Below are 284,815 nucleotides of genomic sequence, written 5' to 3'. Positions count from 1 at the left end.
AGGCACCGGTGTCCACGGGGAATCCTTAACCTCACCCCACTGACTTCCAGAAGAGCTCCCGGTCTCAATGTCCTTAATCTGGACTGTCCTTCAATCATTCCTCTTCAAAACAGTCACCAAACTCTGAGAACAACAGATAAGCAAACCGCAAACTGATGACACTGTTGTTGTCGTTGCTGGGAGACATGCATGCTTTCGCTTGGCTAAATTTGATATATTAAAGGTTAAAACAATAGCTAAGCCACTGACACAGGGCTGTGCTGTATAGGACGGTTCAATATTGTAGAAACTGGCCTGGGGTCTTCTGCAGCAGCTTTGTGCATCTAACAGGCTTGCGAAAGCTCCTAAAGATCTTTGTGAAAGTATGACAGTTTCCTCTTCTGTGAAGGATTACTATTAAAATAGCACCAATAAGACAGTTAAAACGATCAAGGTTTTTTTTTTTTTCTTTTCTTCCAGAGTGCATCGGCTAACACGTTTAAACTGTCTTATTAAGAAACTTAAAAACCGTCACACGGGTGAAAACGCATTTAAACACTCCAGCCGCAAAAGGAAACACTGAGAAAAGAGGTTTTGTAAAAGTTTACAACCTTCTAAAAAAAAAAACCAAAAAAAAAAAAAACGTGACGTTGTAAAAGTTTACAAAACGTTCCGAGAGGTTTCTCTGTTCTAAATGGTGATTGTAAAAGTTTTACGAAAAAAAAGATGACCTCCCTTGGTTGGCAGTGACCTCTTTACGATTACGGTTTCACGCTCTTAACAGGACGGGGTATTTCGTTTTTCAAGGCGGGTCGGTCCAAGATGAAATTCTTCTCCCACAGAAACAGTGAAATGAAGATAAAAATAAAATATTGACCACGGCTCGGACGAGGCTGTGCGGCTGCTCTCCCCTCTCACCTCACGCTCGAGTCAGATCCAGTCAGGTCTTGATTTTCGGAGTGGCAAAAACCAGTGCAGGAGATAATACCCTTGTGTGTGTGAGTGTGTGTGTGAGTGTGTGTGTGTGTGTGTGTGTGTGTGTGTGTGTGTGTGTGTGTGAGTGTGTGTGTGTGTGTGAGTGTGTGTGTGAGTGTGTGTGTGTGTGAGTGTGAGTGTGTGTGTGTGTGTGTGTGTGAGTGTGTGTGTGTGTGTGTGTGAGTGTGTGTGTGAGTGTGTGTGTGTGTGTGTGTGTGTGTGTGTGTGTGTGTGTGTGTGTGTGTGTGTGTGTGTGTGTGTGAGTGAGTGAGACAGAGAGAGAGAGAGTAATAGGGAGCTAGTGGTGTGGACACGCTGGATTCAGAGTCCTGTCTCTTGAATTCGTCCTATATGAAAGCCTCCTGTGTGTTGCTGCCATTGATTTTCACAAACAGCGATGCGTCTTCTTCCTTCTGCTTCTTCTGTCTCTGAAGCTGCTGGCGGAAGTAGATCAGATAGAGAGGGAGGCAGAACCCCAGCATGCTGAGACCCAGCAGCCCGACGTTCACCTGGGCAGAAAGAAACATTATTTATTGCATTTATGCAATATAACAAAATAAAACTTCACTGTATAGAGGTCTATAGGAAAGAGAACTCCACTCAACACTGCAGAGCTGTATAGAGGACTCTAGGAAAGAACTCCAATCAACACTGCAGAGCTGTATAGAGGACTCTAGGAAAGAACTCCAATCAACACTGTAGAGCTGTATAGAGGACTCTAGGAAAGAACTCCACTCAACACTGCAGAGCTGTATAGAGGACTCTAGGAAAGAACTCCACTCAACACTGCAGAGCTGTATAGAGGACTCTAGGAAATAGAACACTGTAGTAAGACAGTGTTGAAAAGATCAAAAAAAGAAGCCTGGAAGTATCTGGAGGCACACTCAGTCTCCACTGCGTCCTTACCCAGAGAGGGTCTCCCTCGAGCGGACCCATCATCGCCATGAAGAGGGGCTGCTGGAGCAGAGCGAAGAGAGCGCTGATCAGAGACTGCATCCCCGTGAGGCTGCCGAACTGCGTCGAGGGGTATCTGTGAGGGGGGGAGGGGGGGTCAGATACATTCTTACCAGGCTGTGCTTCTATCACAGCTGCTCTACACAGCAGCTTGAGACTGGCTATATATGCGTCATTACGTTATATCTTCCTTCATGTCAACTTTACAAAATGATCCCCAGACAACAGGATCCTGAGCCCAATATAGCAACAAGTGCTGGAGCAAAGGCATGAAGAAAACCTCACAGAGCATAAAACCATGAAGGGATCATTCAGAACAAGTATTTACCTGCTTTGGGACGCAACTCTGATCTAATTCCTAATTCCTTTAGTATTTGTCCATGCATGTGCTGCTAAATAGGGAGTTATATTGCTTATTTGTTTGGTTCTAGTATTTTAAAAACTGTAAAATACAGAGATGAGGAGAAATGTATACTTTTATATAAGTTCATATCTAACACGGCCTGAAATCCGTGCTATTCTATACAATATTGTGGGACACATTTTCCAAGCGTTTACGTCTTTAATTAACTTCTATTCGTTAACGTTAATTAATTCCTGTTTTACAAAACTAGAGCCAAACCACTACGTTATATATTTCAGCACTCTCAGTGTGTTTTGAATCTTACTTTGTAACATGAACCTGATTTTTGTCTCCTTTGAAAAAATAGTTGAGTGATTAAAGAATGGAGGAAACACTTTGAAAAGATGGTCCTGTATATCTGAAGGGAAGCTGGGTCAGACTTACACAGCAGCGTAAAGGCCTCCGACTCCAGAGTGGATGAATCCTCTGACGACCGTGTGCAAAATAAACGAGATAATCTGAAACAGAGAAGCCGGGGATGAGAAAGGACAGAACGGTTTGATCTGATACCACAACACCTACCAGGTGAGCCACACGTGGAGCCCTGTCTAATAAACAACAGCAGTGCTCCGCAGGTCTGCAATGTATGTCGGCATGCAGGGAGCAGGTGTGTCCACTAGGAGGCAGCACCACACTGCAGTACTGCAGAGAGCGGGACTCCCAGCTCCCACAAGCTTGTTTGTAGGGATCAGCAGAGCCTGATTACATCATTGAAACACTTTTCAAAGGCTTCATCTTAGCAGATCCAAGACTACTCGGTTCTCGAAGGCATGAGCAAATGTTTTATAGAAGAGAGGTTTATTAATATGGGAAAGCTGTCCACACGGTATGGATCTGTGCACCCCACGGACAGGGGACTCACCTGGAGAGGCAGGTTGGGGATGAGGCAGGTGACCCCGAACCCCACCAGCAGCAGGTTGGTGAAGACGAAGGCTCGCATGGCGTTGGTGATTTTCTGGATCTGCCGGTCCCGTTTCTTCGGCTGTTTCCCATCCCTGAGGAGAGAAACAGGTTCAAGCAACGGGCCTTGCATCATGGTGTACCTCAGTAAAAGCAGTTTGGCTAAACAGAACTGCGAGTACTGTGCGTTATTTAGCTGTGCGGTGCGGTGCAGTGGTCCTGACTCTAGTGCCGGAACGCCACTAACACGCCGGCTCTCTTGCTTGTTATTTGAAGGGTGGGGTGGTCACGTACTTGCTGGGCTCTTTCTCGTCGTCCTCCTTTGAGCCGTCGTCGCACTCCTTCAGCTTCCAGTCCATGATGTATCCGATGACGGGCGCTGTGAGCAGGCAGAGCAGCTGCAGGACTCCGAAGATGGAGGTGTAGAGACTCACTACGCGGAGAAAGAGAACAGCAGCGTCACACTGACCTGGCACAGCAGCAGCAGCTTCAGGGTTATCCACAGACCAGGAGACTGCAGCAAGCTGACTTCATAGCAGCCCTGGTTCAAACATGAACACATCCCCACCACCGCTGTATTAATATACACTAGCGATTATACATGATGCATGAACCATGGTTTTTACAAAGCTTTACCACCTGTGATTTACTTATGCTTTAGTGCATTTTGCTTACCATGGTACACCACACAGTAAACTTTATGAGGGACATCTATTTAGGTTAGGCTACTATTAGGAACTTATCCATATATACCCATGAATTACCTACACATTGCTATATACAGTTTACATACTAGATATCTATCTATATTAGCACCGGTGCCTGCTCTAAATCTACTTCTCTATGCCGATATGTTTCTGTGTATCTAAAGCTGAGGGAACACAAAGCCACGTTTTCAGGAACAGTGGCTTGAGACGTGGTTCCAGGAGACTGGCAGTCCTGGTTTGAGGTTGCTGTATCAAACCTCAAGCCACCCCAGGTGTGCCGTGCAGCGGCCTGAAACCTCCTCAAACCAAGTTCCAAGCCACAAAGGCTTTGTGTTCCCTTATATTAAAGACAGCAGTGTTAGTAGTTTGGAGTAATACTAAAATACACTTGTTTGAGAAACGTTTCGACCAGGTGTCTTTCTCGGTGTCTTCAAAGTCTCAAGATCTTGAAATGCTTCTGCAGTTTACAGACAGTTTGAAGTGGATTCCAAGGCTCCTCAGTGTGAAGTGATGGGCGGAGGGCTTTCCCGTGCTCTGCTGTCTTATATAAATATCCTCCCTTTTGTTATAGTAGGTTATTGTTGTTATTAGTAAAAAAAAAAAAAAAAAGCTATTGTGCCAATGTGCAGCACAAGGACTATTTCTAATAATTCTACAGCAGGCAATGCAGAGTTAACCCTTCATGAGCCTCCACAGTGTGACCTAGGTCTCAGAGAGAGAGGGGAGGGGTTTTTTGATGGGGTGGCAGTGGGAGACATGCCCAATAATATCTCTGTATTCACAGGATAAACAGCAGGGTTTGGTATATGCACACATCTTTAGAAGTGAAAAACACCCTAAATGAACTACAACCATTACAGTAGGTAATGGACACAAGTGTTGAGGGTGTTGATGCTACTATGAATAGTTTTTTTTAAAATTTTTGAATGGGTTTTATTTTTGTATACTGGAGATTAGCTCCCACTGCAGGTCATGTTAACTCTACTCCAGGCATGACAGCTTGAAATCTGAGGGTTGGAGGGGTTGCTCTGAGTGGTGACAGCTGTTTTAGACGGGCATCGTGGCTAAAATAACTTTCCCTTTAAGGTGTCTGGATTCGCATTTCATTGCATGGTTGACCGAATTCTTTTATGTTTGTACTGGTTAAAGTTTAATCACTGCTCTTAAAGGGAAATCTTTAAGGGGGGACGTTAAAGGGAAAGTTTCTGCACAACCCCAGTCGGAACTACATTTGTGAGTGCGATCTTACCAACATTCATCTTTCCAACTGTAACGAAGCAAGCAGCAGCAGCGTTGGGACAAAAAAACAGAGACAGAGAGAGAGAGCGAGAAACATTAGCCATAGAAACACCACCAACGGACCAGGGCGGTCAGATCACAGCATCCCAGAATGCACCAGCAAAGCCCAGATGAGAAAGATTGACAACGTTTAGAAATAAGACCTTGATGCCAGCATTGCTTTTTCATGCAAGACTAACACAGTATAGACAGCAGAAGGCCTTTTAATGCAGTGAAGCATCTCAAACTTGTTTACAATGCAAGTACATGGCAGATCAAGGTGAGGGAGAGCAACCTGCAGCTCAGCGAAAGCCTCCCTTTTTCTTGTGGCAGTTTTTATTTCAGTACCAGCTGAGATGTGCACTTTTGTGATGCGGCCCAATCCATTTTTACAACAGTGATCTCAGCTTGCTGCTGGTTTTTAGAGAGCAAATGAAAAATCTAGCTTTAACAGAAATTGTACCTGGGTTGCTTACACCTCAGTGCTTTCCATTCCTCAGCGAGGGAGTGAGGAATTACAGAGAGAGTAACAGCACTTAACTCCACTGCTAAGTCCTGTAAAGGTTAGGGGAGGGTCTGCACCACAGCCCAAGTTAACAGCTCTAGTTAATCCCTCTGGCTTTAGCCTCCCTAAACCATTCCTAATTACTATCAGGACAAACCCGCTTTATTGGAAAACCGCAGGGGTGCCAGGTGAGCTAAACAAAAAAGCACTGAGCGCTACAGAACTGAGAGCACGTACACAACAACAGGTTTAAAGACATTAAACTAAAAGACGGAAAAAAAAGATTTGAGTTTCATAATGGAAAAAAAGAAAAAAACAAAAAAACTAGACAAAGAAAGTGAGACTCATATTACAAAAATACATTCTCATGTTTGCTGTGGATCATTTCGTGTTACAGATTTTATTCATGCTTTGAAGTGAATGCCAATTTATTTAACGTATGAGGATCAGCGTGGTTCCTCGTCCAAGTCTATTTCCTGAGCCTTTCTGAGCCTTGGCTGTATGTGGGGCGCTAATACCTGCTGCACAGGAAGTGACCTTAAACAGGAAACGGTTTCTGCCCGAACTTATAGTGTTGTGTGTGTGAAAATAAAGTGTGGAAAAATAAACTGCTTTTACACGATAAACCACAGCAAACTTAAACACTGAATCAAAATTAAAGGGAGCGGAACAGAAAGCAGGCCACAGGAAGGGTTTGACTGCAGGCTCAGTGAGTTTGAGTTTCAGCAGCGATTGTGAAGGACTGCGGCTGATTCAGAGCGAATGAGCCGCACACACAGAGGAAGCCACAATGGGAAGAAGATAGAAGGGGAAGCAGTAGAGTCAGCAGGAGAATGATCTGAGATCAGAGCCTTTACATGGTCTTCCTGTGTGTGTGCGTGTGACCGACCATCGCTCCTGAGTCAACCGCAGCCTTTCTCAAAGCCAAGCACTCTGAAACACAGCTCACAGCAGACTCAACCAGCTCAGACTGGATCCCGTACTTATTTTTAAAATCCCATTTGAGCTAAAAAAAATATTGCTGCTGCTGCTGAATTTTTTTTTTTTTTTTTAGCTTGACTTCCAAAGATTACAAAGTGGAGTTTGTTAAATCTGCTTACGGGCATGGAAAAAACCCAGAAAGCCTGTTGTGTAACGCTGAGATTAAACCAGACTGAAATGAACCCTCTGTTTCCCGAAGGTACATTGCCGCGGTTCAGGGACAATACCTGGATCCCAAGGATTAACAATGGATCTATCTATGAATAATACAATGGGGCTGATTATTATCAGTGCCTTCCACTTCAGTTAATAAAATATTCTGTGTTGCTCAAGTTACACAACTTGAAATAAACACAGCAGGTAGTTTAAGTAAATCATTTTTTTTTTTTTTTTCTTATTTTGTAGCCTCTTTTTTTACATCCTAATTCTCTTGGTTTACGGCTTTACGTGGGGTTCTGAGTGCTAGATTTCATTCCAGTGCCATTTACTCCAGTCTTTAATGAGCTCCTATTTTATGAAAGAATTAAACACCTGATCATTTTACAAAACTAGAACCAAAACTAGTTACGTCAAGTTCACTTCAGCACTCTCAAGGTGTGTCTCATTTTGTAACCTCAGCAGGATTTTATCTTCTTTCAGTGTAATAGGAGTTCATTAAAGAACAGAGGCAATGCTTTCAAGATCAGCCAGTAGGTGGCACCACAGTGGCTATGCAAGGTACACTGGAATTGAAAGGCAGATAAACCAATAAGGCCATAACTCATCTTTTCGATATTTCTTCTTCATGACTGATTTATCATTGCTGTGTTTTCCAGTGCAAAAACACCCTCCCCCTTCCCTACTGCTTCACACACATGGCTAATCTGCAGCGATATATATATTAGCTTTCTTACACACAACACAAAGAAATGTGGATATGGAGGCTTGCAGTGAAATGTAATCCCCAGTTAATTAGCAGGTAGTGGGCCCACTCTCCTCCCTGCCTGCCTGCCTGCCTGCCTGCCAAGGTCTGTCCTTGCCAAGGCTAATTCTGGTGGCTTTCGGAGCGAGAGCCTCTAAACTAACCCGGCTAATTCTCTCCTGCCATGGAAGATGAGCTGGAAAAAGGACAGAATCTCATCACAAAATAATCTCTGTTCGCATTATTTATTTATTTTTTTTGGCTAATGGTGCAGGAGGTCACTGAACATCAGTCGGCCAATCAGAGAGTGGAGGAGGGGCCTGTTGCCGTGGTGAGCGCTCACCTGTGTCCAGGTTGCCGTCGACGAGTGCCTCCAGGATTCCGTTCATGGCTCCCATGTAGAAGATGAGGCGGAGCTGGGTGACACACATGGTGACGAGACTCAGCATGAAGATGGGGCTGAAGATACTGCGCATGAACGAGGGGGTCTCTGTGAGGGGCAGAGAGCACAGTGAGAAACGCTGCCCAGGGGACACACCTACAAATCAGTACTGCTTTCATAGCCCCCCTGATCATCTCGCTTTGAACTTTTCAACATTTTGCAGTTTTCCTATGCTTTCCCCACAATTATAACATATACATTACCATTGTTTGCCATGTTTTTTCATACACTTTACTGTACCTTTCACTATGACTTATCAGGACTATCAGGACAAAACAGCATAGGGGAAATGGTACTGAAATCAGCAGAATAATGTCAAATGTTTCAGAGTTTAGAAAACATTATTTGAAATGAAGGGATTTAAAAATGACAGCATTGAAGGAGAGATACTCAGCTGAAGCTCTGAGCAGGGAGGCTCTCAGTTCTAAACTCCTGCTCTCGCCTTGGTTACAGCTGAGATACTGCACCACCCTGCAGCTCAGCAGTGGTCTGTTTGACCCCCAGGGCGTACCTTCAGCCTGGGGCTGGCACTTGACCTCCAGGTCGACGGTGGACAGGCACAGCTTGTTGCCCTCCTGCGTGGCCAGGTCCTTGGGGTGCTGCTTCATGGAGTTGCCCACGCTGAGCCGCCTCCCCACTGTGGTCACCTGCTTGTAGAACTGCTTCCCTGTGATCTTGTGGTCGAAGCCCAGCCAGCTGAACTTGATCTTCACCCTGCGGTGGAGAGAACAGAGTGCTGTGAGCCCAACTTCAACCACGCAACTGCAAGACACACAGCAGGACTAAACAGGCGAAGCCCTCGTCGAGTGCGGTTATATGTTACTGTGCTCCTGAATAGATAAACCAGTTTGTGAGTACTCTGTGGAGTTTGAGAATTTGCCTTGCCAAAACATTGAAAAAAAAAAACACACATGCATTATAAAATAGACACACAGATAGGAAACTTAATGTGGTACAATCATACACACAGTGACAAGGGGATATATATATATTTCGATTGTGTCTTAAAGAAGGTAACCCTAAACTTTGTTGACCCATATGTCAGCACTAAGATACTTAGTGCTGAGAGAGCTCTTCTGAATTAGTTACAAAATACTAAACCAAAGGACAGCAGGAGAATGAGGTCAAGTTGGCAGAGGAGGGGGGGGAGGAGAGGGGGGAGGGGGAGCGGAGGGGAGGGGGAGGGAGGGAGGTAGGGGAGGGGGAGGAGGGGAGGGGAGGGGGAGAGAAGCGTTCCACTTGTGCGGCAGTGAGAAACCACGGTTGTTTTCCCATATCTAAAGTTTGTCCTTGCCTCGGGCTCCACTGTTTTCACATCAGACCCCTTTGATATTACTAGAACTACCATCACTGTTATTGTTACTAGTGCCCGATATTGTATCAACACTTAGCCCCGGAGCCTTCCAATTGCAAAGCTAAAGGCTTCCACATTTAGCATGAAATAGGTGTCGAGTGAGAGCTGGTACTGTGAAAACAAACAGCGATCAGAGGGATTTCTACTGCAAACACAGTCCCGGGCTGAGCAGTGAGATCACAGTGCTGTACTGCAAGACTGTGTCTTCAGTGTGGATTTCAAGCAAGCTCTCAGCACCCTGTCTACGGTGTACAAAGCCCCAATCCAGTAATCAGAGAAGAGCGGTGGTATTGGGCAATGTGTTTCTCGCAGGGTGTGTACTGTAATTGTACACTGCAGTCCAAGATAAAAGACAGGAATGTGAAAACATGACAGTGCTGTTCTGTACCAGCCCCTAGTTTGCAGAGGCATCTTTCACAGCATGTTCTGTGTAGAGGTATCTCAAGTTTAACCAGGGGCTCGTTTAGGCTCCCTAAGGTGGTGTTTTGCTCATGTTACCCCTGAGCCCAGAGGGAGGTACTGTAAGTACGAGCGTTTCGAATGAAGATGCTGAGAAAGAACTCCAGTGACAGCATCTCTTTTAGTAGCACTACATATTCTCCCATTGCTCACCATGCTTTTCCACAATGCATTCACAATGCAATTCTCATGCTTTGTGCTTTTCATGTGACTGGTGCCTGCTGAGTTGCTGCTGAGTTTTATGTTTTATGATTGATGATGTGTTTCTTTTTTTTTTACTTCTTATTTCTTGTGTTGGATGTTGTTTGCTGTGATGCTGGGAGCCTCTTGCCAGCTCGTCATTGCAAAGGAGGATTTGTTCTCAATTGACTCCTCTGGATAAATAAAGCGATTGATTGATTGATTGATATCCTACAAACTAACCTACCGGACATTTTCCCCATCATGTGATTGCATGCCCTGAGAGGTCGTTGGGGGTGAGGTGTGATGGAGGTGAGGTGTGATGGGGGTGAGGTGGACATGGGGGTGAGGTGGACATGGGGGGTCACTTACGTGTAGTCCATGTCCTCAGGTCCAGGGAAGGGCTCCAGCGGCCAGTTGAAGAAGCAGTTGATGAAGACGAGACCAGAACAGGCCGCCCACACCAACAAGATAGTGATGAAGGTTACGCCCAGGTCATAGATCACCTGCAGAGGAGAGGGGCAGTAAGGGTAGAGCTCTGTCACAATCAGACTGCCCACAAACAAAAAGACAGCCCTTTAGCACACTGCAATACATACTACAAAACAGAGGCGGTAACCTGGCAGTCAAAGTACCCCTGGGTGAGAGGAAAATGCACTTCCAATCGGCTTTTAAAACACTCAGTGCGGAAGTGAATTGTAAAGGTGAGGGAAAGAAAGCTTTGTCTGTTTTTAAATCAGCACATTAATGAATGGATTTATTTAATACCTGCCGATAAATACTTCTTAAAGGCAATTGTGAGTACAGGTATCAGCACGCCCTTATAAAATATTATTGGAACACTACCTTGTTTTGTAGATTACTAATGGATTTTTAATATGAGTTTCCAGCAGAAAGTACAACATAGAGCAACACTGATGGCTTTGATAATGCACTCTGATGGCTTTGATAATGCACTCTGATGACTTTGATATTGCACTCTGTTCTTTGATAATGCACTCTGTTCTTTGATAATGCACTCTGATGGACTTCACTGCCTTGCATGTTACCTTAACCCCAGGGAATGTGACAGCAGAGGAGGCGTAAGAGCCGATCATCAGAGCAATGAAGGTCGATCGCAGATCCCCAAACATGTTCGGCAACTGGAGAGAAAACACAGAAACCCATTAATAGACCTGATAACACAGTCAAGGAATACATGTGTCTGTCTGTTTGTGTATGCACCCCTCCCTTCTATCTTTCTCTGGGTATTGTATATCTATGTTTAATGACTTTACATTCCTTTGGCCAATAGTTGACTGAACGGATGCACAGTGTATGATTAATTAAGTTAGAAAGACCCTGGCACTTGGTTAATACAACAGCTTAATGCTGATGATCACTAAGTGGGTGTGATCAAATCGCCCAGGGTGTGGTTACATGACAGGGGGTGTGGTTACATGACAGGGGGTGGGGTTAAGGCGGGGTTAGCAGGCCTGTGCGTGGGTGAGAGTACAGCGTGTTCCCAGCACACTTTAAACAAGGTCAGGGCTGCCGATTGCTACAGAGATAAAGTGCAAGCAAGCGATGCACAGCTTACTGCAGTACTGAAGAAAAAACAGACTTAATTACAAGATAGAGGCAGATGCTGTTTAATGCAGTCTGCTTTTTATCTATTGCATGAGATAGAAAACTGGACAGACCAACAGCTAAGTGTGTGAGTCGGTTCTGGTTTGCATAACCTTTTTTCTAAAGCCTTTTTTTTTTACAGCTAAAGGATTGTTGAATTAATCCTATTTGTTTATTAATAAGAATAGTTAAGAAGGACGATGCTCTACTGCTTCATATAACAGAGCTTTACAAACAGCTCTGGCTGCTTCGGTCAAGGGAGAGACGAGACCCGTGGGCAGTATGGCTGAGTGGGACGATGATGTCAGCGGGCTCCAGCAATAGTTTCACAACCTGCTTGTTTTGTTCCTGCCCCTTTAAATCTTTCGCGAAGACACATGATAGAGCATGAATCACAGCTGCAAATGTGAGCCCAGGCTGCGAAACATCCCGGGACAGTCTGCTTTATTTAACTATAAACACAGAAACCACATTCAAAACAATGGGATTAATGGAACAAGGGATGGCTCAGGGGAAAAAAACAATATAACACAGCTCTGGCCAAAAGTTTCAAAACACTTAAAATTTCAGGATTGAGACAGAAAAAAACTTTATGAACTACAAAATGATATTGCAAAAGTCTACTGGAAGCCATAATATAGTACAGCATTTCCTGTTAGCTTTCAAAATGTCAATTTTTAGTTTTTCATGAAGTATATTGAAAACTACAAAGTGGTGTGTAATTCAACATGTTAACATATAATTATTCAGCAGGTTTCATTTGACGTTAGTAGTTAATTCTAAGTGACTACACGCTATTGTTTCTAATCAATCGCCAATCAGGTGTCAGCTACTTCACCCTCATCTGTTTCCCTCATTTTGAATGTTCAATTACATTCCCTGCAGCAGCTCAGGAGAACTGGTAAAGCTAATGAAAAAGCAATCCTGGATATTGCCTCCTCGTTGTGAAAGCTGAGAGTGAGAGCAGGTTCTACCTGGCAGGTCAGTGCCGGCAGCTCAGCTAGGCAACGAAGGTCACGACTCAAGCAGGAGACCAAGAGCCACCTGGGAAGGCTGTGAGAAAACACTCCCCGCCGCTCGCCTTCTTCGGCAGCTTCGTTTCTTAAGACAACCACCACCCAAAAACCCATTCCATTACTTAGCTGGGGTCTGTTTGCAGTGGGGGATCAAATTGTGACAAACTTGGTTCTCAAGCCTTTTATTAAGCCAACCAATCACGAAAACAGAACGCCATGACCAACGTTCTAAATTCTAGAACTTTTGATGTCTGAGGTTTCGTCACCATCGCATGAGAAGTAATGGCCCGCAGTGCAGGGGATAATAAAACCTGTGCAGCCGAGCTGCCTGCTGGACTATGACTGATCGGCACGTAACAGCAGGGTAATGAGCCTGAGCGCGGGGCTAATGATTCACCATCCACCCTGCAGGAAACCTCCGATACAGTACATTACACAAGCAAAGCCATCCAGGGGGGTTTATTAGTTTGCTTATAGGTTAGCTGGGAGGTGACTTAATCATTCCGCTGTTGCGTTGGACAAGGCAACGGGCAGCAACCACACAGGCTGTCAGTCCCCTTCAGGAGTTTGCCCTCCTGTTTGCACTTGAATAAACTGCGTGGCTCACGTAATCAAGCCAGCGCAGACCAGATGAGTCTTTTTAGAAAAACGAGACAGCAGCTCCTTTAATCGTCCTCTGCGGAGGCACGCATTTCCCGGAACACAGAGCAGTAGATTTAGAACAAACTGCGTTTCCAGTAAACAGGGAAGTATGTGGGGTAGTCTGGACCGGCCAGTGCCTGAGTTATATGAGTCACTGGTAAACAGCACTGGTTCATGCTGGCTCTGTGATTACTCAGCTTGCACATGACCTCTGACACACATCTTCATACCCGATCTTCTGCTCAGTAAAGGTCAACGGCTCACAAAGCTAATAAGAGTCGAGTCTTATGATAGAAATACATCTGATGTAGAAATGTGGTTGTATGGTTGGTCTAGTAGGTTTGCTGAGGTGCACTTACAATATAAAAAACCTGCTTTTTATTTATCAGTTTCCAAGAGAGGGGATGGGAGGTCTCGATATTAATATACTGTTAAAAATGAAAGGGCTTCGCCCTGATTGTAAGCTACGAATAAATACTGTTAAAAAGTCATTTTGGGTTCTGTTTTCGGAGGGATGGTTTTCATCTGAGATCTCGCCGCACACCCGAGTTAAACAGAAGCGGATTAAAAAAACAGATGGGATGCCAGCTCCAAATGTCTCTTACTTTAACGACTGAGCGTTACGCAGCTGTAAGATTAAAAAAAAAAAAAAAAAAAAAAAACAGGTCCCTTTAGCTCAGCAGTGAAGAGGTTAATTCTGATGACGCGGGTCGCTCAGCAAAACGGACAAGACAAAAATGCACAGCGCTGTCTAATATTACCCCAGGAGCCGGTGACCTGGTCTGTGCTGGGAAGAGGAAAGAAGGAGGGAGGCGTTGTGCAATGCTCTTTCCTCGGAGTCTTCTCACACTGTCCCAGTCTTGTTTACTGCAGTGGCAGAGTGCTGAGTGTGCAGTGTGCTCTGTACAGGGAGGGGCCAGCCAGCCAGCCAGGCTCACTTCCCTTTCCCTGAGTCTGAGTCAGCTGATGGGACAGAGAGTTGGGACTGCTGTGTGCATCACAGCCTGGCACTTCACCATTAGCAGCTCAACACTGGCAGGCATGACTGCGCTCAGTCTGCACCCTTTCAGCCAGGCTTCTTGTTCTGCGTGCGTATAAAGCGAACTGATTAAAATTCAAATTCATAATGAATTCCAGGACTCGGGAATAACACCTGAATCTCTTCTGCATTTCGTTCTGAAGTCATTCAATTTGAACTCAGCCCTGTTCCTTCACCTGTGATTGCAAAACCTTTAGGTTCTCCTTTCCCCTCCCTCCGTTCTAAGGAATTCACAGTAAACTCTTCACTAATTTATACGCCCACGAATGCACACCTTACACATGGGAATGAGCTGCTTCTCCTGTGTAATAATACCTGGGGAACCGTGCCCCATCACAACCACACTCGATTAGCTGCTCCTGTTTGCTGGTTAACCTGGATTAGGTTTCTTTGATCTGGTTTTTAGACACTCAGAGTGAAATCACAATGTTGGGCGGCATCTTCCACAGCAGCCCTTCCCATTGTAACTGACCTGACAGGTGAATCAGACTGTTCCCGGCACACTGCAGCAGCACAGATAATGTATAAAGGGGCCTCGGTGCTTTCTTTCACTGCCTCCCAACCTATCCTTGAGAACAGGACCCTGATAAAACAAGTGTTTTTAGCTAATTTCTGAAATCTGTCTGTCATGCGGCGAGCTTCAGTTAAGCATTCAGGGATCAATGATATGCCCCATTAGGAACCTCTTGTAGCTAGCTAGCTGCCCAGGTACACAGGCTCTCCTGGTGTGCTGAAAGACTAAAGCACTCCTGGTCACGATGGGAAATGGCAGAATCTAATTTAAAAAACTTCTCACTGTACATTGCAGTATATAACTACAGTCGCAGACAATGTGTTTATAATAATCAGCACGAGCGAGCGTGCTTTCAGTGGCAAAGAGTTACCAATCGGGTTTGCTTCATGCTGTTGAATAACTGCACTCATTATTATTCATTAGTACCTGCTATTCCGTTAGGAAGCTGGTAGCTGACTGCACTTAATGCAGTAATAGCCTCTCTCTGTCTCCGACAGTGGCTGTGAAGGTTTCTAAAGTCGCTGGTAAGTGTCTCACTTCTCCAGAGCTTAGAAGTCAAACACATCGAAAAAAAACTTTCAAAGAGAGCAAAGGCACTGCCTTACGCAGCAAAAACAAACACGGCTGCTCTGAGTGGTTAGTGCAACAGAAAAACCACAGCCACGCTAAGATAGCAACGACCCAGGTCATGTGATTCCCCTGCTGTAAACAGCTGCAGGGCCACTTGCCTGCCCAGGCTTGTTTAAACTGTACTGTTTAAAAGCTGCGTCCCACTGAGGCGAGCCCTGATGTGATAACCAGAGGCGCTGTGGAGAGCCAGCAGGAAGCTGAAACCAGGGAAGGCTGCAGATCTGTGTTTCCTGCTTGGGAGCCGTGCTGATGAGAGAGGATCAAGACTGAGGAACAGAAGGGATGGGTGCCGGCCCTGCAGGTGTATTTCTAGTAGGATTAATGAGATGCACAAATGTTCCCTTTACTGAAAAACCCTTATATAATCCCATCGAATTACCCTGAAGAAACTCAAGCAGAACCGCTAGCAAACAGCCATTAAAAAAAAAAGAACCATGTGAATTTAGATCTTTTATTTAACATCGTGTCGTCAAAGAAACTACAAATGATACCGCAAAACTCTACCGGAAGAGTACAGCATTTCGTGTTAGATTTTGAAATGTCACGTTTTTCAATTTGTGTCAGTTTTTTCGTTAAGTATATGGAAAAATACCAAGCGGTGTGTGATTCAATATGCTGACGTAACATTATTCAACAGGTTTCATTGGACTTCATGAAGCAAAATGAGTTCATTCTATAGGGGGATGCAAACCTTTGGCCCTAGCTGTGGACACTGACAGGCAAGCAGTTAACAAGAGCTTCTGATCTGCAGTAATAAATTACTAAATAAAAACTCGAACTCAGCAGATCTGGGTAGCGATGTGGAATCAAGCAGGGCTCTGTGTGTGCGTGTGTGCTGACGGACACGATGTCACACTTTGAGAAGCTCTCTGTTTGCTGATCAATCCACTGGAAGAACAAGGCAGCCGCACCAGCTGTCTCTAATGAGGCTCTCAGGCAAGTCTGCTGCAGCACTGCCAGCTGAATTTCACAAGTGCGATCCTTAACTCAGTCTGCTCCCAGACTCACATACCCATTCATTCTGTGGGCTTCAGCAGAGTACACTACTTAACCCTGCTCCAGCTACTCAATAAGACCCTGTGTTGCCCCTGTGTGTGACGTCTGTAGTTTACATCCACTCTGTGTAAGATCATGGAAATTCACCTGACTTCATTCGCTAACTCGTTTTGAAAACGCGATGATCACGTATCGCTTAGGGGAACGTCAACAGAGTATTAGTCTGTTCCAAAAACAGGACCAGGCTCCAGCCAAGTCTTAATTAATCGATCGAACACCTAGGTTCAATTCAAACAGGGGTGGACAAAGTCAGCCCTTCCACTCCTGGTCTTTGTTCCAGCCCTGTTCTAAACTGTTTAACTGAACCAATCAAACCTCCATCCAGACCCTGAAGTAGCTCATTATCTCATTGTACCTGTGAAACCTGGAGTGGAACGGCCCTCCAGGATCGGGATTGGACAGCCCCGAATTAAACAATGAAAGCCCTATCCTCATAACAAAGAGGCATTGTGGGAGTCAAAGGAGGTCAGTCAAGCTTGTTTCTGTGGATCCTCTCCCTCCTCTCCTGATAGGACCCACGGATCTAGCTAAGCATGCAAAACAAGACACACCACTGTGGATTTCAGTTCCCATTGTGGGGGAGTGTAAAGCCAGCAGCTCTATGGTCCTCTGATCTCCGTACAATGGCAAGGAGGAAGGGCAACAGCACATTATGTGTTTGAAGGGCAGACAGTAAACACGACCAGTTAAATGACAGTCAGGCGAACGTGGAGGGTCAATAACTGGTTTAGTCCTAGTTAATAATAACCCTTTAGCGAATTGAATAGAGCGCATTCTCCAGATTAATGAAAGGAGCATTGTTTTTAAACCCTGTATACCTGCAGAACAGGTTATAAGGCAGTACAGTCATGGCTCCCATTTGTCCCATAGAGCCGTTACACTAACACTAGTCTTCTGGTTATAAGGCGGAACACAAACAGCACGGTCTCTTAACTATGGCTCCGGACCACAGCGCTATAAAGGGGGAGCCCTGTATACAGTATAATTACACAACACAGCAAATTGAACGTGGCTTACTGTGAGGGAGGTGAAGGTCATGCACATCCCACCAAAGCCATTGAGAGACAGAGCGATGAAGATGAGCACCGACAGGGCTGCGGGGAAAAACACACAACAAACAAACACGGCTTAAAAACACAGGAGCCCACTGCAACTAATACAGCACAGACAGCACAGGCTTATACACACGGCTGCAGCCGCTGCCTTCGTGAAGTACTGAAAACAGTGACTTAGCCAAGGTCTTAATGTCTTAACATGCCCTAATCACATCCCGAAGAATGTTCTCTTTCATGAAGACGCTGAACGAATTCATTGAAACAATAGCATCTTATTAAAATGTAGCAATATATAATAATATATTAACACTAATCAAAAACGATCTGATGGCTGTCTTTATGAGTGTCTGTCCATCAACAGTAAATGATGCATCTCTAAAATGTTTGTGCTTTAACTTACAGTTTGGGTTACTTGCTCCATAGGCGATGAGTATGCAGGACACAGAAAAGCAGGCACTAAAACGAACAAATATCATTTCAGACTTTTCAGACTGAACAGTTCAGTAGCACACAGGGTCTTGTATATATACATATGGAGCTGATCCTGCTACAAGGTATCACCACAATTGAGTGTGGGAAAGTTTCGTCACAGTATGCTGGGACAGTTTTCCAATAGAAATACAGCAAGGTTGTCACGGTGTGCCCGCTGTACCCACCTTCCGAGCAGACGCAGTTTGCGGGGCCCGTATTTGTCCATGACGATGCCCAGGGGCAGGGTGATGGCGCTCAGCAGGAAGGAGCCCACGGTGAAGGCCAGGTTCAGCATCTCGTCCTGTTCCTTGCAGATCAGCCAGCCGTTCATGCGGATCACCACGTCCATGGTGTTCCCATCTACAGAGCTGTTAGTCCGGTTCTCTGTGTACGTGAGAGAGAGAGAGAGAGTGAGAGAGAGAGAGAGTGAGAGAGAGAGGGAAGTTAATAGATTTAATAAACAGCAAAAAAAAAACAACAAACGCGGTTCTGTTCTCAGATCTCAAGTCAGAGATGTAAGGGACTTTGGAAGATGAATAAGTGGCTAATTAACTAGGAATCATTAATTTGCAACAAAATAAGGTCAAGTCATTTTTTCATTCTTTTAAAGATGTCAGTACACTAGAGATTCACACACGCACTGCTAGAGGTTTTCATAACCTTGGTCCACAACAGCGACTCTATTTAGACTGTGTTAAAACGTACTAAATAGACCACCATGCAGCAGTGATTTGTGATTGCTGAAGGGTTCTGAATAAGGAACAATGTGTTTGCATGTCATTTGAATACATTCTGAAAGAGTCCCTATCTCTTCTATGGTGCAATACTAAGTTGCCCTCCCTCTTATCCTCCAGGCCTTCCTGACTACATGGGAAGCGTCTTCTGGCAGGGCAGGGTTTAACTGAGGACCCAGGGAACTGGGTGAAAGGTTAGGAACACTGCAAAAACAAGCAGATAAATAACCGAGCACAAAGACAGGAAGAAGACAGCTGTAAAAGCCCACAGTAAACAGCCCAGGGGGGGTGTTAAGAAGTCCTTGGTGTTGCTACGCAGATCTGCTTCCTCTGAAGAAGTGATGTGATCACGTGACAGCTGCTGCCTTTCACAATACCCAAGAACCCCAGGGCTAAGGAACATTTCAATTACCAGCACCTCTGTCAGAGAATATACTGTATGTTCCCCCCGAATATATGTTCCCCCAAGAATGAATATTCGTTCCCTCTAGGAACCAATATTCGGGAATATTGGTTCCCCTTCCAAATATTTGTACCCCCTTATTTTTTTGTAACAAAGTCATCTTTCTTTGCATATAAGTCTATATCAATGCACTTCAACTAAAACCTTAATTTTGAGACAACTTTCCCTAACCCTAACCCTAACCCTAACCCAAACCCAGTTCCCTCTGACAGGTCTCACCTACAATAATACATGATAACAGCATGGCAACAGTGCTCACATTTACTAGCATCATACACGCATCAATTACATAAAAATATGATAAAGAACAAACATGCATTTAGTGGGGAACAAATGTTTGCTGGTGGGAACAAATACTCGTTCCCCTGGGGGACAAATATTAGGGGGAATCTTGTCTTGTCTGGAAGGCAGCTGACATGTTCACCAGTAGAAAGTGATAAACATACAGGCACTGTTCTTTAAGTGCATGTAATTGCAGATGCGGTTACGCAGCAGCACAGCTACACGGCAGCACGTGTAATTTCTGTGTTATTACAGGGCAATTACAGACCGTGTAGATTCAGTTCCTGTAATTCTTTTAAATGTGAACGCGCTCCATATTTTTAAATTGCGCATGTGTAAAACATGTGGGCTGCACAGTCAGTGTCTAACTGTGTCTTTTTTGGGGGAATTGAAAGTGTTACAAGAACATTAGTGAACGCTTCCCGTTATTTGATTGCAAGAGGCTTCCCACATCGCTGTGCGAGTGAAAGAGGATGGAGTTGTGGGGTGGGGGTGGTGGTATGGAAACAGCAGCTGTTTTGTAGGAAAGCTTTGCTGAGTCAGGCTCTTTTGAGTCAATAATGTTGACAGCATCCTGCATTAAGAGTCTGTCATTTTACAACAACGGCCCCAGTTCTCAAATACCTTGTTTCCATGCACCACTCAACCCTGCTGCCCCTGACACTGCGTTTCCATGGAAATTTAGACGACCCGCATTGGCTTTCAATCAGAGCTGCCCCTCAGTATTTCTGGACCCTTTCTCAAAGCAGGTCAAAGCGGATTGGGTGGAAGTAAGTCACAACACTGACTAATCAAGTGACGAGTGGGCGTAAACGTTTTATCCCTATCAGGGGTGAGCTGGTGCCTCCGTGCTTTAATATTCTTGTCTCGTTTTTTGTTTTTTTTAGTAACAAAAAGCTCTAAAGCATTGTTCGGATTATCAGTAGCAAAGCAATCGCGTCCATCCTTTCGGTTTTGCAAACAAATGAATGCGACCTTAGCCGCAAGGCTTGCTGGGAAAGAACCGCCAACATCTGTCGCAAAAAGTCGCATTGCACGGAAACAGCGTCTTTTCACTGATCTCGGACAGGCTATCGATGGGAGATCAGGAGAAATGAACCCGGATCAGCTCGGACTGGCGCTCAGTCCCTGCTCATGGAAACAAGGTCAAAACGATTTACTCCAAATCATCACTGGCCCAATTTTTTTTTCAGCAAGGAGAAAGGCACCCAAAAAAAAATGTCACTGAACCTGAAATAAACCATTCAGATGTTTCACTCAGGGTCTTGTAGGCAGTCTTCACAAAAGTCTGAACTAAAACCCACAACAGCACATTCCTTTCAGTACAGGAGGCTTGTGCAAATAACAAAAAACCCAGCCCTGCTCTTTGTTTAAGCTGTTGAGTGGGTGGTTACCCCGACTCTCACATGTGACAGCCCCCAGGGTGGAGGGTGTTATGACTCTTACACAAACGGTTAGCTGTTCCTCGCTACAAAGAAGCCACAGTGCGCCAACCATACAGGTGTTTCCTGAAGTTTTCAGACAGACTGGCAGCACGAGCAACTGATGAGAGTTAAAAACATCTCTAACCTCTGTATAAGATACAGTAGACCCTGATATTGATGCGATACAGCCATCCGAAATGGCTGTATCACATCAGATAGTTTGTATCAGGTAGCAGTGACGTCACATTAAAATTAGCCACACTGTTTTTATATTTATAGTACGGGGCGCTGTGCAAGATTCAGTGGGTAGCTGCTCTGTGCAATGACTATCCACTTCTATGGCTAATCAAACTTAAATCAGGCTTGTCCTCAACTTGCTGTACACATCTTTTTCCCCATGCTGTCTCGCAACAGAACTGAGAAGTTCAGCGTACAGTGTCTGCCTATTTTTACACAGGATGCCTGCAGCTGCCAAGGGACCGGTCAATATTTACAATGAAGCCAGAGGGGATTAACAGCCTGTTGCTATTATTGGAATGGCAGGTTGGTGCCCATCCTTCCTGAGCTCCAGGACTCCCTTGTGTTTCCAGCGGTCCTGCCAGCATCACTGTCTGGAGTTTAATGAGGTGGAGGAACCCAATGCAGAACACACAGGCTGGGGCTGCACAGGAAACACCCTGTTTGTGGCTCTACGGTTAGGACTGTGAAAAGTCGATAACGTGCTAGCTCAGTCAAGGGGGAGAGGCAGAGGGGTGAACAATTCACCTACTTGAACTAAACTATTAACTAAACTACTAGTCCCTTGACCCCAAAATCGACACGCTCTCTTGTCCATCAGTGTCAGTCGAAACACCAGCTGTCTTGTGACCAGTCCTGGCTTTTGGGAGGGAATTCAAACGCTGAGATAGCAAGTGACAAACACACCCATCAAGGCAGTGCCAGTTGAGGGTTTTTACTCCCCTGTCTGTCTTGAAGCTGATAAAGGTCTGTACAGTGAATGTCTGTTGTGCTCTTTCGAGTAATGTGCAGCTTCTCGCGGTCAGCAATCCATACTCCTCTGTTACGTATTAACTGATGCTTCTAGGTTTTTAAATAAATGAGACTGAGTGTTTAACCTCTGACCTCCTGGCCTATACAGATTGGGCAAGAATGTGTTTGAAGACCGCGGGCTGATGACCGTGCGGCAAAATCAAGCCCAGGATACGCTGTGTAACAAGGTCCAGCACAAAGCTCCCCCTCACAGGAGTGGGCACTAAACCAGCCCACTGTTTATTTAATACACTCTAGTTAAGTGGCACAATAAAATTTTAACACAGGTGACGAGGCAGATGAGGAGGCAGGGGGGGTGGGGGGTGTTGTGTCTCCATGGAAACGCAGTCAAAGCCATTTGTGAAAACAGACCGTGCACTGTTGTAAAGCAGGAAGTTCACATCAATTAAAAAGTAGATCATATCTGTCAGTGAATTTCAAGTGATTTTTTTTTTCCCCAGAAACAAATGGTGCTAATGACTTTGGAGTAAAGGTCTTTGTGAAGTTCCCCTCAGTTTCCACTTTCATCCTGGCTGTCGTAATCTCGCCCAAACAGCGTGCCAGCTCCTAGCTTTCAAAGGTCATCAGTCTCAATGTGCAATAAAACGGATTTCAGAGGCAGCGTTGAGAAACTATCACCACTGACTGCCAACCAAAGGGCTGCTGTACCCCTCCAACACCCCCCACCTCCAGCAGGCAATCTCATTGTCCTCTCAGAGGGTCACAAAGATTAACGAGGCAGATAAGCCCTCAGGAAACCTGCAGAGCTCAGTGTTTGCAGGAACTCTTTACAACTGATAAGAGAACCGGTAAGCACAGGTGTAGAGGATAAAAAAAAAAACAGCTTCTAATTGATCAGCAGTACCTCTAATTACACCGAAAAGAAAGCGCTTAGGAGATTAACTTATCTGCTCTCACAGCTTTCCAGTAGCGGGTAGAAAACTAGCCAGAGCCTTGTAGCATGTGGGGTGGTTCATTCGATCACAAAACACAGTCAAACCTCCAGGCTTCGGAAGCCGTTCATTGAAGATCACTGCAGTAGAATAACTGGCAGGCTCTTGTGTAGACTTTAAATAAGCCCACTTGACAAACTCTCCTGTTAGTTTATTAGCACACACAAGAGTGGGCTCACCTTAGTCAGACCGGAACTCTCATAACAGGCAAGCTAAGTCACATGACTCTATATCTATCTATATTTTCGTGGCGTTCCAGTAACTTTAGATTGTTCGCCTGGGCAATTCCAGGAATCTACAGGTTCAGGGGTGACACCTGTAAGAGTTTTAGGAGCAACTCTTGCAAAATTCCTGACACTGTTACAAAGTCAAAACTAAAGGTCAGTCATGACAGTAATTATGATTGCCTCGCAATAACTGATTAAAAAAAAACAAGCAGATTCCAACTCGATGCAAAAACAGAATCCTAAACCACAGATAAGATAATTAACCGCTGGGGATAAAAGGTAATTAAAGCTCTCCGATACCGCGGACGCAGCAACTGGTTTCCAAAGACCTCATCTGTTCGTCTTTCTCAGAAACCTTCAGACTGTACAAAAGTACAAAGTGCCACCCACTTTGTGCTGAGTTTGATGCTTTTGTTGCAATCAGAGCTGAGTCGATTACTCAGTTTGTTTAACAGTGTGCCATAAAAAAAAGAAGGGTCCAAACCACGCCTGGTCTCTTATCGCTGGTGAGAAACGCACACATGCAGAAAACACCCAGCTTAGTAAATCAGCTGCACAGGCACGTTTTTTGAGCGGGTACCTCAACTCAGCCCGTCTCCTGGGAACAGTAGTACAATTTGTGGACTTTACACTACTCTGGACTCCAAAATATGTGGAATCGGATGCAGTCAGCATGTCCTAAAAAACATTCAGATCTTCAAAGGTGCATTTTAAAATCACGTACGAGGGACCAGCAGTTTTGTGTGCAGCTGTCATCCCCGCGCAGTTTTGCTTTGGGGTCCTTTTGCCAAATATGAGACTCCTCGGGTATTAGCTTACAGTACAAAGGTAAAACTATCAGTACAGGGTACTGTAGACTTATTGCCTTCATCTGTGTTTAAGATGATTTTGATAACAAGCTATTACTAGTTGCGGATATGGACAGATCTGTATAATAATTGTCAGTAGGTATATAGACATATACCTCAGTCTCAGTCCATGCATGTGTTTCAATGCAAGATCACTGAGTGCAGCAAACGCACACACCCCAGCTTTCACCACCCGTCTACCCAGTGCCTCTAAGCATAAGAATTGCAACACGTTGGTATGATCAACAACTGAGGGGCATTGGGGATACTGCCCCCTAGTGTATAACACAGTCAGGGCATTGGGGATACGGCCTCCTAGTGTATAACACACAGGGCATCGGGGATACTGCCCCCTAGCGTATAACACAGTCAGGGCATCGGGGATACTGCCCCCTAGTGTGTAACACAGTCAGGGCATCGGGGATACTGCCCCCTAGTGTGTAACACAGTCAGGGCATCGAGGATACTGCCCCCTAGTGTATAACACAGTCAGGGCATTGGGGATACTGCCCCATAGTGTATAACACAGTCAGGGTATTGAGGATACTGCCCCCTAGTGTATAACACAGTCAGGGTACTGGGGATACTGCCCCCTAGTGTATAACAAAACCAGGTCAGCACTGCTCAGGGGAAAGGAAGACTGATTCACTTCAGGTAGAGTGGATTGAAAAAAGACAGAAAACAATGAAGGTCTAGGAACCATCAGTCTCTGCTTTCACGTCTCACAGTGCTAAAGTGCTCACAGTAATTGCTGGCAGACACTGAGAGGACAAGGCGTCAGGTATCTCATATCATGCTGAAGATTAGATACCTTAACTGTTTTGTTTTTTTTGTTTTTCTTCCCCATTCCCTTTACAAAAGCTTGTCCTTCTCTTTTTCATAAATACAGCCGCTGCACTGTCCTGGAAGCCTTGTTTCAGTTCCCTCTGATAGTGTTACAGTTGAGCTCTGTGCAAAGTCAGCCCAGGCTATCTGATAACCAACAGCAACCCGCCTCTGTGAAAGGTAGTGTCTGTGTACAGTGAGGTCGCCATGGAGACATGACATCTGAGGTCACTTAAGGTCAGGGGCCATGCACACGCATACAGGCTCAGGGGACTTAGACTTACCTGGTTCGTGGCAGAGGTAGGCATAGAAGCCCTCGGACTTGAGCATGATGAGGAGCGATCCCCAGCCCAGGAGCACGGCGGAGAAGAGGAGGTTCTCAATCACCGCGGTGACCGCCATCCACCAGCGCCGGGCGTGAGCAGTGGCAAGCGTCGGAGCCATGGCAACGTCAGAGAGGCGTGGATGACCGGGAAACTAAGATTCCGACCTGCCGGGGAAGAACGGGGAGAAGCAGTGCATGAAGACAGCAAAAAAAATAAATAAAACTAGCGGCTTTGATTTCAAAGCGAGATAGAGTGCTGAAGAGACCTTGAAATGCATGGCTTGGTTGTTTGGGTCTAGTTTTGTAAAATGAACAGGCGTTTCCTTGAAATCTACTTGAATCTGAGGGGGGTATTTTCAAACTTTTACTCCAGTCTTTACAATGAACAATTGAAAGGATACATGGTTAATGTTACACAACGAGAACCAAAGACTAACGTGTCATTTGCTTTGTATTACACAATATGTTTTAATGATACATAACATACACATAGCCGGAGGAAAATGGTCTTTGCTTTTAAACTCTTGTAACACCAGCTTGTTCCTAACTCTTGTTTTCAATAATAACTCAAACCCACACTACTGCCAGAGTGCAGCTTGTTCCTTTCCAGCACTGAAGCACAAATGCCTGGCTCTACCTGCAGAGTTGGCGATGGTGTCACCCTCATTACCATACAGCAAACCATTTATCTCCTTCGCACGTCATTGTGCGTGACAGAGAATTTTTTTTGTTTTTCCCCGACTCATGTTACGCTGAGTAACGGTACCCCGCATGAATGCATTAGGCACCGCCTACAGCAGCAGCCCGCTTGCATGTTAATGTTTTGCAACTGCTTGCTTGTCTCCTCTCAACCACATCAATGCGAACAAAAAACGCCATTTTCAACGTGTGTAATTTGGTATTTGTGGCAAAAACAAGACCGCTCAGACTGGTTCTAACTTCTTTGTGTGGGTCACGACAACGAGTAAAATGGGTTGAATTTTGGCAGGGTGCTTCAATTCATTTGCTTTTGTAATTAATGAATTAATTAATCGAATTCATAACTCATTTTGTGTATTTCCTCTGCTTTGCGGTAAGCGCCTCAGTCTCACGTAAACAACGCTGTCCTCGCTCGCACTCTGCGAGCCAGGCGCGTGTCAGTGCCTTCCTCCTCCCACTTTGGCGCCGAAGCTCCTCCCGCCGGTAGCTGATTGGGCAATCGACTCTCCTTCTCCGTCTTCCATTGGCCCGCAGCTCCGCGAGCGCTGTAGGGGGGAGCCAAGTGCGCCAAGTTCTAGCCGGTTCGAACCAGCGCGGCGCGAGATTTTGCAATGTGCACGCGGAGAGTATTTATGTTCTGGTTTTCTGTGTTTGTTCTTCAGGGTGGGGGTGGAGGGGCTCAGAGGAGTCGAGTCCCGCTGTTTCGTCGCTAAGGCTGTGTGGTCCAGTGGTTAAAGAAAATGGCTTGTAACCAGGAGGTCCCTGGTTCAAATCCTATCTCAGCCACTGACTCATTGTTGGACCCTAAGCAAGTCACTTAACCTCCTTGTGCTCCGTCTTTCGGGTGAGACGTAGTTGTAAATGACTCTGCAGCTGATGCATAGTTCACACACCCTAGTCTCTGTAAGTTGCCTTGGATAAAGGCGTCTGCTAAATAAATAATAGTAATTGTATCTTCTCTAGTAATTACTCGACGAATATATAACACGATATAAAACGCTCTAACAACTATTCACCAAACTTGACAACCTGATTTTCGAGAAAGTAAACACTGTCTCACGATTACTAGAAACGGGATTTTTTTTTGGGGGGTGGGGTGGGGGGGTTGCTTAATTTAAATAAAACTCATGTTTTATTTTTTTCCCAACACTAAATCTTCATTAAACTGGTCCGCTAGCTGTGGTGGTGTTCACAGAATAACGGGGTGAAGCATTCAAGTGAAACAGGCTGTTTTTGCATGGAGGAAAGCGAGTCGCTGTAACTGGTCTGAACTGGACTGGCCCCGCTGTCACAAACACCTCGCGGTCTGCATAGATACTTACAGGCGGCTCACACGAAGCTCCGCGGGTGATTGTGTAGTTGTTAACGTAACCTCCACATACCTATATATAGAGATACGTCTTACTTTGCTATCATCTTGTTGTTTTGCACAGGAAGCATACGGACACTTTAATATTTCAATGAAGAAATATATGCATGCACCACAAGTAGCAGGATCCGCAATACTATGCGATACAGCCAGTGCACACCAGAGAAAACATTGTTCTGGGTCTCCTATGCTTAACCGACCATGAATGACAATGACAAATATCTGCTTCAAGTCAGCAGTAATAACTAACATACGAAAAAAAAGGAGTGTTTGATTTCATTTTGATTTGATGTATTTTTTGCTGTTTTTTTTCACTGCCCTGTATTTTATAGCCTCTTAATTATTTATATTTCAACTTCGCTGTTAATATTTTTTTCATCTAAACACATAGCCTTACCTTTATCTAGAAACATACCGCTGTTTTTTTTTTTTTTTAAGAGAACGCTTATTTAAATTCCTCGTGTAAAATGTCATACATGAAGCCCTCCGTTATATTACGCGTTGTTTTATTCATCAAACCCTTCAATTCACTATTTCTAGCCAATCTCCCCTATAGAGCGCATACTGAAAACGTAAAGAACCACCGCGTGTTTCAGTGGAAACGAAATCAGTTTGTATTTGTTTAAACACATTTATACAAGTACCAGTAACGCGATCATTACCCCCACACTGTTACTGCAGCCCCGCAGAGAGGGGTAATACAAACCATTCACCGGGTAGCTAACGCTGCGCTGTTTTCGCTCCATCATATCCAGTAAGAATTAGAAACATGCACATCTATATCAAACAATAATATATGATATATTTGCCTTTTTTCCCCAGGGTGATCTCAATTCTGTTTTTATGTCAGTAAGCAATCTTGACGCAGAATAAGCCAGCCTGTAAATACCCAGGTACATGATGCGGGGAACAATGTTTCATACAGCCGCTGTTATTTCAAATAGAATAATAATTCACCAGCAAAATGGCTTTCTGAAATCATCATCCATACTTCAATGCAACTGTCACCCTCAATGCATGCTTTTCTAATAAGATGTGACAGTATTGGATTTGCTCTTATCTAATTGCAGGGCTGCTGTTCTGCATGCCACGGTGTCCTGGTCATGCGTTGCTTGTTTTTCTCTTCGTACCTGTCACTGGTCCTGAGTGAAATCTGCAGCCCCGCTCGCTCGGGATTGATGTCGCGCTGGTGATGCTAGTAGGTGCAGCTTGCTCGCTGCAGTGTTTCCTTGACTCGAGTCTGTTCGTGCTCCCTGTTCAATTTCCTCTTTTTTATTTAGCTCAAGAATATTGCACAAACAGAGCTGCGACGCGATTGGCTAGAGGAGCGGCTAGATACAGACCTCAGCCAATCAGAAAAGCGGTTCGAGCTTTAGGGATTTCGAGCAAAAGAGAAAACAGCATAGGGTGCTTCAGTCTTGTTCTGCAGAACAGAGAGAAACGAGAAGGGGGTGGAAATAAAACTTCTACAAAGAACAAAAACACCGGGGTAGATGTACACATGTTTACCAGTCGAAACGTAAATCACGAGGAGGCAGGGTTTAGCTGTGTCAGAAAGACATGAGGGTCACAAAGGCGAATTAATCAAACAGGCAGGCTTGAAGAATGAAAGGGCGTCTTTATGGATTATTAAAAAGTGGGAGTTTAAAGTCATACTATTAGTATGACTTTAAACTCCCACTTTTTATATATGTATATATAGGAAGCAATCATGTGTGCCCCTTTACTATTACTTTACACACAAGAATATTAAAAAAAATAAACCAAACTCCTTTAAAGGAACAGTGAAAGGGTGCAAAGTTCAACAGTGTTGTTGAAGCTGACACACTGGGATCCTTCAAGAAGCTGCTTGATGAGATTCTGGGATCAATAAGCTACTAACAACCAAACGAGCAAGATGGGCTGAATGACCTCTCGTTTGTAAACTTGCTTATGTTCTTCTTATGTTCTTCAAAGGATTGAGGACGTTTCTTTCCTAAGAGTCCTTCATTGCGCGAATGCCATATGTTAGCTGATGAAGGACTCTTATGTTCCAAGCGTCCTGAATGCTTTATTTTGTATTTATTTTGTATTTTTTTGTATATTTTTTAAATTCTTGTGTGTACAGTAATAGTAAAGGGGCACACATGATTACTATATGTGTGTGTGTGTCAGTGTGTGTATGTATATGGTGTGTATGTGGTGTGTGTGTATATGTGTATGTGTGTATGTGGTGTGTGTGTGTATGTGGTGTGTGTGTGTGTGTGTTTATGTTTTCAATGCTTTAGGAGAATTTCCTGCAATTAGTTTAAGATGCATCATTAACAGTGGAAATGGCATTGGACTGTAGCTGTTGAGTGACGTCATTGCCATTCTTAACGTGCAAGTTCGTATGGAAAGTCATTGAGGAGCTTCTTCTGTATAGAGATCTTTACTCCCGACAAGCGCAGAAGATACTGGAAAGAAACTGGAGCAAGGACTCACCACTTTTAAACTTTAAAATATGCTCATGGAGATAGGAATGTCTACATAGCTTACAATGCACGTTTGGAGGATTGGTGGTTTTGATAAACATCTGTTCTTTCCCAGACTCAGTAGAAGCCGGCTTGTTGTTCCTAAGCTGCCGGTCGCAGCCCCCCTCTCAGCCTCCGAGATCACGTTACACTTGTTTTGGAGTCTCGCTCGTGTACATCAAGAAGAGTCACTCCTTCCAATGCTGCACTTAATCAGCCTTTAGAGGGGGCAAAGGTTAAAACAATGTCGTCATCATAGATCGTAGTTCCCCATGCCATAAAACTAAAACTAAAAAAAAAAACATTTTTATTTATTTATTAAATGTATTTGATTTCGCGTCCCAAGTCACATAACTTCTCAGGCTGCGATTAGAAAGTTGCCCAACATCTTTCCGCCGCCGTTATCGGTTGCCTTTACCCATAAGCAACAATGGATGCTGTCCGGTAATTAAGGGTATAACTCTTAAAAAACGAAGAGAACGTTGCGCCACTCTGACAAACAAAGAACAGCAGTTGCTTCCCAAAAAATGCCGTGCCCCCCCCCCCCCCAGAATTGTGTACTAGTGTACTTTCTATTGAGTTCATATTGTTTCTACAGTCACACATTCCAGGCGTTAAGCACATTTATCAGGTGAGCTACATTTATAACCTGGCAGTCCCATTTAATTAGGCACCTTATTTTAATTTTTATTACATGGATTTATATTTTTCCCTCGAATGACTTTTCTTTTTTTTCCAGATAAAAGGTGGTTTCACTTGAGCCTGTAGTGTTATATATAACACGTGTTTAAACTTTTGACAGGACAATCGAAGCCTATGTTTCATTTTCAGTAATTGTGTGCAGCAGGGCAGGCGTTCAGAGTTGGAGATCTAGAGACTCTATATACGGCTCTGGGAGAACTGATACATCAGCGCCCCCTTGTGGAATGAATTCGAAAGAACAGTAACAAGTACCCTGGATTTTAATCTACGAGTTCTATACTGGGGTGTTTATGAAGCGATGCATTATTGTGGTTCGACGTATAAACAGTTCTATCAGAGATTTCCTGCGTGTCGTGACAATTTCTTTAAATTTAAACATATCTAAAATGATATTAAAAACGCAAGATAAGGGGAGCTTTATTTTACATTGCCCTTCGCTCGGCTATTAAATAATAGATGACACCAGAGATAAACACGTTGGAACTTGCATAACAGCTCTCCTGCGCCCCCTATGGCAAAATGACAATAATACATTTAACACAATTGTTTCTAATGCATTTCAGTCGGCATTTTTTCTTTTTTGTCAACATTTTTTTTATGTAATTTGTTGGGAAACAAAATAAATAGATATATTGTTTTAAATAGGCCTATACAATAAATCATAGATGCATACAGTAAGTATGACACAATAAAGAACATAAGTACACAAACAGACATCAAAAATAGGGTTAACGATAGAGAATAATAAGAATAACAACAAAAGTATCCGTTAATTAAAAGTTATGGCTTTTTTTAAAGCATAAGGTCCTTGAATTGCTGTGAGTTGTTAGCATACAGTAATTTAGTGTTCGGCGATGCTTTTCCATTAGCGAGTCCCCGCTGCATTGATGGCTGGATAGTACCGACTTTAATACTGTTCCAGTCTTGGCAGTCACCATTGTACAGCAGAATTCAAAAAGAACTCCTAATGACAACGAACACGTCTGATGGTACAAGTGGGTTATCAGGGTGTGTTTCACTTTTAACTTAAAAACACGTCAGCCAGTAGTTGCTTTATCACTTTGCATGGTGGGTGTATTGAGACACGCCATTGTGTAGCTCGATTGAATAGACTCTATTATGCTTTAGGGTAAAGTGAAGTGCATATGTTATTCTTCAATGGTAGTAAATCGAAACTGCATGGATTACCATTGCAAATCGAAACTACATGGATTACCATTGCAAATCGAAACTGCATGGATTACCATTGCAAATCGAAACTGCATGGATTACCATTGCAAATCGAAACTGCATGGATTACCATTGCAAATCAAACTGCATGGGTTACCATTGCAAATCGAAACTGCATGGATTACCATTGCAAATCGAAACTGCATGGGTTACCATTGCAAATCGAAACTGCATGGATTACCATTGCAAATCGAAACTGCATGGGTTACCATTGCAAATCGAAACTGCATGGGTTACCATTGCAAATCGAAACTGCATGGGTTACCATTGCAAATCGAAACTGCATGGGTTACCATTGCAAATCGAAACTGCATGGGTTACCATTGCAAATCGAAACTGCATGGGTTACCATTGCAAATCGAAACTGCATGGATTACCATTGCAAATCGAAACTGCATGGGTTACCATTGCAAATCGAAACTGCATGGGTTACCATTGCAAATCGAAACTGCATGGGTTACCGTTGCAAATCGAAACTGCATGGGTTACCGTTGCAAATCGAAACTGCATGGGTTACCGTTGCAAATCGAAACTGCATGGATTACCGTTGCAAATCGAAACTGCATGGGTTACCGTTGCAAATCGAAACTGCATGGGTTACCGTTGCAAATCGAAACTGCATGGATTACCGTTGCAAATCGAAACTGCATGGGTTACCATTGCAAATCGAAACTGCATGGATTACCATTGCAAATCGAAACTGCATGGGTTACCATTGCAAATCGAAACTGCATGGGTTACCATTGCAAATCGAAACTGCATGGGTTACCATTGCAAATCGAAACTGCATGGGTTACCATTGCAAATCGAAACTGCATGGGTTACCATTGCAAATCGAAACTGCATGGGTTACCATTGCAAATCGAAACTGCATGGATTACCATTGCAAATCAAAACTGCATGGATTACCATTGCAAATCGAAACTGCATGGGTTACCGTTGCACTAGTGTGGCAGATTCGGTGTGGGGGATGAGGAGAAACTCAGCATATATTCTTTCTTTCTTTCTTTCTTTCCTTCTTTCTTTCTTTCTTTCTTTCTTTCCTTCTTTCTTTCTTTCATATTTGCACTTGAAACATAACCCATTCATATTTTTTTTCCTTTGGAATAAATGTGTGTAAAACATTTAAAAAGTTTCCTCTAGTCGCGTTTGTGTGACAGAGAGAGTGGGAGCGTGCGTGTGTTTTTTAAATAAGAAAATAACCATGGAAGCCTACGTCATATGAACACATAAACCATTACTTGTGTACTTCAATGTGTGATTTTCCCTTTTAATAAATATAATATATAAGTCATACAGTACATACTCTGTGAAATCAAAATATTACTTATAGAACATAGCTGGAATAGCTTCAAAGGCATCCCTCATGGAAAAAGACACGATTAATAAATATAATTCGGATTTTAATATATAAATACAAATACATGAACTGGACTAACAGTAATTTCCTTGTGTTACACATGCATACCTGTCAAGGTCCCAGGACACTGAAGTTTTGTGAGGGGTATTTTAAGCGAGCGAAGTGGCACTGGGTGGGGTGGGTTTAACCCCTCCTGCAGGTGGATCCATACTTTTTTAAAAAAATATAATGTCCCAGAAACTAAACTAGAATTCAGTATAAGAGGCCTATAGTGTAGCCCTAGAGATGACGGTGTTGAATCGTGGGTGTGTTTTGGGTTGCATGTTGTTATATGCCCAAGTGGCAGACTTGCAATCTCTTACGACTCTGTCATGTTGCAATCATAACAGCAGCTGTCGCTGTTCACTGCTCTGTCATACTCACATCCCACTCAATCCCACTCACACCATGTCGCGCTGGGTAGGGAATAGACTGGCCACCAGATGGCGTGCGAGGGAACCAATCGGAGCTATACAAATAAATACAGTACACACTGTAACGAACCTGTAGCGTCCAAGCCTTTTCTATGGGAGCGAGTAGGTTAACAGGTACTACAGCTATGCGCATGAATGCCGTTTGAAGTAATCTTGCTAGCAGATTTTCTCAGACTGTTTGTCGTGACACTGATAGAGGGCAATGCAAAGACAAAACAACACGAAAGCAGGTACACCACACAGAAGATGCCCAGCGCTGACACACTCTTCAGTGTCCGTTGGTAGCTGGGGTCAGTTGTGCAGCTGTCTCGATAACAGTGGCACCACTTTCTGCACAAACACAGCCTGATAGTCACTGAAGCCAGATTGCCACCTCATTCTATCCATTTCTTGTTTTGAACGGGCAGGCAAGGAGGAACATTGTGTGGGGAAACTCAAAGGAAGCCCGGGGAAGCTCTCGTCCCAGTCCTCTTGTTTCATTGAGAAGAGATCCTCACTGACAGAGAGAGGAACAGAGAGACAGAGCGAGGGGCGGTTGTGTGGCAGCCGATAAGAAGTGAAAGTGATTGGATTGAGTCACTGAGGGACTGGCACTGGATGCAATGCTGGAAAACCACATCTGTCTCGACAAGGGACCAGACAGCCCCTCCACAGGATTGATCTAAGACCTGCAGATCGTATTTCACTGCAGATTTTAAAATAAGTATTATTTATTAAAGCAGAGAAGAAAAAAAAAGGGTCGCCACATTCCAAAGCGATCATTTTTCTCGACAGTTATAACACAACAAATTTCACAGCAGTCATGAAATCCGTCATGAAAAAAAATACTGCCTCACCCCTTCCATAGTGACAGAAAACCCTGCTGAAAGGCCCTCGAAATTTCTACCAATTCCCTTCATCATTTTTAAAAACGTCATTTTGATCTCCCGTGAAGCTTTTTCTTATGCAATGACAATAGACAGCAAAATAACAGTTTTAGCGGTTTGTGATTTATTTCCCTGCAGTGTATTGAAAAACTTTACAAGACAGACTCGACTGACGGTGCCCCCCCCCCCCCCCCCACCCCACCCCACTGCTGTTTCCTGAATTCTTGAATGTGGAGTCCTGCCAGGGTCTTGGCACTGAACCTGTAAGAATCTGATGTTTGCTGATCATTGTTTTTAATGATTTTAGAAACAGGTTACTACATGTTAGTAAAGCGTTATGAAAACATTGTAAGCTTGTTGTTAACAGGTAATAAACTAAAAAAAGGTCAACCTTAAAAGTTTGTCTTACTGTTGTTTTTTATTCTTCAAACTAGATTTTCCCTTTGACTTTTCTGAAGCGTGTTAAACCTGCCACACTGTAAGTTCACATCCTGTGTTAGGGAAAATAGGGTCCCCCTGAAACAACGTGGGTTTCTGCAGGCTAGAGGTAACACAGGAAGTGAAAACAAAAAGCAAGAGATCATAGTTTTTCAAAAACCTTGGTTCTTACTTATTACCCCTTTGAGTTCCATTAACGTCATTAGACATGAATAAACTTGAGGTGTCGTGGGCTAGTCCACGAAACACCGAGGATGGAAGGTGCCCACTTGAGGACCCCAGAGATGTACCCTACTTAGCTCAATCCACTCGGTTGTCAAGCTGATGCGCTGGGGAGACCACACTGTGGTTGATCCCCGGAGCCAGCATCGCAGCCGTTGTGTGTGCTGATGCGCTAGGGAGGCAAAACCAGCTGATCCCTGGAGCCATCGACCCCAGGCAGAAGGATATCTACATCATCAGATGGAAGGAAATGCAAATGGATGGAGACGCAGATGGATCACATTAGTTTACTGTAATGCTACTTCTTAATTGGTGCTTATCTTGGCGAGAGCCGAGTTCAAATCAGCATGAAGTTTTAACATCTACTCTCATGTAATGGAAATCTTGATTTCATACAGAACTATTTAAAGTCACGTTGAATTCCTACAGCAATTGCAAAGTTAACTACCTGCTTTCATTCCATGTTGCTTTGTAACAAATTGATGATCAAATGTATAACAATTCATGCATGGATGAATACTTCTCCCAATCCACTGGTGGGCGAGTAAGAGGGTATGCATGCCTTAGACATGTGAGCTACATCCTTTGCTACAAAGGAACATGAATACAGGTAATTAAACCCACACGAATACCAAAATGAATGACTTCCGATCTCAGAGGAAGCACAGTGTTATTCCTGTGGTATTCAGACAGAATTTGCTTGCAGCCATTATTTTGAAATGTTACCAGTTGGTACTGTGCCTCGCTACTTCATTGGGTGAGTATATTCAACTTGAAAAAGTTGCAGTAAATAAAAAAAGATGTTGTTTGATGTTTGTTTCTGTTTTTAAAGAAGGAAATCACCTAAAACTCCTCCCCAGGTCTTCCCTACAGCACTAGCTGAAAGTGGAAGATGGATATGTGAGTTTTTTGTGTTTTTTTTTTGCTTATTTGTGTTTTTTCTTTTAGTAGTTAGGACGTGGAAATAATTGCTCAATCGGTGTGACGTCACGGAACAGCACCCCTGAGTTCCTGGCAGGTTTCTGTGGCCGGTGAGGAGAACTGAAAGGAGCGCCCAGGGTCCATCTATGACTGTATCATACTCTCACTGAGGGAGCCTCCAGAACAGCATGCATTGCTTTAAGCAAATTCACAGAAAGAGGATGTACGCTATCAAAATGATATCAGAAAGCTTTAACTCAAAACTCCCAAGTCTTCATCTGATTAAGGATGAAGAAAAAAACAACACCCGATTGAATTCCTGTTGAAATTCTGCATCACTTCTGCATGTTTCATTTAAATGTGTTAAAAAATAAAGACTGAGTAATTACTTATGTAGTTACAGTGTATTTACAGTGTAGTTACACATTAGTTACAATGCAGGTAATGTGTAATTATATATGCTGTTGTGTAATTATACATGAACAGGTGTAATAATTTAACGACATAAGCAGTTATACATTACCTACATTGTAACTAATGTGTAACTACACTGTAACTACATAAGTAATTACTCAGGACTTACACTCAAAATTGCCTGCTTAATGTGAAGTGTTACAGAGATCTGTAGAATGCTCCCAGAAGCAATATGAAATCCCTGCATCGTGAATATTAAAGGCAATAGATAAATCTACAGCTATGGCCAAAAGTTTAGCAACACATAGAATTTTAGGACATAATTAAAAAAAATAAATCATGAACAGAATTTAGATCTTTTATTTAAAATGTTTCCATTTGTGTCTTGGTTAAGTATATGGAAAACTACAAAGCGGTGTGTGATTCAATATGTTAACGTCACATTATTCAGCAAGTTTCGACTTTATAAAATAGAATGAGTTAATTCTATAGGGAGGTGCAAAGCCTTTGGGGTTTATTCACAAAACTGTAACATTTTAAAAGTTTTGATGCATCAAATAAAGTTTCCTGTGCACACAACTGGACTGCTGTTATTTTATAAGTAGAAGCAGTATTAAACCCTTTCAAGCTGATTAAAAATATCTTTAAATATCTCATCTGTAAGTGCTTTGTGAATAGGACTGTTTTAAAGAATGTTTTAATAAGTGCTTTTTATTTAAAAGCTTTGCATTCCACCCAGACCCCTTTCAATTGTTTTAGAGGCTGTTTAACACAAGAGAGTGTCTATAAACATTGTTAAACAGCCCTGTACAATCTTTAAAAACGCTGTTGTCTTTAAAAATCTTTAAAGGTTTTGTGAATAGGGCACAGTATTCTTTTGTTTCAGTCCTAGCTTTGTTCTAGAAAGGGATTTGACCTGTGAGATTTAAAAAACAAACCAGACTGGGGAGGGGGTTGCCTGTAGACTAGCTTGTTCGGAGGGTGGTCTCCAAGTTTTTATTGAGAAAGCCCCTAATGATGCTTTTGTATCGTGTTGTTTGAGCATCTTGCCTTCATTTTTACATTTACTCAATATGTGGGAGAATTCAAAACATATTGATAAAGTGAAAACCACTATATTTGATGCCACTGATTGTTGGAAATTCTTTGTTCCCCTTTTGTAAATTTCACAACTGGTCTTTACACAAATAAATAGCAGGCGAAGAACACGACAAAACAACACAACTCAACCGAGGCTGACAAAGCAAGAACTTCACAGAACTCCACAGGTACGTACAGCTACACTGCAACGCTGTTATTAAAAAACATGTGAATGTCTGCTATATTTGAACTATTCTTATAATGTGTTTATTATTATTATTATTATTATTATTATTATTATTATTATTATTATTAACCAAATGTTAAATTAAACATTATTCCTATGCAAGAGATTGCAAACACATCTCCATAGTCATAAACACTGAAATGGTATTTTTATTTTGGTTATAATTAAACACCGAGGCTGTGTTTAATAAGTAAACTCTTTGTTAACAGCGTGCTTTTTAAAAAGCTATCATACCATATATATATATATATATATATATATATATATATATATATATATATATATATATATATATATATATATATATATGTTTTTGTAAACGAATACTGCAGCATGATTATTTTAACCAAAGGCTTTGTTCCAGTGCAAACCTTGCAGCATTTATTTTATAGAATTAAAAGAAATTGAATCCAGTCTTTATGTGAAATCAGTCGCGCTTACTGCACAGAGGAGTGCTGTAGAATTCGGCGTGCTAGTCAGGCATTCTGACTGTTTTTATGAACATTTATTTGCATGCAGTCACTTCGACACTACTGAGACTATCTCAGCTTATACGTCATGCAGTAAACGTCTTAAAGGCAGAAATATTTCTCTAAAATGTTTTTTTTTAAGTTCAACTTCATTATGCTAGCGACAAACTGGGTCCCATCTTTAAAGATGTTCTTATTTAAGCACTGTTTTGTTTGTTTTTTGTAATGAACTATTTCATGAACCACAGGAAACAAATACTTCGGAGTGTTTTAAGACTTATTTGTATTACTATTTACACCATAACAAAAACAAAAGGTTTCTTGTATTTTTACATGCGAATAAATAAATAAATAAATTCTGAAAGATTTACTATGTGTTGGCCTCACATGACGTTACCTTTGAATCGTTAACTCTGAAGCAAATGAAAGCCTTTTTTAAGTCTTCATTGGAGGTCATTATGGACGAGAGGGTTAAACATCAATTTCCAGTGCTTTTAAAAATGCGAATAACGTTTTTTTTTGTTTGTTTGTTTGTTTTTTTGAAATGTTAATGGACTGCACACTTGATTTAATTTTAAAAAACAGTCTGTCTAATGAACTCGTCTTTTTTGTTTCAGTTTTTCCTCAGCTTTCACGATGATTCACCTGGCTGTGTTCTTGTGCGCATGCGCCTCTCTGCTGGCCCCGGTGGCCTCCCAGGATATTTTCAACAACAGGGAATCGTTCTCTCAGAGCCTGACTCTCGCACGCAAGATTCACACCGACGTCCACGCTCTGCTGAGCAAATACGTAAGCTTTGAAAAAGTTTTTTTTTTTTTTCAAATATATTTCAATGTATTTATTCTAAATGCATAAATGCATCAATGCATGCATAATACATACATACATAAATTCAAATATTGGCATGAGAATTCTTCCTGTAATCCATCGGATTTCATTATGCATCCAGTATTTTAAAGTGATCTGTAAACTGGACAGATCGCTACAGCTACTGGAAGTCACGTGAATATGCTGATTGTAATATCGTTGCTGTTGAAAGAGTTCATTAGAAGCCAGGCAGCTATAGCGGCTATACACTTGATTTCGATCAAGCAACTAAGGCTAGCTAGCATGGGCGTAGCGAGTGATGGATGCTGTGTATGTGTGTGCGTGTCTGCGTGCGTGCGTGCGTGCGTGCTTGCGTGTGTGTGCGAGTGTGTGTTGCACTGCGGTGTGGAATAAACAGAGTCCAGGTCATCTGCAGTTTGTGTTTTTTTAAATCAGCTGACTTTTTCCCCCACTGCGCTTCCTCTCACAGAAGGAAGTGCACATTGGAAGCAAGTCCTTCGAAGACTACAGCCTGCTGATGAGCAGCCTGCCGACCGTCAACTTGAAGTACACCAGCTGGCTGGAAATGGAGGTAAGCCCACACTGCACTGAACACACCTCAGTGTATGTGAAAGACAGATACAGAGCCCTTTTCTGAAGCCCAAACCATTGACTAACTTTATTAAACCGGCAAAAAAACGCGGAGACTTTTCTTGTTCCACTCCACTTAAAAACAGGATTCGTGGAGAAACTCGCCTCTTAGATCTTCTTATTAACATGATAGTAACCAGATGTGGTCCTGCCAGCCTGACCCCTCTCCCCAATATTCTGATCCCAGGACAGCGAGAGGCTCCTGGTCAACTTCAAGGATCTCCACATCTTCTGGATCCACGTGGACGCCAAGCGCATCTACGAGCTGGAAAGCGTGCCCCGGAGCCAGCTCGCCCAGAACATGCAGGAGGTTCTGCTGGACATCCGGGATCTGCAGTACCAGATGAAGCACCAGGTAGGGTCCAGATGCCCACAGCCCGGTCCTCAGGTTCTATTGCAGAGTGCCAGGGAGGGCTATGTCAAAATGACAGCCAGCATGTTGTCAGTCATTGAGATGTCTTAATAAAGAGGCTGGGCTCAGTTGTAATGGATCTTAGTGCTGCAGCCCTGGAACTGTGGATTTCATGCCACTGTGTTTCTGTTGCATGCATTCTCATTAAAAAGTGGGTCAGTAAATCACTGCAGGATTTATACAGACTTCTAGAGTATTTCCATTGGTTGTTGTTTAGGTATTTTAAATACAGCACTATGATATGCTTTTGGTCTGCGCAATCAGAACTAGGCATTAGATAGAATGCAGTTTCGCTTCTTTTTTTTCTTGCCGAATTCACGTTTTTTTTTATTTAAGTTGCATAAGCAAAGATCGATGACGTCACTGAAACGGTTATTTCCTGGGTGAGTCATGCCGGTTGTGGTTTGTCTTTGTCGCCCCCTAGCTGGAATCTCTGGAAACCCCGGCTCCTGAAACCCTGAGCCAGTCGGTACCTGACGCCCTGCTGAACCCCCAGAATGAGTGGCTGAGCAAGCTGCAGGGCTATATCATCCTGAGAGATCTGGAGAGGTACCTGGGCAAGGTGGTGCGCGACTTCACCCTGCTCAGGACCAAATACCAGCAGTGAGGACCATCTGAGGCACTGCAGACCCTTAGAACAGTTTCACCACAGTAAAAACACAGCAGGTGCAATAAAGCACATTGAAAGCATGGGAAAGCATAGCGAAGCATTGCAAAGCACAGAGAGGTCTGGTAAAAAATGATGTGCATTAAAATGCTGTGGTAAACTTTTATAAGGGGTCCAGTTAATATTTATTATAAATTGCAAACGCTTCTATTTATTTTATTTATTTATTTATTATTATTATTATTATTATTATTATTATTATTATTATTATTATTATTAATGTGACATTATTGTTTATTTATTATGACTCCCACAGAATCACAAACAGTAATACAAAAGGTAAAACAGTATATATGTTGAGCTTCACAGTGTCATGTGCTACTGTGGTGTTTAAGAGGGCTGGGAAGTAACAGCATTGATAGTTCTATTAAAGACAGTAAGTTGTTCATACAGCACACAGTTCAGAGGCAGCAAGTTCAGTTCTATATATATATATATATATATATATATATATATATATATGTTATTGCATTTGAGTATATTATTGTCAATTAAACACAAAATATACTGTATATTAATCACCTAAAACATAATATGAATCCAATGTTAATGAAATGAATCACTTATTAACATTAATTATTATGATTTATTAAAAATATTCATGACTGAGATTTTGTTTTCAATATATTTCTATTTATTTTTGTACTGCATTTATATCTCTTCAAACTGTTTTCTAAAGTGGGTTCAGCTAATATGAACATATTTATATTTATTTATTTAAACTATGACCGCAATTGTATTGTGAAATGCACAGTCGTGCATTTTTAAAAAAATATATTTTTGTATAATCTTTGCCAATAAAAAGCAGCATAAAATAATGTGTGTGTGGACGTGATTGTTGTGAATCTGAGGTGACACAGTGTGAAGACGTTTCTATAAATCCACCTTCTTATGTGTTCTATAAGACAGAAGCACATGTTACAGCAAACATATGTATACATAAAAAAAAAAACATGGCACCAAACTAAAGGATACATCAAATAAATCTCAGAGTGCATGTGATACTTCCTATCAGCGCTGTGCTGGTTTCTCATAAAACCTGTCATACCAAAAAACAACATTTAGAAAAAAAGAGGCAATCCCCTTTTTATTTTCTCTTTTGCTTCCTGAACTATGAAGCCCGAATCTCTGGTGAATATAAACTAACTGGCCTGCCAACAAGGACCAGGGTCGCAAAGAATTGCATTTCAACTGCGGGGCACTGCAGCAGTAAAAAAAAAACACTCAGATTGTCGTCAACGCTTAATGGTTTTTAAAGATCAATTGTCTTTCAAAAGGTTTCATGATGTCTGTCCGATTCACAAAACTTTAAGGAGCGTTTTAAGGTTTGTTATAAGCACTGTTTATTTATTCTTAAACAGTGCTTTGAAAATAAGAATAAAGTTCGACCCCACTCTAAAACTAAAGTAATATGCTGCCAACCTGTTTTGATTCACCGGAGGTGACTTTGAGAAAGCAGTAACAGCACTTTTTTTGTGTCATTAAAGTTGATTGTGCAGTAAGCCAGGGAAACAATTTCAGAGCTCTGACCACAGTCAGTAATTTACTCCCAAGTTTTTTTCTGTTTTTTTTTTTTCCACAGGAGAAACTAGATCCAAACAAGCAAGTAATAATAATTCAAATTGTTTGTTTCTCATTTCGGAAGATTTCTCCATTTAACTTTTTTTTTACTGCAATTCCAGACGCTTAAAATATAGTATTTTGCCTAACAAATTGCATGCAATTCCACCGGGTTTTGCTGCTGTGATGGCGCACTCTATAATGCAACCTGTCAGCCGTACCCCTCCTCTCCCCTGATAATCCATCCAGGGACCTGAAACACACATACTGAAGAAACCATCTGCAATCTATTTCAATGCAACTATGATTGCAGAAGCATGGAGAACATGTGCCTCTCTCACCTCTTAAGAGGTGGCCTCTGATTCGTGGCTCGTTTGCAAACACAGTGCAGTAGCAGTGCAAGGGAATCCTGTAGTCCGATCCTAACCAGAAAAGGGAAGTCGGAACCTGATTAAAAAGCTTCTCTTTTTTTGGCACTGCTTTCTCTTGTGTCAGTGAATCACAGCGGTGCCTTCACTGTAATTACATCAGTAGCGAGGAGGCACAGTGCAAATGCCTGGTCATTTTGATGTGTGGTGCAGGCAGCGAACACATGCTTTAACAAAACACACCCCTATCAGCATACTCGTCTGTGACACCTGTGTAAAACTTTGTACTAATGCCTTTGTATCTTTTTTAACTGGAGCAGGAAAATGCCAAGTCTCAAAAAAACATACACCACATACATATGAAATATGAGCTCCAGTGGCAGTCTAATGATAAATACACACATGCATGACATAGAGTGATTAGAAAGTAGGTTTGCCACATCAATGATATGGTGCGTTCTGACTGTTCTCTCAGGGATCAATCCCTGTAAGGCCCCTGGACCAGATGGTCTAAAGGGAAGGGTCTTGTGTTGCACAATTAGGACATGCACTTGCCCAACTTTTTCAGCTGTTTCTAAATACATGTTTTGTTCCTCGTACATGGAGATCGTCTATCATAATACCAGTGCCAAAGAAACCAAATGTTAAATGTTTGAATGATTTCAGACCTGTGGCCGGGAAGAAGTCGTGCTGCTGTAAATAGTGCGTGTGTGGGGGAATGTAAGGTAGGCAGGGATGGGGTTAAATCGGTCTCTGCCAGCAATCACAGATGTGGGCATTCTCTCATTAGCTAATTGGCGCTAACTTGGGAGTGGTCACATGTAGGAACCAGAAAGCCTTTGTTTGTTGGAGGTGCTGTGAGCTTGGTAATGAAGATTAACGCCCAGCCTTCAAGTGTGTTATTATTTTGTTAGAACATTTATTGTTTAGTTTGTTCCTGTGTTTTGTTTAATAAAGTGCGCTGCAGCGTTTTAAAACGGCGGTTTCTGTCTCTGGGTCTATTTCCTGCCACTAGCCAGCCTGGGCCTTGACGCTATCCTGTCACCGCATTGTAGTTACTGTTGTCCAGTCTGTTTTAATAAATAATCTCTGACCCATCGCGTGAGTTTTCTGATTGAACTAAATTTCAGCAAAAGACAAATTGCATAGCACTGCTTTACGACGTTAATAAAACAGTCAGTGAATCACTGTAGGGGAAGCATTAGCTAGATCCTGAAAACGGAGGTCTAATGACTGGAGAGATCACATCCAGCACGAAAACCCCCCGACTCAGGGATGCTTTCACTAAAGGTCAAAACTGGAGAAGCCCTTCCAAGAGTCACTATTGACAGCTCTCTGACCAGAAAAGGGAAGCTGAAACTTGTGTAATTATAGTGAAGAAGAATCCCAGAAAAGAAAAGCTGCTGTTTGGACACTTTGTCTCTCCTCTGCAGTAACCGCGCTTGAATCATCTTCTCGTTTTCAGAAACCATGTGAAATCCACAAGCGTTTCCCGGCATCTTAACCGTCTTAACACTGCAGTGAGTTATCCTACAGTATTCAGGCACGCCTCCTGCAGTGTGGCTCCTACAAACAACATTCATCGAATTACTGTGTGTTTGCATCGCAGTTACATAGTAAATACATGTGGACTTACACACAATTGCAATGTTACTATGCATAGTTACACTGTACTTCATGTGTAAATCTTTTTGCACGATATGTAGAGGATGCTGCAGTGAGGTGTGTGGACCTGGTACAATGGACTTGAGGGGCTGGGAAGATTGTTTCAAATTACTTTCAGCTTCTAAGCAGGTGCTGAGTTATTCTGTTTAATTCAACCTGTGCAAAGTGACAGGGACATCAGAAACTCAGAGGAACCAGCCCAGCAAGAACGCCACCTTACAACTGGCGCGGAGTCCAGTGAGAGGCTGCACGCAGCAGCAGCAGAGCAGCAAGCTTTTTAAAAGTGCTGTGCTCGGAGAAGGGCCTTCAGCTGTGTGGGGTAGCACATGTCTCCCTTTTCCACTAGAAACAAACGAAGCAGCAAGGAAACAGAAAGCCTCTTCACGTGCGTCCTCATTTCCTGTCAGGATTTCTCAATATGGTTTTAGGCTTTAGTCTGCCACGTGCGGTTTACAACTTTTTCTTTACAACTCATTATGAGTCACATCTGTGACTCACTGATTAAGAAAATGCTAACCTGGGCAGTTTCCAGGTCTTTCTGGTGGTTCCCTAAAGGGATTCTCTCTTTCAGTGATGTCACTGATGTCCTCTGCAATTTGCAGCACTTGCCTACGTACTGTAACAAAGGAACACGAACTACTTTGGTACAAACCTGACCCCTGCTGTCAAAAGGAGGTACTTCACTTGTTAACACAGACTCAGGCATGCCTGGAACTTCTCCGCAATAAGACAGGGGCATCCAGAGAATGGGGATAATTAAACCGAAGATCTTTCGGCAGCATCCAGTACATTTGCAACCATTATTTCAAGGGCAAGCTGCGTTTTTTTAAGAAGAGATATAGATGTGTTCAGTTTGTGGGTGTAAACCGCTGAAAGTTGTAGTCCATGTTTGTAATAGAAGTTGTAATGGTCTTTTCATTGCATCAAGAGGACTAGTGACTGAATCAGAGAGCTGTGCGGGAGATGAGAGTCATGTGATTTAGCTTGCCTTATAGGACGACTGTACGTTAAGGACTTTTTAAAGGAATGTTTCACTGTATAAAGACTGATTTAAAAATCATTCTCTTTGATTAAACAGCCCCTTGGAAAGTCCAAATAAACCAATAAAACTCTTTGAAAGAGGTGAAAACTGGATGCAATGAAATGCAAACTTGATTTCAATCATCAAACTGGACTTAAGGAAAACATTCCTGAAAACATTTCTGGAAACAGTCCTTAAAGTTTAGTGAATAATAAAAGCTGTGTTCAAATCTACATTGTGTTAACAAATATACAGTGAAATGCATTTTTTCCAGCTGGTCTTTAAGAGGGAACTGGCCAAAACAGTAACCAGATCTTCAGATTGATTTTTTATAAATACAGAAATGTAAAGATTTATAAAGAGAGATCTTCAGATTTATTTTTCTCTAAGTTTTTCCGGCGCTGGTTTTTCTAGAGTTGTTCCTGGTGAAACTCAACCATGTCAACCACAAACTCCTAAAATTAAAAAAAAAATAAAGAAACATGTGTAGCGGAGGTTTTTACAATCATTTCAAACAGGAAGCGAAAGTTTGTTGTCAATATTACGCATGTTGTCGGGAGTGATGCATTAAAAACTCCGAAGAGGAATGCAGCATTAAATAGAAACTAATGAAAACCCTATATAACCGTGTCAGTGCCGCTGGAGGTATAAACCAACAAACAGCATCCCAGTGTGCAAAACAACATCTCTCAAAGTACCACCGCTGTTAAAAATCAGAAGGTAAGTGCAGATCTGAGAGATACAGACCGCCTTTATACTGCAACATAACTTTATTTTCTTAACAGCAAGTAGTTTTTTAATCCAGGGTGCAATACTGCCCCAGTTTGTTTTGTGGTGGAAAAAAAATACTAGTCATGTTCTCTTATTATTATTTTTTAAAATGAGAAAATACAAAACAACCAGCCTGTGATTAAGATACCTTAAAACGTATATTTTCTACTTGTCTGGTTCTGGTTTTGTAAAATTGTAAAACAGGTGTTTTTTTAAAAATTATTTATTTATTTATTTATTTCTCTCCTTTCAAAAAATAGGAGTTAATTTTTTTTTTTTTTTTAAGACTGCAGTAAATGCTTTGAAAATGTTTTGCAAACTGTTCTAGACGGTTTTAGTTGGTTTGGTGAAAATCACATTGTATAATAATGTAGTGTGGAAGTGAACAATGTTAGCCATAGAATTGTGTCTGGGAAAAAAAATTGTATACATGATAGAAAGTTGGAGAATGAGTACAGTAGGTCTCATTTCTTCAGAATGTTCTAGCTGTCACTATCTGTAACTGCAAGTTGCTAAGAAACTAGATAAAAGTTTTGCTTGCATCTTCACCTTTCTTACACAGTGCAAAGTTCTAACCACTTTAGATTGAAATACAAGGTTACTATAAAAAGCTCATTAACTTATATTCGGTTGCCTTCTGATTGCCTTTCCCTGCAATTGCTGGAATGTTTATAAAGTGCATTGAAGAACTTTGGATCTAAATTTAGACTGAAGTGTTTGTTCTTCCACAGTAGTCACTAATGAAATGCACGCAGTAGTTTAGTCAGTTTGACATGTAAATAATTAAAGCCCTGTCCAGGATGGTGTGCTGCCTGTGGGTCTTCCTCTCCCTCTGCCTGCTGCTCCTCATCGCTCCTGATGAAGGCTTCCTTCAGGACGTCACGTTCAGCCAAAGCCAGCGTCTATCTATGAAGATACTGAAGGATGTGCGCAGCCTGCGCGTGCTATACGTAAGCGCTTTTACTAACGCTGTTAAAACTGGATCACATCTACCGACCTTTCAACTTCAAACCACTTTTTAAAAAGCTGTCTGACAAGTATATTTCAAAACTACAAATAACCCGTTTAGCGGCATACAGAAATCCTTAAAACTGTTTTTTTTTTTTTTTGTTGATTTATTAACTAGCTTGATATTATGTTATAAAAAGATGTTTATGTTTTTGGTCATTATTACTAGGCATCTAACGATGTGTTTATTAACTATTATAAAAAGGGATAAACTAACCATAAAAAGATCTGATAATGTGTTAGTAAGTTGTTTGTCAACTACAAAAAAAGCCTCTAAATAAAGTTTCTACTTTCAAAATAAATCAAAAGCTGCAAGTGATATCAAAATATGTCTCATATGTAAAATGCAGGTGTATTGCAAAATATAAACCATATGCACCATATATTATATTGTATATATTTTCTTTCCATATGCACGCATTCCCAAAGGGGCCTTGTCTGTGCAGGGCGGATTTCTTAAGTAAAGTTGGCAGTGTAAATCGTAGCTCTAATATGATATTTCATTCTGCAGAATGAAGTGCAGTTTGGTAACCAGCTGACGCAGGACTCCGCCATTGTGATGTCCAGCCTGCCTTCTGCCAGCATGCCCTACACACTCTGGCTAAGCATGGAGGTATGGGAGCGTCTAATCACTGTGCATCTGCAGAGCAGTTACTTAGTAAATAGAGGGAGGTGTGTTTCTCTCACACTTTACATTAGGGGTCTCTAATCACTGTGCATCTGCAGAGCAGTTACTTAGTAAATACATGTGGAGTAACACATAACGACAATGTTATTATGCAAAGTTACAATGTACTTCATGTGTAAATATCTTCACACAATCTAACCCTAACCCTCATCCTTTTCTGATTCAATTGTGTACTTGCAGATCATGCACACATATTTACACATTAGGTACATTGTAACTGTGATGGATAGCCTTGTAGTTATGTGTAAGTCCACATGTGTTTAGTAAGTAAGTACTGTGTAAATTCACAGCAATTAGAGACACCTGTTCCAGCCTGACATGATTTGAAATAATAAGCCTGAATCCTTTGTAAATGTGTGTAGGATGAAGAGAGGCTGGTGAGCAGCTCCCAGGACCTGCATGTTTACTGGGTGCATGTCCACGCCAACAGGATGCACTTACTGGGAGAGTCGGAGCAGTCCCAGCTCGCCCAGTCCATGCTGGCCATTCAGATGGACCTCAGTGACCTCACCCTCCAGGTCAACTCTCTGGTAGGTCTGTCCGGTCAGTGTCCTCTAGAACCAGAAGGTGTGTCCCCCAGCAAGACAGTGAAAGTAAAAACTCAACGTTACTGCATTGTGATTCCATCCAGGCTGTTTATGAATTCACTGCTCAAATCAAATTACTGGGCACAATGTAAAATATATCTAGAACTTTACAATACAGTAGGGCAATAAATATTATTATTATTATTATTATTATTATTATTATTATTATTATTATTATTTGTATTAGTATTAGTATTATTAGTATTATTATTATTATTTGTATTAGTATTATTAGTATTATTATTGCATATCTGAAGTAAACAGGACCCAGGAACTCTCCGAGTGATTCACACATTCTGAGGATTTTCATATAATCTCAAGGGCTCCTTATACAGTTACATCCTTCCACAGTCTGCAAAATCCAGTTTAATTATATAAAGGAAATCCAAAGAAAAGAAAATGTTTGTCTTTTAGTCATTTAGACAAGCAAAGCTGATAAAACTATACTGATATGCTTTCTGAAAATGGTACAAAGGTGGCAACTAAGATATGTTCTCTACTATAGCAGCGTGATAACAGCGTGATAACAGCTGTAGGAGGCTGTGTGGTCTGGTGGTCACACACCCTAGTCTCTGTAAATTGCCTTGGATAAAAGGGTCTGCTAAATAAACAAATAATTATAAAAGGTTAACGTTTTCAATCACGTTTTTTTCCAAATCGCTCAAATCAAAACTGTTTTTTGACTTTTACACAAATTATGAAATTTCTTGGAAATGTCCCCTACAACTAAAAAAAAAAAAAAAAAAAACCTTTAAAAATGGTGCCAAAAACAAATTAAGCCTGAAAGCGTCTGACGGGCTTCAGGGTTGTTGAAGAACAGTAATTGCTCAGATGCACGTCTGTATCTGAACTCTGGAATTGGTTTGTGTGCAAGCTGACGTTTGTAAGAAAGCTTGTAACCCGGATCACGTCTTGTTGGACTGATCTGAAATGTTTATGCTGGTTGATAGTTCGGTAGAAGTCGCTGCTATAGCTTTAAACATCGAGGGGTTCCCCCCCCAGACATCCCTTAGAAAAGTTCCCCATGGTATTTTTGCATTTTCACCGTGCATTTACCCTGGCCTGCCATGTTTATTAATATGCTTTACCATATCTCTCTGTGCTTTACAATGCATCCCGATGCTTTCACTGTGCTTTACAATGCATCCCTATGCTTTCACTGTGCTTTATGACACTTTGCTATGCTTTCACTGTGCTTTATGACACTTTGCTATGCTTTTACTTTGGGGAACTATTACAAGGCCCCCAGAACCCCCCTGCCCGGAGCATATTGATTTGCGAGCGCGCGTCTGTGTGCAGCTTCATTTCGGGGTGACTGTGTGCTCACTGCTGTTGTGTGTTCCGCTCCCCAGCTCTGGTCCATGAACGTGACACTCCCGCCCCCACCAGCGGAGGTGCTGCCCCCCGAGCTGCTGAACCCCCAGAGCGAGTGGCTGAGCAAGCTGCAGGGCTCCATCATCCTGAGAGATCTGGAGAAGTACCTGGGCAAGGTGGTGCGCGACTTCACCCTGCTCAAATCTAGGAGCCAGCAGTGAGACATCACGGATGCAACTTGCAAACTGTGAACCCGAGCAAAATCTTACTTTACAGTCACACCAGATGGCCTGCTAACTCCTCAGTGCGACCTTTTTTTAAACAGTAATGTATTTATTTTTTTTACGATGAGATTTCTATTTTGTATTGGTCATTTTATTTATTGCTTGCTTTATTATATTTAAGTTATTTTTGTAATTTATTGTTCTGGTTTCCAGAGCACACAAAACAATAAAGTTTCTGCATTGTTAAAAAAAAAAAATTTGCATGATCAATTCTGTGCTTTTCTTCAAAACAAAAAAAGGTGTCTAATGCATTTATATGGAATAGAAAAACTGATTAAATTCAGCATGCACAAACATTTTCTAGGTGAATTATGTATTGTGATGCATATCGTATCGCGACTTGCATATCGTGATTATTAATGCTGCAATTATTATCGGCCGAACCGTTCTGAAATCTCTTGGGAATTCCCAATTTCTGAATTAATTCCCTGTAGAAATAAATATAACCTAGAAGTAAATGGAGGTTGGAGGTTTTTATCTGTGGGCTGTGGCCATGTACCACATCAATACCATCTAGAAATGAACTGCACTGACTGAGAAACCTCACCAGAGGGCAGTCACCCACCAAACAGCACCTTCACACGACTTCCAAACGTTCTCACTTTAAACTGTAAAATTAATAAACAGTGTTTGCTGATGCTTGGTAACATAAGTTACAATGCCTGTTATATTACATGAAATAACACTTAAAAAAAAACATAATTTAATGGTTTACAGAAAGAAACAGCAATTTTATCTATAAGTTAGTAACATTAAAAGGAACCATTTAAATAGATCTTGCAGTACAGTGTGTAAGCAGGTGGCACAGGGGGTGCATTAACCCTGATCACACTCTGGCACGTTGCAATGGCAGTGCCTCCCTGCTCCGTCATGCACTGCAGTGGCAGAGCTCTGCAGGGACGTTTGCACTGTGGTTGGCTGAAGCAGTGGTCAGAGTCCCTTACTTTTCATGACCACAAAACACAAAGCAACATCATTTCAATAAAACGCAGATCCACAAAGTGAAGGAGGTTCTGTACTGGAGCCTGTCAGACTGGGTGCTTTGTAAGCAGCAACTCTTCCTCCTGTGCAAGGACTCTCTGAGCTCACAGCAATCACAGAGCCAACGCTAACAAGGGCGTTCAACCTGACTTCTGACCTATAGTTATCAAGCATCATTTGAATTGCAATGCTTTTAGAACCCTCTCCAGCCTGGCCAGTGAACGCTGGCTCTCTGTCTGCTCTGAACAGAATCTCAAGGGGATTGCACTGTAGTGGGTGCACATGGTCTCGCCTGACAGGGTGATCAGTGTATGCATGGTTGGCTGGTGTGGAGATGGGAGTGTCATGAATAATCTCTTATGGGAGACATCGGGGATCCGCAGGGAAGCTAGTTATTAAGAAAGAGCAAACCAGCCCCCATAGTCAAATCATAGCAAAGTATAATAAAGTAGAGTGAAAGCCTGGTAAAGCACAGGGAAGCATTGTGAAGTCCAGAGAGGTACTGTAAAGAGTATTAAAAAACACCATGGTAAACTGTGTCAGGGGCAGGGCTTGAGCACAGGTTCCAGTGATGTCAGGGGCAGGGCTTGAGCACAGGTTCCAGTGGTGTCAGGGGGTGGGGCTTGAGCACAGATTCCAGTGATGTCAGGGGCGGGGCTTGAGCACAGGTTCCGGTGGTGTCAGGGGGCGGGGCTTGAGCACAGGTTCCAGTGATGTCAGGGGCAGGGCTTGAGCACAGGTTCCAGTGGTGTCAGGGGCGGGGCTTGAGCACAGGTTCCAGGGGTGTCAGGGGCGGGGCTTGAGCACAGGTTCCAGTGATGCCAGGGGCGGGGCTTGAGCACAGGTTCCAGATATGTCAGGGGGCAGGGTCTGAGCAGGTTCCAGTGATGTTAGTGAGTCAGGTGCAGATCTTGATGTCCAGTCCCTCCCGAGCCTTTGCAAACTCCTTTAGCACCCGGACTCCGTTTTTGGAAATTTTGTTGTCGTAGAGCCTTAAAAAAAGAAACAAGTAAAATCAGCATCGAGCGCGTTACTTAACCAGGTAAGAGCAACTGGGAACATTTACATATATATTTATTATATCTATATAAACAGGAAAGCTCACTGCAGCATAATGATTCTACAAGTGGAACACTAACGAGAAGAGCTAATAAAAGAGATGTTTGTTTTCTAAGAGAGTCGTCTCTGGGGGGGGGCAGTCTAATCAGAAGAAGGTGAAAGGGTTTACCAGAGGTCCTCCAGAGTGCTGTTCTCCTGCAGAGCCTGCATTAAGAGCTCCGCCCCTCGGTCTGTGATCATGTTGTCACGTAACCTGGCAACCATGGAAGCAAAAACCGAGTCATTATTCCGTTTAACAGAATAAAGTGCTTAACAATGTACTGTTGTGGCTGAAGACACACAATGAGCGAATGGACACCTTTCTGTGGCTCAGACGGCAGCGAGCAGGGAGGTGTGGAGACAATGCCGTGGAAGCAGCGCGGGACTGCAGCTGCTGTGTTTGGACAGCATGTGAAAGCCTGCTCATTACCTGATGTCTTTTAAAGTCTTGTTTCTCTTCAGCACTTCCGCGAGAGAGGCAGCGCCCTCGTCACCGATGTTATTGATGGCCATCCTGCACAGAAAGACAAGTCTTTATATGTGAATAAAAAGGCAATTGTGGTGCTCCGAGCTCTGCAAGAGAGACGCTCACCTCAAATCCACCACGCTGCTGTTCTTCAGCAGTCCCTCACACAGCTTCGCAACCCCCTCCGATCCCAGACCTGTCCCCACCACCCTGGACACAAGCACACACCCGCGTTAGCAACATGGAAACATCACACACGGAAAAACAAGACCTCTTCCAGAAGGGAATTCTTTACTAACAGACTGATGTGCACTAGTCCTTCTACAAGTTTGCAGAAATGTTTGCTTTACCAGACCTCTCTGGGCTTTGCAATGCTTCCCTATGCTTTACCATGCTTTCATTATGCTTATTACACTTTGCTATGCTTTCACTGTGGTCAGGTTTTATAAGGATTAACTCAGTTTGAAGACAGAACAAACACTGAGCATGATTCGGGTTAGAGGTAAGATTGTGAAATGTATTGAAAGCCAACTTCTAGTGTGTTGCCTAAGATTTATACACCTGGAATCACATCATCTGAGTCACAACGAAGGAGTCGACTGACGGGAAAAACAAGATATGATCATATGCTCGTGAGGCAGTGTGGCGGGGTGTGTGTGTGTGTGGGGGGGGGGGGATATTGGGACGGCAGGGAGGGGGGTAAATTACTCCTTGTTGAAACACTTGGGAATGTGGCCGGAGCCGTGAACTGAGTAAGTCATTAAATAATGAATTAAGGCTCCAGCCACAGGTGTATAAATAGGGTGATCACGGGTGTGAGATACAATGGTGAAGTTCTGTGTTCTGTGTTCTGGGTTCCGTGCTGTATTTACGTCAGTGTCCATGTTCGTTTATGTTCGTGAGTGTTCTGTACACCCTTTTGTTTTGTTCCAGTGTTTGTTAATGTGTTTTTGTTCGTGTTCGTTCTGCGTTGTAAATAGAAGTGCGCATTAGCATGTTTAAACCCGCAGCGTCCTTGTCTCGGAGTCTCTTTCCTGGTAATACCAGCCTTACCAGCGATGCTGTCCTGTCACAGCTTGTTACTTCCAACGCCCTTCATGGTTTGTGGTTATTATATTTACAGGAACTGTTGGCAGCTTATGCTCCTAGTCTTGTGCACTTGAGATCAGTGAACGCTGAACTTTTGGAAGCTCCTAGAACTCGTCTCCAATCAGGAGGGGCGAGAGCCTTCAGTTGCTCTGGAATTCAGGAATGCTGGCACAGTGGAATTTTTTTAATCAAATTTAAAAACATATTTGTTTGAGTTAGCTTATTTCTGAGCTGGATTGATTGGCAAATGTTGTTTTTTTTGTTATTGTAAAGCGTGCTGGGATGCTCCACATGAAGAGCGCTGTATAAAATCACACTGTATTGTATTGATTGCGGAAAACTTGCAGTCCCATGAGCAGCACAGCACTGAAGAGTGCAGAACTGCAGGGCAGGGCAGGGCAGGGCTGGGCTGGACTGGGCAGGGCAGGGCTGGACTGGGCTGCACTGCACTGCACTACACTGGGTTGGGCTGGCTGAGGAAACGCAGCTGTCACTGAATGGCGTTCAGGTAAAGGTGTCTAGCGAGGTCGGACTCACCACAGCCTCTCGATCTTGCAGTCTGGGCTCTTCAGCACCTCAGCGAGCAGGGCGGCTCCTTCAGCTCCCAGGGGATTCTGTCCAAACCTGCAGAACAAACAGAGGGAAGAAAACAGTGACTCAACAGCACAAACTGCAGCGGAGGAGGAACATGTGCGTGTGTAACCTTATAAAAGTGTCCAACAGTGAAAGCATAGCACAGTGTAACAAAGCACAGTGAAAGCATAGCAGTGTCATAAAGCACAGTGAAAGCATAGCACAGTGTAACAAAGCAGTGAAAGCATAGCAAAGTGTACCAAAGCACAGTGAAAGCATAGCACAGTGTTATAAAGCACAGTGAAAGCATAGCACAGTGTTATAAAGCACAGTGAAAGCATAGCACCGTGTCATAAAGCACAGTGAAAGCATAGCACAGTGTAACAAAACACAGTGAAAGCATGGGAAAGCATAAGTAAGCACTGTAAAGAATAGCAAGATGTGATCAAGCATATTAATAAAGATGGCAAACCAGGGTAAACTGTGGTAAATCCAGTAGTATAACCATGTGAAAAGCAGGGTGAAACTGCAAACAGCACCTGAGTGTTTTGAAGAAGGGCAGCACTGGTTGCAGCCGGCGGACCCCTTCCGGCCCCAGCCCTCTGTTCTCCAGGTCCAGCTCCTCCAGGGCGCTGGTGATCTGCAGGAGGAAGGCCATCTCTGTCCAGTCCCCGGGGCGGCGCTCCTCCTCTCCCTGGGAGGCCCGCTCCAGCAGCCGGCCCACCCTGTCCCTGATAGCGGGGTCCTGGGCCTCGTACAGGCAGTGACACACGTTCACCAGCCGCTCCGAGGACAGGGCCGCGCTGCTCAGCTGCTTCTGCAGCAGCCTGAAGAGGAACTGGAGGCAGAGCGTGGCTTCGATCTGCCGGGGGGAGAAGATCCCTTCCAGGATTCGGCAGGTTCTGGGCACCAGCAGACCCGACAGAAACCTGCTTGACGTGAAAAAGAAACGGGAAACTGAAGAGGTCAAAAAATTTTAAGCCTCTCTGACTAACCCCAGGCACTGGAGTCTACACTCCTGAGAAATCAGGGTTTGATGTTCACCCCCGAGTCCTCTCCATTATCCCGTTTCATGGGTAAAAGTGAGACGTGGTGGAATCTACAGAAGGTCGCTGTTTAAATCCTTAAAAGAATGCTGCTATGTGAAAACCGGCTTCTCTGACACCGTGCGTGATTCTCGGAAGCGTATTTGAGTTTTTCAAATTAAAACGACAATTTGGTGTGGTCCAGATGTAATATTAAAACACAGCTGCACTGCTGAGTTAAATTAAACAGACCCCAGGTAACTACTAGCTAAAGAAAATGTACCCAGCAAGTGTATAAGAGGAAAAAGCAAACATTGCCTGAACTTTGATAATAAACTTTACTTTTTCATTTTTTTTAATGTTCTTGTGCACGTTCGATCAAAAGAAACCTTTCAAAAGATAAACAGCAGCAGGGGGCTCCCGAGTGGCGCATCCAGTAAAAGCACTCGCTAGAGTGCAGGATGCGCTCTATAGCCTGGACGTCGCGAGTTCGAGTCCACAGCCTGGAGGTGGACGGGAGCTCCCAGGGGGCAGCGCTCAATTGGCCGAGCGTCGCCCGGGGGGAGGGAGGGTTAGGTCGGCCAGGGTGTCCTCGGCTCACCGCGCACCAGCGACCCCTGTAGTCTGGCCGGGCGCCTGCGGGCTTGCCTGTAAGCTGCCCAGAGCTGCGTTGTCCTCCGACGCTGTAGCTCGGAGGCGGCTGCACGGTGAGTTCGCAGTGTGTAAAGAAGCGGGCGGCTGACGGCACACGCTTCGGAGGACAGCGTGTGTTCATCTTCGCCCCTCCCAAGTCAGCGCAGGGGTGGTAGCGGTGAGCTGAGCCTAAAAAATTGGGCATTTCAAATTGGGGAGAAAATAATAAAAACTAATTGGCAACGACTAAATTTAAAAAAATAAATAAATTTAAAAAAAAATAAATAAATAAATAAACAGCAGCAAAACAAACCTGCAGAAGAGGTCAAGGTGTCCAGACTGCAGCTGGTGGCTCCAGCAGAAGACGTCCTTCACTCTCTTCCTGAGGACCTTCCTCACTCCCAGGAGCCTGTGAGCCCTGGCCACGAGACCCCAGGGGTCTGGGAGGGGAGCAGGTTTGAGGCAGGAGAAGGGATCCCTGCCGGTGTGGGACTCCAGCACATAATAAAGAGCAGCGAAGAACTCCTGCAGGCTGGTGTGGACGAAGTGATAGCTCCTCTCGTAGGTGAAGCGGTCTTGGTCCTCCTTCAAGATCTCCACCAGAAACATGCAGGACAAGCCACCCTGGTCCACCGCGAAGCTGCTCAGGTCTGCCTGGTCGAAGATAAACCTCTTCTCTATTAACCCTTTGAAAGCCAGGGCACCCAAGTCCTTGAGATGCCTCCTCAAGCTGCTCAAGGATTCCGGGGCAGCCAGCAGGCTCTGGATGTGCGAGCCGGCTTTTTGGTCTCCGTGAAACACCAGTATGGCTTTGAGGAACCTGCAGTAGATCTCGGTGACGGTGGTCAGGTTTTCTCTCGTTTCCGTGAAAGCCACCTTCTCCCGCAGGGCCGTCACGGCGATCCAGCAGAAAGCCGGAATATGGCACATCAGGAAGAGAGGTCGGTGGGCCGAGATGTAACCCCAAATCTCCTCGGCCGCCTCTGGAGTCGGACTACTCTTGCGGAAGTACTCCTTCTGCTGGGACTCGGAAAAGCCCAAGATCTTGTAGAAATTACCGACGTGCTTCTGCGGGATTTTGCAGACGGCGTGAGGCCTGGAAGTGACGAGGACAGACAAACCAGGCAACAGGTTTCGGTTGAGCAGATTCACCACCACCTCGCTGACCCTTTGGGGAATATCCGGATCTGTGCATTTCGGGGTCTTCTCAAATACCAAGGGGAATCGGAACTCATCCAACCCGTCCAGGATCAAGAGGATTCGGGAGGGATCGGCCAAGATCTGACTCAGAACTGGCTTCAGGTGGCTGTAGTGAGAGGAGAGCAGCTCCTTCAAGCTTTTGGGGTCAGTGATGAGATTCAGCTCTCGGAAAGTAAAGACGAAGACAATCTTAGCAGGCTGAGGGTCTTTAGCCCATTCTTGGATGAGCTTTTTGGTGACGGTTGTCTTCCCGCTGCCAGCCACTCCACAGAGCAGAGTGACGCCTTCGTCCAGCTGCAGCAAATTCCGGAAAATGGTCCTGAACTCGCACAGGTTCCCCGAAGATTCCCACTCCAGTTTTTTGAAGGCGTTGCCCACCTCCGTCACCTCGTGCTGCCTCTGCTCCGCGTAGCTCTCCTTTCTCGTGACAGTGATGTCTGTGTACCTCTCCTCCAGGTCCTCGCTTTGCCGGCTCGTGCTTATATAATCCACGACCTTCCCGTAGTCATTCGCTAGAATCTCCTGGTGCTTCTTCAGAGGGCTCAGCTGGCTTTCAGCCTCCTGCATCGAATCCAGCATTCCAGTACCTTGGTTTATCTCGTCTGGCTTATCCACTTGGGTGTCCCCACTCCTGAGCTCTGCATTACTCTGCATCGTGCACGGAGCTCTCTTGCTGAAGCAGCTGCCATTGGCGCTTGGAGGCTCAGATTTGACACAGGCTAAGATTTTCAGTTCAGCAACGAAGCCGCTACAGGCATCCTCCCCCCTTCCATGCAGCACATCCAGCAGATTTCTCATTTTGTCCCTTTTCCCCAAACTGTCGCCATTAATTCGGCTCAGATCCTCCTCCGTAATGATGCGCTTTCCCTGCAAAGCGTCCAGGATGGTCTCAATCTCCTTGCTCCAATCCGAGACCAGCTCTGGCCTCCTCTCCAGCAGCTGCAGCTGGTAGGGACCGAAAGCCATTGTCCGCTTTCTAGAAGCTTGCGTCTCTCTTTCTTACTTTCTCTCTCTCTCTGCACGACACAGCCTCCCTTATCTGTGGGTTTCAAACCAAGCGTTTCTTCCTCCTCTTTCTCTGGTTAAAAATCAGCATGGAGAGCTGGAACTGAAGTTTGGGCTCGGGTTCGACCATGCTGCTCTTCGCTGTTTTTTACTCTAAACCTAAAGCACCTGCAAGAGCAGAAGGAAGAAAGAGTTTCTGTTTATTTATGTCTCACTGATTAGTATACACCGCACCAAGTTCAGCAGTCAATCAGCTTGTGTAACGGGCAGTGCTGTGTGATTCTATCCTGACCCATCGGTGAGACAGAGATGAGACGAGGTTAAAAACTCTAAAACTACAAATGCAGACGAGCCCGCCTCTGCCCTGCTACACTTGCAAAATACCAAGGTCTTGATCGCAATGTATTGAACACATGGGATGTCAATCAAAGGCACTGCTTTCTTATGACTGTGTGCGAGCACGCAGGGCTTGCCTAGCAACCAGGCAAACACACCATAAATATCCTCACGGGGTTACGATTCCACGCCATTGTAAATACCATAGAAAAGTAACAAAAACGATAAACTGCACTTGCATCTAGCAAATTTAGTGTACGAAATGTTTATGATAGTATCAAATGAAAAAAAATATTTCTTACAAAAATAATCTGCGGTATGATTACCAAGCCTATCAACATTGTGCATGCTAATTATGTATAAAACATTATTTTGCACGGGGAATGCAAATACGTACATGTCATGTATGTAGTGTGTACCAGTAAAATGCGTGCACTACAGCCATATCACTGAGTTTAATAGAGTCTATTTGTATTACAGTCCTGTTAGAAAACGCTAACAGCAATACTGCATGTCAGAGTGTTTGCATTGTGCAATTTGTGAATTCCCTGTATCCAGTCGTTGATTGGCTCGGGCGCCTATCAATCATTCTGTATGACCCAGCCGGGAAAGCCCCAGTCTTAAATATTGTATATGAATAATGGTGCCGTCTCAATGCATTCAGTACGTCACAGAAGTAGAATACAACAGTCTTCAAAAATATAACATACGTATCTATATATCGAGCACCACAGCAGTAAAAATATTCATGTTTCACCAATTCGTGTTTTTAAAACTACCGAACCTGACTTTAGCCTGCAGTATGCATTAGGGAATCAGAAGAAAATAACACTATGTGTTAGCGGTAACGTTACACGTTTCATTGTAACATCGTTTTTAGTGTTTTTTTTACTTATAAATTGGATTCAACGATCATTAACAAAGTTGTCATCCACTCCCCATGCACCAGTTTTAATTCCCTCGTTAATTAACAAAGAAATATAATCGGACATAATCATCCATGCAAAATCGTGCTTTAAATGAAACGTGACGATGTTACATCTGTTTAAAAAGCATCAAAACCAAACCTACCTCATTTTTTAAAAGTTGTTCAGTGCGTCCGTGGGCTGCTTTTCTGTCTACTTCCTGAACCAGCTTCTCACAAAACAAAACTACGTGAAATGTTTGTTATGAAGCAATGTTACGCTAACTCTTCACTATAATATTGCAACTAAGCCACGCCGTTTCTCGTTCGCCGGGGCGAGTTCTGCGTTTCAACACCATCACGTGACTTCCTCACACAGACACGCGTGTTTTCCAATAACACGGACACAGCAGGCCGGTGACGCAATGCGGCTCCACTGGGTTACTCGATTTTAATGCATGTAGCTTTTTTTTACAACCTCAAAGACACTTAAACTTAGTAAACTTGTACTTCTGACAACTGTAATCAGTTGGAGGATAATAATAATAATAATAATAATAATAATAATAATAATAATAATAATAATAATAATAATAATAATGCATTACATTCCTTTACAATAACAAAATCTTGTGTTTTGTGCGTCCACAAAATCGCTACAGCTTTTGCTATTTAAATAAATGTATAAATGGACTGCAAATTACTTTTTGAAACTGTAAATTTGTTAAGCTATGCAAATTGAGTTCCTGCTATTGCAACATATGAAATACTGTCAAACAAAAATAGCAAATGGTATATTGATTAAAGGAACCAAAACTAGAAGATGAGGAAGATATCTTCGGGAAAAGCAACATGTTCCGAGTAGCGCTGGGCACCAGTAAATGATGGAGATACACACACACACACACACACACAGACACAGTCACTGGGTCTACCATATACAATGCTGTCGCAGTCTGAATGCCACTGGGTCTCGTCGGGAAGGTTTGACCGCGCTGGTCGAAGGCAGAATGGTAGTAAGTGCTGAAACACTGGAGCAGGAATCAGAGCACGTGGTTCAGGTGCAGGGCTGCACTCTTGTATTTAATAAAATCAAAACGCTTTTGACCATGTAAAAACAAAAGCTGCCTAACACGCCGAGCTGCTTCTGTAGCAGAGCAGCAGAGCACACAGGGCCAGGCTTAAACACCTACATTACCAATGAAGGAAGCAGTTCAGCCTGACCAGGTGCATTCACATGAAAAATAACACCGTCTGTCCTGCGAATATTCATAAAGTTAAGCACGTTCAGAAGTGAACATGAAGATAATACTGCCATTGAGGTAGCTGGTGGAATAATGAGGAGCATGTATAATGTAGAACATGGGAGTCGATGAAAACAAATACCGGTTACAAAATAACACAAACTTAAGTATTATTATTACATGTGCGGGGTGTTATAACCAGTCACACTACTGAGCCATTTAAATTCGCAGGCAGTCATGTCGTGGCTGCCCTTGACCACTGGGGGGCTCCATACACCATCAATGTCAGCAGCTTTTTTTTTTTTTTTTTTGCAACAGAGACCGAAAATATTTGAAGACACTTTGACATCAGTGTTCCGGTTCAGTAAATGAGTGTGTCAGTGTGGTCCTGGATTGGTAGGTGCAGAAGAGCGCTCATTTCAGGGAAGGCGTATTCACCGCAGTGTGGGCATGCATGTGTGTCTGGCCTGTGTGTAGCTGTATGAGTCAGTGAGCAGTGTGTATGAAAGACTAGACACACCCAGACACGTTTCTCCTGTTCAACAAAACCAGCAATACAATAGCAATCTGATGTCCAGTGCTGACTAATTGGACTGGGGCCTGAACAGAATATACAATACAGCATTCTCTACACACGCACACGCACAAGCACACGCACACGCACACGCACACATGCACGCACGCACGTAGGCACACACACTGCGATCAATCCTGTTTTGTTTCAAATCTCTGCAAACAGATTAAATGCTCGCCTTATCAGTCCAGAGATTTACTGGCTGACAGCAGACGGTTTGTGTGTATGTGTGTCTGCAGTCACAGCTTCCTGCTGCATTGACCATATTAGGTAATGACCGGATTCCAGAGCGGGGAAGAAAAGGGGCGGGGACTGGAGTTTGAAAAGAGGCGGGTCTTTGCACTGAGCCGCGCCCCTACCCCAGATCTGCAGAACATCTGTAACTTTCCCTTTAAGATGAACTTTGGGTGATAGGACCGTTATAAAATGATAATGCTGTCTGTCTGTCTGCTTGTCCGTGTCGTATTTCTAACGACAACACAATATGTAATTTAAAATGGTAGAACACTGAAGACCTGTCGTAATTAAAAAATTCTCTCGTCGAGCGTCACGGTTTACCTTAGATAGCAATTACATTAATCAGCCACTAGGGGTAGCTCACTACAAGCCAGCAGACGGGGGCATGATGAGACAGGATATCGATATCAGCACATCAAAATGATCCACTTAACCAAGCTGAGATCACTTATCTCGTGAGTCTCGACATCACAAAGTGTATTTTTTGTTCATGTTTTTAATGCTCCACAGTTATACCTGCTTGGGTAGGTTTTTTTATGCGAATATTGCATCACTTTATTCCATAAATTGCAGCATGCACACTGTTATTTCGCTGGCATCAATCGCATGTAAAGTAATACAGATTGGAGTGTGTGGGTCGTTGCATTGAGGTGACATAGGGGATTCATCAAATGATGCTCTCCCGTGCAATAATCCTGCCAGCGCTGCATTGAAGAGAAGGCACAATGCAAGGATTTCACATGCCAGTACCCCACCCAGCAAACATCAGCACAGAAACGTGTCCCATAGTATAGTAAAGGGTAATAAAGCACAGTGAAAGCATGGTACAGCATAGGGGAGCATTGTCAATAATAGTGAAGTATGGTAAAGCATATTAATAAACATGATAAAGCAGGGTAAGCTAGGGTAAATGCATTGTAATGCAAACATACCGTGGATGACTTTTGTGTTGAATGTACACACGTGTGCATTTAGGCTGTGCTGAATCGGTTATTCTCTGATCAGCAATCGATGCGCAGTATTGAACAACTCCATAATTGCATAGACGAGTCTTTTTAAAACTATCATAAATACCACTGTATCATAGAGAATCGTGAGTCACATGCACAACGAACCACCCCCATTATCCACAGTCCTCGCACATGGCTTTAAGATTAGGAACGAATGAATGGATGTCTTACAATAATAACTCCACGCCACAATTAATAGCACTAGCATAGGAAATCCGCTAATTTAAGTCACTGTCGAGCGGTGCCAGTAACTCCCAACAAACAGGATGCATGCCCAAGATGTTCACAGTGTACCCGGAGTCCTAAATGACGTCCGCGCTGATAAGAGCTTATTGCGCGGGACGTTTTGAAAAATGTGTCCCCGGATTTATTTCCAGTCGATGGCATAACAGACATGAGGGATGCGTTGCTTGATACAGATAACGGAAACGGTACATATGGGTTTGTTTTTCTTTCTCTTTAAAAATAAAAATGCTTGCTTGCGGTTTTCGTTTCCTGTTGATAACCTTGTGGGAATTCAAGTGGGGTCACAGGGAGCGAGGGACCGCATATTTCTCAGGAAATAGTTTGTGTGCACCCACGCCCTTATAAAGGTTTTCCCATAGTAAAAGCACAGCAAAGTGTAATAAAGCACAGTGAAAGCATGTTTAGCTCCACCGCTGTTTCCCTTATAAAAGTTAACTACAGTAAATTTGCAGTTCTTTATTGCTTTCCCATGGTTATACAATGCCATGTTCTTTAACCAAATGATCCTCAGAAACGCAGTATTACTGGTGCAGGGATACACTGGAAAACTCTGACACCTGACCCTGTCTGATCGACTTACTTTGTTCCTTTTTAAAAATAATAAAATAAACAAATTAAGATTAGCAAGTGTGCCCCAAGCCTCTCTAGGGGGTGAAGGAGGGAGCAGTTCAGTCTCCATGCCTCAAGCCTGACCTGGACTGGAGGGAGCACCCTTTCTCTTAGGGGGTGAGGAAGGGAGCAGTTCAGTCTCCATGCCTCAAGCCTGCCCTGGACAGGAGGGAGCACCCTTTCTCTTAGGGGGTGAGGGAGGGAGCAGTTCAGTCTCCATGCCTCAAGCCTGCCCTGGACTGGAGGGAGCACCCTTTCTCTTAGGGGTTGAGGGATCAGTTCGGTCTCCATGCCTCAAGCCTGCCCTGGACTGGAGGGAGCACCCTTTCTCTTAGGGGTTGAGGGATCAGTTCGGTCTCCATGCCTCAAGCCTGCCATGGACTGGAGGGAGCACCCTTTCTCTTAGGGGGTGAGGGATCAGTTCAGTCTCCATGCCTCAAGCCTGCCCTGGACTGGAAGGAGCACCCTTTCTCTTAGGGGGTGAGGGAGCAGTTCAGTCTCCATGCCTCAAGCCTGCCCTGGACTGGAGGGAGCACCCTTTCTCTTAGGGGGTGAGGGATCAGTTCAGTCTCCATGCCTCAAGCCTGCCCTGGACTGGAGGGAGCACCCTTTCTCTTAGGGGGTGAGGGAGCAGTTCAGTCTCCATGCCTCAAGCCTGCCCTGGACTGGAGGGTGCACCCTTTCTCTTAGGGGTTGAGGGATCAGTTCAGTCTCTATGCCTCAAGCCTGCCCTGGACTGGAGGGAGCACCCTTTCTCTTAGGGGGTGAGGGAGCAGTTCAGTCTCCATGCCTCAAGCCTGCCCTGGACTGGAGGGTGCACCCTTTCTCTTAGGGGTTGAGGGATCAGTTCAGTCTCTATGCCTCAAGCCTGCCCTGGACTGGAGGGAGCACCCTTTCTCTTAGGGGGTGAGGGAGCAGTTCAGTCTCCATGCCTCAAGCCTGCCCTGGACTAGAAGGAGCACCCTTTCTCTTAGGGGGTGAGGGAGCAGTTCAGTCTCCATGCCTCAAGCCTGCCCTACCAGATTAATTTTACTTGTACCTAGGTCAGATTAAAATAAAGGCTGCTGCATTAACCACTGCCCAACTTAGCCTTCTGTTTTCTGGACCACTTGAACATTTTTTTTAAACTGTCAGCGAGACTCCTTGTTGTTTTAGAGGGAAGTGTTCTTCTTCTCTGTTTATGTTTGAAGACTAAAGCAGGATACTGCGCATTTAAGCAAAGGTCTTTAAGGAAGCTATGAAATGAACCCAAGAGCATTAAACTGTTGAATAGCAACATCAATTACGAGGGCTTTGGAACGGGATTTGACACCAGCATACACATACATCCCTGCAGCGGGCTGGAAATACGCACTTCAAACCCTGCTGCCTGCCAGGTAACACCAGGGCACAAAACTTCCATTCGCTTACAAAGCAACACACATTGTCCAGGGCTTCACTGAGACAGAGCCGAACCGACTTCTCTGTGCTCCGTCACTTAAGGAACCCCAGACCTTGCTTATCTGGGATACCTGTGCGAGTATGGAGCTGAAAATACACCTCGTTCCTACTGGAGAGATCGTACTGACACCCAGTAAGGATGGAGGATGCTGCTGCACTAACTGCTTTAAGGTCAGTGACTTTCTTCAGTATTGTTTTATTTGATCTTTTTATTATTATTGTTATTCAGAATATAGAAATGGGGTTCACACGTATAAAAAAAATGTATGTCAATAAACCATTGCAAAAACATCAGGTAAAATCATTGCATGGAACTGTGTGGTATAGTATTGAGAACCACACAGGAAATTATGAAGAAATTACTGATAATGTATGCTAAATTGTCGTACAGGTTTTACCATTATTATTATTATTATTATTATTATTATTATTATTATTATTATTATTATTATTAATAGGTGTATTATTGGCTATTGCTTGAGTGTAATATAATTACACTCAAGCATTACAAGGTAATCAAAAAACAGCTGTCAAGACCTGTAACCCATGTTGACTACTCAAATTAACAGGCAATCACATTTCTCTTTGAACTGACATGGGGGGCGTACGCAGGTGATACTATAGCATAGTAAAGCATGGTACAGCAACCACATACTGTAAGCACTGGTAAAGGCAGCAGTGTGGAGTAGTGGTTACGGCTCTTGACCGGAGGGTCGTGGGTTCAATCCCAGGTGGGGGACACTGCTGCTGTACCTTTGAGCAAGGTACTTTACCTAGATTGCTCCAGTAAAAACCCAACTGTATAAATGGGTAATTGTATGTAAAAATAATGTGTAAAAAAAAATAATGTAATTGTATGTAAAAATGTGATATCTTGTAACAATTGTAAGTTGCCCTGGATAAGGGCGTCTGCTAAGAAATAAATAATAATAATGCAGGAAAGCAGGACTAAACCACTGTAAGGCGTGGTAAGGTGTGGAGCACAGGGTGGGATGAGAAATCATCAATGCTATTGGAGGTAATAAATAGAGATCAAACATTTAGATGAATCAAAGCTGAAAGGTTCATTCTACAGGGCTCCGAATTCCCTGGAAGTGCCTGTCCTTTAAACTCAAATTGTGAGAAAAAGATGCCTTTTTGAATACAGGCAGACTAATGCAAAAACCATGAATACATTTCTTTTGCATGATCTGATCATTTGGATACCTAAAAATATCCCAGTGTGGGTGCGGCTGACTTGCAGTGGAGCGTTGTTCATCCCAGACTGTCTCCGTCGTGTTGACGTGATCAGGAAATCGCTCAGGACCAGCTGGCAGCGGCTGTGCTAGGCTGTCCTGTCCTGTCCTCTTCTGGTTTGGGAGTGGCTGCCAGCCCTGTACTGATGAGCTTGACCTTCACATAATCTAATCTTGTACGCCAGAGGCATCGCCAGGGAAGGGGTTTTACTGAAAAACAAAAATATATTTTCCCCCTCTCGTTAGCGTCCGAGCATTCTCACAGGTCCCTCGTTGTTTTACAGTTCACTGGACTGCCATTCAATGCATGATGGACCTGCTGGTGGATTGTTCTAAAACTTAATAAGATGAAAGCACTTGCTTACAATTGTAGAGTACCATTGCATTCAGGTTCAATCCTGAGATTCCTGCATGCTCTCTTCTTTCATGAAACCGAGGACAGACCTGTGGGAGACAAAAATGAATGGAACACAGTGGCTGGAAACACTGGAGTCCCAGGACAGCGCTCCGCCACACTGCAGTGCAATCCAAGCAGCGCTGTGCATGCAACACTACAGGGGAGAAACACACTTCAGAATCTGCTCTTCATTCACAAGCTGTTTAATGTGTGCAGTATGTGTATAGCCGGGCAGTTTACAGGCTGCTTCCTCTCAACGGCTGTGTTTAATGAAGTGATTGATGCAACAAGTATTTCCTGTCTCTCAGACAACACAATTTTCCCGTATGCAGTGCACAGCGTCAAAGGACATTTGCTTTAATTTTTCAAATGTAATCTTTCGTAAGGTTTGTAAATGGAGTGTCGTCACGTAGACTTTTTGTTTTGTGCTGGATGATAATTAAATCGTCACATATCAGTTGTCGGGTAAGAGTGATCACCACAATGAGGAATCTCTTTAATCATGCTTCAGCTCCCATGAATTGAAACGTTCTCCCTAGTTAGAAGCTCTGTTCTTTTTCTGCTTGTGGTCTTTTTCAGATAAAGCTGTTCCGCTGTTCTCTCCCACAGTAGAGGGGGGACTGAATTCAATTCATTTTGATGCCCAGTTTAATTGCAAGGCACATAACCCCCCCCCCCAGCATCTCTTTATGTACAAAGTGATTGATAGCATGATAAAGCACGGGGAGCTACGGTAACGCATAGACAGAATCTGTGTTAACTCCATGACAATCTGACACTAGATCCTCCAGCAAATCTCCTGGCTGGCTGTATTTGTTTACTCTCCAGCACACGACAGATCGCTTTCCATCTTCTCCTCTTCAGCCCTGAGTTCCAGGCCCGGGGATTTTTTTAGTTATGACATCATCATCTCATGAATGACATCATCTCCTCAGGAATGACATCATCACCTCCTAAGCTGACTGATGAGCTTGGAGAAAAACAACCGGTAAAAGAGATTGATTTCTGAATCCTTTGTTTCAGTAGAAATCCGTAACAGACTTCCGAGATTAACCCTTACTTGTCCAGCCGTCTTAAAAATCAGTCACTCCCTCGAAGTGCGTTCTCAAGTGAATCAGTTTGTTTAAAAGAGGGAAAAGTGCAGGAAGCTTCAGAATCAGGTGGTGCCCTCTTACTGGGGCATGCCCATTACCTTCCACGAGGAGGTCCCATAAACGCTTGGGCACCTAGGCTACAATAACATACAGTAGGTGTACCGGTAAGCATCTCCTTAAGGGCTAACAGTAATTTACAAGGGGGTCACGATGTCTGGGAAGTCCAAACCAGGTTTTTAGTGTAACCTTTTACTCCAGTGGAAAGTTTGCAACATTTCTTAAAAAAAAAAAAAAAAAAAAAGTTTCAATTTGAAAATCTGCAAAATTACCATACTAATTTACCATGGTAAACTTTTCTTGTTTGTTATTACTCATATACATGGTAGAAAGTACAGTGCGTAACGCCACTATAATAGTCCAGGTGTGTCAAAGTCTAATGCACGTTTCCCCCGGGGTGTCTTTATTACATTACTCGGAGCTATAGAAGCATGCCCGAACTTTCTCTGCCTTTAAGATCAGGTTTGTGTCGGCACAAAACACCACACCCTTGACGCCCTGTCTATCACGACTCCTTTCAGTTAAAGCGCTGAACCGGATCCTCTGGTGGTGTGTGTTTTAAAAGACATCAATCACAGTAGGAATCTGGGCTTCGTTCCTTTCCAAAAATAAAACGCCGACCTCAGACTGCGGTGAGTGCAGTGCTAGCCTGCGTTACACTGCACAGTGTCTGGCTCGTCATGCACACGAGAAAACACCAATCACCCGGCTAGCAAGCGCTACACAGGTGAGCCGCCGCCGGCCCACACTAGTTTTACACCTGGTACTCGTACTACCTGCTTTCAACAAGCAGCTGAGGACGCTGGAGTGGCAGTTTCACTTTGTAATTGAATTACTGACACGCAACCCTTGCATTTAATACCTTACTATAATTACTCTGGCAGGCCACGCCCTTTGTGGGAGGGGGCGGTAGGTGTCTCGGACGGCCGACAACTCCCTCTGTAATCAACGTCCGGTGACATCAAGTCTAAAAACTAAAGTCCTAATAGTTAAACCGTACATCTATAATAACCTCAACCACTGAAATTATAGATGTATATTTTTTTATATAAATTGCAAACTTTTAATGTCACGCAGTGGACGCCGTGGTGCAAGAGTTTATGATTTTGATTTTGAAGTGCCGATTGGTTTCCCCCTCGTCCCCCTTTTATTTGGTGACTTCATAATTTATTGCAATGACATCACGGGTCCCGCCCTCTGATTGGCTCATCAGACTTCCTGATAGTAAGGTCGCGCTGTTTGAAGGAGGAGGGATCTTGCAACACTGTTACTCAGCCCAATGTGAAACTGAGGAGGTATCGTGATATTAAAACGAGGGGACTCTTTTAAACAGAGTAATCCCCGCCAGCCCGCTGTAACAAGAAAGAGCACACCCTAAAAAGTGTAGCCACTTGGAACCAGACCATCAGGCTTCAGCAAAAAGGATTTAACCCGCGTGTGTGCTATTTAAAGAAGAGCCCCGAATGACTGCAGTGTTGTCGAAGATAAGACACTTTGGAAAACACGCCGACAGTGCTTACTGTCGCTTTGACATATAGGTAAGTGCAGCGCGCGTTTTGCTTTATTGTGGTGAAAAGGTGTGCCGAAATATACTCGGCTGAGCCCGTGTAAACCGTGCCATTCGTTTAAGGTAAACTATACATACATAAATAAAGTTCAAAGTCAAGTTTGTCTTCATAAATAGACTCGACTGCCCCCTTGAAACGAAGCGCCCGCAGTCATTTTCAAAAACGAGTCGCTGTTTATTGATACGCGTCTCAATTACACAAATAAATGCGTGGCGTGGCATTTCGCTGTCCCGTTTGATACCAGATGAATAGAGACACGCACACACGCACACTGCAGTACGACACTTTGGAAAGCAAATTCTGCTCAGTCTCAGAATATTGAGGGGAACCTCGTGGCTGTTTGGCACTGAAGCCAAAAATAGCCTGGCATTATTGAGACTGGAACTCCTGCTATAAATATACTATAGGGGCTCTGTATCTACCACCGTGTCATTACTTAGTAATGCAGTAAATATGACCTGGTGTTTTTTGTGTAGGGTTGCATTTCAGTGCATTTTAAACCCACCTGTTTAGATATGTATATATGTACAGTAGTCAGCATTATACAGCTTACTGTTCTGACATCCCATTGCAGTACCGCAGTACCGTGCAGTATATAGGGTGTGCTTTTTACTGTCTTGAATTTATCTGTGAAATAGTTGTTCATAGTGTTTCCATATCACTGTACTGTGCTGTCGCAGACACATACAGTTCAACAAGCCCGGCTGCCATCTGATGGAACTAAGTTCCCCATCTGTACTTTATTTTTTGCCAACTTGGTTCTTTGTAACGGACACACCCTATCCGCCGTCGCCGCGGTTGTAATTTTCCGTGCTAGTGGGCCCCGTGGCACGGAGCGCATCTTTCATAGCTCGCAAGCGGCACTCCCAGACTCTGAACTGGAATACCGAAAAGTGAAAGAGCAGAAGCAACTTTGTTCACCTAAAATTAGTATTTGTCAACAGTTTGATCCATTCCTGGTTTTACTAGGAGTTCACTAAGACACACCTGAGCTTGTTACCTATACACCAGGGCTAATCAAGCTTGTAGTAAAGCCTGGAATGGATGAAACTGCTACGCAAGAGGAGTCTTATTCCCATCCCTAGCCACTATCCTGGGGTACGTGTAGATATTGTACACCATAGAACCTCTTCCTTGATCTTCCTGTACTGTATATGTGCTGTGTACAATGCTGGGTCCTTTCAGTTCTTTGCATGGTGTGTTTTAAGCAAATAATAGTGTGTGAATTCAGTATGTAAGGCTGTTTAGAGTTTGTTTCTGATACTGAAGTACTCCATGCTTTACAGTAAGTAACCAATCAGAGTACATCACTGGATATAGCTTTTCTATCCAGTGTGTTTTCAGCAGACTCCTCGGATCGGAGTCGTCAGAGTCATTAAGTCAATAGTCACTCTGCTGATATATAGAACTCCATTGTGACGCTCGGCTAATTCTAACGTGAAGATTCTCAGTCAGATGATTCTTTAATTACTATGGCAGTGTTATCTACAGCACAGTCCCAGCTGCTGTGTTCATGGGAGCCTCAGCTGGAGCAGACTGGACACAGACTCTGCTTGGATTTTGAAATGCAGAGCCAGCACTGCCGATCCCTCGGAGAGCCGGTCAGCTTTCGTTTTCTGAAAGGAGCACTTGCACACGTTTCAAAAGCCAAGATCCCTCTCGCTTTAGCACCGTTTCACTACCCTGGCGATCATTGTGAAGCTGAAGTCTTTGTTTGGGTGGTTTGAACACGACTCCGTTCCCTTTGTGTGTCTGTGTCTGGGCACAATGGAGGCATTCAGGCTTTACATAGAGAGCATTGCTACACAACACGTAAACTATGAAATAGCATGGAACTCCAGTGGGTGGGAAGTACAGAATACATTGCCGTCATTCTGAGCTTAGGGGACCCCCCCACCCATACACAAGTGACTGATGAGGCATCATTACCAGACCACATACAATTGAAGAAGTTCCCAAAACTTTCCATGGGCTATAAGGCTTAAGAGGTTCCATATTAGAACATTTCGCTCTCATTGGATATCCCACACAGTAGCCAGGGTTAGCAGCTAGCACTGGTTCTGTGCCGGGTGTACTATTAAAATGACAAGAAGTGTAAGCATTCAGGTCCCTGTTAAATAGTCTCTGAACCGTGCACACTTCTCGCAGCATGAACGGATTTCACCTGTAGTCCTTTTATTAGGAGCCGTTCCAGGGATGGACTCCCATTGCATAGCAGTTTGAATCCATGCCTTGTTTTACTTGAGTTTGATGAGACACATCTGAGCTTGTTACCAGTACGTCGAAGCTATCCAAGCTCGTAGTAAAACCTGGAACCTGTGTTCACGCAGCTCTAGGGGATGGATCATTTATTTAACAGGGCTACTGGAAACACAGTTCCCGGGTCTGCTGTTTTTTCCAAGGCCGCCCACCTGCCTTGTATCCGTGCCAGATCAGCATGGCTGTGTTGACACACGCTGACGAGACAGGGCAGCACAACTATACAGACCCTGCAGTGTATAGGGGCAGCTTCCAGGAGGAGCTTCGTCTCCCTGCAGTCGCACAGGGACTATGGCAGCTAGCAGAGAACAGCCCGGTTGGTGGTTCAGGGATACCCAGTGAACGAGTCGAGTCTCATGTAGAAGAGGCGCTGTGTGTGTGTGAGCTGAGAATGGAGGATCCAGAGGTTATGCTTGTGTGTGTCTTTTGTTCTTCATATATTACTGAATACATCTTATGAGCGCTGATAATGTCACTTGTAAAAACTCAGGAAGATGCAAAGAACTTGCTTGGTGATCAGTCTGACCATGAAAAAAAAAAATCTGAAATCTCAATTTGAAACAGCAGAAAGTTTAATCCAAGCTCCCTGATGATGACTATGACACAGGGGTACCGTGTGTCCTAGCTTCACCCTCCCTTCTCCTCCCATCTATCTGCCATGTCTCTAATTTAAAAGTGTTGCAGTTCATGCACGGTGCCTTTTTCAACAGCGGTGATATTTCAAGCTGAATCAGTCATTGAGTGCTGTGTGCACTTTTATTAATTTCCGTTCTCGGCCCAGGATCCTGTTTTCAGCTCTTGCTGAAAGCATAGGTCTGCTTAGGGGAGAATTGAGAAAGCTTGTCCCTTTCTGTTCCAGCGCCGTTATTCTGTGCATCGTCGGGAGGCTGGAAGACAATGCAAATCAGGTGGTTATCTGTGTAAATATTTGAGGCTGTTCATTCTGAATTCAGTAGTTAAACCTGGTTCTGCTGTGCAGTAAATACACAGAGGACTTTCATCTTTTTGAAGTTTGACCTCCTTAGTAAAAATGGATACAAAAGCAACTGGCTCAGCCAAGGCTTGAACAGACAAGCAACAGGAAACGTTTAGGCTGCAACAAACCACCTCCAACAGCCAGCCGTGTTTCCAAGTAGAACAGTTAGAGGTAAAGAAGTGCGTTTCGTGAGGCGGAAATTGAAAACGCAGAGCTTCTCTAAGAACAATTAAACCCTGCAAGCCTGGGAGAGAAGATGAGACAGTCAGCCTCAAATCCAAACCTTTCCCAGGATTAAAATCCTGAACTTGGGATGACTCGAACAGGAACCCCCAAACAAACGCAGCACAGTGTAGTGATTCACTGACTAGGGAGGGGGTTTCCGCGAAAGGGATTCACAGAAAAGTACCGTGAATTCTCATCAGTTCTGCTGGTAAACTCAAACAGAGGGATGTTGGTTTCTTGCAGAGAAAGCGCATGTTGTCAGACTGCAAGGTCCCCACCTACCCTCTGAATCAGTCCGATCGGGTATATTCACCGGGGTGCTTCTGATGCTTATAGTCTGTGTCGATACAAAACTAGTTAGCACACTGTCATGGACATACAGTAGATTGTTAGAAGCCTCTTCTATGCTTACAATTCAATAATCCCAAAACCAAAAGCTGCCCTAAGGTCTGGCTCTGTGTTCTCCACATGCTTCAGTAAAGGTTTAGTGATTTAATGTGTGGGCTGTGTGTGGGCTGGTGGGAGGAGTGAAATGACATCACATTACAATACAGAGAATCTGAGGTCACTGAAGCTCGTTCAAAGTTTCCAGACTTCCTTCTTGTGTCACATGTAGAGTCACCCCTCTCCCCTACATGTATTTAACAGGACTGATCGCAGTGGTGGTCTGCAGTTTGATCCGTTCCTGGTTTTACGATGAGCTTAACAAGACTGAGTTTGTTACCTATATGCTGTGACTAATCAAGTGTGTAATAAAACCTGGAATGGGTGACACTGCTATGCAACAGGAGTCTTGTTTCCATCCCCGGACTGGGTCATCTTACAATGCAGTTGTTAGGACTTCTCTCACGCCCAAGATGAAATTTAGATGTACTTCATTATCACTGTATGTAAATACCGAGGATTACCCAATACATGAATGATTCAGCTATATAAACATTCTTTCAAAGTCCCAAGGGTAAGTAAATAGGGTTTTAACTTGTGCGAGCAGGAATAAGGGAGTGGCCATCGGATTTCATCACCAATACAAAACCTTGCACTACTGTAAGAAGACAGCTTTGTTATATACGCTCGCATACAAACCGTGGAAATGGACCGGAGCAGCGATTTGAGTGTAAGATCATGAACGAATGAATTTGTTTTCTAAATGAACATTCAGTTTCAAAACCAATAACCATATTAAAAAAATAACCTCTTTAGGGATCTGTAATAAGTGCTTACATACATGTATAGTATGTAATAATAATATATAACATTCTTCCAGCATGCTGCAGCAAAAGTATCGCATGCTAGCGTTGCTAATCATAATCTACAGCTGTTAAAAGCGTCATGGCTAACGCGTTGCTTTGATTGTGTGCAACCGTTAATTCCAGACCCCTTAATAAAGCAGTACCCAGATTTGCGTGGGGTCTCATTTCACTGCGGTGTGTTTGAGCCCCACAGCCCCACAGCCTCACGCTGAAGCGTCCCTGGTTCCGCTAGCCTGCGTACATGTGGGCTCCAGGGGCTGCACATTCTTTTGTCTGTGTGTAGGAGTGGAACAGCTGAGGCGATTGTTCCAGCTATTTACATTAGGAATGCTTCGTGCGTTTCATTGGGGCGTGGAGTGTTTAAAGGCAACAGCCTCCTTGAGTCTCCAGGGGTGACTGCTGCTTGGATTGTCATATTCGGAGCAGTCCTCCAGTACCGCTTACCCTCCGTGATCAAGCTGTTCAGCAACCCATGTGGCTACAGGAAAGTGAAAGCGAGTTGTGCTTTGCAGTTACAGTTTTTTCATAAACCTATGCATTTTGCTACTGTGTAAATTACCCGGCACTAATGTTAAGTGTGTACAGCACTGAGGCAGGGCAGGAGCGCATGGAGAGGGTTTTTCTTGTGTAAATGTATATTGTCAATAGTGTGTATTTATTGTAATTCATTAATAAAGTACCGGATGTTCCTGGGAGTGTCTGCCTGCTGTGTGTGATTACCAGGTGTGGCATCTAATCAGCAGGTAGGTGTGTTCCAGCGGGGAGCCGGGTATAAAGAGGTTCCATTTATTCACCTCAGGGCTGCTGCAAAACCAAAGCCAACTGGGCTAAAGAAATTCGCGGACGTGTGTGTGAGCGTGAGAGACAGAACCGGGCTTGGATACCGAAGAGTGAGTAAACTAGCTGAAACTGCTGACAGCCGGGGGAGTAGCCTGAGGTTTGTTTATTATTGAAAAGAGAAATTAGTTCGCAGATTGTAGATCCCACCAATGTTTTTGTACACTGTGTTATATGTGATGTGTGGGCTGCTGCTGCTGGTAGTGTCACGTGAGCTGTTCAGTGTGTTGATGTGTAAATAAATCCTGTTCGCCTGCGGGGGGCGTATCAGCTTCCACCTCCGTCTGGATCTCCTGCCTGTCACTCAGCAGCGAATGCACGCACCCACACGGCAGACAGCTACCCTGTCACAAGCATGAATCCCCTGTGTCTTTCTAAACAAGGGGTTTAGAGGAGCTCCCTAATAGAAGCTGAATCTCAAAACTGTAATTGTGCGAATGTAGTGATCGTTACAGCTGTGTAATGGTATTTAAAACAGGATTAATTCATCTGACTTTTTACGACGGGCTACTGTATTGTATTGTATTGTATTGCAACGGAGGTCTGTATCGTATCATACAGACCTGCATATTGTGATACGTGTCGTATTGTTGCTCCCCTAGTTCTGAGTATGAAACTGTGCATCCAATATCCATGATCAGACTGACCGCGCAAGAAAGCAGCGTTGAGTAATGAATGAACCGTGACCCGTGCAGATTATTCTGGTGTTTGTGGCTGCAGTCATAAAAAGATAATTTGTATTCTACTAAGTTGTTAGCAACTTTTTTTTTTTTTTTTCTTTCTTCAACTTGTTATATTCGTGCAAGTTTCTAAAGCTGCAGTTTCTGAAATGTAAATGTTTCTAAAAAAAGAAAGACAATGGCCACATTGCTGTTTAGAGAGAGAGAGAGAATAATATATATGGGTCAGAATATATTCACACACAATAATACGTCTTGAGTTGGTTTTGAGTCGTCCCCATTTTTTTGTTTTTGTTCTGCTGACGAGATGAAGTTAGAAATGTGTATGTCCAGGTCTTTCAGGGTGCTGGTGAAATTCTCTCGTTCCTTCCACTGAACGCAGATACAACATTGTGAGGTTTATGTTTGTTTAAATCTTCTGCCGTTGGTGTGAATCTCATTTCCATATCTCTGTTTTGAATGGAGCCTGTTACTGTCCTCTTTGCAGTGCTTGTTTTGAGAAGTGATAAATATGGCAGCTGCTGCCATAAAGTAGCCCAGGCAGGCCGGCAGTCCACCACTGAAGACGTTGGTGACGTAGGAAGGAGTCTAATAAGAAAAATATTAGTCACGATAGTATGATGGGGAAACGGATTAGTCACTCTCTCAGGACAGGAAAGTACGTCTGTCTAGAAGCAGTTAGAATCACTCCAATGCTTGTTGAAGCACGTGGCTGAGGGGCTGGGCACTGCTGCCCAGTTTCATGCCCTGAAGATCACAGGTGTCCTGTGGAGCCTGGAGCAGATTAACAGAGTTTAGAGATTCGGGGAGCGAAGGGGAGCAGGAAGCCGGATCCCAGCTCTCTTCACAATCCCCGGATTGCAGGGATCACACTCTTATCTTCCCCCCTCTGTGACGGGCCCTTCCTCCTGAATGCATGACTAATCTGAGGGCGGTCAGGCGGAGTTTTCTTTAATCTTCTCTGATACAATGAGCCTGTCTGGGGATATGGTGTCAGTCTCCATTGTTTCAGCACGCGGTCAGCCTTTGCTTTAGCTCTTCTGTGCTGAGGAGCAGAGACGCACTCCCAAGCACACCTGGGGTCAATTCCAGGTGTAATCGTGCAGTTCGTAATGAATTGCAATTACAATGGAATTGTAGCTGAGCCCAGGCACACCTGTGTGACTGTGATTGTGATTCAATCATGTCACTGATCGATCACAGCTCACTTACGCATATGTTTGTCATTCGATTTATTGTATTTTCAACCACTTTTGGTGACCCCATTTGTTTGAATACAATAGTTATACAGGATGTCTGTGTATTGTAGAAGTGATTATTATTGCTGGTTATTTAGAATAAACAGTAAACATGTTAATACAGGGAGCTGTTCATCTAATTTATAATTACATGTAATTGTAATTACTGCAGCATAATTAACTGGAATTTTATATATCATTTTTTATATATATATATAATTGAGCCCAGGTCTAACTCCAAGGAGTCTACCCAACTGGTTAAACGCTGGCTGAGGGATTTCATGGCTAGTGTCTTTATTGCATTGCTGAAAGCAGTAAAGGCACGAATCCCGTCCTCACAAGCTACTTGCAATATCTTGATACTGTATCGCGCTGATAGAAAGCACAACTAGCCCAAACTTTTATCCACATTCCTTTTGTTTTCTTCGAAGTGTTTGTGATTGAGTGTGTTAGTCATGGGTGATTTATTCAATTGATCTGGAGCAAATAGAAACGTGCATGCATTGAAAGCATGTGATCGGAGAACCTTGCCCTAGATAATAGATAATCCCTTTTTTAATCCTCGAGTTGCATTCAGTCCTGGCACACTGTATAAATGAACTGGGAGATTAGATTAACTGAATCATTTAGAATAGAGAGGCAAATCAATACTGTCGTATCTCCACCCCCTCCCCATGTAAACATCTAAACCATGATCCCAAATACTTTAAGAAACGCACGACCCAGCTGCTAATTTTCCATTCGAAATAATTTAATTTTGTTATGCGATGGGTCAAGGGGAGGGAAGCATACAATGAAAGTAAGCCAAATCAAATGATTAAATACAGATGCCAGGCTTTTCATTAGAGCAGGAAACCGAATGTCGGAAAAATAGACTGCATGGGAAACTAAATCTCAGGGTTCTTCAGGACCTCTGTGGAGCGCAGGGGCTGTCTATTCCACTGCCTGTAGCACAGCCAAGGCCCCAGCCAGCGCAGTGATTGATGTGTGAATAGGACCAGATAAGGGGAGCCGTTCCTGGAGCACTGGCCTTCTGAGTTCCTGCAGCTGAGTGGGTGTGCTCTCCTTGAGTCTGGTAGAAGTGAAGTAGTTACATTTCCTACAGTTTTTTGCACAGTGTGGGATCTGCAATGTGGTCCTGGTTTAACCAGCATAGCCCAGTGAAATACATTTGGGGAAGCATTGCGGTTAAGATGGTAGCAGTCAAACCAGAAAAAAAGCTATATTTAAATCCTTGATTTGTGATTTCTTCCTGAGTGCTTTCTTCAGATAAACAAATAATTTAAACAATTGTGATCAGCTGAAATGTTTATATATTTTTTATATCTATATTTAAAAATTCGAACTAGAACTTTGATCAGTTTGTTCAAGACTAGATTCACTTGATATTTTTGACGGTTTTTATTGCTAATTTTATTGCAGCCTCCCCATCTTGCACCAGTCATGAGGAAGGTAGGTCTGTGATCTGAGCTTTCACAGTGTAGTAACCTGTAACAGTGTGTGTGTGTGCAACTAGAGACTAACGCTTACACATAACGCACCACCTGCAGTGCAGTGCTTTATTAACATGCATTCCAAAATCCAGTCGTCTTTAGTAGAATTTTTAGAATTTAGAATTAGTAGAATTTTTAGAATTGGTAGAATTTTTAGAATTAGTAGAATTTTTAGAATGCTATTTTGGACAATGAAAATGAGTTCTCAGTTGAGTCCGCGGGCTTGTTTAGTAAAGGTGATCTCAGCAGGTGGGTGGTTGTACTGCAGTAGTCTCTAGATTTATTAAATAATTAAGACCGAGCGGCTCTGTTGCATTTAAACAATTGCCACGACTTCAGCACGCCGGAGAAGGCGCTAGCCGGAACTTTTGTCCGCTTGATGTCTTTTCTGACGCTCCTCACCCGAGCACTCTGAGCCCTCGCTTCAGGAGTACAAAACATGACCGTTGCAGATACTAAATTATTAATCTGGTTCCCGAGGTCATTCGGATCATAATAAAAATACATATAAATTGAAGTCCTGTGTTGCTGGGCGTTGTGGTTTGCGTCACACACAGTATGCACATTTGCAAGCCCGTGCACATAGCAGAATCATTTGTAGGTGTTCAATAATCTATACTTGGTGCTGATTGAACTAGTTTACCCTCCAGTTACGTTCTCAGTCTCCCAAGATCTCTGACCTGACCTTCCCTTAAGAAGGGACTGTGGAATCTGGGGGAATCTACTATGTAATCAGAGTCTTATTTCCATCCCTGGAGTTACACAATCGTATGCAGTCGAGTCTCAAAATGACCTTGTTTCGGGGTAGTGTTGAAAAGTCCAGGTACTCTGAATTTAAACCTGGAACCTCCCCTGCCCTTCAGTCCTGAACCTCCCTCCAGCGCACACACACACACAGTTTTGACGCTTGTGGTCTGAGCTGAATTGAGTTCCAGTACTCCAGGCTGGTGTATTGTTAGACCCAGCTCCAGCACAGTCAGTAAGCTGTTAGACCCATGTGCACCAGTCTTGTTAGGCAGGGTCACTGAGCTCCCATCCTGGGGTGCAGTCAGCCTCGCCCTGCCCTGCAGGAGCGTTTCAGGTTCACGTGGCGATTGTGATTAACCGCATGAGATGGCACTAATGCCCCCTTACCCTCCCCTCCCTGTAGTAACCCAGGGCTGCGTGGGCCGTCGCGAGGGGGCTGAGAATCCGATGTTATCTCTGTGGGAGGAATGGAGGCGATCTGTGAGATTTCACCTACGCTCGTTTCCATGGCAACTGTTTTTAATCTTGTGTGGGGGCTGCTGTACATTCTGATGTCTTCTTTGCATTGACCACGAGGTCTCAATCTGGAGCAAAATAGGGGGGAGCAGTTTGCAGAAAGGAGTCTATCTGCAGGAACTTTACAGAAACTGAATAGATCTTGGATCAGGTATGAAAATATCTAATTATTATTATGGCAGGTTTGAACCTTGATTTACCTTGTTTTACAAAAAAAAAAAACCACACACACACACAAATTCCTGGTGTTCATTTCAGCTCAGTTTTGTTTAAGTTCCAAGACCAATGGCTGAACCTGCAGTGCGATGGGACTCTTACTGTGAGACTTGACTGTACTGCTTCTTCAAAGCAGGCATTCACAATGCAAATGAGGCTGCTATTTGCATCTGCAAGGATGTGCTTCAGTGAAGCAGCCCTATCCGTTTTGTCTACATATGGATTGCAGAGCCCAGAGAGCATGTGCTGGAGTGCCAGGTGAGCCGCTGACTTTACTGTGACCTCAGGGCAAATCACACGAGCCTGCATGGAAGCAAACCAATAGAAAACTGTGTACTGCACACACTGCATGGAAGAGTGAAGGGTCTAGTCCTTCAGGTTTTAAAACCCACTCCCATGACCTCTATCGGATTTCGGCCCCATTCCCACATCACTGATGCAGCTGTTTGTATTTCTTTATTTAGAAACTGGGAGTAGTTACTCACAAGTTCTCATTACCAGGGCTGGGAGGAGGCGCTTTTACAAACAACAGAGCAAAGCAGACCCTTAACCCATGCAGTGACGCTGTCTTCTGACTATGGAATGGAAATGCAGGATAAAGGACTGCAAATAAAACATGGGGTAGATTGTGAGTGCAGTACAGTGGAGGACCAGCGGGGGCACTGTGTACTAGAACTTAAATCTAGAGTTCTTCTTCTCTCCATACCTCGCTCTCGTGTGAGTCCCCCGGGGTCACTAGACGTCTTGAGAATCGCTCTTCACGTTGTAACGGAACTTGGTGTGGGCATTCCTTAGAGTAACACATTGAGGGCGTTTAGGCTCTCTCTTATGAACTGCTTACTAGCAGTCTTTGTTTGGTTGCTCTGCAGGAGGACAGATGCAGGCGTCTATGTTGGGAATGTTTTTTTTAAATAGCTGCAGATCGTGCAGCACAACCCCTTCGGAGCCGGGAATGGCAGCTGCCCCCCCGCCCCAGTCCCTGCTCTGTCCCAGGAGCACGCAGACCACTCCCAGTGTCAACTCCGACACGGAATGCACACAATCCTGGCAATGCTCTGAAGGCCACGCCAGGGGATTGTTTGTAAATTCCAGGATCTCAAATTGGCCGAGTGGAAACTTTTTTTTTGTTTTGTAATTGGAGCGTGTTTTGCAACGACAGTTTTATTTTTTCCTATGCTGTGAATTCAAACCATTTTAGAAACGAAGAAATATGTTAACTGTGTCTTTGAACTTTTTCCTACTTCATAGAAGTGGATCAGGTTCACCGGGTGTTTTAGTTCAGTTCAGTATACATTTTGCAAGTCTGTTTGGCAAAAGTACAAAAAAATAATAATAATGTTATAGGCAAGATATTCCTTAAGTTTACGTGGGAGCGCTTTAGTGAAAAGGGCTTTATTTATATAATGTTTAGGAACATGAATTTTGTTTTCATGAAACAGAAAGCAGAAAACAAACAATAAAAACACAATTCCCACCGGCCTGCCATCCCAACTTTAGAAACCTCATCCAGCTCACAGCAGTGAGCCAGCGACCTGGAAAGGGTGTCCCTGAAACGCTGGCCGGAGCTGAGCTGCCTTATTAGGCTGATTTCATGAGAGAATTTTCCTGCTCACAGCAGCTGCAGCCTCTCCCACGATCGCTCTCTTATCAGCAGAAACAGATCGGCTCCCTGCCTGCCAGACCCAACCCTTTAACTGGACCAGTCCAGAGACCTACCAAAGCTGCGTGGGGCTGGAAGGGTTAGTGGGGGTTACGTTTATCATATTAAGAAGGATAGAACCTTCCCCGTGTGCAGGCCTGTACCCCAGAACAGAATGGGGTTGTTGCACATGGATTCGTACAGCCCGGTGCTCAATGCTAAATACTTCAAGCTCTCTTTCTTTAAATGTGGCTTATGGTAGATGCTCATGCTTGTGTTGCCTCACTGTGGACCCACGGGGTCTGGTACATGCAGGCAGTGTGAGCGAGTCACGAAGCGTGTCCAACTTTCACACCCGGGCAGCTTTGTAACTGTTTTGTAGCTGACAAACACGCAGCACGTGTAACCCGATGGTAGGGTTCAATATTTGATGAGGTCGGTTTGTCTTAATTACACTCTGGGCTCTCTGAAGACACACAGCTGCCACCGACTCATGACTAATTCAACAGGATAATTGGAGTTACAGACCGCTGGGTTCAGATAGGCAGCTTTCAGATAGTCCGGCTCTGTGTGTCTGGGTTTTGGGAGCGTACAGTGTCTGGCGCGTCTGCTTGGATCACCTCATTTTCAGGTTCATCGATTCAAAGTTTAGGGTTTAGCGGATTGACACAAACGTGACAGCGGGACGTAGGTAAATGTGATCCAGGCCTGATGTAGTTTGCACAGCTGTTTAATGACCTCATGAGAATTCTATATCTGCAGGTGCAGAATAAAACAGGAGGTCGGTTTCTGAGATCTGTAAAATTTCAATAGCAAATCTCGGGGTTAGTCTGTTCCACTTGTGGGATTTCTATGAGCAGAATTTTAAAGCTAGTGTCTCTAGAAAGATCTGCCAGCACAGAGCTGAGCAAACGCAGAGCCCTGCAGCAGACAGGCAGGCACATTCCTGGAGCCTGGAGTGTAAAGCTGTGAAATTCTTGTTCCATACAGAGACTCTGCTGTGCCTTGTCAAGCAGGACTGCTTGTTTTATATATTCATCCCACACCCTGCTTGAGGCCACTTTTCCCTGATTTTACACCTTATGCAGTGTGACCCATTGCAGAGTCTACTGTGAGCTGAATGAGTCACGCCTTTACAGAGTCAGGGAAACCGTGAAGATCATAGCAAACCCAATGCAGATCGGGAGCACAGCGAACTCAAGTTTAAATTATTGATATTGATATTGTTATTGATGCAATTGAGTCCTCTTTAAAACTTGAAAATGCCTCCTAATAGTTCAGTCCAAGAATTCCATTCCACGCTTTGCTACTTCCTCCCCCCTCAAATATAAGCGGGTCGTTACTGGAGTACCAATTACAAACAGCTTGATTTCATGTCTAGTTTTAGGCTGATCTTGCCTTTTATGGGCATGTTCTTTTCTCTGCGAAAGGGAGTGCTAGCTGGTAGTTCTGAGTGGCAAACAGAATATCCTGTTTTTCTTCCACTCGGATCCAGGATTCTGTAAGGGAAAATATCTCCTGTTTCATAAGACAAGTCTCATCCTGTTGGAACTGAGAAACCAGCCCTTTGTTTTTAAGGGATTGGCTGTCCTTGTGTTTTTAGCTTCAGTGCGGTTCAGCTGATTAAGCACTCCCTTTTTCTTTTTTTTTAAATGCAAAGCGAATCTGGCACGTATTGTAAGATATGGCCTCCCTCTCTTCTGCTCAGGCCAGACTGGAATAAAGTCTGTAAAACACTGGCAGTTCACACACTGAAACAAGAGACTTCCTTCAGCTAAATTAAAATGTCATCTCTACAAATTAAAGAGGAGAATGCAAGGATGGCAATAAGACTCCTGTTGCATAGCAGTTTCACACATTCCAAGTTGTATTATGAGCTTGCTTAGCCACACTGGCTAGGTAACAAGCTCAGGTGTGTCTTATTAGACTCGTGGTAAAACCAGGAACTGCTATGCAATGGGAGTCGTCTTTCTATCCCAGGAATGTTGCTTCATTTGTTTTCAGTTACAAACCAGGGTAAACTGTTGCAAGCTCAATATGCAGAAAAACATCCAAGTCATTTCTTGGAAGTTGCTGTTTACTAAACTGGAATGGGCCGATTGCTGTGACTGTGGAGAATATACATTAATTCATAGATGTTTTTCCTATTGCAGTAACATACTGTAAATCATTGATCAGATATACCCTTGAACCTAATCTTACTCCTTCATCCACATTATCATCTGATCCTTAGGGTCGTCTCCTGTTAAACTTTCTTGAAAGTTGAAATAATATTCTTGAACCCTTGCTCAGTATTGCAACACTGTGACAAGGTTCACAGATAAAGCGCTTGGAAAGTCTCAGCTTGGCCTTGCCAAGGTCGTTTCACAAGACTGAAGGCTGGCTTGTAGAGTGTGCCGGTCTCTCCGCTGGGTGTGTGGCATCCAGCCTGGAAAGCGTTCCTTTATCTATCTATTTATTAAGATGATGAGTCGGATTCTAATAATTTGGCATGAGCATTTTTACAATTGCGTTTTCATCCCTAGAAAATGAACGCTGAAAATCAGTCCTGGTTCTCTTGCCCACCCAAAGTGTTCAAGTCGCCTCTTGTCTCGTAAGATAAAGGGTCAGCTGGAGATGCAATCATTAATTGGTTATTGATCGGCTGGGTTTTTATTTTGCAAGCCTCTATTAAACATTCATTGATAGATTTTTAATTGCCCTGGTGCGCAATTTGATGACTCATCTTCCATATGTCCCCATATAAAGACTTTTTTTTTTTTTTTTTAATCCATATGTGGTCGCCATGCAGGAAAGGCTTCTTGCTTTTGAAAATAAAGATGTTCTTGTTGATGTTCTTCCTGATTTTTCGATTAGGAAGCTGGATGCAGTTAGCACCTCGTAGTGACGGCAATCTTAAACCAGACTGGTTTGCTAAATGTACTGGTAAACCTGGATATTTTGCCTGGTACTTAAAATTCCAGGATCTTATTACACAGAACGGCAGGTGGATCATTTTTCTTCTGTTCTTTTAAATAATTGGTGACGCTGGTTGCTGCTGGTTCTAGACAAGGTAATTTACCCAGCCATCTATTGTGCCAACAAACAAGGCCAGCTGCAAAAATAAAGAAATGCAATTGCATTGTAATTTAAGACAACGGGAAAGCCTGCTGCCTGGGTGACCTTTTGATGCCTCTGACAACAATGCTTAGCCTTTGAACCCTGTTCTGAGACTCTGTTGACACGTGTAGCTTTCCACTGATTATTTCTTTCTTTCCCTCGTCTCCATGGCAGCCACAATACAGAGCCTCCTGCACTGAACTTGAGCCCTGACTGTGCTCTCGCCAGACTGCAGCGGGAGGTGGAAACTCTGGGGTGAAAACCTGAAATTGTGAAGCAAATAAACCCATTCTGTTTGTTTAGAGAACAGGATCGGCACAGGCAAAACCAGGGGCGTTATTCAGTCAGACTCATTTATATGGTGTGTCACTGGGCAGTGACTCGCCAACTAAATATGCACTTTGTGGTCAAGATGCATTTTCAGATATACGTGCTGTGCCTTGATACATTTTTCCGTTGTTGTTTTTAAAAAAAGTGAGTAAGGTTGCTTCTCCTTCCCAGAAATCTGTGCAAGATATGTTCAGATATTTTTATATCGTACATTTTAGCCCGAAGAAATGCATGTACTCCAGTAGTGTCTGTGTGTGCGTGATTTGTCTGGGTGATTAGAAACTGCACATTGATTCAAGAATTTACTCAGCCCTTCCCTCAGCAAATGGAAAGCACATGGTTGATCTCACTGAAGCGGAGACTCGAGCCCCTATTCATGGCTTGTGATAGCATCTTACCAGGCGTCCTTGTGATTTACACAGTGTTCCCAGCACCCACTTCTTAAAGGGAATATGCCTGCATTTTCCTAAGGTTTAATTCCTTCCATGTTTAATATTATGTGGGTCCTGTATAATTCTCTATTGCGGGTTCTATAGATATATATTTTTTTTGCTTACTAACTATTGCAGTGATGGACAGAAGACCCCTGTTGCATAGCAGTTTCATCCATTCCAGGTTTTACTACGAGCTTGATTAGCCGCAGACTTATTTCCATCCCTGTGTTCCACCCGATTTGTTTCCCTACTGAAGGGGGAAGCATATCAGCGTCGCACCCGCTCTTTGGTGTATCTTGCAGTGCATCACTAATCTGCTTCCCCACCTCCAATGCAGAGTTAACAGTAAATATTTTTAATTCCTGGCTGAGACAAAAGCACTGTGAAGGGGTACTGAGCAGTACGCGAGCGCTGGAGAGCACTCCCCTAATAATAAAAGGAGTCCTTTATCGCAGCACACAGCTTCCTGTCCACATAGCGCGCATTCCTCAGCGCTGACATCAGGGGTGTTTTAAGAGGATCTGTTTCATTTGCGTTTCCTTCTTACCCCTGCCCCAGCTGGATCACACCAGCGTGAAAACATTTCTAAATCTGTCGTGGTAATCGACATGTCAAAGTGTAGTAAGAGACGGTGGACGTGTGGTAAAGCACACAGCAAGGGTCAGTTATACAGCAATGCACTCATAATTGAGTCATGTATGGCAGATTGGTTTGCATCTGTTAGTTTTTCTTTTTATATGTTCTGCATTTTAACAAACGCTGTATTACTGCGCATGCAGCACAGCGAGGCCAGGCCAAACTGCTCTCTTTGTCTCCAGTTTACATTCTGCAGAAAGAGAGGATTGTCCGGGTTTTCACAAGCTGGTAAATATTTCTGTTTTGTTGTGTTCAGGCTGTTCTGTAACAGGACCGGTCTTTGTGCTGTGTCTGGTGATTGTTTGGGTGCTGGGGATGGAGATGCACTTCATTTGCATCTAGTGGTTTCCAGCTTTTAATACCAGCTTGATTAGCCACAGCTTAGACCTAACAAGCTCAGATCTTATAAACTCATAGTAAAGCCAGGAATGGATCAAACTGCTATGCAATGGGAGTCTTATTTCCATCCTGGTATTTGAAAGATCTTTGTACCGAATGGCTTCTACAGTAGAACTGCCCATCCATGTTACAGTAGGTCTCCTCTCCTTGTCTGGTTGAGTGATGGGTGTCACAGTGGTTTCACCCCAGATCTGGTTCAGGTCACAAATGAAATGCGTTTTGCTGAGGCGGTTGGACAAGTGAACTCGCGAGGCACCTGTTTTTAGAAGGGAGATTTGTAATTGAGATGATGGGGGGGGTTCCTGGAATCTCAGTGATCAGTTGCTCTGCTTTGAGCTGGGTAAGGTGAACTGCTTTGCCTCCATGCTTACCTGGATTACCTGCAGCAGCTGCAGACCTGAGTTCTTACTGGTTGTGTAAGTTCTGTGAGAAGTTGATCAGTTCAGGTCTAGCAGGAGTCTGCTTGTTCAGATCTCGCAGGAGTCTGCTTGTTCAGATCTCGCAGGAGTCTGCTTGTTCAGATCTCGCAGGAGTCTGCTTGTTCAGATCTCGCAGGAGTCTGCTGTTCAGATCTCGCAGGAGTCTGCTTGTTGAGAGCTCGCAAGAGTCTGCTTGTTGAGAGCTCACAAGAGTCTGCTTGTTGAGAGCTCGCAGGAGTCTAATCATTCTGGTAGCGTGTGATTGTGTCTGGTTTGGTTTTTTGGTGGTGGGAGGGAGTGTCGTTTGTCTTCAGTGGAAGGCCTATTGGAAACCACATTGCATAGCCTGGTTTCACAATTCAAACCAAGGATGTCCTGCCTCCTGTTTGCAAACGTCTATTTGATTTTCACAACTGCCAAAGTTTAAAACTAAGATGTTTGAATGAAGACTACATTGGGGTTTTTTTTGTAGTGATTGATTACCTATTTATCTGTAATTTAACTGTATCTTTATTAACTAACTGATTGCTGATTTGCTTGTTTTGGAAATGGTTACAAGTTTACCAGTCCTTTTCGTATGCTTGGCGCCGTGATGAAGCCAATGTTAAGTCGAAACATGCAATTTTTTAAAATGCTTTTTAACCAATAAAATAAAATGCATACGTGTGTGAAAGTCTTATCTCATTTCAGCACATTCCTGTGCTCAGATAAGTGATAGCTGAGGTTCACAGGTCGTGTCAAATCATCTCGCACTCACAGTACCTGCGCTTGTAAGAGATGTCGCAGCAGGCTTTATCTCTCCTTGAATTTAAACAAACATTGTGTTTCCAGGCCAGCATGACAGGGTGTGCATTCTTGAGTTGCTGCTGCTGGCTGATTCATTAATCCTGCTGCTGTCCAGTGCAAGGACATGGTGCCGATCTGAGACTAGCACTGTATGCACTGTGGTCAAATTCAGATTGATGCACGTTGATTGTATTGGAAATAAGACTCCCATTGCATAGCAGTTTGATCCATTCCTGGTTTTACTAGGAGTTTTAATAAGACACATCTGCGAGTATTACCTAGACACACTGGGGCTAATCAAGCTCGTAGTAAAACCTGGAATAGGTGAAACTGCTATGCAGTAGGAGTCGTATTTCCATCCCTGGGATGTTTTTCAATTTTGTTTTGCTTGAACTTTGAGCAACTTGAAAAAGACTTTACAGTATCGCAATACTGTTTTGTTTCAAAACTTGCCTCATGTTCCAAGCCCTGGCAGAGATGCCCTGAGCGCGTGATTGTCTGTCTGGGCAGACGCACTGACTCTGGGATCCTGTGATCTCAGAGATTGAGGACATGGACTGAGGAGATAGAAGCAGCACGTTGAATTATTGAGATAGCAAGAGTTGTGTGCCAGGGCCTCAGGTGTACAGAACCAGGCTGTGTTCCAGTAGTAAACTAGGACCTGTTGCTTGGCAACATCATTGGTGTGGCTGGTGTATATTCAAACTCCTGAGGCTGAGTCCTTTACCGGAAAGACTGACATCCGCCCAGCAACCAGAACTGTGGTTTTAGTCAATAGAATTACCATCCCTCATTTCACATGAGGCCAAGCCTCATTACCTTGGCACAGAGAGAATTCCGGAAGCAATTAAGCATACACTCCCAAATTTGCCTTTCCCTTATACATCCAGAGAGTTATTTCATATCACTATCCTGGAGGAGAGATTAATTACATTTCCTAGAGTTCAAGATAAGTTAGTTTGACCACCAGCGAGAGTTGATAGGCCTGTTACTGTGCTCTTAATCCTTCAGGGATGGAAATAATGCTCCTATTGCATGGCACTTCCATCCATTCCAGGTTTTACCATGAGCTTGATTAGCCACAGTGTACAGGTAACAAGCTCAGGTGTGTCTTATTAAACTCCTAGTAAAACCAGGAATGGATCAAACCGCTATGTAACGGGAGTCTTATTTCCATCCCCGTTCTTACAAGCTCATTTGCAATGTTTAAGTTAAGAACTCTATATTCATATTAAAAATATATATACTGCTCATTAGTGCCTGAATAAAATCACAGTTCATGGGCCCCACCATAGCTGTACTTTGTAATAAATGTGGCTTTGCTATAATTTGATTGAACCCAGGCCTCTTTTATTTTTTAGCCCTCTGTCACTGTTTTGTAGTCAGCTTGCTTGTACACAGTGGCACTAATCTGAAAAAGCACAGCCTGTTTCGAGGGGAAACAATTAGATTAAAACAAATTGGTTGCACCGTACGGTTTTGTGATCTTCTGATGTGAATAACAGATGACTCCCTCTTCCACGGCCCTCATCCCTTGTTACAGCTGTATGTGCCAGGCCAACTGCTTTTTATCACTTTGAGGGGGAAGAGGCGATGCTAGCTTATGGGCTCCAGACCTGAGCGAGTGCGCCTGAAGTTTTGGGGGGGTGTAAAATCCAGAATATAGGAGACCCATTTCCTTCAGGCTGCTGCAGTGTAAAAGTACAGGGACTATCGGAGTCTCTCTCCCTTGCTCTCTCGCTCCTTTTTCAGCTGCATTGAGAGGTCCTGATGTTCCCTGTGCTGGGGTCAGTGAGTCTGGAAACATTTCTCACATACCAGCGGGCTGCGGTAATGGTTTTTTGTTGGAAGCAGGGAGAGAGAGAGAGAGAGAAAGACGGCCACGAGAGCCGAGTACCACGCCCTTCCCTTTGATAAACACAGAGCTGCTCTTTATTGAGGCACGGTTTGAATGATATTTTATGGTGGAGCTTCAGAAAACAGAACAGACCACACCGCTAAGGGTTAAGATTGCATCCCAGGGCCTTTTTAATATTTAAACTGCTAACGGAAAGCGCTGCCGAGGTGAAAGGGCCAGAGCATCACGACTGTTAAACCTGCGATCGCCAACGCGCTTGCTCTCTGTTTTATAGTGGTGTTTGCGTTGTGCAGTCTGACTTCATTAGGAAACGAGGCACACACAACTGCATTTGAATTACTGGAACAGTTATTTCAATGAGAAGTGTCCCAGTTCATTGTGTGAATAACCTGTAGGTCTCAGGGCTCGGGGATGTGGTGTTACAGGTAGAGTATGGGAGACCGGAAGAATCTCTCTCTCTCTTCAGACCAAACACTCCTGAGAGCGTGCTTGCATCACCCTCTATATATAGAATGAACTCATTTAAACTCGTATGAAACCTGCTGAATAATGTTAGGTTAACTTATTGAATTACATACCGCTTTGTAGTATTAACCGAAAACTGACAAAAAATGTGACATTTCAAAATCTAACATGAAATATACTACTATTATGGCTTCCGGTAGACTTTTGCAATATCATTTTGTAGTTTTCTTTGATTTACATGATGTTAAATAAAAGAATCTAAATTATGTTTATATATATTTTTTAAAAATGTCTCAATCCTAAAATTCTAGGTGATGCAAAACTTTTGCCCTTAGCTGTAGGAGTGCAGATTGTCTCTCCCTGTGGTGGCGGTGTGTCTGTGTAGACCTGTACTATCTGTTTGTGGCCAGCAGAGGGCGATGCACCCAGCCACAGATAGGGCGTGATGACCTTGCAGTGCACCTTTTGCTCCTTCAGAGTCTGAGCAGGTAGGAAGGGCATGCAAACAGGAACTGTTCCTTTTACTCCACACTGGGTGAACTCAATGCTTTCTACATGTCATATCACTCATGCAATAGAGGCAACTAAACAGAAAGATCAGCCTTTAAGTGCTTTTATTTTGGGGTTGTGGACTTGCACACTTGGAACCAGTATCATTCCCATTGCACAGCAGCTTGATCCATTCCTGGTTTTACAAATAGTCTAAGGAATCTTCCTGTTGCAAGCCCTGTTGCTGGGCTTGAACCTCAGCCTCCTGGGCATCGCAACGTCTCGCTTAAGTCTGTAGGTTTACTAACAGGAGTTGTTTGCTCAGTTTATAGTATAGATTATTTAACCTCATACTCCTGGTTATTTCAGTAATGTAATTGAGGGTAGTTCTGTCTGTCTGTGTGTGTGTGGAGGGGGTGGGGTATGGGGGTCTGTCCCTGTATTTAGTGTGTGTACATGGTGGGTGTGTCTGTGTTGTGTTTATAGAGTGAGCTCTGGCATGAACTGTAGCATGGACAGCGAGACGCCTCCCCTAGCACCTGACCTGTCTCGTCATTGGAACGCTGCGAGGACAACATCTTCAGATACATGGTTTTACCTTTTTTTTTTCTTTTTCTTTTTTTGTTTTGTTTAAAAGATCTTTCTGCTGACAGGAATCTCGTTTGCTTAAATTATGCCAGAGTTTTGAAAAGGCTTGGCCCACAATCATATGATTTTTTTTTTTTCTTCTGTTTTTTTAATACATTTGGGCTACATTCCAGCAGTTCTAGACCTCTCTCTCTCTCTCTCTCTCTCTCTCCCCCTCTCTCTCTCTCTCATTAGCCTGGCTCCCTGTCGGAGGCTACACTCTTTTCTATTTTTTTAAAGGGTGGTTTCAGCTGCCAGATGTTTGCACTTAAGGGACCCGTGTAGCTGCTGTTTATATTTCTCTGACTTAAAAGAAAAATCCGTGAAGTCGCAAGCTCTGATTTTAAATGATTGTTTTTTAAAAAGGGAACTTGTTTTATTAGTTTTATTTCAGTTGCTAGATCCCTTGTGATCCCAGCAGGGCTGGGTCAGTTGACGGAGGGACTGGTTCTGCACGGACTAACACAGGCAGCTTTTTATATGCATTCTTAACCAAAAGAAAAACGTAACAAACAGGAATTAACATGGAGTTTTAAACCAACGACTTGCGTGGATGTTGTTATAACTTCCAAAATGAAGTATAGAGCCATGGTAAGTTACTGAACATTTCCAGCCATTTGTTCTTTTTTTATTAGCATTGCTAACTTTGAAATCCCTTGTTTTGTGGATAAGAGAAAGAGTTTGGAAAGTGTCCGAGTGTTGCTGTAAGCAGTGCTGGTGGGCTGGGTTGCTGTTGAGCCCCTCTGTGTGAAAAGGGCTGGTTTTAGCTGTGCGGTTTCAAAAGGACACATGACCTGTACAGCTGGGCTGCTAACTTGTTAACCAGGCTTCTTGTTGAGGAATCCACTCGGGGCTCAATGCATTGAAGACATGTCATGCACTAGAATTCAGGGGTAGCCAGGTGGCTCAGCATATTTACACTGGGTAGGCCTCCCATGTACCAGGAACCCATTATAACGGCAAGTGTGTATTTAGCTTAAGCACACTGGCTGTGTCGTTTCCATAGAAACAGATGTTCTCCCCAGTCTCACGTATTTTTTATTTAATTTTTTTTGCAGAGGATGGAGCCAGTTAAGAGTTTATTACTGGGAATGGGTTAAAGCCAGGGTTCAAATGCAAGCTGGTGTATTGGGAAATTTCTGTCTTTGTCAACACCACCAGAAAATGAGTTGTTATTTAAGAAGGAAATGCCAAATGGTTGTTTTATTTTTAGACTTTAACATTCCTGTAAAATCAGCAAAAAATTGGCAGAAATGCTTTTTAAATCAAGTACAGTAGTGGAGTGCAGGATGCACCCTATAGCCTATAGCCTGGACGCCGCCAGTTTGAGTGCCGACCGTGGATGGGAGCTCCTGTGGGGGGGGGGCACACAATTGGCTGAGCGCCACCCGGGGGGAGGGAGGGTTAGGTCGGCCAGGGTGTCCTCGGCTCACCGCGCACCAGCGACCCCTGTAGTCTGGCCGGGCGCCTGCGGGCTTGCCTGTAAGCTGCCCAGAGCTGCGTTGTCCTCCGACGCTGTAGCTCTTGGGTGGCTGCACGGTGAGTGCGCAGTGTGAAAAAAAGCGGTCCTCTGACGGCACACGCTTCGGAGGACAGCGTGTGTTCGTCTTCGCCGCTCCCGAGTCAGCGCAGGGGTGGTAGCGGTGAGCGCAGCCTAAAAATAGTTGGCTATTCTAAATTGGGTGAAAAAATGATAAAAACAATTGACTACTAAATTAAAAGAAAAAAAAACCTCCCTGGGTAAACAGTCCAAGAACATGCAGTTTTAATCTCTGTGTGACCCGAAGTGCGATCGGAAGACCCGTTTTCGAAAGCGATTTATTAAGAAAAACAACGAGGAACAATACCACCGTAATGGAAACGACGCAAACAAGCAGAGGAACCTCCACTGAGTCACCGCGACCTCCCGGACCCCCGGGGCGCGGCTGTTTTCATTATCGCAGTCGGGTACCGACACTACCTTGTGCAGAGCTGGCCCCACGCCACTGTTGTGTGCTCCGGGGCCTGAGAGTCCATTAGCAGCAGGAGTGTAGCTGAGATAACCCCCTGATTAGCCCTCGAGATCCCGAGCCAGGCTTCTCCAGGAACAGCACGACCCCGCAGCATTGTTTAAATAAGGAAGGAACCACTGGAAATAGCTGTAAAAATCACAAGCCTGTGCACATTAGAGACTGTGGGGATCGACGAGCTGTCCCCGATGCAAAGCAGTCTGAGCCATTGCAAAGGTGTAGCTGTGATTTCTGATAAGCTACCCTTTAGATATGTGTGTGTTACTGGCACGTGATGGCGGGACGGGTCTTCAGCTTTTAGAAGGTGGTTGCCATTGTGGTCTGGAAAGCATGTAGAGATTTAAGAGAGTTTACAAAAAAATAAAAACAAATACCATGCCCAGTTTTTTTTTTTTTTTTTTGTAAAGACCCGGAAACACATAAGCACGCAGTTTAGGAAACTCAGTGTACAAATATCACTGCCACGGTCCCTGCACTCTGACAACGTTGTAAAGGCTCTGGGAGCTCCAGCTGTATCTCTTCATCTGGTGTGAAATGGAAAAATAATAAATTCACTGCTTTTTGAAAACAGAGTGCGCTGTGAACAAGATTGGGGATTTCAGGCCAGTCTGATTCCTGCATCTCCCCTCCCCTCCCCTCTCTCTCTCTCTCTCTCTCTCTCTGTCTGTCTCTCTCTCTCTCAAGGAGACAGAACGTTGTTTTCTTCTCGCTGTACTCCTGACGATCAGGAAGTATATCTGCAGTGTGAGTGTGAGCCCTGGCTGGCAGCTGGTGCTAATGCGGTGAGGTTAGATACTGTACAGAGCAGGTGCAGGGAGTCCATTGAGGCTTAATTAAATAGGAGAGCGTGAAATTGATCTACCCAGCGGCACGCGCTAAGAAGACGGTAAATAACAGCTAGAGGGAGGGAGGGAGAGACTTGTGTGTTTTATTTAATTAACCATGTTCGTTAATGCACAGCTCTGGTCTGGCTCCACAGGACAGCTGCTGCGTCTTTGCCTTGTTGGTTGCTAGGGTGAGGACAGGATATCTCATGCAATCAACGTCGCTGGTCCTGAAACCAGGTCGACTGTTCAAGGCAATGGGCTGTCTTTCAGGGATGGAAATGAGACCCCCATTGCAGTCCTGGTTTTACTAGGAGTTTAATAAGACACACCTAGCACTGCGGCTAATCAAGCTTGTAGTATTGCAACACCTGGACTGGGTGAAACTGCTGTGCACTATTTCCATCCCTGTATTTAGGAAGTGCACATTTTTAGTAAAAAAAATAAAATAAAAAATAAATTAATGATATGAAAACTTGCAAGAAACAACTTGAACGCTGCCAAGAGCAGGTGAATTAAAAAGGCTGGCCAGTTAGGGGATCGGATGAGTCCTTTCAGAAACCTTGCCCGCTCCTTTCTGAATCGGGTCCTCTGGGTTTGCAGGGTTAAGATAGTGTCACTCTGCTCTGGGTGTTGGTCCTGGGGGCCCAGGTTCTCCGTGTGACGCACTGTCCCTGCTTCGTTTATTAAAGGTCAGGTCAGATGTTTTCAGCGCACGCCTTCCTCAGTGTACTGATAAAGGGTTAAACAGGAGGCACGGGCGGTTTTGAAAAAGAAGAATGAGAGAAATAAAGGAAGGAAGGAAGAGAGAATTGGACTCTTTGAAGTTTTGGATATAATTTTTTTTTTTTTGTAGCAGTGATCTTTGAAGCGCGGTGTCTGGAGGCTAATGGAAAGCAGGAGGAAGGAGCAGAGGGTTAGGGGGGCTGCAGCAGCTGCTGGCTCAGCTGGTAATCTTTCAATGCTTCAGTTTCACGGCATATTACTGACCTGAGCCGCAGCAGAACTGTGCCTTCACCACGAGCTAGAAGATTGGCTTTCTGCTTGGGGGGGCAAGGTCACGGCTACTGTGTGCGGCGTATTCAATCGAGCAGAGACCAGCAGAACAAGAGACCTGCGTTCAGCTCCAACCTGGAACCCGGTCCTCTTTCCTGAATACATCACTGCATGGTTGTGTGATGTTGCTGCTGAGATCTGCGCATTCAGTTGCGTCAGAATGAGGTGAACAGGGTTTGAATGTTGTCGGTAGATTCCCAAAGGGGTTCCCTTGCAGCAAGTCGGGAATAAAAACATGATTGTGTCTCTTTGTTTTTTTAATTGCCTTGTGTCCTGCAATCCCTTTTAAAAAAATTTAAAAAATTCCAACCTTTTTGAATTTGTAAACTGAAACCCAATCACTGCTATTCATGAAGCCCTCTGGGGTGCAGGTCACTGGCAGTGGAGGAGCCTGTTTGTACATTTCGCTTCTCTGGTTCTGATGGAACTTGGTTAGGATGTATTGTGGCACAATGTATTGTGTTTCTGAGAGGATTCAAATCTGAGTCTGTCCGTTCAGAGCAGCCCATATTGCACTTCAAAATTTCACAATTCTTTTCACCAATTTGTGATGAGACTTCTTTTAGTCTTGACAGGGATGGAAATAAGACTCCTATTGAATAGCAGTTTCATCTATTCCTTGTTTTGCTATGAGTTTAGTAAGACACACCTGAGCTTGTTGTGGCTAATCAAGCTTGTAGTAAAACCAGGACTGGGTGAAACTGCTATGCAATAGGAGTGTTGAACACCATGACTTTACATTTTTACATGCATCAAGGTGTATGCGAGTTTGTTTTTTTAAAATGACGCAGCCAACGTTGGGTAGAACACCTAGAGGCGTCAAAACAGCTTTGTTTTTTATTCTGCAATCCCTCCCCTAGAGGGCGCACTCTCTCAGGAGAGCGCTGATTTACTGCTGGGTTCAGAATAACAAGAATAATGAGAGAGAGGTCTTGCAATATCCGCTCGTCTGCATTAACGAGCATCCCACTAGACCTGTAGCTCTGGCAGTACTGCTAGAGCAGTCAGAGACCTGAACCGTGTGGTCGTGTGCTGGACTGGACTGGACTGCACTGCACTGGACTGGGGGTACTTGGCACAGCTGGTAGACTGGCATGGAGGTCGGCGAGCTTTTGAACTTGATGCTCAAAACCCGGGTGTCTCTTTTGACGAACGGGTTCAACCAGGCACAGCGTGCAGATGGTGTGGATGAGGTGGGCATTCTTTATTGCTATCCAGGGGGATGAGCTTGTGAGGTTTTAAAAGCCGTTTTCATATCGCTAAGCAGACTGTGCTCCTCCGATCTTTGTGGAGTTTTTAGTTTGGATTTGGACTCTTGTTAGTGTGTGTGCACATAGTAAATGTAAGAGCCAGTTCTATCATTATAAAAACCTACCAAGAGAAATTTGCAGTCATTTCAGTTTTACCCCCATGCTTTTCCCATGGTTATACTATGCAGTTATCATGCTTATTACCTAAACTCTGTGCTTTTACAATTCTCTATGCCTTACTGCTATTTATTACACTTTGCTATGCTTTTACTATGGGTTACAGCAGCACAAAGATAGACACAGCAACAGGCAGAACTTCTGAAATTGCACATTTTCTTTTTTTTGTGCACGTCTGTGTGACTTGTTGATTTAAGTTACGTGGAAAGTCATGGGGCAGTTGAGACCCAGTGTGTTAAAATGCAGCTGCCTCCATTCTCTTGTTCCGCCCGATCCGGTAATAGACAGGCCAGCTTCAAAGAGATCCATCCTCCGCTCAGTGGAGTATGTGCCAGAGCCCTGCGGAGCGAGGGGAGGATGCTTCCACATGTGCTGTGGAGGGTCAGGACAGGCTGGTGGAACAGGCTTCAGCACAGATGTTTATGCAGGGCTGTATTCCAGAATACATTTTGGCTGTATCTTGAAATGCTCATCCAATTTTGTGAAACTTGGTATGGATGCACTGTGGCTAATCCAGCTTGTAGTAAAACCTGAAATGGGTGAAACTGCTATGCAATAAGAGTCTTATTTCCATCCCTGTATTTAAAAAGTGCACATTTTTAGTAAATGAATGGTATGAAAACTAGCATACATAACTAACATTACATTTTGGCTGTATCTTGAGAACTGCTCATGCAATTGGGTTGAAACTTGGTACGGACGTTTCTTAGCACAACAGAAATCTAAGTGTAGCTTCTAACTGCTTGGGCTAATGAAGTCTTGTGATTGGCTTGTTTAGTTTTCACATGGAGATGCACATCAACTACCTGCTAGCTAGATGCTTTGTGAGATTTCCACCCTCCGATTGATTTGTGGAAAGAAAATTTGCATTGGAGCACCCAGCATGCGTAGGCGAAGCTGTGTTTTTTTTTTTAAACTTCAGCTGCATTTTCCCAGCTGGCGTCTGGCTAATGACAGCTCCTGATAGGGCGGCAGCGAGGCTAGGCGGAGTAGGAAATTATTTTAGATGGTTGCCGTTTCCGTGGGGACACAATGGGAGGCCGGATCGGGTCCCAGCGGGGTTGTCAGCGGCTGTTATTAGTTCTTTGTTTCTTACCCGGCTGGCATGTTGGCGTGCCACGAGAGAGAGTTCACTAACCTTTTCTCTACACCTAGATTCACAGGACTGAAGTGTGGCTGCTTTATTTTTTTACTCTGTTGGGGCTGATTTTGTTAATGTACTGCGTATGACACCATCTCTTCTCCACTATGGAAATAGCAGGTGGTGATAGATGTGCCATGGGATGGGGAGGGTGGACATGTCCCTACAAAGGTCTACCAGCACACCCCAATAACCCTGACCTGCTTGACCCCACCCCTATTCGCTAGTCCGCCTCGCCAGCACATTAACCCACTGCACAGGGGATTCTGGCTCCCAGGCTGAGACTCTGAAGCAGACGCTCCTTCATTCTAGCTTGGGGGTGTCCAATCAATCACAGTCCTGGAGGGCTATTCCACTCCAGGTTTCACAGGTGCAATGAGGTGATGAACTACTTCAGGGTCTGGATGGAGGTTCAGTTGGTTCAGTTCAGGGTTGGAAGAAAGACCAGGAGTGGATGTGCCAGCGTTGACCAGCCGTGGTCTAGCTGGTAGAGGTTCCAGTACGGTGATGCCCTCTCTCTCTCTCTCTGTGTGTGCAGGTGGTGGGCAGCGAGGGGGCGCGGGTGACGATGGAGAGCGCTCTGACGGCGCGGGACCGAGTCGGGGTCCAGGACTTCGTGCTCCTCGAGAACTTCACCAGCGAGGCTGCGTTCATCGACAACCTTCGCAAGAGGTTCAAGGAGAACCTCATCTATGTAAGAGAAAGGTCCCCATCACCTCCCTGCGCTCTAATCCACAGCACTGGGCTTCAGTGCATTGCAAAAAAACCCCTCTCCTCTCTTTACTGATACTTGTAATATTTGTGTTTTATTCCTATTTGAGTTTGTATTTATTTTCCATCAACTGTTTTAACAAGCTTTCAGCTAAATTCACTTCTGAACAGTAACAGCCAGGACTTGCAATGCCAAAATCTTAAACCTCTTGAAGGGCAAAAAAAAAGTGCTTTTAGTTTCCAAAGCTTGCTGTGAGTCTCTGAACCCCTTCAGTCCTCTCCTCCTAACTCTCCACTGTTTCCCTTAGCCTCGGTGCGCTGTGTGATCTGCTACAGTAACAGTGCGTGTGTCTCTCTGTTCCCAGACCTACATCGGCTCAGTGCTGGTATCAGTGAACCCTTACAAGGAGCTGGAGATCTACAGCAAGCAGCACATGGAGCGATACCGAGGAGTCAACTTCTATGAGGTCTCCCCACACATGTGAGTCTGCAGGCTGGCTTGACAGTCCAGGAGTTTACATGGTACACGGAGAACGTCAAACTGGATCTGAGCTATCCGAGCCGACAGACTGTGATAGTCTACAAGTCTGTTTCACCAGGATCGTTAATGATCTAAGAGAGGTTTAGGGGGACGTGCAACCCCCTCCCCCCAACAGAACTTTCCTAAAGGAATTGGAGGGAGTAATTATTGAGGAATGGTGGAATGTATCCCTGAAGACCAATGTAATTTCAAAACTGTGAATAAAGTCTGTTTCTGGGTATCTTCCAGGCACGCGCACGCGCACACACACACACACACACACACACACACACACACACACACAGGGACACACACAGGGACACAAGTTGAACAGACACGCACACACACACAGGCCAGTGAGAAGGGAGGGGCAGTGCACACATGTTTCTACAAGCAGGGAGGGCTGGCTGTCCAGATGTGCTAGCGAGCCAGCACTGTGTGGCTGCCGCATGCCGCCAATGCTCAGGGTAAGCGTTCCTCCCACTGAGTGCTGTACCTTCAAGCCTCAGCAGTGTTTGTGTGATATTTTAAACGTTGCTAGGAGACGAGGAATCCCTGCGAACAAGGAACACATTATCCACAGAGCGATGAGTTACAAACTCCGAGCAATTTCCTCCTGCTAAATGTTATCACTGGGTAGGAAAGCAAAGGTTTTGGCTGGGTTGGGTGGGAGCAGACTTCCTAGGGCAGAAATATGTGCTGATCCATCGAGCTTCGGAACAATCGCTGGGTCTCTGTAGAGCTGAGGGACTGGGAGGGAGGCAGAGAGGCCAAGTGATGGAGCGATGAGCAAATACCCTGATAGCCATGGAAATAAGACTCCTATTGCCCAGCAGTTTCACCCATTTCAGGTTTTACTACGAGCTGGATTAGCTACAGTGTGCAGGTAGCCAGCTGTGGTGTCTGATTTAAACTCCAAGTAAAACCAGGAACAGATCAAACTGCTCTGCAATGGGAGTCTTATTTCCATCCCTGCCTGATGCGAGACTTGTTTTTAACCACTCTGGACCCCTTGCGTTGCAGATGAGAAACCACAGCCGGGCAAACGACGATGTCCAGTGTGCTTTTACAGCTACAGAACAATTCTTACATTCATCATTTGTCATTGTTGTGGTTTCTATTCTGTTTCTTCTAAAAGCCCTGAATGTCACTCTTCACCCCGCCCCACAGCTACGCGGTCTCCGATAACTCGTACCGCGCCATGCGCACGGAGAGAAAGGACCAGTGCATTCTCATCTCGGGGGAGAGTGGCGCCGGGAAGACGGAGGCGTCCAAGAAGATCCTGCAGTACTACGCTGTGACCTGCCCTGCCAGCGACAAGGTGGAGACCGTGAAGGACAGGCTGCTGCAGTCCAACCCCGTCCTGGAGGTGAGGATCCCAAGCATCACACACCAGCCCCTGCAACCCTGGCCTGGCCTCTGGGACCAGTGGGATGCACTGCACAGTAAAGAGTTAAAGAACAAGGCAGACCAAACACTGGAAGCTGGTTTCATAGACCCAGATACACACAGGCTGGTTTTACAGAGCCTGATTTAACACTAATCTTGGACTAACTAATGTTACCTTAGTGCATATATACAGTGGTATATATCCAGTTACCAATAATCTTATTTATTTATCTTAATATACAAATGTAAAGTGTTTTATATAACTAATGTATTTCACAAGTTGTAAATGTATATGTATTTCAATTTTTTTTTTTTTTTTTTTTTTTTTTAGGCTTTTGGAAATGCTAAAACACTCCGGAATGACAACTCCAGCCGATTTGGGAAGTACATGGATATTCAGTTTGATTTCAAGGTATGCTTTTTCTTTTTGTGGATGTTGTTCAGGGCAGCTGATCGGGTGAATGGGTTCTGTTATTCCTGGCAGTGTCTCGTGAGGTAGCCCAGTCCAGTAACCCGCCCCCCTCCCCCTCTCGCTCCTTCCCAGGGCGCTCCCGTCGGGGGTCACATCCTCAACTACCTGCTGGAGAAGTCGCGGGTCGTGCACCAGAACCACGGAGAGCGCAACTTCCACGTCTTCTACCAGCTCATCGAGGGCGGGGACGACGACATGCTCCGGAGGCTGGGGCTGGAGAGGAACGCACAACAGTACCAGTACCTGGTGAAGGTGAGAGCCTCAATACACTGCATTACACCTGATCCAGAGGAGAGCCTCAATACACTGCATTACACCTGATCCAGGTGAGAGCCTCAATACACTGCATTACACCTGATCCAGAGGAGAGCCTCAATACACCTGATCCAGGGGAGAGCCTCAATACACTGCATTACACCTGATCCAGAGGAGAGCCTCAATACACTGCATTACACCTGATCCAGGGGAGAGCCTCAATACACTGCATTACACCTGATCCAGGGGAGAGCCTCAATACACTGCATTACACCTGATCCAGAGGAGAGCCTCAATACACTGCATTACACCTGATCCAGGGGAGAGCCTCAATACACTGCATTACACCTGATCCAGGGGAGAGCCTCAATACACTGCATTACACCTGATCCAGGGGAGAGCCTCAATACACTGCATTACACCTGATCCAGGGGAGAGCCTCAATACACTGCATTACACCTGATCCAGGGGAGAGCCTCAATACACTGCATTACACCTGATCCAGGTGAGACCCACTCATTCAATAGGATTATAACTGAACAACACTACTTTAAGGTCTCACTGCAGTCCACTCTTACACCTGAGCAGGACAAGAGGGCAGAGCGATCTCAAACCTGAACACACCCTGCCACCCAGCACTGGGCTGTGAGGGGGTTTGAGTAGAGTCCTGAACAGCTGGACGGAAGCCCAGGCCTGCAGAGGTGCAAGGCACCACCTGGTCCCTATTAAATTCCCCAGCAGGCTTTCTGTGTAGACATGGTTATGACAGGGGCCATATGAGTTCTATCCAGTTCTAATGCATTCCTCTGACAACTAAGAGAAAAAAAACCCACAGAGCCGAGGCTGCTGCAGGGCCAGCCAGCACGTTACAATCCCCTGAGCAAGCCACACTGCCGCGGTTTGTATCGTTCTGGTTGCCAGGTAACGACTGGGGCTGCCGTGTTTATTAACAAGGGGCTTTTTCCAGCCGATGGACGGATGGGGCAAACTAACCGCTACTGTAACTGACATTTAATTAACGAAGAAACACTTTGAATGTTATCTTTAATACAGAACCAGTTTCTGTGGGTCCCCGCTGTGGGTTCGACCTGCGGTTTAGCCAATTAACATTTGAGAGAGGCAGCCGGCTGCCAAGTACCCTGCCAGGACTGCCAGCCTCACAGCGCCCGCGCTCTGCAGCACTGCCCCCCCCCCCATATGAACCGAGACACCCTGCACATATCCAAATGATCCTTTGCTGGCAGAAGGATCCTGGGTTTTGAATTGCATTCAAGTGCTGACAGGAATGTGGAGTAATGCATGGCAATAAAGGTGAACGCAGGCATAGCAAAGTTAACAGCTGCAGCTCAACCCCAAGCATCTTGATGTCTGACGCCTCCATCTGTGAAAGGGAGGGCTTTGTCTATTTTGTATTGTGTCGCTGTATTGCTGCCTAGTGCTATATAGAGCTGCATTAACCGATTTTTATTCGGATTCAGCTCGCCACAGAAATTGGGCTCAGACAATCCGCTGAGGGTCATTTGGTGTGGATTTGGGTTAATTTACCATTCAAAGTGAAACGAGTGAAGAAACAGCAGCTCCATTGTTTTCTATCTATAGAACCGTTTGTCCAGTTGTGATGAAACAATGAACTGTTCTTTTAGCACATGTTGTAACAATCTCACGATCTCGGGGTGTGTGGAGGTTATCTGTATGCAAACCGTGCATCAAGTCACAGTGTGTTCGTGATGCACGATCGCTCTGATTTTGTGTTTTAGTCGTGGCGGGTATTCTCAGTGCTTTGCAGGTTAATGTTTTTCATCCTCGCTGTGTTTCGCAGGGTAACTGCCCCAAGGTGAGCTCGATCAACGACAAGAATGAATGGAAGGTGGTGAGGAAGGCTCTCTCGGTCATTGGCTTCAGTGAGGACGAGGTGGAGGTGAGGATGCTGTTTTTAAACACGAGGCAGTGAAAGAACCATCGCCACCCACGCTTTCAGAACCCTGCATGTTAGAAACCATTTCGATTCAGTGCAGGCTTCCTCAGACGAGCGCTGTGAATGGGAAAAGTAATACCAGACCTTTTGGCTGGCAGGCTTTAGTGAGAATAATTTATTTACTGAGTTTGTGCCAGGCGTAGGTAGATGCATCTCAATTTGTGTTGACAGCAGGGCAAAGGATGCCATGCGAGAGAATAAAAGCACCCGATGCAAATCTATTAATAAAGAGATAATGAAACGCATTCAGAAAGATCTGACTTCTCAACAGGAACACAAGTTGAAAGCACTCGCAGCTCTTCCGTGCTCCCTTCGGTGTGACTTGTTTCTGCCGGTGATTTTAATTGATATCGTTTCTCTTCTCTAACAGGAGCTGCTGAACATCATCGCCAGCGTGCTGCACCTGGGGAATGTGCAGTTTGCTGGGGATGAGCAGGGCAATGCCCAGATCACCACCGAGACCCAGATTAAATACCTGGCCAGGGTGCGTACCAGACCCCACTACAATCAGACTGCACAGCAGTATGCTACACAACACAACCAGACTGCACACAACTCGACACAACCAGACTGCACAGGAATCATTGCCTTTTTCTGGTTGATATTTTCGATTTCAGTTCACTTTTTTCTCCAGACTGACCTGTTTTGTGAAATGTAGCAGCTGGCTCGCAATCCTCCTGCAGTCTTTCTGCTGTTTATAAATACCCACATGTCTACCTGCATGGTGTGCGATCGTCACAGTTTGAAAAGAAGATTGTGAAATGAGGCGAGTGGTTCAAAGCGTTGGTGTGTGCAGCTCTGATTGTATCTCTGTCTCTTCCTGTCGCTCTGCAGCTCCTGGGAGTGGAGGGGGCTGCGCTGAAGGAGGCTCTGACCCACAAGAAGATCATCGCCAAGGGAGAGGAGGTGAGGAGCGGGAGCCGCAGGGCTCCTCCTGCACAGGAGCAATCAGACTCTTTAACAAAGCGTTGGAGATTTATGTGTTTGCTCATGTTAATAATGCATGTGCATATACATAATAATCTCGTGTATCTCCCAAATAAGATTAGTTTTCATAACATTTCTTAAATGTTTTAACAGGCAGTGCTTGTTGAATTTAAACCATAGGTTTCCATGTCAACCTAGTGAAAATGCTTGTAGATCGCTTGCTCTACCCCTCTACACTGTATTCGCCTGACCCACGCTCCACGTTACTGGATCCTCAGCTGATGCACTATCCTTCCACTATTGCACTACTGTGATGTATTTCTTGTAGCTCTAACTTGTTGCATCCTATTTCATATTGTAGTTTAGTAGTATTCGTTGCACTTACTGTAAACTGTACTGTATTTAAATATGTATTTCTGACCCTCTCTCTCTCCAGCTGGTCAGCCCCCTGAATCTGGAGCAGGCTGCCTATGCCCGGGACGCGCTGTCCAAGGCTGTGTACGGACGAACCTTCTCCTGGCTGGTCAGCAAGATCAACGAGTCCCTCGCCTACCAGGTATAAGAGAGACCCTGCTCTACTGCATTGCACTGCAGCAACTTTCTCATACTCCCTCTAGTGGTGGGAGCATCAAACAGCAGAGGTGTCTGCTGAGATGTTACCATGGCATTGCCTTGTGCTCTCAAAGTTCCATTAACAGTTTTTCACGGGTTTAACTCTTTCTGTTCCAGGACGCTGAGTATCCGGGGCGTAAGAGTGCGGCAGTGATCGGGCTGCTGGATATCTACGGGTTTGAGGTCTTTCAACACAACAGGTAACTTAAAACATTGGATTATAAACCGATCGCTCTGTGTGGTTTTAATACAGAGGTGTGTTTTGTGCTTGTCTGGAGTTGTGCACCGGTCTGGGTGTTAGTGCTTCACCTGGTTGAAGAGCCTGTCTCAGACTCTGCTGTTCTTCCTCAGTTTCGAGCAGTTCTGCATTAACTACTGCAACGAGAAGCTGCAGCAGCTGTTCATCGAGCTGACGCTGAAATCGGAACAGGAGGAGTACGAAGCCGAGGGGATCACGGTACTGACTCGCTCACTCACTCTCCATGCATTATTGGAACGAGGTCTTGAAACGCAGGACAAGCCATCTGACTATGAACTTTTATTAATAATGTCTGTTTGTTTCAGTGGGAGCCTGTTCAGTTCTTTAACAACAAGATCATCTGTGATTTAGTGGAAGAGAAATTCAAAGGCATCATCTCCATTCTGGTGAGTTGTGAAGCTGGCCTTTTCATTGTAGCTGTTCTGTCTGTCTCGGGATGAGGGAGCGTCTGCTTGTGTGTGGTTTTTAGTGATGCATCTCTGTCTCGGGGATGGAAATCTCTTTGCGTAGCAGTTTGATCCATTTCTGCTTTCACTGAGTTTATTAAAACACACCTGAGCTTGTTACCTATACACTGGCTCGTGGTAAAACCTGGAATGGGTGAAACTGCTCTGCAACAGGAGTCTTATGTGTGTTTTAATGCTGTGTCTCTGCTTCGCTCTCAGGATGAGGAGTGTCTGCGCCCCGGAGACGCCAGTGACCTCACATTCCTGGAGAAACTGGAGGACAAGCTGGGGGGACATGCCCACTTCGTCACGTGAGTCTCTTCATTTCAGATCAGTGAGCAACTGAACTAGAGAGGCTACCGCAGCTACAACACAAGAGAGAGCAATCTAGGGAAGGCTTGTGCAGCACGACAAGCACTCGCAGTGTCCCGTCTGCCAAGACTCCTTGAATCTAGAGCTGCACAAACCGAGTATCCAATTAATCACACTGAGCTCTCCACAGAAATCAGGTGCTGACAGTCAGGCGAGGGGCATTAGTGTTGATCGGGCTAATTTACCATTCAAAAGTGAACAAACAGCTGCTTATTTTTGAGGATTGCTGCATTTCTTAGACTCTGTGGTGGAGAACAGTGATCCACACCAACCCAAGCAGCTGTTTCTCCACTTGTTTCACTTGGAATGGTAAATCAGCCCGATCGACCCGAGCGACCCTCACCTGTGGAGTGTTTGAACTAAAGAATCGAATTATCGGTTCATGCATTGCAACAAAATGAAAGTATGAGAGCAAGATTAAGCAATCGGTCATGCAATGTACAGCTAACAGGAGGCTTGGTTAGTTGTGTGTTTTTACTAATGCATGGATGCTGTGGTCCTGCCCTGGTTCCCCTGTGCTGACACTGACCTCTGCTCTGGGATTCAGACACAAGCTGGCGGATGGAAAGACACGGAAGGTGATGGGGCGCGAGGAGTTCCGACTCCTGCACTACGCCGGAGAGGTCAACTACAACGTGAACGGTACGCAAGCGCACCGCGTAGAACAGTACAGGACAGTGACCACACCTGGGGTCAGTTAGAATTACAATAACCACATAACAATTACAGCAGTATTGTTTTTTAGCTTAGACTTGAGGGAATCAGTCAATTCCTTTATTTAACCAGATTTTACAATGGTGACCTGGACACAGAATATCAGACTGCAGCAAAGACTGTATGATTAGCATCCAGCACAGAAATCTAATAAAAACAAGGTTGATGTAACAGCGTAGTAATACAGTGCATGCAAATCAATTTAAAACACGTCGCCAACAGAAATCCAGTAAAACACTGCAGTCCAGTCCATTCGATTTGCAGATTTAACAATTACAAGTATCAGTCATTTAGCACATCCAGTTTATAAATGTAAAGGTTAAGAGAGCAGATTGATCCATTGTGGATCCCTCTACTGGATGTGAAACCAGCGCTGTGTTCCAGACACTCTGGTCTTTTTTTAAAACAGCAAGTTGCAACTCAGCAGTCTGTAGTTACTTAAATAAAGTGAATCATTTCAGATAGTCCTCTGCTCCCAATGCAAAAGCTGTCAGCCCCCTTGCATAGTAATTTATTGACAGCATGCTTTGAGAGAGCTAGTGGTCAGAATGCATTAGAAAGCCGAGGGTGTGTGATTTATTTTATTCTCTGTTCCCAGGCTTCCTAGACAAGAACAACGACCTGCTCTTCAGAAACCTGAAAGAGGTGAGCTCTCTCTCCAACCGAGACACTGCAGTGTCATTGTCACCGACTAGGGGGCGCTAGTGGTTAAGTCTAGAGGCATGGGTTAAGGCAGTGGTGTCCAATCACTGTCCTGGAGGACTATTCCATTCCAGGTTTAACAGGGGAAATTGATAGAATGAAATACCACAGGGTCTAGATGGAACTTGGAACTTGGAACTTTAAATTAGACACTTTAGAACAGGGTTGGAACAAAGACCAGGAGTGGAAGGGACCACGTCAGACAGCCCTGGGTTAAGATTAAACAAATTCTCTAATGCAGTGGTCGATTTTAATGTTCTGGAATATTGAAAACCATCAAAGGGTGAATACAATACTTTTAAAATACAATGCATAAAAAGTTCATGAAGCTCAATTCAAAACACTGAAAAATGTCAAACAAAATAACTGAGCAGCAAACATGCAAAATATTCTATTAGATTTCTTTTAAAACTCTGCCGCGGTGCATGTCCTGCAGATCCAGCTAAACAGCTGCTTCTGATCGGAAATCCACTGGGCTTGATCCAGGAGTCCTGCTGGAGGGAGATTTATGACTGCAGCTGCGTCCTTCAGGGATTTAGAGGATGCGTCATCCCAGCGGGGTTTATTACCTGTATGAGTGTGAAATAAAGAATAATTATCCTTTTTTTTTTCTCTCTGTCGCTCGCATGCAGTTTTCAGTAGGTTTAGCATTATGAGGTCACGCAGCTGACCTTTGACTTTGTTGTTCTGTCTGCTCCAGGCGATGTGCCAATCAGAGAACAAGATCCTGAACCTGTGCTTCGACCAGAGCGACCTGACCGACAAGAAGCGTCCCGAGACGGTGAGCGCGGGCGTTTCATTAATTCAGATTCAGATTGGGAGATCCATGAGCGAGACAGACAGCAGCGATGCTGAGGCTAGCTGATCATCCAGCTCATGTCAGCCGTGCTGCATAACAATGCCAACACATACAAGGGCTGTTTTAGTGGGGATCCCACAAACACAATGACAGATGGCACTTGCTGGCACCTTCTTGAAGACAATGGACTGGATGGGCGTGGCCACGGGCTGTACTGCCCTCTCGCCACCTGATTGGGTGGTCCCAGCAGGGCAGGCTTGAAGCCCATTGGCTGGCGGGACAATGCCTGTGTTTTGTTGTGCTGGGCTGTGTGCCATGGCTGCTGCCCGTGTCGTCTCTGCAGTGTGAATGCACAGAGAGCTCCAGTGTCGGGCTGTCGCATCAGCAGCACTGAACCCCTCTCCTCCTCTCCCTGCAGGCTGCCACCCAGTTCAAAGCCAGTTTGGCAAAGCTTATGGAGATCTTGATGTCAAAGGAGCCTTCGTACGTTCGCTGCATTAAGCCCAACGATGCCAAACAAGCAGGTAGGTCTGCAGCGTGTGTGGGTGGTGGGCATAATGAAATAATTAACAATCTAAAACCAGAAATACTGCCTTCCACTATCCAGCAGTACCGTTTTGAACAGGGTTAAAGCATCTTTGTGAAATGATGTTCAGTTAAACAGGAGCGTCTGTGTTTGTGTATGCATGCGAGTGTGAATAGCTAGGATTGCATTCAGTTTGTAAGATGCCTGATTAGATTGTATGTGAGTGTGGGTTTATAAGACTCGAGTCTTTGGGCTTGCTAACTTAAAAGGGTTTTTATCTTAGCAGCAAAGGCTGGGGGTGAAATTTTAAAGCATGTGTGTAGATCTTGTGATGCCATGTTCCTTGACTGTCAGTGTGTTGAGACTCTCTCTCTCTCTCTCTCTCTCTCTCTCCCCTGCCCAGCCCGCTTCGATGAGGTTCTGATCCGACACCAGGTGAAGTACTTGGGTCTCATGGAGAACCTGCGAGTGAGGCGAGCCGGCTTCGCATACCGCCGCAAATATGAGATCTTCCTGCAGAGGTGGGCAACAGCACTGCTTTACTGCGTAGTGTAGCGGAGCGGAGCTGAATAGACTGGCTGGCTAACCAGCCCCAGCTAAACCAGGGATTGCAGTGGGCCAAGGCAGCTTGTATAGTGGAGTGTTATATGTACTGAAATGAAGTATTCTGTTTTCTTAGCTTTCTCTTCTTTTTTTCATGTTTTAGAGAAGGTTAGGAGTTTTCAAAGCATTTGTAAACCAATAAAAAATAAACACAGTGATGTATGTTTCGCACCATAACCTCATGCCCTTCTGCTATCTAACCATGTGTCTGCCTTTTCATTTCTTCCTACAAACCCTCCTGCCTCCTGTCCTGTATGATCTCTGCAGGTACAAGTCTCTCTGTCCAGGAACGTGGCCGCACTGGAACGGCCGGCCAGCGGACGGAGTGGCCACTCTGGTCAAGCACCTGGGATACAAACCCGAGGAGTACAAGCTGGGCAGGTACGCAGACAGCGCCACCTAGTGGGCATTTGCTTATCATAATTAGTGGGTGTATATGCAGGCAGGACTACCATCATTGGTCCTGTACTGAAAAAGTTAAATAAGCCTAAGCTTATCCCAAATCCTAGCAACATTTCAATGCATTTTCTTATGTAATGTATTGCAGTTCATTGAACTGTGCATGTCTTCCAGTTGTGTTTCTGTTCCATTTGCACACCTCTCCTCCTCCACTCCCCAGATCCAAGATATTCATTCGCTTCCCCAAGACGCTGTTCGCTACAGAAGACGCACTGGAAGTGCGGAAACACAGTCTGGGTGAGTGAGAGACCCGGCGCTTTTACAGCACTGGGGTTGCAATAAAGGACATACACATACCGCTGGCTAAGGCATTATTCACTTACGTTTCTCTGTTTTTAGGTTAATGAAGTCAAAAACTGTAACGTGGCAGTACCACCTTAAACTTCAGCTGTAATCTTGGTGTTCCACCTTAAAGGGGTCTTTTTTGCCCAATGCTCTTGAGTAAAAAAAAAAACATTAGCCATACAGGTGCGTTGATCAGATAGTTTCAATTCCACTCAGCAGTGTCTGACTCGTCAGCAATAGCATCACTGGGGATTTCATCAGGATGCTGTGACTGACTGCTTCAGTGCACAGAGTGACAGTTACATTGAGAAGGGAGAAGGTAGTGGGATAAGCCTAACACAACCAGCTCTCTCATGAACACGGTGCACAGTGCAGAGCAGCCCTCTCAAACCAGGTTCTAATGCACAGCGCAGCTGCCCGATTTGAACTGACCGGTTTGATCTGATTATTATTTTTTTTTTAATCAGCCACCACACTGCAGGCTTCGTGGAAAGGATACAGTGCGAAGTCCAAGTTCCAGAAGCTGAGACGATCTGGTAAGTGAGGAACCGTGAGATCTGTTAAAAGCCCTTTCTAGATTTAGATCTTCAGAAGCTGGGTTATTGGACCTGGAGTTATTGGACCAAGTTGTTTAGATGCAGTGGTTATTTAAGGTTGCCTGCGGGTTAAATGAAAGCTGCTCCTAGTTCCCGTGTGCAGTGTGTGCAGAGCCTGCAGTATTGGAACTCTGCGGCTGTGTAGAATACCAGCTCAGTGTGTTTAGATGCAGCGCGGGCAGGGGCGTGATGGCTGTCACTCTGTGTTGCCAGCGATTCTGATTCAGGCGTGGTGGCGTGGCATCCAGGGCAGACGGAGAGCGGCCAGGAGGAAGCGGGCAGTGGAGATCATCCGCAGGTAAGCTGCAGGCCTTGCTGTTTTAAACACTTACTTCAGTTTCAGATTGAACCTTACCGAGGGATTGTGTTGCCTTCACAGAGCCCCTAACACCCCCGCTTTCTTCCTGCAGGTTCATTAAAGGATTCATTTACCGGCAGGAGCCGCGCTGCCCGGAGAACGAGTATTTCCTGGATTACGTGCGCTACTCCTTCCTCATGAACCTCCGCAGGAACTTACCCAAGAACGTCCTGGACAAGTCCTGGCCCACGCCCCCTCCGGCGCTGAGTGAGGTACCCCACTGCCCGCGGGGTACCCCGCATTTTCAGGAGGCTGTTTTTGTTTTTAATCCAAACCCTGGATCTTGTGTTTATTTCTCGGTTTGTTTTTTGACACAGGCCTCTGATCAGCTGAGGAAGATGTGCATGCAGAACATGATGTTGAGCTACTGCAAACAAATCAACCCGGAATGGAAGAACCAGGTAACAGACTGAGAACAGCTAGGATAATAATAATAATAATAATAATAATATTAAAACAGTTTGTGTTTGGAGTTCGAGAAGTTGACCTGCCAAAACTTTGAAAAAAATGTCATGCATTATAAAATAGATCCATAGATAGGAAACTTTAACAGGGTACCATTGTGCACGCAGTGACTGAAGGGTTATAGAAATGACTGCCATGCCTGTGTTATTTCTAACAATTCTTAGAAAGCTTGTGTTTTGCATCTTCTAATTCGCTTCAAGCTCACAATGTAAAAAAGCATAGTTAAGTGAACCCTAATGCTAAGCAGGTTATCCGGTAATCGGTCGTAACATTTCTTCACACAAGCCTTTTCCAATGCCCTCTCCCAGCTCGAGCAGAAGTGCATTGCCAGTGAGATCTTCAAGGAGAAGAAGGACAACTACCCGCAGAGCGTGCCCAAGCTGTTTGTGAACAGCCGACTGGGTAAGCTGCCCTGCTCCCCGCAGCGGGTCCACATGGCCAGGGCCAGACCCAGGGAACGAGAGAGCGACGCAGTGCAGTGGCAGGGCTGTGTGCTGTAATCCAGCCAGGAACCCTGCACTGCTCGCATATGCCAGAGCTGAGGGAAGCAAGCACTGTGCTGGAATGTTAACAGCTCCTCTATGCTTCCCACAAACGCATGCAGGCATGGGGGGGATGGGATTGTATGCCATTGATTCAGCCGATCATGTTTGTTTTTTTAAAGCAGAAAAGCTCTGTTTTTAAAGTTCTTTATTTGTGAATGGGATTCATGCGTTAATTTCAATGGCATCTGGGTTGGTGGGTTGGTATGTGAAACTGCTCAAAACTGGGATGGAGCCATTGGAACTAAATCTATGACATTTAACTAGAACTATGACTTTCTTTCTTTCATTCATTCTTTCTTTCTTTCTTTCCTTTTTTTTTTAAACATGCTTTTTCCATTCCCTGTGCGGTTTTAGGGAATGAAGAAATCAACCCCAAAATTCTCCAAACGCTAGGAAATGAGAAAATCAAGGTGCGTGTTTTTAATAAGGAATTTCCCGGGATTGCTTTGTTAATGAAGCAGAGGAGTGAGTCAGGATTATAGCGAGCCTAGGGGTGAGCCATGACAAGTATTCTACAGGGGATCTTGGGGAAATCTTAACGGGGGAAGGCATTCGTCAGTCTGGGATGATGAAATCTCATTCCGGTTTCTAATCATGGAATATGTTTTTGAAGCAGTTGAAATGAACATCGCACAGTTCTTGGTGCAGCTGTTTGCAGTGACTGACCGTGTATTTTACAGTACGGAGTCGCAGTTACGAAGTACGACCGGAAAGGCTACAAAGCCCGGCAGAGACAGCTGCTCCTTACCCAGAACAGTGCCTTCATCGTGGAAGAGGCTAAACTCAAACAGAGGATAGACTACAGCATCATGAAGGGTAAGCTGCGATGCAGGATTGAGCTGGGATAGGACTCTCATAGGAAACCCTGTAAAGGGACCTCCAATCTGCACACACCTGAAATAGATTTAGGGATTGACAGACACTAAACATTTCGACCAGAAGTCTTCAAAGGCTCTTAACTATTCATGTCATTGGGGTTGATTTCTTGGTAATTATTCGATCTGTTAAATAAATAAAACATAATAAAACACCCACTGGTGCTGAATAATAAATAGTAAAAAAACGTTTGTTTCTTGTAAGATTTCTAAATATTGTTTTTAATAGCATACAGTGCCACTGGTGGCCAACCATTGTAATTGCAATATTCCATTTGTGTTATTCAGTTGCCTTCGACCCAGGAGTAGCCAGGGTTAGCTCTTCCACTCCTGGTCTTTGTTCCAGCCCTGCTTATAAATTGTTTAATTGAGCCTCCTGAAGTGGTTTGTTGTGTCGTGTTGCCTGTTAAACCCGGAGTGGAATGGCCCTCCAGGACTGGGATTGTTCCAGTGTTCAGAATGTGATTTCCGTTGTCTCCTCTGCTCTCTGCCCCAGGAATCTCCGTGAGCTCCTTGAGCGACGGGCTGTTTGTGCTCCATGTGCCTTGTGAGGATAACAAACAGAAGGTAAGGGTGTGACATCATCAAAACTCTTCCTTCTAAATCTGCACTCAGACCATGGGAGCTGTTTAACTGATCTGATTAGTGGATCTGAACACCACCATTTGAGAACCAGCTTTATGAAAAAATCTAACGGTTCCTGTGAGTCTATTTAGTGTCTATACAAAACCAGTTCATTCAGAGAAGGGCCTGTTTTGGATGAATTGAATAGACTGGTTAGCATGCCTGTAGAACACTGAGCTGCTGGTCATGAGTTGGTCCCCCTGGTGCATGAAAGGAGGCGTGTGGTACAAAAGCGCCACCTAGTGGGTACTAGGTGTTAACTGCAGGAGAGAACTGATTCACTGCATTCATTATGAAAGCTGTGCTCAAACTATTGTGACTTTTCTTCTGCCCGCGTTTCCAGGGAGACGTGATTCTGCAGAGTGATCACGTGATCGAGACCCTGACAAAAGTTGCCATGAGCGCCGATAAAGTGAACAACCTCAACATCACCCAAGGAAGGTGAGAGAGTAGATATGACTCTATTTAAAACGATCTGTAATATACTCCTAACATGGTAGTAATTCACTTGGTATAAGTATATTGTATATTTGCAGTTTAAATAGTCCATGCTTTTAGACTGAGCCGCGGCTGGCTGTATATTGCAGTGTGTGTTTGCATGCGGCGCAGTATATTATAGCATACTGTAGCAATCAAAATATCATCTAACTTTAACACAGATCTACAATGCAAATGGATTCATACCTGTACCTGAATGAATGTCTTATCAGGTTTGCAGATCTCTGCAACTATTAACCCTTTTCGTTGCTGCGCAGTATAAAGTTCACGGTGGGCCAGGGGAAGGAAGGGATCATCGACTTCACCTCTGGGTCGGAGCTCCTGATCACCAAGGCCAAGAACGGACACCTGTCTGTGGTGAGTGACCGTCGCTTTACCGGAGACTGCCGGTCAGTCTTTTCAGGTGCTGAAGTCCTGGCAGTGCCTTCAGCAACATAGTTTGCTTGTACTGTCGTCTGCTGGTGCAGTAGATTATAGATAGATTATAGGTTAATGGGCTACTTTCTCCCATTTTTATAACAGCACACAAAATAAAAGCATTCTCAATGACATCTGAATTATAATTTTTCAAGGTATTTTTTTTTTGTTCTAAGTAAGCAATAGTCCTGGTTTTAGGCAGCAATGTATTCATGATTTTTCTCTCTTTTTTTTATAGATTGCCCCTCGTCTCAATTCAAGATGATGATGATCCATTTAAAAAGAGGCTATATATATATATATATATATATAAAAAAAGAAAATGTAAAAAATATATATATGGATTTCTACCAGCCACTAATCAGATTACAGCAGACAAAGCAAACACCGGTTTTCATTGGCCAATTCTGCCAGTGATTATTCGCCTTATCCAATCAAATCTCTTCATTTCTTCCCGACACCAAAGGCCTGTGCTTCCAAAAACCTGAAGAAAAAAAGATAGCTATATATATATTTTGGTTTTAATTATTATTTTTTTTCAAATCCAGAACGCACAGTGATTCTAGCTTGAGCCTCGCGCTACTTTGCTGCAATGCAAGTCTGACAAGTCAAGCTAAAAAAAAAAGAAAGAGGAAGAAAATGGATACGTTGTTAAAAAAAAATACATATTCAGAGCAAGAATCCTTCAGGAAAAGGCAAGAAGCTGCAAAGCAAGCAGTGATGCCCTTGGGAACATGATCGGTAGTGTTTTGATTAAATCAGGGGAATTTTCTATTTGATTTTTGTGAAGGTGAATTGATGGCTTTAACTTTGGCAGGAAAGTTGATGCAACCAGTCAGGAGTGAGAACGACAAACGATTTGGACGGGACCGCAAGGACAGGGGAGTCAGACGGGCTGGACAGAAACTAGGAGCCCCCAAGCTGTCCACGCTGACCCATTTCAACACCCAGCAGCGCTTGGGATTGGGTGAGCTCTCGCTGAAGGATTACCCAGCTTGCTCTCTGTCATTCCCTGGAACCTCAAACTCCATTCAGTTGCAGCGAGCGCGTTTCGAAAGCGTCTCTGCGTAATCTCATCCCTCAGGATTCTCAAACCTGTCCGAGACCCAACCAAGGACTGTTTGTTTAAAAATTAAAAGGAGAACTCTGCCCATGTGGTTTAAAAACTGAAGAAAAGCTCCACCTCCTGCAGAGGTCCATACCTTCAGATGAATATACCGGATCTCAATCTAACTTCTCGCACCGTTTCCTGTCAGCACCAGCCTTTTTGGTAGTAATTCATTTGGTATAAATTAATCAGTGGTTGCAGTTTCATATTTTGAGGGTAGCATTCTAAAAGTGCGTAACCATATTATTATTATTATTATTATTATTATTATTATCATTATTATTATTATTATTATTATTTTACTTTTTATGCAATCACTTGACCAGTTTGGCATTCAGTGCTTGCTTGTCAGTTTCAGTAGTCAATGCTTTTAGACTGAGCCGTGTCTGGCTGTATACTGCAGTGTGTGTACCCTTTTGACGCAGTATATTATAGTGTACTTAATCAAAATGTCATCTAACTTTAACACAAACATAGAGGCTTAGTTACGCACCTTTGGTAGCCTACTAACCTCCATTTAACTTGTGAAGGACGTTGTCACTTGAAGTGCTTGTGATAACCCTGTGCCTCGCCAGCATAAGCCACCAATTACAATGCTGTTTTACTATGCTTATTTTTTATTTTTCAAACAAATGGGGTCACTAAAAGTGGTTTAAAAAACACAAGAATAATGATCATGGGACAAATCCGTGCGCAATCGCTGTTCTGCAGGCGTGCCTGGGTTCAGCTACAATGACCTTGTAATTGCAGTCAAGTACGAATTGGAATTGATCCCCGCTCTGAATCCCAGGTACAGTAGAATAGCAAAAAAAAAAAAAAAAACAACCCGTCTGTGGTTTATCCTGGCGAGGATCGAAGTTTATCAGATCAGCTCCAAAGCACACTGGGCTACAGTGCATTGTGGCTGCATTATCATTCACTGTTGTCAAATTCTAGCCACAACCTGTAAATTGTATGTAAGTGTGTTTGTATACATGTGCCTTGCCTAGACTTCAATACATGCCTGTAGCCATATACTTCCATGCACTGGTTTCCACTCGGTTACTTCCACACAAATCCAATTGAACGCAGTTCAGAGCCGTTTAGCATACTGCGCCTGCAGCAGCAGAGCCCTGTGAGGTTGGTGTTAGCCCCCAAGGTGCTGAAATCATCCTGTGTGTTTCAACGCGCTTGACCAGTCCCAAGAAGTCAAAACTAAGCCTAAAACATTATCGCTACTGTATTTCAATTTAAATATACTGTCACAGGATCAAAGTTAAAGCATTCAAGCACGTCTTCTGAAATAAACCCTTTTTTCTCTGTGGTTTAACAGCATGCAGTCTGGGTCATTTCAAATGCCAAGTTTCTGCACGGCCCAATGCAGCATCAGATTGATATGCCAATCCTCTTGGACGCTTGCCTGCGCTGAATGCAGTGCTGCTATGCCTGTACTGAAGATGCAATTCTCTGCATCTTTTAAAAGAGAAGACATTTAGCCTTTTATTTTATTTTCAATACTTTTAGTTATTACACAAGTTAAACAAATTTTAAAGACAACTTTTGGAAGAGTAAATTTTTTTTTTTTTTTTTTTTTTTGTAAATGGAGTGAGTAATAATGCTTTATGAACAGGGGGAGGGGTATAATAAAGTGATTGAAAAGCCATAGAGAAATGAATTCTGATCTGTAAATACATATGTTATCATGGATATAGCCTTTGTAATGTGTGCAATAATAATTAAGCATTTGATGACGAACAAACTCTGTTTTTTAAAGTTTTTGAATTTCTTTTTTTTTTAATGCAAATTCATTCTGACTCCCCGCTACGCTGCCCCTAATGCCAAAGGCTTGTGGAGGAGCATGCAAACCAGTCCTGTATCCACACCTAGCACAAAGAACCCATTTCCTAAAACTTTCAAACCCGAGGCGCTCGTGGCTGTGCTATTGTTCAGAGAGGTGCAGGTTTAAATCTTAGCCTTGGCAAGCCTTTTCTTTTTGAGGTTTATTTGTCTGAGCACTGCCCTCCCATTTCAATAAAAATAAAGTAAAACTGCTTCCAGATTTAATGGTGTTCAGTTGTTTTTTTTTATTGCAAATAGCAGCTGCAGGTCCTGGCATGCTGGAGGAACGGTGTGCAAGCTTAGGCCTGGAGCTGGGTCTCTCTTTCATAGGAAGCAAAGGGGCTGGTTGCAGTGTTCCTGGCGGCAGCAGAAAATGGATGCGCAACAGCAAAGCACTATGGGAGATGTAGTTTAGGGTAGCATTTGGAGCATTTACATTTAACACTGCTTACCAGCCTTTTTTCTCTTAACATCTCTTAAAACCGGCTCCGTCACGCACCTTGGGTCTGTAACTGCAAAGCTAGCTCTCTGGTTCAGGCATCTCAGTAACACTGTGTGTGTATCAAGTCTCGCTGCATTGTGAAGAAGACTCACATTGCACAGACGTTTGAGCCAATCCAGGTGTTGGCATATTACTTTGCAGGTAACTAATTAGGACATGTCTGGAAGCATTACCTCCAGCCCTGCTCCTCCCCATCTCCGTTACCACTGTACTGCACTGGTAGCTGTCTGAGTCGCTTCAGACGGGAACTGCGATCCGGGAGTATGCTGTCATGTCACAGCCACGCTTATAAATAGCCCTGCTGGGTTTAACTCTGACCAATCCCTTTGCAGCTCTGAATCTGTGCCACCTGCCTGCAACACATGACGAGAAAAGACATCCTTACAGTCTGAGGGCTGCATGCCAGCATCAGAGCTCCTCAAGGTGGCATTTATTTAGCACTATCCTCCCGCAGCCTGGAACATACTGTCAGTGCAATATACCACACGGAGGAGGGGGTAGAGAGCACAAACAGCCTCTCGCCCGAGGGAGTGTTATTGAGAGCGTGGAGGGATTTTAAGGCACAGTCCCTCTTGGCCGGCTCCTGCTGTTCAGTTGGATGCAGAGCAGCACAATGTAGACCTCTCTGTTTCCAGACTGTGGGCTCACTCAGGCATAGAAGACTTGGCTTCCTTTCTGGAGCTTTGCTTTCTGAAACGTATTAAAAGGTTTAAAAACTATACATGCAATCGGCCACTTAGTTCACCAGGCACTGTCTCTGTAACGTTGTTGATGGTATTAATCTTGGTCCGTAATGAATTCAAACGAAGGAAGCGTCGTTTATGAATGCATGCTAGTCTTTATTCCACTTTATTCAAAAGTGTTTGTTTTTTCTCTTCAAAAACCAGTTCTTGCTGTTGTGGCTTGTTTTCAAATGTAAATGACTTTGTAAAAAAGCAATTCCTGCCCTCTCTTTTCTTTTGTTTGGTCGCTGCGTTATTAAATGACCTCTCATGGTGAGCTCAGTACAGCCCAGCCGAACCCCTTAGTCACATACCTCTCGCGTGATTACTGCAAATGGAGACGGCGCATTGATGATCGTTTAGAACGTTTTGACACTTTCAGCATGATTTTCAACTGGGGCAAAATGAGAACGAGGGCGCAAAATGATTTCGAGTAGTGGTTAGGGCTCTGGACTCTTGACCGGAGGGTCGTGGGTTCAATCCCTGGTAGGGGACACTGCTGCTGTACCCTTGAGCAAGGTACTTTACCTAGATTGCTCCAGTAAAAACCCAACTGTATAAATGGGTAATTGTATGTAAAAATAATGTGATATCTTGTAACAATTGTAAGTCGCCCTGGATAAGGGCGTCTGCTAAGAAATTAATAATTTGTCCTGTCGGTGTCACGTGTTCGTTATCTACAGTAAGGTGGATACGCGTTGCCCCAGTAATAATCGCAAAAGGGATCGCTTGGTAACCTGTGATTAGGCAACAGTCACAAAGCCCATATATAGAAAAAGCAGAAACGTGATTTAACAGCACATATACAAATACACTCGACTGCACTATACAGTATACAAGTAGACATATACCGACTGAAACCGAAAGCTACCAAAACGGCGTCCCTGCCCGTTCACGATTGGAGCTGCACCCCCCCCACCCCCCCCCCCCCCCCCCCCCCTGTAAACCGCACGGCTCCGGGCAACCACGTTAGACAACACCGCTGTAACTATTTACTCGCTCTCTTCTGGGGTATCGACGCGGTGTGTATTTGCATTGCTAAGGACGGGACAACATACGCTGGTGATGCTGTACCTGTACACAGACATAAGGGTCTAGTCGTGCTAAATGAAGACGCATCTCAAGAGGAAGGGTAAGACAGCCGCATGCATAAGGGAACCGCAATGTGTGTTATTAACTAAGGGACGCCGTGTATTCCTATAGGTGTACGGTTACATGCGATTCATTTCAAACGAAACAAAACCTTGTGTGTGTGTTGAAGTACAAACTATAGTAGTGGTTTTGACTTGGGGTATAAGAAGCCTGGTTTTTACAGTGGTAAGCAAGTCATAAAGATACGTGTTGCGGTATTTCTCTATACTATAACAACGTCATACTAATTGGAGTTGGTTTATTACAGTAGCTAAAGCATGCATTTATATTTAAAGCGTCTGTGGCCCCCATTGTAAAATACAAGTACAACACTGATTATAAGAAATAAATACATCTCTATTAATCTGATAGTAATTATGCCTTCCTCATTAGGTATGTTAGGCTGGGCTACTGTCGTCATTTTCTGTAGTGTAGGAATGTACAAATAAAACAAAAGCAATCAAATGATATACAAACACGCACATAGACATTACATATTATATCAGTTAGCATTTCTTTATTTGTGTTTGCTTCTAATGGAATTTTGCATAGAGCACAGTGACAGCAGGTGGACGGAAGTTGTAAATGCAGCAAGGCCAGCACGGGACATTGAAAACTAATTTGCATGCAGAACTGGACCATGGTGAAAAAGGAAATCGGCAGACCAGGCAACAAAAGGTAAGGAATTCTCCCATTGATGAGGCAAATGCAGCACCTTAATGCCGGTTACATTTACTGCAGTTTATACTGTGGTCAAAGCATAGCCAAGTGTTTACTGCAGTTTATACTGTGGTCAAAGCATAGCCGAGTGTTTACTGCAGTTTATACTGTGGTCAAAGCATAGCCGAGTGTTTAATCATAGCGAAAGCACGGTAAAGCACAGACTAGCTTCAGCAAAATCAGGGATGGAAATAAGACTCCTAGAGCATAGCAGTTTCACCCGTTGCAGGTTTTCCAAGCTTGATTAGCCACAGTGTGTATGTAACAAGCTCAGGTGTGTCTTATTAAACTCCTAGTAAAACCAGGACTGGATCAAATCGCTAAGCAATGAGAGTCTCATTTCCATCCCATCAACATGATAAATCATAGCAAATATCTAGCACAAGCATAACTACAAAATCACAGAGCAAGCGCACTCTTAACTTCTACTACAGTAAAGGATTTGGTAGAAAAATGGATTCTGCAATAATTTAACATTTACACTTGCTCCCAGATGGGCTGACCCACATCCGCCGCTGTCTTGTATAAATAACTTCTGTGTCTTGCAAACTGCAGCAGCCGCAAATCAGCGAAGGGGAGCAGGAAAAAGAAGAAAGAGAAGAAGGAGAAAAAGGAGAGCGAGCCGCAGCCTGTCAGCCCACTCGTCTACAATTCCCATGTGAGACGCTCAGGAGATTCACAGTCCGGCCAGCAGGGGGCTGCAGGCATCAGGAGCCATCAGAGTTGTGCTCAATTAAAGGAGTGATAGAATCTTTTAAATGTGCCAGCATTCTCACGGCTTGTTCTGTTCTCATGCGTGCTCAATAACGGAGTTCCTGCTTCAGCAATCTGGGATTTACACAGCTTTGCTTGCTGTCGGCTGCCTGCACCTCTTCGTAGTTTGTTAATCTGTGCGATCTACAGTCAAACCCCTTTTTAATATCGATTTCAATAAGCAGAGCTGACTAATCAGGGGCTCATCAATAACCTGGCAAAATCTAAATGACTTCAGTGTAACATGATTGCTTCCTGCAGGTGGCGCTGGAGGAGCTGCTGGTAAAGCACCAGAGGAGCCCCGTGGAGGAAGGGATCGGCAGTGTGAGAGCCGAACTCGCAGAGTACCAGGCCAGTGTGAGTCCTTTAGAGCAGTGGTTCCCAACCCCGGTCCTGGGGACCCCCTTGTGTCTGCTGGTTTCCATTCCAACTGAGCTCTGTCACTGAACCAGACCCTTCATTGAAATGATCATGTGCTTAATTAGACCTTTTTAATTGTGTTCAGCTCTTAAACAGTTAGAGATTTCGAGTTAGCTATAACATTTTAGAAGTAGCTTGTTTAAGAACAAACGTTTCTTTATTTGAGTAGCGTTGCCGCTAAGTCTTTACAATAAGCCTGATGAGCTTGGGAGTTTCAGCACTGAACCTCCACAGTGTTGGCCCAGTTGGGGGAGACCCAGTATGGAGCAGTAGGGTAGTTCAAGTACATTAGCTACAGTCGGGTCATATTCGTGTCTTACACCCTCTGAGCTCTGGGTCCTTTCTCTCACTCCCAGAGGACGAAAGGTCAACAGATCACAGTGAGGATGGGACTGTCCCGTAAGATCTGTCGCTTTGTGCTGCCCATGGACATGAAGGAGCTGGAAAGTAAGTAGCCGTGGAAACTACTGTGTGTTTTTTTCTATCTTGCTTTAATTTGTAACTTTGAGATACAACCATCCACCAAGTTCCTAATGTCTCACTTCTGCATGGGAAACTACAATGCAATTCAGAATCTCTAGAGATAATATGATGCCAGGATAATGTTTGCTTGCCTAACTGTAGAATAGTTCCCTCACAGAGCAAGCATGTTCATAGAGATAGTGATGTCTGTGCTTTTAGGTCACTAATCCAGGCAGGATCACATTACAGTGGCACCACTGTGCTGCACTGTGTATGAAGCACACCTCCTCTAAACAGACCGCAGAGCGTATTGAGGGGATCACAGACGCTCGGGGTGCTGTACGGGGGCAGTTATTCAGTAATCTCAGGGGGACCTGCCTTTGTTGATTACATTTGTTTCCCAGCTGCTCATTGCTGAACTAAAGCAAAATGTATTTTATTAGTATTTTATATTAAAAGGTGTTCCCTGTAAATCACCATTTGGGAAAAACAAAAGGCACAATTGTGTTTTTTGATTTCTGTTAGAACGAGGTCATTTCTAACCCTGCGCAGCTGCAAAGGTCACTATCATTCTGCGAAGCCCCCAGGGTTTTAAAACAGATCTCCTCCTACTGCAGCAGTTTCATGCAGTTTTGTGAAAAATGACACACAGAAATATGGGTTACCTCAAACAGGAAATTCAGAGCTGAGATTGGGTAAGCATGGCCAGATGGATGATGTCGCAGTTCTGCTGTTTCCCTGGCGACTGGGGTTCCAATCAGTACTGTCTCCTCTGTGTCTCCCCTCAGACCTCACAGCCCTGGAGTATCTGAGGAGATACTGCTTCGTGTGCTCCAGGAGGCAAAACTACTACAATAAGTCTTTCGACAAATTCGACAGAGACAGGGATGGGATCCTCTCACTCAAGGTAACTAGGCAGAACCCTGATGGAGGTTCGCTAGCACACACTGCTCACCCCTGACTGCAAAATCAGAACAATACTATCGGTGCACCACTATAAATGCGATCTCCTGTAACTATCACCCACTCAACAGTGCAGGGATGGAAATAAGACTCCCATTGCATAGCAGTTTGATCCACTCCTGGTTTTACCATGAGTTTACCAAGCTTGTTACCTCTACACTGTGGCTAATCAAGCTTGGAAAACCTGAAACAGGTGAATCTGCTATGCAATCTGAGTCTTATATCCAGCCCTGAAGTGCGAGATTTGGAAACTTAGGTTAAAACTCTGCTTTATTATTTGGGTTCCCTGTGCCCTATGGACATCTCTCAGAAACAGGGTTGTTGTTGATCAGGTGGGTGTGGTCAGCGCAGAAGTGAAACATTAAGAAGCAGGGAGCTACACAATAACAGCAGTCTCTATTCTCCAGGATTCAGAACAGCCTGTCTCCTTTGTCAGCTATTGATTCAGCCCCCTAGATTTCGCCTTTTACTTTCAGACAACACAACTAGGAAGTCTTCCTTTCCCTCTCCTTTCCTCCTTTGTAAAGCACATGAATGGAACCGTGCCTCTAGCAACACGGTTGCTAAGGCAATTTTTTTTTGGTCAAGAATGCTGGTTAGAAACCAGCAGCCAATGATGTGCCTTTACCCTCCTCTCTTTTTGTGTGACCAATTTCACAGGGGGAAAAAATCAAACTAAAAATGGGGCTGGGCCATGCATGCTACCAGGGCAGAGGATTCGCAGATTGAAACAATGGAAGCTGAAGCTCTCTGTAAAAGAGGCACAGCTGGCTTACAGAGCCGTGTATAGAAAGGAGGGGGGGACGAGTGGGCTTCCATTTCAATAGGGGAGGATTTAGCTCTGTGACAAAGAGGAGGAGGAAGCAGGAGAGAAAGGAGGGGGAGATTGGAGAACAAAAGCATGCGAGTGGGACCTCGTCCCACCCCAAACCCTGCTTTGTGCTTGCTGGTTGTTAAGGAGATGGAGCGCGCTCTGAAGGACGTCTACACTGATGACATCACCTCTGAGAAGGTGCAGGAGCTGGCAGAGCTGGTGCGGGCGGTCAGTGAGACGCAGTTCGACCGGCAGCTCTTCGGTGCCATGTGTGCCCTCTCTGAGCGCCTGTTCTACACATCCTTCGTGTGAGTCTCAACGCCCTGCCAGGGAGACCATGTGACTTCGTGTTCACTGGGACAGCTCAGGCTTTTTAACTCGCATGGTAATGCATTCTGGGAAGTGTAGTCCTGCTTCTCTTAGAGACAAGTGAAACGAACCAGAATGCACTGCTCTTCTAGTGTACATGGAGTCCCATGATCACCCTAGGCCACACTGAACAAAGTTATTTTTTTTTTTTTTGTAGAATAATCATTTTTAATTGTATCGCCTCAGCCAATCAGGTTCAGAGTAGAGTGGCCATTATAACACAGTTAATGACCGTCACATCACAGTCCAGGGATGGAAATAAGACTCCTATTGCATAGCACTTTCACCCATTCCAGGTTTTAATATGAGCTACAGTGTATAGGGGGACAAGCTTGCATATCTTATTAAACTCCTTGTAAAACCAGGAATGGATCAAACTGCTGTGCAACGGGAGTCTTATCACCATCCCTGAGACAATAATGCTGTTGTTGTTTAGATTTCTCTCAGTACATTATTTAGTCTACTGGACACTCCTAGAAGATAACTGATAAGATGATTCAGTTTGTCTTGGGTGTCATTTCTTTTTTATTGCCCCAGAACTGAAGACACTGAGGACGCAGGGAACGGAGAGCGCCATCGTGTTGAGGAGGCTGATTTCTGCTCCCTGACGTCCCGGTTCAGAGGCTGCGATATCCAGGGTAACATGAAGAGCCTTCTCAGCATGCTGTAGACCACAGGATGTGCCAACACTCATCCGCTGAACATTTATTTGAAATGTGTTTTCCAACGCTCACAGGAAGTAGTGTGACCGTACAGAACTCCATGTTCACTGGGACGGTTTGGGCCAGGATTCTTAACTCGCACCCCAGTGCATTCTTGTAAGTGTGGTCCTGCTTCTCAACGAAAAGAAACAAACGAAAGGTAAAACGCCCCAGAATGCATTGCGATGTGAGCTGAAGAGCCAAAACTGTCCCAAACTGTCCCGGTGAACATTGAGTAACCCTAACAGGCAGGCTAATTTGAAATAGTCTGCAGCCGCAGTAGATAACTGTTTGTCCCGGCTCCCCAGGTCAGTAAGACAGTACACGGATACTCAAAACCGCTCATTTCCACTGCCACTTGATATCGGGGCGTGCCTGCAGAATGCCAGTAGCCAGCAGCTCCTCAGGGTGTAAATGTCACCTCTGACGTCACTGTGCCGTACTGAAACAGGTTCCAGTGAAAAAGGCTCTGTTTAAATACACAGTTGTGCCGTGAGCAACGAAGTGCAAACCAGCCACACCCCATACCTGCGTGTTTCAAGGATCACAGAGCTGTCTGATTGAACAGCGTGCATGATCAGGAGTGTGGTTCAATTCCCGCGAGCCCAGGTACAACTCAATACAGTTACCCATAGCAAACTGGGAGGAGTAAATTCAGTATATTAACGTCTGCTGCTTGTCCATCCCCCGTGGCAATCAGATAATGACATGAGCCTAATGATGCTAAAAATCAAACGGGGGAAATGTGACTGGAAAGAGACTTTGAAAATAACTACATTTTTTATATGTTTAATAAGTGAATAACATTTTTTTTTTTAAATTAATGTTATAATCGTTTTATGGGCCAAGGTGTTTACAATATACTTTATTTAACATTACAGTACAGGATCTAATGTTAGAATATTATGTTATGTACAGTATAAACTTTGTCACCTTTTTAATTAGCGTGTATCTGCATACATACAATCACAGCAATTTCATAAGAAAAAACCATTTAATAAAGCTTAATTACATGTTTAAATGTAAATGTGAACCCTTAGGAATATTTTTGTATAAAAGAAATGCGAAGCCCTAAAGTTGTAGCTAGTTATTAATATAGTGAATTATCAGTTTATCAAATTACTTTTCATGAAGTATTTCTAGTGATTGATGAGTATCCTATTGGATATTGCTGTTTTATTTTTATATCTATCTATCTATCTTTATAAATTTACATATGACAGCAACATACATATCCTTCGCCACGGCTATAAATACCTGATTAGAGCTCCTGCTATCATAAAAAAGGAGACTGTTGTGACCTAAATTCATGCCATGCACAAAATAGCCTTGCAGAAGAAATGAGGATGAAAATCAAAGCCATCAGGAGCTCTGAAAGCAGGTGTCAGGACAGTGACACTATCCACACTGTGTTCAACAGAACCACTTAAACAGATGCACATGCCAAATGTCATTAAATCAAAGGGAGCGCTTCCCATGATACAGGCTTCGGCAGCACAAGCCAGAACTCCCTGATCTCTCTCCCAACGGCTTCAAGAAGTGTCGCCACGACTGTGTGAGAGGATCTCTCGAGGTCAAGGGCTCGGGGGGGCCTCTGGGGGTCCCTAGGAAATCCTGGAAGCTTTTCTTTTGTAAAGCATGTATTTAAAGTACTGAAACATCTTCATTCCCCGCAGCGCAGTTTCCTTCTTGTCTGTGATTTGCTTTTTCCTCAGTTTTATTCTGTATTCAAAATTGTTTTTCAAAAGAGGGTCATCCAAGTTTGAGAAACTACATCAGGGGTGTCCAATCATAGTCCGGGAGAGCAATGCCACTCCAGGCTTAACAGGTGACATGTGATAATGAACGACTTCAAGGTCTGCATGGAGGTTTAACCGGTTCAATTAAACCATTTAAAACAGGGTTGGAACAAAGATCAGGAGTGGAGGGGTTAACTTTTACTGAACCAGTAAGTAAATCCAACACAAATGCTTCCAAAAAAAACACTTTTCTACATATTTCTTACCAAGATCTGACAAGCATCCTATATATATATATATATATATATATATAAACAGTATACTTACCCAGACATCTTTGCTCTATATACACAGCTGCATGTGTTTCAGGACCGAACTGCTGGGCTAGCTGAATGCCTCCGTGACCCACTTAACACTTTGATTAAGAAGCATCTCTTTTTGTGGATCTCTATGATCAGAAGCAATAAAAACAGAAAAATGGAAGCTCCTGCCCACTGAACTCCTCTCTTCCTCCTTCCTGCGGGTGTAGAAAACAGCGTCAGTGGCCACATGTGAATGATATCAGTGAAAGACTGCTTGGATCTGGTGCTGTACAATTAACCAATACACTAATGAGCACTGACGTGCCATTCCCCCAGCTTTTCAAAATCAGCTGTAACACATTCACTGTAAATTCGGATGCTGATTTGTAGAGTTCAATACAAAGATCCAGAAGGAGCTACACAATTGCCTTTTTCTCATTGTGAGCTAATTGGGTATGGGAATAAGGTTGCCACGCCTGCTTAAATAAACCGAGATTAGCTCCCACAGATAGCAAGGTTTACAAAATCAAATTAAGCATTGTGTTTCATCCTCCTTTGACACACAGCTGGTACAGAGATCACACATGCACATTTCTGCCTCAGTGGTTTATACTGTTCAGCAAATGAACTTGTATTTGTATTGGGAGGCCCTAGCAATGTTATAAAAACAGATACATGGAGCAGGCGACCTTTGCGTTTCGTGCCATGTCCAGTTGCAGATTGGATTGCAAGTGGAGCCATGGGCAGCCCTCAGTTTCACGCTACAAGGCATCAGTTTAGATGCAGCACTCTGCGTCTGGAGGATCCTGTTTGTGTAACTCCAAGACGCACTCGAGATCTTTTCCTTTTCAGATAGGCTCACATAACTGGCATAACTCAAATAAATGAGACTTGTAAACAGGCAGCAAATGAGCCGGTAAAAATGTAAATATAAAAGCTGTTCCCCATAGAACATCTTGACAATTTCTAGTAAACTGTAAACATCTTTATCTCCTCCCAGATAAGAGTATTTTGAACACAGTGCTACAGTCATGTGATATATTAGGATATATTAGTACTGGTGCTGTCTAAGTTGCGGGTACTGGTAATGAGACAATATGACTTGATTGCTAGCCAATGTGTTAGTCCATTCTAATTTGATTTCCAATTGTGCTATGCAGGACAAAAAAATAAATTAAATGTCAGGAATTTCAGGGACTTCACATTTATTTTTTAGTCTCTGGATATATTGTCCAGCTACAGACCCGTCCCAAGCTCGGCCGTCTGTCAATTCCAACAAACTCTATGAATGCAGAGAGCGCTGTGTCTAAATACACACAGGTATTTACACCTCAGAGACAGGGAATGAAGAAAAACACCATTTCAGAATAGTTTTTGAGTTACTGTTGCATACAATGACGTTTAAAATCAAGTTGTTTTTTTTAAAGTATCAATAACAGAAACAAAAAATCATTGAGCGATCTTCAGTTTTTTTTTTTGTTTTTTTTTATCATTTCTACTTTGTTAGTCACATGCTTTTGTTAACTTCAGGGCTTTAAATGTTTACATGTTCATACTTTGTTATACCACTGTGAAATTTAAGATTTAAGTAGCTGAAACCATGAAATTTAAAATTTTTAAAATGTTATGACCATATAATTTACAAAAAATGTACCGTGAATTTGGTAGGGCCCTAGCTATAAGACTGAATTCTCCATTTGCAGTTACATCCCTGGCCAGTGGATGACACAAAAACCTTGATAGATGGTAGATTTGTGTAGGCAAAGTAATCTTTGTTAATCTGACTTCATGGTTCCCTATGTTGATTCCCTGAACTATGTGAAACCACAGCAGATCCCTCAAGCTCAAGATGCTTTCTCATTTCGAGCAGTTACAAACACCACGTCCTTGCATGAAATGGTAAAGGACATAAAAAAAGACACTGACAGTACAAGCAGATGCCATTCAAAACCAAGCTGCTGACAAATACCCGATAAGCATCTTTTAAGTGTGGTGTAAATACACTGGCTGGTCCTATACATTATGCATGCACAGTAAAACGGCAGCATCTGCAGCTTCACCCTGCAGCAATCCACAACAAAACCACCATTATCCACGCGAGAAACACGATACCCGGCTATACAAAGGCATTTGACACACAAATTACATTTCTAGGAACACTCCTTTTTGCTTTACAGTTGTTTCGAGGACAATTAAGGCAGCCTTCTACCTTCAGTGCTGAATCTCTAATAAAAGTGAACAGGTGAAGGCAGCACTTGCAGCAATACATATTGATTGCGTGGCTGTTCTGTCAACGAAACGCAATAAACAGAAGCTAATTATGAAGAACACTGATGGATGTGAATTCTTTATTGATTCCGGCCAGGAGGGGGTCTGCTGCATCTTCACACTGATCCAGAACTTGTACACTGCAGGGTTGGGGGCTTCACAGACTGACGGCACAAACAGTCTCTTTAAAATCGAAAGATTTTATTCTGGTAGCTTTAAGTAGTTTCCCCAAACATGAAACATCAGACAATTGGCAAAATGAAATAAATGAAAACTACACAGATGAATGTTTAATTTAGGTTGTTTTATTTTAAGTTTAATGTTAATTCCATGCTGTGTTTCAGTAAGAACAATACAGATTCTGTATCTGTGGCTCCAGTCAGATATCCAGTAGTACAAATTAGCTTCAAGTTACACATACTGAACGAAAGAGAAAGAGAGAAATAGAAAGGGGGGGGGGGGGGAAGGAAGAAAAAAAGAAAATCAATTTGAATTAACACAGACGCAGGACTTTTAATGGTTGATGCAGACCTGCTCTTAGGAGGAAAATAAAAAAAGGAAACAAAGCAACAGGACACCTTTGGATTTTTAAAACTGCTACCAGCCATCTTCTGAAATCAGCAAGAATGTGAGCATACAGTATTTTAGCACATAAAATACAGTCCAAAACACTACAAAACATTACAATAACCACTAAGTTGTAAAAGTTTAAGTATTTTGCTCCACATGGATATTTAACATTCTGCCAACTTCCTTTGAAAGACTGTAACAGAAGGCAACAACAAAGGGCACTTTTCAAAACTCACAAGCCCTTGACTAATCTGCCATTGATGGTTTCACTAACACAGAAATAATACGATTCCCACATCCAATTACAATAGATGTTTTGGTAATAAACGCTTTCGTCTTTTTTAAATTTAAGAGAACCTACATCCAGCAAGAGAGAAACGCTGAAAAATAGTAATAAAAAATAAAGAGACAATGAAGCAAACCAAAGGGTAGTTTCGTTAAGAATATCAAGACAGCTTGTACCAGGGAAAAAAATCCAGGGATTCTTCAGCTTTGCCTTTTAAGATTTTTTTTTTTTTTTCTTCTGAATGGGTAAAATTATATTAAAAAAAAAAAAAAATGAAAAAAAAAAAAACCTAAGGGGCCCAACCGGGCACAGAACTAATTCTGAGAACCAGTGTAAAAGTCGAATTTGGTGGCTCTCAGTGTGACTTCAAGGACCGGTGGAGGGGAGGGAGTTTAAAAGGGGAGTAGAAGTGGATCTCTCGTTGGCCGTGACGTCTCACTGGGTTTCATCTTCCACATCCTGCAGTGCTTCTTTGTTCTGTTCTTCACCTTGGAAACAAAATCAAGAGAAAGAAACTTTACAGGAGCTGTATCCCCCAAACGCTGTGCTCACACTCAGAGGTTAGGAGAGTCGAAGTCACGCCACAGGTTAAAATCAGCATAAATACTCCCATTCGCAAGAGGAGATCAAGAAAATCCACTTCCATCGTGTAAAGCTGCTGAACCACACCCTGCTGAGGTAAAAACTCTGCCACTGCTCTGGGCAAGATAAACACATGCATTCCTAGAGCAATGGAATTGTGTCCCCGAGCCCGTACGCTTGCCTTGGACCAGAAAGATTTCAGGGTGCAAACCAAACTTAGCTGCTCCAAAAGAGCTTCAGCCTGTGAATGCATACTGCTGTAGTCCTGTATAACATGGCTCATCTTTATTTTCTTCAATTCCAGTTATTATCTGGCTGACTAGTTACATAATGAGCTATAGTCAACAATATAAATGCATACTAAACCCATAGGAGTTGATAAAGCAATATTGACACCATTAAATCACAGCTATCAACTTACATGTATAGCAGAAACCAACATGGTCTGGGACAGTTCATTTTGAAACAAACTGTTCATGCTTTCAGTGGAATGCCGTTTATAGAGCACTGGTATTCAAAAATAGTTCACCAAGCTGTAAGTAATTCAATACAGTGCAAGTTTCAGTTAAAGAATTTCAGTCGTTAGTAAAATTCTTAACACATTTTCCGACGTTAAGCAAATGCACAATTTTTTAATTGAAATGCAGCAATCTGGTGTGTCTTCTTGCCATATCAACAAGTCTAATGAGGGGGTGTGCTGCCATTGTGAAAAAGCAATGAACTATCACAATGCTGGTTGTGAGCATGCCCAGATAAGACAACCACACCCCCCTTTTTTATTAAAGACATCTGCCAATAAGACAAGCTCACATTCTTTATATATAACAAATAAATAAATAAATCAAAAGCTGAAGACTTCAGTTTGTGTTCAAAGCACTTAAACAAATCTGAACCTTCACTCATGAGCAATAATTATTGTGAGTAGCAAGCCATGGCAAACAAACCAAAATCATCTGTAACCCCAAGATTTCACAAGAGCAGATACTGACAATGGACTACGGATGACCAGCTGAACACAAGTGTGGTCCAATGAAAGCACCTGAAAGAGACTGCGGGTCAATCCCAGGATACAGCAGCATGAAGATGCAGTTAGAGGTTAGTGCAGACAAAATTAATACTAAGCCAGTAAATTGACTTACAAAAGTATAGTTTATATAAGAATGAACAGTTTTTCCTTTAGGAATCTATACAAAAAAAAGAAAAGGAGGGAAAACACAGGTATAAAAAAAAGAGGATTGTGACATTAGAGCAGAGAAATTGTAAATGTGTGGTTAAGAGGTTTTTTTTCTATTGACAAAGATGCAAAAAAAGCACCAAGCTTTATAAGTGGTGGGCAGAAGCAGCCTGGGGGTTTATGGGATATGCATATTGAGGAAGGAATAGTTAATATGCATTTTAAATGAAGTTGTATTCTATGCAACTCATTCATACAGTCAAGATACCTAAAAGGTTACAAGGATTACTTCACCCAAGGATAATCTGGGTGGAGAACAGTCCAGATGTAAAATCGAGAGCTAGTTGAGACAAAAGTAGCATGCCATCGTTTGTATGTAAAATGTATCAATTCATTCTCAGTGATATTAACATGCAGGAATACAACTTTCAAAAAATTGTTAGGATGGCATGTGTGTTTCCTCACTAAAAAAATGATTCTATTTTCTCTCTTTATAAAAGCAGCCACACATACGCCAGTGTGAAGCAGTCAGCAGTCACAAAGCCAGTTTACCTATAGCAGAACTTAAGCCTTCCTCCTCACATTAGGAAGCTGACATGCAAGGAAAAAGGTTGGGGCTTTAAACTGACAGCATTTTCAATGTGCGGGAAAATCAGATTTAGCGATGCAGTTTCCTTTACTGAACCCGTTAAAATGCGGCTGCTTAGTACGCTATTGTGTGCCACATGCCTGCCTTGAAAGCGGAGCACACTTACCATCTCCCTGCATATCTGAAGTCCATAGTGTCAGGTTATCACGTAACAACTGCATGATGAGTGTGGAGTCCTTGTAGCTTTCTTCACTCAGTGTGTCCAGTTCTGCAATGGCATCGTCAAATGCTGCCTTTGCCAACCTGAAATAGATTGAATAAAACAAATGTAATTGGAGTAAATACTCTGTTTCCCAGACAACGAATCTAGAGACATAACAGACGATGCAGTTTTAGTCAAGTTAAAAATAAAATGCCAATGCAACTGCCGGACATCACAGCCTGCCATATAAATGCTAATGTTTTAGATAAATGCTTACATGACAGGGAATAAAGTACTAAACCCCAGGATGAGGTTGGGTGGGGCAGGGCAGGGCATATATGTTACACAGCACAACCTACAGCCTAGCCCACACAAACAAAAACATATTTCCACTGCTTCAGCCACTTACAGGTGATTTTACTTAAGATTTCGGTTTGGACTGAAGCTTGAAACCTTGGAAGTTCTGCCTCTGCTTGCATAGTACTCACCTGCATGCGCGGTCAGGGGAATTGAGGATTTCATAGTAGAATACAGAGAAGTTCAGAGCAAGACCTAAGCGAATAGGGTGTGTTGGTGGAAGTTCTGTCATTGCAATATCACTAGCAGCTTTGTAAGCTACCAAGCTGTTTTCTGCAGCCTCCTTCCTGTCGTTCCCTGTAGCGAATTCTGCCAGATACCTGTGATAATCTCCTTTCCTAGAAAAAAAAACACACAATCAGTGGCCATTTACATTAAATACTGTGTAGGGTTAACAGCCAACATGCTGTTGTCATCAAACAGCACTTTAATCCTATGTTGCATATGACAACACATGCTTTTACAAAAAAAGTTGAGCAGCAGTTGCAATATTTTGAAAATATAACATCTTAATCTGCCAAACACAGAATAACTACCACTGTGCAATACTCAAAAAATGCTCATCTCTTCCCCAGTGGGAATTCTCAAGCAAGCCTTTCATCCCACCAAAGAGCCCAGCTCACATACATTTTGTAGTAGAAAACCTTGGACTCTCCGGTATTTGCGGCTGGAATGAGGTGCTTGTCCAGTACATCCAGAATGTCGTTGCAGATTGATTTCAGTTCATTTTCAACCTTAAATAAAAATACATGTTTACATATAAAAAAACAGGGCTCTATCAATGGGAAATTACAATCCTACAGAAGCTCTGACAAGTACTGCCTCAGTCTTCAAAAAATAATTATATTGTACCTTCTAGATGCCTATCACCAATTAAACAAGGCCTCCCTAGTTCCTAGCATTACAATTTTAAAATGATGTCAACAGAGCTGAAGTGCAGCGTTCACTTTAACAGCAGAGCTCCTCCCACCCACCTTCGCCTTCTCTTTTTCTTCTGATCTCTACTAAGTCATTCCTCATGCTCTGGATTTCCAGTCTTACCGTTTGCCTGTATTCACGGATCATTTTTAATTTGTCTTCCCCGCCCTTGTTCTCTTCTTTCTGTTCAATACTGCTGATTATCCTCCACGACGCTCTCCTTGCACCGATTACATTTTTATATGCAACAGAAAGTAGGTTCCTCTCCTCTACCGTTAACTCAACGTCCATTCCGGCAACCTTCTTCATGGACTCCACCATTTCTGTTTAAAAAAACAAAAGCACAAATATTTTTACTTGCGAGAACTCAGAACACAGGCAGTTTATGGATGTTAACTTTAGCAACATTGCATAGTTTTTATAATAATCATATTTTGAAGTTAAACCAATTACCAGAGCACTGTAACTGGCAATACTGGCTTAGGTAGCAGCTCCTTCTGTGGACTAAAAAATAGAAAAACCTTTCCATGACCTTTCCAGCGCCCATTAGAACATCTCCTTGATATACCTGTTTTCAGGGATATGCATCCCAGGGGGTTGCACACCGTTTAAAGCTCGCTCAGTAGCCTCAATCTCAATATGGTCAGAGGTTAATGTTACGTCACCAAAATAACATGGTGTTTAAATAACCCTGCAAAGAAGGTGTTAGAATTTAAATGAGTCATGTGATTTGTTTATCACTTTCAGATGAAGTGTAGACCTCCGCCTACCCGATGAATCTTAACTCTGAATGAATCATTTCAGCGGTTAATTGTTTAAACCACTTGAGTTACAGCTTCGCAAATGCACTGTAGAGTTTAATTACACAGTATGTATTAGTTAGTTTAAAATCTAGGGACAAACTCAATAAATCAGACCACTATGAACTGTTACACAATAAAGTCTCTTACAAACTGTAAATATTACTTTAAAAAACAATTTAAAGGAAAATCACAACACTGTGTTTGAACTGTCCAAAAAATAAACATGATTCCTCTCCGATTCACTAATGCATAATGCAACAAGCTGCTGCTGCTCCTGGATACAGGTCACCAACAGAGCGTTCTCAGTGAACCTGCGCTGCATACCAATACAATATGAAAAGCTTCACACAAACTATGCCATTCATAGTTGAGCCTTTTATTAAATACCTGCATGTCTGTCTAAGGACCAGTCAGACCTACCACAAAAAACTGTAAAACAATTAAGTTGGTAACTTTCAGATGAGATTTGAGAAATGATACGTCGCCAATAAAAAGAATGCTGGGGGTTTAAGTGTTACCCATAATATTAAAATCAAGAGAGAAACCTGAACACCTACTGTCAAAAAACCAATCTCTAGTAAAGAGCAGTTTTAGTATTTTCATTACCTTATAAAACCACCAGAACACCCTTGCGCTGCGGGCGTTACCGCAGATTACGGACCACTTTGGGAAATGAGCCCTCGACTTTAGTTCATTAGTGATCATTTCTGTGCCATACATTTGTAGTAACATAACAGCAGCTCTTTGGTAATGTAATTGTTTTAATTACAGCTGGCAACTTATTCAATAATGTAGACTCCCCGCTGGCGATGTCACCAGTGTAGTGCGTTATGTTGCTCAATTCCGAGTCAACGTCCTTTTTTTTTTAAAAAAACTATTCTATAGTGAAACTTCCTCCAAAATGTGCTTCTTGCTTTAAAAAAAAAAAAAAAATAATAAAAATGTTGATGCTCAGGCTCAGCTCAAATAGCCACCGAGTCTGCTAACCGACCCAAGGCATCATCCTGGGTTTCAGGTGGCTTCAGCTGCTGTAGTACTGTAGTATGATCTCTTAGATAGGCAAAAAAAAAAAGTAAGTACAGTAGATGGCACATTGAGTTAAATCCCCTAGTTGCTTTAATGCTTTCACAGGCTAAAGACGTCCAATTTAAATTGGAAAAATAAAAAGACAAAAAACAGGTCCTTTGTTTCCCAGACAACGTGTCAAGACACAACGTATCTTTAAATCTTTAATGCAAATCAGCACCTCCTCTGAAGGTAAAAAAAAAAAAAAAAAAAATCAATAAAAGCAATTACAATTCCATGCCGAGAGAGTGTCCAGGGTTACGCAGTGAAATCTTGCTTCCACTAGAAATAGATTATCAAAAACCACAGTAAGCTCAAAGCATGTCTGGACAGAAAAACAAAAAATATTTTCAGCTACTGCACTACTAAAAAAAATTCCTTGCTTCTTATAGCAATTACCAGGATTGTGGATTCTTCACAAGAAAATGTCTCTACAATGAGGGAGTGTAGATTTCAGTCCAATATAAGTGATTGACACACAAAGTGTACATGCACTGAAAGAGTCTCAGATGTCAGCTGATCACTAGCAGGCACTGACTGTGACAGGATGTACAGCAGGGGTCCCCAACCCTGCTCCTGGAGAGCCCCAATCCAGCAGGTTTTAGAAGCGTCTTTACGTCATCGCTAGCTAAAGACCTGGAACTCATGTTATCTTGACTAATTAAGCCAATAAATGGTTCAATTAAGTAACTATGAGCTTGTTAAAATGAAAACCAGAAAACCCTGTAGCTCTTCAGCACCAGGTTTGGAGACCACTGATGTAAAGTTGGATTTATTTAAGCATATATGGAGCTATGCTTAAACTTGCTGTCTTGGTTGCTTATGTATCTGAAGCATACGTGGGGGGGGGGGCCTTGCTGGAAGAATGCAGTTTATTACATCACACTAAATGCTTGTCAGGGCTGTGTAAAACAAGATTAGAGGGAAGGGACAGAAAGCTCCATGGCAACAACTACAACTACCCTTTAATGTAACAATCACGGCACATTTAAAAATCGCCATTAAGTTTAGTAGCCACACATTTTGACAAAAGTGATATTTCAATTTAGAAAATGAAACGTCTATAAAAAGACACATTGTTGTCTTTGAGCTTTTAGTTTTATTAAATTAGCTGCACTGCATTTTTCAAAAAAACATTATTTGATACCTTTTGAAAACGTAAGAGGTAAGTTAAGAATTGAGTAAGGAAATCCATGTGGTCTCATCCATGTCTATTCTGAAATGTCTAAGCTATGGAAGGAGACAGCCATACACTGACCTGTGCAGTGCTGGAAATGGCCATTGTGTTTTGTTAATCCTGAAACATAAGGATTTTGACCCTGGGTTAAAAATCTGGGAGCAATGTAATTTTACATCCACAGGTATGTAATGACCATTACTTGCAAACAAAATGTTTAGCTCACATCAATATTTCACCCGTTTATTTAATGGGAAATAAAAAAGGCATTTCAGTGTGTTATAATGTTTGTCAGTGTTCACGGTGCAATCTGGCATTGTAATGTGTTCATGGCTTGTATGATAATTCCTGTTTGACAGCATTATTTGGTTACCTTACCTGGGTTAAACATATCACAGGTTATCTGAATCTGCATGCAATTATTTGATAAACATTATAGTGGAGATGCCTTATTAAATCAAATATGATACGCTTATTGTTTTACTGAGTAAACAATTGTACATGGGATACATCTCCCTCTGCAAGTCATTTTTGGGGGTCATGGTCAAGTTCTGCACCTGATCGCTCCCTCCCCACTCCACTTTGTGTACAACTGGATAAAGCATAATCCAGTCATAAATCTTGACTGCCAGGTATTCATTTCAGATCAGAAATGCACAAAGGGATTACAAATCTTCATAGAACCTCTTGATTCGAGGCGTCAAAGATCATTCAAGATTTCATTCTGCCCCTAATTGTTTTTGCAGCACCCCCTGCCTAAAGGAATTGGACTGTTCTGGAAGACAGCTAAATGCCTTTAGTTGAAATGTCTGTTTACAGCGTTCCTCAGTTAATAAATGACATTGTGTAAAAACTAGAAAGTCGGTCTGATGCATTCATAGAAGCTATCATTTGAGCAAATCCCATGCTGTGCAGTAAAAACTCGACATATGTACTTACTTATTTTAAAAGGGGTGATGCAAAAGGCTTTAAATGTGAGAGAAGTTAAATTAATCGCGATAAACATCTTTGGGCAGGGCTAGATTAGGGAGGAGCCTGTCTACATTCATTTCACAAACTGCATCCTACATGCTTCGTTATAATGTAACGTGTTCATTTTGCAGAACAATCTTTATGCACCCATCTGAGTTTGGAACACTGGCTAGACGTCTACAAAAGATTCACTATCGTTTCAAAACTGTAGTTTGTTGTTAGTGGACTACAGCGAGTCAACCACCGCCATTTTAACTTAAACTCACACCCCTTAATTCAATAGACAGTAAATTGTGTTTAATGGCGACTAACAATAAATTGAAAAGGGCTACTAACAATTCAAAATGTGTGCATAACAGATTACTTTTTTTCTTTCCAAGTTATACTGATGAACAGCATTGCTGTTCCCATAGACCCCACCACACCCACACTGGAGCATTGGCATGGGTTGAAAGACAATTCTATTTTATATAAGAGCTTCATCGTTTAAAATGTATTCTATACAACACGTTCCTCGATGTAAATATATCTATTTTAATGAAACGTAAACATTAACGTGTTTAGCCCTGCTGCCGTGGTATTTAATGAACACTTTCGTTAAATAGTACAACACACAATTCATATACATACAGTGCAATCTGTTCAAATGTAATTCATTTTGTACCACCCACCCCCAGTATCAAAATACAGCCAAGACCTGTTCATATATAGACCTGTCTAGACACCTGTATTCACGATTAAATACATTAGTTCTACTTTCGTTAAGATTTGTATAATCATTTTTATAACCATTATGTTGTTGATAAAATATCTAACGTATTTAAAAACAAATCTCATCGCAGTCGCCATTATCCCCCCCCCACCCCCCCACTGACAGCATGTAAAAAATGATTTTGCACCATTGTTGATTTTTCCTCGGAAGCAAAATACACCATTCCCCACCAATTCGGATCCAATCGATCCAATATTGTAAAATGTCACCGGGTCTCCTCCCTTTATTCATCCGCCATTTGAAACACGCTCCCCCTCCCCCATGGGCGTCCATTTTTTTTGTCTGATTTACAGAATGAATGATAATCTAATCTGGTTTTTATTTATTTTACAAAAAAAAAATGTTTTTCAGTGTCTTATTATCCGGCCCTCATTATATCATTTTTTCACATTGTTATTTCTGGCGGCCATTTTATTAAATTATTAGATTTTATTCCAGTCTCAGACAGCGCCTCCTTTACTATTCCAGACCATTTTGATTATGTGGGGGGGTGAGGGAAAGGACTTTCACACTACCAATCTCCGTCCTGAATTTCAAGCCATCGCGTTTTTTTTTTTTTAAACTCCCTGTCCCGTTTCACTCAGCCCGTCTGCCCCACAGAACAGCCGCCTCTTGCCCGCCATTTTGTCTCATCTCCCTCTTTAACGTCTCCATCATTTCTCTCCTTCCAGGCCCCCCCACCACCAGAGAAGAGGGCTGAGAAAATTCAGTACGAAACATAAAAAAACAAACACCTTTCTTTTTTTTTTCTGCTCTTACCGTCGTATCTCTCCGCCTGCTCGGCCAGTTTGGCCTGATAGACTAAGTCCTCTCGCTCTTCCATGGTGTTGCGAGCCGGGCTGGCGGTGTTCTGCGGGCGGATGGAAGCGGATCGTTTGCGGGCGACTCTCTCGGTTTCAAGCGCAGCAGCAGTAGCTCGAGCGGCGTCCCCACTCAACCGGTAACACTGGACTAAAAATGGCGGCGCGAGTCCATCCGGGGAACTTTGCCAGCCCACCACCCCCTCGCTCGCTCTCTCTCTCTCTCTCTCTCTCTCTCTCCTCCCCCTCCCTTTTGCACCAACTCGCCGCTATAGCAACGCTGCCATGGCAACGACAGAAAGGTAACTGCTGGTGGGTCGCGTTGTGTGAGATGCTGGGTGTATCCATGCTAGGGATGCGGTTGTTATTATTATGAACAATATTGTGGTTGTCGGGTATACGGCACTGTGGCTGACACAGAAAACGCGTTTTTATGAATAGTAATGAGATGAAAAAAAAACACGTTTCTTTGTTTAAAATGGCGTGCACAAAATAATAGCGACCGTAACTGTACTGTAATTAGTTCGCACAGCCCCGTACATGGTGACAACAGTGTGGCCTGATTAGTATACATCGTTTGTACAATGTATTTATTTTATTTGTCAGCTGTTTTGACTGATACACACACCCTATCCAAAAATCAAAGGTTTTTTTTTTTAATTTTTTTTTTTTTTTATTATTATTATTATTATTATTATTATTATTTATTTTGTGGGGTGGGGTGGAGCAGCTGGTGTAATTTGCATTAAATGCAAAGAACGTAGAACGTGACCAGACAGGGGAATTCTTAAATATTTAAATGTATGACTACCTACCCTGGTATCCGTGCGGGTGTCACAGCTGTCAAATTCAACACTGCAGCTCTAAAATACAAACGGTAGATGGATGCTCTGACGAACCTTGTACTAACCACAAATGCAATATCTCCCACAAATGCAATAACCACCTGCCCACAAATGTAATATCTCCCACAAATGCAATAACCTGTTAAACTGCTATTTAAATACATAAATAAATATGTGCAAACTAATTCACAGGCATTATCATGGATGCAACATTTGTGGGAGGCATTATATATGTGGGCAGGTGGTTATTACATTTGTGGGAGATATTACATTTGTGGACAGTTATTACATTTGTGGTTTGTAACTATACCCTTTCCCACTGCGTGATTCGGGGCTGAATGATATCACTTCATTGTATAATGCTGTGATAAAACAAAAAAGTCTGTTACTTTCATTATATCTCATTAGAGAAAACCTCTGCTGAAAAATCACAAACTGAATTAGGATTTTTTGATAGCAATTAACACTCCCGTGGCGCCACCGGTATGGATTTCTCTAAGGGTTTGTACACTTTCGTTCTTGCACAATCCACTTGTACCAGTAAAGGTAAAACGAATCTAAGGCATCCTCGTCATCAGTCCTTGTCATACATTCATGTCGGATTTTCACCTTGTGAATGCAATGGTGGAATGCAGCTTAGCACCGAAGAAAAGACCGTATTGAAAAAAATCCAGACTGCGAGGTTACTGTCCGCAGCAGCTGCGATAACACGATCAACGACAATGACAGGGACACAGTATTATTATTATTATTATTATTATTATTAATAATAATAATAATAATAATAATAATAATAATAATAATAATAATAATAATAATAATAATAATAATAATAATGTAAACCCAGCGCGATTAACTCGAGCTACATGGATTCAGGCACGCAGTCAATACTGGGCAGAATTTGACACCGCTATTAAATTGTTATAACGGGCCCGGGTGGTTATCCTCTATTCTGCTAGGCAAACATGGCAACGGTCGCCCCCGGCAACACAGATTTACTTTGCTTTGCATTTGTGGTCTCTGTCTTCCTGCCTCTGTTAAAAGACTCGTTCCCCAGCTGAGTGCACGAGAACGCCATCATTACGAAAGACAGGGAAAATCCATTCTCCTTGGATGCAGAGCTGCTAACTGCAGTCTCTCTCTATATATTACAACATCCTATTGTAAGTGACTCTGCACAGTTCACAGCCTACCTCTGTAAAGCGCTTTGTGATGGTGGTCCACTATGAAAGGCGCTATACAAAAATAAAGGTATTATTATACTTATAATTATTATTATTATTATTATTATTATTATTATTATTATTATTATATCTATTATTTTATTTTTCAAGACTATTGAATGCACATGAATCAGGGTGCAGGCGTGCAGTATATTATTTAGATCAAACAGAAAGTGAATAGTATTGCATTATTATTAGGGCAATGACAGACCAATGGGAAGCTATTTGTATTGTGTAAGCACCATGTCAGTAACTACAGTGGAATCACTGTGCAATATTAGTTTCAAATCGATTGTGTACCCATTGCTGGTCATACTGGTTTCTGGTAATGGTGCTGTTAGGGTTATTTCAGGTTACTAGGGTTAAGAGATTTCAGTGGTTTTGCCCACATCTCACGAAAACGTCATTCAGTCGCACGACGGCACTTTCCAATCCCTTCTAGTGCATCAAACATTCAACCCAGATTTTGTGTCATTTTGGTTAGCCCTGTTCTGCCAGGTGATCAGGGGTTTCTCCAGCTCAGTGACCTCTCCTGTCTCTGGGAAACGTGTGCCAGTCAGAGTGCTGTACCGTCAGTGTGCTTTTCAACAGGGGCTGCAGAAGAGCTGCTTTGTCAAAGGGGCTCAGAGCCTGACAGAAGAGCCAAGATGATTATGAAGAGAGCTGAAATGTGTTTGAAGGAGCTGGACACAGGTACGCAGGACGCTTGGGAAAGAGTTTATCTGCGGAATTGAAGCACAATGCCAGCCTGCAAAGATGACAGGGTAGTAAGTCACATAACCTGACCTACGCACACAGCAATGTTGCAGCCCCCCGCATCAGCACACCAGCCAATGCAGCAGCCAGTTTATTCAAACAGGCTTTGCAGATGACATTCATAATTTCCCAAAACAGCATGCTTGCTTGGCTCACATTATTTCCATGACCTGCATACAGAACATTTCACATTACTGTGCACATTCATTTTTTATATGAACCCCTTCAGTATGCTGTACCTTCAGTATAGCTCTTATACAAGTTTAGCATAGTAAAAGCATGGCCAGGTTTAATACAGTATAGTGAAAGCATAGGTGAGCATTGTAAAGCCCAGAGGTATGGTAAAGCATGTTAAAAAAAAAACATGGCAAGTTATAGTAAATTATGGTATAGAAAGAGAAAAGCATGGGGAAACAATGAAAATGACTGTGCAAAATGAAACTTTTATGAAGGAGGCTTGAACATTGACCAACCGCAAGAGGTGCTGGTAGTTTTAGGAGCAGAAAATCAATAACCTACCTGCCGGCAAACAAAACTGTGTATTTCAGGAAATGAAAGGGTTGAATGTGCTGCATGGATATCATCATAATTGAATGGCCCTGTAAAATAAATGGTTTAAATGAACCTACCTGACATATAAATCCTGCTAGCAATGGCTACATTGTTTCCTTCCTTTATTGTGTATATTCTGCCCAGCAGCATTTCATAGATTCAGTAACATTTAAAGGTGTGTGTTTTATTTTTAAAACTGTAAACGGCTTTTTCTCCCCTGCACAGCACTCTTAATGAGCACGAGTGAAAATTCAGGAAATACATTCTTAATAAATAGTGGGGTTTTCCCAGAACAACACCTCCAGCAATCATTTGTATAATCTTGGATTTTTTCACCCGCTTGACATAGCTGGTCATCATCCTGCACTTTGCAATATACCCCCCTCCTTAAATTCTCGATGACATGGTTTTAGTTTTGGTGAATTTGGCTTTAAATATTATTTTTCTCTTTTTAAGAAAAGGTTTTGAACAACACAAAGTGAATACATAAAGCGAAGTAGCATCATGGATTTGCAATTCTGGGTTTGTATTGATTTTGGTTTTGCAGGGAAGCACACATATAGTTCTATACTTTAGCTATGCAATATCCTCTGTTCACAACTGTGCCATTATCTATTATCAGCCAGTATAATAAATGCAGAAGTAGAAAAGCCTGAAATGTTGATCTTGAGTAACTGTTTTGCTGCGGTGATAGAAACATGTATAAGCAAGTATGTCCTGTGGGTAAAAGTACAGTAAAATCCTTGTTTACGTAATGGAGAAAATTAATGCAGTTCTTGAATTACAGAAGATACCTGGACTGAACTTCTGCTGCATGTCCTGAGCTTGAGTATTCAAATGGATTGTTATTTATACCCGAGATGTTACAGCACCTCTGTAAACAAGCACACTGTAGAATCCGGCACAATTCTCCAGTCCTGAGCGATGTCGGATTAGGTTTTACTCTATTTGTGAAAAAAAAATTCTTTGGGGCACCTTGATTTAATACAAGGAGACCCGTGACACGGAGTTTAAAATAAGAGGGCTGGGTAGAAAGAAATCATTTTAACACAGAATGAAAATGAAAGAATGCCGTGCTTCACGTTATTACTTACAGATGATTCAAACAAACAGACAAAAACAGCTAATTTGTCAATTGGCTTTATTTGCTAGGTATATTATAAACATACATTACATGCTACAGAAAATAAAAAAAGTCAATTTCAACTGGCATGAAGGAATATATAGGGTTATAATACAATGGCACATCTTCATGTTAATATAAATCACGATTTCTATTTGCAACTCCCCCTCCCAAAACCCAAAGAAGAAAACCAATTACACACGGTTATTACAAAAATAAGAATTTTAAAAATATGTATAGGCATGAACAACAAATGAGAATCATTAAACACATAAAGAAAAAGAAGCCGACTACGTGGGCAGAACATCACAGGGGTGGGGTCGTTCAGAAAGGGATATGTTTAACATGGCCTGGTTTTTAGCACCGTGGATAAGCAAACTGAGTCACAACAAGCAATTCTCTGTGTTCAAATGCAGTCTATCAGGAAAGCTTTGTTAAATTATCAGTAGAACAGAATTCTAATAATGATAAAAACATACATAGCAAGTGCATGTTGTTCATCATTAACACCCCAGTTTTTTGTTTTTTTTTTTGGGGGGGGGGGTCCTAGGTTTGCTTCCACACAGACGTGCCACAGACCACAGTCTCCGAAACACACACCTGAACAGACAGACTGTATGAAGCATGTCTGATATATATGTAACACAAAAGCAACAGGCTGGGTGTTCCGTACATAATATACCCCGATGTGAACGAGGAATGTGTAAACGATACTAGTTATTAGGACTGGGTTTTCCATGTTAAAAATGCATGATTATGACACTCTGACATGCTGGAAAGCCCAGCGTTTGGCTTTATTTAACGTCTCGAGCAGGTCAATATTACCGGTCACATCAAAACATCTGGCAAACTGCCTATGACTCCATTTGCATTTAAATTGTTTGGCGGTACAGTTGATCTGCTGCAGTTTATTTTATTGGGTTCCTCCTTTTCACTTGGGAAGACGAGTCACAGTCAGGATCACACACACACACACACACACGACAGAGAAACAGCCAAGAGCAAGCCATTCTATCTGGAATCAGACCAAAAACCGCTCGATGGATACCTGGGCTTTTATGACACGTTCGGCTTAACGTTTTGACATTTGCATCACTTTGACGTTTCATGATCTTTTACTCCTGCTATTGAAGAAGTCGATAACCCAAATTTAGATTGTAATGTTGGACTAGATGCTAGGATTATTGACATCTTAAAGCAATACACAGACCTTTGGGCGTGTGTGTGGGGCTGGGTTAATCAATTCATCAGTAAAATGACCAATAGGTTGAACAGGACTGACCTCATTCATTGCTGTTATTGATAGTGTTGTTCTCCAATTAGGTCTAGTTCGTAAATTACAATCTAACGAAATCTTTATGTTGTGTGGGCGGCTTCTCGTTTCAAACAGTATTCTAGAGAGTTCAAAACATTAAGATTCGAAGATGAAACGTACCACTTTCTGAATAGCAGCATTTTGTAACATGGTTCAGTATGACTCCAGTGGTGCTGAAGATGGGTGCAGGTGGTTTTACAGCAGGAGACACTGTAGATCAGGTGGTTTAGCACATGCATGCAATCACAGGAATACTCATTCCAAAAAAATATCTACAGATGAATACCATAGGCATTTGCATATAAATCATTTTCTGCAGGATCCATACAAAGACCATTGCCACACGACCCTTTCCTGAACTGTACTGCTTTATATATTTCATCAATAGCTACAGAGTTTGTCAGGATCGTATACAAACCTCCTGTAACACTTTAAATGAACCACAGTGGTATAGGGCTGGTTAAGTGCTTCTCTATACAACGCTATTTACAATAACACCTTTACAGTGACTGAAGTTTCTGAATTCGCTTTAATGCTTTTCAAAAGATGCACCTGCTGCGTCAGTACTGTAGCGATGCAAACACAGACAATGACAAACAGTACTGATCAGGGAATTCGCATACGAACACGCACTCGCATGCAAAACCACACAGACAAAAGCAGAGCAAGCATAAAAGGGATTTCAACATTTTAAACACAGAACTTGGTGCCCAATATTTCTTTTTAAAACAGGCTTGTATGGATTGATCAGTTTTAGATCAAATCTAATATGCGATAACTATGCCAGTGTCTGAACAATGATTTCATCTTTATCCACCACACTGCCGTCTCCCACGGTAATAGTGGTACTGGAACAAAAAAAAAAGTACTGATGTTTTTTCTTATCTAAAACTGCATTTCTTAGTGGTATTAAAACAGGTCTCCCACAGTTCAGATTCATGATCAGAAAATATCTGTGTGTATATGTATATATATATATATTTTAAATGACACAGCGGTCAAGACAATGAGGCAGACTTTGCTGCTGCTTACAGCAAGTAAGAGAATGCAGAATCTGCTGCTTAGGAGACTGGCAAACCCCCTGCGGGCTGCAGTGTCTGGAAATGTCCATGACACTGATGAATGAAAGAAGCAACAGCAGCTAAACAATCATCTAACTGGGAAAGGGGAAACAGCTGAAGGTAAAACCCAAAGGCAGCGAGACTGTGTGTACGACCCGGAACACACAGACTGTTCGTATCACTTTGAAATGAACCGATCGCCCCAGATCAAAAGCCGCTCTCTTACAAACTCTCATCCAGGCTGCCAGACGCAGACAGAGAGTCGACACGGAGTTGCGTGATGCTGCATTTGAGACAGACTGCTCAAGCTAAAGGGGCTCGATCACGTGATTCCTGTGGAGTCCATTGATATGCAGCAGCATCAGCTCATAGAAGCAACACACTGCTTTACAGAGGTTTACTTGGTACACTGGAGAAGACAAAGGCAGACTGGAACAGGCCTGCTTAGAACAAAAGACTGCTCCAGTCTCGGCCTGCTCAAACACACACGAGCAATTTTTAGATGCTGTCGAGCAAATAAAAACCCAGGGGTGCAATATTGCAGCAGCCCCAAAATCAGCTGCTCCCGACTCCAGCTCCTGGTGGCAACAAACAGTCTGGGTTTTAAATAAAGTGAATCTAAAATGTGTTTATTTATTTATTTATTCATCCAATCATTTAAAAAGAAACCCAACTTAATCCATTCAAGAGCACATATAATATAATTCAATCTTTTGGAACTGGTTAGATAGCCAGAAGCCTGTTTCACAGCCCTTGATTACATTGATGTTGGACTAACTCAGCTATAGGTACAACATTGGGTCCAGTCTATGCTAACCAGGGTGTATGAAACCAGCTTTATGCCTGTTATACCAAGATACATTAATGTGCATAATCAAGTCTGTGAAACAGATGAAAATGAAACGGTGAACTGTTTAAGGACCTGGATAGAGGTTTAATGGGAAGGGCCAAGTTCACCAAACCCTGTATCAGAGCCAGAGGGAACTGGAACGGAGAGCCACTGGCCTACACTGCAATCAGTGACACATTAATGCTTAACAAAAGGTTAGTGAATGAACACGGGATAATGCAAATACATCAAAGTGTCCTTGAAGGGCTAGGCTGGATTGCAAACACACAGCCCAAGAAAAGGACAAATAAAGTGTATGGGTGCAGTGCTGCTGCAGTTACTTCTTATTGAAATCTGCACTGCAGTGCTGCGTCTAGTCTAGGGCAGTGCCAAGAGGGTTTAGTGTTTTTTGGTAATTGAATATTCTAAAGACCGTATTTTAAAACGAACTCATCAGAGCAACATAGAACACTAGAGAAAATCTTTCAAATAAGCAACTTAAATCATTCTCAGTTTAAGCAAATTCAAATCGTGCCCAGGCTAACTTGGTTTAAAAAAAAAAAGGGTGTGAATACATGATGTAATGTATGTTTAAATGATTATAGCTCTTAGCAATTTCTGTTCCATTCAGATCCCCAGATCCATTGCACTGATTACACAATCCAGTCAATTCTTCATTGCTCTGCATTTCGCCCCATAATGTGTGATTCTAGAAACAAGCTGGCCAGACTCAGAAAGTCCTGGGCTGCTTTATTCCCAGTGGTCTGCCTGCTGTGAATCTTCCGACAACAGTCCTCGTCGGCAGATGCGGTTTTCTGTTCTGCACGGTATTCAGGCAAGTGTTTTTAACACAGAGAAGCAGACCCGTTTCTCAATGAATTGTGTGAGTGACAGCGTGTTTGCCACGGTCATGCTGTTTCAGCTAATGGCGCAGAATTATATAAACTTCAGCTGCCACCAAAGTCTTTCTCCACTCCTCACAGGGCAGCTTTGTGTGCACCTTGACGTCATAAGTAGATGTGGGATGATCTCCACCATTGTGACAAACAAAGTGGCTTCTACTGAGAATTTAAAGCAGGCGTGAGACGTGAAAGAAAAGGGTAGCAAGCCGAAATGGTGCTAGATAGTGTCAACACTGGAATAGGGGGTAGAATATATTTAAAACAAAATCAGGAAATCTACATAACCCTCATACCGCTCATATTTAATGCACTACAAGATGCATCCATTTAGAAACAGGAGGGGGAAAAACATCACCTAGTGTTTGATTGAAACAGTGGATATTAATTTGGCAAGCCCCTTTATTCGTCAGTACCTTGGTCAAGTCTGAGCTCTTCAGGATCTAGTGGAACAGTCGGCCAATCCTAGCTTGCTTGTCGTAAACCCTTAAAAAGATTCAATGCAACCGGGACCGGTGGAGGGAGGAGGGGATGAAACACTATATTCAGAAAGCATTAGTCTCTCAGTAACCACATCATATATAAATTCATAACTTTTACTGCAATTGTGCGATTGCTGATGAACTTTCCTATGGCATGGCATTGCTTGCATGGACATCTGCCCGCGTGCCTTCGTTGTTAAGCCACCCCCAACACCACTGAGTATGAGATTACTTTAATCCTAATATATTCATATGTAAGAAATGAAGAAAACAGATAGGGTAAAGCATCTCCCTCGAGGAGCCCCACAAAGTTAATTAAAGAAAGGTTACATGTATATAATACAGCAACGAGCCACAAGCATTATTTTACACACGCATTCGTTGTAGTTTTTTTGTTGTTGTTTAATGTGAACAGATTCCCCGATTCCGGATCCTTTAAGGGGAAACTTCAAATGCGTCCTGTGCTATGCCTTTACCAGCGCGCTAATGCTTTCTGAATATGGATCCCAGGGAGACAGGGAGAGAGGGATCAGAGACACAGCTGACTTGTTTTTGGGTCGGGCAGTGGGGTGACTGTGATGGGGATGATGTGGATGGAAGGTGGGTCCCAGCCAGCCGCTCTCAGCTCAAGTCCTCCTCTGGGTTCTGCTGGTCGAGGAGCCGCACGTGTGTGAAGGGGAAGTGGCCGCGCTTGCCTTTGCACTCCCCCTCCCACTGACCGTTCACATTGATCTTCATCACCTTCACCATGTCACCAACCTGGGGGAGGAAGACAAACACTTTAAAATACTTTACTGTACCCCGGACGTGACTCGGGATCATTTCAGTTCACTGGATTTCAATGCATTATAATTGAGACCACAAAGAGAGCAACTCTTACGTTTTAGGAAACAAACTATGTGCATTGTAATGTAGTCGGCATGCTGTGTTCCAGTTTAGTGGGGGGCACACAGACCAAATATGATTTCTAATTCCACCTGCAACCTCAAATCAGTGCCACTAGGGGGGGGTCAATACACTGCAAAGTTGATAAAACCTAAACTTTATCCTAACTGTGTCACTCACTCATCTAAGCAAGGCAAATGCATCTGACATTTTAATTTATTAAAACTGCAATTAATTCAACAAGAAAAAAAAAAGAAGAAAAAACAGCTCTACACAATACAGATTTGACCACGAGCCCAGCTGACAAATTTTGATGACAAGGAATTTCCAGACATGAATCAAAGACTCTTTCAAAGCGGCTCTTTGGGAATTTGTAAACCATGCTACATATTTTCCTCAACGTAATCTAACCAGTGCTGTGAGCAGCTCCATCACCGAACAGCTTGGAATAAAGCAAATAAAAACTACTACAAGGTCCTTTCAACTCCTTTCTTTACAATCCAAAACCCAAAGCTCATGAAGTCCACACAGAAATAATGTTTGCAATCAAGAAATAAATTAAAAATAAAAGCAACATAAAGCAGCTCCAGTAAGGCCTTCATTTAATGACTGAATGTTCTGAATCTCAGCAGCACCTCGCTTGTGGTTTTCGTCTAGCCCCTAAGCATGTAGTAAGGATTTCTACAATCACAACGTGCCGAGACGCGACACACACAGCAGTCTCTGAACAGATCTTAAACACTACTGTAACTTGGCATGGGTCTGAACAGCTGAACCAATCCATTCTTCGGTAGATTCCCTTTGCATATCAGTTTGGTTTTCAGTCATTACATCCCAATGACTTCAATCCTGTTTAAATACACCCCAGTAATTCATGTTTAAATTTCTCTTCAACATACTGAGTCTACTTCAGGTGTTACAGTACAGAGCATTTCTAGAGCGGAGACAAAATCCATTTGGGGACGGCAAAGCAAAGATATTTCAATCAAAATCTGCACCATATAAAAACAAGTTAGCTTTGTGACTGACTGATCCATTTATCCATTAATAGTCTTGCTTCGGGGGTTTAGCAATGTCTTCTCATTACCAGGTAGTAGCAGCAGCCACTTCGTAGGATAAAGCAACAGATCATCTTGCAATTACAGGGCAGCTGCTGGAGGAGTTTCAGCAGCACAGAGAGACGGCTCTGTCTGAGGGAACTGTAAACAGCTGTGAAGATGTTCTTTGCTGCAGACACCAGCGCTAAGCGGGAGCCGGATTAAACGTCTTCCTGCGTGCCTTACTGCTCTGTGTGCGTGCAATGCAGAAAATGCTGCTCTACCGTACATGTGGCAAACCATCTTGGGGGTGGACTATATATTTTAAATGTCAATGGATAAGGGATCTGATGCAAAACACATTGTTTAAATTGGTAGAATTGCATTGTGCTGAATACAGCCCTGAGTGCAAAAAACACATCACAGGGATAGAGTTTTGCAAAGGATAAAATAACTCTCCCCTATGTACTGAACAGTGTGGACCACAAATCAATACTACATCGCTGAACGATCTCCCAGCCACACGTTGTCAAGATATGAATGATCTACAACATACAATTTCCTTACATGTATCGGAGGGGGAAATATACAGTTCAGTTGCCAAGATAGGTTTTTCTAACTTTCTTAAAATCATTTAGGTGATGAAGCGTTAATACTTGATCAAACAGGAACATAAAAAAGGCCGTTATTAAAGCTAGAGGATGCTGCAATATTCAGGATCCCGGCTCTCTTCGTAACCTTGAGAAGGAGACTGTGCAAGCAGCAAGGGTGTGACCCACACGCTAACCCAGCCCTGGACCAGCGCCAGCACTCCTCTGCTGTCCTGGACTGGAAGTCATTGCTTACTAAAGAACTCAGTGTCAGGAAATGCACTTCAACAGAAAGCATTTCCTGTTGAATTTGGCCTGAGTCTGCAGCTGAACTTCTGCCAGGAAGGTCCGAGGACTGCTGAGAATTCTCTGCTGTATGAAAGAGGAAAGCCCACCTATGAATTGAAAAGAAAGCTTGGGTTTTTTTTTCAATTACCCAGTGTAGGAATGTACAGGCATTTCTCTTTGAATGGTGTATTGCAAAGTCAGAAAGCACAGTACACCAACATCAGGCAATCTTCACGACATACCAAGAGCTGGGAAATGCATTCTCCTTAACAATCTAGCCTTCACGTGAAAAGTAATAGTCTGCCTTGACATTTTTCTGTCTTGATGCGACTCGTTCGTGCTTATGGGATTTGTACTTTATTTTTTCTATGGCATCAAGGAATCTTAAAGAATGACCTTCATGAGTTTCAAATCAATACGAGCACCACACTTCAGAGGACTCAACAAAGCAAGCTAAAACACAGAGCTGCATAATAAACACACACACACACGGGCGGTTTGAAAGCCAGCGTGCGTCTCTCAAGTGTCTGAAGTACCGATGGCAGAAGGATGAAAGTGAATACAAGGCAGATCTCCCTATCCAGCTATCCGCCACGGTCTCATTGAGTCTCTTTAATTAGATACGGAAATGCAGGAGGCAGATGGAACCCAGGAGAACAACGTATGTTTCTGCAGAAGTGTAACAGTACAGACCTGTTGACATGCTTTGATAGCTGATGCATCCCATCAAAGCAACAGGAATCAGTCGATTTGTGCTACAAACTGAATGCATGTTTCCCTACTTAGATAAAGCACTGCACAAGAATTGAGCCAACAAACACCCCTTCGTAATGAGAGCTGCACCTTCCCAGAACAAGACAGACTGTACTGTGTAACTGCACAGCAACGACATAGCCGTGAATAGAGTGCAATGCCAAGCTGTGCAACCCTCACTCACTGTGTGTGCAACAGCATCATCTCTCCTGGAAAGAGAGGTGCGGGTTCATGCAAGCACTCTCGAAACAGCAGCCCAATTGAAGACTTCAGCCTTTTGAAGTCCTAATCAAATCTGGAAGCATGCAAATGAAATCTGAGCCATCAAACAATTATCCAGTAATAAGCAGCATAATTACAGTCTTCCAAAAAGCTTTCCAAAAATATATCTTTGGACTACAGGCCCAAACAACCTTTCTGCTAATTGCAAAACTTTCAAGACAAGCGGGCTGTATGCAGCATTCATCTCTGGTAATTCAATGCAGCACGCAAAGCCTTCATGCGAGCGTCGGTATTGTAATTCACTGCGGAAAGGGATTTAAAGTAACAAGCAGGGTTGCCTTTTAAAATCAGTTCCCAATTCTAATTCCTTCCATGGAATCGGGACTTATATTTTAGAGACATAACTGTGATTATTCCACTGCTCTGAATTTCAATTGAAGTAACATGTTGTCACTGCGAGAAGCTCATTTTAACAGAACTCTGCTCATTGCAATTGTGATCAATGACGTGTTGGAATTGGGAATAGATTTTAAAAAATAATTGGAATTGAGAAACAGGAATTGACCCCGACGCTGGTGACAAAGCAGTGACCAAACGAGCGTGTTTTTTTTTTGTTTTTTTGTTTAATAATCACCGCGCTCCGCCCCGCAGTGACACGCTTCACCCTTCCCCTGAACCACATCCCCAAGAGGAATGCCAGGAATTGAAATGAAGGAAATACCTGGACAGCCCTGCAGAGAACTGAACAAAGGAGGGCACGGCTGTACGGCTTCAAGACACAGGCGAATCATTCACACAACAAAAACCAAAAACTGGAAACCCCCATTTTTGGGTTACTTTTTTTCTAAAATACTCATGGTTTTTTTACAGCACTGGCAGAATACCAAAAAAAAAGAAATAAAAAAGGCAAATAATTCTTAGCACTTGAAATGTTTCCAGGTTTTGCTATGGTGACACAATGGCAAGATCTTTATTAGTCATCTTAGTAAAACACACACTGGGAGCGTGATGAAATCAAAATGAAGGCACGAGTCACAGCCATTATAAAGCATAGCAATGGCTTAATGTTATTTCCAGCCCCAACACATATGTGGTATAGCAATTCTCAATACCTTCAACTTGTCAAAGTGTTTTATGTACTACAGGAATTAGAACTGGTCAGCTCCATTCAGATGGATACATATTAATGCTTACAGCATTTGGTTCTCAATGCATTAGTGTTAATTGGGGCACTGAATCAATTTTAAAAGGATCAGCCCTTATAATGACAACAGAAGGGGGGGGGGAGGCATTCAATAAATTGCACGCTGACTACTGGCACAGGAGATTCCATCACAAATCCCACATCAGAAGGAGCCAAGTCCATTAACACTGAGCTAACTGAACACAAATCCATTGCTCTCTGCATTTAATATTTTATTCTTCCCAAAAAACACATCAAGAATAACCTTCAGGAAAGGCCAGTTTAAAGTCCCAAAGCCTACGGTTTATGCAACAGCACATAGAAATGTAACCCTCGGCCTCCCATTTCAAAATACCAGAGAAGAATACCCTTTGGCTCAAACCCTCCCCCACCCCCCTCTAGTTTTATGTACCTCTAAAGCCAAGGCCGTCTTGTCATAGGCATTGGGGACTCGCTTCTGGATAGCCCTGGCAAAAACGGGCCCGTTCTGGAGGTTGGGGAGCGGAGTGTTGAGGCTGGGCTGGGCGTACGCCCCTGGCTCCTGCCCGCCTGGGAGTGGCGGCTGCGGGAGCTGCCCGTCCTGGTTACCTCCGCCGGTGGGGGACGAGGGCCGGTATTTCTCCACGTAGGGGACGGGGATCATGCCCGACCTGCCCTCCACGTTGGCCGCGTTCCACCACTGCTCCTCCGGCTTCTCCTGCACGCGCAGGATGTCCCCCTTGCGGAAGGGCAGGTCCTCCTCGTCGTTGCCGGGGAAGTCGAAGAGGGCGCGCACGTACTCAGCATCCTCCGGACGCTGGGAGAGCGCCGGCCCGCCCCCAGCAAGCGGCCCCCCTCCGCCGCCAGAGTGTTTGGATTTGGAAATGGGCTCTATCAAGGTGGTAGTGTCCAGGTAGTGGATTTTATAGAACTCCAGAAGGGCGGGGAGTGCCTCGAATTCCTGGTCTCCTATCCGGAACCTAGGGGGGCTTAATCCTAAACAAATAAGGAAGGGGAAAAGAAAGAAAGAAAGAAAAAAAAGAAAGTTAATGATTTCTTCATATTATGATCAGAGCCATCTGATCATTTGAGGGGCAAATCTCAACAAGGGGTTAGAAAAACAACCCTCTAAAAATCAGAGAATGAAGAGTCTGGGAAGTAGAAACGTACTCTTGGACACTTGAGGTTCCTTTTCTAACTTCTCAAACTCCGAAACAGAAAAAATCAAGCAGACTGCAGAATGCCTTCATCAGGGCTGTAGACACTTTAGAAATGACCATGCTGGGGGGAGAAAGCCCTTCCTAATTAATCTAAAGTATTATATAAATTAGGGGAGGGGGTCGCAGGGTATTTCCATCGCTGAAGCACGCTGTTAAGATTTCTCTTTCAGAGCACACGCTAGTCACACCCAAGAGACCTTTCATCTGAACAGGTAGGAAAATAAGACGAGCATTGAGAAATCCTGAGCAATGATTCATACTGGTAAACACAACCGAGCTCACTGGCACAGCTGAATCACAGACAGTGAATATTTACTTTAAAATCATTACTCAAGATTTCTTCCAGAATATTTCAAATCCCCACCCCAAGGCGTGTGCAAGAGTCAAACGATCACGCAATGGCCATTCGGAGAAGCATCAACCTGGACAAGCCTCTCTGGATAATTAGGAAGACTGCAGGCCAATTGGTATGATCTCTCAGTGCACCTTTGCTTTCTTTAAGCACTATAACAGAGAAAAGCCCAGAAAAAGAAACTGTAAAATAGGGGCTTATTACTGCAAAATGACTGGGTTGTGCACAATGCAGAGATGCAAGCTGTTGCTTTCTCTACATAAGGTACTGTTAATGAAATATGAATTATCACTGAAGATGAATATTATTTGTAGCCCCCAAGTGCATCCTCTAAGGAGAACTAGAATGTATTTTTAGTTACTTTGAAATGCATCTGATGATAAATACTCACATAAGAGGGGTGCAGTGATAAAATGAGTCACCGAACCCTAATACCGTGTGATAAAGGCGATCTCCATGGAGATTGTACAGATATACACACCGTTACTCTCAAGCCCAGGCGATATCATCTGGCATGGCGATAGGCAAATTAGTATGTAAATAGAACGTGCTGTTCACCACTGTGCTTGAAAATTAAACCGAGCAGACCACTGCTCTATAGTCAAATAGCTCACTTAATCGCTTCAGGTCATCATCGTGATAATCTAAACTTTTTAAATGCTGGACTAATGCAAAATACTTTGATATTAAACTTTAAACACTGCAGTGAACACCTATGCGGTAAAACAACGGTACTGTATTTAAAAAAACATGTGTTTTATTGTTATAGTATTGTATTTAGCAACTGTGCGATTGTTAAAGTAAATAATAATAATAATAATAATAATAATAATAATAATAATACAATGCGATCATCCCGAATCAATGCAGAGTACGGACTAAGAAATGTTCAGGAATTAGACATAATTGATCCCAGATTGTCACCGGGACTAATCGGTTTAAAAACGAACGTGACGCTTGCATTGCAACCGAACTGGAGAGTATTAATCTGCATCGGGAGGTGTGGTGTGTGTGTGTGTGTCTCTCAGTGAAACCCGTTTAAAATATAAATCGCGCACTTTCATATTATTTTCTTGAGGCTGAATCCGTCTCCATGCCGTCCTCACCTGTGCTGGACTGTCTGTTGTTGCTGATGCTGTTGATAATGTAGTGGGACACTTTGGAATTCTCCGAGACGGAGAGGACGTAGTCCCCCGGAATGGTGGTCGAGTCCCTTACAAGGAAAACTCCGTGTCTCTGTCCGTGCAACAGGGACACCGTCTCCTGCCGGCTTAGTCTCCCCCAGTACCAACTCACGCGGTCCTCCGAGTCGAAATTCCCGGCCATGGCTGGCACTCCGACACCGCGGCTTCGCAGGCCCTTCCCTTCGACTCTTCCTTTCCACACTCAGCTCTCAAGTCATACAAAACTTTAACTTGGGAGAGCCCGTTTAAAAAAATAACGACATCCACGCCGCCCTGCCGTTAAAATGATCAGAATCCAAACGCAGCCCGCCCAGCTGAGCTTAATTTAATCGAGGATACAGCAAACTGTCCCTAATATTTATTAAAATAAATAAAAGTTTGGTTTTTTTATAATCAAATTTCCCCGAGAACTTCTTATAACAAACTGAAATGGCGGACCTGGGGGAAATTGACCTTACCGGATATGAGTATCCCAGATATTCCATGAAAAAAATGAGAAATGGGAGGTAGTCGGCCATGTTGGTAAGGTCAAACAACGATGGGATTCAGTTAATAACAATCCATTCTAACGATTTTAAACCAAACAAGCGTTGAAGCCCCATGGATATTTACTTCTGCGGTTATCAACCCGATAATTCTTTTTGTGAATGACACATGCTGAACGTTTTCTCAGTAGTTACTATAATATACCGTTTGGAGTAAGGACCACAGTATAATGTTGACCTTACTTAAAGGAAGTGAGGTATTTCCTGTGACGCTAAACTTTGCCCTAAAGTTTCGACTGAATTGATTCACGCTTTTCACAGAAACTGCGTTAGTTTTTTTTCCACAGCGAAACATAGTTGAAAAACTGTGTTTGCTCGAGGCATAAATAATACGACTAAGTACAGCAATCTCCGCTGTGATTAATTAAACAGACAGACCGCGTTGTCGTTAAAAACAATTATTGCAAAACACTGCGGTGACACTGGCAGCATAAATATATTTTCACCCCCAGGCTTATACGACCAGCTCGCTCTCATTAACAACCTAGTTTAAAATATACAGGCTTTTTATTTTTAACAATGCGTTTTTTTTTTTTATTTGGGAAAAAAATATGTTTATTATGGAAACGACCAGCTTCATTCCCATTAAAAACTGTAGGCCACTGTTTTACTCAGTAAACCAAACATGTACTTGCAGCAGTAGGGGGTTATTATTATTATTATTATTATTATTATTATTATTATTATTATTATTAGGAACAAAAATCTGGATTTGCGGCTCTGTGGAAGGGAGTTGAGAACGGTCTGACGTCATTGTGTGGCTTTAGCTCTAGTTCGGTGTCAGGACAGCTCGAGGACGGCTCAAGAGCCTCATACAGAGAGGCTGTGCTGGGAGGCGCTGCTTTTGTGTCAATCCGAAATGAAACAAAGCTTTACAGTAAGAGGCAACTTAAATGCAGTGTTCAGAACCGAAAAGGGAGGACCCAGTACCGTTTGCCAGATGCTATGATTCAGACCAGTGCGATGTGTACACCCTGCTAATTGCATTGCATCAAGCGCTTTTGCAACCACCCTTTCTAATCAAATAATCAGGGATCAATGAAAGCAGCAATTAAATTAATCATAGGAGAAATCGCCTAATCAAACGAGCGATTAGTTGGAGCACATTTCAACGGCTGCTGTGGTATTTGACCTATATTGCAGAATCTCAAGCGTTGCTTCTATAGCTCTGTATTTCAGCAGACTATTTCAGCTGCTTTGCATATGACCTGGATTGCTGCACATAAACGGGTGCTCTAAATAAAGCTGGTATGGTCTCAATTGCCTGTTTTTTAACTGATGAAATTCTGTGATCTGACTTGATTATAACCCTAAGTATATACAGCCTGACTGCTGTTTAGCTTCTGCAATCGGAACTCCAAGAAGTTCTGACCAGGCTTGATCCGGCTTGGCTGAGATCAAACCCACTACTCACAATCCAAAAGTACTGTGTGTAGCTACTGTGCTCCAGGTGGGGTTCTCCAACAGCGCTGCATTATCCAGCACATTCCTTCGACAGATATCCCTTGTCCCGTATTAAATCGTTTCGAGACGCCGTTTATCCGGTATTTCAGACGATGCCTTATGCAAGCCAGTACCTGTCCCTTTTCTACGATTGCACGGCATGCATATATAGCTTTGGCGATGAGCCGTTGCAATGCGAATCTCGGTTCAATGGGGGACTTAATAACTTGGAACACGGCTCACCCAGCTGGCTCGTGCCTCTTTCGCTTGTTTAGAAATGAAGTTTAGACTAGCTGCAAACTCCGGAGTTGCAGTAAAGAGACGGGCAATGCAAATGTTTTATTGCTATTATGAAACGAAGGTGATGTTTCTGTTGCCATGCAGTTTCTTCGCATGGCAACAGAAAGTGCGTTTTAAAGGTCTGGCATGAATTCTCACTGTTGTTAGGCGCTTCGCTCGGTCTGCATTGTTTTCTCTAGATAACTACATGCGGTGGCTCCAGTTCTCCCAGGCTCCCTCCAGGATCGTGAAGAGTTGGTGCATTTTAATGAGGTGTTTGCCTTCATTTTCTCTGTGCAGCGGAGCCTGGCTGAACCTCAGTCTGCAATCTGAAAGTGCCACCAGGATCCAGCAGAGTGTGATGCATGAAATCACGAGAACACTCGGAGCTGTGGACAGGAACACTGAAACGAACGAGCGTACGGGTTCCAATTACTATATAGTTCTTACAAACACCGACACCCACTGTGGTATGCTGTCCTTTGCCTTGATGAACCTCGCGGTCTGTGAATTAGGGTTTGACCTGAGTTTAAACTATTGTTTTTGTAACGTGTAAATGCATTGTATTCATATTTGCTATGTATTCAAAGTTCTCCATACACACAGACATATTTCAATTGCTTATGTATAAAACAACAGGTGTTTGATGGCTTCTTAAATAATAATCGATAAAAAGATGTTAGAGTACCTAACTCGTGCATTTGCAAAAACACAGTCTTTCAAATATTTGTGTTCACGATTTATTAAAAAAAAACACACACATTCATTTCAATAAATATAATACAAATACGTGGATGTATAGGTGTTAATAAAGCTGGCAAAATCTGATACAAGCCGTTATTTAAACATGTATTTAATTGACAGTTCTAATGACATTCACTGTGGGCAATCCCTATGACGAACACTAGGGGGCAACCTAATGATATGTAATGCAAGTCAGAAAACAATTGAACAGGAGGAAGGAATGGTGTCGCCGGTCCTCTTTGGAAACTAATTGCGCTGAGCTGATAAAGTTTGACACTTCTTAAAAGCAGCGTGTGTGTGTGTGAGAGAGAGAGACAGAGAAAGAGACACACACACAGAGGGATTAGTGACCTCATCTGTGTGAATGAAGTCACTTCCTGCACTTTCTCCAGTATATTTATGTAGGCAGAGTTGCACGTGGTAAACCGTTCCAGGCTGGCATTAGCATGTCTGCCAGTCTCTGAAAATGCTATTTATTGTGTGCAGAATGACACTGCAAGCTCAGATCGTTTTTTCAAGGCGCTCCCTTTTTTGCTTGTAAGGTCTCGGTCCCCCCACAGCTCTCTCTTTTAATCCTTCAGCCCGGTATTGCAGTTCGAAGGGCAGTTCAGATCTGGTGTAAAACGGGAGTTCACAAGTATTCTATTATCTCCGCACACAGCAGCTTTAGGGCAATAATCGAGGTGACTAAATTCAGTACTGGAAAGTCAACTGTGTGTGTGTTTGTTTCAATCCAAGGGTATAGGCCTACTACAGCAATGTGCACATGTGTGTAATAATACATAGTTATGTCAAAATATGTGCTATATGTGTTTTCACTTTTCCTTTGATCATTGTGGTGCTGAAGCAGCAGCAGCAGCAGTAGCAGTCTAGCGCCTCCTTGTGGTAAGCCCAGTCAGTTAACAGAGCGTGCCAGAGCTGTCCTCCATTCTGCGTGGTGTTTCGATTGAAAGCAGTGTCGATGACGCATACCGGTGACACGTCCGTTTGTTTGAGTGGAGCAGCCTTCCTGCTATAATACGATTCCTTCTGTTTGCATTACAAGAGGGATGGTTTCAAGGCTGGGGATTTTAAAGACAGTAAAAATAGGTTCCACATTGCATGACTCCCTCGTTATACTGCAGATGAGGTAACCCCAAATACAATTGGTTCGCACACCCCAATAAACATCCCATTATTTTGAAAATGATGGCTGCATATCCAGAGACAGTGGTGGACGTGCTCGGACTGATCGATTGAAGAGCAGCTCACTTATATCTTCGCTGTATTTTCTTCTGTATGTCAGCGTGTATTCAGAATTGATAACACGCTCATGCGCCCTGTTTAGGGGTGCATTGCGAAGCACGTCCACTTGTAAGTTTTAGCTGAATTATTTCCCCTTGATTACTAAGAAACTCACCTGCTACCATCACCACCCAGCATTACACAGTGACTGTATATTGACTGACCAGTCCAGTGCAGGTGTAGAGATCAAATAACGCGCTCCCCCAGTAACTCCTGTGAATATTTAATAACGCAGCGTACCAGTGACAGTGTCTCTGTGTTTAACATGTATAAATGAATTGATACAATCATAGTTTCTATCGCAATGCCATCATTCCCAGGACTATGTCTATCTGTCTCGCCCCTTGGGGCTTGGAAAAGAGTCACGCGTGAGTCTGTCTGTCTGTCGTGTATTAAGAATGGTTCTCTTCTTCGGGTATTTCTGCTGAGCTGAAGAATTTCAAACAAACCAAACCCTCGCCTTTCTGCTAAGTGCTGTGTTGCTGCTTGCTTGTCTCGCTGCCCAGTGAAACTGAGGCAAACCCTATCCCTCCACCCCTGCCCGGACACACAGCCAGAAGCGGCAGAGGCTAGTACCGCATCCACACACGAACACACGCTTACCATCCACACGCACACACGCAGGAGCTTTCAGGCGAGAGTCAGGGTCTCGCTCCGGTTCTGTTAGCAGAACTATGCGCAAAGCTAAACCGAACTAACGATATTCAGGCGGACTGACTTTAAAAGGGAGAAGTGGAATTCATAAAATAAAGAAACACTGACAAGCAAATCTTTCAGCACAGAGTCAAGGAAAACTGAAAAAGAGAAACCACTGGAGACGATCAAGTAAGTGAATATAACATTGTTCTCGTTCTCCTGCTTCCACCTCCCTCGCTCCCACCCTGTCATCGATGGATCTAAGATCGCATTCGTGGATTGTTCTGCGTCCGAGAGAAAACACCCAACAAATCACTGTCCCGCATCAGCGCACCAGATCAGAAACGGTGGGTGGGACTGGGAGTGAATATCTGTGATCTCTTCTGTACACTGAACCTAAACAGCGTACCATTGATTTACTACAGTGTGCATATCCTAAAATCTGGATCGCGTACTCGACTTACTGGTTCATAGTGTTAATCTTATCTGGAGATTTTTTTTTGTTCCTTAAAAAATATAATAATGTTTTATAAGCATGTTTTTAAATGTCAGATAACGACGGGACTTGCTGAACTTCGCGTTCTGTGACTCGAGGAGCCGAGAGCGAATCGACTGCCTCGACAGGTTTGTTTGTCAACACAGAGAACTACGCGGCTGCATCTGGAGACAGCAGGAGGGACGGGGGACGCAGCTGTGACGCGTTTCTTGCACAATAACCACGGGCTGGCGAGTTCTCCACGCAGTCAAGGATCATACAGGAGCCCTTAGAATGAGAAAAAAACACGAGTGAAAATGAGATATTTTGGCGATTGGGTCATATGACGCGACTGCCTGTCTCCTGCTAGCTGTGTGTGTTTTAAATATGTTGCATTCAGAGGAAGTTGGCGTATCGGTGCTTGCCAAACGAAGATAACCCTTTAAAGAAAGTGAGGTATGTGCTGTGACAGGAAAAGACTAACATAAAAACAAACAATATGAAAAAAAGACCGACAACCTGCATGAAGTGAAGTGAAACCGCAGTCGCCGCGCTGAATAGGAAACCCAGTTGACGGGCTATTTTGATGGCACAAGACGTGACACATAAGACCTGTTGCCGGTTTGCTAAATATGAGCACGGCAAGGCATTTAATAAAGATGCGGCGCTGGTTTGGATTACAAGTTTAATGACGTGCTTATAATGTATCTTCATTTCAAACCGCTGTGGCTATAATAACATTTTTTTTTTTTTTTACTGAAAACGAATTTTTTTGCCAGTTCTCGCCACCACACGAACTATTGTTTAAAACTTACACAGTTTAAAGATATACTATTTATATATACTTTTGATAATTAAAAAAAAAAAAAAAAAGTTTGTATGAAGGTTGAGGCGCTGGAGCGCGTTGCTCTCGGTGGATTTTTCTCTCACCATGGGCACAAAACAAACCAAAGCCAGCGGCCAGCAAGCTTCTGAAACCGGGGACAGCCCTCCGCACGGCCAGGGCTCTCGGAAGAGAACGCCCACAAAGGAGCGAGGGGGGGACATGTTCGCTTCTTTCATGCTAAAATCCGGGGACAAGTTCGGCAAGAGCGGGACACCCCCACCTTACCAGAGGCGCATTGGTATGATCCAGGAGATGATGATTCTCGCCAAGCAAGGCAAGCAGGACGAGACCACGGAGCTTTTCAAAAACTTACGACAGGTGAGCGAGAGAAAGTATTCTCGAATGTTACCTCCGTGACGTACCGGTTAGCGGTCTCGCTCCGGGGGCGCTCCAGCGGCGGAGAGAGGCACGGGCGCGGCACCAGCTGCAGACGGGATGGGCTCCTGCGCTGCTGCTGTTAATTCAGCGCTTGTAGAATTGATTTGAGGATGGCAATGACCCTTATTTAAAACGGACCGTACTATGTTAACGAGTGTGCCATTTGTTTGGTCACGCTGGAAGCGCAGTTCAGTCACCCCTTTACCAAATATGCATGACCATTCTGCGGGTTTCTCTCGCATATCCATTTACCATAATGTGTTTTCTTTTCACTATGCTTTACCAAGCAGGTGAGACCAGCTAGCAGTTGGGAATTGGACCAGATATCTTACTTGTCAGCCGGCAGGTATATCAAATCACAGACAAGGTTTTAAAGCAGTTTAACTGTTATTTTTCATTGCTTTATTTTATAGTGGATCAGCTTATATTACCAAGTCACCTAAACCAGCACGACCAGTTTAAAACCAGTAAACCACCAGCTGTGGGAAGCATGCACCAGTGGCCAGTACTGGAATCAGAGTCATTAAGCGTTTCCACAGTGGACTACTTTTTAACCATGGTCATGTTTATAAAGCAAGCTGCCCCAATGGTAACCCCCAGTGAAGGGCATGGGTGTGGATGGCAGTGAATTGAGGGTGAAGTAGCTGAAATGCTCGTCTGCTTCACTCAGATTCGTGTACGTTGTACTGCTGCTGTGTGTTGCATTTTGACAGCGGTTGTGCCTGTCTTCCATACTCTCTGAATCCATGCAAGCGCACACACCCGTTCTTCAAATGGATTGGGTGTTATTACTCAGGCAGTGTGAATGTAAGGTGTTGGAGAACCTGGGAGGCAATGGTGATTAGTCGGTCTGGAGTCTAGGTCAGCTTCATGTATTCTCTGTCTTTTGCATTCTCTGCCTAAATTAAATCAAACCTTGCACGGGCATTTTCAAAAGCCTCTGGACACTAAGAAAGCACGCACATGCATATTATAAAACATAGTAACCTGTTACATGCATTAAAAAAACCAGCAACCTTATAGTTCAACAGCAAATAGGCACAGAGCTTCAGTCTAGCAATGAGCAAAGACAGCCTGTGTCACTGGGCTGCGCCTCGGGAGCAACCAAGGACTTTTTAATTGATGCTTGCAAAATAAATCCATGGTGAGAAGTCATTGATTATGAATTGATGACCCTCCAGTTATTGAACGTGTTTTCTGACCTCACGGCTCAGAGTTGAGGATTTCCAGTCCGGACCAGCACCCTCTAATGGGGAATTAATCAAGGAGGTGGCCAACGCTAGCTCAGCGCCTCCTAATCTCAGCGATTGGAGATCTGCCTGGCAAATTGTACTGTATTTCTGCTAACCGTGACACCCAGACAGGACACAGTTAATATGGCATCGTGTTTCTCATCACAGTAAAGACATGCTATTTGGTGCATTGAGTTTTGTACAATGTAGGTAGGATTATAAAAAGGCTTTCAACTAAATACTGTGTGAACCTCCAGTTGCCCCTGTTTGAAATGTGTAAGTTCAGTGATAGAGTATCGCAGGGAGGATGATAAAGGCACTGCCTGTTCTTGAGAGTGAAAACGTTACTGTTTGATATCTGGAAAGATGAGCTGTTACTGCTGGTAAAGGCTTAGGCTGTCATTACCGCTTGAAATTACTTTGAAATTGTAATGTTTAGGGAAAGTGGAGTTTATAATGAGGGATAAAATAGTTTCCCAGCAGAAGCTGGTCTCCTGGTAATGTCGTTATTTTCACTCAATTAACCCTCAGGAGGTAATACAGAGGTCTGGGTACCGATTGAAAACACGAGCCTCATATTCATTCCATTGGATTGGATGTGTTTCCTTCTGATAAAATCGGTCATCCGTGATCGCCTGCTTGTGTTTGACTAGATCATATTTCAATGAATGGTCTTAGGCCAAATGTGTTTTGAGGTCAGGATTGCTTGGGCTGTCTCAAATCTACGTTGCCATTTAAAGTTTCAATTTTCCTCTTAGTTTAAAAGAGGGCTTAGGACGACCACGGCTCAACTCGAAACCTGATTGGCTGAGACGATTATTATTATTATTATTTATTTCTTAGCAGACGCCCTTATCCAGGGCGACTTACAATCGCAAGCAAATACAAATACATTCAAGTGTTACAATATAAGTCATACAATAAGAACAAGAAATACAATAATTCTCAAGTGTGACAAACCACAATTCAATAATACAGCAGATAATAGTGAAAGTTACATCAGGATATGATTAAGTAGTGATAGTTACATCAGGATATGATTAAGTACAAAATACTACAGATTAAACACTTGGGAGATTACAATATTCTGAGGTACAGGATTAAATGCAGTAAAATAGGGAGCAGATAAGAGCAAAATAAAGCATATTTAATTAGGGGTATACTAGTTTTCTTTTAGACCAGATCAAAAAATTTAAAAAAGTTATTTAATAATATTGGTCTCCCCTGTATATTTGCTTTCAGACTTCCATTCAGCCCGGGAGATTCCACTAAAGAACTGAAGAATGTTCCGAAGACTCTCTAATGATGTCAGACAGTTCCAAGTTCCATCAGCGAGCAATTTTAAAAAGCATCCCATCTTTTGTGTGCCGCTGTAAAACCGACAATTTAAAACGGTCTAAACTCCCAACGCTGCGACGTCTCCGGAGCTCAGGAATAAAATAAAAAGGGAGAAGCAAATAAACATCCGTGCCTCAGTCGACAGGAGCGCTTTCATATCCCCCTGGGTAACGGCTGTCAGGGATGGTAATGGGTTTGGTAGGAGGAGAGCATGTTTCAGAGCAGGGGTGGGGAATAACAAGCTAGTTGGTACACTAATGCTGTATTGATTTACTGGCAGAGGCTGACATATCAATACAAAATAAGCAAGCACGTTTCTGGGCTAGCAGCTACTGCAGTGCGAGGATCCGTGCCTTATACCAGCCAGGGCTGATTTGAAGAAGTTAACTCAACATGAGCTGCTCCTTAGCACTGAGGTGTTGAAGTCAGGCTGCTATGCATCATATACTAGACCCTCCCTGGTCAAAAGTCACGTCAAATTGCCCATCAATTGGATTTTGGTCAAACCTGGGCAGGGTGTTTTAACAAGGGTTCATGTCATTGTAATACAGTAAATATGTGTGAAATCGCTTTGGGTCAATATGGACAAGATATAGGTATGATATAGACAAGGCCAGAGGTTTAAGGACAGCATGTCACCTGTCTGTTATAATAAAAACAGTGACCGATTCTCTACACGGTTTCCTAATAAAGTGGCCACACTCCCATAGTAATACCAGGACACATCGAGTACTGTTTTTGAAATCTGTTGCTTTTGCTGGCATTGTGTCCCAAGAGGAGGGGCAGGGGGAATCATCCTGCAGATATCCAGTTTGTAGATATGGTGCCTCAGATTACATGAAGCAGCTTGATTCTTTTACAGTAATGCAAGTGCACGGAGCAATTAGAATGATTGCATTCTGATAATCCAATACACACAGGCTCATCCTGGTCTAATTGGAGTCCTGTGTTGTTAGGGTATGAGTCACAGAGGAGGCAAAACAAACAAACCAAAAACAAAAAAAACGCAGTGGTGCAGTTTTGCTCGAGTTCTGGAAAAATGAAATTTTTTTTTTTCATTGAGATTTTAGTGTAATGGAAGAATATGATTTCTTTCTTCTATGATTACAAACCCTTGCCCTATAGAGTAGACCCAGTTTTGCATTGACCTTACCCTTGTCTTTAAGTGCCCCAGCCTCTCACTCTGCTCAGAGGATCATTCAGGTGCCTGCCTGCCTGCCTGCGCGAAGGGGAACGTTTTCATAATGATCTCATTAAATAAATGAGAACGGAGCTGTCATCCTGAGCAGTGATGAAGGTTAGGCGCGGGGAGTCGGGGGCACGCTGCTCCGTTTTAAACACATCATTACATTTATTATACAACAGTGCGCGTACGGGAGCAGTCATTTGATTTCAGGGAGAGCGTCTCTGTTCTGATTAAGCTGATAAGGTAGCAGAGGAAGCCGTGGCAGAGAGAGAGACCGCAGACGAAAGGAAATGCAATCCCTGCCATGTCAAGCAGTTTACAAATGAACGATCGCTTTCCGTGGCGGAGTCGGCTACTCTTTCATCTCTCGGAGTTTGGAGGCTCATTATTATTCCGCTCCTTGTGGATCAAACACTACTGCCTCCCCCTGACCACTGAGTGTTGCAACATTAGAGACCCTGCATCCATATTTATTCTGCTGTAATTGTGTGCGTTCTGTCGAGCTGGTTTCAAGGATTGAGAGTGTGTGAGCCCTCGCTCCCTCTCTATTGATCCCCAGCCAGTGACATTGATAAGCAGCCACCCACGCGATAGCAGAACCAGAGCAGATAGACTGTGAACAGGGACACAGGCAGCAGCCGGGAGAGCTGACATGCACTGGTGAGCTGTTATGTTGTAACTGTTATATTAGCAAGCAGGGTTTACCGGTGATAAGTTAAGCATGTATTTGTGCGTGAAGGAAAGCACACAACAAGGATTCAAGCAGAACTGAGCAAGTTTCAACTGATTCCAATAATCAGAAGTCTTTTACAGCTTAATCATTATCCTTATACACAATAATGAGATCACTAGTCAGAAATGAAGCAATGACATCAGTTAACAGTTTCAAGGAGGTGTGAGACAGGGTGCTGGTGTGTGCTCATGGAGGATCTTGAATGCTTCTCTATGCCAGCACTTTATACATTATCCTGGCTTGCACACCTGATTGCTGGCTTATTTATAACTTGCACCAGGTCAGGTGAGGTCAGTTTTATTGACTCTTTCTCAGGTAATAAAAGATCCCTGATTGCAGCCAGATAACAGCATGCTTTGCACAGCTGCACTCATAGTTTTGTCCTGGTCATCTTTTCATTAACACTTACACAGGGCATCTGGAGGCTATTTTGGTAGCGACTCTGATTGCAATGTTGTTTTGACTGGTAACAAACATTCTAAGGTTGTAGTTCCATCGAGGGGTTCCGGTGACTGGATAGACCACGAGAGCAAATGCGAGCCGGGTAATTACAACCCCCCCCCCCCAAAAAAAACAAGCAAACAACACTAGGCTCCGACAGCTGAATTAACGGCTTCCGGCTGTAATCTCATTTGCCTAAATTACCTGCATCATTGACTCATTATGTCTTAAAATCTCTTGTAATGAAGTCGGCAGAGTGTGACAGATCCTCTGCTACAAGAAACTGGATTGTGAGCACTGAACATCTCTACAAAGTAGCAGGGAGGAGAGGAGAGGGGAGAGGAGAGGGGAGAGGAGAGGGGAGAGGGGAGGGGAGGGGAGGAGAGGAGGAGGAGAGGAGAGGGGAGGGGAGGGGAGGGGAGGAGAAGAGAGGAGAGGAGAGGGGAAGGAAGAAGAGAGGGGAGGGGAGGGGAGATAGGACTCAGTAAAGACCATGCTGTTCGATCCATTCCTTATTGGGTATTGTATCTGTCTATATTTCTATAAGAAATAGAAAACCTGCCATAACACAGTAAATAGTGCGTAGGGCCAAGACAAGAAAGCATTGTTAGGTTATTTTTAGAGGGCAGATCTCTAAATCACTGATTAAGATTGCGTCTTGCTAAAGAATAACTGCATGTTAATTAAACAGAACTCTTTCAGACCTGTCGAGGAAAGTCAAGCCAACTCAAAGCTTCAGACGGCTCTTGTACAGTAGTGTAGGAAAGATAACTCTGTTTAGCAGATCACTCAACTAATCCACGGTACTGTGCTTGGATTTGTTTAAATGCTGATTTTCAGTGTAAGACACTGAAACTATGAAAAGAGTATTTCTGTTAAGTTACTTAGTGCTGAAACCCCCCCAGTCTTCTTTCAAAGCGGACAGCATTAATCCCTTGTAGCTCTCCCAAGCATGATGTAACCCTGTGCTTGTATTGGTTTTACTGACTGCATTAATCAGTGCTGAGTTGTGAAGCTATCAGGCTTTGCCAGTGTTCACAGCTATAAAGTATGCATTCCAGTACGATGTTAACATTTCTGCAGTGCCTTGAAATACCTCAAAGCACTTTGCAAAGCAAGCGAATGACAACGCAAGCCAGCTGGGGTGATCAATGCCCTCAGCAGTTCATTCCAGTACAGCTGCAGTTGTTTTGCACCGGTCTGTGTGCCATTTTTGATGAATTATGCTGGGTGGATTTTGTAAAGTGGATAAACATTATTTAAATTAATAAAACATGAATAATAGTTTTGGTTACTCTGTGCCCTGAAGGCATCTAAACGAAACCTTCTGTTGTATTTAAATGATTATAATTCTCACGGATTGAGATCCAGAAAGTGTTGGTTTTTATTTAGCGGTCTTTGAGGGATGATAAAACTTGGGACATTTTAACCCATGAAGCTGTTCTAACAACAAACACGGAAATAATCAAACTGGCAGCTTACTAAATGCAAGCAAATAAAATGAGAGGATGCAGTAAGCGATCGAAACGCTGAGAAAAGTGAGCCAGAGGTCGTGCCCCTTGGCATCTCTCCTGGCATGCGTTCTCTCGCTGGCATGCGTTCTACCAGTTTATTTACATGCCCAGCCCAGCCCACCCAAGCCCAGCCCAGTCCAGCCCATTCCAGCCCAGCCCAGCCCATCCAGCCCAGTTGAGTCAGGGAGTCTTTCATTTGCTCCATCTTCACCTTGATTTATGACTTCACTGCAATGAACTCTCCCCACACGACTGCGGGCGCTCTTAGTGTAATTGAAAGAGACAGACACAGCTTTACACTCACTAATCTCAGGGCTGTAACTATAATAACATTCACACTCAGGACTTGTGTCCTTCTCGTGGGAATCAACGCTGTTCAAACAGCGAGCCGCTCCTCCTGTCTGATTTCATGCAGTACTCGTCGTCAGCCGAATGTGTCTAATTGAATATCGGCGTGATGTTTCTCAGGGTAACCTTGTCACATTGTCACCCTGAAGGCAAACACGCAGACGTGTGCGGCTGCACTGGTGTGCACGGTGCATTGACTATAATGAAGTGCAGGTTTACTGTTCGGGTCCCCAGAGATGCCATGGGATCATCGCAGTCATGAGGACTGGGGAGAAAGGAACTATTTCTGCAGGTTTTGAGATATACAGGCACACACACACACACACACGCAGACACAGACACACTTACTCCTGCGCTTTTCTCACACACACACATACACACCTAGGTTATTAGTGTTTGTAGATGTGTAAATGAGTATTATTCTAAATGTTAAATAAAAGCCCCCCCTCCTCCTAACACACCCACAATTTAAGTTGCTTTAATCTGCAAATTCAATTGAAATTCTAAGGTAACTCTTATAAGTCAGTTAGATGAATGTTTCAGCTTGTGTCGTCTCCAGTGTATTAATATGAGCGTGTTCTCATTGTCCTGCTGGTCAGGGCTTCGCATCCTCCCATCGTTGTGTCTGCTGATGTTTCTTCTCCTTGTCTTCTCTCCGGCAGGATTTAGGGATGGAGTCGACCTCTCTGGACGATGTCCTGTATCGGTACGCCAGCTTCCGAAACCTGGTGGACCCCATCACCCACGACCTCATCCTCAGCTTGGCACGCTACATCCACTGCCCCAAAACGGTAGGGCGACGCAGTCTCCACTAGGGGGGGTGTGCTGAGACGCGTACTCAGGAATTGCCTTTAAGAAGCATTTATCAGCAGGTGTTCAATAACTCCATTCGTTAACGTGTTGATTTCAAAACAAGAAAGCGGTCCTTCCCTCACCTTTACAACAGAGTACCAGCCAATGGCCATTAAGTTCCGCGTGCAGTGTTTTAAAAGCCGATTGGACGCGCTGATATTCTACAGTGAGCATCAGCACACTTCCAGTCCCCCCTCGTCATCACTTGCATGTTTTAAGGTGGTTAGCTACGTTTTTAGGGTCAGTAATAAACTGTGGGGTAGGGAGGGTGTTCCTTATTGCTCACCGCTCAACTGTCTGGACAAAAAACTACGTTTGATACGTTTGATACCCCTGAGCTCCGTTCTGCTGACATGCAGGCAAATTTCCTCTATTTTATCTTGGCGAAAGCAGAATCCAATACTATAATATCAAGATCTGTAGGAATATTTGAGCAATCCGGAGATCCCTCAGACACATGCACACGCGGCAGCATGTTGTTATGAATATTTGATTTGTGTCTGATGGTATTATTAATATAGAAATCGCATTCAGCCTTCATGTGTCTCATTCCAGATTGCAGTCTCTCCTGTTTTGGGCCACTTCGAACAGCGTTTTCTAATTAAAATCTTCTCCTTGTATATACAACACAATACAATACAACACAATGACATCGTCACCCCTGCTTGGGTTTGCCCTGCTGTGCGAGGAGTAGTGCCTCCCCAGAGATGCTATGAAACACCATTACTGTCTTTACACAAGGGAGTCTATCAGCAAACACAGACTGATTGAGCTGGAATTGCAATGCAATTAATGACCTGTGCAGAAACAGCCTTAGATAATCATACAGGACTCACATAACAGGATATGCAATGCTGCATGACATTGCATGCAGTTGTAAATGCTGGTGCGCATCTGTAGGTCCGTAGACTTGCAGGTCTGCATTGACGTGCAAGGGATTATGTGAAAAACTTGATCTCTTGTTTGAGAAACACTGCAGATATGCGAGCTTGCAGAGCTTTGTGCACTGGCAGACGTGGGCTTGTTTAATCCAGTGGAGCCATGCATGAAAGACGAAACATTGATCAGGTTGATGAGAAACGCTGTGTTCAGACGAGAGCTGTCCCACGTTGCATGCAAAAGTCAGACCCTCTTCGTTTGTGCGCTCTGTGGAAAGAAAGAAAGAAAGAAAGAAAGAAAGAAAGAAAGAAAGAAAGAAAGAACCATAAGGCAAATTAATTGAAGTGGTAATCTTGTGATGATTAATTGATAATATCCTGCAGGTCGGAAACTGAAAGCTAACATCAATTTTTTACAACGCTGAAACTCTCATTAGATATTTAACAAGAAGGTGCCTGTAGCACTCAAGCCAAAAAGGAATGGATCACGCGCGTCCCTTCCTTCCACGCTCGCGCACACGCATGCACGCTCACAAGCACACGGCCGTGACCAACCACAGGACCTGAATGTATTTTAATAACCTGCACTGGACCAGAACTTTATATACCGCCAACCTAAAATGTATGAATGGGATTTTTCTGAGACTCTGTATTTTTAGATTCAAACAGTGAAAGAGGGGCGGTGTAAGATTGTCCTCTCATGTGCGGCTCATCTTCTCTCTGCTTTATTATCATGCTGTCCAAAACCAACTGCTCTATTAGTCTCTCTCTCTCCGGACTCTCAAAGAAATCAAATTGCCATCATCAGTACCCACTCCACCCTCATTATAAAGCCCTCCAGTGCCACAGGGATTCTCAAATAATTGATAATCTCAAGCTATCTTTTCAGTCTAGGTCTTGCAGTATTTAGTAAAGCTCTTATAGGCTTTAATATTTCTTGTAAAGCTCTCACGCCACAGACCGGGAATAACTGTGACAATTCTTCTTATGAGCCATGGGGAAAAGATGTAGCTCTGAGCGTTTCAGGGACCGCTGTGCAACTCCCTTTGGAATACGACGGCATTGATCAATCAGTCGATCGATTGATATGTTCAGTCCTTTTTTTAGCAGTCAGCTATTTTCAACGGTAATACGTATAAACTGACAATGGAATAACGGCAGAGTTATAGTTCTGTAATAATGTGGAGCAATAATAAAATAATAATAATAAAAGGATTTTGCTCTCTTATTAAGACAGTGTTTTATGAGATTATCCAGAGATAACCCTCTTGTGATGGGCTGGGGCTGGAGAACGCAGCAGGAACAACACGGCCAGCTTTTTTACACTGAAACCGCTGTAGAATTGCGAGCTCTTTCACTCGATGACAATGTGATTCTAATCCAGCGCATGGTTCAGCTTTGCTGTTACTCATCGTACCCCCAGTTCATCACAGTGCGGTCTCAAGAAAGAAAAGAAATCTAATGGACAGCAGAGCTGCCTGAAAAGCCATTTCTCCCAAACAAGAGGACTTAAAATCCATCTTCTTATCTTCCTGCGTACCAGCACCTTTTTCCCTTTTTACAGCGTGAAACTGTTTTTTTTTCTCTCCCAACTGTGAGAAGTTTGAATGTTTTTTTCCCTGGAGATGCTGCAAAGGCTCAGTCTGGCTTTCTCTTTTCAAAGTTTTCACACTTTAGAATTGCACTTTAACAAAGAACAAACAAGAGAATCAAAGCTGTCTTTTTCGTGTCAGAAAGGCAGCAACACTTTCCCCCCGCCTGTAAAACTGCTGATAATGTGATGGATTACGCGTCAGGCAGCTGGGAGAATAAAGAAGATCACAGGATCCCAGAAGGGAAGCTGGTGTTTGTTTCTCCGGTGCTTACGAAACCCATGCAGACCAACACCAGTAGTTTTGGAGAGACATTTAAACCACCAGCTACAGACACTGACCCTGGTGTTATCTCATCAGTGAGTGTGTTCTGTGATAAAGATCATGTTAGATTTCAAAATGTCACATTTTTCAATTTTTGTCAGTTTTTCATTAAGTATGTGGAAAAACTACAAAGCGGTGTTTGATTCAATTTGTCATGCACCTGCTATAATGCCTCTTTCGTGCCCTTTAACTAATTGCTAAGCGTCACATGCCTTATATACTGCACAGCTGTGCTGGTGTTAGTTTAAATCCATCAATACATTTCACTGTTGGTTTTTTTAAAAAGCAATAAGCCGGCGTCTGGATTAGCATTTTAAACGAGAGCAGCAATTAATTGTGCGTTTCTGTAATGAATTCCGGTTCGCTGGGAGGGGTGGAAGGTGGTTGCGACAGCTTCGAAGCGAGGCGTTTTCAGGGCTTGGAAAAAAACAGCCAGGAAGAGACATCCGCTCCTGGACCTCCTCACCTGCTCACTGTGCTGGTAATTGGAATGACACCCTGGCTGTGCAGATATGATTACATTGGGCAGATTCCTGTAAACTGTATAATTAAAACCCCTGTAGATGGCTGAGCTCTGCTCCTGTGCTACGAATGAAAAGCCTGAGAACATGCAGAGTGATATCAAACCCCCATCCTGGTACTTTTAATTGCCCGTTACCGATGTCTAAAGGATTCGTAGACAAACTGATACGTTTGCAGAAGCGAATCCCACAGCCGTGATTGGAGCTGGAACTGAGGCGGAACTAGTAAACCGCAATGGTGCTGCTATCATTGCAAGAGCATTCCAGTTTCAAGTCGACCCCATCAAGGAGGAGCTTGTTCGCTGTCCTCTGTGGCAGTGCCAATCCTTCACAGCCCACTAGCTGCCAGGCTGTAGCGACGGGGAACAGAGGGGATTCTTCGCCACCCCCAAAACACATTGTGATGAGTTATATACTTCCACAGACTGACCTCATTGTCACACGCATACTGGGCTGGGTCTGATGATTCCCCTGGAGCACTGTCCATCAAGACACCCGTTTAAGATGTTAACACAATCCCTGGACTCAATCGAGTCGAGCATCAGCGGGATGAACTTGAACGTCCAAACTTATCTCATTCACCCAGCATTGGACTGTACTTGGGTAAGAATGGTGGCGCAGCCCTGCAAGATGCCTTCAGACACCTTGTGGAGTCGTGCAGGCAATAGGCAGTCCAACCTTTTAGGTTCCTAATAAAATTGGGTGTTACCTTAGTAGTGGTCCCGTGTGCCCTGTGTTGGTTCAGTTGAAAAACATCCTCCCATCTTGCAGCTGAGCTGGAGCACAGCGTTCTCAAGCGTGCGCCCAGTATTTGTTTAACCTTCGTGGACTCGTACAGAACGCGATTGGTAAAAACGGTACAGAGTCGCCCCCGAAGAACAATCAGAGACACAGGTTGTCAATTTCAATTGCGAACGGGGTAATATTAAACCAATGCGCTCCTCTTTCATGAGTTGTTTAAAGGTCAGTGCCTATGAGAAGCTGCAGAGGGATGGTTTTATATGCTGGTATCAGAGATTGTATTGATCTGGCATTGATTGCAGTGTTCACCCGAGCTCAGTGACTCAGCACACTGTCAATGGCTCTTCATCAGGGGACACTGTTTAGCTCATCATGTGACCTTGCTTTGTTCTTAATCTACAGCTCCTTGGTCTCGACTCACCCAGCTGTGTTAAGCTCTGTAGGGTAACTTGAGTATTTGTGATGCCTCTGCTATAACTCTTGAAGACTTGTTATGCTTTCCCCGAACACCTGTGCATGTATGAATTAGATGCAGATAGTGGAAACTATGCAGTGGTTCTGTACTAAGAGGCAGTGATAGCACAAGGGCGTGTACAATGTGATGAGGCTGCCAGCTTGCACAGCACCAAAGCACAGGGGGCATAAAGCAGTGCCGTGTTTTCTGATTAAATCCACCTTAAAGAGCATGCAGCCTTCGATCTTTTCCATCCCCTCTACCTTTTCGTGACATTTGCCCTCGTTCTGCGTGCTTCTTTTTGCAGTTACTCAAACACAAGTCTGTGTTCAGTCAGTCCTCTCTATGCTTGGAGCATTCCGAACACCGCCTGGGGGTCTAAAGGCCAGACGTTGTTTTCCTGCAGGGGGTCCAGCAGTGACGCAGCCCCCCCACGCTGTACAACCCCTCATGCATTTTTAAACCCTTCCTTTGGTTGCTGAGGGGGGAGCCTCACACGTACAGACTGCAGAGCCCTCTTTGTTAATATTTAAAGCTGTTTGATTGGTTTACTGCTCGATTCGGGACTCCGTGCGTGTGTGTTGTTAATCCAGTTCACACCGCTGGGGTCTATCTGTCATGCCTCCAGTGTGCATCAGCAGATATTTAAATAACTTTTAGTCCTGCACACTGTAGCCCTTTCAAACCGCTGTGTCTAATACAGACCCATACCTTTATTAATCTGCACTAGGGAGTTTCCTGCAGATTTGAATTCGGGTTCCTGATCCCAGACAGACAGATATGTCAGAAAGGGGTTACTGAGGTGTCATGCTGAGGTCACCAAGGTGTGGAATAGAATCAGGAGGCAGTGTGGTCCAGTGGTTAAAGAAAAGGGCTTGTAACCAGGAGGTCCCCGGTTCAAATCCCACCTCAGCAACTGACTCACTGTGTGTCGCCTTGGATGAAGGCGTCTGTTAAATAAAAAAAAAAAAAAATAATAATAATACAGGTCTGTTGACACATGCATTTGAATAAATTGCGTAAAAATTATTTCAGGTGCTGCAAATGAGCCACATCTATGGATGCTGAAAGAAAAGGACCTGCTGTCCTTACTGAATTACTGCTCGAACCCCAGGCTTTGTTTAATGCCAGCTCGTGATACAACCAGGATCGAGAACGGCACCCAACCAAAACAAACCTGCCTGTCTGCTACTGGGATCCTACTGGGAGATCTGTGTTCAATAACGTTGCGTTGCTTTGCAGATATTGTGCCTCTGTGGCAGAATAGTAAATGTAGTTTATTCATTTATAGAGATTGTTTTGTTTGTCTAAAGCTGATAGAAATTGTTTTCTGAATGGATTTGATTTCATATTCCCCTTTCATCAATGATTGCGCACGTATGATTTAATGCCATGGGTTGAAATACCTAGAAGAAGAATGAATTAGTGTGTTGCAATGCGCTTCCGAATCAGGAGTTAAATCACTGAGGCCCGTTGCTAAGCCTCAGCCTGCTGATGAATATTTCATGGCCTCTCTTTCCCTTGGTCGTGTTTTCATTCCCTCTTCGCTCCCCAGGCAAGGCTACCGCCTCCTTATCACAGCCCCGGGAAACACGCCACGAGAAAGCGAATTTAGAAATGCTAAAAGAAACGTAACAAACGCTTCAACTAGAAGTGTTTTTCAGTCTTCTTTCAGTATTTAGAGAATTCCGTTGTTATGGATGATCGAGGTAGCTGCACACCTTCGGAAATGACCAGCCCATTCCAAAAAGCTGAATGTGTTTGTGTCGGTCGTGTTCATTAGAATTTGTGTGCGTTTTTTTTTTTTTTAATTTATTATATGCCACTTTCTTGACCAGGTCTCCCTTGAAAAATAGATTTTAATCTCGCTGGGACGTTTCCTGGTTAAATAAAGACTAAATAATAAAAATAAAGTTCTTTCAGTTACCATGCAGAAATCTCATAAAAGTTGTGGTACACAGCAGCAGTGTTTGTCTTTGGTAAGGGATGCTGAAGCTGGGAGTGGTTTGTTTAATTGCTGCTGCTCTCTAGAGGAGAAGTCACATGCTGCTCTAATACTAGTCACTGTGAACGCCTCATTCATTCACTCAGGGGACGGGTCTTACAGCAAGACTGTAGATCAGATCGGGATTTTCCCGGAAGAGCAGCCTCAAAAGTAATGGCTCCATTAGCCGTTTTGGAGAACAGACTTCGCATGCCAATTCCCAACTTCCCTGAAGGAATCAGAGATGGTATCCTTCAAGGAATGGCCACGTACAACCCCTCCGGAGTAATTTAAATGTCTTTCAGACTTTTTACAGAATTGACAGTGCTATGGCAGGAGTTTGCACATTTTTAGCCCGACACTATACATAGGCGTGCTGGGTGTTTGTATCTACGGGCTGGGTCTAGATATGATTATGCAAGCTGGATTGTGCGTGTCAGTGTGTTTGTGTCCGTGTGTGTATGTGGGTGCGTGGGTGCTTCCGTGTGTGCCTCATTATAAAGAAGCTTTCAGATCAAGGGCAGATTTGAAAAACAATCTAAAGCAAATGCCAGCCTTCGTTTTGGAGGAGCTTTTTGTACGTTCAGCATTGACCAGGAGATGAAAGACCGCTGCACGCAGCTCTGCTCATTATCCAGGGGAGTGATGCTCACAGCACTGAGTTCTGCTATCCAGTGCATTACTTGGAGAGGTAACTGAGCGGGGCAGCAATTGTGAGATCCTTCAAAGAGTCAACAGTTCAATTGCCTTTTTTTGTTCTGGATTGCTGTGTCTCAGTAACTCTCATTTTCATCAACACTGCCAAATCTGGAGGACTCAATGCCTGCCAGCCACAGTACTGACCCCCCTATCTCTGTCTGTCTGTCTGTTCCACAGGAAGGGGACTCTTTGGGTGCAATGGAGAAGGTGTGCCGCCAGCTTACCTACCACCTGAGCCCGCACTCGCAGTGGAGACGCCAGGGGCTGATGAAACGCAAGCCCCAGGCCTGGTAAGTCTGGCTGAGGCCTAGTTATAACCTGCTCACTGGCTATGTAGCATGCTAGTGAACATGTCATGGTTACTCTTAACACAAAAGCATGTTCATACTACAAAATTACTGCATAGATGTTTCTGTGTTAAAGATGAGAAAGCCACAAATGCAGAACGCAAGTATTCCCTTCTAAAAGTTGCCCACAGTAAAAGCATTGCAAAGTGTAATAAAGCACAGTGAAAGCATGGTAAAGCACAGATGCACATTTGTAAAGCCCTGAGAGGTACGGTAAAGCATATTCAAAATGGAGGATAACCATGAAGGAAACTGCAAAATGAAGCATGCCAAAATACAGTGGTAAACGTTTATAAGGGTTGTGCTTCAGCCCAGTGTATTTCAAATGTAATGTACATAGAGTTTAGACAAAAAGCTACCGGATCTGGGACTTGGTGCGGTCCGGCTGAAATGAACGTGACAGGAACACAAACATCAGCAGCGGGCCTAGCATTGTAAATAACTGCCTTTCATGCTTATTGAAGACATGAATGACTGGCTGGGTGAAAATAAATTACAGAGAGCTTTCTATTCCAATTTGGAGAGCGCAGGGCTCCGGTTCACTATTCTACCCTTATTATCCTGTCATGAGAGTGCTAAAAAAAAAAAAACTCCACAGCGTGCTGTCAGCTGTCAGCTACACTCTGACTCATACATCTCGGAGGATCACAATAAGAAAAAGAACTTCTGCTTGCTGTGGAGCTACCGACAACTGAGCATCAGTATCAACATGCCCGCTAGACCAGTGCTTATCACAAAAGCCATTAGGCTTTATTCTTCAAGTCTAATTATTGGCAGACTAAGCTGGAAGCAGAACCTGTCACTCCTCTCTTTGGAGCCTTTAGAAGCTTTCTGCATGTCTACTGATAATTAGAACCCCTGCTGTCACCGGCAGCCAATCAGAGCGCTGCGTTTGGTGCAAGCATTTCAACACTATAAAACTGAAGCACGCATGTTTGAAGTTATTCGAGATCATGTTTATGATAGGAGAGACTGTATACGGGATCTGAGTGGTGCAGTTCCTTATAAAAGTGCACCATAGGAAAAGGCTTGCAAAGTATAATAAAGCATAGGCAAGCACTGTGAAGCCCAGGTAAGGTCATGCCTATTAAAAAAATGGCAAGCCATGGTAAGTGCATAGTCTGACACGTATATGCATACTACATAATATATAGTAGACCCTGATATTGATGTAATACAGCCAAGTTTCTTTGTATTAGACGGCTTGCATCACCTCGGTTTGAATCAGATGTGGATTAGCTGTACAGTTTAATTCGATTTTTTTATTAACTTTATATTATAATAAAGGAGTGGAAGACACAAGCTGTGAAAAGAAGTCACAGAGACGGAGCGGAGGTGTCTGCCGAACGGAATCTAACACTTTGACGGAGATCTGTCTGGGCTCCTGTCAGGATCAGAGGCCGAGTTGTTATAACGCTCTCCTCTCCGGCTCTCTGGTCACCGTGCTGAGCACCTTAATCACCGTAGAGCTCAGGGGATCCGGGTTCATGCACACCCACCCTCTAGCAGCTAACCCTATTTTGTATGTAGCTTGATTGCAGTTCCAGAGCCTGAATCAATCAGCCCCTTCATTATCTGTACCGCTCCAAAGACCGGACAATTCTTCAGCTACGAAACGCAAACAACAACAATCTGAACAACAGACTTCGGTGATCGTGAAAGCTAGGGTTCGTATATCACAGTCAAGCTAATAAATATCACAGTTAGACGAAGAGCTATTGTTGCAGTCATCTTGATTAATTAAGAGGCACAAGGTTGGATCTCTCTTCAGAACTCCCTCGGAGTCTGTTGAGGATTCCTAATGGCTTCTTTAGCCAAACACTGAAATGTTTCATTTCTGTTTGGCTTCGTAGTTTGAAAGCGCGCTCGTTTTGAAGTTCCGGGACAGCGCTCTAGGGCTCCTTGGCGTGAAGCAGAGCTCTATGAAGTTGTTTGTTTTTCTGCTCTCTTGAAGGAGGCAGTGGGGCTTTGAAGCTGTCAGTGCAGCTGCAATATGCTCTCCGTCAGCGGTGTCTGGAGCCCGGGGTTCTCCTCAGAGGAAACGACAAGGGAGGTGGGGGGCAGCGGGGTCTTGTTTGCTGTCACTGTGACCCACTCATCTGGGGTCACCATCAGCTCTGCAGAACCAGATCAACTCAGCATACAGGAAACTTCATTTTGTGGATGTTCCACTATAGGCATATATACTGTGTGTATATATATTAATTGGTACTCAATTGTAAAGGTGAGGAAAGGACCGCTTGTCTTGATTTTCCCTTTGAAATCCTGGCCCTAAATCCAATATTTGTTCATCTGGTGGCACTGTTTGCTATGCCTGAAAAAAATGGAAAACCAAAGCTTAGTAAAGAACACATTTTCTTGCTAATATGCAACTGAAAGCACCCTACCCCCTCCCTCCTCGCTCCTGCTCTCCAGCCTTCGAGAGTATTGTCAATATGTCATGAGTCCTGGAGATAATTAGCCCACAATCGCCCAGGGATTTCATTCCCTAATTTGACAGTCCTCCAGAATCTCCAGACTGTGTGTTAGCTTGCCCTGCTCAAGTAAGTCTCTCAGCGCTGTCTTCAGTTTAAATATTTACAGGCGGCTCAAGCCACAGCTGCGTGACCCTGATATTAAACAGGGCTCCGATCACACTGACAGCCATGAAAACGAGAGCGTGCATTCATTTTAAATCACACAGTTGCAATGTCTGGCTAAATGCGTTTTCTCCTTTCTTTTATTTACTGCACTAAACATATATATACAACCGTTAATGCACATGCATGTGATAATACATGCTCCCCCTTTATGGTGTTAATGTTGACCTTTCAGTCTGTGGGCGTTTTGTTTAATTAATGTGCAGCGCCACCCTGTGATGTAATTGTGCAGTGCAAATATATTTTTCAGAATATAATGTGCACCCAGTCTGTTAGCAAAGAACTACATAGTATACTACACATGAAGCTATAATGCAAGATGTTATATTTTTGCACATTTACCCAAAATGCTCCACATTAAACTTGCCTACAGTTTTCTTTTGTATTTCTCCATCGCACAATGTGGGCTTCCTCTTCAGTGATGTATTCCCGTCCCTCTTCTGTTCTCTCTATTGAAGTGAGCGGTCAGAGTCATTGAGGTGGAGACACAAAGCTGCTGAGCGTTCCTCCTAACTGGAGTGCTCTTCAGACTGTGTGAAGTGCAGAGGAGGGAACGCATCCTCGTGGTTTAGGGGGAAAAATAAAGCATCAAACAAAGAGACAAAATACAGGAACACTGTTTGATTGTTCAAAACCACGGCTCGCGGTCATGGACTGCACACCTGAGTAGAGAAATCGATGCGGCTGACTGGCACAGACGGCTGTGGCGTGTGTCTGTTTTTATTGTTCAGATACATCTAAGATTTTTTCACAGTGCTTTCAAGTTCACTTCAAAACACAATGAAAGGCACAAGCTCAGCAGTATATGTAAAGATTTTTTTTTATGAAGAACCATTTTGCTGTAAAACATAATAGCAAAGGCAAATCTAATACTAGTGTCATTTAATATAGGACTGATGGAAATACACTAAAGATGTACATAATTAGAGTAAGGGGCTCCCTCTCCAGGGAAATCCTTCATGTTTTCTCCCAGGCTGAGTTAATCAATCCTGATAGCAAATCCAACAGCAAGCATACAAAATCATCCCCAGCGATCGCTTGCTCACGTCTAACCCTAACCCTACCCGCCCTTTGCTTCGTCTGTCTTGATCACAGTATGAACTATTTCAATCTAAACAGTTCTCACGCTCCTGTAGGAAACAGGAGAATAGTTTCTTTAAAAATATCCAGTGCTCCGTTAATCTTTTAAATCCTGGTGGTGATGCACATTGGAGTCTTTGCAAGTAGATTGCAAGCATGTATTTGGCAGGGTGCTGGGAGGGGGTCACTGGGCACAATCTGCTCATGATGACGGCAAACTCACCTGGGTTTGTTACCTACACACTCAGAGGCTAATCAAGTATTAAAACCTGGAATGGGTGAAACTGCTGTGCAATTTTTCTGATTTCCATCCTTCTCTAGACGTCATAAGTACTTGTCTACTGAAGGATCAAATCAACACCCCTTTTGATGCAAGTGAAAATGCAATGTGAACAAAAAGGTGAACCAGAAGATGCAGGTCAAATTCATTTTGCCATATGCATAGCAGAGGATAGAAACGCACTGGCAGCTGCAGGGTTAACAAATGAAGCACTGGGAGATGATAAGGGTTAAGAGGCACTGTTGGGTCTTAGGGAGCTTGGCTTATTCTGTTTCCTAAACAGCTGCAAGCCCTTTTTGACAGAGATCTGTGCAGATACAGAAAGAGGTTCTGCACCTGGGGGATGTCATGTGCTCAGAGCAGTGCTGAGTTCACTTTGCCATGCATGAAATCCTCCTGCTGTTTCAGGGGCTGACGTTGGCTGCCGGCCAGAAGGACCGGTTACGTCAAGCGTCTGCATGTCTGCTCCACATTGCAGACTCGCCTCGAAGAACTTACGGGGAGAGAACAAAGAAATGAAAAAAGAGGGAGCAGCTAAGGCAAAGGATGGAGAGCTTCCTAGTTAGGGTAGGAATTCAAATGTCATTCTGAATGCTGAACCAGGAGGAGGGTTTAGGTCGGCCAGGGTGTCCTCGGCTCACCGCGCACCAGCGACCCCTGTGGTCTGGCCGGGCGCCTGCGGGCTTGCCTGTAAGCTGCCCAGAGCTACGTTGTCCTCCGACGCTGTAGCTCTGAGGACTACACGGTGAGTCTGCAGAGTGTAAAGAAGTGGTCGGCTGACGGCACACGCTTCGGAGGACAGCGTGTGTTCGTCTTCGCCCCTCCCGAGTCAGCGCAGGGGTGGTAGCGGTGAGCTGAGCCTAAAAATAATTGGATGTTCTAAAGTGGGAGAAAATGGTAAAAACAATTGGCTAAATTAAAAAAAAAAAAAAGTTTCATTGAATGCATTCCAAATTAATTACTGTATTATTATTATTATTTTAATCTGCAATGGCATGTTTCTCTACAGTGTTACAGATGCGTTCAAAATCTTCATTGTGTGTGTGTGGAGTGTTTATAAAACAGACCATGAATGTATTAAATGCTGCTGTCTGACTGAGAGAGAACACAGCAGCCTTCTTTTTAGCTCCCCCAGCCAGGAGCAAACCTCATTTTATTTTTTTCATTTAGAAAAAGGATGCATTAGTCTAATTGGCATTTCATCTGTTCTTCCTAATTGCTGCTGCATGCAGTTTTATTAAAACTTTAAAAGCTGCTCACAAGCAAAGAACCAGGCTCATTAAAGGCAGGCAGGCAGGCAGACAGACAGGCCTCGCTTACTCACACAAGAGCCTGTCCAGGTGCTGGGTGACTCACGCCCTTATCAGAGGAATAACAAGACTACTGCATCTAATTCTGTCACAGTGTCCTTCTGTTCAGGATATATTACTGCATCCTGGCTGCTGTGTACAAATACTCCCATTGTACCATTATTAAACCCTTCTCCCCTTACGTTTCCCCATAGTGAAAGCACAGTAAAGCATAGATAAGCCTTGTAAAGCCCAGAGAGGTAGGGTAAATCATATTATTTAGCATGGCAAACCATGGTAACCTATGGTAAATGCATTGTATAACCAAGGAGAAACAGTAAAAGTGTGTAGGTTGTGTGGCAAACCTTTATAAGGGTGATAGAACTAGAGGATAGTGTATTATAATCTACATCCTTTTAGGATGCTACTGCGGCCCATGATTTTTACAGATTCCCTTCCCTTTGATGCACCGCGTCTCAATAGGAACTAGTTTGTGTTCAGTTTGTAGCTTAGCCAAACAAACACACGCCTTGTTTGCAGTCTGTTCACCCCCCCCCCCCCCCCCGGTAAGGACCCAGGCTTCCTCTCCCCTAAGTCTGTGAGTCAGACCTGCAGCAGCTGTTATGTATAGCAGCAGTGGACAGGATGAAGAAATGCATCGAACACAGAAGCTCTGCAAGAGGAGCTTGGGATGCAAATCAGAATTTTCACATTGTGTTTTACTTACAATATTATTTCAAAGGGGATGCCTAAAAGCTGTTTGTTATTTAGCATGGCCTTAAGGTTTCCATTCCTAGATAACATCGAGAGAGAGAGAGAGAGAGAGAGAGAGAGAATTCCAAACCAGCAAACCACTCTGTATCCAAGGAGAATCAGGATCAATCATTATTAAAACTTCATGAAGAAAAGTAAATCGATAAACTCAGAACTCACTATTTTAATAAACAGCTACAACATTTCATCTGAGTCTCTTACACTTTCCTGTTGGCTGTTTCTATCATGCAATCTTCTTTGTTATAATATATATAACACAGCCTTCCGGCTCAGGTTTGTTTGTGCAATTTTATAAAATAAAAAACTCCCACGTGGATTACCAGACTAGACTTTTCTTCCAGTGCTAACTAAAGCTGGACAGCTAAGCCGTTTACCAGTCAAAAAAACTCTTGTACCACACCGTCAAGTTTACAGACAGGGTCACACTGTTCCTTTACTCAGGATTCACACACAGCCTTTTCGCTTGTTCCCAGCTCCCTGGTGGTCTCTCCAAATGGACCGGCAAACTCTCTTTTTATTCTCTGTGGCTGTTCCCAATTAGCACCAATTATCTTATTTGGGCACAGCCACATTCTCACATGTATTTGGCAGGGCTAGGGATTAACCCCATCCCTGCCAGCCATCACCAAAACACACATAAACACCACATTATAGAGAGAGAGAGAGAGAGAGAGAGAGAGAGAGAGAGAGAGAGAGAGAGAGAGAGAGAGAGAGAGAGAATATATTTTGGTGTGTATCCTATCTTTCTTAATGGAGCATGTTCTTTGTAAATGACCTCATGGTGACATCATCTCACGAGTCTGTAGCATTAAAAGCTGTGTACGGCTGGCCTCTGTTTAATGGTCCCAGACCTTTCAGCACCACTCCCTTGTCAGAGCTTCATCTTCCCACCCACGTCTTCAATTATGAATGAGGAGACTGCAAATGAAAAGCCGCTTTCTCTCTTTGTTCCTTTTGCGATAAAAGGGTTTATGGGTCCCGCTTTGAAGTCTCCTGTTTCATTAATGGTAGGAATGGCTATCTCTCCTTTTAATAATGAATATGTTAACAAACAGCACAGCAGCATGCAAAACAACCCAGCAGCTCAAAAAACAAGCGTCTCAGACTGAATTAGAATTCTGAATTAGAATTAGAATTAGAATTCTGAATTAGAATTAGAATTAGAATTCTGAATTAGAATTAGAATTAGAATTCTGCCAGATAATCAGGAGCATACAGTATCCCCGAGCCAGCTGGAAGGACAACTCAGAAAGACAGCAAATTGTTTCAAGACAGGGCTGCAGCATTACACAGCACAACAGAGCAGAGATAGGGATCTTCTGTTAGGATCCTTCCCCTATCTCTTACAAGCCTGTACAGTCTGTCAGAGGGACTCCGCAGTGTGCTGTATCAAAGCGGCCCATGCATTGCACCTTCCATTTGAATTCCTTCAATGCTGGCCATAAACCAAATTCTAATAATACAGTGTGTGAAACCCTTATAAAATTGACCATGGTATTTGTGCAAGTTTCCCCATGGTTAAACTATGCATTTACTGTACCATTGCTCACCATGGTTTGCCAATTTGTATTATGCTTTACCATACCTCGCTATTCTTTGCAATGCTTACCTATGCTTTCCCATGCTTTCACTGTGTGTTATTACACTTTGCTATGCTTTTACTAGGGTAAACTTTTACAAGGGATGCAGTAATGTAATGCATAGCTTGTTGCTCAGATAATTGGTTTAATAGATTTTCCCCAGAGCTTATCTGTGACACACTGTTGGCTCCAACTGTTCTGCAGTAGACCACAGTCTCACATGCCAGGGCACGAAGCTTTCAATAGATGAAACAATAATGGAAAAAAAATTATCATAAAACTCAATACAAAAGCACCAGATCTACTCAGAAGCACTCAGAGAGAGAAAAAAAAAATGAACACATCTTAAAAGGGAATTGTGTATTAAAAAATTCAAAGACATTTGACGCAGTTTTGTGTTAAACGGAGTGGAAGGGAGCAGTCTGCCGCTAGCTAGCGGGGCTTCTCTCTCGCCAGGAGCGAAACACGGATAAATTGCATTGCAGGGATTTCATTGTACGCTATTGATGAGAACATGTTTGTGCTGTCTTAAAAGCGCTTATCTAGGCTAAGACGTTACAGAGTGAAAGAACAGGGTTCACTAATCTGCTCGTGCCCTGTGCCCAGCCCCCCTGCCAGGAGCGGGAGGCAGGCATCAGCTCTCTCATACCAGCTTTAGCATCCAGATCAGCCACTGCAGCAGCACAGGGGATGTGTGTCGACACTGAGTACCCATGAAAGCTAAGGGAGGGCGCTGGGCTATACTGTCACTAGACCAAGTCGAAGAAATGTGAGAACACTTCTGAGCAGCGGGTGGCACTGTTTCCTATACAAGTTACATAGTGATGCAACAATTAATGAATCCATTGCTGATCGCTTTCATTTTGCGAGCTCCAATGACGCATTCATTCAACAGTGAATCACCCTGGTGCTCTACAGAGCCTCACGCAGCGAGCCACCTACACAGGCTTTCCTTCAGGGCTGTTTGACTAAAGCTCTTCCGCTTGTATTTGTTTGGTGCTGAGCAATGGCAAGATTATCTTAAAAACATGGCTAGGCAAAGGTCGGCATGCAGCTACCGACGCCAGCAATAAACCAGAAGAGAACTTGGAAGCATATGTGGGAGCTGCTGCAAACCAAGATCAGTAGATTAGGTCTAGAGACAAAAATGCCATCCCTCTTCCTTAATGCTAAGTTCCGGTTAAAATGAACCCCTGGCTCATACCCATCATCAGCAGTGGATCTGCAGTGCTGTACCCCAGCTGAACGACGGTGCTCACAAGCATCAGTTTCGATGCGGCAGAGGAACTAGAGAAGGGAGCGAGGTCTCTCCACAACCCCCTTTCACTATTGGCGGGTGCGATAAGTCAGCTTTTTTTAATTGAGTTTTCCCCAATTGCCACTGAGACAAAGGGAGCCGTGTGTGAAAGCCGTGTGGTCTGCTGTCCCCATTGCCAGACATGGCCAGGCTCCAGCTCCACACAATGCTAGTGAAACAACTTGCTCTTTATTCCTCGCTGCAGCGTTAATGAGATTAGCGATCTGTAAAGGGCGAGGGTAAACCCAGTTACCATGGAGAAGCTTTATGCCACTGCTTTGGTTTATTAAAGCTTTATGGGAGGAAGTGTGCTGATCACTGATCTAACGAAATGAGACAGCCCTAAAATAGCCATCCTTTAATATATATATAAATATATATATCATCCAGTATTCATTTCTGTTGCTTCTTTCTTGGTTACAGTAGTGCATTATTAGAAGATTATTGCAGCTGTCCAAATTGAATTAACTGAACGAAAATGAACAAGGACCACATATTACTGTTCCAGATAATAATGGAACTCTTTATAACCCCTGAACCTGTTACAGACTCCGTTGGTAGACTGCTGAAACATTGTAAAAGGTGAATGCAACAGTGATGTTTAGTACTTGAACAAGCAGAACTGGAGATCTTAACAATGTCTTCAGTGGATCCATCCGTGTGTCCGTCAGCTTTTTGCAGGGCTGGATAAGTCGTTCCTTTGCCAGTGACCGTGGTGTGGTTGAAGCCGGCTTGCTAGCCTGCCCTCTGTCTGTTTAGATTGCACTCGCTGTGTATCTAGCAGCAGAGGACCTGTTAAGCAGATGGACTTTGTAGGAAGCAAAGGAACTGAAGCATATATAATTGATGTTAGAAAAATGATAGATGTGGAAAGTCAGTAATCCAACTCGAGCTAACAACAGAGGCTGGGAGATGGGAACTGCGTGCCTAATGGCAATGCAGCTGAGTTACTGAGAGGATGCAACGTGCTATACCAGATAAAGACAGCAATTTGTACACCAGGTTTCAGGAACACCTGCCTGTCCCAGTTACTTACTGTATCAAGGCGTGGTCAGCCAATCAAATGAGTTTTGCATTAAAGGAATGCCTCATACCCTCGCAATTTCCAGAATGTGCGGTGTGATGCGCTGCCGCTGCGGATACTGACCCCTGGTGGCGAGACAGTGCTCGTGCAGTGGTAAAGACTGCCTGATCGCCGGTTGACACCGACCCTCTGCCCTGCTTACTGAAGACATTGAGAAAAGCGTCCAGTCCAAGCGTTTGCCGTGGAATTCATTCCGTTTCTTGTAGTATTTCTAAATGTTTGCTAACACTTTGTATTCACAGCACTTTCACTATGAAGCCCCTCTATGCTTTTTGCCCTTTCACAAGGCTTTCCCTATCCCCCAGTGGACTTATAAGGACCCAAATACAAAGAACCTCCTTTGTTTAGTTTCTGTTTTTTAGTACCTGGTCGGACAGAACCCTGCCTAAAGCTTCGACACCTAAATCTATCCCCCAGCATGTGTGTGTCAAAGGTTCACTTGTTGCTTATTTCTGAGTGGCCGGTACCATCCCCCAGCATGTGCAGCACTGTGTGTCGTTACTCCATTGCATCTTTATGTATTCATGTTGAATATTGCAAGTCTGCTGCTGAAGACTTCGTTTTTTGCTTCTGACTTTGAAGAAATCCCGTGACTGCTCGTTGAGGTTGTGAGCAGCTGAGGCTCTGTAGCTTATTCAATTGAGTGGCTGCCGTGGCGACCGGGCGGCCAGCTCCTGCCACTTCCTGTGTGAGAGAAGTCATTACAGGTGTGCGTTACAGTGTCGCCGGGGGAAAGCTTTACCTGCGACCATTCACAGGCAAAGCTTAGCCTTGCTTCGCCTCCACCTTTTCAAAGCAGTAATCAAACTCAGGTAATTCAAATGACAGTCGGAAGGAGTGGCTGACCTTCCCTGAAGCGTGAAAAACAATCCGGCAGCGACCTTGAGCTTCCGGCATCATTACCTGTGAACGAGGGATTGCAGTGGTGCAGTAAATCTGCGAGGAGGCTGTGAGTGATCTGAAGCCCGAGACAGCTGGGGGTCGCTCGGAAAAATAAATTGAATGGTAAAATAAATAAGGACATATATTTCCATTAAAGGTGGATCTTTTGAATGTTAAAACAGAGAATGAATTGGCTGCCGTAGAAAAACTCTGGCAACGCTTTGGATCCATACAGTTATATCATCCTTAGTGATGGAAGCACAATATAACATGCAGAGGCACAGGCAACACTTTCGGAGAGGAATAAACCTATAAAACTAGCAAGAAGCAGCATAGCTGCTGGCAGGAGCTGTTATTGTTGCAAGTGGATTCCTGCTTCTTTTATAACATTATTGTTATTCCTTTCTGAAAATGTGCTTTTGCCAAAGACACATCCTGGGGCTGTTTTATATATTAATAATGTAACATTTCTAACACTGATTGGCTGGGAAAGAGTTCTGTGTGTGTTTTTTATTATTATTTTTTTTTTTTTTCTGAGACCGTTCCAACAAGATTCCAATTCCGGTCACATAAACGGACGGCAAATATTTTGGCAGGGAGGAGGATGCTAGGGAGGTGTTTTCTGTATTTTTTTTTCAGCGTGGTTTCCGATGGGAAAATGGAGCTGTGGGTCTCCAGAGTTCAGGAGCATCCAGCTTGCCGGGGCCCTGTGAGAATTGAAAGGCTGAGCGTTTCCGTGCAGGGAACTCTCGTCAGCTTCGCAGTGTAGTGGAGCTGTCTGCTTTCATTAATCTGTCTTATTTTGGTTTCCTCACAGCCCCTAAGTAGAGCAGGGCTGCAGCTGCTTTTCATTGCCAGCTAAATGCTTCTTTTTTTTAATAAGTTGCTTGAGCTGGAGGAAAATAAATTGGACCTAAATCAAAACTTTGGAAGGCAGCGAGGAAGCTATTAGTTCTAAACAGCAGTTGTATGCTGCTTGCACAGGCTAATCTGACTCTGTGATCCCATCGGAGATTCTCCTCTCAATCAGCTACAGTTACAAACAAAACAGTAAAGAATTTAGTGGTACGAAGCGCAAAGCCATCGCTTTTGAGTGGGCGTGAAGTCACAGTGCCACAGTGTGGCATCTGTCAGCATGTGTTCTGTGACCCTGTGAAACTGCTGCAATCTGTATTCAAATCAGTTAGGGGACCTTTCCTTGAAACAAACGATGCTCCTAACAAGCATTAAGAAACTCAGTTTAAATGGTACTTGTATTGCTCTCAGCATCATTTAATCAAGGGACCTTTTCAAAAACTGGCAAGTCATTAAAAAAAAAAAAACATTGAATTTTTTAAAATTGAATATTTTGATTTTCATTAACTGTTAATGTTGCATAACTTTGTACTAAATAGCTTGGGACACGTTGTTTCAAAGGTTGACCCCGTCCTGTTCTTTCTTTCCTGGCAGCCTGAAAGCTGTCCTCTCCAGCCCCCCCCACAACAACACCTTGGACCTGTCCGGGATCCCCCTGACCGTGAAGGACATGGACCGGCTCATCTCGTACCTGCAGCAGAACGCCAGGCTGGTCACCAGCGTGGAGCTGTGCTTCACAGAGCTGACAGACGAAGCCTTCCTCCAGCTGCTCCCCACGCTCAGCGCCCTGCCTCTGCTCAACACCCTCTCGGTCAACGGGAACTGGCTCACCAAGGCCGTCCTGCGAGACATCATCGACACCCTCAAAGACCTGGAGATGTTCCCCAGCATCACGTGGATCGACCTGGGCAACAACGTGGACATCTTCTCCCTGCCGCAGCCCTTCCTGGTCAGCCTGCGGAAACGGTGCCCCAAGCAAGGGAACCTGCCCACCATCATGGAGTTCGGGGAGAGCCAAGTGAGCGACCTGGAGAACCATGATGGGAACCACTCCGAGAGCCTGGGTGATCTGGATTCAGAGGAGGAGGACCTGAGGGAGAACAGCCTGCTGTTCGCTGGCCAATCGGAGACGGACTCCGTGGAGAAGTGCATCAGCAGTGTTGAAACAGGCGATCACATGACTGCGTTGGCAGCCAATCAGACATGAGAGGACCTAGGACTCCTGGGTCACGTTTTTTTTTTTCTTCTCTCTTTCCTGCGTGTTACCTTGTGTCTTGTGACGTCCGCACGCAACGCGCCAGCCCATAACCTGAAAGTCACGGTAACGCTGGGCAAGAAGAGAGGCTATCAAAAAAGGAAGTGAAGTTAAGAAGAAACAAGCCAAAAAAAATTCTGGATATGACAAGATAAAAATTATTTTATATACAACTAAATTGTAAGCTAAAATGTGGGTTTGGTAGCTTGGCTTATGGTACTCTGTCTCTGTGCTCTTGCATGTTTTTATATTGTATGTGAGAATTTATTTGTGATCTGTTTTAGAGCAGAGGATGCCTGTCTCCCAATGCCTTGTGTAATGAAGACGTGCCATATCACCCCAAAGACAGCAGCGACTGCACTGCTAATGGATTGCTGGACTGTTGACTTAGCAGGAGAACCATGTGCAATCCAACATGATCTATATAAGATATTTTTGTAATGCGAATGTAAGGCTTCTTTATCCTGAAGCTCCAGGAGCAAAAAAGCAGGTTTGATTTTACACCTTTTGAGTCGGAGGAATGTGGAAAATTGCAACTGTTGTCAATTGTAACGTGTGTGTGTGTGTACGTTTTTAAAAGATTCAATTTCTAAGTTTTTATACTGCATAAAACGTTTTTTTTGTAGGTGTTCCCCATTGCTTGTGTTGGTTTTTGTCTGCCTTGCCTGGATTCAAAGTTTCTGAAGTGCTCAGTACAAAGTACAGCCGTGATTAGAGCTACAAGACAGGAGATCCTGGGTTTGAAGTGAAACAGGGTGTATGTGAGCCGTCCGCTAAGAAGGCAGCCACAGCACTGAGCTCCACTACAGTGTCGTGTGAGCACAGGATCTGGGACCAGGCCAGACACTCTTCAAAGGAAGAAGATTTCCTGGAGTGCGCTGAACTTTCACAAACCCTCTTTACTTCTCTCTTATATAGAGGCCTTTGTAATTCATTTGTTTTGTATCAGCCAGACTAGCGAATGGCTTCCAGTGCTGTGTCAGTGAGCAGAGGGCCAGCGCTGCTGTACAGAGCTCTTTCCTGCTTGTTTTGTGGTCTTGCTCTCCGCTGTTTCATTTGTGCTTTTTGGGTTCAAGGCATGTGGATTTTCCGACACAGCCGATTTCAGTATGCAGTGAATACAACGGACAGTTGCAAATATTTCTTTCTGTTTCATGTTCTGTCGCTTGCCCCCCGAATCCATTTTTCCTGCTGAAAACCACATTGAGCTTTTCGTCTCTGAAAGGTCCGAGCCATTGAGATGCAGAACCCATCCACAGTACCAACTACCCAGATGCTGTTTTATGTTAGATTCTCATGCTGAGATAAGTAGGAATGCCAGCAGGCGATCCTCCTTAGTCCCCATCCAGTTCCAGTCCCATTTGAACTGCCAGTAGTGTTTACGAACATTGATGACATGTCACAGAGCTGTCTCATTCAAACGCAAGAGTTATAGGATAGGTCTGTTGTGCAGTGTCTGAATTATAAGGGATTGTATTGTCAAAGCTTGTTAAATTTACACCTGTTTCTTTTTTTCTAAAAAGAAAACTAAATGTTGTTGTTATAAAAACTTCAAGTTTCAATGACTAGCTCCTACATGGCTGGTTTCATGTACCTCTCTGAATAGCGCTAATCTTCAATTGCCATACCTTAGCTAAGTAACATTAGGCAAGTCTAAAATGATTAGAGTCTGTGAAACCAGACGAGAAATGTCATGAACAAGATATAAAATAGCTTTTTTTTTTTTTTTTGACATTCTCTGACTTTTTCTTCAGAAGAATATTTCACTTGCTTAGCTAGCGGAGAGCCATTTCAAATTAAGAAATTGAACCCTTTTTTATTTGCAGCGAGAACAGATAATTCTTTGAAGTATCACAACGCAAATACGACTCTAACTCAGTCCAACGATATCAGAGTTAAACTCTAATTTCTTTTGCACTCGTAGACGACAGTGCACCCCCCTCCCCTCTACTGTAAAAGTACAGCATGCACAGCCAGTCAGATCAGCTATGCTGTTCTTTCCGGGTACAGTAGCGCCCTCTTGTGGCTGGTCGGTTAGCACATTCCTTTTTGTCATGTCTGATTGGTGCAATGCTAATCTCTGCAATAGTGCTGCCTGGAACTGCAGGTAGAGAGAGCATGTACAGTTTATACAATACTGCATCTTCACTGCCACTTTCTAATGCTATTGCCCTGAAAAATAGGATTGTGTGAAAAACAAATACATTGTCCGTTTTGTATGTTATAAACTGTTTTAGAGGGAAATTATATATAATCATTAATAAAAATAACAATTATAATAATTAAAAGCCATCTGTGTTATTAAATGCAGACTTTGGAATGACAAACTTTGGCTTGCTGTCATGAAGAATAAATAATCAAATCAGACAGACTGGTGGAGTTGAAATGCTGTTTCTGCTGTTTTTTTTGCAATATACATAGAGTGTGATAAAGTATACATTGAGTGGTGTAGGTATGTATATGGAGGGAGTCGTGGTTTTAATATCCACACAATGAAGCATTTGAATTTGATCTGATAGGTTGGAAAAAGGTAAGACCTGATTGAATGATTCTCAGCAGCTGCTGTTAAATAAGGACAGGGTCTATCGCCTCTCGAAATATATTTGAACTGGAAATTACCCAAGCCCACATAATTCAATCCTTGAACACGGGCAGTTCTAGCGAACGGAAGAGTTCTGATTGCTTTTCTAACAAGCAGCCACAGAGAGTCCCAGCTCGGTAAGGCGAAATGAAAAATGGAAAGAGGGGCTAAATGAAATCAAAGGATCTGTGATGTGCCTGACCGCGCTTTGGCCAGGAAATATTGAGAAATATTGAACCTGTAAATTGATTTTGAAAGGCTCTGAAAGAGGTAAGGGCCAGGAAGCGAAGGGGCTTGGCTTAGTGAATCAATGATCTGTTTTTAAAGATGTCGGGCCGTGGAGGTTAATCAACGTTCAGCACGAGGTGGTTATAATAACCAGACCTTTCCTTTCTAGTTTTATTGGAGAATGAAAGAAGACCAAATAGTTTCCCATGTATTTTGTTGCCCCACTATCACTATCATTAAATGCTTTCAAGTCCACTTAACAGGACATTTCCCAAAGTGCAGACTTTGATAAATAGGATATTGAGTCTAGACACACACACACACACACACACACACACACACACACACACACACACACACTTTGATGTTCACTCAATATAAAATCTCTTAATTTATTTAAGGAATGTGCAAAAAAAAAAAACAGCTAGAGAAATAATACCTCCCTAATTAAAATGCTAATCTTAAGGTGCTTTTTATGCAGTTCAGTAAAATTCCTGAATCACTGTTTTAATTGTTAAAAACCTTTGAAGCCTGGTTTCTGCTTTGAACCAGGAGCTTCGCAAAGAGTCTCGTCTCAATTATGATTGAAAGCATTGGGGGATAAAGTTCCCATTAACGTTAAAGCTGTTTGAATTAGAATTTATCTTTTGAATTTGCTACAATTTGGGCAGCGCTGTGAGAGGAGGACCTGGTCTTGAAAGGCGCTATATATGCACAATGTTGTTGTTGTTATCTCAAAATACCCTTTCTCAGTGTCTTCATGCATTTCGATTTCTCATCAGTTGTTTTTCGAGAAGCAGATTGAGTGAAAACCCACGTGGACGTATTTGGTCACACAGAAGGGATATTACAATTGAATTTTCTAAAGCTGTGGACGTCGCCCGTGGTCTCAGTGATTGTCTTGTGGTAGCTGTGATTCCTTTTTCTGCTGCGAGATTAATATTCCAAGCTTAGTTTTTTAATTTTAACAGTGGAGAGCCTGGAAGTTCCACACCCCACACAGTTTTTTTTTTTTTATTCTGTATTTTGAATACTCCCAGACCGGCTCTTGAGAACAGGATGCAGTTATAAATCAAGGAGAGGGCGGTCGCTGCTTTTCTTAAAGCAAGTCAGCGCAAGGTCAGCAATAATCTGAACAGAGGACACTGGAAACGGAGCTCTTGGACTGCTTTGCTTCCAGCGTGTGTGTGCTGGGAGTGTTGATGTACACTCACCCTGTCTCTTACAGTTTAATCGCACTTTGCTTCGGAAAATCACACAAAAACGCCACCTCAGAAATATACACGCAGCAATAAAAATGGAAAATCCCTGAGGCATGTTCTACATTAACAGAATGAAAGAGATACGGCACGAACTTCAAATAGCATCCAAACCAAATCCACTTAGCAAGGTCAGACAAAGTGCGTTCGTCTCAGCAGCATACAGTGCGCAGGCCTGGATTTGATCGAAACCCATTCAATTTACAAATGCAACTTCGCATTGTATCTACTGGTCAGGCTGGCGGCTCTCAGTCAATTGTTGTAAATGCCTCCCTTGTAAAAACCTTACTGGGATACTTTCGCAAGTTTGAGAGAGTTTGTAGCTGCGCAGCAGCAACTGGTTTGTTGCTGAACCCGTATCCACCAACACCTGATTCGTTCACCCTAACCGCTGAGCTCCGCACGCATCCCATCTCCCCAGCTCTCTGCAGTGAGATCTCAATTATTCAAACTCGCAGCTGGCATAGAGCTGTTTCTCTTGTCTCTCGCATCGCTAATTGTCAGCTGAATTTCTCAGCATCTCAACACCTCACAATGTGATTCTCACAAGATAACACCCAGCCCGTTCTGAAGAGGAGATGCACTGATTGGAAGACCACGGGTATGGCGTACAGAGGAAGCTGCTGATGCAGTATTAGTACTTCCCAGCAGGTTTCTTCACCAAGGTTTTTTGAAAGTCAAATTCGAAGCTTTGGTGAGAATATCTCAGAAAACATTAAACTGTGCTGGTAACCACTCCAGCCAGTTTTTAACAACGTCTTCATTGAAGACATGTCATTGTAGTATTGCCTCTGAGTAGCTTTAGTCATGTTCATCTTGAAATACATGTTGAGCACCCAATTTCTACCCCCTTGCCCCTTTCCTTTTGAATGAAAACTGTTACTGAAGCGAGACACGTTCTCTCGAGCGTAGAGAAAGAACACTCAAAGGTCAAAGCAACGAAACAGAACTCCCTTTGAAGACATGAAAAGAACTATTTTTATAATCAGAAGGATTTTTCTTTGCTTTTACGGGCTTTGCATTTCACTTTCAAGCTAATTTGGATTTTTGTAATATTAGATTTTTTATTTTTTTTAACCTGTTTCGTATCCTTTTGTATGCATATTCAGCTTCTGGCTTATTAAATAATACCCTTTTTTTCAACCACTGGGGTCTTAAACTCCTAGTAAAACCAGGAATGGATCGAGCTGCTATGCAATTTATTGCAATCTCCTGGCTTGTCACTGATTGTGGATATTTCCACTGGTAATGTCAAGACTTGCGAACCTGTTTAATCATCACCTGTGAGAGGACATTAAACTGACGTCACTCCTTTATTTTTGGCTCCGAGACGTTGAATCATTTCTTAGCGTGTTTGTTGAACAAAGTCAGCAGTCCAACACCTCCGTGGTGTCACTGAGTCACAGTGACGGCATTCTGACAGCTTCAAGTTACATTCGTGCATAACAGTCTCTGTAATTCATTTGTCACTTATTATCGCATCCCCCTTAATTCAAAGTTAGACCACTTGTCGTCATTCAAAAGGAGACTGCCTGGCGATGCTCACAGATCGCAGGTTGGCTTTAGCAGCGCATTCACTGTGTGTTGACATGCTAATGAAATTCATTATTTTTAATATACCAGCAAGGGTATTATTCATTTTTTTCAGAAAGGAAACACCTGACTGGAGAGAGAGAGAGAGAGAGAGAGAGAGAGAGAGAGAGAGAGAGAGAGAGAGAGAGAGAGAGAGAGAGAGAGAGAGTCAACAGTAATGATGCGGATAATGATCCTACAATTCCATTTTGGTTTCTGTGTAATTAAAGGTTATGCTGCAATTAAATATGTATTTGGCATTATTATAATGAGAATGTCTAATATTTAACACAAAAGAGTAAAATCTATGCAAATAACTTTGACAATCTACCCCTTACTGCAGGACTCATCAACCGTGACGAATGTGAATTTATGCATTGATAGAACATTACATGCTATCAATCCGTAGGGCTCACGTGTTTCTACATAAAGGAGATTGCATTGATCCCTAATGCATCTAGCGTCAAAGGACGTGAAACACTGCGTTCTTACCTGGCCTGTCATTCGAAGGAGCAGCTGGTCGGTTCATAAAAATAAAACAAAACTTGACTATAATTGTTTTGAAGTTCAATAATAAAAGCGATTCTCTTCTCTTTGTGCAGAATGCTCCCGCAGCACTCTTTTCAGAACCCACTGTGTCAGAACTGAGTGGCTCATAGTTAATTGATGATGTTGCAATGCCTAGGGGACTGCTGATGGTGCAGAAGATGCCAGCAGTTTCACTTCTTTGAATGACGGCTCAGGCTTTGCAGTCATCAACGTCTCCTCTCTGTGTCGACAAGACCTGGGTTAGAGAGCCATCTAGTGGCCGTTGGGTAGACAGCACCCGTGCGTTTTTGTTACTGCTGGACCAACTGCCTTCCTTAGCTTCAGAACAAATGGCCTGGATTGTCCACATTTAAATTCAGCATCCCAGCTGATGGTACACGCAGTAAGAAAATACATGTACTGAAGATTGAAAGTGTAGTTATAGCAATTGTTAGCAGAACTTAATCGCTTTTTATTGAGACTCATTTGTAAGCACAGCTATTCTGCTTTTGCAATCAACACTTTAATGAATGGATTTATTTACCGCCTGCCGATAAATACTTCTTAAAGGCAATTACGAGTGTCAGCGCAGCCCTACCAAATAGTCTTGGTCATCATCTCTCCTTTAAGACGGCCAGTGATGCTGTTCTGAAGCAGACTGCAGTACCGGTCTTTATCCACAGGAGGGCTCTGCTGCACCACAGTTCCCCTGCTGGATATTGGCTCCTGTGTTTGCGAGCTGGCTGATCTCACACGTGGGTGGGATTCCTCCCAGCAAGAGAGCAGTGAGTCGCTCTCATATAAGTAAACAGCTGCAGAATAAGCAATTCAGAAACAATCCCAATGAAGCCAGCTCACACCCAACTGAACCCTAAGCTGAAGGAACGAATCCAAGCAAATGTAGTCATTTTAATGGTAGCTTTCCCCTCCCTCTACGAGTGAAGGTCATGCCGTGAGCAATCAGTGATCCAGCACAAAACATGTTTTTGTGGCAGGGGTTAGGGGGAGAGGCAGGGGGCTGTCTTCATCCTGCCATGCACCTCGCAGCTCCTGGGTTTGAATCCACTGTAAGGAACCCAAGCTTTGTGTTTTAAATTGTCAGACACCAGTATTGCATTGCACACAACACGACTAGAGTAAACAGCGGCTGCTGGCTGCTGGTAAAAGGAAATTCTGAGGACATTCTGTATCAATTACTAAACGAGGAGCACTGTATTGACAATGAGGAAGCGTTCTTTTCCCATGGTTTATACTATGCATGTGTATTCTATAGCATGCTTTACCATACCTCTCTAGGCTCTGCAATGCTCACCTGTGCGTTCCCTATCTTAGTTAGACTTTGCTGTGCCTGTACTGTGGTCAAGGGCATTTTTTATTGCTTTGCATGGTACAGTACAAAGGTCCAGCACAGGCAGATTTGAAAGCAGAAATAGGTCAGTGTCCCCCCTCAACTCTCCAGTTGAAGCTACACTGCAGTAATAAAGCACACCTTCCTTACAGGCCATGCTGCTCTTATCTGGAATACATTGTTACACCTGGCAGTATCAGGCAGGTCTATGATTATAAAACAGACCCCTCTACACACACACACACGCACACGCGCACGCACACACGCACACGCACACACACACACACACACACACACACTCACACGCACACACACACACACACACACTGTTATATTTTACCTAAACAATCCACAGTGGTCGCCGATCCTAATTCACTGTGCTTTATTGTACAGATGCAGTGATGTTAATAAACAGGACTATAAATCACCCCAGGGGGCAAAACAGCAGCTGTAATAATACAGAGCTAAACGGTGTTCAGATCATTAAAATAGATTCTACAGACTAAGCCATGCTTACCATTCAACACACTTACTTACCAGATAACAGATAACATGCACTTCCGCTGCTGCCTTCGTTGAGAGACGGCAGCTGGAGATTAATAGTCGGCTTTATTGTCCTATTATAGATTCATGTTCACAAACGCAATGATGAAAAGACGCAGTAAGTTCCTCGATCAATATTGAATGAAGCGGATGGGTTAATGCACTGCGGGTTCCTCAAGCTCTGGACTGTGTTGCACAGGGGCCGGAGATACGCTCTGACCCTGATGAAAGAGACCAGATAGATGATCAGGGATGATCCCTCTGCAGCAAACCTGGGCATCCCTTATCAAAGTCTACCACAGTTTACCCTGGATCGCCATGTTTATTAATGTGCTTTACCAAACCGCGCTATTCTCTACAATGCTTACCTATGCTGTGCCATGCTTTCACTGTGCTTTATTACACTGGGCTGTGCTTTTACCATGGGGAGCTTTAATATGGGACATGAAGGATTAGAGGCAGCTGGATTGGGGTCCTCTAAATGCAGAGAGCCTTATCATAACTAAACAAGCTTGGCTTGAGAGATGGAGATGATACAGCCCTGTTTTAAACAGCACACCCCAGCCCCCCGTCACTGCCCCTCACTTCAGCTGTCCCGGACCTTTCTTCTGGTCGTTCAACCCCACCCACTACGGTCAAAATAACTGGGCTCGACACATTTTTAAAACAATGGTTTTATTTCAATTCTATTAGTTATTACAGAATGCAAATATTTACTATAAACAGACAACAATAGGATTTTAGATATATGCGATATAGCATAGAAAATCATTTTATTACAAGACACACCGAACACCTTGTTCTGGTAGTTATTGATTTTATTTGAACCCTGATTTGCCAGAGAATGTATTCAGTAGCCCTCTTTTCTAGTTAGCGCTGCCGGGGACCAGCGTGGGTTTTTCATGTTTGAATATCCTTTTTAAAATCACATACTGGAGCGTGAAATGACCTGTTCATGAAAGACTAGAGTCACTCTTCTATACAGACTGGATTGATGAATATATGTTCCCGCTGGCTATTTGTTCCTCCAGGAATGAATATTCGTTCTCCCTTAGAAACAATTTTCGGGAATATTGGTTCCCCTTCCGAATATTTGTACCCTCTTATTATTTTGTAACAAAGTCATCTTTCTTTGCATATAAGTCTATATCAATGCACTTCAACTAAAACCTTAATTTTAAGACCACTCTCCCTAACCCTAACCCTAACCCAGTCCCCTCTGAGAGGTCCCGTCTCCCTTACAATAATACACGATAACAGCCTGGCTACAGTGCTCTCATTTATAGCATTACGCATGCAGCACTTAAAAATAGGATAAATAACAAACACACATGTTGGGGGGGAACAAATGTTTGCTGATGGGAACAAATATTCAAGGGAACCAATATTAGTTACACCAGTGCTAACTGAAGGTTCTGACTTGACCACATTCTGTTTTCTGAATGATTTTATTTTTATACATTTGTTTGCTGCTGTTATACCAGGTTTTTTTTAGAGCCTTCCCTTATAAAAGCTTACTGGAGTATTTTTGCACAGTATTTTTGCATCTCTTGTTGTTCTTCACAATGCATGCCTGTGCTTTCCCATGCTTTCACTATGCTCAGTTACACTTTGCTATGCTTTTACTATGGGAGACTTTTCTAAGGGTTACACGCACTTTGACGGCTGCATGATGACAAGGCTCCATAAAAACCCAGTACAACAACAGCAACCGGAAGAACAAAGATAGCAGATTTCAAATGAAGATATCGAACAAAAAAAAAAACCTAGCTGTTAAGAAGGACCTGACTGGGAATCTTCAGTCTCCCACTCCAGGGTCTTCGCTCGGACCCGCTTCCCCCGTCACTTCCTCTGTGTTCCGCTCCGCTGTCTTGTCCCCGCACTCCAGCTGGATGTCACTGGGAGGGCTCCCTCTGTTGGGCTGGACTGTGTTGAATCCTTTCCCCAGGAACTTTAGTCCAACAGCAATCCCGACACCTACCAAGACACAGATAGTGTAGGAATGTTCAAGACAAGCAGGGCCGTGCCATGGACGAACTTCACTTATAAAACTACCGGGAGGCGGGACCTGAGAGCACATCCTGCCAGTGTTAAAACACTACCGGGAGGCGGGACCTGAGAGCACGTCCTGCCAGTGTTAAAACACTACCGGGAGGCGGGACCTGAGAGCACATCCTGCCAGTGTTAAAACACTACCGGGAGGCGGGACCTGAGAGCACATCCTGCCAGTGTTAAAACACTACCGGGAGGCGGGACCTGAGAGCATGTCCTGCCAGTGTTAAAACACTACCGGGAGGCGGGACCTGAGAGCACGTCCTGCCAGTGTTAAAACACTACCGGGAGGCGGGACCTGAGAGCACGTCCTGCCAGTGTTAAAACACTACCGGGAGGCGGGACCTGAGAGCACGTCCTGCCAGTGTTAAAACACTACCGGGAGGCGGGACCTGAGAGCACATCCTGCCAGTGTTAAAACACTACCGGGAGGCGGGACCTGAGAGCACGTCCTGCCAGTGTTAAAACACTACCGGGAGGCGGGACCTGAGAGCACATCCTGCCAGTGTTAAAACACTACTGGGAGGCGGGACCTGAGAGCACATCCTGCCAGTGTTAAAACACCACCCGGGGGGCGGGACCTGAGAGCACATCCTGCCAGTGTTAAAACACTACCGGGAGACGGGACCTGAGAGCACGTCCTGCCAGTGTTAAAACACTACCGGGAGGCGGGACCTGAGAGCACGTCCTGCCAGTGTTATGTTATTTGCATTATTTTCACGTATGATTGTGCAGAACTTTCCTGTGAACTTGTCGCTTCCTCTGCTTGTAAACTGCGTTCCACAGAGGATCAGCTGGGGTTAAAAACTCTGGAGGTTTCCTGTTAGAAGTTCACGAAGCTACAAGGCAGGACAGAGGTTTTAAAGGGGTCTGATTGCTGTAAATCCTGCTTCCAGATCATTCAAATAATGTACAAAACTGGCCGCAGGACTAGTGTGAGTTCCCAACCTAGGGCTGTAATATAAAATAATGAATAACGTTTATTGCCAAACCGGTTGTCCGCTCAACAGAACGTCTCGCTAGCAGTGGTGCTGATGCTTGGTAACTTCAGATGCCTGTCAGAAACACGATTATAGATTCAGTCCAATAAAATAATCCAGGGGAGTCCAAAGCTAGCTCTTCCACTCCTGGTCTTTGTTCCAACCCTGTTTAACTGAACCAATTCACCCTCCATCCAGACCCTGGTCATGATCTCGTTTTACCTGTTAAACCTGGAGCGGAATGGCCCTCCTGGACTGTGATTGGACACCCTGCTATACTCGACTGCTGTTTCACCCTGCAGGTGATTGCTCTGGAAGCAGGGAAGATATATAACTGCAAGGCTTCCCTAAGCACACAGGAATGTACAGACAGCTGTAAATAACAAACACATGGAACAACTGCAAACAGGGCAAACTTTTAAAATGACATTTCAAGCTGGTTACCTTTTAAAAACGACCTTGATTTACAGCAGTTTCGCCCCCGGCTATATTTCTCACGGGTTCATTTTTAGCACAGGTTATCAGCACAGCCGCCACTGTGTTTGAACAGGGCAACAGGGCCATGTCAGCAGACTGGAGAAAAGGGAAGTTCTGCATCTTTTATGAAGCCAGTTCCTCATACTCTAGGCCAACAAGTCCGTTTCTCAGATTTCCCAGCTGAGCAGGGAATTAACACTATCTTATTCTGATCCCCTTTCTTGTATTTTTCCCATAGTGGCTCCCATTCACTCTGATGTTCAACGGAAATATACACCGGTCCTGCCCCAGCATTGTTGAGCAGGAATTCATACAAGGGTTACGGCTGATTGAGGACTGGCAGAAAGGGCTTGCTGGTACCCATGTTGCACTACAGTTAATTGAACACAATGCCGCCTTTATTTTTAGGGCTGGCGACAGAGAGCCAGAAGCTCAAAGCTGTTAGGAACCTTCCAGCACCAACCAGGGGATCCACAGTGAATGCTAATCTTGAGATCAGCTGCTGAATCCAGGCAAGCACTGCAGGGTGTATTGATTGCTCGGGCAGTTTTTATGGAGCTATTTTTTTTATTGTGTGCCCCTGTAAAGCACATTGAGACGACAGCGTAGAACAGCAGCATTGTTTTGCATTGCACTCTGTTGTTTTGTAACACATACTAAAACATTATCACTGTGTAAACACAGATTGTGATATCTATTGCACAGTTTACATTGGGCACTGCATTACTCAGCTAGTGGAGCCCTGCTCTTGTTTTTTTTCTGTATCAGGTGTCCTTGATGGAATTATGCAGTGTTATAGCATGCTGAATGCCAGTTATTATTCTCTCCACGTCCTGTATTGTATTTTATCTTACTTCCCTGGGTGTTCGAAAGCACTCTGTTTTAGTATGAATCGATTGCCAGCTTGGGAGAAGAAAATGGTGTCACAGACGTGGCAACACTTGTAATTAATAATTCATAAAGCATCTATGAATGTTAATTAGAGCGTTATTAATAACAACAGCATACCGCAATACGATGTTATAAACATGCTGCTGAAGCCCGTATTAGAAACCTTATCATTACTTTATGACATGACTTACAATATAAAACTTCATTAAAATGACATTGTCTAACCTAACCGGCCTATTTTATAACCCTTCAAAACTTTAGATAACACATTTATAAATGCGTAACAAGCAAGCAATGTGCATTCTTGCTTGATAAGTTCCCCAGCCAGTAACGCCCCTGTGCACAGGATATTAACTCCCTTGTTATTAATTATATTTCAGGCTGACTCTTGAACTGCACTGAATGACGTAGTTGCATCACGGATAACTTACCAAATACTGCCACCCCAGCCACGCTTCCCACGGTGATCCCGACAATATCCCCGGCCCACAGCCCCTCTCCCTCGGTGGTGGGCACTGTGGTGGGAGAGGAAGTGCTGGAAGCCTGCTCTGTACTTGTGGACGTGGTGGGGAGCGCTGGAGTTTCAGTGCTGTGAGCAGTGTCATTGTAGATGGTGCTGGTAAGTAATGAGGCAGGAGCAGTGGAGGAGGACTCTGCTGGTGTTGTGCTGGTAAGTGACGAGACAGGAGGTGAGGAGGAGGACTCCGCTGGTGTTGTGCTGGTAAGTAATGAGACAGGAGGTAAGGAGGAGGACTCTGCTGGTGTTGTGCTGGTAAGTGACGAGACAGGAGGTGAGGAGGAGGACTCTGCTGGTGTTGTGTTGGTAAGTGACGAGACAGGAGGTGAGGAGGAGGACACTGCTGGTGTTGTGCTGGTAAGTAACGAGACAGGAGCAGAGGAGGAGGACTCCGCTGGTGTTGTACTGGTGACTATGGGGAAAAAAGTTCAGAATTATTATTTGTCAACCTGATTGGGTCACTAGGAAAGATCAAAGCAGACACTCTACAATGCAATGATCTAAATCGGGGTATTTATTTTTTAAAAAGCTACTTTAATGCCTCAATACAGCAGAATGCAACTATGTTGAAATAATATATAGAACCGGACGCAAAGCAGTCCTGCTGCTACAGTACGATAATAGTGCAATGGTTTTCACTGTGATGCCATTCTACCACAGTAACACATACTGTTGTAGCTGCAGTGCTACCACAGCCCCTCGGATAAGAGCCATTCACTAAACTGAAGACCAACATGCAAGCGGCTTTTTACATGCTAGTGGAAAAGATTCATTATCAGACCCAAGCAAACATAGTGAACAACTGCAGAAAGCGTTTGTGCTGGAAATAGAACACTTCAATCTGCAGAGCTTTCCAGAGCACCTCATTGATAAAAGCACTCACATCAGCTGCATGATAATGGCGTTGAAATGTTATACGGCTGACTGGAGTACCCACCTGCGCTGATAAGCAAACAGGACACCATACAATGGGCTGGAAGCATGGTGGCCTCTTCTGTGGCTTCGTTGCTAAAAACAGAAGGACAGGGTTGAAGCATCATTGTAGCTGGAACACACTTATTTTACTTCATGTTTATTAGAGCGAATGTACAAATCCCAGCCTTCAACAGCTCCAAGGGCTGTTCTTCAGGTGTGAGAGGAAATCTAAAGTAAACAGTGTTTGTCAATTCCTTTTTAAAATCAACCCCCAAATCCAGTTCCATTTCCCAGCCCCATCAAAATGGCAATTGGCAGTATTCTGTTAAAATGAGCTCACTCCACACTCCCTCCTGTTAATAGACAATCGTGTGTGCAGCATAATGGGTTCAGGGCGTTGCTGTTATGTTCAATGTATATTTAAGTGACACTTAAATTAGATTTAGATGTTAGTGTCATAAACATTATCTTTCATTTCTCTCCACTCTTAAACTGTTAACATGAATGTGACCCTTAATGTTTAGTGACATGAGAATCAAACCAGTAAAAGATAAGAATGCCCCAGTTTATTCTTCTGGAATTTTTATTGATCATAAAAGGTTTGGGGAATCAAATCTGACTTTAACAAGATAGATTTTGTATTATTAAGTATTACTGCATGAAAGAAATATATTTAGCAATTATGTATCAACATGGACTCTTGGAGAGATATCTACATAACTTTAGATTTAATCTGTTTATTTCTTTATTTATTTTAAATATATTTTAAACATAAATATATACGTTTCATAAGTGAGGGGTGTTTAAAGTATAATCTATATTAAGAATATATGGCAGAATATATTTCATATATATTTTATATATGATTCGACAGTGGAAAAAATGCATTGACTTTTCAATAAAATCCAGAAATGTTCTTAAAACGTTACTGTTAACGTGCTGTAAATTAGACACTTTAAAATGTTTATTTAAATGTGCACACATTTACAATTACGTTACAGTGCTGAGTAGTGTTACCATTTTTCTTTTAAATCTAAATTGTAACCACAGAGATTTCCAATGATATTTCATATCGGTTTGTTTTTCCTCCTGGTGTTGCCTATTGTCTTGCAATGACAGCTTAAATCAATAGGGTGTGTCTGTCAATGGTAGAAGCCTCACTGTCTCCCTGCCTATCTCCGTGTCTCCCTGCCTGTCTCTCTGCCTGTCTGTCTTAATCTTTGCACATATGTTTGATGTACTGTGTTTAGACCAGGCTTAGAAAATAAGCCAACAAATTTGAATCTAGATATATTATTTATTTATTTCTTAGCAGACGCCCTTATCCAGGGCGACTTACAATTGCTACAAGATATCACATTATTTTTACATACAATTACCCATTTTACAGTTGGGTTTTTACTGGAGCAATCTAGGTAAAGTACCTTGCTCAAGGGTACAGCAGCAGTGTCCCCACTGGGCATTGAATCCACAACTCTCCGGTCAAGAGTCCAGAGCCCTAACCACTACTCCACACTGCTGATATATATTCACAAGCTACAAGTTTCATAGATAATCAACATATCCAACTTATTTTTTCATCATTATTATTATTATTATTATTATTATTATTATTATTATTATTATTATTATTATTTCTTAGCAGACGCCCTTATCCAGGGCGACTTACAGTCGTCAACAATTACATTTGAAGAATCATATAATTTCTTGGTCTATATTATCTGCATATAATATAGACCATGTGTATAGACAAACCACCAATATTCTTCATAAAGCATGCCACAGCAAATGTTTGCAGCAATTTGCCAGTTTATCTTGCTTTTACTATGCATTTACTGTGTTTTACAATGTTTGTTTGCCATGCTTTGCCATGCTTTACCATACTTTCACTACACAGTACTGTCCTAAACTTTGCTGTGCTTTCATGGTCCACAACTTAGTAGCACTTGTATAAACATATGATGCCCCCTTATCCCAGTGCCCTGGATGCACACTGAAGCAGAGGATATAAAGATTTTTGTATGATCTAAAAACAGAGAAATAAAACATACCAAGACAATCCTCTAGTTTAGCTCACCTGCGCCTCTGCTGTGTCTGCGTGTCTGTCTGTCTGTCTGTCTGTCTATCTGTCTGTTTGTCTGTCAGTGTGTCTGAGATAGAACCGGTATTGCTGCCCTGGCGCTCAGCTCTCATCCGCTGCCAAGTTGCTTCTGCACTTTGCCTCCTGCAGAAGGGATTTTTATACGGGAATCTTCATGGTAATCAAGTATCCAGCAAACAGCCCGAGTGACCAAGATAAAGCAAGCAATCCAGTAGCTAGCTGGGCGGCGTGCCATTGCCTTGGAGTTCTGTCATCTGTCATAAAATGATGCACACGCAGACCATTGGCTGGGGCGCGGTGGCTGGGGCTTGCCTGGGATATAACGTGGGCTTGGTCACCGCACACAGGAATGCTGGAGGTAGGGGCGGGCCAGGGGGCATTGCCCCTCTATAGCTGATCATACCTTTTGCATTTCATTCTGGGTGAACTGCCACTGATGTCAGTTGATTAGAAACACATTAGTAAGTGCATGTTGGAGACGTCTCTCTGATGAATACCGGGCTGAACATCCTGGATAAATAGACTGCCTATAAATCTAGAGTCAGATGTACAGTCGCTGTTGATGAAAGCCTACAGATTATTTGTATAAAGAGGTCATCTGTATGATTGTTGATATTCATATCAAAGCTGTTGCTTCCAAAACAAGCATGCTGTTTGAGGAAGGAACAACTTGAGCTGATTCCACAGTTCTAGGTAACAGGTCATTCAAATCTCTAGACAGTCTTGTATTGTGCTTCCCTCAAACCTCCACTTCGTTTCTGGCCTCTCCAAGTGGATTGGCTATTGAACCGAATCCCAGCCCACTGTGGCACTGCAGATGAAACTCAAAATAATAAACTGTTTTTATTCTGTATTAAAAATAGTAGTTTCAGTCCAGTAATACTGGTACCGGGCTGTGTTCTAGTACCAGAACTGGTTCTGCCCAGTATGCTACCCAGTTGCCAGGCCCACCAGTTTTCAGGAACGTTTGCAAGTGTTGCCCCAACTGCGCCACAGTACAGTACCACAGCAAAGTAGCCAGCTGTAACTGTGAATGTGTGTGGGGACGGTAGCGCTGTGGGGTACAGTCTACCACTGGCTTCCACCACTGTTTGTGCTGCTAAACTGTTCTTTAAGTACAAGAGGAATGCCAGTAAAAGCTTCTGATTTGAATTGTTAAGCTTCTTAATCCCCGGCCAGCGCAGACTGTCTGAACAAGCGAACTCCTGTGTGCTTATCAAGTGAGAGACTCCCGCTGCTGTTCATTAAACTTTCACACCGTTAAAGCCGTCTGCTGCTGCCCGTCACATGAAATCAAACAAATAGAACGCATGACTGGGGTGGTTTTCAGTCACACACTTCAAAATGAAAGCTAAAACCTAATGAGACCTCCAGGGTGAAGTTATAACAAGCCAAGTTAGCCTTTTAAGTTCCTGTTGGGTTTTGATTAATACAGCCATTTTTTATAAATATATACACCCAATATTATTATTATTTTTTTCATTATGATAGTGTTATTATATACAGTTGTTTTTAACTGCTTCAGAGATGCTACAGCTTTAAAAATGATTTTAATGTGTGTATTTATGTGGTTATAAAATGTTTGTTTTATGATTGTTATGATTATGAAGCTAGGGTTGTCAATTGTAAAGTTTTTACACCTGCTGTATGCTTTACACAGAGGGGATTGCAAAGCCAGCGGCAGGTAATACATCTGACCGCTAGCTGGAGCTCGACATAAACATTGATCTTTTTGCCACAAGCTGTTCAAACTGCTTCCTCGTGTTCATTCAGCGAAAGGGCTGCATGCTGCTTGTCGAGCTGGAGATGAGTGCGTCCAAAAATGAGTAATGCGATGCCGTTATAGATAGCGAAGCTTATAGGTGACCGAGACTAGGAACAGTTTGGGATTTGCACGTTGTTTTTTATTTTAACAGAGGCGTCGGCCGGCGTAGACGCTGTGTCAGACTAGCCTTCGTTTTATTTATTTGTAAAATACAATTTTAAAGTCTTTATTTTATATTGTAAAAGCGTCAGGTTTTGCACCAGGAGAATAAAGTAATCAATCCCAGGTTAGCTTCAACGCATGACACTGCTGAGACAAAAAAAAAAAACTGCAGCAGCGCCTGCAGACAGTGTGGTCTGACTCGACTGAGTGCTACGTAATATGCAGCTCTTACACAGCGGATTTCAGGGCACCGCTGGCGTTGATATTATCAGGACGTGTAGCTGTTATTTCAGATAGTTTAACATTATTCTATTGCATCATTAAAAAAACAAAACCAAACACCTCGTCGGCGCAACGATGTTACACGTGCTGGTTTTGGGCGCTGTGTTTTTCCCTGGCTTATTCCTTCTTACGAGAAGAGTTCTGGCCAGCATTTTCAAGCAGTGGAATAATGCAGACCTGGTTCTTGTCAGCGAAAGGTACGATTTATTTATTAATTTTAAATCGTGTGATGTGTGATGCTGTGTGTGTATCTGTTTCGACGACAGAGGAATGGTAAATAGATTTGAAAACCCCGTTTATGTTTTGTGAATCCATACTTGAAACGGGTCCCGTCCAACTGAACAACACAGCAACGTGTTTATATATATATATATATATATATATATATATATATATATATATATATATAGTTTGTATTATCGTTATAAGCCCCTTATATATATATATATATATATATATATATATATATATATATATATATATATATATATATATTATATTTTATAAGGGGCTTATAACGATAATACAAACACTGTGTGTATACATATATATATATATTTAAAGGCCATTGTAAATAATGCGAAATTGTAAATAGTGTGGTACAATTTAAAATGGATTGTAATGTTACTGTATAAAGCGCCACTGGCTGCTCTACATTATAAATGGAGTTTAAATTGTGTTTTGTGATGCCGTCTTGTAGTAATAATAATAGCCGTCTCTTTCTTGATCGCGGATCTGGTCTGATTGAAACGTGTTTGCTCATGCCGGTTCCACGGCTTCATAATGAAATCTGTGCCGTGTTGGTGTTCTTGTGTTATATGATGTGATGTGTCGTCTCTTGTTTGTTATGAATGCTGCAGGCCGCCGGTGCTGTGCAGGAAGTACATGCAGAAGCTGTACCTCTTAAATTACGGACGGTTTGAGTACTCGCAGGTCACTGGCTCCGGGTCACTTATTATTTATACTGTATGTCTGCAATAGAAAACTCCACAGAGCCACCCTTTCCATACAAGCTTGCGAGGAAACGGGACGCGCGTTTCTTTCCCAGTATGCCTTTCGATCCGCTTGCACTTTGCTGAAGGAGCTGAACGAAGCAAAATGCACCTGCCCGCGTGTTCCTATCTTATTGGTTTAATTGTTAACTCGTTTACTGTGCAATACGGTTCACCTGAAGTGTTGCTGATTCGGCCTTTTTTTCCCCCAGTAGATCAGAGTTCAGCAGGTGAATATCACTGACTAGCATGCATATATTAGCTCCTCACTTTAAACGTCCTAATTACTATACATCATCATCATAATAAATATGTGTTATTGTATCAAGTAGGACACAAATATAAACGCACCACATTCATACATTCATTGGGGCAGCAGTGTGGAGTAGTGGTTAGGGCTCTGGACTCTTGACCGGAGGGTCGTGGGTTCAATCCCCGTGGAGGACACTGCTGCTGTACCCTTGAGCAAGGTACTTTACCTAGATTGCTCCAGTAAAAAACCCAACTGTATAAATGGGGAATTGTATGTAAAAATAATGTGTAAAAAATAATGTAATTGAATGTAAAAAAAATAAAATAATTTGATATCTTGTAACAATTGTAAGTCGCCCTGGATAAGGGCGTCTGCTAAGAAATAAATAATAATAATAATACAGTTTCTATATGAGGAATGGAAATACGAGGCCTATTGCATAGCAGGGTCACCTATTCCAGGTTTTAATACGAGCTTGATTAGCCACAGTGTATATGTAACAAGCTCAGGTGTGTGTGTGTGTGTGTTTTTGTTTTCTTTTTAAACTCCTAGTAAAACCAGGAATGGCTCAGACTGCTATGCAGTGGGGAGTCTTATTTGCAACCCTGAATATTCAACCCAGCATGCATGCTAGTACTACACTGCTATAATGTATTCAGAGTGTATGTTGATCTAGTTCATCTTATTTTCATCTAACTTCAACCAGAATTCCAAACTAAAACTATACGAATCTTAGGCAGTGCGTTGCTGTTGCCGCTGTCTAAAGGTAACAAGTTCAGGCGATCTCAGTTTAGGTCATAAAACAAATCTGGAGTGGGTTGAACTGCTGTGCAATGGGGGTCTGCTTCAGTCCACCCCTGGCAAGATCGTCCTTATCTCAGTGTGTAATTTCCTCTGTGGCTCTGCCCTTGTTTTCCAGGTGCGTGTCCACGGTCCATGCTTTGCTGGCCACGAGCTCCGGCTTTATTGTGGTCACAACGTGCAAGAATGTGATGACCGACAGGTAAGGGAACGCGACCGCTGATACGTACCACGTGGCGAGCCGTGGAAGTCAATCTGGTGGTTCTCAATGACACTGTGGCGCTTCGCTGCCACCTAACCAGTTAGCATTGGGACTTTGGAACCTAATCAACACAAGTATCTCTGCTTATTAACCAAAAGGTTTGAGATTTCCTTAAAAATAGACAGAGGTTGCACCCCTACGGGATACAAAACATTCATTTAATACAAGGACCCTTTAGTTTCATGTACTTTAATGCAATTAAAAACATTTCCATAAGTTGACAGGTTGGGATGGGAGTGGGGACTACCAGTCAGTAAATCTGCTAATAGAAACTGTTGTACCGATCAGAGATCTGTGACTTTAATACCAACTACACCTTCTAGATGCAGAGTCCGGCAGTCGGGTTATTAAAGTGTGGCGCTGGTGGATTACCTCTGCTGCACATTGACATTCCAGATCCTCTTATCCTGCAGTAACAGGGCACAGTTTGAAGAAACGCTGTAAAGAGTCTAACGACTCAGTCTGCTGAAGTGTCCCTGGCCAGTATAATATCCTGGGCTTTGTCTCAGATATTCTCCAGACTCCTCTCTCCTTGTACACCTGATGCCCTTCAGAGCACTACATTATTAATACAGCAGGGTGCTCTGCGCCTGTAAAGGGGTGGCTGGGGGGGGGGGGGGAAGGGTTTGCCTTTCTTTTGTTGTGTTTTTTTTTTGCATATGGCTGCAGTGGACTTGAGCACCATGTACGTGTATGTAAATCAATGGAGGTTTTGGAAAATAGTCAAGTGCCTTTTAATGCACACCCCCGTATTGCTTTTTAAAAGAAAGAAAAGGTATAGTATTTCATAGCCTGAGGTGGGTGGAAAAGTTCATTCAAATAGCTGGAACAGCAATGACTGATATGCAAATTCGCAATCTGACCGCTGGCCTCGTAACTAGCAGAGGCAGCTGGACAGACCCAAGGCAAAGTCGCTTAAGGGTCACAAAGGTGGTGGTTGGAGCAAGTGGACAGAGACAGTTGACTAAGCAATTCATCTGTTTCTCATCATGCAGAGGTAAGCAGCATATTAGATGGAAAGTGGGGATGTGTACAGTAAAGGGGGGGTGCATGCTTGGAGACCCAAACACAGGGTCTGTATTAAAGGAGGCAGTGTTGCACACGCCAGCTCCAGTTAGCAAACGCATGGCTTAATAACGGCAGGCATGTAGCTATGTGTCGAGGAAGCGAGCCCTTCCGAGCAGCAGTGTTTGCAGCATCTAGCCGGTGCAAGACCCTTATTAATCGGTATTCCAGCCACAGCCCATCAGTGTATATTATGCAAAGCTATTGCCCCTGGGTCTGGAAGATGAGGATGAAGAAGTGAATGACAATGGCTTGCGTTTTGTTTCCCCCACCCCAGGCACTGGCTTGCCACAGCCTTCGTGTGGTTTGCAATGCCGTACATGGCTTACGATATCTATGCCATGTACCTGAGTCACTGGTACCGCTTCCAAGTGAAGGGCCACGAGGAGTATAAGGAGCACTCCTTCAGGACGGTGAACATGTTTCTCAGGAGAGAATGCCTGCTGGTGCTGCATCACATTGTCCTGCTGACCATCCTGCTGCCCGTAACCTTGGTAAGATTCGCAATCCCAGTGAAGAGGAATCATTGTCACCCAATAGTACCCCGGGTCAGGGGTCAGTGCCTCTTTTTCAATTCCGTTTCCAATTCTGATTCCTCTTCCTTCGAAAGGAATTGGAATTTATATTTAAGAGACATGATCATCGACTAACAGCGACTTCAATGTGTTGCCACTGTGAGAAGCTCATTTTAACAGAATACTGCTCGTTGCAATTCTGATCAGTGATGTGTTGGAATTGATATAAAGGGAATGGGAATTGAATTTAAAAACAGGAATTGACCCCAACCCTGACAGCACTGTAAACGTACAAATAACCACTCACTTAAACGACTGCTAATTGTACTGTACACTACGCAATTCAGCAGTTTACAGAACGCTTGCATTAAGAGGGTTGGTTTAAATATATTTGTTTTTAAAACATACTGTATTTGCAATCACTTTTGCTATTCAACAACCAAACAAAACAGCTCAGCATTATTGAATCAGAATGCATTTTTTGTACTGAGATGAAAATGTTACACTCCTTGTGTGTTTCTATGAAGTCTCTGAGTAAACAGAAGCACATTGAGACCGGCCACTGAAAGATATCATTCTTCTAAGCTGACAGCAGCGAGGCCGCCCTGTGCAGCCAGTCACTACTCAATAAGACTTCAATCACCGCATGTCGCAGTATTATTTTATTATTTGAAATACAGATAATGACCAGTTAAAGGATGTGTTAGACTGGTCTCAACCCTAACTCTTTTTGTACACAATAAGAGAACAGACGCTGAGTTTGTCTGGTGTTTAAATGCTACGATTTAGGAAATAAACACAGAGCTGAAGAAATGCAAAGAGAATCGCCTGCCTATTTTGTTGAATAAACCCTGTGTCATGAGAATAAAGTCGCTCCGCAAGAAGTGTCTGATTACATCTGGAGCTTGTCACTTCACATAGGGAACTTACTGTGTCACACCAGTAAGTGAACACACACCCTTTTTTTTAAAGCAGATTTTATCTGTGCAGTCACATCATTTTAGCAAAGTGTTTTTCTTGTGTACAGAAATGCAACTTTTAACTACCCTTTTCTAGCTGTTTCAGCCGTTGTGGATTATGCTGTCCACTTACTTGCACAGACCGCCAGCGACTGCACGCTTGCGTAGTGTGTGGATCGTGAGTCCTGGGAGGGCTCCATGTGCTCTGCTGTGCTAGTCGTTTGTGTTCCATGTCTTTGTCAGTAACCCTGCCGCTGCTGTCTTTGCAGTTCTTCAGAAATGAGCTGGGGGATTTCTTTATAGGATGTCTGTTCACAGCAGAGCTTAGCACCCCCTTTGTATCTCTGGGAAAGATTTTAATTCAGGTAAGAAACTGTATACAGTAACCAGGCAAGTTTTATTCTGAATCCCTGTAATAAAGAAGTGTGCAGCACTGCCCTGGGGTTAAAGTTAGCTTTCAAAACTAAGTGCATTGTTCTGTTTACAAACAGCCCTGACTTACTTAACAAAAGCAAATGTTTTGTAAATGTTTTTTTTTCTTGGCATGATTGACTTGATACTTTGTATACATTGCATGCTTTCATTACCTCCATTGTTGAACTCTACATTGTAAAGGCTAATCCCATTCTAGTCTTAGAACCTTTACAATGTGAAGCAATCTGATAGCGTGGGCAAGTATTTGCATTGGGCTGACAGTACTGACAGCATATTGTTTACATCAGTCATGGTAGCCATTTGTAATTCCTTAGCTAATGTAGCCACCTAGTGGGAAATCTAAAGCTTTGCAGCGCAGAAACTGTTTGTGTGCATGCTTAGATCAATACAGGTTAATCAAATTAACTGCACAGTTAAAACAAAGCACCAAAAACCTACTTAATAGATTTTCAAGCATTCATGTGGTGTGATTTGCTGTGTTAGGCAAAACACCCTTTGCATGTTTTTGTAGGAAAAGGCAAGTCTACAAGATGTTGAGATTTTTCTGGAGGGACACATTTCCTCAATGATTAACCTCTCAAGTCCCTTTAGGGAAGCTGGAGGGTGAAGCTCTTGCCCATCAAAGCCACTTTCAACAGGGAGATGCAGCTTATATATAACGCACATTAAATGTCAGGGATGTCAAAAAAGCATAGTATTGGACGTTCTGTTTTATGGAACAAATCCAGTGATTCCCCCTCCCTCCCTCTCTCCCTCCCTCTCTCTCTCCTCCAGCTGGGATTGCAGGACAGTATCCTCCACAAGGTGAACGGTGTGATCGTGCTGTTCACATTCTTCCTGTGCCGGATCCTCCTTTTCCCCTACATGTACTGGGTGTACGGCCAGCACTACGGCATCCCAGTCTACCGTGTGCCCTTCCACCTGCCTCTCTCCTGCACCCTGGGCAACATCTGCGTCTTGGCTCCTCAGGTCTATTGGTTCTACATGCTGTGCAGAAAGGGCATCCGACTGTACCAGCGTGAGCGCAAGATGCGGGAAACTGCCAGCAACTAGCACCCCCCCTGCACCCCTCCCCTACCATCCCCATCCTACACACAGTAATCCAGGCACGACTGCTGCTGTTGCTACTACTGCTACTTCACGGATTACTGCCTACTTCTGATGATTTTATTTGCTTCTTGAAAATGAAGAAACTCTTCACCCGTCGCAGGAAACGAGGTGCTGCAAATGGATTCAAAGAAAAATACACACAAACGCTATAAGTAATAAAAGAACACACACGGTCGGAGTGGAGGTTTCCCCTCCCCTCAGTTCTCTAGTTCTCATGTTTCAGGGCCGTTCACGAACCTCTCTCCTTTATTTGTTTCTTGCAGCCCATTCTGGTCACCCCCACCCCTCCCCTCCCCTTCAATTTATTTTTGCTCCTTCATTCTCAAAGTACGTCTGCTGAAAAATGTCCTGTCGTGTGTTTTTTTTTTTTGTTAATCTATATATATATATTTTAAACCAGCAGTCTACGTGGCTGAATTGCGACTGGGATGCTAATGAACGCGCCCGCGTTGCTTAACTCGCTTCCTCTGTGAGTGTAGTCCCTTCCAAAGTGTCCCCCGTCTCCCCTGCACCTGATCCTCACTGCGTTTGCTTACATGCACAGACCAATCGGAATACTGCAATACATTGCTGGCATGTGGCAGAAATCCTGAATCCGGTTTACCCGTTTACGTGCACCAAGCGTATTCTGAATTGTAGGAGAAATGACATGCATAAGCTGTTCACTAGCAAAGTGAAATGAAACTGGACATTTTATTTATTTATTTTTTTCAGCTTGTTTGAGTTTTTTTTTCAGTCCATCAGGAAAGGTGATGGTGGTGTCTTTTTGTTTGTTAGTTTTTTATTATTTTCCTTCTCATTTCTCAGACCTTGTAATAAAGCCAACCTCTGCTAGGATTTTCCACCAGTAGACTGAAGAGGGGTTTCGAAGGTAGATTACCATCTGGCTGATCGGAAACACAGATAGCAGCGCTGTTTAAAAATCCATGTGATTGGCGTTTTTATTCCGCTAGCACTTGAACTTGTTTACAAGCACCTGGCATATTCCGAACCTAATCTGTAATAAAATAACCTGCTCAGTCTGTGTGTTTACATGCAAAGACTATTCCGACTGCGCTGTGGTCATAATTCTGCATTCCAATTCCATTCCGAGTTTAGATGCACCTGGCACAATTCTGAACGCCAAGAGGTCTGACGTGACGGTAACGGTTTCTGGAGCCAGATTTGAACAAAGTCCACCTGGGACATGCTGGCTTAGTCCAGCATTGGTAGCACCATGTGTCTGGAATACAGTGCAGCATTTACAGCTATGCTATTCCGAACTCTAGGTATCCAGAATTCTGCATGCTGTACATTCTAAATACAGTAGGATCATTTTGTTACAACCACCAAAGGGACACACGTGGTCTTAATTGAGATCTGGCCCTTAAGTGACTGACAGAGAGTGATCTCAACGGTGATCTGGTCACACCGAGCGAGCTTGACCTACATCACATTCCTTAATACAGAAAGAAATAAGTCTGCATGTATACATACTGACTGATCACAAATGGGGGCGAGGGAAATGCTTGGGGAGGAAAGTCGCTTGCTACGTTTATATGGAAGTATCTTCCTGGATAGGTATTCCGAATGTGGGTTCTACCTGTTCACCTGTTTTAAACGCAAGCCAACACCCACTCCTGAATACTGCTGGGATTCGTGCATGGAGGCGCATGTGCTCCGTGGCTCGTGATTACATGAATATTGGATTTCGGATACCCAGTTTAGTATTTCGTGAAGAAACTGAATCCTACCTCCATGTAAACGTAGCTGCTGAGAATGTAATACAAGCGCATTAACCTGGCAGCATCTGTGTGGCTGTACAACTGCTAGGAGGATGAAACCCAACGCATCTTTATTTATATTTATAAAAAGCAAATAAAAAAGTGGAGGTACCAGGGGACTAAGCAGGTAACCCTGGGGAAATGTTAGGTGTAATAAGAACTGGCTGCAGGTGCGATCTTACTGTAGTCTGTTCAGCATCGACTGAAATGCAGAGAACTTTCTATTCACTCTCGCTGCCACAAGTCTGTGGCTCTTGTGAATATTAAACCTCATCGGGGATGGAAAGCAAGGCTCCCAATGTGCATGGCAGTTTGATCCATTCCCGGTTTTGCTAGGGAGTTTAAGAAGACACACCTGAGCTTGTTACCTGCCCACTGGGGCTAATCCAGCTCGTATTAAAACCCGGAATGGGTGAAACTGCTGTGAAGTGGGAGTCGTGTTTCCGTCCCTGTAAATAGTGTTTTTTTTTAAAAGTTATTATTCAATATTCTGGTTACTAAAAGTTGATTTCATGAATGGAAAGATCAAGCCACCCTATGACGGATTGGTCCTGTTTTCTTTGCCTGCTGTCGCACAATGAGTTGCTTTCATCTCTGGGACTGCAGTATGCGTTGCACTAAACTTTTATCAAACTGGGCATTGTTGGTATACCTCCACCTTGCTTGTGGCAACAATATCTCTGAACTGGCTGAGTGGTTCCTTTCCTATGTGACTTGCCCCTCATAAAGGTGTGCTGAGTTTTTTTTTGTGTGAGTTTATGATTTTTTTTCCTTTTATTATTAATAATGTGAAATCCTGTGACTTGCAACTGGTTGAATGGATTTTCTCCAAATGTTAGTGAAATTATATTTATCCTTCGTGTGAAGTCGCGACGCCCCTCCCTATGACAGGGGTATAATGGTGGCACCAGTCTATGTCTGTCTGTATATCACACATGCATTTTTAGCTTTATTTAAAAGAAAAACTGAACAAAACCAAAAAAAAAAAAAAAACTCTAAACTGTTGTAGAACTTGGTAGGTAGGTTCTGTAGCACGAGTTCTTGAGGGTGTTAGAATCTAGGCAGTGGTGACCTACTTTTGCATGTGTTATAGCCTTTAATTCTGTTGGGCAAATGAAGGTTATATGTCAACCAAATTTGATTAAAGTTTGCATGGGACATCACAACAACCTAGTCCACATCCTGTGAATGTAGGTCACTCTGACCTACCGTTAATGAAGCTGTCACATGATTAATTAAGCTATTACAGCCATTATTGTGAGCCGCGTGGCTGAATTTGAAGAAACTTTGCTTGGACATGCGTTGTGAGACGTTACCCCGTGAATGTTTAAATGTGAAGTTCATATACTGAACATTAAATACAGGCTGCTCGTCTGAGCAGTAGGATCACGCACTACCAAGCTGTGCCCACTGGGATGCATTGTTGGTGTTCACGAAACAGGAGGACGGAATTCAGCAAAAGGATTTTTAACCCTTCTTGAAAGCTGACCCACCTGCTTTTGAAATGGACATGTCCTTCCCCTGGCACACTGGTCGCCTCCAGGTGTGGGTCAGTCGACTATAGAAAGTAATCTATTGAAATGATTCCATGCCTGAACGCATTCTTGTGCTTGTGCTGTGACATTGCCCACCTCGTGGAAGATATTTGTCTGGAAGCTCTGCTGGGGACTCCCAAGTCTTTTTGAAGGTCCAGTAAAAGTGTAAGTGGGACAAGGTTAGGTTTATTCATTTTATTTATTTTTATGAAAACTTTTATTATCCAGCGTCGATACCTTTTAGATTATTCGAAGTTTAACAAAGCGGTCGCATTTATTGTGCACTGAAAAATAGATTAGAAGTCAACTTTTTAATATATATATATATATAAGCATTGTCCTGGTTTTCATCATGGAATAAACCTAATCTTGTTCATGTTTCAGCATGCATGCTGACACAGCCCCCCCCCTCCCTCCCAATAAATGGTAACATTCTATGCACCACGCTGGTCTCTTGGAATAATTTCAACCCTCAAACAGATCAGAAGAATCAAAGCTGGTACAAGAATAACTGGTAAATAACACACTTTTTGTAGCGTTGGCAATAACCACGTCTTTGGGTAATGCTAAACATTTCTTGACTGTGGAACAGGTGTGGGCTTGGTGTTGGTTGTGGCTTTACTCATAAATAGAATATCACATTTTTTGTATTTCTAAAAGACATTTGTTTTAAACTTCAGTACTGTATACACTACTTGGCATTCTTGTTCGATCTGGGCTGTTTTTAAACTCCCCTAAACTGTGGATCACTTTGCCGATGTTGCTGAAGCAGAAACGGCACATTCCAAAGAAAACTTGAATGTCTCGACCCTCACTAACAAACAAATACCCGGTTCCATTCTAGAACTTTAGATTACTTTCTAGAGAACTGTTGTGGTGACCTTTTAACCTCCCAGCCTATAAAGTGCATTTCATTTGGAATCCTGTTCACATTTGAGAAATCCTAAAATGCTTCTTGTGATATGATATAATATTGATTATTTAACTGTAGGGTGTCAGAAAGGCCCTAATGATGCCCCCCCCCACCCCACCCGACCCGACCCCACCCCATTTTGGTTGAATGTGGGCGGACAAAATACAGGCTTTCTTCACAGCCAGTGAGTTAAGAGTAATATATATATATATATATATATATATATATATATATATATATATATATATAAATATACACACTCGCTAGTACTGGGGCATTGAAAGGGTTATATATATATGTAACAATTGTGTGTCCAGATAGTATATGAACGCTGGACAGTAAACCGAAGTCATATGCCGTGCCTTTTGAACATATTTTTAATATCCACTATATATAGAGAGAATAATAGATGTCAGTCAGTGTGCTGCAAGGCTGTGATTTTATCAAGGGAATCTGATGAAGACACGAGTCATTATTCACATAACTCTTAAGGAGTGTTTTAAAGGAATGTTTGTTATGGACTTTTCTTTTTTTACTCTTTCACGTTTGAATTATTTTTGTCAAGCTGAAAAATGCGAAATGAAGTTCTGTAATTCAAAAGGAACTCCTTTATTGAGTATACAGTACCCCTCCTCTAAACCCGGATGTACACTGGGAGTTTGTAAAAGCTGTATTCTGTTAGTTGCAGGTTTGGGGTTGAATGAATAGTGTGCAGAGAAGGAGTCTTCGCTTCTCCCGTTTTCTTTCGTTCTGAAATCCCTGGAGGGTATTACTTGTTTGTTTAGTATTGGTAACAGGGTGCTTCATCAGGTTCGTGTGATCGAATCGCAGCCTTGAACACTTCTTGCCACTTGTTATTTTTTGATAATATATATAATATATTGTTTCTCCTATAATCTGTGTGTTTAGTTGTTGTTGTTGTGTGCCCAGATGAAGAGACTGGCTGTTCTGTTATCTGAGAGTTATTAATGTAACTAACTTAATAATAATAATAACAATAATAATAATATTTTTTTTGCATTGGCAATTTGTGAATCCAGGCACCACAAAAGAAAAATAAAGTGATTTGATTACGCCTTTTGATCTGGTGTTTTCTCTGTTGTCTTGTATTTTGTAATAAATAGTTGTTGGCAATCTGAAAACCAAAATCAAAACAATTGCGGCGCCTACAGCACCTGCAATTGTAACTTAATGGTGTTATTGGTTAAAACGGATGTATGGAGAATTACATTTTAAACCCATCTAGCAAAACTATGTGCTGCAGCATAGTGTATGTCAATGAAAAGCACAAAATCAGTGTGTATAGTGTGCAACACAACACGGTCTGCAGTTTACATCATATTTTATTTACGTGAATGCAAAGAAAAATACAAAAGGCATTTGATCATTGAAACTGCTGGTTTCACAGACCCCGATCAGCACTAACCTTGGGCTACCTTACCAATGCTAACATTAGGTAGTCCCAAGACTAGTGCTGAGGGGGGGTCTGTAAAAACCAGCCGAAAGAGTAGTCATTCAGGGGCTGGCTTCACAGCGCTATCCCTGGGATTGTTGTAAATCAGGCAGATCAAGTTCATAATCGGGTTATTTTTTGCAGCACAGTCGAGCGCTGCTCCTCGTCGGGCAGATTCTCCGCGATGGACTGCAGAAAGTGCTTGGCGTTCGCTCTGCCGAGAGAGCTCGAGGATGCGCCGTGATCCTTCTGGACAGCTTCGTACTGTGAAAGCGTTTCCAGAGACGCCAGGTAGAGGGGCTCGCCCGTGTCGGCTGGCATCATTACCAGCACGTGAAGGAGATGGCAGAACAACTGCATCAGCACGAACACGACCTCCTGGCTCGTATCTGCATCTGGGGCTTCGCTCGCCGTTTCTTTTGGGGATCTGTCCTCTCTGTCTTTAGAGGAACGTGACGGGGGCAGTTTCCCTTTCAGAGAGTCCAAGATATCCCTCATAGAGCCGGCGTAGAGTCTCGCAACATGCACCCAGCCTTCATGAGGCAGCCAGTGGGAGCAACTGGAGCTGCAGAGGAGCTGGAACGCCCTCAGCAGCAGCATGGAGAGCTGGAGGTCGCAGGTGAAAGGTCGGAGGTTGAGCAAGGGCATGAAATCGATGTACTCCAGAGTGTAGGGGACGTAAAGGCAGCCCCCTCGGAGAAGCCTCTCTGTCACGTGGGCAAGCCGTTTCCATTCTGTCGTGGTGCACCACGGCAGCAGCTGAATCAGGGCCACCAGGAAGCCTTTACTGAACATGTTGACCTCCTCTGCACTCTTCACGTTGACCACCAGGCTGTCCAGCATGTGGTCCCTCATGGAGCTAGACAAACAGCAGCACTCCATCCAAGCCAGGAGCCCGGTTCCCGGACCGTATTCCGGGAGACTGAGCCCAGTCCAGTCGTGCTCTGAGAGATCACAGACCGGCAGCATGGGCAGAGGAACCTCGTTTTTGAAATGGTCCCCCCACACCCTCTTCAGCCGGATGCGTACGGTCCAGTCCAGAGTCCCCGCTTTGTTGTAGAGCCAGAAGAGTGACCTGGACCAAACGCTGGGAGAAGCTGTCACTACGCGGCCAACCACGTCGCACACCGCGGAAAGGGTGTCGCTCAAGAGGTCTTTTACTTCCAAGGGGACCCTGATGGTGTTATCTGCGGGGTCTTGCCAGCACCTGGGACAGTTATCTAACAGCTGGCATAGGGAGTGAATCAGAGGGAAAGGGGAGCATGTCATTATCCAGTGTTCAGAGTCTTCCTCTCCTCCCTGGGGCTTCTGTGCTAGAGCCCTGTGAAGAATCTGCAGACACAGCCCAACGCTGGATGTGCTGTCCGTCAGATGGGGCAGCACAAATGCTTTGGTGACCTCTGCTGGTTGCAGAAGGCGGGTTTGTATCTCGTCACAAAGCGGTTGGCAAGGCTCCATCAGGGAGTCGAGGAAATCCAAGAACTGATCCTCCTCTTTGGATGAGGAAAGCTTTCCCCACGCAGCTTCCTTCAGACAATCCGCCAGCAAGCTGGTCTCGGAGCTGGAGGCCCCAGTGGAACTCAACCCGGGTAGGCTCTTCAGGATCTGTGCCAGTAGCTTGTGAGCTCCAAGGTTCACTACAGCGAGGTGACACGCCCTTTGCAACACTGCTTCTGGGTTCTGCAAAGTGACTCGAGCAATACTGGCCACTGCATTGTGGAGACTGTGCTGGGCTTCGCTTTGAATGATGCAGTTGAAAGCCAAGTTCAGCTCTTTCCCGAAGCCGTCGGTCACAGTTCTGGGCAAGGTGGCGCACAAGCCTTTGCTGCCGCAGGAGGAGAGTATCCCTGCAAGTACTGTGTTTTTGTGGGGTAGTGAAAGCTCAGAAAAAGCATCCACAAGGATTTCTTTCAGCTTCTTCATCTTCGGCAGTCCTTCCGGCCCGACGTCGGAGAAACAAACAGTCCGAAGCGTCGCGGCCAACTTCAAAACGAGATCTGGGTTCCTAAAGGCATCGGCGTTCTTCTCCAGGCAGTCCATCCAATCGTCTCCGGAAAAGACCCAGCTGACGTTCGAAGCAAACACATAACACGCTTCCTGATGCCTTTCCAGTCTATGATCAATAATTGCCATTGCAACAGGTGCAAGCACAGGGCCTCCTGCAGAATTAGTTTCCAGTGACGGAAGAGAGATCTCTTCCAGCAGAGCCCTCAGAGACTGGTTCAGTTCGCACACGATTTGCTGATCACATTCGCTCAGGCTGTCCCAGAGTGGCAGAGCTTCCAAAGCTTTCCTCACGTGTGGGAGGCAGTTTTTCAGCCTGGAAACCGCGTAGCTGTTGCATCCCTCAGCTGAGAGTTTGGACTCGCTGCGCTCTTTGTTTCCCCAAGCCTGGATAAGCTCTCTTAGCACCTTCAAACTCTGGATCAGAGTTACACTGGGTTTGAATCTGGAAGGCTTGTGGGCAGCTGCCACTTCTCTCTCAGCCTCTCTGACGTTCTCTGCAAGGCTAATCTTCCTCCTCACCTCACGCTGGTCAAGCGTTTCTTCACAGTAGCAATCTCGTATTTCCACCACTCTCAAAACTTTCTGCAGGTAAACCTCAATAGGCAGCTCGGCATATCTGTCCAGCAGGAACACTGTATACAGGGTGTCTAAAGCATTGGCCAGCGCATAGCACTGGAGCTGAAGTGAATGAACATGATCTTTCATTTTGTTTATTCCATCTAAAAATAGAGAAACCACACAAGACGGATGAGGAGAGTCAGGGTCGGGCTTGAATCTCTTGGATGGCTGGGCAGACACCTCCTCAGAAGACTTGCAGATGTATCTGGCAGCCTGGGCAGCAAATACTTTAACCACTGGATCCTGCTCCCCTCCTTCCTTGTGTTTCAGCAGCTCCCACCACACGTCCAGGAAGAATCTTGCATCTTCTGTGGCGGTGTCCCCGAGAACGTGGTCCGCTAGCTTTGAGAGTTCCGTGAGGAATGCTTCCTCGGGCAACGCAGATAGGAATTCAGCGAATAACTTTGAGGCCCCCATAGACTTCACCAGCTCGAACAAAACGGTGTAGTTGATGTTCGGCAGAATATTTTCCACTGAGAAAAACAGATCTTCTTTCCACCTTCTGTCAACATCCTGGTTGAATCCAGTCTCGTCCAGCTCTGGGTGAAGAAGTTTGGCCCACAGTATGGCTAGGATCTTCTTTTTCCATTGAAGGCCAGCCAGGATGTCTTGACTCGCTCCATTCCTGGGAGATCCAATCTCCTCTACGGCTCGGACAATGGGCTGACCAATAGTTTCCCAGTCTGACTTACTCAGGGAAGACAGCTCCTTGGGACGGTACTGCTTCTCTGCCAGTAAAAAGCCTCCATGGAGAACAGCTATTTTCTCACAGCTAATCCAAGGACCTAAAAAAAAAATAACAACATTGAGAATAGATAAGAATGTTTTCAGTGATTTTTTTTATTTTTAATGTCGTGGCCAACTGGTAATTCTGAAATTACTACTAATATTTTAATGAACACTACTTTCCATGGTACATGAATGTGTTATATTGTACTTTCACCAAATAAGCAGATATATACCATAACTTTAACGAAGAAATACAGATTACAGTATGATTTGGATTGTGTTTGTTACAGAATATGATAAAGGTAATCAATTAGAGGCGCTTAGGATGCAATTTACACAACAATGTTTAACCCCATGACATAAATTGAAGATTAAAACAAGCATTTCACATAATATATTGTCCTATGTCTTCATTGGTTTTATTATGCCTTTTATTCAAAGGGCTGGGTTTTACAGTACTGGAATGGTTAAACTTCTGAGTTTAATTAACATATTAGGGTCAGTCAAAAGCTGTGACCGAACTGTTTAAACCTACCAAGATCCATCGTAGCCACTTGCTTGTAACCCAGGCTGCCCGAATCTAAGCTTGAGGTCATCAGTCAGTCATTCCAGAACGCCAGTCTTGAGACACACAAGTGGGGATAAAGAGAGAATATTAACGTTGCTACACCCACTCTGATCCACAACAGGCACGACCTGACGCACAAAGCACTGCACGCAAGGAAGCAGGTAAAAGGTTTGTGTTCGTGGTGGCTTCTTGGGGGGTGAAAACAGGTAATCAGATATTTTAATTGCAGGAGACACACAATGCGAGAACCTCGACTTCGGGACTATAGGTAAGCGAGTGTTGTGCTGATTGTATAAAGTGTAGTCTCTCCACACACACACGTATAAAACAATATCGCATATGAAAATTATATATGTGTGTTATTAAATTAAAAAAAAAACATACAAGACATTACTCGGGCTACGCTGCTGTTAATTATTTACGTTCAGTAGTTCTGCGAGGAGTAAACCAGACACATTTAACACAGCAATAGAAAACAAGTATGGTTATAATTGTATTTATTTTAAACGCATTTTGACGCCCGCATTGACAGAATAGCAAAACATCTCAAAAGAGGTCAACCGAAACAATAATGAAAAAAAAAAAAGTTTTAGGTATAGTATTTTTAAAGATGCATGTTTAAAAAAACATCCGCTGGGCGTAGTAAAATAACCGATTTGCTGGTGTTTAACACAGACACCCCATCAAGATTCGCGTCCACATGTTATCTCATTTCTTAATTCCCTCACCTCTTTACACACGCTGTTTCCAAGACGCTCTTCCTCACTCTGTTCCTAAGTCACGGCCACTGTGTCTAAAGAGGAGCATCCTTTAACTGCAAGCGTTTGTCCACAGCGCCCCCCTGCAGCTTGGGTGTATGTTTAAATACTGTATTCAAAACAGTGGTGGCTTCTGTAAACAGCATCTTATTTTGCTTAACACACACACACAAACCTTTATTAAATAATAATAATAATAATAATAATAATAATAATAATAATAATAAATAAACAATTAAACAAGGCTTCATTTGTTTTCAAATAATGGGGCTCTTAAAGAAGGTTTACATACGACATTTAAACCCTTGGAGAGAAAAAAGTTTGCACACAAACTGGTAAGCCAACACAGCCTGGGCTAGGATGAAACGGAGTGCACAGAGGGCTAAACTGCTGCATTGAAGATTACAGAAAGCAATCACCCAGTAATGCTATTTATTTTAGTGCAGAAGGACCTACAGCACTTTTCAAATACAATGAAGTGATTAAAATAAATTAAGAAATAAACTCCACGGCTAAGGCGTTAGACCCCATGCCCAGTTTGTACTACAGCTAGCTGCTGGCGGTTTGCATTTGGCTTTACATCTTTGGAAATCCCCGGGTCAGGAATTAAAACTGGTACTGGAGATAAATGAAAGCGAAAGTGCGCTGCGTTTGTTTCTTCAGCTGAATGGAGGCTGCCGAAACCGCCAGTAAACCGAAGAGAACATTCAAACTCTAAACATGTTCTGTAATGTAGCTGTTATATGCTTTTGGTTACTAAATGCAGGTAAGATGTTTATTTCTCTCGGTAAAAGGCTGCAGCGGCGGTGTTGCTATTGCGTAAGGCGCAGAGCTCTCTGTCAGTTGAACGTGTGTAGTTAATTGGGTAGAGACTCTGCTTCTTTAGTTATACATGTGTCGTTATTTTTTTAAAATTATTTTTTAAAATGCATTTACTAATGTAAAAGCGGCCGTGCACATTTTATTTCGACTGAAATAATGTTACTTTGAGTTTAATACAGCTACCTCCATTGCTATTAGTGTCGAACCAGGAAGTGTGCTTGAATTATCAGATCTCGTTCGGTATTTATTTAAGATTTTCTCAGTGTAAAACTATATACTGACTGCCTTTTTTTACACCAATGAAAAGACAGCTAGGTTACACTGGAGTAAAAATGATATCGGCATGTAACTATTCACTGTTTCTTGCAGTTATACAGAGCGGAACTGAAGGCTAATCGACTACACTCAATTTAGTGAATTTTACTGGGGTTCAGCTTTCAACTGCAGTCGTTTTTATTGGGCGATGTCAAGTGGAATATTTAGTACATACTTGTGTGTCTCATTAGCTAGCATGGATAACAAATGTGAACAGCCAGCACCAAAAAAATATCCTGGTTGTAAATGACGAAATAACACACACACACACACACACACACACACACACACACACACACACACACACACACACGTTAAGACTGCTTAAAACCACTGCTTAAAATAGCCCACAGAGTCAAGTGGTTTTGAAGTGAGTTTTATATACACAGCGATGTTATGTGATTTAACATGGGGCGTGTATAGACCTGTCTATACACACTGTAGAGCGGTCTTCAGTGCAGGTTTGACTGCATTAGATTCATACTGTTGTTGTTTCAGGCAGCTTCTCTGCCTGCTTTACCCTGAAGCAGTCCGGGAGGATGATGTGCTCCTTTGTGGAGGAGCAGTACTATTTGGGGGAGAGCATGGGACCGGAGATTCAGTACCTCCAGAGGAATGCCCTGCTGCTGCTGAACAGCCCCGACACGGAGGAGGAGAGGGCAGCCAGGGCCAGAGAATTCCAGCACAGCGGGGTCATCACATTCCTGGTGAAAGGTCTGGACACTGTTACTAACCTGCAATGATCCGCTCAATACTGATCCGTTATCAAACATCAAAATCAGCATGCAATGTGAAAAAGGCAGATTTCAGTCTAACAAATAAACTCTAGACAAGCCTTTTAATTATTATTATTATTATTATTATTATTATTATTATTATTATTATTATTAATTAGTCATTTAGCAGACGCTTTTATCCAAAGCAACTTAGAGACTAGGGGGTGAACTATGCATCACAACTGCTGCTGCAGAGTCGAAGGACGGAGCACAAGGAGGTTAAGTGACTTGCTCAGGGTCACACACAGTGAGTCAGTGGCTGGGATTGAACTGGGAACCTCCTGGTAACAAACAAGCCCTTTTCTCTAACCACTGGACCCACCAAGCCTCCTTCTGCCCAAACCTGTGTTTACATCGTTCTTGAACAATCCCTTGTTTTTTTGCAAACCGCTTGGACAGATCCGTCTCTGCATGTGGCCCGCCACGCTGATGAGGACACAGACAAGCTGCAGTGTGAGATGAAGAGGTACAGCACAGCGGGGATCCATGTGCCCTGGCCTGGGGCAGGAGGAGTCGGGTCAGATACCCCAGACAACTGGTTCACCTGCACCATCAAACACAGAGAAAACCAGTTCAGTGTGACAGCCTTCCTCCGGCAGCCTCCCTCCCCGGAGAGCGAGCTGCGTATCGGAGACACGGACACCCTGCGTGTGTCGGGTAGGCTGCATCTCCACGGCTCCCGTTATCTGTTCATTCATTTCAAATCATGTGCAAGTAAATGACATCGATGCAGCTTGCCATTTGAAAGAGCGTGTGAACATGTGTTTGCTTTTCTAAGATTAGGGTCTATTCCAGTCGTTCTCAAACCCGGTCCTGGGGACCCCCTGTGTCTGCTGGTTTCCATTCCAACTGAGCTCTCAATCACTTAACTAAACCCTTAATTGAACTAACAATTAATTAATTAGGCTGCCTTAATTGTTTTAAGCTCTTAAACAGTTGGGGATTTCAAGTTAACTGTAAAATTGTGTAAGTAACTTGAAATCTGCAATTAGAAAGGTCTGATTAAGCAAATGATTGGTTCAATTAAGGGTTTGAAGCGAGGGTTTCAAATCGATGCAACGCTTCACTGGAAGCCAGTGTACTGTAGTGACTTTTAAGACTTGTGGTTTGATCTGAACAGCAGCAGTTGTAAATGTGAGCAGCGTAGGTCCCTGAGCTGGGGCCCTGCGTTGCATTCCAAGGTTATGGGAATGTAAAGCCATGCAGAGTGAGAGCTATTCCACTCCAGGTTTAACAGGTGACATGAGATCATGAACTACTTCAGGGTCTGGATTGGGCTTTAATTCAGTTAAACAATTTAGGACAGGGTTGGAACAAAGACCAGGAGTGGAGTCGGTTAGGCGACCTGGAACACAAGCAAGAACAGTAGTTTTGGGCAGTAATGCAATGATTGTAGCATTTAAGTTACAGAGGAAACAGATGTTGTTATTTCTCTAGCTAACCCTTCATGCTGTGTTGATATGTCCGCTGTTTCCCGCTAGCCGTGTTCGTGGTGCACTCCGGTCCTACCGTGGTGGAGACGGCCCTGCGGCGAGACGTGCGGCTGGACTGCGGTTTCTCCGTGGACCACGCCAGACCCGACGTGACGGTGGAGTGGCGGTTGCAGCTGCGCGGGGACCGGAGGAAGCTGTTCTCGTACGCGTCCCGCAGCGGGCAGGCGGAGCGGCTGGAGGGGGAGGTGTCGGTGGCAGAGATCCCTCGCGGGAACGCCTCGCTGCGGCTCGCCGGCGTCACGCTGAAGAGCGAGGGCACCTACGTCTGCTCTGTGTACGTGCCCCCGCTGTACAGCAGCCAGGACATCCAGCTCGACATCGTGGGTACGGGAACGACTCGCTGCTCAGTCCAGCACGCTCTTCCTCTGGGCGTTGTCTGGGCCTCTCCTCAATAGCAGACACTTCATCCAAATATAAAGGACAGCGTTGCTGTATGACCATGAAAGCAGACGAGCCCGGCTCTTTTGCATTGTGGTTAAGGCGCGCCGGTTCGCACCCAGCCTGCTGCTGGCAGTGTGGGGAGGGTATTGGAAGTTTCTTTAGTGGCAGTCAGATTTGATACCGCTGAGATTAAAATGCTTTTTATTTAACCAGGATCGAACCCTGGAGAGATGCATCTCATTTACAAGGGGGTCCTGACATGAGGCAAGAAAGAGACAAATCATTCAAACAGGACAAAAAAAAAAATTACACATTCAAACAATTCCAATTTACTCCCTGTGATCCAGGTCGTAGTCAGTATATTCAGGAGTGATTTTAAAAAAGTATTGTGAAGAGGCTGAAGGCATTGAATTCCAAAGGTGTCTGATACAGAAAGACACATATCGGATCTCAACTGAGGGATTTTAAAAGTAGGCACACCGTTTGATCTTAGCGTATAGGTAGCGTTACATGTCTCTGATGGAGAAAAGGTGCTCATGTGTCTGTGTGTGTGTGTCTGCAGAGAGCCCCAGGGTCTCCGTTAGCCCCTCCTCGTCCCTGACTCTGCGGGAGGGGGCGGAGGAGAAGCTGGTGTGTGACATCGATGGCTACTACCCACTGGACGTGCAGGTGGAATGGCTGCGGGAGGTCCCGGGGGAGCGCAGGCTGCCACACGTGGTCAAGCACATCCTGTTCACCAGCCACCGCCACAACATGGACGGCACCTACGGGATCTCTGCCTTCTTCCTGCTGCGCGCCTCGCTGCAGGACCACGGAGTCGACTACACCTGCCGCGTCTCCCACAAGTCCCTGCGGGTCTCAATCCGTAAGAGCGTGCGCCTGGCCGTGGAGGGTAAGCAAGCGTCTCTATTACAGCCTGAGCCATTGCTTCCTGTGCTTGTACTATTTACTGTGCTATGCCATGCTTTCCCTGTGCTTTCTTACACTTTGCTATGCTTTAGTTAGTGAAGGGCACTTTATACAGTATAGTTCTTAACAATAGCCTTAACGGTGAATAAGCCCACCTCATGAACACTGTTATAGCACTGAGAATGCTTTCTGTTATCAGCCCGTTTCCTGTGTTTTATGTGCAGTCACACGCTGTTTTCCTGGTTACTCCTCTTGTGTACAGGTGGTGGGGTATGGATCCAGCGCAGGAGGCTTATTATCGTGTTAAATTAAACTGTGTGTTTTCTTGCAGCTGCTCCACAGATTGGTACGATCCTACTTGGATTTCTATTCTTCGTTCTGTTAATAATGTTGGCTGTTCTGTTGAAGTACCTTCACAAAGGTAATTCTATTTTCCCGCTAGATCACATTATAATAGCCAGATGAGATTTCTTTTTTCTAGTAGTCATTGTGTATAAACGCTCCCTCAAGCCCTTAGCACAGTGCCTGCAGCATTTCCACGATTAGACAGTAAAGCGACCGAGTGCCTGACTGCCTGTTCAGACTCTTAACAAGCTACGATCATCGTCATAAAAAGTGATTCATGATTTATTAATGAATGAATCTCACTCATTGTCTCTTTTTCTGTCTTTTTTTTTTTAGCAAGAGAAACGAGCAACAAGGTGAGAAACGTAGACAGCATTGAAGGAAGCCAGCAAAACCACAAAGACATTTAGCTCAATTGTTTGCCAGCAATGTTAGTTCCTTATGTTTGTAGCACGGGCTGCATTTAACCCTTTCAGTGGTGGATTATTTTCACAGAGCTGAAGAATAAGCTCCTTTATTGAGTACACATGAGACATATTTGATCCTTGCAAATATTCTGAAAGTCTGTGTGATCCAGAAATGTTTGAACGCTCCAGTGCTCTTGGATTGTAAAATGCTGTTTTTCTGTTTTCTTTTTTTGCAGAAGAAACCGTACTAAACAGAGAGCATGAAGGCAAGTTTGCACCTCGTAGTGCTTCCCCGTCTCCCTTTTTATTGAAATATATTATAAATTCACAAGCAATCAAAAAAGCTAAAAGATAAAAATACCTCTTATGAGAGAGAGAGAGAGAGAGAGAGAGAGAGAGAGAGAGAGAGAGAGAGAGAGAGAGAGAGAGAGAGAGAGAGAGAGAGAGAGAGAGAGAGAGAGAGAGAGAGAGAGAGAGAGAGAGAGAGAGAGAGAGAGAGAGAGAGAGCGAGCAAGCTGCTTGGGTTGGTGTGGATCGCTGTTCTCCTCCACAGAGAAAAGCAGCAATCAGCAGCTGTTTCTTCACTTGTTTCACGTGGAATGGTAAATCAGCCCGAGCGACCCTCACCTGTGGAAAGCGTTTCTGAATATTCGGTTTGTGCATCGCTACTCTATAACGCTTCTGCACAGATATAATCTCAGTGCATTTTATTCCTGTTTGTTTTCCAGAGTGTAGCCGCAGTGCTTGGATTCGCCTCCTTCCTTCTTTCCTGAGCTCCAAGGCAGAGGGGTGGATCCGCTCCCTGTGCTACAGAACTGCCACACACTGCTCTGCGGAGATGTGCATCAGGTGAAAGGATGCCATTGAATTAACAGCACCTTGTTTGCTGGGAATGTAGATTTGCTTGTTATGAAACTGGCTGTAAATCTTTGCATTTGATTGTACAGCATTTGAGCTAGAATAGCATATTTTGTCCTAGGAAGTGAAATTTAAAGCACTATTTTTAAGTTGGTTTAAATACTTTACAAAGTGTTTGATTTTAAGTGGGTGAATTGATTGAACTTGATAAATAATAAAAAAAATATTTAAATTTTAACGTGGATTCCTTATTCAGTCCGGTTCTTTGATCCTTTCATAACTCCGTGTCTGTGTTTGTCTGTTCATAAGTAGAGACACACAGCAGTTACTTTGTCTCTTCAGATATTTCTGTAAATTATCTGGACTATTATGTTGGTGAATTCTAGTGCATGGTCTTTTTTTGTGCAGTTATACTTTATTACCACAAGATGGCAGTATTTATTTATTTATTTTCAACAATAATGAAATAAGGATTGCTTTTACTGCCCTGGCTGAACACTGGTAAACTTTCTGATTATTATTTTTAAACGTTTGAGTCGGTGCTGCTTCTTTTTTTCCTACCCAGCATGAATTTAACTCATCTGTCAATGTGAACTCAGAGTCCCTTACCTCACACACCATACCAAATAACACACACATTTGACACAAAATACAACATTTTTATTATTTTATAGCAAATTCTGCATGGACACATTACATAAAACCAGCTATACATAGACGTAATCCTCTCATTTAAATCTTTTCAAATCTATTTATTTATTTATTAATTATATACTTATCTCTTTTTATACACGACGAACAACAAAAGGCAATGTGCTGAAATCGCAATAAATTAAATCTAGTATTTACATCATTTCTGCTGTGGATCGCTTCGGAAACCACAGACCAGGAGCCCTGTTTCAGAGGCACTCTCTTAAACCCCTCGAATCGTCTATTATTACTGAAATCTGCTGTGTCTGTGTGTCCAGTGTGCGCTGTGATAACATACCAGTACAGTATTTATTACACTACATCACGGTGAGCCTAATCTTTATCAATACCAAGTCTTACATCCAGGTGTACATGCCAGCGTTTCAAAAGTAAGTCACAAGCCTTGCGTTCACTTTAGGACCACTTTTAACCCCTCACCCAGTCATCGTGATGTGAAGGGGGCTTCAGTATGGCTAGCAAGTACACCAGCTGTTCAAGAGAAACAGGAAGTTCACAGTCATGGAGGTAAAGCTCACTTCAGCGATGTGTGCTTATGAGCAATAATTTGAAGTGTTAGTGGCAGTCAGAAATGACCGGCGCAGTGATAGCGACTTCAGATAGCTTTAATATTATTATATAGTTGTATCCTCTTATTAATTTAGGAGTATTTGTGGAGATATTATGTATTTTCTTGCATAAGTAATGCAATTAGATCACTAGAAATCAATGGGGCTTTCTGAACAAAAAACAGTCCAGTGTTTCTCTTCTACACTTTCAATACAACCCTTTTAATGATGGTGCTGCTGTATGAAAGATTCCTGCTGTTTTACGCTGTGTGAGCACGGTTACTAAAAGCAGCTATATAAGGACAGCAGCACTAGAAATGAAACGGACCTCTAAAGGCAAGCCTCTATATAGAGTTCATGTGAGTTCATTGTATGCTTTAGGTGGCAGTGCGTCTGTCGCCTAAGTGTGTGCTCTATACAGCAATACAGTGTGATATTTAACGGAGGTATTCTTAATGCTATACAACCCCATTGCATTTAATGCAGCCCCCCCAAAGGAAAGTGGTCTCTTGAATGCAGCATTGCACATACACAGCACAGTGCCCTAGTGTGACATCTGCACCCCAATTCTAATGAGAGTGAGGACAGCACAGTTAAAACCAGAACAAGGCTCTCAGGAGGTGCTGATAATCTGATATGTGACGGCTGCAGATTTTCTTCTAGCATACTTTCCCCTGCTGTTTATTGTATGATGTGGATGCACAACGCAGGGCTGCATACGTCTGAGGGTGCCTGGTAAACCTGCAGTACATGGCTGGATAGGAGTGCTGCTCTGTGGTGTTGTCTCAAGTAGGATCCTGTGTCTTGAGGTGCTTTTGTTGTGAATGTGTCCCAGGCTCTTTAGAAGACCAGGCTCCAGGTCAAACGCTTGTATCTGTCTCTGCTTTACAGTGGTAGAATACCACCTTGCAGGTTAGAGCAGGGGTTGGGGCTGGCAGTAATACATCACTCAAACAGCAAAGTCAGGTTCCACTTGCATCTTCTGCAATCAAATCCATACCCCTCCTTTCTTGGTTAATCTAAGAGGGAGGGGACAGTAAAGCAGATTTTACCAAAAAGAACGTGTAACATTTCTTTTTAAAAGAAACATATTTTATTTGACACAGATAACCTTATATGACCTGCAGAAAAGTAACAATGCAAACACTTAAGAGGCTGCATTTCTACTGTATGTCCACAAGGGGGTGCACTTACCCTTCAAACTTGCTTGAAATTAGGCATTTAAAAATACACCCTCCAGCCGATCAACTCAAACATCGCTACTGATTTGAAGGAATAGTAAATCACAAACCTGGGTCCCCTCTGAATTCCCTCCTCCCAGCCTCTGCTAGTGTCCCTACAGAAACACACACAGGCAGCTGTGTCAGTGACACACAGATAGATACAGTAACCCATAGCAGAGTTTACAGGCACAACCATAACTATATATATATATATACACATCTTAAAGGGTTAATGTGTCTGAACTGTTTTGAAGGACAGACAGACAGAGAGACAGGCTCTGTTCCACAGTAAGACTGGAAGTCTCTGTTTACATGAGCGTGCTATCCAGGTCATGCACTGTACTGACTGCCGGGAGCTGTCACTGTGATCGTGAGCTGTGCTATACTTACTGTACTGGAGTGGCTCAGTTTATCGAACCTGAATTTCAAGTTGGATCTTGGAGACGTCTTGCTCTTCACGTCTGTAAACAGAGAGAATGGATACACAGATGAGGAATCGGTCAGATCAGACGAGTCAAACGATCAAAAAATATATTATATTAGTGAATTCCCGGTTTGCACACCATTTCCCAGCTTCGTTCCGGTTCCCCGTGTCCCGGGACGTACCTGTGGGGCTGCGGCACATGATGACGGGAGGGGCGGAGCTCTGGGAATCGCAGCTCAGCGACGGGCTGTACAGAAACGCATCGCCACGGAACGGGGAGGCTGTGGAGGGCTGGCTGCTCTGTAGGAGAGAGGACGGCTCGGTCAGGCTGTCCCAGCGAGAAACGTTTAAGCAAGCCGACTAGACCCAATGTTTTCTGAAGGAAAAGCTACAAAACCAGGACCCATCCCTCCTATCTCTGGCTCCCCTTAGCTGCTCAGCAGGGTGGGTGATACACCCCCGGACTCACCGCACTCTCGTTCTCCTCCAGAGCCTCGCTCTCCCCGGCCATGCTGCTGCTGCTAGTGCTGGAGGAGGAGCGGGAGATGTTGGAGCGGCTGCTGTCCTTCAGCTTGATGTAGGACCTGCGGACAAGCACAGCGCTGCAGTCAGACACACGTCCAGCACAGATCCACACTGACTGCACGCCTCGAGAACTAATCGTGCTAGCCTGGCCATGAGGGGCGTGAGATTTCTTTATTCTTCAATACACTCGCCGTGGGACTTGCACCCAATCGCAGTACAAAGTTACTGATTTGAAACATCTTGGATTTCTCCTTGAAGAACGTTCGGAACCCGTCTCTCACATTCTAGAACTTCTCGCTCGGTGTTTTGTGGCGGACTCACCTCTCTTTATTGGTGCAGATTTCAGGAGAGCTGGGATTGGAGGAGGTCTCTGACTTCACATCCTGTGACACGTGGCCGCTGTCTGGGGTCTTCTGAGCACTCGAGAGGCTGTCACTGAGCAGGGAGGGAGAAGAGAGAGAGAGAGTGTTAGACACCAGACACCCAAGTGTATTGCAGATTGCCAGGGCATGGGACGTCTTCAAGGTGATCCTGCATATGTTCTTCAGGGCACACTAGTGTGCTGTGGAGCTGTGGTACGCCTCCCCTCTCCCCTCTCACCATCGAGTCCGGCTGTCTCCCTGGCTCTCAGTGCTGGCATGCAAGCGGGGGAACAGCCCAGATCGCCTCTTCCCTGGACTCTTCAGAGGGCTCTTTGCAGACAGCACCGGAGGCTGGAAGGCACCCAGGAAACACACGGTGAGCATTCAAACTGGTCACCGCAACCCCTCGCTCCCTCCCTCCCACACGCTGCCCCTCGCACACTCACCGAGAAGGTGCTCTTGGTGCACTCGCTGCTGTTCTGGGAGATCACCCCGCTCAGGCTGCCCGGCACCCCCCCGCTGTGGTGCTTCTTGTGGGTGCCCACCATCGTCTCCATGGAGTGGCTGCGCACGCGGATCGCCCTCTGAGAGAGAGAGAGACACACGCTGTGGCTTATAAATAAATAGATTCATGTAGTAAATAAAAAAAATAACAGGTTAGGTTTTTCAAATCAGGAAATCATGTGTGGATGCCTGATAAACAACATCATTTTCTATTTTCCCCTCTTCATGTTCCACTGGTATCTCACATGCAGTAAGGGCACACAGCCAGCAGAGGGTAGTCACTGTACACAAGGAGCTGAAAGGGGTTCTGGGAAGACATGATACACACATAGCAGTTGTGTTGAGCACACGGTTCAGAGTGATCCCTCACAACTTGAGTGAATTAGACACGGAAGTCATCTGGAGTTATCGTGAAAACAAAATAACCGACCAGAGAACAAAGCGCGTTGGTGAACATGTGTGGATTTTTATTCTTGCATGAGCTGTACTACAGGATCTGCAAAACAAAATAAAAACAGACTGCCAGCACACAGGCCAGCCCTGCTCTCCGCTGCAAACGAGACTCCTTCAAGACTTCTAGGAGTTTAGCGGCCGCAGTCTTCAGACCCTGCAAATCAAACAGCCTGGGTCACGCCAGAGCGAACAGCAAACTGCCTCCCAACACATCACGCTCAATGACCAACATGAGAATACACTGGCCCCCAGTGTGCACACTGCCAGCCTGAGAAGAGAGCCGTATTCCTGGGTGAAAGAACCTACACCAATGCCTAGAAGTTAAAATCGCAGCAGCGTGACTGAAGACCATTGCACACCAGATACCTTCTCGTTGTTTATCATCTGTCAGTGTATACAGTGCTTGCCGATTGCCCACATTTTTGACTCAAAATGATTTCAGTTCCAAAATCAACGGATCCTCTTGAATGACTTGGTGTGCGAGGAGATACGATAACAAACGCTTGTTAAATTAACATCTGTACAGTTTTTTTTCAATTTGGATGAAGGCAGGGTCTGGTGTGCAAGGGTCTGCCGATGCCCCCGTGTTAGTCAGTTTGAAAGCCCCATCCCATCGCAGTGCGTCTCCTGGCTGAGTTACCTTGAAGGACTCGAGGAAGCCGTGGTGGCTGCCGTTCTCCAGCTTATCCTCGTCGGAGCCCAGCCCCAGCATGGCCATCGTCTGCGAGTGGATCTCGTCGTGGAGGTTATCAATCAGCGCTGCCCGCGTCCGACCCTGCGGAGTCAGAGAGAGTCAAAGAGAGCCCAGAGAGAGTCCGAGAGAGACAGAGAGAGTCAGAGAGAGTCAGAGAGAGTCCGAGAGAGACTGAGAGAGAGACTGAGAGAGTCAGAGAGTGACTGAGAGAGTCAGAGAGAGTCAGAGAGTGACTGAGAGAGTCAGAGAGAGACAGGAAGAGCTCAGAGAGAGCCTGAGAGACACTGAGAGAGTCAGAGAGTGACAGAGAGTCAAAGAGAGTCAGAGAGAGACAGGGAGAGGTCAGAGAGAGCCCGAGAGAGACTGAGAGACTCAGAGAGAGTCAGAGAGAGTCCGATAGAGTCCAGAGAGAGTCCGATAGAGTCCAGAGAGAGTCCGAGAGAGCCAGAGAGAGACTGAGAGACTCAGGAGAGTCCGAGAGAGACTGAGAGAGTCAAAGAGAGTCAGAGAGAGTCAGAGACAGCCAGAGAGAGAGTCAGAGACAGCCAGAGAGAGTCAGAGAGAGCCCGAGAGAGACAGAGTGTCAGAGAGAGTCAGAGAGAGACTGAGAGACTGAAAGAGTCAGAGACAGAGGGTTGCAGTATATTTATATTTAATTGCCAGTTGAAAGAGGTTTTGAGATTACTGATTTCCAGCTAAACTACCAGAACACTGTTCACTTATTAGTCTGCGAGGTAGCCAGTATCCAGTCAAAACAAGGACTTCTGTGCTGCTTCTGGTAACTGCAGGGCTGTGTGATAAGTGCAGCGTCATTCACAGTACAAACCCAGCCTGTTATAATTACTGTTTGGACAGAATGGCATTTCTAATCTCTCCGCAGCCTCAGAGTGTCGGCAGCGAGGTGGTTTTACCAGACAAACTGAGTTTGACGCGCCCCAGTCCTTTCTGCAAAGGTTAAGGAGGCACATCTCTGTCTGCTAACGAAGGTCTTGTTTTGCATACGAAGGTCTGTCTCCTCTCCGAAGCAGAGGGAGAGGAGACAGAGAACGCCCCGGCCTTGCCCTCACCTCCAGCTTCGCAAACTTGTCGGACTTGTAGCAGGCATTCTCTGCGTTGATCAGCTTCGTAAGCAGGAACTCTCTGAACTCCGGACCCTGGAGGGGGAAGGAAAAGTCCAATTTCAGGTTGTTATTAATGAATCCCCTTCAGTCGTGTGTGATTGTGCCATGCCAGGTTTCCTCGCTATTTATCTATTTTATGATCCATCATGTTTTTGTTTTTTTTTTCAAAGTTTTGGCAGGTTAGCTTTGTTTTAAAATTTGAATTAAAAAAATCATGCCCGAAGGAGTTATTCAAACTCTGTGCAAATTAATGCTCAGAAGTCGCAGCCATGCCTCAGTCAAATCCGTAAGGCAACCAATATAATAAAGCTGCAATTCTTTCATGACACGCATTAAAATGTGTTGGTTTGCAAGAGGATCAGCCGGGTGAGCCCTGCATTTTAAACGCCTGCATATCATGTATGCGATCACCTTGGTTAGGGAGCTGGGAAGCTGCTATTGAAGCTCATTACTCTGTCACAGCTAATTTGCATTGCCCACAGTCCCTGATGGACCTGAGTGCTCTTTAGGGGACTGTTTGAATGAAAAATGATGTTTCAGCTGCTTAATGCTCCGAGGAATCGACCCTGCTGGGTTAAACCCAAGCTGTCTGGATTAGCGGATGCATGACAGGTAGAGTGATTAAACTGGTAGACTGGAAGAATGCTTGTGGGTTCGGGAACATTGATACTAGGTCCATTAGATATGAAACAAAGCAAAATACAGACAGGGTCCTCGGTCCGCGCCATGCAGCAAGCTCCTTACCTTCTTAAAGACGGCCGGGTTTGGCAGGGACGGACCAAAGGGAGGGACATCCTCTCTCGCGGTTACTGACACCTGTCAATCACAGGATGAACAGAGAAAGGATTCCTTAGGAAAAACGTCAATCTTGATCAACTCAAAACCCTAACAGGCCCTTATTCACAACATTCTGAAGGACTGATTGAAGAAATGCTTTTTTAAAGACTCTTAGGTTTAAACAGTGCTTTGAAAAATGACAATAAATCCCCATTCTTAAACAGATGGAAAAAGTTAGTGGAGGGGAATAGAACTCTGAAGGTTCATTTAAAGAATTGTAAATGTATCTGCACACACACACACACACACACACACGCACACACACACTGTAGTCTTTTAAGATAACCATTAAAAGATGTGTGCTTTGAGAAAAACTGGCCTTTTGAAAAATGGCCTTGAAAATAACTAATAAGAAGAGGCGAGGCGGAAGAGATTGTACAACATGCAGAGACTGATTAATCACCTCTGCTAGCTGCCTGAACTCAAAGGCAGGTGCCAGCTCCACCGGATCCGCTTAATTGGAGTCTTTGAAAACGGGGAAAAAGAAAGAAAAAAGCCTGTCTGTGTTTTTGAGGTCGGGTGGAAGTCACTGGAAGCAACAGCAGATGAATAGTCAAATATGAGCCTTGCTGCCGGTGGAGATCACCTTGGGAGGGCCTGGGGCTCTGACACGCGTCACCGCGGCTGTGATTGGATGGCAGTGAAGCTAGCCGGCTGGTCAGGTACGTGGCAGCCCTCGCTCTGAATTATAATCAGCAGGAGGTTTGGGTAAAAGGACAAGGGTATTATTAGGGCTTCGAACTGCGAATTCTTGAAGTGGCTGTTCCTGACACGCACGCACACACACACACACACGCACGCACACACGCACACACACACACGCACGCGCACACACACGTGCCAAAGATATTCAAGTTAAAGGTTTCTCACTACCAATGAACCATAAATGAGGGTAAATAATTGGGTAAATAATAGTGTTAAGCACGGTCAAGCGCACATAAAAGCTGCAGGCCATCACCACTAACTCATATTTGGCTTGCCCTTTAAGAGAAGCATTACAATTCCCTTCAAAAAATAATAATGCTAATGACAGAATTACAGTGCAACTAAGTAATTGACATCCTAAAAGGTGAAGCCATTTTAGCCACAACATTTTAATTGTTTTGCTCAATCTAGGGCCAGTACCCTTTAAAGGGCATATACAATATTCGTGCAGTACGGAGAGCACAGATCCTATTCACTTGAAGAAAGACATTCCGGTTCTAAAGGGATGGGAATAAGACTCCTACTGCACAGCAGATTCCCCCATTCCAGGTTTTAATAAGAGTAATAAGTGTATAGGTAACAAGCTCAGGAGGTGCGTCTTATTAAGCTCCTAGTAAAACCGGGAATGGATCACTCTGCTGTGCAATGGGAGTCTTGCTTCCACCCCTGTTCTAGATTACCTTGTAGGAGGTGTGGTCCGTGCAGGGGTCCTCGACTTGCACGACGATGTAGGCGTGCAGGAAGTTCGACGCGATCATGTCCGGCACGAAAGGTGTGTTCTCTTCCTGAAACACCGCGGCTACAATGTCATTCCCAATGTGCCTCTTCCTCTGCAGCTGGGAAGGGGAACAGGAAGCACAAAGCTGGCAACACTGGTATGGTACAACCTCCAAACCCCCCAGCCTGCCAGAACAGCTACTCTGCTCCACTATAGACACACGAGCCTGCCACTCTGCACCTCAATAATGAGCTCAGCTCTCCTGCACTTAGCCTTTAACTGCACCTTAATCCTTAACAATGAAAGCTAAATGGAGGCTTGGTGGTCCAGTGGTTAGAGAAAGAGGTTTGTTTGTTAGCAGGAGGTTCCCAGTTCAATCCCAGCCACTGACTCACTGTGTGTGACCCTGAGCAAGTCGCTTAACCTCCTTGTGCTCCGTCCTTCGGATGAGATGTAAAACAAACGAGGTCCAATTGGAAGTGACTCTGCAGCAGCAGTTGTGATGCATAGTTCACCCCCCAAGTCTCTGTAAGTCGTTTGGATAAAAGCGTCTGCTAAATGACTAAATAAATAATAAATCAGCACTCAATAACCTGCACCTTAATTATGATCTTCAAGGCATGCCCAGCTCTCCAGCGCTATCATTACCCTGTACGTTAACAATCAGATCTCATCCAATCACGCAGCCCTCCAGCGCTTGCCCCCGGACCCCTTAATAATGAGCACTGATAGCACTCAGGTCCCTCCAGCACTGTCATCATTCTGCACCTCATTAACAAACAGCAGACACTCTCCGCTCTCCCACTCTTACATACCCCAGGGTGTGTTTGCAGCGTCACTCAGAAGCTCTGCATTGCTGCAGCCGTGCGTGTGAAGACAGAGAATGAAGCCCTACCTGCTGCGTGTCTCCCTCAGTGTAGGGCAGCTTGGTGGAGACGTGGAACATGATCTCTCGGTCTTTGAACACAGTGTAGACGGACTCTGCACCAGTCTGGCCGTGGGTCACGTCAAGACCTCCTCGGAAACTGAAAAACAGGGGAGTCGATTCAATAATCAAGCGCCAGCAATTAAAACAGCACAGCACAGCACATTTACCAAGGTCGATTAATTTAAAACAGCACAGCACAGCACATTTACCAAGGTCGATTAATTTAAAACAGCACAGCACAGCACATTTACCAAGGTCGATTAATTTAAAACAGCACAGCACAGCACATTTACCAAGGTCGATTAATTTAAAACAGCACAGCACAGCACATTTACCAAGGTCGATTAATTTAAAACAGCACAGCACAGCACATTTACCAAGGTCGATTAATTTAAAACAGCACAGCACAGCACATTTACCAAGGTCGATTAATTTAAAACAGCACAGCACAGCACATTTACCAAGGTCGATTAATTTTTTTAACAACCGGAAGATCAAACTGGCGACCTTACATAAAAATAAATAAATAAAAACTGGGCACTGCTAAATATAATTTCAATCTTTACTCAAGATATATTCAGTCCTTCAAAACTAACTTGAAGACTTACTAATATCGTTTTTGAAACTGCTTACTCCTGTCCTTTAAGCGAATCATTGCAATTCCTCTTAATAATAACACTAGGATTACTGTGAAGCACTTTTACCCGTATGTTTGCAGATATGCACATTTGCAGTCAGCCAAACGTACAGGGATGGAAGTAAGACTCCCATTGCACAGCGGTCTGATCCGTTCCTGGTTTTACTATGAGTTTATTAAGACACACCTGAGCTTGTTACCTACACACTGGGGCTAATCAAGCTGGTATTAAAACGTGGAATGGGTGAAACTGCTATGCAACAGGAGTCTTATTTCCATCCCTGACTGATCATGTGGTTTAACCTTGAACCCTGCTCCCCGGCACAGCCAGTGCATTTGAACCCCGTGAACAGCAAACGCATCAGAAGCAACATGTCTGAAAAGTGGAGCCACACTCCAGGCTTTAGTGAGTCACACCCTTCCCAAGATTCACATCTGAAAAACACTTCCGATTAGCCTGCAGCAGCCTGACAGGCTGGCTTGGACTGGGGAATAGTGACTGTGTGTTTGTTTCATCACAGGAGCTTGCACACTTACCCTTTAAAATCCTGCAGCTGGATCTTGTCCCCAAGTAAGTTTAGGAATTCTTCAAAAGCAGGGCTTTCTTCATTATTTCCAAAGAGCTGCTCCTCGGAGATCTGAACGAGGTGAGCGTATTATTAGTTCGCTATAACCACACGTGGGACGTATTCCCTGACCCTTGATCTTCTTGCTTTGGCCCAGGCCATCGTTTGGACTCACCTGTCCGGATTTCTGATAGACCACGCCGAACTTGAAGGTGTTGTTGACTTCATGCTCATCGTAAGTTACTATCAGCTGGGACGCCTGAAAAATCAACAGGAACCTGATTCAGCCAATCAGAGGACAGTATTGACAACATTCCAAGTGCCTTCTACTGTTCCATTCATAGCTGACAAGCATTCCAACATGACGTCATGGCAACTAACACAAATAAACAAGAACCTGACTGTAGAATGTACTGTTAAATGCTATTTTTTTTTAAACAGTAATATAAAAGTGATCTATTGTGAGTTCCTATAGCATCATGCGTTTGGCTTTTCCTTGACATAATGATGAAATTGTTAACTGTTACAGAAGGGAAAGGGTTTGACAGAATCCTTCAGTTTGAATCGCTACAGTGCTATGGTTGCCCCCCCTTGGGTGTAGATACAGCACGATAGAGGCACTTACCCTTGGGTAGAGCACAGGATTGAACTTCAAACCAGTCACATCATCACAGAGAGCCTGCAAGCAGTCAGCAGCACAGACATGAGGTGAGGATACACACTGATTCCAGACTGCAACACTCAAACCCAGTCCACCTTGCACAAATAACATGCGATCAACAAGCAAACGCTCAGTGAATCTGCGCACATACGTTGATTGTGTTTTTTACAATGGCTTTGTTTTATTTTATTAGTTATTTTTTGATCTGTTACAAGATAAAAATGCGTCTTCTAACTTTTCAAAAAACTGCTTAAACCCTGCACCTCATCACAATGAACAGGATGTTACATTGGAATTATTTTTAACAAGCTCCATAATTCTGATGTTTTGCACTTCCATTAAAAACTTTGAAGGACACACACGTTAGCAAACAGGTTTTCAGCTTCCAGATTTACGGCTAGTGCTGAACGACCCGATTATTCTGAGTTCATTCAAAGTGAAACAAGTGAAGAAACAGCTGCTTGGATTTGAAATGCCTGCTGCTTTTCTTAGACTCTGTGGAGAACAGCAATGCAGACCCAAGCAGCTGGTTCTTCACTTGCAACGGTCAACTAGCCCGGTCAACACCAAAGATCAATCCGAAAAATCAAAGAAGTGGTTCATGCAGCTCTATTTATGAGATCACTTTGGTAGCTACAATCACTTTAGTAACTAACTGGGTTAATGGGGCTCTGTACTGTACCTTGGCTATCTGCAGGGGCACTGGGGCTCTGTACTGTACCTTGGCTATCTGCGGGATGCTGGGAAGCTTGCAGAGTCCAGCCAGGGAGATTCTGTCGTGTAAGGTTTTGACTTTGGACCTGCGAGGGGAAGCAGAGAGGAGAATCATAAGGAACAGTGTCTCAGTGTGACTGGCCTTCATAGGAACAGTGTCTCAGTGTGACGCCTTCATTAGAGGCGATGACAGAGCGAGAGAGAGAGCGAGAGAGAGAGAGAGAGAGAGAGAGAGAGAGAGAGAGAGAGAGAGATCAGAGGACACGCTGGAATTGGCTGGCTTTTTTGTCTGTTTGAATGAATGCAATTAATTCAGTATTATTTTGCTCAATATACTGGGGCTGCTGAAAATATTAAAAACAGGTTGAGCTGGGGGTGGGGTGTCTGCTGTCTATTCGCTTACTAAATACATTTGTAACTAAGACTGCAGAATGACCGGCCAGGATATTTGTTCTTCATTATAGTGTTTCAGTACGACAGCACTTTGCTCTGATGATATACAGGCGTAGGGCAGGAAATAGAAACACCTGCCACAGCAATGTTAATAGGGTAACGTGGTTCAGTTGTTCTGGGTGAGAAAGAGCCTGTGCTTTTGAGACTGTTCCCCCTGTGCTCGATACAGAAGCACCTGCCAACCGAGCACCTACTCTCAGCCTTCTATCAGTTTTTCAGGGTTTAGTTATTATTTTCTTATAAGAAATTGTTGCATAGTGTTTCCAGTTATTTGTCCAACACTGTTACATGCGTACGTACATACATACATACATACATTCCTGCATACATACATACATACATACATTAACACACTGAGAATAACTGATACACTCCTGTGCCCACACCTGAGTATTATTCGGAGGTATTCCTGGTTTTCCACTTCCTCATACTTCAGGGAGAGAATGAGGTTTCCCAGGCTGCTGCCACTGCAGTAAAAATTCATATGCTCCTGTAGAGACGAGAAACCGTGAGGTTGGAAGCTGGCAGTGTTCAGAAATGTAAAACACTGTAGAGAGGTTCTGTGACCGCAGTGAAGCTCCTGCAGCTCTCCACAGCAGCGTACATGAATGGTTTCAAGGGCTCAGCATGGGAATATCCTTTGTGAGACTTTGTAAAGCAGATTTTCTTAGCACAACAAGAACAGGATTTTGAAGAATGCATTGACCTGAACCTCTAGGCAGCTCTGCAGCGTCAATAATTCACAGCGATATTTAGCAGGATTACAATTAAAAGTGGAAGAAAAACAAACAATTCTAGGGCAACAGTTTCGACTAGAAGTTACTCTCAATGTCTTCTTACAAGTTGGAGAATGCTGGATGTTTAAAAACATACAGGTGTGCCAGTTACAGGTGTAACCTAATAACATATAAACTACCACCAGCTGCACCCGCTTCACGTAACCCAGCACGGAGAAGCTCTGCTGGCTAGGCAGTGACTGACCTTGCCCAGGAAGTGTTTCCGGTAGGCACGCGCGGTGCCATTGCACTCCAGTTTGTACCCGAAGGTGCCAGGGCTCAAGCCCCCGTCCTCTTCCTCATAGAAGCTGCTGTCTGCCGAGGAGGGGGTGCCCACGCTCTCAGGATCCTCGATCCAGTACCCCCCAAACTGGGGCAGGATCACCAGCGAGTACGGACCCCCCTTCTCCAGGATCTGAACACAGAGTTCAAGTAAGTTCCAAGAACAAGCATTTCTTAAGGGGGCACTACGACTGCACATCGCCGATGGACAGAAACAAGGACAGACACTGAATGGAGAGGCAATTGTTCAACTCAAGAGTGAGCTCTCGAGTTGAGAGGGGTGCACGGGTATTATGCTGCTGTCAGTATTATAACTGATCAGACCCTAGGAGGAGATTCATTACAACAGACAGCCAGACAGACAAAGATAGATGGATGGCTTAAATACAAAGTGGGCTCACCTCTTCAATTCGTGGATAGGGAATGTAATCATCCTAAAAGAAAAAGAAAAGACAGCTGATGCAGGTTTGAATTTAATAACACATGGATGTGCACAGCGTTACTGTGAAAAAAAACCCACATATACACTGAATTAATTGCATTATACGCAAAAGGCATATATGCAATCTATAACTATAGCAATCTATAATATTAAAATATACAGCATGCAGATGTGTTTTGTACCACACATTAATTACATACCATGAGATAACTCATCCTACACCTTTCTCATATATTGTATACAGCAAATATTTAATTTGAGGATTCTGTGACTGAAACCCAGGGTCTCACCTGTTATTACAAGATCCATGGCATTTGAAGATATTAAACTGAGAAATCTATCCGTCAACAGAAAACGAAGTAAACAAAACATCTAGCATGTACGGTGTTCCTATATACAGTACTCCTGCTTTCCTCGATCAATAGACTCAAAACATAAATACCACCTGCCTTTAACTCAATATTAATCCTGCCAGTGCCCTCCTCCCCCAGTACAAGTCAAAGAGCAGGTTTCTGGGTTTAGATCACTCAAATAGACTTTCCATCAATAAATACCTCTAGTCAAGTCAAGGTGATTAATTGGTATTATATTATCAAGCTCTCAAAGTTTTAACAGTGTTAGTGTTGCATTCATGTCTTATTCCTGTTTCTAAAACCTTACAATTTAAAGGTGTTCTGTTAACACTGGATCCTTAAGCATGTGACACTGGGGGTGTAAAGTGAGCGAGTGGCTCAGAGAGAGAGTTCTTCCCCCTCCCTCTCAGATCACAGATGAAATCCGCTCTGAGCTGCTCAGGGGGAGCGGAACTGAGCATGTTATCGAGTGGGTTCTTACACAGAGCTGCTCAATTACTTAACGCACTCAGAGTAGTTTAGGGATACGTTTCAAAGTGGTTATATACATATACATACAAATCTATAAGCCTGTTATTAACAGCAGAGTAAGCAGTTATAGATTATGACTGGAAATAATAACACATCTATATAATCTATATAACAGTTCCCCTTTAAATTAAAGTCTAAAGTGATACCAAACATAAGGGTAAAGTGTTTATTCCAGGTTTCCCTTTTCAATCCTGGACAACCCCACTGTAAAATATCAATTCATGTCCTTAGAAGAATTTTGTTGCTTCCCAAAAGCTCATGTTTTATGAGTGCAGAACTACAGAACTGCTCCTTTAAAAAAAAACAATGGGGTCTTTGATAAAAAAGATACGCCCCACAATACAGTGTACAGTATAGCCAAGTATACATTTGATGCTTCATGTTCACATGGATTACAACGCATTGTCCCATTGCATACGGAGAGAGAGAGAGAGAGAGAGAAAGAGAGAGAGAGAGCGCTCCACTTTCCTTACACCGACCCTAAATCCTGAACCACAACTCATGAGATACTAAGACAACAGGTGCAACATTACAACACTGTGCAATACACTACACAACACAAGCAGCACAGCCCTGGACCGCATACACAGATACATATCCACTTTTCACAATAAGTGCCTCTCTGAAAAACAGTGAGCTGGAATGCATGCATTAAATCTCACACACGGTGTTCCTCTGGGCAATGAGTACCATTGGAGTTCCTGGAAAGACCCGCCCTACAGTCCAATGACATGCTGTAAATCTGCTAAAATGACATCAAGAGGCACTTATTGTACAGTATAGCATCGCGCACTTGAGCTATGCATACCAGCTGGGAAAGGAGACCCCCACAAAGAACCTCAGTGAGATACTGGACTGCATGAAGAAGTGATTGCATGCTGCAGACACGATGACACATGCATTCCCTTTGCAAAGGATCTTCAGTGGCAGTGGCTCTGTACTGAGTGGCAATGGCAGAGAAAGGGCAGTCACGTGCAGTGTGCCGCTGTATCAGGATCACTGCCTGTGCCTTATTTGTTCCCTAAGTTGCATCTTATAAGAAGAGGTCGATTTGCTCCACAGATCCCCCGTGTCAAGCACTTAACTTTGGGTGTAATCTCAGATAGGTGTTCCATGCAAATCCAGGGTGAATCTCCAGTGCTGTGAAATGCTTTATTTTTTAACTTTGGCTTATGGGTTGATCGAATGAACTCCTCAGTCAAGCAACTTCTTCGAAGTTTAACTTTCGAATTTTGGATGGATTGTTCTGAATGAATATTTCCATTTTGAGCTGTTAAAAGCTGCCTGTTAATGGCATTGCTACAGTTGCATTGTGAGAATGCATTCGTTGGTCTGTGACCTCACAAGAAGGTCTCAGGGCCCTGTGTTAATGCAAGAAGGCGCCAAAGTATTGAGTCAGCCTTGGTCTCCGCCTGCTTGTCGATACAAAGACCACCCAGTACAGAGAAAAGGAAAAATAAAAACAGAAAATAAAAACACAATGGGGAATTGAACACACATGGGAGGAAACCTCAAGTAGCCTGCCCCTCACTGAGCAACAAAACATGGATACGATTCAGGGTTGGGCAATAGAAATCAGGAAGCGCCTGCCATGTGTAACACATGGGCTGTCCCTCACATTACTGTTCATGCAAACCATGCCCAACCCGCTTTGTGTATTTCTGCAGTATATAAATAGATTTGTGAACTGCTCCAGCTGTCTTTGCTACTCCCCTAATGGAGTTAAAGGCAGTGATCATTGCAGACACCCTTGAGAATGTAAACACCCATGCTAGCCCTGCACCTTACCGACAGGTCTTTCATGTTTCTTTGTCCAACCCCAGTAAATACAATAAGGGTCTATAAATACAACAACACAGATGAAGGGGCTGGCTAATGGGTGGAGTCTCCTTTCAGAATTACAGAGATAACCAGTGGTGGCTAACCTTGTTTCTCTGGGTCCCACTTTTCTGCTCTTCTGCTTTTGGGACCTGGATTCAGAAACAGATCGAGATCAAACTAAAGGGTGAGCGCACAGCCCTGGGGAGGGGGATCCTGTACCTCTGGTTAGACTGGTCTTACTGGTTATCTGAAGTCTTGTAAGATGTGTCCCCTTGAGATGCTCAACCATTAGTTTGTCTCATGAGACACATTCAGGGGATGGGATCCAGAGGTCCCCAGACAACAGCGCTGCTCCTTGGTGAAATACTTCGAGATTTTATAGAAAGCCCGGCGCTAGTGAGGCGTACACCATTGTGGATGCCCCGGTGTTTTAGTCAATGCTTTCATCTTTTAACTGAGGTAGACATGAGCTGAAACCTTTAGCAGGAGTTTTAGGGCAGCTTAACCAAATGGCAACAGCTCATTCAATTTGCTAACTCAATAAGGGTTAATGGTAACGATTAGTGCATAACAAACAATCAATATCTACCGAATCTATAAACGTGTTATACAAATATGTTATTAATAATAATAATAATAATAATAATAATAATAATAATAATAATAATAATAATAATAATAATAATAAAGACAAAAGGAATGCTATGTTTGCTAAGTAACTGAGACATTCCTTATTCCTCAGTAATTATCTTAGATGTTCTGATGTCTTAAAAGAGAAATGACTGCAGGGATTGTCTTGCTGTTTACAATGGCATTGTCGACTCCACTCCACTCCCTTTCAGAGCGACGTTTTCAATACAGTAAATATCACCATGTGACGAAGTTCATTGTCTTCAACTGGAGCTATTTATTACAAGCAGCCTTCCAGGTACCTAACTGGAAATGAGATCTGGGTGGGATCTGGTGAAGTCATGTTAAAAGAAAGAATTCAGTTCAACCAGCGCGGTCATGTACCGCTGAGGGCTGCACTTACATGTATAATACATGCACAGTATGCACTTCCTATACATTATACACAGCTCCCACCCACACCACCGCCTGCTCTGCAACATCCTCCCTCTGCTCTATCAAACACACAGCAGGGAGGGTGAAGCCAGCTGTTCCAGCGTGTGAATTTAACTTGGCGTTGCAATAGCCCGGAGTAGTACTGAAAGTGTGTGCTTTCCTCACTAGAGCTCTTTCATTGCATCATAATCAGACATCAAATAGCTAGAATAAAAACTTGCGCTGCGATTGTTTTAATACCAGGAAACAGCGTGCAAAGCAAAATCCGTCCGCACCTCCGCAAGGAGAACAGAAAGGAAAAAGGAACTTTTTTTTTTTTTTTTTTCTGCTTGATTAAAATTCTACAGCAGTGCAAATAATAAAACAAAGAGAAATCCACACTCCCTGTCTCCACGGGCACGCGAAGCCAGCAGTGCAAGTATGTGATAAGTCCTACTTTTATAAAAACCAAGAAAGAAAGAAAAGAATTTACTAGCAAAGACGCAGCATTCAATGGCCACACCATTGCAGAAACTCCATTTTTGGTGCAAAAATAGGACAAGCATATTGCTTATTAAAATCTCTTAATGATTAATGATTAATGATTCAGACAATTGCTTGCATCATCAATGATGAAGGTACATTTTCCTGTTACACTATAATCCATATTTATGATATATATAAAAAAAAAAATTAATTTTAGACACTGCAAGAGCTTGTAACTCAGGCATTTTATGGTATTGAACATTTTAATGCTATCGTGCTACTTTTAATGTATTATTTTGTGTTGTTTTTTTACACTGCAATTTCTAATTTACAGAGATTATGTAAAGCCCTTTAATTTAGTGGACCAAAAATCTCATGTTTTGAAATGTAGCGTTTTTAATTCAAGTGTTTTTCACCTACAGATGTGGTTTTCCATGATGTGCTTTTGCACTGCACACTGCAGCTTTAAAGTGTAATGTTTGTTTTGTGAAACTATTTGAAATGACAAAACAGAGGACATACTGCAGCAGTGTGTTGAATTGTACTTCACCAGTCAAGAAATATGTTTAAAAGTGTACTGAGGGGTTAGAATATAAATATTCATTACATGTGAATGAAATGAAACTATTCTCTCTTCTCGCAAGCTCTTAAATGACTCACTTTTTTTTTACATTTCTCACTTATCTTTTAACTGTGTTAAATAGAATTTCTTCCTTCATGCATCAACGAGACGATTCCCCCACAAAATTAAAACATACCTGCATCCTTTCCAGCATATCGAAGAACTCTGCCGACTGAAAGAGAAAACAAAACAGAGACGTTTTAGTTTCTCTTCGGATTAAGACTGAAGCCCAGAGGTGAAGCGTGTAGTTTTTTTACAATCTTCAATAACAGTGACCCCATCTGTGTTTTGCTGTGCTTCCGATTCTCTGCAAATTCTCAGCAGGATGAGTGGCATTGATTCGCCACCAACTGCTGCAGATCACACTGCTCCTGTTGCCAACGCCACACAAACACTCGCTTTATTTTCTTCCTGACAAATCAACAGGTACAGCATTTGAGAACTAATGTGTGATAAATTGCTGTGAACACAAATCGCTGGTTCATCCTTGTTAGGAGCAGAACTACGTCTCGGAATCACAGCTGTCTAGACAAGGCTTGAAACATGTACAGTATGCGTGGCACACACTTCTGTACAACTATAGAACTTTGTGCAACTCGTCAAAACAGCGGCACCTTATTGACAACACTGTGGCAGGTACTGCTATGTCACAACCCAGTCCTATTCTAGATTATAGATAGGACCAGTTCAAAATCTATCATTCTGATTAATCCCGATCCAGAATTTAAGAACCATACTAGACTCTTCTCTCAAATAATCCTATAATAACTACCTTTTTAAAACACACACACATGAACATACAGCAGACACAAGCTGCTGCCTGAATTGATTGCAGAGACACTGAAGCACAAAACGAACCCCCTTTCTGCTCAAGCACTCTGAATGACACTATTGACGTGAACGTCGCACACATTCAAAACCAAGATAAAGCTTTCTTGCCAATCAGTTGAAATATTTTACTCTTATGCCTCTGAGTAGACGAATGGGTTTTATTTATTTAAAGAGAATTTGCTCCCCTTCTGGAATTAAATTGCAATACATTAATAAAGGTAGAATCGTATAATCGTGTCTCGCTTACCTTTACTTTCATATAGAGCTCCGGTACAATGCTGTACTATTGCGTCAAAGATCTGAGGTTAACATTCAGTAATGCAGTAGGATGCATGTGCCCTGATAGGGTTATACCAAGTATTGTTTTCATTTATAAAGGCTTAGACTGTATAATATTATCTCAGTGTTAATATTTAATCTGCACACACTCTCACTGAACACATACTAGGTGCTCAGACAGTACTGCAAATAAACTGTATTGCTTGCAATACCACACACAAGATTATCAGCCCTTTCATTGGGAACAAAAGAAACAGAACAGTACAGTTTCCAGGGTGTTCCTTTGACATGATGGAAAAGGTGTTTCAGCCACCGGTACAGCAGGTAGAATTTGTCTTGATCCTGTGTTAAAAAGACCAGGGGGCGAGTTGAACCCCCGCTGGGTACCCCGGCTTTACTCTCCATTGATCCGCGGATCAGAATGTTTCTCTGGACTGATGGGCTCGACATGAGGCCACAGAAACCTCAGCAGGGTCTTTCTCGATTGTAATGATGTTTCTCATTCCACAGAGTGGTGCTTGTTACCAGCAGCGGTCAGATTGATGAAACCTCCTTCCGATTCCTCTTCATAGCGCACTCTGTGAGCCCTCACATTCACTACTGGTGGTGTTTGTGTTGTTCTTGAGGCTGATCAATGATCAGGAAGTTCCCCCAGATACTGGTTTGCTCAGAAGCTTAGCAGGTTCATGTCCTGCTTGTGCTCAGGGCTTTTACAGCTGTAGCGATCTTATCATCATAGTTTTCATGTCGTTTTTGTAGTTCCTCTTAGTTAGTGTGTCCCCAATGCTTTCCCTATGATTTTATCTTGAAGAAGAAGTCAAACAATAATAACTGAAAGAAGAATATCAGCAAGACCCCTTATAAAAGTTTAACACTGTATTTTTGCACTTTTCCCATGCTTGCCCCGTGGTTATAATATGCATTTTCCATAGTTTACCCTGGTTTGCCATGTTTTTAAATACTTTTTACAATACCTCTCTGTGCTTTACAATGCTTCCCTATGCTTTACCATACCTCTGTGCTTTACAATGCTTCCCTATGCTTTACCAGACCTCTCTGTGCTTTACAATGCTTCCCTGTGCTTTACCAGACCTCTCTGTGCTTTACAATGCTTGCCTATGCTTTACCAGACCTCTCTGTGCTTTACAATGCTTCCCTATGCATTACCAGACCTCTCTGTGCTGTACAATGCTTGCCTATGCTTTACCAGACCTCTCTGTGCTTTACAATGCTTCCCTGTGCTTTACCAGACCTCTCTGTGCTTTACAATGCTTCCCTATGCTTTACCAGACCTCTCTGTGCTTTACAATGCTTCCCTGTGCTTTACCAGACCTCTCTGTGCTTTACAATGCTTCCCTATGCTTTACCAGACCTCTCTGTGCTTTACAATGCTTCCCTATGCTTTACCAGACCTCTCTGTGCTTTACAATGCTTCCCTATGCTTTACCATACCTCTCTGTGCTTTACAATGCTTCCCTGTGCTTTACCATACCTCTCTGACCTTTACAATGCTTCCATATGCTTTACCATACCTCTCTGCTCTTTCACTACACTTTGCTATACTTTTCCCATGGGAGACTTTTACAAGGGAACAAGAGTAATAATAACTAATGAAACAAATCTGTTGTTTCCCACTCACCAGAGACCAGGACCTAAGTATGCCCATCATCTTGGTGTGAGAAGTTCTTCAACTCTGCATGAGCAACGCACTCAGGGCAAGACTCTCTGACACAGGCACGGGAATTCCTCTCTCACACTGACTCCTGCATCTCCCTCCCTCTGTCAACTTCCCCCCCGTGGAACAACAAATCGCAAGGGCTTCCCGCGCCAGCTGCTTTGTGTTCGTTTTGTTTTTAAAGAACAGGAAAGACTGGTTGTTGAGGTTTATTGGTCTATAAGGAACTGCTCTATCAAGTACAGAAGCACGTCCTGGTTTTGTCACTGTTGGTTTCATAGCAAAACAACTAGAATGCCTTTCTTATCAGCCTGGCTGTGGGGCGTGCCTAGCAACCTGCTGCACTTGTGTAACTTTTCACTTTTAAACTCTGTGTCCATTCATTAAGTTCCGTTACCACGGCAACACCCCGCAGCAGCTCTGGGGAGCTACAGGAGCATTGTGCTGCCCTGACTGTGTGACTCACACTGCGTGGTAGTGTCTTTACCAGGTGAGCCCTTATGAGCTATGCATCGGGCTCTCTCCTAGGGATCGGATGTATGTAGGTTTACTGTTTAATGATTACAGTGAGCACAAGAGTTAGCAGTCAAACAGCTTTGGCGTTATTAATATTAGTGTAATGCATCACAGATTGTAAATTCCTGCGTTGTGCAAACATCAGGGAGATATGCTTTGGAAGAAAAGCCATTTGCCACGACGAGCTACCTAACCTCCCGGCGGCTCACCACACCCACTGAGCTTCACATAGCGACCGACATGCCTTCACCCCTCGTGGGATGAAAACTCCGGGTGACCCTACTGCTCTGCCCTTCTCTGTTCCATTCCTTCTTCTCTTCCTGCTGTCTGTCAATGTCTTATAAAAAATACTGAAGCATGCCATGGGAAAAGCACAGCAGAGTAAAGCACAGTAAAAGCCTAGTGAATTTAAGGTAAAGCACAGATAGGTACGGTGCGACATACCCTTGGTAACGCATTGCACTGTGCCCCACACTGGGAGAGCGCTCTTTCAGCTTCATGGCCCCGACTCTCTGGAACTCTCTCCCAGCTTCAGTGCGTGCAGCTCCCACAGTCGCTCGCTTCAAATCAACTCTCAAGACCCACTTGTTCTCTCTTGCTTTTAATGCTCTCTAAGCCTGATAGCTGTTGTCTAAATTACTATTTCAGTTTTTTCACACCACCTTATTTGTATAATTCTGCTTGACATTTCAATCTGCTAAGGTAGCCATCTCAGTAAACCTAAAAGGCACGGTCCTGCAACCACTTGCAATGCATTCTGGTTTATTTGACCTGTCTACTTTACACAGCAGGACTACACTTACCAGAATGCATTGGGGTGTGAGTTGAAAAGCCTGAGCTGGCCCAAACTGGCCTAGTCTACATGGAGTCACATGGTACCGAAGCGATTCTGCTAGGAAGTGGAATGAGATGAGGCTGCTGGCGTGGGATGAAGCCGCTGGCCGTGGCTCTTACCTTCATGTTGGGGGGTGCAGTGCGGGGAGGGGAGGGTGGCCGGTCACTTAGAGGTGCATCGGAGAGGTTTAGCATCTCCTGCTTCCTGCAAGCAAGCAAGCAAACAAAAAGATCATTAAGGGCGTGTTATTGCTCATGGAAACGACTGCTTGAATACACCTCAGTCACGCCCTGTACACATGCTGTAACTGCTGGCAATGCTTCACCATGCTGGATGAGTGAACCAGGTAGAGGATGACCTGTCACTTGGAACGGGACCCCTCTCAGCTGAGCCCTAATGTTCTGTGAGATTTAGATCTCTCATATGCTGAAAAACATTCAGCGGACTCATTATGTTAATAACTTCATAACACACAACACAGGGTAGCCTAATAACACACCAGGGAAAACATAGCCAGTATACACACACAGACACAAAGTCAAGCCTGCCCTCTTATTAAAGCACGCATATCTGAGCTGTGATTAAACCCTTTAATAATAACAAATCTCAGACTGCTGGGACTGTCAGATAGAGGAGGTGCACGTCCTGCCCAGGGAGCACGCAGCCCAGGTACGGGATTACAATCTGTTTCATAGCAGCATAAAATCACCAGGTGTTGCTAAGACACCGGGCAGATAATGGGCCTGTCCCCATGGCAAAGTCGTTGTGATGAAATCTATATCCACTAGAGTCACTATATTACATTCTTAAAGGTGAAATGTACAGAATTAATAAGAAATGATTGCAACTTGATTTCCAACAATAACTTTTTTGGGGAGGGTACATGGAACCCAATATACAAAAACACTAAAAAGAGCTAAATGGCAGCTATTAATGTCTGTCTGGTAATAACTTTGGTCTATCTGCCCTTCAAGCCACATGCATTTGCATTTAGTCTGACACAGAGGACACTTCAAACTGCAGTGAGAAAGATGCCATCGTTGAGTAATGTAGCTCCTGGGCTTGGTCTGTGATCGCTCAGTCCAGCCGGACACTCAGGAGCTATTGTCAGCATGTCTTTCTGATTTACACTGCAAGACTTTGAGGTATAGAAATTCTGACGCCCTAAAATTGATGAACCTGGTTTCACTTCATTGCTATTGAGTGTAGTAATGTTAACTTGGAGAGGTCAATAAATCACAGGGAGGGAAATAAGACTCCCATTGCATACAGTAGCGGTTTGATCCATTCCTGGTTTTGCTAGGAGTTTAATCAGAGCTTGTTACCTATACACTGCGGATAATCAAGCATGCATTAAAACCTGGGATGGATGAAACTGCTATGCAATAGGAGTCTTATTTCCATCCCTGCATCACCTCCTGTGCACAGTGTTTACTCTGTGCAGGTGTTTTGCTGCAACAGTTTGTCTTGAAAATCTGCTCTGCCCCTGATGTTCCAGCAGAGGGATACTGATGCTGCTGCATGATAGACATACAATCAACCTCTTTATAACAGCTAGCGAACACAGGCTGCACTGCAAGGCTTTTTTTTTTTCAGCGCTTTGCAGCCATCTTGTGTTTCCGTGGAAATTGAAAAAAATTAACCTCTGAAACTGTATTAAAGGACAGTGGGTGCATCTGTGCTTGAGCTGTAAACACAGCTTGAATCTTAGAGACATCCCGAAGGAGTCCTGTTCCAGGATTGTATTTGGCACTGAAGCCAGCGGTATAATGTGATTGTGGATCAGCCATTGATGATGAGGGTAACTTTAAAATCTTAAGATCCTTACTGCTCTGTGTTAGTATAAGTGATCTGGATTAAGGTGCAAACTGCAAGCTTGCAGAATCTGCCAGACGACACAAAACTGCTCTGTAACAAGGCAGACTGGTGGAAAATTCAATTTAAAACAAGAGGACAGTACCGCATCTTACAACGAAACTATTCTATTTACTATACCATGGTGTTTTCTTAGGGGAGTAAATAAGAGGTGAGCGTTTCCAGGGGATGCAGCGCTTCAGAGGAGAAAGCAATGAGCAGCTTGTGGTTTGCGGCAGTGCGTTTTCGATGGCTATCGATATTTAATTATCTTGATCTCCTAAATCCCGCCCCGTCTGCAGAGTGCCGACTCATCGTTGACCTCCGGCTCGGATTAAACTGTCTGGCCACGGAAGCAGCTCAAAGGTGAACAGCACGTCAAAATCAAAGAGTGGAGTCCTTTCCTATAAACTGGTCAGAGAATCACCACATTGATCCTTTACAGCAAGGCAGCCAATCACGGGCCTGGAGCGCCATTCCGCTCCAGGTTTTACAGGTAAAACGAGATTGTGACACTGCTGCTCACCTTTTGAAGACTTTGCTCTGCGGTTCTGTTTAATTAAAGACATTAATATTCAAGCTCAAAGATAAGGAGTAAGCTCCCGGATCAATCTGATCTGAAATAATTAGCCCTGCTAATCCCTTCACTCGTCACTGAGCTTATAGAGGAGACGCCTGCATCAACTTTCTTTCACGGCTTTTCAAAAGTTTTTTGGACAGTACGGAGTGACACTCAGTGGACAAATCTTGTAACTGCAAGAAGGGATCTTTAAAGGGACAGTCCTCACCACAACCGTCTCATTTTATCGTGATGAAAGCTGAATCCAGTATTAGGGTTAAATACCAGCTACTCTCTTGTCATAAAAATCTAATTTCATGCTGCATAAAAAATAAAATAAAAATATGACTTACTCTGCCCACACATTAATGTTTTTTTTATAATTTAAATACGGTATGTCCTACTCGGGGACACACATTTTAAAAGGTGATTTCACGCCAACAGACAAGTCTGTATTAATGAATTCACTGGAGTAGGCGGCGGTAAACAGATTCATTTTCATGTCTGAAGGTGTCCAGAGCCTCAGGGGTGCGCTCCATCCCCAATGCCCCAATCACACAGGTAATCTAACCCCTCCCACCCACAATCCAACCAATCACACACCAGCGAGGTCACTTAAAGAGTGTATTAACCCTTCACCTCCCCCACGGCTCTGCTGTGCATATGCTCACAGTATACTTTGCGTTTGTCTTAGTAGAGGCTTTACTTTTTAACTTGTTTTAAACCGGTGTAACCCTGCTGGTGGAGATGAGACGAGGTTAAAAGCTCTAAAGCCAGGAATGCAGACGAGCCTGGCTCTTTTGCATTGTGGTTAAGACGCTTGCTTGCAGAGCGCAGGTCCGCACCCAGCCTCCTCTCTGTCACACAGGACATTAGCTACAAAATGACTAATACAGTCGACTCCCAAAGTGTTCTTAATTAAGTCTGTTCGAAGTCTCACCACTTAATATCCAGCTGTGTCCTCTGGTCATCGTTTCTGTGCTAAGCTTAAAAGCACTGGCTAAGGCTGACCAAGTGATAAAGGCACTAGCTGTAAACGTCAGTCCACTAGACATACGGTCCTTTCTTCTGAGTTCCACCTTGTGCTCTAACCTTCCTCTCTGTGAAGAGCTTCTCTGCGTTTCTTCCCCATCGCAAGACAGACAGCAGCTCCTAATTCAAAGGCACCTTCAATCAAACAGGCAGTCACAGGAAGTTACTGATTGTAACAGACAGAGTGGAACAAACCCCAGCACCCAGCTGGGCTGATCCAGCCAGAGCTCAGAGAACAAAGTGCAGAAACAGAGTGTCTGAACTGGAGCGGCACAGCAAGACAGCTCATCAGCCTCAGATGAGCTGCTGGTCTAATGACGGCAACATGGTAGTTTCATATCAAAAAGCCACATTGCTGTTCTTTGGGGAAGAAAGAACAACAGCTCTCCCTATGTGAAGTTCAATACAAAGTGTAGCATGAAGACATGGCTAATACTTGCTAAGGAAATAGGAATTCCTAAGGAAACAGAAACAGCTCACCTGCCTCTTGGCAATGCTACAAGGTTAGTTCTAAATATAGACCTTGGCAGACACGCAGCCTGACAAGAGTGAAAAAAGTTACACATCTATCAAACGCAAACAGCTCTGCTTTTAATGCAAAAGGCAGTGTGTATATTCTGCACCACAATCGGAATACATGACAACAGATTCTGCAACGCTCTCATTGTCATCTTTAGAGGTCACGCAATCAGGGGTGGATTCACTTAAAATACAGCAGCTGGGTTATACTGCTAGCCACATTCAATCATGTCTTTATATACACTGAGGAGCTTTACACTTGCACATCATGTCAGCCCTGTGTCTGAACTGCACAAAGCCATTCACTCAGCTTTTATACCATAGACCTGCCACATACTTTGCTTTAGTTTGCTAATTCATTGAAGTTGTTAAACTGGTAATAGAACTGGTCCTTATTGTCTGTCATCCGATATCAAGTATCAAATATCATATTCGTGTAAGTATGGGCTCTGTTTATCTACGTCTGAATGACAATTTACATGAACAGCAATATAACTGGATAACTGAGCCCCAGAATAAATGAACTTTGACACAGCGTGCCTGATAACGCGCTCATCGCAAGAGGATCGGTGTTTTTAAAAGCTGTGACGCTGGCTTACTGGTGACGAGGGAGTCTATTGTGCATTGAAAGCTACTCCTGTTGTTTTGTTTTTATCTTGCGAGTGTGTTTTTTTTTCTCACGGAAGCTTGTTTGCTCACTGTTGATATTGAGAGCAAACATAAAGCTTCAACACTCCTGACCTGCTCTCGATCTGCTAGGGGACAAAAACAGACAGCTGCACACGCACACCGCTATCCCACAAGAGGAGGACATTCACACTATTACCAAAAACAACCGTCAAATGAGCCCGGTAAGAAAAAACAGGATGCTCGGGCACGTTACAGTGATCAAAACCAGACTAGAGAGACGCTAGGGTTAGTAAAATATCAGGCGTTTTGCACATGTCATGGTTAAATCCTAACAGTGGTGCTGCGCTTTCTATAGATGATTATTTTCTTTTCTTTGTCATTCTTGAAGTCTTGTATCATTCAGATACTGAAGTGTAGCAGGAGGAGCTCACTGGATGTTAAGTGAAGTGTATTTTGTACTGGTAAGATATTCAGGCCCTCCGTCATCGCAGTGCAGGCTCTAATTAGAACGTGGTGTTAGCGTTGTCATTTTTTCACTCTGCTTCTCCTCGACTCTCCACCAGGGGGCTGGAGTACAGTAGTATTGAGAGTCGTAGCAGTTCAGTCTGCCTAATTAACAATGTCACACCTTGTACTCCACCTGCTTGAAAATCCCATTCGAAAAACACAAAACGCAGCGAGACGAAGGGATGCGTGACTCTTCCAGAGCTCTAGCATCTCCGGACTGAATCTGTATTTGAAACGCGTGATCAAGGGATGGTGAAAATGCGCTAATGCATTTAACAGGAAAAAGAATACTAAAAACAATCTGCTTTTATTTTTGCGAAAATGAATGCAAAATAAATGTTTTGATTCTAAGAATGAATCCAGACCAAAAAGAAAAATCCAGCAAAAACAAGATTCTGTATTTGGTCAACGATGCACTGTTTAAAATGCTGTAGACTGCACTGTTGAGCGTTACCGTGGCTGCATCCACTTAGCGAGTTGTGGTACATATTTATTAATTGGGCTGACCACCAAGCGCCCCTGTGTGAACGAGGCTGTGTAATAGCTCTGTAGTTAAACACACAGGAGCAGTAGTGTTAATAGTTAACCAAGAGATATCTCAAGTAATCCTCTCTAATGAGCGGCTATTTTAAGAAGTGGCTGCCAGCCGCAGTGACCCTCACATTCTCATTGGTTAACGGGAGCAATCCCAACAGGTTTTGCCATCCCTGCCCAGAGGGAGCTGGCAAACACCGCTGCCCCCTGCTGGTCACTGCTGGGGAGGACGCTTGTTAAATGACCAAACAGTCAACCAAAAAGGTCACTGCGTGCAGAGTGTTTATAATATTTCAACCCGACAGCATTTTTCAAGTGAAATTAGGCTTGGGTGCACGAGGCATTTAAATTCGACTTTCCCTTTAAGAGAGTCCCAGATTTCTCCTGTTATTATATTTTCTTAGTTTCACTGATTTTAAGTTTTGGATGGTAGACCCTTTTTGCAGACCACAAGCAGCAAGCCAATGATCTTCAGTGGAAATGCAGGCTGTGGCACTACAATGACTGTACAATGCTACTGTATGATGCTACCTTTGGCAGAGGTGCTGCATGAAGCTCTATCATTCTTAGAATGATACACCAGTGATACGCATTCCAGAACCCATTGTCTGTTATCGGCTCTTCAGAGTAATACACTTTGGCATCCCAAAGACATTTTTCTTTAAGGATCTGTAAAGTAAACCCTTATTATGGGAGTTCCAATGATCTTTTTAAATGTCACAATATTGATATAACAAAAACACAACCCTGCAGTAAAGTGCAAAGCAAGGTCCACAGCACCCGGATCAGGAAACTCCACTTGCAGTTCCAACTCCAGACCTTTAGAAAAGTTCCCCGCTGTAACTTTGCACAGTAATGTTGTGCTTTTCCATGCTGTTTCCCATGGTTATATACCTTTACAGTAGCACAGTTTATCATGGTTTGGCATGATTTTTAATATGCTTTACCGTGGGCTTTGCCATGCTTTCATTACCCTTTATTACACTTTGCTATGCTTTTACTATGGGAAACTCTTCCCTTAAATCGCTCCGGCACTAGTCCTGCAGACCTAAAGCACAGCTGGGAAGTTTTAGCAGAGAGAAAATTTAAACGAATGCACAGTTTTAATTCTGATTCTATTATTGATGATGATTCAGAATACGAATGGATCCACATTTGCTCGCCGCAAAACAGTAATTTCATGAATTTGCCTTTTCCCTAGCCGTCGTAGGTAATTGGATTGGAGCCCTAAGTGTGTTCAGCGGCGCTCCCCCAAATCCCAATTTACTCCTCCTAATTTCCTAATAATGTGCGCTCACATTTTCACATCAAAAGCTCCCCTGTGCAGAGACTGCTGCCTGTAATTGAGTTTGGAGTGGAAGTCTGGCTTAGAGCTCAGCAAGCCTGCCTGTGTTTTGTGATCCCCTCCCACACTCCCCCTCTCTCTCTCTCTCTGTCTCTCCCTCACCACACGCCGGGCTGCAGGGGTTAGAGGAGATGAGAAGCGCTGGGGAGCTCAGCCTCTCAGCAGCTTTGATTACAGTCTGGTCTCAGTGGAGGGCAGATAGAGAAGGAGCCCCCGAGAGCTCCTCTTTGAGAGATTTGCATTCCATCTGAGCTTCATGTAGGTAAATACATGCTCAAATCACTAAGGGCTTAACGCGTATATTTTGGCTCCAGATATAGATGAGATTTTATTGCAGACTTTTTTTTTTACAGCAGGCACGGGTAAACAAGCAGTTTGTGAGGTCACCATTTTACCTGTCGCCCTTGAAAAAGAGATCTGTATTTTCAATGTATGGCTTATTATTATTATTATTATTATTATTATTATTATTATTATTATTATTATTATTATTATTATTAGCAGGAGTAGTATTAATAGTTATAATAATACCAACACTGTCTTTTTGCACCAGCTTGTTACAATGCATCCCCCATGCTTTATCATGGCATATATAGAGCATCGGTCTCCCATACCTCTCCATGTCACATGTGTGCTTGGCCGTGCTTTAGCATGTTCCAGTCCTGCCACGGTGTCCCGCAGACAGGCTCCACTCCGGGTTTAACGAGACGCACCTGAGCTTCTGTACACAGTCCACAGCGGTCTCGATCTCAGGTGTGCCTAATTAGGGTGACCCTGACGTTGGCACAGCCGGCGATGACTCAAGCAGCCATGCAAAGCACTTCAACAAGTCAAGTGGGATTCGAACAGGTGTTTGTTTCAGCATAAGCACCAGTCCCATTTTCAATCAAATTGTGTGCACTTAGGATAGGGTTAATATACAGACATTCAAGTAGGTGCTTTCATATACATGTTAAGGCAAAATATAAGGCACATGTTTCACATAGGCAACGTGGTGTATAATTTTGTTTTCCTTGCTGTTGCTTCACCCTTAACACCTTTTACTGTGATTTGAAGTCTTTTTTAAATAAAGGCTCTGGACTGCATCGGAGGACACATCAATGCAGAGTAAAATGACCCAGTACTTTCAGAAAATAATAGCGACTTTGTAAACAAGTGCTAGACAATCTCTCTGGATAACGATTGCGGTGCGGAAACACAATGCTGGCTCATCCATTACAGCTCCGAAGAACCCCCCTTGAAGCTGCAATCTATTCTGTGAAGCCTGCGAATGTGAAAGTGATAAATAGGGTACGCAGCACAATCAACACCTCCCCCCCCACCCGTCCTACAGACAGCGAGCTGACCCCTACAGGCAACCTTCCTTGTGAATCAAAGGCAGTCCATCTCACCGTCTCTTAATGCATCACAACACAAAACAGGCAATACTTTTCAATGGGCTTCATCTGCACCTCGCTGCCGGCAAAATCACTCCACCCAGCTGCTTCGTGGCAAGCAAAGACGAGCTCAGATGAGTGCCTGCTGGCAGCCAGCATACCCAGTTCAAAGTGTTAAAACACTAGCCCTCGCGTCAGGCTGCCACTGAGGGCTCACAGCGACAGTGCTGTCTCTCTTTCATTGCGCTGCATTGATTTTTATGATCTCTTTGTACACGTCTTTTAAAAACGTTGCTGTACGTGTACAGATACCTAATGCAAAGGAAAGCAGCTTTGTGTGCGCTAAGACCCTCCTCATGAAACGCAGCATTAAAACTCCTCAAAATCTGTTGCTGGGGGTCGATCTGGAGGCTGTTAACCAGTGCTACACAAATGCATTTTATTAACTGCATAGTGGCGCTTGAAGATCGCTGACACTGCATTTTACAGAGGGACAGTTTATGTATGAACCAGCAATACAGTGTCTTGATCCCACAGAACCAGCTTAATAAAACAGCACAGCCGCTCCTTCTCAAGTAGTTTACAGCACTCCCTCCAAGTTCAGTCGACTCACACAGTAGTAATGAGTTGTGATTTTCAAAGCACAGCAGCATCTCTATACTGTACCAGCTTCTAAAAGCACCCCTCTTAACCCCGTCTCCCAAGAATGAAGAATTACAGCAATAAGCTGCCCAGAAGACTGCTGACCAATTTCTCTGCTAAACATATTTTAAAGCTGAATTAAATTAGTGCAGGACATGCGTATTTGCCGCTACAGTACTGTAGCAAGCCTGTGCTTGGTCTCTACCACAACTGTCTACAGACCAGCAAAATCCATAGTGGCGGACTGCTATGTGAAATGCAGCAAACTTTAAAGGGTGCTATTTGGAAACATCAATGAAGTGATACAATCGCCACTGTCTAATATTGTATTCCTCTCGTCTGTTTGGTTCTTAAGTTTGTATCACTGTCTGATGTGCATATTGAATCTTTATATTGTATGAACTGCAGAATACAAACAGCAAGTAAGGTGCCTGTTGTAAAAACCTTTGTACTTTCTTATCAATACAGATATTATGGAGTGTTTACCCATTTTCAGATGGTGCTGCATTTCACTTCAGGTACAATCACCTTCACTGTACATTAAATACTGTACATTCACAAGAAATACATTTTTTAAAGTTGTTTAAACACCTTACAAGTGTTAAAAGTTAATACAAAATAGAAAAAGAAAACAGGACAAAAAAGTTTTAAAGTTTCCAGGTCAAGGCATTATCAGACCAGGAGCAGACAGAAGTGTAAAGCTGTGAATGGTGTAGTTACCGTCGCTCCTTCTGCCTCCGTGACTTGTGCAGCAGTCCAATAAGTATCACGGCAGCCCGAATCCCCGCCTTCTTCGAAGACACCCGACTCCCGGGCTGAGACATGACGGGCACGCTCCCTCAGACACCAGAGCAGCGCACGGCACTCCCAGCAACTAGCAAAATGAGCCTCCCTGCTCCCTCACTCCTGTGTGTGCATCTCGCTCTCTCTCTGTCTCTCGCTCTCTCTCTCTCTCTCTGCACACGCCTGCTCCTGTCTGATAGGCAGGGCTCAGGCTTGGATGAAGTGACTGCTCTCCCCTCTCTCTCTCTCTCTCTCTCTCTCTCTCTCTCTCTCTCTCTATCACATATTCTCTCTCACCTTGTCTCTCTCTCCCTCCCTCCCTCTTCTACCCCCTACTCTCTCTCCCTTCCTTCCCCGGTCTCTCTCTCTCTCTCTGACCCTGACACTTTTGCTCTGCTTCACACCAGAGGGAGCGTGCTTTGTTAATAGCATGATGAGTTCTAAGGGTATTACAAAAGTTAATACATCCGGCCTCCAGTCGATGAGCTCATACATAGAAACGTAGCAAGCGCTGGCATGCTGTGTTACTCCAATGACAGGGCTGCAGTCTGTTTCTGAGACTCAGTTTGTCCTCCGATAGTATCAGATCAGCTTGAAACCGTCTACTGTTTCATAGAGCCTGAGAAAGTATTTCTCCCTCCCTGGCTCTCTCCAGTCCGATGACCTTCAAGTCACCTGGCTGTGCTTGCGTTTGGCTCCATGCCAATGGCACGCAGAGGGGCTAGCAAGCACAGCAAGTAAACCTGCCCTGTTGTTATGCAGGCAGCATTGCCAGGTAGGGCTGTAATTGGATAATTGCAGGGCTTTGCTGATAATCCCAGTCTGAACCTCCGAGGGGGTTTGAGTTGAGTGTTAACCCTTCACGCTGATCTACAACTTCTTTCAATGCAATGCAACCCTTATAAATGTTTACCATAGTAAAGGCATTGCAAATGTGTGATGAAGCACGGTGAAGCATAGGTGAGCACAGTAAAGAATAGCGAGGTATGGTAAAGCATATTAATAAACAGGGCACAATATAACCATGACACGGTCCTGGTACGGTACACTGAGATGCAGCTCCTGTTGGGAGATCTGATAGACTTCCATAGACGGCTGATACTAGATGCTCGCTTGGCAGGTGTTTCAGTATCCAAGACTGATCAAGTTAAGCAGTTTGCTGTGGATACTGTGCTGTGTGTTTTCGCTCTTGGTCGCGGTCTGGAATATCGTACGCTTATTACCGTGTTAAACAATGTATAGATTTCTGCAGTAACCTCTCTCTCTCTCTCTCTCTCTCTCTCTCTCTCGTTGTGAATGAAACCTTCTAAGTACCAGAGATCAGAGGGGTAAACAGGGATGAGTCCACAGTACGATGGGAAGGCAGAGCTCCTGTTTAGAAACGTGCTGGTCATTACTAGAGGTGCATTGTGCACAGTGTGCTTGTTTTCTGACTGAGGGATGAATCATGCATGACCCTGCTTCACAGAGAGAGCTGAGCCAGTCTAGAAGGCATGGGAGCGGGATGGGGATGGGGGGGGGAGTAGGTTTGGTGTAAACCTCCTACAGTCTATTCACTCCCTCGTGTTTATCATACCAGGAATGAATGAAAAGAATTATCATATCAGGAAATGATGATGAGAAAAATCCCAGTTAATGCAATTTCATTCCTCACAGGTGAATACAAAGCAATCGCGTTGCATTTATTTTTATTTTCTTCTTGCTTCGACCTGCCTGCCAAGCCTGCAGACAGTGCGTGCTTGTTTAGGGTGCAACCCTGGACTTGCGCACTCACTTCCAGGCAATAGGATTCAAATGTGATGTTTGGAAACCTGTTAATAAGGACTGTGTCAGACTACATTTCATGAGTGTAACAGGGCGGAGGCTGGGTCGCGACCCCGCGACCCCACACACAGCAGGTGAGCATCTTAACAACAATGCAAAAAGGACAGTGTATCACACAATACTGTTACATGAGCACCACAACACCTCACAGATACTGCATCTGAACAAACACTGCTCAGTGGCGAAAATGTCCGTGTTAGTTTTTGTGACTCAATTTCAATAAAATGATATAACATTTTTCCTATGATTTTTATTTTGTTCCGACTTGACGAATGCGTCCCCGAAAGATGAAGAACTCTGCACTTAGCTGAAAAAGCAGAAAAGCAAAAAGAAAACTGATAATTGATAATTAACGGCCTCTATGAAGAGAAATTGCATCGGTGGGGGCAGCTCGCTCTGGACAGCAGATTACACGGCGCGGTCTGATTAACGAATCTTGTGAATGATGTCGCTTTTCAGATTTTAATGAACCTCTCATCACTTCAAGTTGATAAGTGCCAGACTGTTGGAACTAATCAAGGTGTTTCATGTGCTGATTTATTAGCAGGACCAGTCGCACGCTCTCACACAACTTCTTTACCTCCTCTTAGCACCACCGTGATTGAGGAACTGGTGGTGACCTTTAAGGCTCTATCTCTGAAGATGAATCTCGTCTGGTTTTATTGTCATTCAGAAACTCTTCAGTCTGTCAGAGATTAGACATTGAGGGCTCAGCAACCACAACTCCCCCCAACCTCTTCCGCAACCCTGCAGAAACGAGAGTACTGAATGTGTGGAGCGGTTAGCTGTAAGATTTTTACAGTGAGTTTTTAAAACGTTTCACAACTACTGCTCATCAGTCTGCTTGCCACTAAGCGACTGATACGGGAAGAGGACGGCTGCAGAGAATTTTGGGTCAATGAATACTTACCCTCAATAATAACTGAGGGCGTGGCCACATTATTAGGAACACCCCTTTCTATATTAATCTAAGCAAGTTGCTGTTGATGGGATTTGAACCGGGGACCTCCTGGTAACAAGCCCTTTTCTTTAACCACCAGACCACACAGCCTCCTATTCACCCAGCCATCTGACCACACACAGGCATCCAGGCAGCTCTTCACTGGCTACACAGTGTATTCACTTTACCATCTTTCTGATGCGCCTAGAAATGCTTTTAAATGTGTTGAGGCTTCAGGTGGATTATCACCAATATAAAAACTCACTGCATGATAATAACAGTCCTATTGTAATTGACGTCACTCAAGTTTGTTTAATTCTCTACAGATCTCAGAGCCTGCTCTGTAATGGCAATGCAGACACATTCAGTTTTAACACCTCTCATATTTCAATGCACTTCTAGCACCTTTAAGCTGAGGGAACACAAAGCCACTTTTTCAGGAACAGTGGCTTTGAGACCTAGTTTTAGGTAACTTTGCTGTATCAAACCTCAAGTCTCCCCTGGAGTGCCATGCAGTGGTCTGTAACCTAGTCTCCTGAAACCAAGTTCCAAGCCAGAAAGTAGCTTCGTGTTCCCTCAGCTTTTGACAGCGAAAGCTTCAAAAACGGGCCGGTTCTTATTAATTATTAAAGATTTCATTTAGTCAGGTGGGGTAGATAAAAGGATACTGTCATTAATCTGTGATCAGAAAGGTCATTTCATTTCCCCCCTAACACAATCAGAAAAAAAACACTAAGATTTACTGCCGCAGCAAACAAAACCTGTCGGCAGATATTGGGCTCAGCATGCAGACTGTGACACGCATGCAGACAAAGACAATCAAGGCACACGTATCACGAAAGGTGAAGAGGGGGGTTGGGACAAAGCAGTTAGGGGTGCTCTGGGACCAGCGCCTGCTCTATCCACAGGGTCACCGTGCCTGTGTGCTAATCTGTGTCTAATGAAGCTAACACACCCTGCTCCCCCAAGGGTGCCGAGATACACGCTGCGACAATCTATTAATTAAAGAGAACACACACACTATCAAAGATTCATGTTCCAATTACCGCTGCTTGTTGACGTTTAGCTCGTGGGGACTTCGCTGGGTGGGGAGGGGCACCCTAATTACTTATTAAATATGGAATGGTTTCCATGGTAACACGCTGTCAATCAAGGAGCTAAAGCACTGGAGGAAGTTGCATCATACTTTGCTTGCCTGTGTCTTCAGCATGCTTTGCTGTGCTTTTACCATGGTGCCCTTTTTAAAAGGGCAGGATTCGTTATTGATAGTTCTTAATCTATAGGATGGCCCGCAATTCCAGGATTTAACATTTCCATTGAGTAACCTTGCTTTTCAGATATTCCTTAAAACTTTGACAGAATATTCAGCCATGAAAAACCCATGCTTGTTCCAGCTCTGTAACATTACAATGTTGCCAATGTGGTACCATTCTAGCATCATACAGCCGCTGCCCTTGTCCTGCCCTTGCCCCTCGTAACGAGCCGTTACCACTGCAGCGCCACTACTGCACTGCAGTTGAAGATCAGTGGTGAAAGTCACAAACGAGCCCCTTATTGAAAACGATGATGGAGCGGAGCAGCACCTGTGAGCTCTCGGTAATCCAGAGAGACGCGCTCCGCTGGCACATAAAACATGAAATATTTATGCAATATCGGAGAGGAGTCAGATAAAAATAGAACGAGATAAAAACAAGGTAAGATTTACTGTGCGTTAAGCTGGAACACCTCTATTAAAACCACAACAGCAGTCCCCACTGCCACAGAACAAGGACAAAAATCATATTCTTCTTCACATCAGACAGGGGTGGAAATAAGACTCCCATTGCATAGCAGTGTGATCCAGTTCTGGTTTTACTAGGAGTTTAATAAAGACACAACTGAGCTTGCTACCTATACACTGTGGCTACTCAGACAAGTATTAAAACCTGGAATGGATGAAGCTGCTATGCAACAGGAGCCATATTTACATCCAAATCTCTCTCTCATATATATGTATATATATGTATATATATATATATATATATATATATATATATATATATATATATATATATATATGCATGATGTGATACAGGGATGGAAGGGAAATATGATTCCTAATCGCATAGTGATCAACATAATTGGTTACAAAGTAACATGGAATGAATACGGGTAATTAAATCCACATTAAATAACAGGGCTGAATAATAACTAGTAATTTGACTGTATATCTTAATTCCACCAAGTAATTCAGGAGAGAAATGATTATGAATCTTTGGCAACTGTAGTCTTTCTGGAGAGGATGCGAGAGTGAATAATTATCATTTGTCGACAGAAATAATGACAGCACAGTACAGCGTTATTTTTTCTTTGAGAAGAGCGCTGTATGCACCATGATAAGCAGGAATCAGCACTACGGATCTCTGTGGAGAGTTAGTGACATGTGTGCGAAGCGTCGCTGACTCATTAGAGTCGAACCCGGGACGCTCTCTGACCGCCGAAGAGGTGTTTTCAAAGTGGAGACTTTAACTTATAAAGTATTCAGGCACTGACATGTTCTGAATATTTAATTTGCTGCCTATTTAATACCCTATTACATGTGTTGGTAGCACTTTATATTAAGTGTCTCTAACTACTGTGTATTTGCATAGTAACTTAGTAAATACATGTGTACTTACACGATTATAATGCTACTATGCATAGTTATACAATAAGGTTAACTGCTTATATTCGTTGATTCAATATATTTTAACATGTGCATGTTGATGAGCCACTAAAGCTACCTAAGTAATACTGTAAGTACAGTATTCAGCGCTCCGCCCCTGTTTTTCCAGATTCATTTTCCCCAGTCTTCCCCATCACAAATCACAACCCCAGACACAGGTGGCATTTCGTTGCCGACGTGTTTAAAGGTTAGCCGGCACTCTGACGCTCTGTGACCTTCTCTCTGAATGGGATTCAAGTTCCCTTGTGTTATCTCTCTCCCCCTGTACACATCTCCAGAACAAAGACAACATGTCCTGGCCCTAACCTTTACCAGCTCCTGCGCACTGGAGCAGACAGCTTACCACCTCAGAATAACGAGGCCCATCATCTCAGGCAGAGTTTCCCTTTCTTTGTTGATGAACGAACAATTGGGCTGGCAGAGAGATATCATTAACCTCACATCCCTGCTCCGAGGAGCTCAGGTTTCATTTCTGCACAGTGTTCCTCTTTTCATTGATATGCAGTTGACATGTGTGTAGTCTAGGTCATACAGGTAGCTCACATGGGGTCAGGGAGCCTAACCTTTGACATCTAAAGCATAGGTCACAAGTGAGATGTTTGGAGTGCTCCATGCACAGCAGGCTAATCCACATCACATTGGATAAGTGAGACAATGGTGCTCCCTCCAGTCCAGGAGAGCTTTGATGTATGAAGACTGAGCTCCTTCCTCACCTCCTATGAGAGAACAGGTGGTTCTTCCAGTCCAGGGCAGTCTTGATGCATGAAGACTCAACTCCTCCCTCACCCTCTAAGAGAGAAAGGGTGCTCCCTCCAGTCCAGGAGAGCTTTGATGCATCAAGACTCAACTCCTCCCTCACCCTCTAAGAGAGAAAGGGTGCTCCCTCCAGTCCAGGGCAGGCTTAAGACACGCAGCCCGAATTGCTCCCTCATTGCTCATATAACATACAGAAGCTATGTTTAAGTAAGATCACAGCAAGATCTGGAACGGCTCAAGCTATCCTTACCTAATGAGCCCCCCCTGCAATACAGTGACAATGCTGTGGTTCTGTACGAAGAGGCAAAGAGCACAAGGGCAAACGGCACGAGGCCAGCATAAGCAGAATGGAACTGCACATGTCTGCACTGTGATGTACCAGTGGGGTCCCAACAGTATGAAACAACGCTACATGAAGTACAGGACCGATCTCAGTAGTACCATCTGAAGAGAGCTGGGCACGGTTTGTTTCAAATCCACTGTGCACAGACACACAGATGTTCAGATTACAGTGCTATAAAACTCAGCAGCCTCCCAATCTACTGAACTACATCAGGAAACGGCCACAATATGTAATATTAGTTCTTCAGGTTTACAGCTTTGACATTTCCCAGAGCAATAAAGAGCCATTTTTATTATGTTTTTAAAACAGCTATTGAAAACCAATTTTCTTTATTATGCCACAGTAATACTTTTCCACAAAATGCCATGCCATGCTTCTACAGACCACCCTTTGCTTTACCTTAACCACAGTAAATGTTCATAAGGGTGCAGTTTTCTTAAAGACTACAAACAGCCACCCGATTGCAGCAGGAACCTGGGGAGGATTCAGACAGCCAGTCTGAGCAACAGAGAGACGTTTTCAAGGGTAAATCAATCCTTGCTATTGTAGTCACAGAATCTACCGTGCTGACACGCATTCCCCGAAACTCCCTCTAGGTCTAGGAAAGAGAACTGTGCTCAAACTGCAGTATAGGAGAGACAACACTTAACAGCAGCAGACCACTAAATCTTGTGTGCCACATTGTATATCTTTTGATGCTAAAACTATTTTTATATTAACTAAACTTAATACATCACCTGGTGGCCTGCAATTGTAATTCCCCATCTTAAAGGCAAAGTCACCTTTTCTACAAATCCCGATACATAATAAATACATTAAACTATACAAGGGGTTAAATCGCAGGGATGTTTCAGTAAGGACCCAACCTCACAACACCACACAAACCCACCAAACAGCCTCCATCTACTGCATATAAGGAAGCTGCTTTCCTTGTGGGATGGATTTTCATCCAGCAGCAGGAAATCAGAACCCGGTAGTCCATTTTTTTAATTTGTTTTACCAAGATAACATGTCCGTCTAGAAGCATGTAAAGGTAATGCATTCCGTGAAGCGGGATCACATGCAAGGAAATTAATTTAGATTAAGTTGCCAGCCAGCGGAGCAGCGCTCTTTCAAATCTGTCCATTGATGTCACTCTGCAAGCAAATGCAACGCATTATCTAATATTAAAACAGCCGCTTAACTGTGACTCATCTTGCTTTGCGGATCTTCAGGGCTGATTTCCTTATTTGCGAATCAGAGTTAAGATTCAGACCCCAGATCCCCTGGCTCTCAGAAAACGTTATTGAATAGCTGCCAGTGCACTGTTATCCAGCCGACAAAACTGATTTTACACATGAATCATATCAGCGGTAAACCAGATAAATACAGAAGCACAGTTTTCAGAACCAGGCCGTTTCATCTTGCTTGGCATTGCGTCTTTAAAAACAATGTTAAAACCTCCCTTTTCTTGGTAGACTCAATGCAATGCAATAAAGCATGATGGGAGGTCCTTTGCTCTATACCTGCCCCTACGTGTGCTACAGTACAGCCTGGTCCTTACAGAGTTAATGGAGCTCTCTTCTCTGAACTGCTTGCAGGCGTCTTGAGACAGCCTTTCTCGTTCACTGAGAGCATGAATAAGATGACTTGCTTTTGATAAGAGCTCTTTTTCATTAGCATCCCCTGCCTCCTATTGTCCAAGCTTCCTGTCCCCTTGTGTGTTTCCTTATTGGGCTCCATCTCATTTGCTTTCCCCTCACGTTCAAATGGAAGCATCGCCGTGGGCTGACATTACTTCCACTTTAAGGTGCTGGTGTTTACTCTGCATAGATTTCGTGGCGCAGTGCTCCCCGGTATTCAGGACAGCTTTGATTGCACATGATGGATGCTGGATTGAAAGTCCTCTGTCTGTATTTTCTTGTCTCTGTTTTTATAGACCAATCAAGACCTGCGATTCATGTCAATGCTGGTGCAGAAGCAAATCTAACTGACTGCCAAAGGACTTATAGAGGCAATAATTCTCACTTAGAAAAACTATTAGTGGAACACCAATAAGCTTAGGGGGCAGCGAGTTATAGTGACGACTGGAGCCTCAATGCACAGACGCCAATAATGAAATACAGGTTTAATGTTCCACTCAATCAAAAGCCTTTGCGATCCTTCGGCTCCTAATAAAGGAAATTGTTGCACGGTGGCGAAGCCCTTTGCAGTCCAATGCTGCTCTGCTAAACTGATACAGCATGCCTGCTTATTGAAAACCCCATTCAGCCATAAAGAATAAACAAACAAACAAACAAAAAAGGGATCTGTTCTGAAAGCTGCAGTCCCTGCTCTCTCTGTTTAAAGTCTCATTAACAGAACGCCAGACAGATGGCTCCCTTATCAAGCCTGGCTTTCACAAAGCGGTAAATATTTGGCTGAAAGGCTGCTGTTCCTCCAGGAGATGACTGCCTCCCGGAGCTGTCCGCAAACAAGGAGGGTTGAATCAGCTATATATAGAGTGGAAAAAGGAGACACCGAGGGGGGGTTTATGGCTCTCCGAACCACGATAACCACACAATACTGATTGATAACGCATTGCCTGAAGAACAGGTTTACAATCAGGATTTCTAGATGCTTTGTATCCATTACGTGCCCTGCTCTCTCTCTATACACAAGTAAATAAACCGTGTGCTGCTGGGATGGGATAATCCAACACGTGTTGCTTTAGACATCTGCCGATCCTGCAGATATCCGGCACCCCTCACCAGAATACCACTCCAGAGTCCCATGGTCTAGCTAAACATGGAAGTGAGGCTGACCTACAGCACAGGAAGTAGTTTAATCTATGTCATATTAGAAAAAATAATAGTCTTGAAATGAGGCGTTAACCAGTGATAAAGTCTCCCCGTCGTCCTCCTGCTGGTTCGGCTCAGAGCCGTTACGGCTTCGAGATCACGGCGCTCTCCTCGCCTTGTTACTCTTTAGACAGCACATCTGTCATCGTTATTTTGGTTTTGGGGCCCTGTTTGTTTCCGTGTCTCTCAGAAGCTCTGCCACGCAGCTTCTCGCTTCCCAAATTACCTGCAGCCTCTCTCCTGATGCCCACTGACATCACTGTCCTCTCAGCCAGACAGTCTCTATATCTAAACACATGTAGCGCTCACAAAATGAGAGTAGAACATCAGTCAGACTCTCCTCTGAACACAGCCCCTACAGGGATGGGAATAAGACTCCTACTGCATAGCAGTTTCACCCATTCCAGGTTTTACCACGAGTTTGATTAGCCGCAGGGTATAGGTAACAAGCTATAAGCAATAAGCAGAAACTGCCAACTGTGTCCAGCTGAAAGGCATTTTGGCGAAGTGGACACATGTCCATTGAGGACTAGGTTAGGACCAGAAAACTCATCTGACTGAGTGCAGGAACCCTGCAGGCATGAAATCTAGACTATAATAACCATGTCCGTACACGCTCCTATAACATATATTATGACCACAGCAAAAAGATACTGTGCAAAAGAAAACCTAAGTGCATAAGTGATGCACCACTTTTATTTATACATAATTTGATTGTTTTTTTTTTTTATTATTTTCATATGATACTCATTTTAAAATTCAAAAAACAATATTCTTCTGAATTTTGACAGGATATTCAAAACATGAAACTTGTGCCAGATTCAAAGCAGGCCTCCAGGAGTAAATGAGAAAGCACTTGAACCAGCCTGCCGGCCCACCTACTCCCTGAGCCTGGGCATGTCCTCTCCTCCCTGTCTAAAAACAATCCCTTCACACGCAAAGAAAGCGCAGACAAGTTAAAGTGCTGATGACCCTGGCTCCCCGATCACATCGAGGCAGGGCCATCACTTATTACCAGAGATAGCGCGAGAGGCGGAGGCGATAATGATGACAGCAGGCAGGGCTGCAGCTCAGCAGGGTGCTTCAAATGTGAGTGGAGAATTGCAGGCGGAGTAAATCTTCACAAATATAGAAGGATGAAGAATAATAGGCGTTGGCATCGATATATGGAGGTGACTGTGACCTCCATCCTCAGCAGGTAGCACAACAACGCCCCTGTGTGTGTGTGTGTGTGTGTGTGTCTGTGGTCTCATCAAAACCAAGCTGTTCTCAATGTTTCATGTGACGGCTCAGTTTCTCAGATACAGGCGTCTGTATCTTGAACAGCATGTGGACCAACTTCTTGTCACAGATGCCCATGCATAGTTTCATCAAAATCAGACACACACTTTCCAAGACATAGGGGCAGATTTTCCACCGTGGGGTAATTGCCCATTCCATACAAATCGCTATGAAGTGGTCAATTTGACACAAGTTGACCACAGCGGAAAATACAGACCGTGTCCTGAAACAGGTACTAATGACCGTGCAATACTCCCCACGTTTGTTTAATGCTTGTAATCCCCCCATCCTAATAATTCACCCATATCCTAATCGGTCCGGTTTTATCAAACAGTCCTATAATTCGCCATGCATGTGCACAGGGAAATGTGTGTGGGATCCCTCAAGATACTGCCAGAGTGAACACACAGCTCTCTTCCTCTGCAGTCTCGCTGCTTGTCTTTAGTTCAGAAGGACATCATTAAGGGTTCATTCTAATTCCGTCCCATTCCTTTTCAGCTGCTGCTTATCTAACCTGCTGCACAGACAGCTCCAGAGGGGAAGGCCAGTTAAGCTCTCATTAATACTGCACCTCTGCAATGAACTGCCTCAGCACCATATCAGAACCGTACTGGTATCCAAGCCCATTGGTTTGCCATTGCTGGTAATGCAGGAGTACACAATGGTCCGACTAGGTTTCCCTTATAAAAGTTAACCACAGTGAGTTTGCATAGTAATTCTGCAGTTTTCCCTTGCTTTTCCCATGGCTGTCCAATGAAGTGATCATTTGACCCTAGTTTAATATGATTCACCATACCATGCTTATATTTTTTATAAGGGTTACTTCAAGTTAGCACAGCAGCGTTACGGTTGCACGCCAATGGCACCTGCCGAGCTGTTCTGTAAGAATTAGACAGAAATGATGACGGTTTGTGTATTACATCCTATAAACATGAGCCCCTATTGTAAAACAAACCCGCTGCCACCCTGGTAACATGTATCACAAAGGAAAGCTGTGCTTTCAAGTACAGCAGCTAACGTCTCCTGCAGCTTCAGAAGGAACGTGCATGGGTAGATTGTCATGAGTCATTTTAAAAGACCCTCGTTAGCCCTAACCTTGAAGAGGGGCAGCAAACCCCTGCTAAACGAGGCTGGAAAGAGTGTGTGAGCGGTCTGGAGCGTTTCGGTATTATTCAGTTTTCCACACTGCAGACCCTGGAATGAAATGGCTCCATTATGAGACAGAGAGCAACATTCACATGTGAAATCACTGTCCAGGTGATATAAGGAATAATCATGCAACATATTAGAGATGCTATGCAATCGTTCTCGGTAGCACTTTACATGAAGAGGCTGTGTATTTACATAGTAGTTACTTAGTAAATACATGTGTACTTACACATAATTACAATGTTATTATGCATAGTTACAATGTACTTCATATGTAAATCTTTTTGCATGATCTATGGAAGTACACAATTGTATTAGACATGGGTTAGGGTTAGGGTTGAACAGCATAAGGTGAATGTTTACTGTCTGATTCAACTACAGTTCTGACATCATTACTGAACTACATATGCAATATAAACATGCGGACTGAAGAACAGGGGATTTGAAACCTTTGCTTGTGAACCATGCAGACGTATGTGAAAAAGGACTATTCCAGAGAAACCTTTTGACACCGTCACTGCCTTTGGGAAGGAGAGGGGCTAGGCAGGGTGTTTAGATGCACCTTACAGCTTTCTCCCTGTGGAGCCAGGTGCACTGGGGGGGTCGCCATGGTTTCAGGCCCTGCCCTGCCCTGGTCACCATAGCGACCGCTGGAGATTCTGAGCTGTTTTGTGTGGGGATAATGGCTGAGACACGAGCACAGCACAAGCAATACCTTCTATTGTACCACTGTCCGAATTGCGGTCCTGAGAAGAGACTGAAAAGGGATGCTCGGTTTTAACTGAGACGCAGCTGTAGCTGTGCATTAATCCTAAACTTGGAGGGGTGAATATAATTATTAAACTGAATTTTAATCTGAATGTGATAATATGTACACTCTTACAAACCACCCTGCTGCTTATAGTTTGGGTAAGAGTTGATTTATGGTTAAAAACAGTCAGTCAACAGTAACAAACCACTACACTAGCTTTCTGCTCATGCATGTTTAAACATAACATCAATACGCTGCATTTTGACTGTACTTTCTTCAACCTAAGGCTAAATTTCTCTTGCAATCTGTTCAAATGAAAAACCTTAAACGGTGTAGTACAGTACCATCTAGTGGAGACACATGACAAAGCCAGACTGCAGTAATCTGCAAAACACACACACGCAGTTATATTAACCATTACTGCCACCCAGTGGAGACTTTGATATCGAGTAATATATTATATTATATTATATATATATATATATATATATATATATATATATATATATATATATATATATATATATATATATATATATTCCAATTCCACAAGCTATGCGTTTTTTTTCTTTTTCTTAACTGAACCAACTGCTGGTTTTACCGATACAAGGTTAATTAAAAATATATCCTCACGTGACCAGTCAGGGTGGAGCCCAATCTCTCAGTGGTTTACCGCACCTCCTTTGCAAGCGAATGTGAGAAACCGCATGAACTCAGCACTCCCCCCCCCCCCGACAGTCCGTTACCCAGCTTCATTAAACAGCTTAGCTGTGCTACCTGGGCACACTCTAACCGTGGAGGACGCTGCTGAAGACCAGAGGCGGTGCTGTGTTTATTTTTAAATGCGGTACAGCTGCGTGTATGCGTGCTTATTTATTCTGCGTGGGTGTTCCACAGCGAGTGAGAAAAGGTTTCTTTCGGGTGACGCAGCGAGCGCTCTTGTACAAGAGCAACGGTATTTTTTTATTTGAGCGCCTAATTGTTTACCGCAGTTTTCCGCTCCCGTTCAGAATGTCCTCTCTCCGCAGCAAAACCTCACAACAGCCCAGGAGATCTGGAGGTCAGTGAGCAGTTTTTATCATAAAAGATGATCTGTTTTCAATCATTAACATTTTTTTTACCTTATTTTAGTCAATGGGCAAGATCGTGACAGAAATAAAATGTATGAGATCTGGAAAAAAGATTTCAGACTGATACTGTCTAGTAAGAATGTGATTTGCAGAAAAACAATAACACTTTCACAGTGCATTCTATATATAGAAATACCGACGGGCTTTTGCAACTTCTGCGCAATGCCTGCAGTAAGTGACCCAGGCATGAACTTCAATAAAACTTTGTGAGCATTCAAAAACAGGAAGCTAGACCTTTAGCAACAGTATCGCACTGAGTAAGTGGTCCCTGTGGTCGCATGCTCACAGGTCCCACCCTTACGAAACCAGTCTGTCAGTGGTACTCTCTTGTGGTTCTTTCCAATCCAGGTCCCTCATGCTCAGTTGAACAATCGCTTTGTGGTTCATTCCCAATGGATCCGGAGCTTTTTAAATCGTGGTTCTGCTCAGTTGCTTATCTCGGGACCCACAAGGAGCGCTGCATTGGATAGTGCGCTGGGTTTTCCTGACTGAGCCACAGTGACCCCTAAAGGCCAGGAGGAGATTGAGCACATGTCATTAAATAATGCCAGGGAGTATCACAAATGCATATTGTCAAAATGCTCAGCAGATCGCTTTCGTTTTCGACGCACTTGCCTTGGAGACAAATCTGCTTTGCTCCCGTTTCTGTGGTTCACGTCATTTGACCCCCACCACCTCGGACCTTCATGACATGACAAGAGGCAGGTTGTTTCCTGAAGATCAAGACTCTTCGTTCTTCTGCTCCACTGCCAAGCTGACAAAACCCAGCCCCCAGGCCCCTGAGTCACGCCAATCATGCAAACCACAGCTGACAGCAGCAGGTAGAGAAGGGAAGGTCAGAAGAATATTTTGATCCCTTAGGAGCGAGCAGTTTACCCCACATGTGCAGCTTGATCCATGCATTACCATCGTACCAAAGCTTTCCAGATACAAGCACCACAGCACCCTTCATACCCCGTGCAAGCAACCCAAGGGGCTTTACTAACCTATGAGCAAGCAGCATCAGAAAGATATGAAATTGTCAGCCGTCGCGTCCATGTAATGTTTCATCACAAGTGGATGAACCCTTGAGGTCTGAGCGCATCTTCCCATATCTCTGTCGCTGGGGATGCGCATAAAAAAACAACCAAGACCAGGGAGAAGGAAGCATGGACTGCAGGCTGGAAGAGGAACGAGCAAATCAGGAACAGACAGTCTGGGAGCAGCTTTCAAGAGGTGAATGAGGGTCCCAGCTGATCTATACAGGTCAAAAGATTCCAGGTCAACTATTCCTGGAGAATGCAACCAATTCCAGGTTTATCTGGAAACTGTGTCTCCCAAGGCAAGACGAGATCACTGTCATGGATGACTACCTAGAGCTGACCAGGTCTCTGAAGAAAGTAGGTATGGTGGTCACACACACACACACACACACACACAAGGTAACTCACCAGAATTTCCTGTGCATTTTCAAGTAAGAGCCTGGCTTTCTCCCTTTAAAAGAAATACAGTATGGATGTTTCCCCCCACTCAGAAACAGTAGGTAATAAGCGAAGGCTCCCAGTGGCTCTGCTCTCAATGCTTTTAGCACATCTCAGCCTTTCCTCCGAATGTGCATTTAGAAGAGCTCCTTCTGGTTAACGGGAGCGGGGGGTTGTATAATCTTTTCAAAGACCACGAGCACGGCCTCCCTCCTTTGTGATGCTTCTCCCTTCTGTAACGCCGCATACACACTTGCTCCCTTTGATTTTCAAAATCCCCTGAACAGGCATTCTCCTCGGTTTCCATGGTAACTAATGAGGGGTGAATTATGAAAAGTACTTGGAGGCGCCGCAGGCCTGTATGGCAGAGCTGATTAATTGAGACAATAAAAACCGTAGACGTTAGCACCAAAATAAAACAGGCTGCAAGCCTTGTGTGCCAGTCGAGGGAATGAGGAGGGAGGGTGTGTAAAACAGTTCAAAGTGTATGATCACTGTTCTTCTTCTCATTATTATTAGCGTGATTCACATTGAACTGTGTTGAGACCTGTGGCTTGGGCCATCTGAAGTTACAGTACAGTTTGTTTCAATGGTTTTTGTACGATTTGAAACACGTTTTGGTTGGAGTGTGGTTTATTTTTTTTTTCTCCCTCAATAGACTTCCTTTCAGTCATGTTCCGTTGATCTTGGCATGACACAAGTTCATCTCAGGTCATTCAGCGCTCGACAGCTAAATGGCTCAACAGTTCAGTTCAGTACAAGCCTGTTACTTGCCTAGTCCATTTGAATGGATGTTTTAATGCAGTTAACCATCCACTGGGCTGCAGAGTTTCACCTTGGACGGTGGTCTCCTCAGATCTCACAAAGCTAACCAGGGTCAGGACTTGTTGGATCGTGATGTGGTCGGGTTTGTCTTTTTGTCGTGCATTCATTCAGCTGTCTGTACTGGATGCTGCTCTCCCTGTCAGAGTAATAACTGGAAACAACTGATCTATGCTGTCAACACAGAGCCCTGCAGCGATGAAGCAATACATTCTGGTGCAGAGTTCACAAGATAAAGAAATAAACAAAATCCCATTTCACTGGGACATTAGCCTGCCACTTTCCTCCAATTTGATTCTCGAGCCGAGAACGTTTTTAAAGTAGAAGTCAGGGGGGTGCATTTGTTCACACAAGTTATGCATAATTCACCTTGCTTGCCCAAAGTAAAACCATAGCAAAGTGTCGTAAAGCACAGTGAAAGCAAGGTGAAGCATAGGTAAGCATTGGAGAGACTAGCGAGGTATAGTAAAGCCTATTAATAAAAATGGCAAGCAATGACTAACAATGGGAAATGCGTAGTATAACCATGGGAAAAGCATGCAACATTACTGTGCACAAAATACCATGGGACATTTTTATCAGGGTTAACTGGGATTTATATGCAAACTTTCCATGTTAATCTGTTCCACCATTCTGCATAATGATCTACAATGTCCCTGGCAGGCTGCTGAGATTTATAGAACAGTGACTCGCATCAACCTCGCCTCTCTCCGTGGAAAAAGGGTAAGACAACATGGAAAGAAAAACAAAAAACTAAATCAAACCACGTACACAAAACACGCTGTCTGCAGAAAGTTAAACATAACTAGAGAAGCCTTTAAATATGCAAGCGCGATGGCTCTTAATTTTAGATTATTAACAGACTGCACCAGCGGTGAGTAATTCCGGTCTTTGTTCCACGTCCGCCCGGGATCCATAAAAGATCGGAAAAACAGCAGGAGACTTGAGAGAATGCTGTTAAGCTGGGGCTGAGTTCATGCGATTCTGTCTCGTTTTAGATTGCTTCACCCTCGGACAGAATGACATTTCTTTCATTTCCATTAAACGCTGTAGCGCATGTAAACTGAAACTGCTACTCACCAAAATTGCAAGACAGCAAATAGATTGGGATGCAGTATGAAGTCAGCGAGGTGAAAAAGCCACAGGCTAAGTACAATCTGTTGGTACATTCTTTCCACTATGACAGATTCACTGGGTTATTTTCTGCATATGCCGCTGCAGGACCTGTCACTGCTGAACTAAAAAGTATCCTTGCTCAGCCCTACCACACCTCACCACGTCAGAGATGGAAAGAAGACTCCTATTGCATAGCAGTTTCACCCATTCCAGATTTTAATACGAGCTTGAGTAGCCACAGTGTATAGGTAGCAAGCTCAGGTGCGTCTTATTAAACTCAAATTAAAACCAGGAATGGATCAAACTGCTATGCAATTGTCTTATTTCCATCCCCGTTCTGATTGAATTCCCCCCATCGGCATTCTGATGACATCTTTGCTCTTGTGGTTTTATCCAGTCACCAGAACCCCTCAATGGGCATTCAGCCTTATCACGTACCGCTGGGTGTGTGTTACAGTACTCCTTATATTAACAATCACAAGATCAAATAATAAAGCACAGCCATGGCAAAACATTTTTGAGCAGGTTGAATTTCTACAAGGTAATACCGTTAAACAGATCAATGGTACTGCTTAATGGTACATGAAATGTCAGATAGCAAAGATTTAGCTGAAACAGGATCGTGGATCAGCTGCATGAATATCTGGAGAAATAGCATGACACCATTTTAAAAACTCTTTTTGAATGTTAAAACTAAACCTGGACCAATGAAATGAAAAATGCTCTGGGTACAAGACCATTAGGAACTGTGAAAATGATAGTACTGACCTGGCTTTGAGGGCAGCGATGGTTGATTTGTCAATCCTGAAAGAAAACACAAACACATTGTTTCGTTAGCTGGGAGGGAAAGCAAGCTTTATCAATGTCTCAAAAATGTTCTGTTTTTTTTTAGCAAGCTAAGCCAAATGTAAAATAAGCCCTGGGTATATTCCTGCACAAGATTATACAGTAATGCCAGGATCTCTAGGGTAGTTCATCAGAATTATTTCAGAATATCTTTAGCTGGGTACCGCAGGGTATATGTGGGTGTGTGCAAAGAAAGTGTTTCTTGTATTTTTTAATTTATTTGGGATTTTCATTTAAAAGACTAAGTAGCGTCAGATGTCATTTGAAGTTATATTTCTCTTAACTACTTCATGGTGTTTGGAATCATTCTGAGAGGCTCTGGTTCCGTTGTTTCAACACTGCATTATTATCACTTCTGTTTTGAGCTTGTCTGGAAAATCGACCAGACTCAACATCCTTCCCTACTCCTTATCCATGTGACCACCTTTAAAAAGTCACATGATTTGAATGGACTGAAGAAGGCTGTTCAGTCCTGGTAAAAAGCTGTAGTTGAGAGAAATGCATGAGGTCATCCTTGCACCATTACTGCATTAAGATCTTGAATTGCAATCGCAATGTAATTATACCAGACCTTAAATTGCTGTTGCAATGCTATCGCATTGACTGATCTCACGATTGCTAAACGGACAGCCAGTACTGTAGCTTGAGGATAATGTATCTTCCAGCAGCGGTCTTGCTAAAACAATTCCAAATCAATAAATGCGCACAGGATCTTTAAAGAAGTAAGGAGAGATGTCTTCTTCGTAAAGCAAAGACGCTCGAACTGTGTGACAGAAGAGAGACTTGCACGTGTTGCAAGTAGAAAAATGAAGATTGCTTATATCTGATTTATAATATTACTTTTAGGGGAATTGGGTGTTTAGGGTGCATCAGTTCATCTTGCTTTACCTTATATCCCTGGTAAATAATATGCCCTTGGATTGCAAAGCTCAAGCAAAGCAAGGGCTGGGTTTTAAAATTGCATCCATCCTTACAGGGATGGGAATAAGACTCCTATTGCATAGCAGTTTCACCCACTCCAGGTTTTACAGCTTGATCAGCCGCAGTGTATAGGTAACAAGCTCAGGAGGTGTGTTTTATTAAACTCATACTAAAACCAGGAATGGATCAAACTGCTATGTAATGGGAGTCTTATTTCCATCCCTGCACTATTGGGCTGTGGGTTGAGGGTGGGGGTTCAGGGTTAGACTCTGCACTCACCTCACTACCCCACTCACTGGGGCATGACGGCTTTGGCTTCCCTTTGTGAACCACAACAATAGAAACCAGCCCTGAAGCAGCTGAGCCGTCATCCTTTTTCAGTTCAAGGTCTGCGTCGACAGAACTGAGCATTCCTGACTTAAGAGAAACCGTTACAGCTTTTGTGTTCTGTAGCCGAACGCACTTTCATTTCTCTGGGTTTACATCAGTACTGTTCATGCTGATCGACAAATTCAATACACTCACGTCTTGGTGGTTTCAGCCCCAGTCCTCAAGCCCCACTAACAGTTTTTTTGTTTCAGTACCTGTTTTCCACTGCAGAAACAGTCAATAGACTACAGTGAATGGTCTATGTATGGGTAATGCACCCGCTTTACCGTGATACATCTGCAACCTTGCATTCTGTATTTATTTATTCATTCATTCATTTACAAAGGGGTCCTGGCAAGATCACCAGAAACAGACAGCAGTAATTTCACATCACAGAAAACAACATCGCTCTAGTTGACAGCATCACACATGCAATCTGATAGCGGCAGACTGCAGACTTCACACTGGTGCAAAAGCTTACTAAATCTTGAATAAAAAAAAAATAAATACTTGTTACTGCACTACATTAGAAACCACAGTTATCTTTCTGGGTTTAATCAGTTTTGTAATGCATTTCAAAAACAATTACCCAAGCAATAAAAACATTACCAGAAGTTATAGAATGAGAATCGGAACTGAGTAATAACAGAGGTCAGAAGAAGTAGAAAAATAACCCCTTGAAACCCTGGTGTTCGCACAGCATCGGAAACATGATATCGACTGCATCTGTGACCACAGAGCCCTGCAGAGCGTTCCCACGGAAAGGGCGTGCGCCGTGCGAAGGCGAGCCCAGCAGGCGAGGCTTGATCAGAAGATTGAATGTGATTGAATGCAGGTGAACGAAACTGCAGCTTGTGAAGCAGATTACACCTCGCTCTGCACAAACAACAACTGCTGATTTCTGCAATAAGGGACCTAATGCATCACAGTTATTTCTGTTGTTCAGTACTGTACACGCTTCATTTCCATTCACACGATCCTGTTCTTTGAAATGGAGGGGGTTGCTTTCGTATCACAGCTTACGAGGAGGGTGAAGCCAGCCCTGGACGGAACATCTTTACCATTCCAATACCAGGCAACGTTCTGATTCCACATTCCATTTGCAAAACATTACAAGCCGTGATAAGACTGTCAA

General features: G+C 43.7%; 14 protein-coding genes across 33 annotated transcripts in view; 7 read left to right on the top strand and 7 right to left on the bottom strand.

Moving 5' to 3' along the window:
- LOC117430839 (large neutral amino acids transporter small subunit 4-like) overlaps positions 1-28,512 on the bottom strand; it is a 29,888-nt gene extending 1,376 nt beyond the window's left edge. The window contains exons 1-15 of one of the 2 annotated variants that reach the window (XM_059000549.1): positions 28,358-28,512; positions 25,119-25,324; positions 18,235-18,433; positions 17,979-18,034; positions 17,541-17,617; positions 11,068-11,160; positions 10,391-10,524; positions 8,537-8,739; positions 7,927-8,073; positions 5,168-5,185; positions 3,506-3,644; positions 3,174-3,306; positions 2,696-2,769; positions 1,861-1,984; positions 1-1,463 (exon numbers count right to left, since the gene is read on the bottom strand). The exon at positions 1-1,463 is cut by the window's left edge and continues 1,376 nt beyond it. In XM_059000549.1, the coding sequence (XP_058856532.1) occupies positions 1,302-1,463; positions 1,861-1,984; positions 2,696-2,769; positions 3,174-3,306; positions 3,506-3,644; positions 5,168-5,185; positions 7,927-8,073; positions 8,537-8,739; positions 10,391-10,524; positions 11,068-11,160; positions 17,541-17,617; positions 17,979-18,034; positions 18,235-18,433; positions 25,119-25,278 (1,719 nt within the window). In that variant the 5' untranslated portion in view covers positions 25,279-25,324; positions 28,358-28,512 and the 3' untranslated portion in view covers positions 1-1,301. The remainder of the gene's footprint in view (positions 1,464-1,860; positions 1,985-2,695; positions 2,770-3,173; positions 3,307-3,505; positions 3,645-5,167; positions 5,186-7,926; positions 8,074-8,536; positions 8,740-10,390; positions 10,525-11,067; positions 11,161-17,540; positions 17,618-17,978; positions 18,035-18,234; positions 18,434-25,118; positions 25,325-28,357) is intronic. The other variant, XM_059000550.1, reaches the window with a different exon arrangement.
- A 10,259-nt stretch (positions 28,513-38,771) lies between these two features.
- Positions 38,772-41,086, top strand: LOC131701691 (cardiotrophin-2-like). The gene is made up of 4 exons (XM_059001149.1): positions 38,772-38,931; positions 39,440-39,541; positions 39,788-39,955; positions 40,437-41,086. The coding sequence occupies exons 1-4, from the start codon at positions 38,779-38,781 to the stop codon at positions 40,617-40,619; spliced, it is 606 nt and encodes a 201-aa protein (XP_058857132.1). The 5' UTR covers positions 38,772-38,778; the 3' UTR covers positions 40,620-41,086.
- Positions 41,087-46,864: 5,778 nt separating this feature from the next.
- LOC117430918 (cardiotrophin-2) lies at positions 46,865-49,882 on the top strand. Its single transcript, XM_034051507.3, has 4 exons — positions 46,865-47,014; positions 47,584-47,685; positions 48,123-48,290; positions 49,700-49,882. The coding sequence occupies exons 1-4, from the start codon at positions 46,865-46,867 to the stop codon at positions 49,880-49,882; spliced, it is 603 nt and encodes a 200-aa protein (XP_033907398.3).
- Positions 49,883-50,403: 521 nt separating this feature from the next.
- LOC117429161 (protein NLRC3-like) lies at positions 50,404-59,698 on the bottom strand. The gene is made up of 8 exons (XM_059001148.1): positions 59,423-59,698; positions 56,124-58,183; positions 54,692-55,081; positions 54,117-54,203; positions 52,617-52,700; positions 52,455-52,538; positions 52,155-52,238; positions 50,404-51,918 (listed from the first exon to the last, which is right to left on the bottom strand). The coding sequence occupies exons 2-8, from the start codon at positions 57,974-57,976 to the stop codon at positions 51,825-51,827; spliced, it is 2,676 nt and encodes an 891-aa protein (XP_058857131.1). The 5' UTR covers positions 57,977-58,183; positions 59,423-59,698; the 3' UTR covers positions 50,404-51,824.
- Positions 59,699-68,596: 8,898 nt separating this feature from the next.
- On the top strand, positions 68,597-116,591 carry LOC131696582 (unconventional myosin-Ic-like). 2 transcript variants are annotated; one of them, XM_059001672.1, is made up of 32 exons: positions 68,597-68,936; positions 97,580-97,735; positions 98,118-98,233; positions 99,443-99,641; positions 99,993-100,073; positions 100,206-100,385; positions 102,208-102,306; positions 102,734-102,847; positions 103,198-103,269; positions 103,727-103,846; positions 104,020-104,102; positions 104,254-104,359; positions 104,467-104,547; positions 104,827-104,918; positions 105,527-105,621; positions 106,292-106,338; positions 107,096-107,176; positions 107,613-107,718; positions 108,124-108,241; positions 108,591-108,704; positions 108,943-109,019; positions 109,535-109,603; positions 109,877-109,961; positions 110,074-110,233; positions 110,339-110,422; positions 110,795-110,888; positions 111,386-111,441; positions 111,712-111,847; positions 112,403-112,473; positions 112,874-112,971; positions 113,286-113,385; positions 113,684-116,591. In XM_059001672.1, the coding sequence occupies exons 2-32, from the start codon at positions 97,610-97,612 to the stop codon at positions 113,708-113,710; spliced, it is 3,087 nt and encodes a 1,028-aa protein (XP_058857655.1). In that variant the 5' UTR covers positions 68,597-68,936; positions 97,580-97,609; the 3' UTR covers positions 113,711-116,591. The 2 variants fall into 2 exon arrangements, with proteins under 2 accessions (XP_058857655.1, XP_058857654.1); XM_059001671.1 differs by lacking the exon at positions 68,597-68,936 and adding an exon at positions 90,819-91,175.
- Positions 116,592-118,591: 2,000 nt separating this feature from the next.
- Positions 118,592-124,953, top strand: LOC131701756 (uncharacterized). 2 transcript variants are annotated; one of them, XM_059001565.1, is made up of 8 exons: positions 118,592-118,727; positions 119,279-119,404; positions 120,002-120,104; positions 120,461-120,556; positions 120,976-121,066; positions 121,870-121,988; positions 123,003-123,166; positions 123,765-124,953. In XM_059001565.1, exons 2-8 carry the CDS (start codon positions 119,352-119,354, stop codon positions 123,895-123,897), a joined length of 759 nt encoding a protein of 252 aa, XP_058857548.1. In that variant the 5' UTR covers positions 118,592-118,727; positions 119,279-119,351; the 3' UTR covers positions 123,898-124,953. The 2 variants fall into 2 exon arrangements, with proteins under 2 accessions (XP_058857548.1, XP_058857549.1); XM_059001566.1 differs by lacking the exon at positions 118,592-118,727 and having other exon boundaries at positions 118,741-119,404.
- Positions 124,954-128,522: 3,569 nt separating this feature from the next.
- On the bottom strand, positions 128,523-138,708 carry LOC117430706 (14-3-3 protein epsilon). 2 transcript variants are annotated; one of them, XM_034051077.3, is made up of 7 exons: positions 138,464-138,708; positions 133,039-133,238; positions 132,625-132,731; positions 132,129-132,335; positions 131,605-131,741; positions 130,815-130,859; positions 128,523-129,581 (listed from the first exon to the last, which is right to left on the bottom strand). In XM_034051077.3, exons 1-6 carry the CDS (start codon positions 138,525-138,527, stop codon positions 130,852-130,854), a joined length of 723 nt encoding a protein of 240 aa, XP_033906968.1. In that variant the 5' UTR covers positions 138,528-138,708; the 3' UTR covers positions 128,523-129,581; positions 130,815-130,851. The 2 variants fall into 2 exon arrangements, with proteins under 2 accessions (XP_033906968.1, XP_033906967.1); XM_034051076.3 differs by lacking the exon at positions 130,815-130,859 and having other exon boundaries at positions 138,464-138,706.
- A 4,296-nt stretch (positions 138,709-143,004) lies between these two features.
- Positions 143,005-156,055, bottom strand: LOC117964278 (adapter molecule crk-like). 2 transcript variants are annotated; one of them, XM_034907387.2, is made up of 3 exons: positions 155,205-156,047; positions 152,960-153,522; positions 143,005-148,348 (listed from the first exon to the last, which is right to left on the bottom strand). In XM_034907387.2, the coding sequence occupies exons 1-3, from the start codon at positions 155,422-155,424 to the stop codon at positions 148,211-148,213; spliced, it is 921 nt and encodes a 306-aa protein (XP_034763278.2). In that variant the 5' UTR covers positions 155,425-156,047; the 3' UTR covers positions 143,005-148,210. The 2 variants fall into 2 exon arrangements, with proteins under 2 accessions (XP_034763278.2, XP_034763279.2); XM_034907388.2 differs by having other exon boundaries at positions 148,210-148,348; positions 153,136-153,522; positions 155,205-156,055.
- Positions 156,056-160,155: 4,100 nt separating this feature from the next.
- LOC117429285 (leucine-rich repeat-containing protein 75A-like) lies at positions 160,156-192,513 on the top strand. The gene is made up of 4 exons (XM_034907079.2): positions 160,156-161,892; positions 169,407-169,535; positions 176,967-177,079; positions 189,491-192,513. Exons 1-4 carry the CDS (start codon positions 161,620-161,622, stop codon positions 190,101-190,103), a joined length of 1,128 nt encoding a protein of 375 aa, XP_034762970.2. The 5' UTR covers positions 160,156-161,619; the 3' UTR covers positions 190,104-192,513.
- A 6,454-nt stretch (positions 192,514-198,967) lies between these two features.
- On the bottom strand, positions 198,968-206,445 carry LOC117429115 (uncharacterized). Its single transcript, XM_059001677.1, has 4 exons — positions 206,120-206,445; positions 204,065-204,135; positions 203,042-203,539; positions 198,968-200,187 (listed from the first exon to the last, which is right to left on the bottom strand). Exons 1-4 carry the CDS (start codon positions 206,233-206,235, stop codon positions 200,009-200,011), a joined length of 864 nt encoding a protein of 287 aa, XP_058857660.1. The 5' UTR covers positions 206,236-206,445; the 3' UTR covers positions 198,968-200,008.
- A 1,408-nt stretch (positions 206,446-207,853) lies between these two features.
- On the top strand, positions 207,854-220,036 carry LOC131701739 (TLC domain-containing protein 3A-like). Its single transcript, XM_059001489.1, has 5 exons — positions 207,854-208,549; positions 210,517-210,600; positions 212,003-212,219; positions 213,469-213,564; positions 214,409-220,036. Exons 1-5 carry the CDS (start codon positions 208,428-208,430, stop codon positions 214,685-214,687), a joined length of 798 nt encoding a protein of 265 aa, XP_058857472.1. The 5' UTR covers positions 207,854-208,427; the 3' UTR covers positions 214,688-220,036.
- A 244-nt stretch (positions 220,037-220,280) lies between these two features.
- On the bottom strand, positions 220,281-225,151 carry LOC117430383 (gem-associated protein 4-like). The gene is made up of 3 exons (XM_059001487.1): positions 225,059-225,151; positions 224,298-224,383; positions 220,281-223,818 (listed from the first exon to the last, which is right to left on the bottom strand). The coding sequence occupies exons 2-3, from the start codon at positions 224,356-224,358 to the stop codon at positions 220,529-220,531; spliced, it is 3,351 nt and encodes a 1,116-aa protein (XP_058857470.1). The 5' UTR covers positions 224,359-224,383; positions 225,059-225,151; the 3' UTR covers positions 220,281-220,528.
- Positions 225,152-225,680: 529 nt separating this feature from the next.
- LOC117429347 (tapasin-related protein-like) lies at positions 225,681-231,632 on the top strand. Its single transcript, XM_059001488.1, has 9 exons — positions 225,681-225,854; positions 226,724-226,939; positions 227,401-227,658; positions 228,483-228,818; positions 229,438-229,767; positions 230,116-230,205; positions 230,466-230,485; positions 230,773-230,802; positions 231,265-231,632. The coding sequence occupies exons 1-8, from the start codon at positions 225,809-225,811 to the stop codon at positions 230,785-230,787; spliced, it is 1,311 nt and encodes a 436-aa protein (XP_058857471.1). The 5' UTR covers positions 225,681-225,808; the 3' UTR covers positions 230,788-230,802; positions 231,265-231,632.
- A 400-nt stretch (positions 231,633-232,032) lies between these two features.
- Positions 232,033-284,815, bottom strand: part of LOC117430299 (rap1 GTPase-activating protein 2-like) — a 74,686-nt gene continuing 21,903 nt past the window's right edge. For 6 of the 15 annotated variants that reach the window (XM_059000707.1, XM_059000706.1, XM_059000713.1 and 3 more), the window contains 23 exons: positions 282,313-282,348; positions 254,788-254,872; positions 250,669-250,704; positions 248,485-248,529; positions 245,635-245,667; positions 245,157-245,366; positions 244,562-244,665; positions 243,730-243,808; positions 242,973-243,026; positions 242,523-242,606; positions 242,319-242,419; positions 241,112-241,241; positions 240,179-240,334; positions 238,701-238,772; positions 237,903-237,989; positions 236,782-236,916; positions 235,631-235,768; positions 235,423-235,535; positions 235,144-235,257; positions 234,767-234,881; positions 234,480-234,597; positions 234,264-234,334; positions 232,033-233,669 (listed from right to left, as the gene is read on the bottom strand). In XM_059000707.1, coding sequence (XP_058856690.1) covers positions 233,613-233,669; positions 234,264-234,334; positions 234,480-234,597; positions 234,767-234,881; positions 235,144-235,257; positions 235,423-235,535; positions 235,631-235,768; positions 236,782-236,916; positions 237,903-237,989; positions 238,701-238,772; positions 240,179-240,334; positions 241,112-241,241; positions 242,319-242,419; positions 242,523-242,606; positions 242,973-243,026; positions 243,730-243,808; positions 244,562-244,665; positions 245,157-245,366; positions 245,635-245,667; positions 248,485-248,529; positions 250,669-250,704; positions 254,788-254,872; positions 282,313-282,348 — 2,173 coding nt within the window. In that variant the 3' untranslated portion in view covers positions 232,033-233,612. Of the gene's footprint in view, positions 233,670-233,941; positions 233,987-234,263; positions 234,335-234,479; positions 234,598-234,766; positions 234,882-235,143; positions 235,258-235,422; positions 235,536-235,630; positions 235,769-236,781; positions 236,917-237,902; positions 237,990-238,700; positions 238,773-240,178; positions 240,335-241,111; positions 241,242-242,318; positions 242,420-242,522; positions 242,607-242,972; positions 243,027-243,729; positions 243,809-244,561; positions 244,666-245,156; positions 245,367-245,634; positions 245,668-248,484; positions 248,530-250,668; positions 250,705-251,610; positions 251,849-253,281; positions 253,379-254,787; positions 254,873-264,386; positions 264,608-279,576; positions 280,000-282,312; positions 282,349-284,815 lie in introns of those variants that run through there. The other 9 variants (XR_009308929.1, XM_059000709.1, XM_059000710.1 and 6 more) reach the window with 9 other exon arrangements.

This window comes from Acipenser ruthenus, chromosome 26 (assembly GCF_902713425.1).
Source record: "Acipenser ruthenus chromosome 26, fAciRut3.2 maternal haplotype, whole genome shotgun sequence".
Taxonomy (NCBI): Eukaryota; Metazoa; Chordata; class Actinopteri; order Acipenseriformes; family Acipenseridae; genus Acipenser; species Acipenser ruthenus.
The sequence above is the reverse complement of the archived record's forward strand: the minus strand, read 5'-3'. Positions and strand labels throughout refer to the sequence as shown.

Coding starts and splice junctions, on each gene's coding strand:
- LOC131701691 (XM_059001149.1), top strand. CDS start 38,779: ATGATTCACCTGGCTGTGTTCTTGTGCGCATGCGCCTCTCTGCTGGCC. Junction 39,542..39,787: donor CCAGCTGGCTGGAAATGGAG/GTAAGCCCACAC, acceptor TTCTGATCCCAG/GACAGCGAGAGGCTCCTGGT. Junction 39,956..40,436: donor AGTACCAGATGAAGCACCAG/GTAGGGTCCAGA, acceptor GTCGCCCCCTAG/CTGGAATCTCTGGAAACCCC.
- LOC117430918 (XM_034051507.3), top strand. CDS start 46,865: ATGGTGTGCTGCCTGTGGGTCTTCCTCTCCCTCTGCCTGCTGCTCCTC. Junction 47,686..48,122: donor CACTCTGGCTAAGCATGGAG/GTATGGGAGCGT, acceptor AAATGTGTGTAG/GATGAAGAGAGGCTGGTGAG. Junction 48,291..49,699: donor CCCTCCAGGTCAACTCTCTG/GTAGGTCTGTCC, acceptor TCCGCTCCCCAG/CTCTGGTCCATGAACGTGAC.
- LOC117429161 (XM_059001148.1), bottom strand. CDS start 57,976: ATGGCTTTCGGTCCCTACCAGCTGCAGCTGCTGGAGAGGAGGCCAGAG. Junction 55,082..56,123: donor CACCTTGACCTCTTCTGCAG/GTTTGTTTTGCT, acceptor CACGTCAAGCAG/GTTTCTGTCGGGTCTGCTGG. Junction 52,239..52,454: donor AAGACTTTAAAAGACATCAG/GTAATGAGCAGG, acceptor CATGGTTGCCAG/GTTACGTGACAACATGATCA.
- LOC131696582 (XM_059001671.1), top strand. Junction 104,360..104,466: donor ACGAAGCCGAGGGGATCACG/GTACTGACTCGC, acceptor TGTTTGTTTCAG/TGGGAGCCTGTTCAGTTCTT. Junction 107,719..108,123: donor CAACGATGCCAAACAAGCAG/GTAGGTCTGCAG, acceptor TCCCCTGCCCAG/CCCGCTTCGATGAGGTTCTG.
- LOC131701756 (XM_059001565.1), top strand. CDS start 119,352: ATGCAGAACTGGACCATGGTGAAAAAGGAAATCGGCAGACCAGGCAAC. Junction 119,405..120,001: donor GGCAGACCAGGCAACAAAAG/GTAAGGAATTCT, acceptor TGCAAACTGCAG/CAGCCGCAAATCAGCGAAGG. Junction 120,105..120,460: donor CACTCGTCTACAATTCCCAT/GTGAGACGCTCA, acceptor TGCTTCCTGCAG/GTGGCGCTGGAGGAGCTGCT.
- LOC117430706 (XM_034051076.3), bottom strand. CDS start 138,527: ATGGAAGAGCGAGAGGACTTAGTCTATCAGGCCAAACTGGCCGAGCAG. Junction 132,336..132,624: donor AAGGTTTTCTACTACAAAAT/GTATGTGAGCTG, acceptor TTTTTTTTCTAG/GAAAGGAGATTATCACAGGT. Junction 131,742..132,128: donor TCCCCTGACCGCGCATGCAG/GTGAGTACTATG, acceptor AATCTATTTCAG/GTTGGCAAAGGCAGCATTTG.
- LOC117964278 (XM_034907387.2), bottom strand. CDS start 155,424: ATGGCCGGGAATTTCGACTCGGAGGACCGCGTGAGTTGGTACTGGGGG. Junction 153,523..155,204: donor CAACAGACAGTCCAGCACAG/GTGAGGACGGCA, acceptor TTATTTGTTTAG/GATTAAGCCCCCCTAGGTTC. Junction 148,349..152,959: donor AGACGGCCTTGGCTTTAGAG/GTACATAAAACT, acceptor TTCCTCCCCCAG/GTTGGTGACATGGTGAAGGT.
- LOC117429285 (XM_034907079.2), top strand. CDS start 161,620: ATGGGCACAAAACAAACCAAAGCCAGCGGCCAGCAAGCTTCTGAAACC. Junction 161,893..169,406: donor TTTTCAAAAACTTACGACAG/GTGAGCGAGAGA, acceptor TCTCTCCGGCAG/GATTTAGGGATGGAGTCGAC. Junction 177,080..189,490: donor AAACGCAAGCCCCAGGCCTG/GTAAGTCTGGCT, acceptor CTTTCCTGGCAG/CCTGAAAGCTGTCCTCTCCA.
- LOC117429115 (XM_059001677.1), bottom strand. CDS start 206,235: ATGAGAGCTGAGCGCCAGGGCAGCAATACCGGTTCTATCTCAGACACA. Junction 203,540..204,064: donor CTGTTTGCTTATCAGCGCAG/GTGGGTACTCCA, acceptor TTTTCCCCATAG/TCACCAGTACAACACCAGCG. Junction 200,188..203,041: donor GGCTGGGGTGGCAGTATTTG/GTAAGTTATCCG, acceptor GTGTCTTGGTAG/GTGTCGGGATTGCTGTTGGA.
- LOC131701739 (XM_059001489.1), top strand. CDS start 208,428: ATGTTACACGTGCTGGTTTTGGGCGCTGTGTTTTTCCCTGGCTTATTC. Junction 208,550..210,516: donor CTGGTTCTTGTCAGCGAAAG/GTACGATTTATT, acceptor CTTGTTTTCCAG/GTGCGTGTCCACGGTCCATG. Junction 212,220..213,468: donor TCCTGCTGCCCGTAACCTTG/GTAAGATTCGCA, acceptor CTGTCTTTGCAG/TTCTTCAGAAATGAGCTGGG.
- LOC117430383 (XM_059001487.1), bottom strand. CDS start 224,358: ATGACCTCAAGCTTAGATTCGGGCAGCCTGGGTTACAAGCAAGTGGCT. Junction 223,819..224,297: donor AGTGGCTACGATGGATCTTG/GTAGGTTTAAAC, acceptor TTTTTTTTTTAG/GTCCTTGGATTAGCTGTGAG.
- LOC117429347 (XM_059001488.1), top strand. CDS start 225,809: ATGTTCTGTAATGTAGCTGTTATATGCTTTTGGTTACTAAATGCAG. Junction 226,940..227,400: donor CATCACATTCCTGGTGAAAG/GTCTGGACACTG, acceptor CCGCTTGGACAG/ATCCGTCTCTGCATGTGGCC. Junction 229,768..230,115: donor CGTGCGCCTGGCCGTGGAGG/GTAAGCAAGCGT, acceptor GTTTTCTTGCAG/CTGCTCCACAGATTGGTACG.